Below are 284,872 nucleotides of genomic sequence, written 5' to 3'. Positions count from 1 at the left end.
CCCCTGCACGCGCGCCACTTCTAACGATTCGGTGTTTGCCCTCTGGGCTGAGGACCCCGGCCGCCCCGAGGACAACCAGGACCTGGCCTGGCGGGTCGGCCCGACTCCCCGAGCCGAGGTCGTCCCACTTCTCGACCCGTTACTTGTACCCTGGGCGGATGGATCTACCTAAGGGGGAGGCCGATCGGCTGCGCGGGTTGTTGCGGGAGTTCGCCGACGTGTTCAGTGAGCACGATTCAGACATGGGCCAGACAGACCTCGTTAAGCACCAAATTGACATCGGTGCCGCCCGACCCATCAAACTCCCCGCATACCGAGTGGGCGCACCTGAACGGGGCCAGATCAAAGAGGCAGTCATGGATCTGCTCTGCGAAAACATAATCCAGCCCTCAGCGAGCCCCTGGTCTGCCCCGGTAGTGCTGATGAGTAAAAAGGACGGGTCGACCCAGTTTTGCGTTGATTACCGAAAGTTGAACGCAGTTACCCTCAGCGACGCCTTCCCCATACCCCACATCGATGACACCTTTGACAGCCTCGCAGGGGCACGGGCACTTTTCCACCCTCGATCTAGCGTCCGGGTACTGGCAGGTGGAGATGGCGGAGGAGGATCGGCCAAAAACTGCATTTACCACCCCGATGGGGCTGTTCGAGGTTCGAGTACTCCCGTTCGGACTTACCAACGCGCCCGCGACATTCCAGCGGTTGATGGAGTTGGTGATGCGGGGCTTGCAGTGGGAACAGTGCCTGATTTACCTGGATGATGTGATAGTGTTCAGCAGATCTCTGTCTGAGCACTGGTCCAGGTTACGGGAGGTGTTCCAGCGACTGCGAGCGGCCCATCTCAAGCTCAAGCCGCGTAAGTGTCATATTGCGCAGCGCGAGGTTGGGTACCTCGGACACCGCGTCAGTGAGGCAGGGGTGCGCACCGACCAGGAGAAGGTACGCGCCGTAGTAGAATGGCCAAGACTGAGGAACCTGACGGAGATCAGGTCGTTTTTGGGGCTAGCCACTTATTGTCGTCGATTTGTGAAGGGATTCGGCGAGATTGCATGCCCCCTCACCCAACTCACTTCCACTAGGAACCCCTATCAGTGGACGGAGGACCACCTCGCCCATACCCCCCACCCTGGCTTTCCCTGACTTTTCCACCGATTTTATTTTGGACACTGACGCCGGCAGCAGTGGGCTGGGCGCGGTGTTGTCATAGGTGCAGGGTGGGACGGAGCGGGTCATCGCATACGCCAGCCGGACCCTGAGCGGTGCCAAGCTGAATTATTCCGTGACCCGTCAGGAACTGTATGCCGTGATTTTCACGTGTAAGCAGTTCCGGCCGTATTTGTACGGCAGGAAATGTCGCGTGCGAACTGACCATTATGCTCTGCAGTTTCTCCTCACATTCAAGGAACAGCGGGGGGCAGATGGCCCGGTGGCTGATGCAGCTGCAGGAGTATAACCTGCAGATCGAGTACAGGGCAGGGCGGACGCACGCAAAAACGGACGCCTTGTCAAGGTGACCCACGGTGTGCGCCGTGACGAGGGTGGAGGAGGCCTGCCCGTACTTCACGGGGGGACGCTGCCGACAGGCAACGGCCCCCCTGGAGCGCCCTGAGACTAACCCCCCTCCGCTGAGAGAAAGTGCCGTGTGTGCCACGGAGGTCCCTGCAGAAGGAGCCAGGGACCCAGTGGACCGCCCGGCGGGCACGGGGCCCACATCCCGGGGCCCGACGGGCCGCTCCGCCTCACCCGGTGAGATCCAAGAGGACGTCGGCTGTGCGTTCCCGGGCCTGGATCACGAGCAGCTGAGACAGGCCCAGCGGCGGGACCCGGACCTGGCGGCGGCGGAGGCGGCCCTGCGGGAGGAAAAGGTCGCCCTGCAGGGACCCTGGAGTGGTTTGTATGCCCGGTTGCGTGTAGAGAACGGAGTGGTGCGGGAACTAACCGAAGCCGGGCAGCCAGGGTGCATCTGTGTTCCCGCCCAGGTGCGGCCCCAGCTGCTACGGTTGGTGCATGATCACCCGCTAGGGGGCCATGATGGGCAACGGCGCACTCGCGAGACCCTGCGTCGCCAGTATCTCTAGCCCAAACTGGCACAAGATGTGGCCACCTGGGTACAGGGCTGCCGCGCTTGTCAGCAGTGTGGGCAGAAACCGGTGCAGTATCAGGTGTCCCTGAGTCCGATCCGTGTCAGACGGGTGAACCAGCTAGTTGGGATCGACCTACAGGGGCCATTCCCACGATTACACCGAGGCAACCGGTATATCCTCGTGGCGGTGGAGTATTTCACGCGCTACCCAGTGGCGGTGGTCATCCCAGATAAAACGGCCCTTGTGGTCACCAGAGCATTTGTGGAACAATACGTACTTTAACATGGGATCCCTGAACGAGTCATTACTGACCAGGGTAGTGAGTTCGAGGCAGAGCTATTTCAGGCGCTGTGCCGGGAGTTCGGAATCCAGAAGGACCAAACTACGGCATACCACCCCCAGGCGAATGGGATGGTGGAGCGTACAAACCAGACCTTAGCCGGGAAGCTCAAATTTTCATAACCCACATATACAACAGGGGCCAGGGGTTTACTTTGGTCGACCCCTACGCACCTCGCTCTCTCTCTCGGATGCCTCCTGTTGACCCATAAACGTGGTGGCAGGTCAGCTCACACCGCCTTGTTGTGGCGCTTGCGCACAACTTCGTGACTAACGCTGCACGTTCTGTCGTTTTCATGCAGGGGGCACTGCAAACCTACGCACCCCCTGCATGAACGATGGAGGCGCAGGAACAGACGTTCGATCGCGTTGTAATCAATCTGCGGACGGCGGTCTTCACGCACGGCCAGCTCTGTGTCGCCTCATCTCAATCCCGCGATCCCAACCAGGTGAAAGTCCCCATCGAACTGAACCTCTGGCAAGGCCATCTACTTAAAGACGAGAGAAAATTCACACGAAATATCGTTTTCAATGAATAAGCTTTTAATGAAGAAATACAATTATATAATTCAAAACATAATACAATTCAAAGTTGTTTCATTTTCAAACTTCAAATCAGAGCATCAGGTGCTTGCGTGAATGCGTCGTTCGTGTGCAATTTTTTTCGTTAATTTCCTGGCCCAAGGCCGTAAATGGTTGTGAGGGGCGCCGCAGGCAGTCAGGCTTGCTTCAAGCATTGGTTGTGAACATCCAGACGTTAATCAGCAAGGACCATTTCTCGTCTTAATTCGACAAAATCTACGCCAACACGTAAAACTAAATTATAATTCGTGTTGTAGAGAATGTATCTCCTCTACATGTAACTTTTGTGTGGTATGCCTTCTAACTTATGAATGATCCGAGTGTGCTCCCTACTTGAAAAGACAATGAGTTGCTCCAGAGGGAGATGCTTCCTGAAAATACAAAAATACCCTTTAACCTGTATCACAAGAACAATGAGTCTCACCTGAGTTATCTGTACAGGTTACTTCCAAAACACACTTTGTCCTAACATCACTTATTCAATGTTTGACCCTTATAGACAAAATGTTACATGTACGCACACAATCAGACAAGTATTCATTCTAAATTATTGACAGGAATATTCACAAAATCGAATTACTGCAGTGAAATATACTGCATCAGGTTCACATCGCATTAACAAGAAGCTATTTTAAAAAAAATACGTTTAACAGTGTATGTACATCATACTATTGCGCCATTTAAAATGAGGCCATTGGATGCTGGCGTCTGGGTCAAAATTGAGCAAATTCTAAACATTACCTACTAACTACACAACGAAGATGCCACATCAACCATCACCCCTTACTGACAGGCTCTTGTCCACATGCAGGCCGGAGCAGGGCCACCACCTTGTGCCACACAGGGGCAGCTGCTACTTGGGGATGCTCTTCGAGTGTTTGAGACGAGATACGATACAAAACTCTGAATTGCCAGAGGCGATTAAGCAAGCACCATATAAATGCAATTATTAGAACATAGTGAATGCTTGGGAGCTTATTGGCTGTCGCTCCTGGTTAGAGATCTACCCAACCCACAGATCCACAAAGACTGGCCGCTCTTCCCCTGCAATTTGCACCTAGGAATTTAGTGTTCAACTTCACATTCTTGTCATTAAAGGCCTGTGACAAAGGTGCATCTATTGGAGCGACATCGTCTCTGGCTTACACATTTACTGGGTCTCCATTTGACTTTGTATTGTCTCAGAGGAAGTCCACCCACACCTCCACTTCCACAAACTGCTGGGAGTTGCCTCGCTCTGCCTCACAGTCAGAATTCTCCTCCTGCTTCACGTTGCCTCCATCGATGTGAAGGTCCGATTTTGGAGTTGAATCGTCACATTTTACCTTCACTTCTTCGCTCTTCACCATCACTTCTTCACATTTCACCACTTCATATTTCACCTCGATACCTTTAAAAGTGTCCAAGCTGGGATTTTCCTCCGGTTCTTGTTTCATGAGGGATGGGCTCATTGCGGCACTTTGACTTTCACAAGCTGATTTCCGACTCCACTCCTTGTGGATCTTCTGATGCTTGTGTGTTGTCTGGTGTACATGAAGATTTGATGAAAGTGCAAACACTATCCCGCACGGAGTGCACCTGAAGGGTTTCTCTACCGTGTGTGTTCTCTGGTGTCTTACAATCGAAGATGAATATGCAAACGCCTTCCCACACACACTGCACTTGAAGGGTTTCTCTCCCGTGTGTGTTCTCTGGTGTACATGAAGACTTTGTGAACGTGTAAATGCCTTCCCACACACACTGCACTTGAAGGGTTTCTCTCCTGTGTGTGTTCTCTGGTGTACATGACGATGTGATGAACGTGCAAACGCCTTCCCACACACACTGCACTTGAAGGGTTTATCTCCCGTGTGTGATCTCTGGTGTGTTACGAGAGCAGATGACTGTGCAAACGCCTTCCCACACACACTGCACTTGAAGGGTTTCTCTCCTGTGTGAGTTCTCTGGTGTCTTTGAAGATTTGCAGAAAGTGTAAACGTCTTCCCACACGCACTGCACTTGAAGGGTTTATATCCCGTGTGTGTTCTCTGGTGTACATGAAGATTTGGTGACTGTGAAAACGCCTTCTCACACACACTGCACTTGAAGGGTTTCTCTCCTGTGTGAGTTCTCTGGTGCCGTCTCAAACGGTCAGGACGATCCGTGCTGAATGCACACCGGTCGCATTGTCGCCTTGTTGCACCGAGCTGCGCCCAGTGCCTTTTCTCCATCAGATAAATTCTGTAGAGGAAGCGACAGAGGAAGCGTCAGCTGCAGACAGAAAAAAATTATATCCACACCATCTACACGTCAGTATCGATGTACAGAGGAATGCATACACACAGTCACACGTGACTTACATGTCTATACTTATTCATATGTTCATTTTATAGTGAAAAAGTGTCCCACATTCATCAAACGGGCTGTTATGGCACACAATGAGAGGGCAAATGGTCATAAACGTGCCTGGAAGCCCTCGTATCTTCAAAATGAATGTTAACCCAAAACTCCGAGCACACAATTTCGGATGTCTGGCTTCAAAAGGAACATTTATGAAAGCTAAATTCAGCTGACATAGCAAAGGGTGTGGAAAATAATACTATTTGTGTTATGCAGAAATGCATAAATTAATGTTAAATCGCAACTTAGAGGTGTGAAGCCAGGCACAGATGTCCTTGAAGGAAAACAAAAATAAACTATTGTTTTGATATAACCTCCATGCTAAATAGAGTTAATAGACTTTACTGCAAATACAAACTTGACCCTGTCACACACTGGCATGGTAAACAGTTGGTGGTGTGTCCAGACGCATGCCTGGCCACCTTCATCCTCTCAGTATTAATGCTTCCTTACTCCACCAAGTAATTAATTGAAGATCAATCAACATTGCCGAGGCTGCATGTCTCTCTCTACATGTGGTGAGATGTTAACTACCTCTCCTGGCATACAGGAAGTGGTGGGTTGGATCCCGACCCTGGCGCCTGCTGTATATTTGGAGTTTACGTGTCTCTCTCTCCCTGTGGCCGCGTGGATTTCCCTCCAGATCCCCCGGTTGTCCCCACTCCACATGCAGAGAGTGAACACCGCCACACGTCTAGAGTGAACACCGCCATGCGTCTAGAGTGAACACCACCATGCGTCTAGAGTGAACACCGCCACACGTCTAGAGTGAACAGCGCCAAGCGTCTAGAGTGAACACCGCCACGCGTCTAGAGTGAACACCGCCACGAGCCCAGAGTGAACACCGCCACGCACCCAGAGTGAACACCGCCACGCGTCCAGAGTGAACACCGCCACGCGTCCAGAGTGAACACCGCCACGCTGTTGACGAGCCTCACCTTGTGTTGTGGGCAGGTCGCTTCCGAAAACAAAAGCGGTACAGCAGCTCAAGCGGGCTTGGCCTGGTAAAAAAGAACGAAATAAAAACTGCGTGAATATTTAAAAGTAAAACAAAGTGACAAAGTGGCGAACCGTGTGAAGACAAATTAAACTTAAGCGAGAGAATTGAAGCAAACGCGATCAGGCGAGGGCAGGAGGCAAGGCCCCGCGTGACTAGGCCCCGCGCTGTAAAGTTCCAACCTGGACATCGCTTCCATGCTTGCTGCTACTCAATTGACATCCCTACGAGAGAGAGCGAGGCTCTACCTCGGTAAACAACCACCACCACCACAACCACCACCAACACTACAACCACCACAACCACCACAACCAAAACAACCACCACAACCACCACCACAACAACCACCACCACAATAACCACCACAACAACTACCACCAAAATAATCACCACAACAAGTAAAACAAAGTGACAAAGTGGCGAGCCGTGTGAATACAAATTAAACTTAAGCTAGAGAATTGAAGAAAACACGATCAGGCGAGGGCAGGAGGCAAGGCCCCGCGTGGCTAGGCCCCGTGCTGTAAAGTTCCAACCTGGACATCGCTTCCATGCTCGCTGCTACTCAATTGGCATCCCTACGAGAGAGAGCGAGGCTCTACCTCGGTAAACAACCACCACCACCACAACCACCACCAACACTACAACCACCACAACCACCACAACCAAAACAACCACCACAACAACCACCACCACAACAACCACCACCATAACAACCACCACAATAACCACCACAACAACTACCACCAAAATAATCACCACAACAAGTAAAACAAAGTGACAAAGTGGTGAGCCGTGTGAATACAAATTAAACTTAAGCTAGAGAATTGAAGAAAACACGATCAGGCGAGGGCAGGAGGCAAGGCCCCGCGTGGCTAGGCCCCGTGCTGTAAAGTTCCAACCTGGACATCGCTTCCATGCTCGCTGCTACTCAATTGACATCCCTACGAGAGAGAGCGAGGCTCTACACCAGTAAACAACCACCACCACAACTACCACCACAACAACCACCACCAAAACAACCACCACAACAAACACCACCACAACAACCACCACCACAACAACCACCACCACAACCACCACCACTATTGCCAATAAACTGCAACTTGAATCACTACCTATGAGATCTTCACTTAAAACTGCTCTAGAGGAGTTGTACACCTCTAGCTGCCACTGCTACTCAGTGGCCTAAAATAAAATAAAATGTTTTGCTCCGGACGACCACTGCAAAGTATTATCTGTATTTGATTTAGTGTGCTGATCTTAAAGGTGCATTGAAAAATGTGATACTCCGACTGATGCTCCTGTTGTTTGTGGAGTGACTCATGCAGCCAGCTGTGGCTCTAGGGTTTGGCGTTACATGTTATTTATGTAGTTTATTGTTAAAAATTTGGTCACAGTTCCTATGATCACTGTTACATTGCATTTATGGCTTTATTTTGGTGATTACTAAAAGTTTTTTGGTTTGGCCTCGTTTTTGTCTATTGTAGTACGGAGTTAGACTGATGGCCTTAATCTAAGTTTTCTTGTTGTTGTTTGACTTGCATCCCACTGGGATTTTTGCACACAGCGTTGGTATACGGTGCTATTTCAGGAATATTTTGATATTTTTTTCTGGATTTTCAGTTTGCACAGTCACATAGTCACTTTAAGATGTTTCCTTGTTCATGTTTTTGCTTTTTTGTTTGTTGCAGTTGCACCCGATTCAAGAGCCGAAATGGCTCACAGGGCTATACCAAATAAATGAAAACTATGAAAACTAAACCACCACCACAACCACCACCACCACAACAACCACCACCACAACTACCACAACAACCACCACCACAACCACCACCACAACAACCACCGCCACAACCACCGCCACAACCACAACCACCACAACAACCACCACAACAACCACCACAACCACAACAACCACCACCACAACAACAACCACCACCACAACAACCACCACAACAAGTAAAACAAAGTGACAAAGTGGCGAGCCGAGTGAAGACAAATTAAACTTAAGCGAGAGAATTAAAGCAAACGCGATCAGGCGAGGGCAGGAGGCAAGGCCCCGCGTGGCTAGGCCCCGTGCTGTAAATTTCCAACCTGGACATCGCTTCCATGCTCGCTGCTACTCAATTGACATCCCTACGAGAGAGAGCGAGGCTCTACCTCGGTAAACAATAACCACCACAACAACAACCACCACAACCACCACAACCACAACCGCGATGAGAATGTCTCACCTCGGATTTCAGTGCACGGCGGAGCAGAAGCTTCCTGTTACTTCGTGACGTCACGCAGCAGCAGGAGTTGACATGACGTCACTTGCGGGGTACAAAACACTCCCCTCCCACGATGAGCGGCTCTGTGGGCGTGGGTGCCGAACTCGTCGCAATAAACTCGCGACGGCTTTCATGAATATATTATGTTAATGAGCCGCCAGTCACCGGGAGTAGCTTTGCCCAATAGGTAAGGGCAGTGACCCAGGCAGAGATGACGTCACGCTCAAGGGCGCAGTGGACCGGGTGGGATGAATACCTTCGTGACATGACGTCACTAGCGAGGTACACCTCCCCCTGGCGTTACACGCCGATGAGGTAATGCTGAGTGGTGACGTCACAGAGCGGGGTTGGAGTTTAAGTTGATTTAGATTCATTTTCCCTTGCTCCCTCCCTTGATCAGAGACCCCTTAGGTGTGTGAGCTCAGCCACAACTGTGTGTGTGTGTACACTGTGTGTACGTGTACACTGTGTGTGTGTGTACACTGTATGTGTGCACACTGTGTGTGTACACTGTGTGTGTGTACTTCTCACTGTGTGTGTACACTGTGTGTGTGTACACACTTTGTACACACACACAGTGCAAACACACACAGTGTACACACACAGTGTGTACGTGTACACACACTGTGTGTACACGTACACACTGTGGGGGGCCCAGTCATCTAAGTCAGTCGACCAATGGCATTTATTCATCAATTTATTATTTTCCCAAAAAATTTGTTTTCAATTTACGTAACTTTACCGAAAGAACCAAGAATACGGTAGCACATTCTCTATTTATTGCAGAGATTCAAGGTTCAACACCGACAGACAGACCTGGCTACCCCAGTAACATTCACCAAAATATGCACAGTCTGCTTAACGGCAGCTATAAAACATAGCGTTGTGTCATTCACAACGCGCAGGTCATTGCATATTTGTGTCAGGGTCAAAATTGGGGTAATTCCAAACATCCAGAAACTACACAACGGAGATGGCGCTTCAATGATCGCCCCCTACCGACAGACTCATGTCCACGTGCAGGCCGGTGCAGGGCCACCTTGTGCCACACAGGGGCAGCTGCCACTTGGGTGGGGGGGGGGGTCCTTCGCTTGTTTGAGATGAGATTCGATACGAAACACTGAGTTGCCGAGGCAATTAGGCAAGCGATTTATGAGTGCAAATATGATGTTGGTAACGTAGTGAATGCTTGGGAGCTTCATTGTCTCTCGCTCCTGCTGACAGATGTACCCAGCCCACAGCTCCACAGATACCAGCCGCTCCTCCTGTGCAGGTTCAGCTACGTACAGTGCAAAAGAAGTTCCAGATACACACAGAGACTCACACAGAGACCAACAGATTAGCATCGTTCGCTACGTATGGTGCGAAATAAGTTCAACGTACACACAGAGACTCGGAGCAAGTTTGAGTCGCATGCAGTCGTGGGCCATGAAAGTTGAATTGGCGCATGTTGCTACTGACAGTAGTTGAATACGGTTGGAAAGACGCTGATAGAGACACACACAGAGACTGACAAGAGAAAGGTGGACAGACACAGACAAGAGGAAGACAGAAAGAAAGATACAGAGATGACAGAGACACAGTCAGCGAGAGAGAGACACAGAGGGGAACAGAGACACAGATGGACAGAGAGATGTTGAATCGAACAAACTTAACTCGCTCCATTGAAAGAGATTCCTCAATCTTTGCCCATCCCCGGAAGTCGTTCCAGTTTCTATTTATTTCATTGTATGTGGTGTGTACGTGTAAGCAATGTGGGATATCAATGTAGACAGATATGAACAAGATCAGCAGACAAAACGTCTTTCATACTCTTTGGTTCTTTGAGTGAAGTCACGCAGGTAGAAAAAATAAAATAAATCACGACGTTTCTATCGCAACACGAGCGGTCGTCCTCAGGCGAAAACATCCAGACATTGTCGCGGCAGAAGTCACGTGAGCTACGGCACGTGGCAAAGATAAGGTGACCCCCCACCCCCGTGGCTCGCCCTGCTCAGCTGAGAATTGTTTTAATGCGGTGTGCTCACACGAAATTAATTTCTCTAAAACGAAGGTACTTTGAAAACGCACTGGCTATACTTTTATATAAGTGTTGTGTCCTTAACTAACCACACGGAGACGTCTGGTTGAGGCAACGCGTTTATTATAACAACTCTTTCGAACTCGGCTCTACACACTACTGTACCACGAAGGAGTACGGCCCCTTCCACTTGATATTCTACGCGAGTGACAGCCTCCCTTCTATCGCAGCCTGCACACTCCGGGCTCTGCTACACACGGGTCCCTTAGCCCGGCGTTAAGGGAAGACTGGACGACCCGTCCCTGCCAGGGTACGGGAGCTCACCTCTGGTCCGCTACAACCCGGCTCTAACAAGAGCCTCGGTTGAGGGTCCCTGGGTGCTGGTCCAGTCTTCAGGTCTTCGGATGTCTTCAGGCTTGAGTTGGTGAACACTGCCCGGCCGGTCCAGGTTGGGGTCACCCCTCCCCTCCTGAACCCCCCCCCCCCTGCTCCCAAAACCTTCTGGAAGGTCTTATCTTAAGGGGCCTTAGAGACGGGTGGGGGGTCAGGGATGTTATTCTCCGGTCACGGGGGGGGGGGCGGGGGTTTACTTTGGTCGACCCGTACACACCTCACTCTCTCTCTCGGCTGCCCCCTGTTGACCCGTGAACGTGGTGGCAGGTCAGCTTACAGCGCCTTGTTGTGGCGCTTACGCACAACTTCGTGACTAACGCTGCACGTTCCGTCGTATTCATGCAGGGGGCGCTGCAAACCTACGCATCCCCTGCATGAACGATGGAGGCGCAGGGACAGACGTTCGATCGCATTGGAATCAATTTGCGGACGGCGGTCTTCTCGCACGGCCAGCTCTGTGTCGCCTCATCTCGATCCCGCGATCCCAACCAGGTGAAAGTCCGCATCGAACCAAACCACCGGCAAAGCCATCTACTTAATGACGCGAGAAAATTCACACGAAATATCGTTTTCAATTAATAAGCTTTTAATGAAGAAATACAATTATCTAATTCAAAATAATACAATTCAAAGTTGTTTCATTTTAAAACTTCAAAACGGAGCATCGGGAGCTTGCGTAGAGGCGTCGTTCGTGTGCAATTTTTTCGTGACTTTCCTGGCCCCAGGCCGTAAATGGTTGTGAGGGGCACCGCAGGCGATCTGGCTTGCTTCAAGCCATGGTTGTGAACATCCAGACGTTAATCAGCAAGGACCATTTCTTGTCCTAATTCGAGAAAATCTACATCAACACGTAATACAAAATTATAATTCGTTTTGTAGAGAATGTATCTCCTCTACGTGTAACTTTTGAGTGGTATGCCTTGTAACTGATGAATGATCCGAGTGTGCTCCCTATTTCAAAGACAATGAGTTGCTCCAGAGAAGCTTCCTGAAACATAAAATACCCTTTGACCTGTATCACAAGAACAATGAGTCTCACCTGAGTTATCTGTACAGGTTACTTCCAAAACACACACTTTGTCTTAACATCACTTATTCAATGTTTGACCCTTTTACACAAAATGTTACATGTATGCACACAATCATACAAGTATTAATTCTAAATTATTGACAGGCATATGAACAAAATTGAATTACAGGTGCACCCCAAGCCTGTTCCCACCCCCCCCCCCCGCTTGTGTATATGCAAGATGTGCTGTTTTGAGCTGCCGCAAGATGAGCTGCAACTCTCCTTTTGCTCCCCCCCCCCAACCTTATTTCCTATTTAAGCTTCTGTTCACCTCTCTCTCTCCTTGCCTCTCCGTCTTTCCTACTGACCATGTACCTCGTATTTTCACTCTGTCTATGCTGGTTTATGCAATCCAGAAGTTGAACACGAAATTTAACACTCCTGAAATTCATGGTCCGCCAGGAAGTGTCTGTGTTGTTGGCCTGACTGGTTATGCTTCACATGTTTTTTAGGTTTGTTAAATTCTCGTCTCTCATCTTTTTACCTCCATGATTTGTTCTTGCCATGATTTGTCCTTGACAACTGATGAAGATCGCTTGTGTTGTGATCTAAACGTCGTGATTGTTTTGTTTTAATATAATTTTATTGTATTTCTACATGTGACTTTACCGAAAAAACCAATGAGTAAGGTTACATCGCATTAACAAGAAGCTATTTTAAAAAAATATGCACCGTCTGCTTAACAGTGTATGTACAACATACTATTGCGCCAAAACGAGTTGGCCATTGCATGCTGGCGTCTGGGTCAAAATGTATCAAATTCTAAACATTACCTATAAACTACACAACCAAGATGCCACATCAACCATCACCCCCTACTGACAGGCTCTTGTCCACATGCAGGCCAGTGCAGGGCCACCACCTTGTGCCACACAGGGGCAGGTGCTATTTGGGGATGCTCTTCGAGTGTTTGAGACAAGATACGATACAAAACTCCGAATTGCCAGAGGCGATTAAGCAACCACCATATAATTGGAATAATTAGAACCTTGTGAATGCTTGGGAGCTTATTGACTCTCGCTCATGGTTAGAGATCTACCCAACCCACAGGTCCACAAAGACTGGCCGCTCTTACCCTGCAGGTTGAACCTAGGAATTGAGTGTTCAACTTCATTGTTGTCATTAAAGGCCTGTGACAAAGGTGCATCTATTGGAGCGACATCGTCTCAAGCTTACACATCTAACGGGTCTCCAATTGACTTTGTATTGTCTCGGAGGAAGTCCAACCACACCTCCACTTCCACAAACTGCTGAGAATTGCCTCGCTCTGCCTCACAGTCAGAATTCTCCTCCTGCTTCACGTTTCCTCCATTAATGTGTCGGTCCGACTTTGGAGTTGAATCATCTTCACATTTTACCTTCACTTCTTCGCTCTTCACCATCACTTCTTCATATTTCACCTCGATACCTTTAAAAGTGTCCAAGCTTGGATTTTCTTCCGGTTCTTGTTTCATGAGGGATGGGCTCATTGCGCCACTTTGACTTCCACAAGCTGATTTCAGACTCCACTCCTTGTGGGTCTTCTGATGCTTGTGAGTTCTCTGGTGTCTTTGAAGATGTGGTGACTGTGCAAACGCCTTCCCACACACACTGCACTTGAAGGGTTTCTCTCCCATGTGTGTTCTCTGGTGTACATGAAGATTTGATGAAAGTGTAAACGCCGTCCCACACACACTGCACTTGAAGGGTTTCTCTCCTGTGTGTGTTCTCTGGTGTTTTTTAAGAGTAGATGAATGTGCAAACGCCTTCCCACACACACTGCACTTGAAGGGTGTATCTCCTGTGTGTGTACTCTGGTGTGTTATAAGAACAGATGAACGTGCAAACGCCTTCCCACACACACTGCACTTGAAGGGTTTATCTCCTGTGTGTGTACTCTGGTGTGTTATAAGAACAGATGAACATGTAAACGCCTTCCCACACACACTGCACTTGAAGGGCTTCTCTCCCGTGTGTGTTCTCTGGTGTTTTACAAGATTTGGTGACTGTGAAAACGCCTTCCCACACACACTGCACTTGAAGGGTTTCTCTCCCGTGTGTGTTCTCTGGTGTGTTACAAGAGCAGATGAATCTGTAAACGCCTTTCCACACACACTGCACTTGAAGGGTTTCTCTCCCGTGTGAGTTCTCCGGTGTGCTTGAAGATGTGGTGACTGTGCAAACGCCTTCGGACACACACTGCACTTGAAGGGTTTCTTTCCCGTATGTGTTCTCTGGTGTGTTACAAGAGCAGATGAATGTGCAAACGCCTTCCCACACACACTGCACTTGAAGGGTTTCTCTCCCGTGTGTGTTCTCTGGTGTACTTGAAGATGTGGTGACTGTGCAAACGCCTTCCCACACGCACTGCACTTGAAGGGTTTCTCTCCCGTGTGTGTTCTCTGGTGTACTTGAAGATGTGGTGACTGTGCAAACGCCTTCCCACACGCACTGCACTTGAAGGGTTTCTTTCCTGTGTGTGTTCTCTGGTGTGTTACAAGAGCAGATGAATGTGCAAATGCCTTCCCACACACACTGCACTTGAAGGGTTTCTCTCCTGTGCGTGTTCTCTGGTGCCGTGTCAAATTTCCAGTACGATCCGTGCTGTATGCACGCCGGTCGCATTGTTGCCTTTTTGCACCGAGCCGCGCCGAGTGCCTTTGCTCCATCAGACAAATACTGCAGAGGAAGCGACAGCTGCAGACAGAAAAAAAGAATATAAACACCATCTACACGTCAGTATCGATGCACAGAGGAATGCATACACACAGTAACACGTGACTAACACGTCTATACTTCTTCATATATTCATGTTATAGTGAAAAAGTGTCCCAAATTCATCACACGGGCTGTTATGGCACACAATAAGAGGGCAAATGGTTATAAACGTGCCTGGAAGCCCTGGTATCTTCAAAATGAATGTTAACACAAAACTCCGAGCACACAATTTCGGATGTCTGGCTTCAAAAGGAATATTTATGAAAGCTAAATTCAGCTGACATAGCAAAGGTGTTGAAAATAATACTATTTGTGTTATGCCGAAATGCATAAATGAATGTTAAATCGCAACTTAGAGGTGTGAACCCAGGCACAGATGTCCTTGAATGCTGGGATGAACAGTTCCGACTTCAGCTGCACGTGTGCTGTGATAACTTCCTGACTCCATTCTTACAAAGAGTTGCAGAGAAAAAACTAAAATAAACTGTTTTGATATAAGACCCGTGCTCAATAGGGTTAATAGACTTTACTGCAAATACAAACTTGACACTGTCACACACTCAGAGGTGGAGCCAGGATTTTCAGTTAGGGGGGGCAACCCCTTCGATCGGACTGTTGGGGGGGCACGTGCCACCCCAACCCCACTGGCTCCACCACTGTCACGCACTGGCATGGTTCACAGGTGGTGGTGTGTCCAGACTCACGCCTGGCCACGTTCACCTGCTCAGAATTAATAGTTCCTCATTCCACCAAGTAATTCATTGAGGATCAATCAACACAGCCGAGGCTGCGTGTCTCTCTCTCTCTCCCCGTGGTCGCGTGGATTTCCCTCCCGATCCCCGGGTTTCCCCTCCACATGTAGAGAGTGAACACCGCCACGCGTCCAGAGTGAACACCGTCACGCGCCCAGAGTGAACACCGCAAGGCACCCAGAGTGAACACCGCCGCGCGTCCAGAGTGAACACCGCCGCGCATCCAGAGTGAACAGCACCAAGCGTCTAGAGTGAACACCGCCACGCGTCTAGAGTGAACACCGCCACGCGCCCAGAGTGAACACTGCCACGCGTCTAGAGTGAACACCGCCACGCGTCTAGAGTGAACACCACCACGTGTCAAGAGTGAACACCGCCACGCGTCTAGAGTGAACACCGCCACGCGTCTAGAGTGAACACCGCCACGTGTCTAGAGTGAACACCGCCACGCGTCTAGAGTGAACACCGCCACACGTCCAGAGTGAACACCGCCACGCATCTAGAGTGAACACCGCCACGCGTCTAGAGTGACCACCGCCACGTGTCAAGAGTGAACACCGCCACGCGTCTAGAGCAGTGGTTCTTAACCTGGGTTCGATCGAACCCCAGGGGTTCGGTGAGTCGATCTCAGGGGTTCGGCAGAGCCCCCGCCACGGAGGTCCGGACACACTTGAATTATTGTGTAAATTTGTGATGACACACACGGCCCGCTTGGCCATCACTGGCTGCAGATGATCATGCTACACTGCTTGGCCAATCAGCGCTGCGGGGAATTTGGTGCGTACTCAGTAGTCAACGTGTGACTGTTGTTGTCGTACGTCGTGTGATTTCTTTAATATTTTATCCATACTATGTCGGGCAAAAGAAGAAAGTGGTCGGACGAATATGTACAACATGGATTCTCATGTATCACGGAACGTGATGGGAGTGAGCGTCCTATCTGCATGATTTGCAACGCCAAGTTGAGCAACTCTAGTCTTGCACCGGCAAAACTAAAGGAACACTTCTTGAAGCTGCATGGAGACGGGGAATACAAGAACACAACACTTGCTGAATTCAGGGTGAAGAGAGCCAGATTCGATGAAAGGGCCACTCTGCCTGCTCTTGGATTTGTACCTGTTAACAAACCGATCCTGACAGCATCGTACGAAGTTGCTTACCTGATCGCAAAGCAGGGCAAGCCACACACCATTGGTGAAACACTTGTGAGACCAGCTGCATTAAAGATGGCGAATCTGATACTCGGAACAGCGGCCGAAGGTAAATTATCCCAAATTCCCCTTTCAAATGACACCGTCAGTGACAGAATAGAAGACATGAGTAAAGACATCTTGGCTCAAGTAGTCGCGGATCTGATTTCAAGCCTGGCAAAATTCAGCCTTCAACTCGACGAAACCACAGACGTTTCTGATCTAAGCCAGCTTGCTGTTTTTGTACGCTATGTGAAAGACGACATGATAAAAGAAGAGTTTTTATTTTGTAAGCCTCTTACAACAACAACAACGAAGGCAGCCGATGTGAAGAAGCTTGTGGATGACTTCTTCAGAGACAACAATCTTTCATGGGATATGGTTTTTGCAGTTTGTACGGACGGAGCTCCAGTCATGCTGGGAAGAAAGTCTGGTTTTGGTGCGCTAGTAAAGGCCGATGCACCACACATCATTGTGACGCATTGTATTCTGCACAGGCATGCGTTGGCAACAAAAACCTTACCTCCAAAAATGGCAGACGTATTAAAAACTGTGGTGGAATGTGTGAACTATGTGCGAAAAAGTGCTGAGGCACCGCATCTTCAGTGAGCTGTGTAAAGAAATGGGCTCTGAATTTGAGGTACTTCTGCTCCATTCTAATATTCGGTGGTTATCCCGGGGACAGGTGCTGAATCGTGTTTTTGCCATGCGTGTGGAATTAGCCCTGTTTTTGCAAGAGCACCAACACTGCCATGCAGATTGCTTCAAAAATCCTGAGTTCATTCTCATTTTAGCGTACATGGCTGATATATCCGCAGCTCTCAATCATCTCAATCAGCAGATGCAGGGTGGTGGAGTCAATATCATGCAAGCGGAAGAACACCTGCAGGCTTTTCAAAAAAAGCTACCGTTATGGAAACGACGAACAGAGAACAATAACTTCGCAAACTTCCCGCTTCTGGACGACTGTGCAAGTAAGATCGAAGATGTGTCTGGAATCGGAGATATTTCTGTATCCACGGAACTGAAGCAAACAATTGCCACGCACTTAGATGAGCTTGCAAAGTCTCTCGACGGATATTTCCCTACAAGAGAGTCATATCCAGCATGGGTGAGACAGCCGTTCACGTTTGCTGTTGAAACAGCAGATGTCAATGATGAATTCCTCGACGAAATTATTGAAATTCAGCAGAGCCAGGTTCAACAGCAACTCTTCAGAACAACAACGCTCTCAACGTTTTGGTGTCGACAAATGAACAAGTATCCAGTTATTGCTAAGAAAGCCCTGGATTTTTTTATACCATTTGTTACAACATATCTTTGTGAGCAATCCTTTTCGAGGATGCTGGACATAAAAACGAAGAAAAGGAACAGACTTTGCTGTGAAAATGACATGAGAGTGGCACTTGCCAAGGTGAAGCCACGCATATCTGAACTGATCTCTCAAAGGCAACAGCAGAAGTCACATTGATTTCCAGGTATGTAATTTGTTGTGAGTTTATGCATTGTGTTGGTTTTATTCTTTGAACAAGGTAATGTTCATGCACGGCTCATTTTGTGTACCAGTAAAAAACATATCTATGTCTTGAATTTGAAAAAAAATCACATTTTATTTTTCACTAAAGAGGGGTTCGGTGAATGCGCATATGAAACTGGTGGGGTTCGGTACCTCCAACAAGGTTAAGAACCACTGGTCTAGAGTGAACACCGCCACGCGTCTAGAGTGAACACCACCACGCGTCAAGAGTGAACACCGCCACACTGTTGACGAGCCCCACCTTGTGTTGTGGGCAGGTTGCGTCTGAAAACAAAAGCGGTACAGCAGCTCAAGCGGGCTTGGCCTGGTAAAAAAGAATGAAATCAAAACTGCGTGAATATGTAAAAGTAAAACAAAGTGACAAAGTGGCGAGCCGTGTGAAGACAAATTAAACTTAAGCAAGAGAATTGAAGCAAACGCAATCAGGCGAGGGCAGGAGGCAAGGCCCCGCGTGCCTAGGCTAGGCCCCGTGCTGTAAAGTTCAAACCTGGACATCGCTTCCATGCTCGCTGCTACTCAATTGACATCCCTACGAGAGAGAGAGCGAGGCTTTACCTCGGTAAACAAAAACAACAATCACCACCACAACAACCACCACAACAACAACCACCACCACAACCGCGATGAGAATTTCGCACCTCGGATTTCAGTGCACGGCGGAGCAGCAGCTTCCTGTTACTTCGTGACGTCACGCAGCAGCAGGAGTTGACATGACGTCCATTGCGGGGTACAAAACACTCCCCTCCCACAATGAGCGGCTCTGTGGGCGTGGGTGCCGAACTCGTCGCAATAAACTCGCGATGGCTTTCATGAATATATTATGTTAATGAGCCGCCAGTCACCGGGAGTAGCTTTGCCCAAACAAGGATTCTACTTGAACAGGTAATGATAGTGACCCAGGCAGAGGTGACGTCACGCTCAAGGGCGCAGTGGACCGGGTGGGATGAATACCTTGGTGACATGACGTCACTAGCGAGGTACACCTCCCCCTGGCGTTTCACGCCGATGAGGTAATGCTGAGTGGTGACGTCACAGAGCGGGGTTGGAGTTTAAGTTGATTTAGATACATTTTCCTTGCTCCCTCCCTTGATTAGAGACCCCTTGGGTGTGTGAGCTCAGCAACAACTGTGTGTGTGTACACTGTGTGTGTACACTGTGTGTGTGTACACTCTGTGTGTGTACACACTGTGTGTGTACGTACACTGTGTGTGTGTACGTACACACATAGTGTCTGTACGTACACACTGTGTGTGTGTACACTGTGTGTGTGTACACTGTGTGTGTGTACACTGTGTGTGTGTACACTGTGTGTGTGTACACTGTGTGTGTGTACACTGTGTGTGTGTACACTGTGTGTGTGTACACTGTGTGTGTGTACACTGTGTGTGTGTACACTGTGTGTGTGTACACACTGTGGGGGGCCCAGTCATCTAAGTCAGTCGACCAATGGCATTTTTTCATCAATTTATTATTTTCCAAAAAAAAATATTTTCAATTTACATAACTTTACCGAAAGAACCAAGAATACGGTAGCGCATTCTCTATTTATTGCAGAGATTCAAGGTTCAACACCGACAGACAGACCTGGCTACCCCAGTAACAGTCACCAAAATATGCACAGTCTGCTTAACGGCAGCTGTAAAACATAGCGTTTTGTCATTCACAACGCGCAGGTCATTGCATATTTGTGTCAGGGTCAAAATTGGGGTAATTCCAAACATTATCCAGAAACTACACAACGGAGATGGCGCGTCAATGATCGCCCCCTACCGACAGACTCATTTCCACGTGCAGGCCGGTGCAGGGCCACCTTGTGCCACACAGGGGCAGCTGCCACTTGGGGGGGGGGGGGGTCCTTCGCTTGTTTGAGATGAGATTCGATACGAAACACCGAGTTGCCGAGGCAATTAGGCAAGCGATTTATGAGTGCAAATATGATGTTGGTAACGTAGTGAATGCTTGGGAGCTTCATTGTCTTTCGCTCCTGCTGACAGATGTACCCAGCCCACAGCTCCACAGATACCAGCCGCTCCTCCTGTGCAGGTTCAGCTACGTACAGTGCAAAAGAAGTTCCAGAAACACACAGAGACTCACACAGAGACCAACAGATTAGCATGGTTGGCTACGTATGGTGCGAAATAAGTTCAACGTACACACAGAGACTCGGAGCAAGTTTGAGTCACGTGCAGTCGTGGGCCATGAAAGTTGAATTGGCGCATGTTGCTACTGACAGTAGTTGAATACGGTTGGAAAGACGCTGATAGAGACACACACAGAGACTGACAAGAGAAATGTGGACAGACACAGACAAGAGGAAGACAGAAAGAAAGATACAGAGATGACAGAGACACAGTCAGCGAGAGAGACACAGAGGGGAACAGAGACACAGATGGACAGAGAGATGTTGAATCGAACAAACTTAACTCGCTCCATTGAAAGAGATTCCTCAATCTTTGCCCATCCCCGGAAGTCGTACCAGTTTCTATTTATTTCATTGTATGTGGTGTGTGCGTGTAAGCAATGTGGGATTTCAATGTAGACAGATATGAACAAGATCAGCAGACAAGACGTCTTTGATACTCTTTGGTTCTTTGAGTGAAGTCACGCAGGTAGAAAAAAATAAAATAAATCACGACGTTTCTATCGCAACACGAGTGGTCGTCCTCAGGCGAAAACATCCAGACATTGTCGCGGCAGAAGTCACGTGAGCTACGGCACGTCGCAAAGATAAGGTGACCCCCACCCCCGTGGCTCGCCCTGCTCAGCTGAGCATTGTTTTAATGCGGTGGGCTCACGTGAAATAGATTTCTGGAAGACGAAGGTACTTTCAAAACCCACTGGCTAAACTCTTTTATATAAGTGTTGTGTCCTTAACTAACCACACGTAGACGTCTGGTTGAGGCAACGCGTTTATTATAACTCTTTTGAACTCGGCTCTACACACTACTGTACCACGAAGGTGTATGGCCCCTTCCACTTGATAGCCTACGCGAGTGACAGCCTCCCTTCTATCGCAGCCTGCACACTCCGGGCTCTGCTACCCACGGGTCCCTTAGCCCGGCGTTAAGGGAAGACAGGATGACCCGTCCCAGCCAGGGTACGGGAGCTCACCTCTGGTCCGCTACAACCCGGCTCTGGCGAGAGCTCGGGGAGGGTCCCCGGGTGCTGGTCCAGCCTTCAGGTCTTCGGATGTCTTCAGCCTTGAGTTGGTGAACACTGCCCGGCCGGTCCAGGGGGCCGGGCTTTTAACCCCAGGTCGGGGTCACCCCTCCCCTCCTGATCCCCCCCCCCTCCCAGAACCTTCTGGAAGGTCTTATCTTAAGGGGCCTTCGGGACCGGTGGGGGGTCAGGGGTGTTAGTCTCCGGTCACAGGGGGGGGCCGGGGGTTTAACCTTTGGTCGACCCCTACGCACCTCGCTCTCTCGGCTGCCCACTGTTGACCTGTGAACGTGGTGGCAGGTCAGCTTACAGTGCCTTGTTATGGCGCTTACGCACAACTTCGTGACTAACGCTGCACATTGTCGTTTTCATGCAGGGGGCGCTGCAAACCTACACGCTCCCTGCATGAATGATGGAGGTGCAGGGACAGACGTTCGATCGCGTTGGAATCGATCTGCAGATGGCGGTCTTCTCGCACGGCCAGCTCTGTCGCCTCATCTCGATCCCGCGATCCCGACCAAGTGAAAGTCCGCATCTAACCGGACCCCCGGCAAAGCCATTTACTTAACGACGAGAGAAAATTCACACCAAATATATTTTCAATGAAGAAGCTTTTAATGAATAAATACAATTATCTAATTCTAATGAGTGTTGTTGTGGAGAATGTATCTACTAGATGTGCTCTGCCTTGTAACCAAATACAAATCTGTACCAAAAATGCATTCCAAATGTGCTCTTAAAATTACCTTGCTATGAAGCAGATCAGCAGACACGACATCTTTCACTTATCGATCTCTCCACGAAACAAAGGAATGTTTTTCACAAACTATAACTAGCACAGCCTTCTGGGAGTGCATCATTGATTCAGTGCAAGCCACCTGTGGACTCTTATTGGTGCACAGCGTCTCAAGAGCAGCCGGGCTTGCTTCAACCGATAGTTTCGAACATCCTGACATTAATCAGCAAGGAGCATTTCTAGACCTAATTTGACAAAATCTACATCAACACGTAAGAAAATATTATAATTCGTGTTGTAGAGAATGTACCTCCTTTTCGTGTAACTTTTGAGTGGTATGCCTGGTAACTGAAGAATGATCCGAGTGTGCTCCCTATTTTGAAGACAATGAGTTGCTCCAGAGGCAGACGCTTCCTGAAAACGCGAAAATACCCTTTGACCTGTATCACAAGAACAATGAGCCTCACCTGAGTTATCTGTACAGGTTACTTCCAAAACACACACTTTGTCCTAACATCAATTAATCAATGTTTGACCCTTATAGACAAAATGTTAGATGTACGCACACAATCAGACAAGTATTGATTCTAAATTATTGAGTCATTTTAACTAAATTTTATTACTGCACTGAAATATACTGCATCAGGTTACATCGCATTAACAAGAATATATTTTAAAAAACATATGCACCGTCTGCTAACAGTGTATGTACAACATACTATTGCGTCATTCAAAACGAATAGGCCAATGCATGCTGGCGTTTGGGTCAAAATGGATCAAATTATAAACATTACCTACAAACTCCATAACTGAGATGCCACATCAACCATAGCCCCCTACTGACAGGCTCTTGTCCACATGCAGGCCGGTGCAGGGCCACCACCTTGTGCCACACAGGGGCAGCTGCTACTTAAGGGTGCTCTTCGAGTGTTTGAGACGAGATACGATACAAAACTCCGAATTGCCAGAGGCGATTAAGCAAACACCATATAATTGGAATAACTAGAAACTTGTGAATGCTTGGGAGCTTATTGGCTTTCGCTACTGGTAAGAGATCTACCCAACCCACAGGTCCACAAAGACTGGCCGCTCTTACCCTGAAGGTTGAACCCAGGAATTGAGTGTTCAACTTCATTCTTGTCATTAAAGGCCTGTGACAAAGGTGCATCTATTGCAGCAACATCGTCTCTGGCTTACACATTTACCGGGTCTCCATATGACTTTGCATTGTCTCGGAGGAAGTCCACCCACACCTCCACTTCCACAAACTGCTGGGAGTTGCCTCGCTCTGCCTCACAGTCAGAATTCTCCTCATGCTTCACGTTGAATCGATGGATGTGAAGGTCCGATTTTGGAGTTGAATTTTCATCTTCACATTTGACCTTCACTTCTTCACTCTTCACCATCACTTCTTCACATTTGACTTTCACTTCTTCGCTCTTCACCATCACTTCTTCAGATTTGACCTTCACATTTCACCTTCACCTCTTCATATTTCACCTCGATACCTTTAAAAGTGTCCAAGCTGGGATTTTCTTCCGGTTCTTGATTCATGAGGGATGGGCTCATTGTGGCACTTTGACTGTCACAAGCTGATTTCAGAATCCACTCCTTGTGGGTCTTCTGATGCTTGTGAGTTCTCTTGTGTTTTTGAAGATGTGGTGACTGTGCAAACGCCTTCCCACACACACTGCACTTGAAGGGTTTCTCTCCCGTGTGTGTTCTCTGGTGTACATGAAGATTTGATGAACGTGTAAACGCCTTCCCACACACACTGCACTTGAAGGGTTTCTCTCCCGTGTGTGTTCTCTGGTGTTTTTGAAGAGTAGATGAAACTGAAAACGCCTTCCCACACGGAGTGCACCTGGAGGGTTTCTCCACCGTGTGTGTTCTCTGGTGTGCTACAAGAGCAGATGAATCTGAAAACGCCTTCCCGCACACACTGCACTTGAAGGGTTTCTCTCCCGTGTGTCTTCTCTGGTGTCTTACAAGAGTAGATGACTGTGCAAACGCCTTCCCACACACAGTACACTTGAAGGGGTTCTCTCCCGTGTGTGTTCTCTGGTGTGTTACAAGAGTAGATGAATCTGAAAACGCCTTCCCACACACACTGCACTTGAAGGGTTTATCTCCCGTGTGTGTTCTCTGGTGTGCTACAAGAGTAGATGAAAGTGTAAACGCCTTCCCACACACACTGCACTTGAAGGGTTTCTCTCCCGTGTGTGTTCTCTGGTGTACATGAAGATTTGATGAATCTGAAAATGCCTTCCCACACACATTGCACTTGAAGGGTTTCTCTCCCGTGTGTGTTGTCTGGTGTTTTACAAGAGTAGATGAAAGTGTAAACGCCTTCCCACACACACGGCACTTGAACGGCTTCTCTCCTGTGTGAGTTCTTTGGTGCAAGGTCAAATTTCCAGTACGATCTGTGCTGTATGCACACCGTCGCATTGATGCCTTTTTGCACTGAGCTGCGCCGAGTGCCTTTGCTCCATCAGACAAATTCTGCAGAGGAAGCAACAGAGGAAGCGTCAGCTGCAGACAGAAAAAATTATATCTACAACATCTACACGTCAGTATCGATGCACAGAGGAATGCATACACACAGTAACACGTGACTTACACATCTATACTTATTCATATATTCATGATATAGTGAAAAAGTGTCCCAAATTCATCACACGGGCTGTTATGGCACACAATGAGAGGGCAAATGGTCATAAACGTGCCTGGAAGCCATCGTATCTTCAAAATGAATGTTAATACAAAACTCCGAGCACACAATTTCGGCTGTCTGGCTTCAAAAGGAATATTTAGGAAAGCTAAATTCAGCTGACATAGCAAAGGGTGTTGAAAATAATACTATGTGTTATGCAGAAATGCATAAATTAATGTTCAATCACAACGTAGAGGTGTGAAGCCAGGCACAGATGTCCTTGAATGCTGGGATGAACAGTTCCGACTTCAGCTGCACGTGTGCTGTGATAACTTCCTGACTCCATTCTTACAAAGATTTGCAGAGGAAAACAAAAATATAAACTACCGTTTTGATATAACCCCCGTGCTCAATAGAGTTAATAGACTTTACTGCAAATACAAACTTGACCCTGTCACACACTCAGAGGTGGAGCCAGGATTTTCAGGTAGGAGGGGCAACCCCTTCAGCAATGAAAAATGATAGTTGTTAGTAAGCAAGGAGTTGTTAGTAAGGAGTTGTTAGTAAGGAGTTGTTAGTAAGTAAGGACTTGTCCTATGCTTTTTATTGGACGCGGGTGATCGGCATCGCGCTCGCTGAAGGTGTTTGCCATCAGGGAAGTCGTGTACTGTATACGCAACTGAGCACAATTCTGAGTCGCTTGTAACTGCTTTGCCGTTAATTATTGCCAATTATGGACTCGGACTGTTGTTCTCTCATAGAGTCCCTGGCACGTAATAATATGCCACACGGTGGCAGTGGGGGTTGCAAAATGCTGATTTATCTATATATATAAAAGCGAAATGTGTGGATGTGTCTGTTCGAAAGTGTTTAGCATACTTCCCAACATGCTACACACTTGAAATTTGGCATGTGGGTAGGTTCCATACTGTACACAATAAAAAAAAGTATGAAAATATACTTTCGTATTTTGTATGACCATGAAGTTTGTGGCGTCAACCCGCAACACACCTGAGTTAAGCACTCTGGAATGCTTAGAGCTGTTCACAGCGTGCCGGGAGATTTTAGGTGGTGCTTCGCTCCTGGCCGATTAAGCCATTGTCTTCTCGGAGTTTCAATACATATCCGTGCGAAGAACGGGTACAACAGCTATATTAAATATGAAGCAGAACATTACATCTGTTTGTTTGTGTGTAGCAGCAAAACCTCTCCAACGCTGAGCTCTGGCGTCATGACATTTTCACAGCTTATGCTGTTTGGAATTTCTAAGTGAACGTGACTATTTTCAGCTCGACACGTCATTCCCTTTCCGAGTGGCAAAAATCGACCTTGTGTAGCAATGGATTAAGGTTAAATTTCCTTGAGTGAAAACATTCGATTTAGGTAACTTGATTTGTTTCGGCTTTTTTTCTTTCTTGCAAGCATCAACATTTTAAAGGGTTTTTTCAGTGAAATATATGGGAATATGAAATTTGAAATTTATCCAAGAGAAGAATCCAAGTCCCGGGCGAAGCCGGGTAGTAAAGCGAGTTACTAATAAACCCCAATGATCCGATCAAAATTAGGGATTTCGATCGGATCGTTGGGGGGCACGTGCCACCTCACCCCCACTGGCTCCACAACTGCCACACACTGGCATGGTTCACAGGTGGTGGTGTGTCCAGACCCACGCCTGGCCACCTTCACCTGCTCAGAATTCATGCTTCCTCACTCCAAGTAGAGTGAACACCGCCACGCGTCTAGAGTGTACACCGCCACGCGTCTAGAGTGAACACCTCCACGCGTCTAGACTGAACACCGCCACGCATCTAGATTGAACACCACCACACGTCTAGAGTGAACACCGCTGTGCATCTAGAGTGAACACCGCCACGCATCTAGAGTGAACACCGCCACGCATCTAGAGTGAACACCACCACACGTCTAGAGTGAACACCGCCGCACGTCTAGAGTGAACACCGCCACGCGTCTAGAGTGAACACCGCCACACGTCTAGACTGAACACTGCCACGTGTCTAGAGTGAACACCACCACGCGTCTAGAGTGAACACTACCACGCGTCTAGAGTGAAACTTAAGCAATATGCTCTTTGGTTATTTCGGTAAAGTCACGTAGGAAAAATTAATTCATTAAATAATAACATACGTTTTGATTGCAACACAAGCAATCATCATCAGGTACAAATGAAAGAGAAAACAAACCTAGTAAACTTAGAAACGTATTGCAATACAACACAGAGAGACGGCTAACATAACAGTCAACGCCCCACCTGGATGATAACGTTCTTCCAAAGATTGCTCAATTTGAGAGAGAGACAAAACACAGACACAGAGACACATAGACAGAGAGAGAGATAACACAGAGACACACAGAGAGAGATACACACATAGGCACACAGAGAAACAACGCCTCTGTGTCGAGGCCTTAAATAGAGAGGGGGGGTAGAGAAATTAGCATGTCAATGCAAGGCCGTAGCCATGGAGTCAACATTGGGGGGGACCAAATCTTCCAGGGGGTCGGGGATCTGGGGTCTCTCCCCCCCCCCCCCCAGAATAAAATTAAATTTGAAAACTAATTGCCTGCAATTTCCTGCTTAAAATATTTAACAATTTCACTAACACATGGGATGGATTTTTTTTTAATCTGATACAATGTCTAATATTGTATTGTATTACATTGCTCTGTTTTATCTTTTTTACCTTTTCTTGTTTCATAGTATGTAAAGGCAGAGATTAGTGATTCATAAAGTACAACGCAATCATATAAACAGAAATTACACGAGCACACAGAGAGAGAGAGAGAGAAAGCACACTTAATCAAACTGAGTACAATTAGGAAATGTAATGCAATGTAACACAGAGTCGTCAACACACAATGAACGCATAGCCTGGTTCTTTACGTTCATCCAAAGATTGCTCAACTAAGCAAGATAATTGAAGCAAACGCGATCAGGCAAGGGCAGAAGGCAAGGCCCCTCGTGGCTAGGCCCCACGCTGTGAAGTTCCAACCTGGCCATCGCTTCCATGCTCGCTGCTACTCAATTGACATCCCTACGAGAGAGAGAGCGAGGCTCTACCTCGGTAAACAAAAACAACCACCACTACCACAACAACCACCACAACCACAACAACCACCACCACAACAACCACCACCACAACAACCACCACAACAAGTAAAACAAAGTGACAAAGTGGCGAGCCGAGTGAAGACAAATTAAACTTAAGCGAGAGAATTAAAGCAAACGCGATCAGGCGAGGGCAGGAGGCAAGGCCCCTCGTGGCTAGGCCCCACGCTGTAAAGTTCCAACCTGGCCATCGCTTCCATGCTCGCTGCTACTCAATTGACATCCCTACGAGAGCGAGGCTCTACCTCGGTAAACAACAATCACCACCACAACAACCACCACCACCACAACCGCGATGAGAATTTCTCACCTCGGATTTCAGTGCATGGGCGGAGCAGCAGCTTCCTGTTATCTCGCGACTTCACGCGGCAGGTGACATGACGTCACTTGTGGGGAACAGAAACACTCGCCTCCCGCAAAGAGCGGATCTGTACCTTAAATAATGTTAATGAGCCCGTCCCATACGTGGAGGGATGGGGCGTGGGTGCTGAACCGGTCGCAAAAAATTCGCGACGGCTTTCATGAATGCATTATGTTAATGAGCGGGCAGTCACAGGGCGTAGCTTTGCCCAAATAAGGATTGGCACCGGAACAGAAATCGGCAGCGGCCGAACGGAGGTGACGTCACACCCAAGAGAGCAGTGGTTGGGGGTGGGCGACATGACGTCACTAGCGAGGCCCACCGCCCCCTGGCGTTTGACGCCGATGAGGTCACGCTGAGCGGTGACGTCAGAGAGCGGGGTCAGAGTTCAAGTTTGTTGACAGAAGGGGCGCGGCAGTGACGTGCGGAGCGCTGCGCTCCCGACCAGCCGGGTTCCATTCCCGCTCGTGGCCAACACCGCCAGTGACGATTTTCTGAACCGGTCCTGAGGCTCCCCTACGTCGACTCGGCCTCAAACGAGTACCCGGTGCGGTGTGTAGTAAACATCGCCACTAGGGAGACAAAGGCGGCCGGGCGTGGTGTTGGCCACCCACCCCCTCGTGCGCCGTCCCACCCTTAATAGGTGCTCGCTAACAGCACTTGCCCCTACATTCTGTCCAGGCTATATGGGGGATCTTTGTCTTTGTGTTAGGTGCTCACTAACAGCACTTGCCCCAACATTCTGTCCAAGCTATACGGGGATCTTTGTCTTTGTGTTAGGTGCTCGCTAACAGCACTTGCCCCAACATTATTTCCTGGCTATATGGCGGGTCTTTGTTAGGTGCTCACTAACAGCACTTGCCCCAACATTCTGTCCAAGCTATACGGGGGATCTTTGTCTTTGTGTGTTGGGAGCAAGTTTGAGTGGCGTGTAGCCGTGGGAGCTGAACGCGCGCCTGCTGCTACTGACAGTCGTTGACTACGGTTGGACAGACGCTGATAGACAGACAAGACAGGTGGACAGACACAAACAAGAGGAACACAGAGACAGAGAAAGATAGACAGAGAGACACAGGCAGAGAGAGAAACAGAGGGAAACAGAGACACAGACGGACAGAGAGATGTTGAACAAACTTAACTCGCTCCATTGAAAGAGATTCCTCAATCTTTGCCCATCTCCGGAAGTCGTTCCAGTTTCTATTTAGTTCATTGTGTGTGGTGTGTATGTGTAAGCAATGTGAGATATCGATGTACACAGATATGAACAAGATCAGCAGACGACGTATTTCATACTCATTGGTTCTTTCGGCAAAGTCACGTAGGTAGAAAAAATAAAATAATAAAAATAATAAATCACGACGTTTCGATCGAAACACGAGCGGTCGTCCTCAGGTGAAAACATCCAGACATTGTCGCGGCAGAAGTCACGTGAGCTACGGCACGTGACAAAGATAAGGTGACCCCCCCTCTCCCCCGCCGTGGCTCACCCCGCTCAGCTGAGCATCGTTTTAATGCGGTGGGCTCACGCGAAATTGATTTCTGTAAGACGAAGGTACTTTGAAAACCCACTGGCTAAACTATTTTCTATAAGTGCACAACTTCATCTGTGATGAACGCTGCACTTTCCATCGTTTTCATGCAGGGGGCACTGCAAACCTACACGCTCCCTGCATGAACGATGGAGGCGCAAGGACAGACGTTCGATCGCGTTGGAATCGATCTGCAGACGGCGGTCTTCTCGCACGGCCAGCTCTGTGTCGCCTCATCTCGATCCCGCGATCCCAACCAGGTGAAAGTCCGCATCGAACCGAACCCCCGGCAAGGCCATCTACTTAACGACGAGAGAAAATTCATACCAAATGTCGTTTTAAAATAAGTCTTCCAGATGTAAAATGAGAAGCTTTTAATGAAGAAATACAATTATCAAATTCAAAACAATCAAATTAAAACTGTTTCATTTTAAAACTTCAAAACAGAGCCTCGGGAGCTTGCGTGGAGGCGTCGTTCGTGTGCAATTTTTTTCGTGACTTTCCTGGCCCCAGGCTGTAAATGGTTGAGGGGCACCGCAGGCGGTCAGGCTTGCTTCAACCCTTGGTTGTGAACATCCAGACGTTAATCAGCAAGGACCATTTCTTGTCCTAGTTCACCAACATATAAGACGTCATGCAAAATTCTCATGAGTGTTGTTGTGGAGAATGTATCTACTAGATGTCCTCTGCCTTGTAACCGAATACAAATCTGTACCAAAAATGAATTTCAAATGTGCACTTAAAATTACTTCCTTGCTATGAAGCAGATCAGCAGACACGACATCTTTCATTTATCGATCTCTCCATGAAACAAAGGAATGTTTTACACAAACTAAAACTAGCACAGCCTTCTGGGAGTGCATCATTGATTCAGTGCAAGCCACCTGTGGACTCTTATTGGTGCACAACATCTCAAAAGCAGCCGGGCTGCTTAAACCGATAGTTTCGAACATCCACACGTTAATCAGCAGGGAGCATTTCTAGACCTAGTTAGACAAAATCTACGTCAACACGTAATACAAAATTATAATTCGTGTTGAAGAGAATGTATCTCCTCTACGTGTAACTGATTAATAATCCGAGTGTGCTCCCTATTTCAAAGACAATGAGTTGCTCCAGAGGGAGATGCTTCCTGAAAACACAAAAATACCCTTTGACCTGTATCACAAGAACAATGAGTCTCACCTTAGTTATCTGTACAGGTTACTTCCAAAACACACACTTTGTCCTAACATCACTTATTTAATGTTTGACCCTTATAGACAAAATGTTACATGTATGCACACAATCAGACAAGTATTCATTCTAAATAATTAAGTCATTTTAAAAATTTGTATTACTGCACTGAAATATACTGCATCAGGTTACATCGCATTAACAATAACCTATTTAAAAAAAAATATGCACCGTCTGCTTAACAGTGTATGTACAACATACTATTGCGCCATTCAAAACGAGTTGGCCATTGCATGCTGGCGTCTGGGTCAAAATGTATCAAATTCTAAACATTACCTACAAACTCCACAACTGAGATGCCACATCAACCATCGCCCCCTACTGACAGGCTCTTGTCCATATGCAGGCCGGTGCAGGGCCACCACCTTGTGTCACACAGGGGCAGCTGCTATTTGGGGATGCTCTTCGAGTGTTTGAGACGAGATACGATACAAAACTCCGAATTGCCAGAGGCGATTAAGCAAGCACCATATAAATGGAATTATTAGAACATAGTGAATGCTTGGGAGCTTATTGGTTCTCGCTCCTGGTTAGAGATCTACCCAACCCACAGGGCCACAAAGACTGGCCGCTCTTACTCTGCAGGTTGAACCTAGGAATTGAGTGTTCAACTTCATTCTTGTCATTAAAGACCTGTGACAAAGGTGCATCTATTGGAGCGACATCGTCTCAAGCTTACACATCTACCGGGTCTCCATTTGACTTTGTATTGTCTCGGAGGAAGTCCACCCACACTTCCACTTCCACAAACTGCTGGGAGTTGCCTCGCTCTGCCTCACAGTCAGAATTCTCCTCCTGCTTCACATTGCCTCCATCGATGTGAAGGTCCGATTTTGGAGTTGAATCTTCATCTTCACATTTTACCTTCAGTTCTTCGCTCTTCACCATCACTTCTTCACATTTTACCTTCACCTCTTCATATTTCACCTCGATACCTTTAAAAGTGTCCAAGCTGGGATTTTCTTCCGGTTCTTGTTTCATGAGGGATGGGCTCATTGCGACACTTTGACTTTCACAAGCTGATTTCAGACTCCACTCCTTGTGGATCTTCCGATGCTTGTGTGTTCTCTGGTGTCTTTGAAGATTTGATGAAAGTGCAAATGCCTTCCCACACACACTGCACTTGAAGGGTTTCTCTCCTGTGTGAGTTCTCTGGTGTGTTACAAGAGTAGATGATTGTGCACACGCCTTCCCACACACACTGCACTTGAAGGGTTTCTCTCCTGTGTGTGTTCTCTGGTGTTTTACAAGAGCAGATGAATCTGAAAACGCCGTCCCACACACACTGCACTTAAAGGCTTTCTCTCCCGTGTGTGTTCTCTGGTGTTTTACAAGAGCAGATGAATTTGAAAACGCCATCCCACACACACTGCACTTGAAGGGTTTCTCTCCCGTGTGTGTTCTCTGGTGTGTTACAAGAACAGATGAATGTGCAAACGCCTTCCCACACACACTGCACTTGAAGGGTTTCTCTCCTGTGTGTGTTCTCTGGTGTACATGAAGATGCATTAACCGTGCAAACGCCTTCCCACACACACTGCACTTGAAGGGTTTCTCTCCTGTGTGAGTTCTCAGGTGCCGTATCAAATGGTCAGGACGATCCGTGCTGTATGCACACCGTTCGCATTGTTGCCTTTTTGCACCGATCTGCACCGAGTGCCTTTGCTCCATCAGACAATTTCTGCAGAGGAAGCGACAGCTGCAGACAGAAAAAGGAATATCCCCACCATCTACACGTCAGTATCGATGCACAGAGGAATGCATATATACAGTCACACGTGGCACAGATGTCCTTGAATGCTGGGATGAACAGTTCCGACTTCTGCTGCACGTGTGCTGTGATAACTTCCTGACTCCATTCTTACAAAAAGTTCCAGAGGAAAACAAAAATAAACTACTATTTTGATATAACCTCCGTGCTCAATAGAGTTAATAGACTTTACTGCAAATACAAACTTGACCCTGTCACACACTCAGAGGTGGAGCCAGGATTTTCAGGTAGGGCAGGCAAGCCCTCCAGCAATGAAAAATGATAAGAGTTGTTAGTAAGTAAGGAGTTGTCAGTAAGTAAGGAGTTGTTAGTAAGTAAGGAGTTGTTAGTAAGGACTTGTCCTATGCTTTTTATTCGACGCCTGTGATCGTCATCGCGTTCGCTGAAGGTGTTTGCCATCAGGGAAGTCGTGTACTGAATACGCAACTGCACACAATTGTAAATTTGTGTCTGTTAGAAAACTTGAAATTTGTAATGTGGATAGCTTCCAGCCTGGACACAATGCACAAAGTATTCAAAAATACTTTTTTTCATTTTGGGGGGGTGGGGGAAATAACCATGGAGTGTGTGGCGTCAACCCGCAACACAGATAAGGGAATATAAAATTTGAAATTTATCAAAGACAAGAATCCAAGTCCCGGGCGAAGCCGGGTAGTGAAGCTAGTTACTAATAAACCCCAATAATCCCATCGAAATTAGGGATTTCGATCGGACCATTGGGGGGGGCACGTGCCAACACACCCCCACTGGCACCACCACTATCACGCACTGGCATGGTGCACAGGTGGTGGTGTGTCCAGACCTTCACCTGCTCAGAATTCATGCTTCCTCACTCCACCAAGTAGAGTGAACACCGCCACGCGTCCAGAGTGAACACCGCCAAGCGACTAGAGTGAACACCGCCGCGCGTCTAGAGTGAACACCGCCGCGTGTCTAGAGTGAACACCGCCGCGTGTCTAGAGTGAACACCGCCACGCGTCTAGAGTGAACACCGCCACGAGTCTAGAATGAACACCGCCACGCGCCCAGAGTGAACACCACCACGCTGTTGACGAGCCTCACCTTGTGATGTGGGCAGGCCGCTTCTGAAAACAAAAGTGGTACAGCAGCTCAAGCGGGCTTGGCCTGGTAAAAAAGAATTAAATAAAAACTGCGTGAATATTTAAAAGTAAAACAAAGTGACAAAGTGGCGAGCCGTGTGAAGACAAATTAAACTTAAGTGAGAGAATTGAAGTAAACGCAATCAGGCGAGGGCAGGAGGCAAGGCCCTGCGTGGCTAGGCCCCGCGCTGTAAAGTTCCAACCTGGACATCGCTTCCATGCTCGCTGCTACTCAATTGACATCCCTCCGAGAGAGAGCGAGGCTCTACCTCGGTAAAGAACAACCACCACCACCACAACCACCACTACAACCACCAACACAACAACCACCGCAACAACCAGCACCACAACAACCAGCACCACAACAACAACCACCACCACAACAACCACCACCACAACCACCATAACCACCACAACAAACACCACAACAACCACAACCACCACAACAACCACTACCACAACCACCACCACAACAACCACCACCACAACCACCACAACAACCACCACCACAACAACCACCGCAACAACCACCACCACAACAACCACTACAACCACCACCACAGCAACCACCACAACCACAACCACTACCACAACCACCACAACAACCACCACCGCAACAACCACCACCACAACAACCACCACCACAACCACCACAACAACCACAACAACCACCACCACCACAACAACCACCACCACAACCACCACAACCACAACAACCACCACCACAACAACCACCACAACAACCACCACCACAACAACCACCGCAACAACCACCACCACAACAACCACTACAACCACCACCACAGCAACCACCACAACCACAACCACTACCACAACCACCACAACAACCACCACCGCAACAACCACCACCACAACAACCACCACCACAACCACCACAACAACCACAACAACCACCACCACCACAACAACCACCACCACAACCACCACAACAACCACCACCACCACAACAACCACCACCACCACAACAACCACCACCACAACAACCACCACCACAACCACCACCACCACAACCACCACAACAACCACAACAACCACCACAAGAAGTAAAACAATGTGACAAAGTGGCGAGCCGAGTGAAGACAAATTAAACTTAAGCGAGAGAATTGAAGCAAACGCGATCAGGCGAGGGCAGGAGGCAAGGCCCCGCGTGGCTAGGCCCCGTGCTGTAAAGTTCCAACCTGGACATCGCTTCCATGCTCGCTGCTACTCAATTGACATCCCTACGAGAGAGAGAGCGAGGCTCTACCTCGGTAAACAACAACCACCACAACAACCACCACAACCACATCCGCGATGAGAATTTCTCACCTCGGATTTCAGTGCACGGCGGAGCAGCAGCTTCCTGTTACTTCGTGACGTCACGAAGCAGCAGTAGGTGACATGACGTCACTTGCGGGGTACAAAACACTCCCCTCCCACAATGAGCGGCTCTGTAACTTGAATAAATTATGTTAATGAGCCTGGCCCATACGTGGAGGATGGGCGTGGGTGCCGAACTCGTCGCAATAAACTCGCAACGGCTTTCATGAATATATTATGTTAATGAGCCGCCAGTCACCGGCAGTAGCTTTGCCCAAATAAGGATTCTAATTGAACAGATAAGGTAAGTGACCCAGGCAGAGGTGACGTCACGCTCAAGGGCGCGGTGGACGGGGTGGGGTGAATACCTTGGTGACATGACGTTCCTAGCGAGGTACATCTCCCCCTGGCGTTTCATGCCGATGAGGTAATGCTGAGTGGTGACGTCACAGAGCGGAGTTGGAGTTTAAGTTGATTTAGATTCATTTTCCATTGCTCCCTCTCTTGATCAGAGACCCCTTGGGTGTGTGAGCTGAGCAACAACGTGTACATTATTGTGTACACACTGTGTGTGTGTGATTGTACACTGTGTGTGTACACTGTGTAAACTGTGTGTGTACAGTGTATATACACTGTGTATGTGTGTACACTGTGTGTGTGTGTACACTGTGTGTGTGTACACGGTGTGTGTGTGTGTGTGTACACTGTGTGTGTACAGTGTGTGTGTGTGTACACTGTGTGTACACGGTGTGTGTGCACTGTGTGTGTGTACACGGTGTGTGTGTACACGGTGTGTGTGTACACTGTGTGTGTGTACACGGTGTGTTTGTGTACACGGTGTGTTTGTGTACACGGTGTGTTTGTGTACAGTGTATATACACTGTGTGTGTGTGTACACTCTGTGTGTACACACTGTGTGTGTGTGTGTACACTGTCAGTTTAACACGTAGGCTTTCGCGACCAATATTATTCATAATATAGGTTTTTGGGTTAGATCGCGTTATCTATAAATGTGTCGTAACCCTCCACCACCCGACACGGCCAATCAGCAAAAAAAAGTGTCACGTTGACAAAAAGACAAATAATTCACTACTTTAGCCCACCGGTGTGTTGAAGAGTGAATCCACAACATTTACAGTTTGAATACGCCGTTTCGCTGGTAATTACGGTTTTTAAAATTTTATTCAGTATCTCAGCGGAGACAACAAAAACAAAACAAAGCAAAGACCGAGGGGGCGCCCCCTCGCTCGCGCCATAAAGGCCCCGCTCGGCCACCGACCCATCCTCTGGACCGGAGTCACCCCTGCCACAGCACTAGAGGGGCAGCCTCCCCTTCCAGTCATGCACACCTTCACTCCCGGACGCCGGCGAGGCCCCCCCCCCCCCGGCCGCCCTAGCCTACCCTGGGCAGCGGCCACTTCCATCGTTCCTTTGCGGCATCGCGCCCCATTTTCACCCGGTCCACCTCCACCACCCTTTCCAACAATCTCCTGGCAACATAACATGTCTCCAACGGGGACATCAGGGACCCCTCCAGCTCTTTCTTTCGCGCTTTCCACAGCGCCTCCTTCGTCGCTCCTATTACAGCCCACACCTGGTCCCTGTCCTCCCTCCCCACCCCCCGCAGCTCTCCCCACATGACGTCCCGTGCCGTCACCCTCGACAGCGTGAAACGGGCCAGCAACGGCTTACTCCTCCTCCAGACCTCCTGGGCAAAAGGGCACGCCACCATCACGTGCGATGCAGTTTCGTCCGCGTTGCAGCCCCTCGGACACTTGGGGGTATGCGCCATTTGGCGGCTGTACAAGAAACCCCGTGTCTCCAACTTGTCCCGGACAGCCAGCCATGACAGGTCCCTCTGCTCCTTCGTGAGCGCTGCCGACACATTCCTCCAAATCTTCCCATGCATCTCCCTCCTCGCACCGGCCACCGCGTCACAGGCCTCCTCCTTCTCCGCCGCAGCTCGCACCTCCTTGGGAGCCCACCGGCCCCCCCACCGGTTCAGGCCGTGCTGTCTAACGTAGCTCCCCACCACGTCGCTGACCCAGCCCCCCGGCCAGTCCAAAGGAGAGCTCCTTCCTACCTCAGTCATCCCGAGCCCCCGCAACCGCCACGTCAGCCGATACCTCATATAGCACGCTGCCTTGCCCCGCGGCTCCGCAGAGAAAAACAGCCGCAGCGCGTTGCAGACAAAAGTCGATTGAAGGGTAGACCCCACATTTGGGGCACCCCTCCCCCCATTCCCGACCTGCAGACACACCGCAGCCCTCCTCACCCTCTCCATCCCTCCCCCCAGATAAACCTGAAAATCGCCGAGGTCAAGGCCTTAGCCTCCCTCCCACCTGGCGGGAAAACCTGCGCCAAGTAGTTTAGGGATGGTAATATTTCTGTCTTTACCACCATAATCCTACCGGCCATCGTGAGCCGCCTCCCAGCACACTTACCCAGACAGCCCTTTGCCTTCCTCACCCCCTTCTCCCAGTTATTTTCCCCCATCCTATCCCCACAGAAGAACACCCCCAGTACCTTTATCCCCTCTGTAGACTCAATTCCGGTGGCCGACCCTCGAAAAGCCTCGAGTCTCCATAAACCATCAGCTCACTTTTCCCCACACTAACCTTCAATCCGGAGGCCGCGCAGAACCTCCCCATCCCCTCCATTGCGCTCCATACCGATGCTACGTCCCTACATAGCATGGCCACATCGTCCATGTACAGGGTCACCTTTCCTTGCTCCTTGCTCCCCGGTATTACCACCCCCCTAATCCTCTGGTCATTCCGTATCATCTGCGCCAGAGGCTCCATGCACATGACAAATAGTACTGGGGACATCGGGCATCCCTGCCGCACCCCGGAACCCACTGGAATGATCCCGGAGCGTTCCCCATTTATCAGGAGCCTGGCTCTGAGCCCCCCATAAAGTCGCTCCACCCACTCCACCAGGGGCCCACACACCCCCATCCTCTCCATCACCGCCAGCATGAATTCATGAGAGAGGCGGTCGAAGGCCTTGTCCAGGTCCAGACTTAGGATCCCCAACGGGCACCCCCTCTCTCTCTCTCGCCTTCAATCGCCTCCCTCAAAACCACCAAAGTGTCCGCGATCCTCCTCCCCGGGACCGCACATGTCTGGTGCGGCCCCACCACCTCACCCACCACCTTCCCCAGTCGCCCCGCGACTACCCTTGCCAAGATCTTGTAGTCCGCATACAGGAGGGTTATTGGCCTCCAACTTCCCAGGTCCCTACGATCTCCCTTCCCTTTATAGATCAATGTGACCAGGCCCTCCCGCATGTCGTCCGGAACCCGCCCCTCCTCCAAAGTTTCCCTACAAATTTGCATAATATCCTCTTTCAGGAGTTCCCAGAATTTTATATAGAAGTCCGCTGGGATCCCTTCCGGGCCTGGGGTTCTGTTCTTGTTCAGCCCCTTCACCGCCCCTTCCACTTCTTCCCATCGAATTCTCTCCTCTAGCGCCTCCGGGTTCTCAACCCTCTTCCCCAATGCCCCCAGCAGCTCCTCTCACCGCCCCCCATCTATCCCTTTCCTCTGATACAAATCCCCATAAAAGTCTTCCGCTACACTAATCATCCCTTCCGTCGTCACCTGTCTACCCCTAGTAGGACTAACCAGCTCCCTCATTTCATTGTCTCCCTCCCTACCCGCCTTAAAGAAGAATCTTGTACACTGTTCCCTATCCTCTGTTGCCCTGACCCTCGTCCTATACACTAATTGCCTAGTCCTCTTTTCCAGGACTGAGGCTACCCTCCCTTTCAACTCCTCTATCCTTTCTGCCACCGGGAACCCTAGCTCTAGCAGTCTATACAGCCTTTCTAACCGAGCGTTCCACTATCTCAATTCCCTACCCACCCCCTTCCTCCTACTATAACGCTGAAAGAACGTTCTTATCCTACCCTTTATCTGCCCCCAACACTCCACCCTCGTGGGGAAGCACACCTGCAGCGTCCTCCAGCTGGTATACGCTCGCGTGAAATCCTCCGCCACCTCCTGATCCACCAGCAAGCCCACATTCATCTTCCACACACCCTTCCCCCTCTTCACCCCACCTGGGATCACAAGCCCCGCCACCACCATTCTGTGATCCGAGAGGGGAAAAGGTTCCACCAACGCACTTTCCACATTCACCTTGTCGGAGACGAAAATAAAGTCGATACGTGACTGTATGCCCCCACTCTTATCCGCCCACGTGAACCCTGGCCGCGTGCCATGCACCCTCCTGAACGTATCCACCATCCCAAAGTCCTCCATCAACTCCCTCAGTTTCCTGGAAGAGGAATCTAACTTCCTCCTCCCCTTTACCGACACCAGATCCGCCAGACACAACGGGCAGTTAAAATCGCCCCCCACAATGACCTGCCTCCTGGTGGCCAGTAGGCCCGCCAGGCTCTCCCACACCTCCGTCCTGTCCATACATCGTACCGGGGCATACACATTTATCAGCCGTAGCTCCACACCCTGGTAAGATGCATCTACACAGAGGAGCTGACCCGGTATTATTTTCTGGGTCCCTTTCACTCTCATTCCCCTTCTTCCTAGGAGGGTAACAACGCCTGTACATCTGTTCCCGTTGCTGCCAGACTAAATGTAGTGTCCCTTCCATTCGTCCAGCAGAGCCTCCGACCCTAGGGTATAGGGTAGGTGACATTCTTGGAGGAAAATTACGTCACGTCTGGTGATCTGCAGCCACTGCATGATTGCCCCTCTCCTTCCCTTCCCCTTCATTCCTCTCACATTAACAGATGCTACAGATATGTCCATGCCGAGGCGTGCATTATTTCGTGTCGGACTCCGGTGCGCGCTCCCCCCGTCTGCCTTTGTCCGCCTTCTCCTTCACCTTTTTTCTACCCTTCAACCTCCGGGGCTTCCCCCGGTTCAAACGTCCCCCCCCCTTCCGCCCACCTCCACCCAGATTCCCCCGAATCCGGCGAGGATCCTGAAAGGCTCGCATCTTGCTGGGGACTAGCTTCTTTCAGAACTATATCCAGCTTCCGTTTTCTCCCCCCCGATTCCTCCCATGAGTCATCCGCTTCTTCCTCCACCCGCTGCCCCTCCTCGCCCTCCTCCTCGCCCATCACCTCCGCCCAGTCCCCCACTGGGGTTTCCGAGTCCTCTTCTCCATTTCCCTTCCCCTCCTCCCCCCCTCCAGTGGTGGTGGTGCCCCTCCCCCACAGATCCCCCCCCTCTCACCCTCCCCAGGGGGTCGTGGTTCCTCCACCTCCCCTTTCCCTTCCCCTCCATGCATCCGGCCCACTTCCCGTCCGGGCACCTCCTCCGCCGCCTCCTCTACCTGTCCACTCCGACATGCCCGCACCCTGTTAGCATAGGACTCTGAGCAGGTCCTATACAGATGCCCTCTGCTGCCGCACAGGTTGCAAAGGGCCGGCTCCCCACATTCCTCCACCGTGTGGTCCAACGCCCTGCACCTGTAACAAACGCGTGCCACGCACGCTGCCGCCAGGTGCCCCCCTCCCCCACACCTCCTACACAGTTTGGGCTGTCCCGCATAGACAACATAGCCCCTGTTCCCCCCAATGTTCAATGCGCTCGGGACGTGCCTCAGTGCCCCCCCCCCCCTCCGTCTTCAGACGCACCCTCCATTGTCTGGCCCCCGTCCATATCCCCACCGCATCCAGCACCCTCTTGCAACCCAACAGCACCACACAATGCTGCCTCAGCCACACCTCCACGTCCTGATCATACAATGCTTCATTATAAAGGAACACGGTCACAACCTTTGTCTCCAGGTCTGACAGTAACCGCGTCCTCATGGAGGTTAGCGGCTTCTCCCCTGCCTTCTCCTCGAAACGGGCAAGGAAATTTTGCAGCAGAATGTTGGAGTTGAAGCTCACATCAAACGCCCTCCCCCCCGGCAGAGCAATCAAGCAATAGAGGTCCTCCACTTCCACCCGCAGCATCCCAAGCACCACCGACCTCACGAAGGTCGTCCTGTCCAGGGTCACTCCCTCTTCCACATCTTCCTTGAATTCGACTCGCACGCAGTTGTGCCTCCTGGCCTGCATCGGGGTCATGCCCGCCCCAGCTCCGCTGCGCCACCTCCCCGCTCCTCCGCCGGGCCTCCCTGCACCCACCGGGCCAGCGCCCATGGTCTTCTCCCTCCACTGCCCTTCCCCCGGCCCCTGGGCTGCAGGCACCTCTCCTGCCCCTTCCTCCCCATTCTGGTCCGGGGCACTCCCACCCCATCCTCCCGGCGCTCCCCCTCGTTCTCCTCCCCGCTCCTCCCTCCCCGCACTCTCCAGCCCATTCACCCCCTCCACTCTCTTCCCTCGTTGCGCCTCACCCAACATCACCCCCGCACCAGACGGGCTCACGCCGCTCCTCCGGTCGCTCGCAGCACCCCGGGCATCTTCCTTGGTCCGCGACGTGCGCCGCGACTCCGTCTCCATCCCCGCCATCTCTACGTGGCCGCTGCAGCGGGGTCACTCCTCCCACGGCGCCTGTGGCTCCCCCACCCTCCGGCAGCAAGGCCACCCCAGACCACCCGGCCTGGGGCCCTCACACACCCCGGGGTGGCTGGAGAACCCACGAGACACCGACGAGCGCTGCAGTAGTGCGTCAGGAAGAACAGGAACAGGAACGCGTTTCGCTGGTAATTACATCCAGCATCATCGGGCAATTCGCCAGAATGGTAAAGCCCTCACTTGCTCCTGGTCTTAAATAGAGCAGCAGGGTGACATCATCATTTAACTCATTCAGGTGCAGTGATTTGAGGCAGAGGGGGGGTATTGTAATTATATAATCGATTGGTAATCAGTCAATGGTTATGATTAGTAACGAGTTGTAGATTAGTGATTAGTTGTAATGTGTGTTATTGTGATTTTATGCTACGTTAGTTAGCCTCTAATTAGTATGTGTTTTCCTTATAAGGAATTGTAATATGTATTATTTAATAATACGCTTCCAAGCCACACTAAGCCTATAGCTATCAGAGTGATTAAAGATATTTCTGTTTCTCTCAATTTCAATGGATTCTCTAATTAGTATTTGCCAGTAAAAATTAGTTTTACACAACACTTCAACGTTATCAAAATAAATTGAGTGTCCTTGTTGACAAGCATGTTCTGCCACTGCCGACAGTTGTGTTTGAGATAATTTAATATTTATTTGGTGTTCTTTTAGTCTTATGCTGATGTTATGTCCCGTCTGTCCAATATAGCATCTGCCACATAAACAATTAATCTGATATACACCTTCTGTTGATAATTTAGGTAATTCGTCTTTAGTGCAAGATACTAGTTTTTGAATTTGGTGTACTGTACCAAATCTTACTGTATTGTTTTGCTTTTGCAATACACTGGCTAATTTGTCAGTTACTCCTGAGATATATGGAATTTTAATTGTTTTAACAATCTGATCGCTTTCAGCAGTGTTGCTTTTCGAACGTGATTTGGCATTCAGTGCTCTGTTAATTTGAGTATTATTGTAGCCATTCTGTCGTAATGCTTCTTTAACGTGTTTGATCTCTCTCACTAGACTTTCACCATCTGACACTGTTTTAGCCCAATATATGAGCGTCTTGATAATAGAGGATTTCTGAGCTGGATGGTGATGCGAATCTGCATTCAGGTAGGCATCAGTGTGCGTTTGCTTTCTGTAAATGCTGTGTGTTATTTTACCATTTAGGCCATGTCCAAGCAAAAGATCTAGGAACAGGAGTGTGTTATTCACCTCCATTTCCATGGTGAACTGGATGGCCGGGTTTTGTGCATTGAGATGATTTAGAAAATCATTAAGAGTATCTTTAACATGTGGCCAGACAACCAAAGTGTCATGCACATATCTAAACCAAAAAGATGGTTTTAATGTGCTCAACTTTAGCACCACGGATAGCTACGGGCCCCGTTCAGACGGACGAGTTCATCCATGGTCGGAACAGAGGAGGGGGAGAGAGACAGCTGCGAGGCGCTATTATACTCCATGTTGTAAACCATACCATTAACCGTGGTGTGAGAGGTATTAAGAGTCAATGCTGGCGAAAGAGCTGCGGTCTGAAGGTCATCGTAAAATACAATTAATTAAGAACAGAAATGGTTTAAAACATCTTTCCAATGGTTACTAAGGCAGAATCCATCTTCTCGGTTGAAATTGTCTCTGTGCTTGTATATGTGAATGGCCTCATGAACGAATCTCTCATGGTAGCCGGTTGGTTTGCAAAGAACCTCCGTCTTGGAGAAGTCAATGTCATGTGAGCCCACTGAATTATAACAGTGATCTGCCACGGCAGAGGAGTTCGTCCTACCGTGTTTCAAGTCTGCTTTATGTTCGCGGATGCGGTCCGAGATATGTCGTTTGGTTTCTCCAATGTAGCTACTACCACAGAGGCACTTTAGTTTGTAAACGCCCGGGTACTGTATGTCTGGAACAGCATCTTTTACAGATGGAACTAAATCACGGATTTTATGTACTGTGTTGAATCGGACCTGGATCTTGTGTTTATTCAGGATTTTGGAGATCTTTTTAGTGACCCCTGCAATGTAGGGTAAGGTGATGGTTTTGAGTGGCTCCACAAGAGGATCCTTCTTCATGACTGGAGTGATGGCTTTGCGGATTGTGTAGTCGGAGTAACCATTAGCCCTGAGAGCCTGGTGTACGCGCTTGAGTTCACTGGTAATGTGTTCCTGGTCGGAAATGCATTGGGCTCTATGGTATAGAGTCTTCATGAGGGAGTTCTTCTGGGATGGATGGTGGTGGGAATCCGGTTTCAAGTAAGCATCTGTATGGGTAGCTTTCCTGTAGACAGAGTGGCTCATTGAACCATCATGTCTCCTTTTAATTAAGACATCCAAAAAGGGTAGTTTGCCATCTTTTTCGACCTCCATGGTAAATCTGATGGCTGGGTGTATGGAATTGATGTGGTCGCGGAATTGGTCTAGAGCAGGCTGGCCATGTGGCCAGATGACAAAGGTGTCATCAACGTACCTCTTCCATAAGGTCGGGCGTAGAGTGGCAGTCTGGATGGCGTCAGTTTCAAATTTTTCCATGAATACGTTGGCTACAACCGGAGATAGGGGGGAGCCCATTGGGGTGCCCTCAGTTTGTTTGTAGAAAGTTCCATTCCAGGTGAAGTATGTGTTGGTTAAGCAATGTCTCACCAGGGGGGGTACATCAGTATGCAGTCCTTGATGAACCAGGTCTTCAATGATAGCGATGGTGTCAGGTACCGGGACTTTGGTGAACAAGAACACCACATCAAAACTGACAAGCAGGTCGTCTGGGCACAGGGAAATGCCTTTGATTGTCGATACCAGGTGAGTAGAATTTAGTACCGCAGAGGTGGTTTTTCCAGTGAAAGGTCGCAGTATATCAGCAAGAAAACGTGCCAGTTTGTAGGTGGGGGAGTTGATAGTAGAGACGATGGGAGGAAGGGGTGTATCTTCTTTGTGTATCTTTGGAAGGCCATATAATCTTGGTGGTCTGGCAGCAGAGGGTTTCAACGAGAACTGTTTGATCTCATCAATTAATGCTGTTGAATCAGAGATGATTTTGTTCGTTTTGGTGACCAGGCTGTTGGTGGGATCTCTTTTTATTTTTGTATAGCTGCCATCGTTGAGTAGTTCTTGAATTTTGTTGTTATATTCTGTTTTGTCCATGATGACAGTGGCATTGCCCTTGTCGGCTGAGAGGACGACAATATCATCCCTCTTTTTTAATTGAGATAATTCAAAACGTTCGTCTTTGCTGATGTTGCTGGGTGGCAACTTAGCGTTTTTGAGGGTTGCAGCGATTTCAGATCTTGCTACGTCTGCAGAGATGTGACTCAAGCCCTTGAGTGCAACGTCGACATGGGCAATGATATCATTAACCGGTAAGTGTCTCGGTGTGACAGCAAAGTTTAGACCTTTAGCTAAAACGGATTTCAGACCATCAGAAATGGAACTGTTACTGCGATTAATTACGACTTTGTTGACGTCTATCTTTTCGGTGTGTGGATCCGATTTTTTGCTGGAGAGGTGATTGAATTTGGAAATCAAATTGTCCCTACATTTGGTCGACAGTGGCAGCCGAAGAGGTAGTCATATTGTCTACATGTTCCCAATCCGATGTAGACATTGTTGCTGTCAATTTTAAGTGTGATTTGTAGAGTGTCTTGTCTAACTGATCGAGTTCGGTGCGTGTAAGTTTGATTTTTTCCGAGATAAGAGCGAAGCTAGTTCTAGCTAGAATTCGTTTTGCATTGAGAGAAGTTGCAACAGCAGAGGTTAGTGTAAATGCGGTTGGTATTACCTTAGAGTTGCGGCATCTCTTCAGAAAGGTGAGAGACTCGATTAGTTGAGCCTTCTTATCCCGGAGTCTGTTGAATGATCTTAAGGATGTGTGGAATCCCTCCCCGTAGAGGCGGTTAAATTTCGATTTAAAGCTTTCATCTGTATGGGTAGCTTTCCTGTAGACAGAGTGGCTCATTGAACCATCGTGTCTCCTTTTAATTAAGACATCCAAAAAGGGTAGTTGCCATCTTTTTCGACCTCCATGGTAAATCTGATGGCTGGGTGTATGGAATGGCCTCGTTCATGAGGCCATTCACATATACAAGCACAGAGACAATTTCAACCGAGAAGATGGATTCTGGCTTAGTAACCATTGGAAAGATGTTTTAAACCATTTCTGTTCTTAATTAATTGTATTTTACGATGACCTTCAGACCGCAGCTCTTTCGCCAGCATTGACTCTTAATACCTCTCACACCACGGTTAATGGTATGGTTTACAACATGGAGTATAACAGCGCCTCGCAGCTGTCTCTCTCCCCCTCCTCTGTTCCGACCATGGATGAACTCGTCCGTCTGAACGGGGCCCGTAGCTATCCGTGGTGCTAAAGTTGAGGGTAAGAATCCACCCATTTTTTCGCCATATAGCATTGTGATATATAACGACTTAATGTTGGTAGCTTAGCTGATTGGAGAATATAGAGTTTATTGATAACATTAAGGTAATTTATATTTTAGTTTTTTATTGGTTCACTATATAGTACTGTGAATAGCTCAGATGTGTAGGCCTTGACTTCAACATAGTCATTTCTGTGACCAGTCACTAGCTAATCACTCAGTTATTTCAATGCTAAATTCGCCTAGTTATTTCAATGCTAAATTCTCCTGTTTGATGTGTACTAAGTGCCTCGGTGAATGTGTATGCTCTGACTTTAACGTAGCTATTTCTGTGACCAGTTACAAGCTAATCACTCAGCTATTTCAATGCTAAAGTCTATGCTAATTCCTTTGTCAAGGGGTGCCTCTGCGGATGTGTATGCTTTAACTTAGCTATTTCAATGCTAAATTATATGCTAATTCCTTTATCAAGGGGTGCCTCTGCGGATGTGTATGCTTTAACTTTTAACATAGCTATTTCTGTGACCAGTCACAAGCTAATCACTCAGCCATTTCAATGCTAAATTATATGCTAATTCCTTTGTCAAGGCGCTTTGTTTCCTCTCACACAGCTTAAAGGTCGTGATCTGAACGTGGCTCTTTCACTCCAGCGCTGTCCTACCAGACAGTCTCGTCCCTTCACCTGATGAAGGCCGCTTGTGTTGTGGCCAAAACGTCGTGAGAATATTATTGTGTTATTTTATTTTATCAATTTATTATTTAATTCTCATTCTACGTGACTTTACCGAAAGAACCAAAGAAGATTATTTTGTATTATTTGATTTTATTTTTTCTACCTACGTGACTTTACCGAAAGAACCAAAGAGTATGAAAGACGTCTTGTCTGCTGATCTTGTTCATATCTCTGTACATCGGTATCCCACATTGCCTACAAATACACACCACACACAATGAACTAAATAGAAACTTGAATGACTTCCGGGGATGGGCAAAGATTGAGGAATCTCTTTCAATGGAGCGAGTTCAGTTTAACATCTCTGTCCGTCTGTGTCTCTGTGCTCCTCTGTGTCTCTCTCTGCCTGTGTCTCTCTGTCTCTGTCTATCTTTCTCTGTCTCTGTGTTCCTCTTGTTTGTGTCTGTCCACCTGTCTTGTCTGTCTGTGTCTGTCTATCAGCGTCTGTCCAACCGGTCAACGACTGTCAGTAGCAGCAGGCGCCCGTTCAGCTCCCACGGCTACACGCCACTCAAACTTACTCCCAACACACAAAGACAAAGATCCTCCGTATAGCTTGGACAGAATGTTGGGGCAAGTGCTGTTAGTGAGCACCTAACACAAAGACAAAGATCCCCGTATAGCTTGGACAGAATGTTGGGGCAAGTGCTGTTAGTGAGCACCTAACACAAAGACAAAGATCCCCGTATAGCTTGGACAGAATGTTGGGGCAAGTGCTGTTAGTGAGCACCTAACACAAAGACAAAGATCCCCCATATAGCTTGGACAGAATGTCGGGGCAAGTGCTGTTAGTGAGCACATAAGACAAAGATCCCCCGTATAGCCTGGACAGACTGTAGGGGCAACTGCTGTTAGTGAGCACCTAACACAAAGACAAAGATCCCCCGTATAGCTTGGACAGAATGTAGGGGCAAGTGCTGTTAGCGAGCACCTATTAAGGGTGGGACGGCACATGAGGGGGTGGGTGACCAGCACCACGCCGGGCCGCCTTTGTCTCCCTAGTGGCGATGTTTACTACACACCGCACCGGGTACTCGTTTGAGGCTGAGTCGACGTAGGGGAGGCTCAGGACCGGTTCAGAAAATCGTCACTGGCGGTGTTGGCCACGAGCGGGAATGGAACTCGGCTGGTCGGGAGCGCAGCGCTCACACGTCACTGCCGCTCCCCTTCTGTCACCGCTCAGCATGACCTCATCGGCGTCAAACGCGAGGGGGCGGTTGGCCTAGCTAGTGACGTCATGTCAGCCACACCCGACAACAGCTCTCTTGAGCGTTACGTCACCTCCGTTCGGCCGCTGCCGATTTCTGTTCCGGTGCCAATCCTTATTTGGGCAAAGCTACGCCCGGTGACTGCACGCTCATTAACATAATGTGTCCGTTAAAGCCGTCCGCTCAGTGTGGGAGGAGAGTGTCTTGTATTCCGGAAGTGACGTCACCTGCTGCCGCGTGACGTCACGAGGAAACCTGAAGCTGCCGCTTCGTGCGTGAACTGAAATCCGAGGTGAGAAATTCTCATCGCGGTTGTGGTGGTTGTTGTGGTGGTTGTTGTGGTTGTTGTTGTGGTGGTTTTTGTTGTGGTGGTTGTTGTTGTGGTGGTTGTTGTTGTGGTGGTTGTTGTTGTGGTGGTTGTGGTTGTTGTGGTGGTGATTGTGGTGGTGGTTGTGGTGGTGGTTGTGGTGGTGGTTGTGGTGGTTGTGGTTGTTGTGGTGGTGGTTGTGGTGGTGGTTGTGGTGGTGGTGTTGGTGGTTGTGGTGGTGGTTGTTGTTTACCGAGGTAGAGCCTCGCTCTCTCTCGTAGGGATGTCAATTGAGTAGCAGCGAGCATGGAAGCGATGTCCAGGTTGGAACTTTACAGCACGGGGCCTAGCCACGCAGGGCCTTGCCTCCTGCCCTCGCCTGATCGCGTTTGCTTCAATTCTCTTGCTTAGTTGAGCAATCTTTGTAAGAATGTAATCGACCAGGCTATGCGTTAATTTTGTGTTGACCGACTCTCTGTGTTGCATTGCATTACATTTCCAAATTTTACTCAGTTTGTTTGATTAAGTGTGCTTTCTCTCTGTGTCCTGTTATTATTTACTGCAGTCACCAAAGCTCCAATCTCTCATTGGCACAAGGCCGTAATTGTAATATATTATAATAATTATAATATATATTGGGCGACACACACTGTTGTATATATGTTTTATGAAAATTGATGAAAATAATGAAAATTAAATGAAAGTTGAAATTTGCATAATTTATCCGAAATTTTGTTAATTAGTGTAATTATGCGCATAAATTATGCTGATTCGAGAGATAATCGTATTAATTTATGCGAGTGGGCGTGGTTAGGATAATGCAGGTCGTTATGGATTATCAGGTCGAGCCTCAGTGACTAGGATTGTGCTATGAATTGGAATGACGCAATTTATCGTATGCAGTGACGCAGGCGTTGTGAGCGTGAATGAGAGAGAGTCGATTCGACTCTGCTCTTTAATTCCGTATTATCGATAAGGATACGATTACTCTCGATTGAACATTACGAATTATGTGTGTTATGGATTATGTGTGGTGATAGTGTGCTTATGATAGGTCCCCAGGATTCAGATCTCATACACAGAACAATATTATGCAGAATTTCAGGAAGAATCACACACAAACCTTCTGCTTTAATCAATTTTATTTCTAGCAAAATTTAATTTTTGGATAATATGAAAACTCAATCTCGGGATTTTGGAATTTCAACACAGCGTTAACATGATACCATCACGATTGCGTTGTTTCACCTCGATAGCGGCACCTGTGGTTAATTCCCGACGCGTAGCGCAATCGATCGGTTGTTGAGAGAGAGATTAAAAACATGCGAACTATTCTATCAAACCTTAACTTTATAATATGCAAACTCGTATACTTGAATTGTTACACAACACGGCACTCGGTCTTTGATTCGTATCCAATCCTTAACACATTCTAATATGCGAAATTATTATGCTTGAAATCGTCAGCACAGTACCACGGCGATGTTCGTTCATTAATTCATCAACGATTATGCAATTAAAGCGTTCGACTGAAATAATTCTGATTGCCTCATCAATGTAACTCAATGGGTGGCGATGTTTTTCGTTATCAGCTAATAGTTGACGCAGTTATCATGAGTCTTGTATGTTTAATGGGAGGGTTGTTGATTTCTTGCGTTGAGCAAACGCCTAGGTTGATTTCCTTGTAAAAAAAAAATGTTTGTTCATTGTGTAGCGGTGGGGGAGTGAGGAGGGAGTGTGGGGGAGGGGCATACGAACGACTGACAGTTTCTGTCCACCGCTGGCTGGAAGAGTCAGCACGACGCTCGCCGTCGTCGCGCCGATGGGTGTTGAGTGCGGGGCCGCTGCCCTCTCAGCCCTGGTGACGCGAAGTTGCGCGCTGTAGCACGCTGGTGGCACGCTGTTGGCACGCGCTGGTGCTGGTGGCACGCTGGTGGCGCGCTGTTGGCACGCGCTGGTGCTGATGCTGGTGCTGATGGCACGCTGGTGGCGCGCGCTCCCTCTCCTTGAAGATGCGCGAACGCGCCCGTGCTGGTTCGCTGATAGCAGTTTCTCTCCACTGCTGGCTGAGCTGCTGCACGCTCTTGCTTGGCGTTGCTGGCCGCGCTCCCTCTCCTTGAAGATGCGCGAACGCGCCCGTGCTGATTCGCTGACAGCAGTTTCCTCCACTGCTGGATGAGCTGCGCCGGTGCGCGCTCTTTCCCCTGCTGTAGTATCTGACGCTGCGCTCGCGGGCGACAGGTCAAGTTTTTCTTCTGCTGAGTGAGCCGAGTCGCACGCGCTCTCTTTGTTGAGGTTGTTGGCGGCTCTCTGACAGCAGGTTTCCTCCACTGCTGTATAACTCAAGTCGCACGCGCTTGGTCACTGGTTTGCTGAAGTTGTTGGCGGCTGCTCGTGCTTTTCCGCTGCTGGTTGAGCCACGTTGCACGTGCTTTCCTCGTGGAGATGCTCGAGCGCTCTCAGCGCTGATTCGCTGATACTTTTTTGGCGGCTGGCCAAGCTTTTTCTTCAGTTGAGTGAGTTGAGTCGCACGTGCTCTCTCTGTTGAAGTGCGCGAACGCGCCCGTGCTGGTTCGCTGACAGCAGGTTTCCTCCACTGCTGTATGGCTCACTTTTGTTGATACATCGCCACTCAGCGATCATCGCTACTCAGCGAGGCTCGGAGCCAGCCGCTCCATGCGACTGCTCGTCCTGTGGACGTCTTGACTCGCTGATCTGTCTTGACTCTTGACTTAACTTCACTGACTTTTGAAAAATGCGGCTGACCGTTATATTCAAAGACAATTCTCTCTGCGCAGTGGAAAAGGGGGGGGCGGGGTCTGTGTGTGTGAGTTCGTGTGGTTGTACAGATGGCTCCTGCGATAACGATCTGTTTGCCCTGGCGTGAAATTCCTCTCTCGCGCTCTTCGGGAGAGACAAAGGTGGTCGGGAGCACCTATCTCTTTATACTTTCGACTTGTATTTCTCAAATACCATTTGGTCCCATGTTCGCCACGACTCGTGTTTGTAGCTACGTCCTCCTGACACCTCTCGGTTTACCGAGGTTCGAAATGTTATGATGGAATTATTAAAAAGAAAAATAATTTTCATCCTGAGTTTAAGAGGTCCGTTTCCAGATTGTTGGAATCCATATCCCTTGGTTCTGTAAGGTTCTATAATGGAATATCGTTTAAGGTTAACACATTATTGTTAATGTTATTTTGCAATTTCTTTAAAACGTGTTTGTCTGGTTGCCGTGTGTGGGGTGGGGTGTGTCTCCTCATCAAACCCGGCTGGCTTTTCCAGATGGCCCCTTGTGATAAGGTGTAATTCCTGCTTCTCCGCGCTGTGAGAGAAACAAAGATGGTCGGGGTTGCTTGGGATATTGTTTAAACTCTTTCGTAAGTTTGCCCGTTCGCCTCATTCCTTCTCGATAACCTTTGATGTGACTCGGTATTTTGTCTCCAAGCTTTGTTTTAACAGTAAAAGTATTAAAGGTGAAAATCATTTGATAGCGAATTAATTATTGGATAATAATTCACTGATGTATCTGGTGGCCTGGTCTTGATTGGAGTGAGCGCGAGGACCGCTAACTTTAGCTCATTCTTGTTATTGCATTTTAAATTTGAACCGTTGTTTTAAAAAAAAAATAGTTTAACCCGTGGGCGTCCTCATTTCTGGCTTGCGGGAGGGCTTCCCTCTGCTTGACCTCCCTTAGGGCACATCAAACTCTTGTTCATCTGGAGATCTTCGCAGATAGCTGCTAACATCCTCGCCTCGAGAGTTTTATTATTTCTTTATTTATTAATGGCCTGTTTATGACCGACACCTGGTTTTTTGTGTGCCTGGCTTACGGGTTTTATTAATTATTTTGTTTCGTTTGTTAAAAAAAAAATATGATATATATAACGGCAAATATTATTGTTAATATCAATTTTGGAAAAAGGCTCATATACAACACAGTGAAAGGCAGCAAGGTATCTGACAGAAAACGGGCTAGTCTAAAGGTAGGGGAGTTGATCGTGGATACGATGGGTCGTAGTGGGGTGCCTTCTTTATGAATCTTGGGAAGACCATAGAATCTAGGGGGTCTTGCAGCAGAAGGTTTTAGGGAGGGACGTTTAGTTGGGTCGATTAGGGAGGTCGAACTAGTGATGATCTTGTTGGTTTTTATCGCTAGGCTATTAGTGGGGTCATTTTTTTATTTTTGAGTAATTTCCATCGTTGAGCAGATTCTGGATTTTGTTGTTGTATGAATCTTTATCCATAATAACAGTAGCGTTTCCTTAAATGTCGTGATCTAAGCGTGGCTTCTTCCACTCCAGCGCTGTCCTCCAGACAGGCTCGTCTCTTCACCTGATGAAGGCCGCTTGTGTTGTGGCCGAAACGTCGTGATTATTGTTGTTTTATTATTTACCTACGTGACTTTACCGAATAGAACCAAAGAGTATGGATCCTTGCAGTCACGAAAGCTTTAAATCTAGAATTGTGGTGGTGGTTGTTGTGGTGGTGGGTGTTGTGGTGGTGGTTGTGGTGGTTGTTGTTGTGTTGATGGTTGTGGTGGTTGTTGTGGTGATGGTTGTGGTGGTGTTTGCTGTAGTGGTGGTGGTTGTGGTGGTTGTGGTGATGGTTGTTGTGGTTGTTGTGGTGTTTGTTGTTGTGTTGGTGGTTGTGGTGGTGGTTGTTGTGGTGGTTGTTGTGGTTATTGTGGTGGTTATGGTGGTGGTTGTGGTGGTTGTTGTGGTGGTTGTTGTAGTTTTGGTGGTGGTTGTGGTGGTGGTTGTTGTGGTGGTAGTTCTGGTGATTGTGGTTGTGGTGGTGGCTGTGGTGGTTGTTGTGGTGGTTGTGATTGTGGGGGTTGTGGTTGTGGTGGTGGCTGTGGTGGTGGTTGTTGTGGTGATAGTTGTGGTGGTGATTGTTGTGGTAGTGGTTGTTGTGGTGGTAGTTCTGGTGATTGTGGTGGTGGTTGTTGTGGTAGTGGTTGTTGTGGTAGTGGTTGTTGTCGTAGTGGTTGTGGGGGTGGTGGTTGTTGTGGTGGTTGTGGTTGTGGGGGTTGTGGTTGTGGTAGTGGCTGTGGTGGTGGTTGTTGTGGTGATAGTTGTGGTGGTGATTGTTGTGGTAGTGGTTGTTGTGCTAGTGGTTGTTGTTGTGGTGGTGGTGTTTGTTGTAGTTGTGGTGGTTGTGGTTGTTATGGTGGTAATGGTTGTTGTGGTGTTTGTTGTTGTTGTGGTGGTTGTGGTGGTGGTTGTTGTGGTGGTTGTCATGGTGGTTGTTGTGGTGGTTGTACACCCAGGACCCCATTCCAACCTAAAGTGGCCTGGTCTCAGTTATCTGATGAAAGTTGCAAGCGAGAATTTCATCATCGCTTGCGGCTGGGATTGGCATCGTCCCCGACTCCTCCTGATGTCGAGGGTAAATGGGCGAGGTTTAGGACTGTGACTCATGCAGCTGCAATGGCTGCTTTGGGTACGCGGTCCAGACCTCCCCAGACACCCTGGATGACAGAGGAGTTGTTCACGATGGTTGAGAAAAAGCGACAGGCCCACTGTCATCGGCTACAGAATCCCACGTCAGAGAATGAGGAGGCTTACCGCAGCCTTCGCTCGGAGGTTCGGAGAGCCGTGAGGCGCTGCAAGGATGGGTGGTGGTCGCGGGTTGCTGAGGAGATGGAGTCTGCCTCAGTGGCCCGTGATCACAAATCTCTATTTAACTCCATCAAAAAAGTAACCTGCAGCGCCACACCTATTACCATCATTAGGGGAAAAAACGGTGATCCAATTTCCGACCCCCAGGAACAGGTTCGCAGATTTGCTGAGCATTTCTGTGAGGTCCTGGGGGAGGGAAAATCCCTCAGCCAGGAAAACATCGTGGCACAAAGTGAGGATGACCCTGCTGAGGCTGCGGTGCCTCAAATATTGGATGAAGTCACCCCCTGTGAGTGGCTGGCTGAGGTGCCATCTGCTGAGGAAGTATTGAAGGCGATCCGGAGTCTGAGACCAGGAAAGGCAGCGGGCAGAGATGATCTCCCAAGCGAAATGCTGAGGGAGGGTGGCGTTTGTGCACAGACTGCCCTATATGACATCATAACAACAGTCTGGACCACTGGACGGGTTCCGCAGGATTGGAAGGATGCCCTGGTGGTCCCCCTTTTTAAGAAGGGGGACCGCACAGACTGTAACAACTACAGGGGCATCTCACTCCTCAGTGTGCCGGGAAAGGTCCTGGCAAGGATTATTCAGCATCGCCTTGCCAGGCACGCTGAGGAGAGGCTTGCGGAGCCCCAATGCGGTTTCAGGAAAGGGCGGTCCTGCACAGATGCCATATTTTCTGTCCGTCTGCTACAGCAGAGGTGTAGGGAATTCCAACAAGACCTACATCTCTGCTTTATTGACCTGGTCAAGGCCTATGATACCATCAGTAGGCCTGGGCTCTGGGTCGTTCTTCATGCTTTTGGAGTACCTGACCCTCTGCTCACGATCATTAAGGACCTTCATGATGGTGAGCGGGCCCGGGTAAAACTACGTGGCCGGGAGTCAGAGCCATTCCCTGTACACCTTGGGGTGCGACAGGGATGTCCTCTGGCTCCCACATTATTTAACATCTATTTTGACCACGTAGTTCGTGAAGCCTTCAATAGCTGTACCGGGGGAATCTCCATATGGTACAGATATAATGGGAGGCTAATCGATGCCCGGGTGCGGTCAAGGGATGGCTCCCTATTGCTCAACCACGTTATGTATGCTGATGACTTGGTAATAGCTGCTCAGTCAGAGGAGGAGTTGGAGACGCTGCTGCTGAGACTGGAGCGTGCCACTAAGAGGTGGGGCCTTACCATCAGCCCCACCAAAACTAAGCACCTGCCTGGGTATTTTGTACCATCGGACACTCCACCCCCACAACTCCCAATCGGTGATGGGGCAGTTGTGGAGAGAGTGGAGAGTTTCCCATACCTGGAGTGTGCTTATGACTGGCTCCAGTTTAACAGCAGAGGTCTCACTCCGAATCAGTCGAGCGGCAATATCTTTTCATCGGTTGCGTAACGCTGTGTGGAAGCTACCTGGTCTGTCGCTCCGCACTAAGCTTCAGGTCTTCTCGGCCACGGTCATTCCCTCCCTTCTCTACGCTTGCGAAACGTGGACCCCCCTAATGGAACATCTTCGCCGGTTAGAAGCATTTAGGCTGGCCTGCCTACGATCCATCCTGGGTTTAACCAGACTGGATTGTGTGAGGAGCTCACAAATCCTTGAAAGATCTGGGCAGGGTCCCATCGGTGAGCTCCTCCGGCAGGCAAGGCTGCGATGGCTGGGTCATGTAGCCCGCATGCCCAGCCACCGCATGCCGAAACAGCTTTTGTTTGGCCGGATTGAGGGGGCTAAGCGGGCGCGGCACGGGCTAGAGAAGAGATGGAGTGATGTGGTACAGGAGGACGTGGAGCTGAGTGGACTTGCCGATGACTGGTACCAGCGGTGTCAAGATCGGCCTCTGTGGAGGAGGCTCGTGAAGGATGCTACTGGGCAGTTGGAGGCAGTCGCCCTCCAACAACAACGGAGGGCGGAGGAGCGACGCTCACAACAGCGAGCGGAGCGCCGGGTGGCTAAAGCACAGCAAGTTGGCACAGTAGGGGGCACAGGTGGTGCATCAGCCAGTCATCTCAGTCAGTCGACCCGTGGCACCTGGGTCTGCCCCGTGACCTCCTGCCAGCGGGCGTTCGACACTTCACGTGGCCTCAGGGTGCACATAGCCTGGCACAAGCGTCGTGGTGACGTCACCGCCACTTAGTGGCGAATGGCGGTTGTTGTTGTTGTTGTGGTGGTTGTGGTGGTGGTTGTTGTAGTTATTGTGGTGGTTGTGGTTGCTGTGGTGGTTGTTGTGGTGGTTGTTGTTGTGGTTGTTGTGGTGGTGGTTGTTGTGGTGGTGGTTGTTGTGGTGGTGGTTGTTGTGGTGGTGGTTGTTGTGGTGGTTGTGGTGGTGGTTGATGTGGTGGTTGTTGTAGTGGTGGTGGTTGTTGTGGTGGTGGTTGTGGTGGTGGTTGTTGTTTACCGAGGTAGAGCCTCGCTGCCTCCCTCGTAGGGATGTCAATTGAGTAGCAGCGAGCATGGAAGCGATGTCCAGGTTGGAACTTTACAGCGCGGGGCCTAGCCACCCGGGGCCTTGCCTCCTGCCCTCGCCTGATCGCGTTTGCTTCAATTCTCTCGCTTAAGTTTAATTTGTCTTCACTCGGCTCGCCACTTTGTCACTTTGTTTTACTTGTTGTGGTGGTGGTTATTGTGGTGGTTGTGGTGGTGGTTGTGGTGGTTGTTGTGGTGGTTGTTGTGTTGGTGGTTGTGGTGGTTAATGTGGTGGTGGTTGTGGTGGTGGTGGTTGTTGTGGTGGTTGTGGTGGTTGTTGTGGTGGTGGTGGCTGTGGTAGTTGTTGTAGTGGTGGTTTTGGTGGTGTTTGTGGTTGTGGTGGTTGTTGTGGTTGTTGTGGTGTTTGTGGTGGTGGTGGTTGTTGTGGTGGTGGTTGTTGTGTTGGTGGTTGTGGTAGTGTTTGCTGTAGTGGTGGTGGTTGTGGTGGTTGTGGTGATGGTTGTTGTGGTTGTTGTGGTGTTTGTTGTTGTGTTGGTGGTTGTGGTGGTGGTTGTTGTGGTTATTGTGGTGGTTATGGTGGTGGTTGTGGTGGTTGTTGTGGTTTTGGTGGTGGTGGTTTTGGTGGTGGTTGTGGTGGTGGTTGTTGTGGTGATAGTTGTGGTGGTGATTGTTGTGGTAGTGGTTGTTGTGGTGGTAGTTCTGGTGATTGTGGTTGTGGTGGTGGTTGTTGTGGTAGTGGTTGTTGTGGTGTTTGTGGTGGTGGTTGTGGTGGTGGTTGTTGTGGTGGTTGTTGTGTTGGTGGTTGTGGTGGTTGTGGTGGTGGTTGTGGTGGTGGTTGTTGTGCTGGTGGCTGTGGTGGTTGTTGTAGTGGTGGTTGTGGTGGTGTTTGTGGTTGTGGTGGTGTTTGTGGTAGTGGTGGTTGTTGTGGTGTTTGTTGTTGTGGTGGTGGTTGTGGTGGTGGTTGTTGTGGTGGTGGTTGTTGTGGTGGTGGTTGTGGTGGTGGTGGTGGTTGTGGTGGTGGTTGTTGTGGTAGTGGGTGTTGTGGTGGTGGTTGTGGTGGTTGTGGTGGTTGTTGTTGTGTTGATGGTTGTGGTGGTTGTTGTTGTGGTGATGGTTGTGGTGGTGTTTGCTGTAGTGGTGGTGGTTGTGGTGGTTGTGGTGATGGTTGTTGTGGTTGTTGTGGTGTTTGTTGTTGTGGTGGTTGTGGTGGTGGTTGTTGTGGTGGTGGTTGTTGTGGTTATTGTGGTGGTTGTGGTGGTTGTTGTGGTTTTGGTGGTGGTTGTGGTGGTGGTTCTGGTGATTGTGGATGTGGTGGTGGCTGTGGTGGTTGTTGTGGTGGTTGTGATTGTGGGGGTTGTGGTTGTGGTGGTGGCTGTGGTGGTGGTTGTTGTGGTGATAGTTGTGGTGGTTATTGTTGTGGTAGTGGTTGTTGTGGTGGTAGTTCTGGTGATTGTGGTTGTGGTGGTGGTTGTTGTGGTAGTGGTTGTTGTGGTAGTGGTTGTTGTGGTGATAGTTGTGGTGGTGATTGTTGTGGTAGTGGTTGTTGTGCTAGTGGTTGTTGTTGTGGTGGTGGTGTTTGTTGTAGTGGTGGTGGTTGTGGTTGTTATGGTGGTAATGGTTGTTGTGGTGTTTGTTGTTGTTGTGGTGGTGGTTGTTGTGGTGGTTGTCATGGTGGTTGTTGTGGTGGTTGTGGTTTTGGAGGTGGTTGTGGTGGTGGTTCTGGTGATTGTGGTTGTGGTGGTGGCTGTGGTGGTTGTTGTGGTGATTGTGATTGTGGGGGTTGTGGTTGTGGTGGTGGCTGTGGTGGTGGTTGTTGTGGTGATAGTTGTGGTGGTTATTGTTGTGGTAGTGGTTGTTGTGGTGGTAGTTCTGGTGATTGTGGTTGTGGTGGTGGTTGTTGTGGTAGTGGTTGTTGTGGTAGTGGTTGTTGTGGTAGTGGTTGTGGGGTGGTGGTTGTGGTTGTGGGGGTTGTGGTTGTGGTGGTGGCTGTGGTGGTGGTGGTTGTTGTGGTGATAGTTGTGGTGGTGATTGTTGTGGTAGTGGTTGTTGTGCTAGTGGTTGTTGTTGTGGTGGTGGTGTTTGTTGTAGTGGTGGTGGTTGTGGTTGTTATGGTGGTAATGGTTGTTGTGGTGTTTGTTGTTGTTGTGGTGGTGGTGGTTGTGGTTGCTGTGGTGGTTGTTGTGGTGGTGGTTGTTGTTGTGGTTGTTGTTGTGGTGGTGGTTGTTGTGGTGGTGGTTGTTGTGGTGGTGGTTGTGGTGGTGGTTGATGTGGTGGTGGTTGTGGTGGTGGTTGTTGTGTTGGTGGTGGTTGTAGTGGTGGTGGTGGTTGTGGTGGTGGTTGTTGTTTACAGAGGTAGAGCCTCGCTGTCTCTCTCGTAGGGATGTCAATTGAGTAGCAGCGAGCATGGAAGCGATGTCCAGGTTGGAACTTTACAGCGCGGGGCCTAGCCACCCGGGGCCTTGCCTCCTGCCCTCGCCTGATCGCGTTTGCTTCAATTCTATCGCTTAAGTTTAATTTGTCTTCACTCGGCTCGCCACTTTGTCACTTTGTTTTACTTTTAAATATTCACGCAGTTTTTATTTCATTCTTTTTTTACCAGGCCAGGCCCGCTTGAGCTGCTGTGCTGCTTTTGTTTTTAGAAGCGACCTGCCGACATCACAAGGTGAGGCTCGTCAACAGCGTGGCGGTGTTCACTCTAGACGCGTGGCGGTGTTCACTCTAGACGTGTGGCGGTGTTCACTCTAGACGTGTGGCGGTGTTCACTCTAGACGCGTGGCGGTGTTCACTCTAGACGCGTGGCGGTGTTCACTCTAGACGCGTGGCGGTGTTCACCCTAGACGCGTGGTGGTGTTCACACTCTACATGTGGAGGGGAACCCCGGGTATCGGGAAGGAAATCCACGCAACCACGGGAAGAGAGATAGAGACACACAACTTCGGCTGTGTTGATTGATCCTCAATGAATTTGCTTGGTGGAGTGAGGAAGCATTAATTCTGAGAAGGTGAACGTGGCCAGGCGTGGGTCTGGACACACCATCACCTGTGTAGCATGCCAGTCCGTGACAGTGGTGGAGCCAGTGGGGGTGGGGTGGCACGTGCCCCCCCAACAGTCCGATCGAAATCCCTAATTTCGATTGGATCATTGGGGTTTATTAGTAACTAGCTTCACTACCCGGCTTCGCCCGGAACTTGGATTCTTGTCTTGGATATATTTCATATTACCTTATATTTCACTGAAAAACCCTTAAATGTTGATGCTTGCAAGAAGGTAAAAAGCCAAAACAAATTAAGTTACCTAAATCGGTTGTTTTCACTCAAGGAAATTTAACCTTAATCCACTTCTACGCAAGGTCGATTTTCGCCACTCTGGAATGAATGACGTGGCGAGCTGAAAATAGTCGCGTTCACTTAGAAATTCCAAACAGCATAAGCTGTGAAAATTTCATGACGCCAAAGCTCAGCGTTGGAGAGGTTTTGCTGCTTCACACAAACAAACAGATGTAATTTTCTGCTTCATATTTAAGATAGCCGTTCTACCCGTTCTTCGCACGGATATGTATTGAAACTCCGAGAAACCAATGGCTTCATCGGCCAGGAGCGACGCGCCACCTAAAATCTCCCGGCACGCTGTGAACAGCTCTAAGCATTGCAGAGCGCTTAACTCAGGTGTGTTGCGGGTTGACGTAACAAACTTCATGGTCATACAAAATACAAAAATATATTTTTATAATAAAGTATTAAAGCTTTCGTGACTGCATAAAATTACTCAATTTTTTTTCGGTAAAGTCACGTATGTAGAAATACAATAAAATTATATTTAAACAAAAAAACAAAAAACAATCACGACGCTTCGATCACAATGCAAGCGATCTTCATCAGGTGTCAAGAACAAATCACGGAGGTAAATACAACAAAAAGATGAGAGACGAGAATTCAACAAACCTGAAAAAACATGTCAAGCACATCCAGTCAGGCCAACAACACAGACACTTCCTAGCGGACCACGAATTTCAGAAGAGTGTTAAATTTCGTGTTCAACCTTTGGATTGCAAATACCAGCATAGATAGAATAAAAATACGAGGTACAAGGTCAGTAGAAATACATATACATGTCCACCAAGAGGTAAGGGGGGAGGAAAGACGGACAGGGAGGCAGAGAGAGAGGGGGGGGGGGGCGGAGGGATGAACAGAAGCTTAAATAGGAAATACGGTTGGAGGGGGGGAGGGGCCAGAGCGAGAGCGGCAGCTCAAACACGCACATCTTACACATACAAAACGGCAGCTCAAAAAAGGACCACCTCTTGTAGATACAAAACGGCAGCTCAAAAAATGACCACCTCTTGTAAATACAAAATGTCAGCTCAAAAAAGGGCACATCTTACACGTAATTACAACGGTAACTTCCCCGTAGAAGTGTGATAATAAAGTATTAAAGCTTTCGTGACCGCATAAAATTACTCATTGTTTTTTTTTGTAAAGTCACGTATGTAGAACCTCGTATTTTTCATTCTATCTATGCTGGTATGTGCAATCCAAAGGTTGAATACGAAATTTAACACTCTCCTGAAATTCGTGGTCCGCCAGGAAGTGTCTAACTGTGTTGTTGGCCTGACTGGATGTGCTTCACATAATGTTTTTCAGGTTTGTTGAATTCTCGTCTCTCATCTTTTTGTTGTATTTACCTCCGTGATTTGTTCTTGACACCTGATGAAGATCGCTTGCGTTGTGATCGAAACGCCGTGATTGTTTTTTTGTTTTAATATAATTTTATTGTATTTCTACATACGTGACTTTACCGAAAAAACCAATGAGTCATTTTATGCAGTCACGAAAGCTTTAATACTTTATTATCACACTTCTACGGGGAAGTTACCGTTGTACTTATGTGTAAGATGTGCCCTTTTTTGAGCTGCCGTTTTGTATTTACAAGAGGTGGTCCTTTTTTGAGCTGCCATTTTGTATTTACAAGAGGTGGTCCTTTTTTGAGCTGCCGTTTTGTATGTGTAAGATGTGCGTTTTTTATCTGCCGCTCTCGCTCTGGCCCCTCTCCCCCTCCAACCGTATTTCCTATTTAAGCTTCTGTTCATCCCTCCGCACCTCCCCCTCTCTCTCTCTCTCTGCCTCCCTGTCCGTCTTTCCTCCCTCCTTATATTTTTATACTTTGTTCATTGTGTACAGTACGGAACCTACCCACATGCCAAATTTCAAGTGTGTAGCATGTTGGGAAGTATGCTAAACACTTTCGAACAGACACACATATCCACACATTTCCCTTTTATATATATATAGATAAATCAGCATTTTGCGACCCCCCCACTGCCACCGTTTGGCATATTATTACGTGCCAGGGACTCTATGAGAGGACAACAGTCCGAGTCCAAAATTGGCAATAAGTCACGGCAAAGCTGTTACAAGCGACTCACAGAATTGTGCGCAGTTGTGTATACAGTACACGACTTCCCTGATGGCAAACACTTTCAGCGAGCGCGGTGCCTATCATACGCGTCAAATAAAAAGCAAGGGACAAGTCCTTACTAACTAACAACTCCTTACAACTCCTTACTAACAACTCCTTACTAACAACTCCTCGCTTACTAACAACTCCTTACATACTAACAACTTACTTACTAACAACTCCTTACTTACTAACAACTCCTATCATTTTTCATTGCTGAAGGGGTTGCCCCATCTTCCTGAAAATCCTGGCTCCACCTCTGAGTGTGTGACAGGGTCAAGTTTGTATTTTGCAGTAAAGTCTATTAACTCTATTGAGCACGGAGGTTATATCAAAACAGTTTATTTTTTATTTCCTCTGGAACTTTTTGTAAAAATGGAGTCAGGAAGTTATCACAGCACATGTGCAGTTGAAGTCAGAACTGTTCATCCCAGCATTCAAGGACATCTGTGCCTGGCTTCACACCTCTAAGTTGCGATTGAACATTAATTTATGCATTTCTGCATAACACAAACAGTATTATTTTCAACACCCTTTGGTATGTCAGCTGAATTTAGCTTTCATAAATATTCCTTTTGAAGCCAGATAGCCGAAATTGTGTGCTCGGAGTTTTGGGTTAACATTCATTTTGAAGATACGAGGGCTTCCAGGCATGTTTATGACATTCGCCCTCTCGTTGTGTGCCATAACAGCCCGTGTGATGAATTTGGGACACTTTTTCACTATATCATAAATATATGAATAAGTATAGACATGTAAGTCACCTTTGACTGTGTATATGCATTCCTCTGTGCATCAATACTGACGTGTAGATGGTGTGGATATTCTTTTTTTTCTCTCTGCAGCTGTCGCTTCCTCTGCAGAATTTGTCTGATGGAGCAAAGGCACTCAGCGCAGCTCGGTGCAAAAAGGCATCAATGCAACCGGCGTGCAAACAGCACGGATAGTACTGAACATTTGACACGGCACCAGATAACTCACACAGGAGAGAAACCCTTCAAGTGCAGTGTGTGCGGGAAGGCATTTTCACCGTCATCTGCTCTTGTAGCACACCAGAGAACACACACGGGAAATAAACCCTTCAAGTGCAGTGTGTGTGGGAAGGCGTTCACACAGTCATCTACTCTTGTAACACACCAGAGAACTCACACAGGAGAGAACCCCTTCAAGTGCAGTGTGTGTGGGAAGGCGTTTTCAGATTTATCTCCTCTTGTAACACACCAGAGAACACACACGGGAGAGAAACCCTTCAAGTGCAGTGTGTGTGGGAAGGCGTTTGCACGTTCATCTACTCTTGTAGAACACCAGAGAACACACATGGGAGAGAAACCCTTCAAGTGCAGTGTGTGTGGGAAGGCGTTTGCACGTTCATCTACTCTTGTAGAACACCAGAGAACACACACGGGAGAGAAACCCTTCAAGTGCAGTGTGTGTGGGAAGGCGTTTGCACATTCATCACATCTTCAAGTACACCAGAGAACTCACACGGGAGAGAAACCCTTCAAGTGCAGTGTGTGTGGGAAGGCGTTTTCAGATTCATCTGCTCTTGTAAAACACCAGAGAACACACACAGGAGAGAAACCCTTCAAGTGCAGTGTGTGTGGGAAGGCGTTTGCACGATCATCTACTCTTATAAAACACCAGAGTACACACACAGGAGAGAAACCCTTCAAGTGCAGTGTGTGTGGGAAGGCGTTTGCACGTTCATCTACTCTTGTAGAACACCAGAGAACACACATGGGAGAGAAACCCTTCAAGTGCAGTGTGTGTGGGAAGGCGTTCACGCAGTCATCTACTCTTGTAACACACCAGAGAACTCACACAGGAGAGAAACCCTTCAAGTGCAGTGTGTGTGGGAAGGCGTTTGCACGTTCATCTACTCTTGTAGAACACCAGAGAACACACACGGGAGAGAAACCCTTCAAGTGCAGTGTGTGTGGGAAGGCGTTTGCACATTCATCACATCTTCAAGTACACCAGAGAACTCACACGGGAGAGAAACCCTTCAAGTGCAGTGTGTGTGGGAAGGCGTTTTCAGATTCATCTGCTCTTGTAAAACACCAGAGAACACACACAGGAGAGAAACCCTTCAAGTGCAGTGTGTGTGGGAAGGCGTTTGCACGATCATCTACTCTTATAAAACACCAGAGTACACACACAGGAGAGAAACCCTTCAAGTGCAGTGTGTGTGGGAAGGCGTTTGCACATTCATCTACTCTTAAAAAACACCAGAGAACACACACAGGAGAGAAACCCTTCAAGTGCAGTGTGTGTGGGAAGGCGTTTGCACAGTCACCACATCTTCAAAAACACAAGAGAACTCGCAAGCATCAGAAGACCCACAAGGAGTGGAGTCTGAAATCAGCTTGTGGAAGTCAAAGTGGCGCAATGAGCCCATCCCTCATGAAACAAGAACCGGAAGAAAATCCAAGCTTGGACACTTTTAAAGGTATCGAGGTGAAATATAAAGAGGTGAAGGTGAAATATGAACAAGTGATGGTGAAGAGCGAAGAAGTGAAGGTAAAATGTGAAGATGATTCAACTCCAAAGTCGGACCGACACATTAATGGAGGAAACGTGAAGCAGGAGGAGAATTCTGACTGTGAGGCAGAGCGAGGCAATTCTCAGCAGTTTGTGGAAGTGGAGGTGTGGGTGGACTTCCTCCGAGACAATACGAAGTCAATTGGAGACCCGTTAGATGTGTAAGCTTGAGACGATGTCGCTCCAATAGATGCACCTTTGTCACAGGCCTTTAATGACAATAAAGTTGAACACTTAATTCCTAGGTTCAACCTGCAGGGAAAGAGCAGCCAGTCTTTGTGGACCTGTGGGTTGGGTAGATCTCTAACCATGAGCGAGAGTCAATAAGCTCCCAAGCATTCACAAGGTTCTAATTATTCCAATTATATGGTGGTTGCTTAATCGCCTCTGGCAATTCGGAGTTTTGTATCGTATCTTGTCTCAAACACTCGAAGAGCACCCCCAAATAGCAGCTGCCCCTGTGTGGCACAAGGTGGTGGCCCTGGACCGGCCTGCATGTGTACAAGAGCCTGTCAGTAGGGGGTGATGGTTGATGTGGGATCTTGGTTGTGTAGTTTGTAGGTAATGTTTAGAATTTGATACATTTTGACGCAGACGCCAGCATGCAATGGCCAACTCGTTTTGGCGCAATAGCACGTTGTACATACACTGTTAAGCAGACGGTGCATATTTTTTTAAAATAGCTTCTTGTTAATGCGATGTAACCTTACTCATTGTTTTTTTCGGTAAAGTCACGTATGTAGAAATACAATAAAATTATATTAAATACAAAACATATCACGACGTTTAGATCACAACACAAGCGATCTTCACCAGGTGTCAAGGACAAATCATGGCAAGAACAAATCATGGATGTAAAAAAGATGAGAGACGAGAATTTAACAGACCTAAAAAACATGTGAAGCACAACCAGTCAGGCCAACAACACAGACACTTCCTGGCGGACCACGAATTTCAGAAGAGTGTTAAATTTCGTGTTCAACTTCTGGATTGCACAAACCAGCATAGACAGAGTGAAAATACGAGGTACATAGTCAGTAGGAAAGACGGAGAGGCAAAGAGAGAGAGAGGTGAACAGAAGCTTAAATAGGAAATAAGGTTGGGGGGGGGGGGAGCAAAAGGAGAGTGGCAGCTCATCTTGCGGCAGCTCAAAACAGCACATCTTGCATATACACAGAAGCGGGGGGGGGGGGGGGGGGTGGGAACAGGCTTGGGGTGCACCTGTAATTCAATTTTGTTCAGATGCCTGTCAATAATTAAGAATAAATACTTGTCTGATTGTGTACGTACATGTAACATTTTGTGTAAAAGGGTCAAACATTGAATAAGTGATGTTAGGACAAAGTGTATGTTTTGGAAGTAACCTGTATAGATAAGTCAGGTGAGACTCATTGTTCTTGTGATACAGGTCAAAGGGTATTTTATGTTTCAGGAAGCTTCTCCCTCTGGAGCAACTCATTGTCTTTGAAATAGGGAGCACACTCGGATCATTCATCAGTTACAAGGCATACCACTCAAAAGTTACACGTAGAGGAGATACATTCTCTACAACACGAATTATAATTTTGTATTACGTGTTGATGTAGATTTTCTCGAATTAGGACAAGAAATGGTCCTTGCTGATTAACGTCTGGATGTTCACAACCATGGCTTGAAGCAAGCCAGATCGCCTGCGGTGCCCCTCACAACCATTTACGGCCTGGGGCCAGGAAAGTCACGAAAAAAAATTGCACACGAACGACGCCTCCACGCAAGCTCCCGATGCTCCGTTTTGAAGTTTTAAAATGAAACAACTTTGAATTGTATTATTTTGAATTAGTTAATTGTATTTCTTCATTAAAAGCTTATTAATTGAAAACGATATTTCGTGTGAATTTTCTCGCGTCATTAAGTAGATGGCTTTGCCGGTGGTTTGGTTCGATGCGAACTTTCACCTGGTTGGGATCGCGGGATCCAGATGAGGCGACACAGAGCTGGCCGTGCGAGAAGACCGCCGTCCGCAAATTGATTCCAATGCGATCGAACGTCTGTCCCTGCGCCTCCATCGTTCATGCAGGGGACGCGTAGGTTTGCAGCGCCCCCTGCATGAAAACGACGGAACGTGCAGCGTTAGTCACGAAGTTGTGCGTAAGCGCCATAACAAGGCGCTGTCAGCTGACCTGCCACCACGTTCACGGGTCAACAGGGGGCAGCCGAGAGAGAGTGAGGTGTGTACGGGTCGACCAAAGTAAACCCCCGCCCCCACCCCCGTGACCCGAGAATAACATCCCTGACCCCCCACCCGTCTCTAAGGCCCCTTAAGATAAGACCTTCCAGAAGGTTCTGGGAGGGGGGGTTGGTGGTTCAGGAGGGGAGGGGTGACCCCGACCTGGGGTTAAAAGCCCGGCCCCCTGGACCGGCCGGGCAGTGTTCACCAACTCAAGCCTGAAGACATCCGAAGACCTGAAGACTGGACCAGCACCCAGGGACCCTCAACCGAGGCTCTTGTTAGAGCCGGGTTGTAGCGGACCAGAGGTGAGCTCCCGTACCCTGGCTGGGACGGGTCGTCCAGTCTTCCCTTAACGCCGGGCTAGGGGACCCGTGTGTAGCAGAGCCCGGAGTGTGCAGGCTGCGATAGAAGGGAGGCTGTCACTCGCGTAGGCTATCAAGTGGAAGGGGCTGTACTCCTTCGTGGTACAGTAGTGTGTAGAGCAGAGTTCAAAATAGTTATAATAAACGCGTTGCCTCAACCAGACGTCTACGTGTCGTTAGTTAAGGACACAACACTTATATAAAAGAGTTTAGCCAGTGGGTTTTGAAAGTACCTTCGTCTTCCAGAAATTAATTTCGCGTGAGCCCACCGCATTAAAACAATGCTCAGCTGAGCAGGGATAGCCACGGGGGTGGGGGGTCACCTTATCTTTGTCACGTGCCGTAGCTCACGTGACTTCTGCCGCGACAATGTCTGGATGTTTTCACCTGAGGACGACCGCTCGTGTTGCGATAGAAGCGTCGTGATTTATTTTATTTTTTCTACCTGCGTGACTTCACTCAAAGAACCAATGAGTATGAAAGACGTCTTGTCTGCTGATCTTGTTCATATCTGTCTACATTGATATCCCACATTGCTTACACGTACGCACCACATACAATGAAATAAATAGAAACTGGAACGACTTCCGGGGATGGGCAAAGATTGAGGAATCTCTTTCAGTGGAGCAAGTTCAGTTTGTTCGATTCAACATATCTCTGTCCATCTGTGTCTCTGTTCCCCTCTGTGTCTCTCTCTCTCACTGACTGTGTCTCTGTCGTCTCTGTATCTTTCTTTCTGTCTTCCTCTTGTTTGTGTCTGTCCACCTCTCTCTTGTCAGTCTCTGTGTGTGTCTATCAGCATCTTCCCAACCGTATTCAACTACTGTCAGTAGCAACATGCGCCAATTCAACTTTCATGGCCCACGACTACACGCAACTCAAACTTGCTCTGACTCTCTGTGTGTACGTTGAACTTATTTTGCACCATACGTAGCCAACCATGCTATCTGTGGGTCTCTGTGAGTCTCTGTGTGTATCTGGAACTTCTTTTGCACCGTACGTAGCCGAACCTGCACAGGAGGAGCGTCTTGTATCTGTGGAGCTGTGGGCTGGGTACATCTGTCAGCAGGAGCGAGAGACGATGAAGCTCCCAAGCATTCACTACGTTACCAACATCATATTTGCACTCATAAGTCGCTTGTCTAATTGCCTCAGCAACTCAGTGTTTCGTATCGAATCTAATCTCAAACAATCGAAGGACCCCCCCCCCCAAGTGGCAGCTGCCCCTGTGTGGCACAAGGTGGCCCTGCACCGGCCTTCACGTGGACATGAGTCTGTCGGTAGGGGGCGATCATTGGAGCGCCATCTCCGTTGTGTAGTTTCTGGATAATGTTTGGAATTACCCCAATTTTGACCGTGACACAAATATGCAATGACCTGCGCGTTGTGAATGATACAACGCTATGTTTTATAGCTGCCGTTAAGCAGACTGTGCATATTTTGGTGAATGTTACTGGGGTAGCCAGGTGTGTCTGTCGGTGTTGAACCTTGAATCTCTGCAATGAATAGAGAATGTGCTACCGTATTCTTGGTTCTTTCGGTAAAGTTACGTAAATAGAAAAAAAAATTGGAAAATAATAAATTGATGAAAAAATGCCATTGGTCGACTGACTTAGATGACTGGGCCCCGCACAGTGTGTACACACACACAGTGTACACACACACACAGTTGTTGCTGAGCTCACACACCCAAGGGGTCTCTGATCAAGGGAGGGAGCAAGGGAAAATGAATCTAAATCAACTTAAACTCCAACCCCGCTCTGTGACGTCACCACTCAGCATATACCTCATCGGCGTAAAAGGCCAGGGGGAGGTGTACCTCGCTAGTGACGTCACGTCACAAAGGTATTCATCCCACCCGGTCCACTGCGCCCTTGAGCGTGACGTCACCTCTTCCTGGGTCACTTCCCTTACCTGTTCAACTAGAATCCTTGTTTGGGCAAAGCTACTCCCGGTGACTGGCGGCTCATTAACATAATATATTCATGAAAGCCGTCGCGAGTTTATTGCGACGAGTTCGGCACCCACGCCCACAGAGCCGCTCATTGTGGGAGGGGAGTGTTTTGTACCCCGCAAGTGGCGTCATGTCAACTCCTGCTGCTGCGTGACGTCACGAAGTAACAGGAAGCTGCTGCTCCGCCGTGCACTGAAATCCGAGGTGAGAAATTCTCATCGCGGTTGTGGTGGTTGTGGTGGTTGTTGTGGTGGTGATTGTGGTGGTGGTTGTTGTTTACCGAGGTAGAGCCTCGCTCTCTCTCGTAGGGATGTCAATTGAGTAGCAGCGAGCATGGAAGCGATGTCCAGGTTGGAAATTTACAGCGCGGGGCCTAGCCACGCGGGGCCTTGCCTCCTGCCCTCGCCTGATCGCGTTTGCTTCAATTCTCTCGCTTAAGTTTAATTTGTCTTCACTCGGCTCGCCACTTTGTCACTTTGTTTTACTTGTTGTGGTGGTTGTTGTGGTCGTGGTTATTGTGGTAGTTGTTGTGGTTTTTGTGGTGGTTGTGGTGGTGGTTGTGGTGGTTGTTGTGGTGGTTGTTGTGTTGGTGGTTGTGGTGGTTGTTGTGGTGGTGGTGGCTGTGGTGGTTGTTGTAGTGGTGGTTTTGGTGGTGTTTGTGGTTGTTGTGGTTGTTGTGGTGTTTGTTGTTGTGGTGGTGGTTGTGGTGGTGTTTGCTGTAGTGGTGGTGGTTGTGGTGGTTGTGGTGATGGTTGTTGTGGTTGTTGTGGTGTTTGTTGTTGTGTTGGTGGTTGTGGTGGTGGTTGTTTTGGTGGTAGTTCTGGTGATTGTGGTGGTGGCTGTGGTGGTTGTTGTGGTGGTTGTGATTGTGGGGGTTGTGGTTGTGGTGGTGACTGTGGTGGTGGTTGTTGTGGTGATAGTTGTGGTGGTGATTGTTGTGGTAGTGGTTGTTGTGGTGGTAGTTCTGGTGATTGTGGTTGTGGTGGTGGTTGTTGTGGTAGTGGTTGTTGTGGTAGTGGTTGTTGTGGTGGTTGTGGGGGTGGTGGTTGTGGTGGTGGTTGTGGTGGTGGTTGTGGTGGTGGTTGTTGTGGTGGTTGTTGTGTTGGTGGTTGTGGTGGTGGTTGTTGTGGTGGTTGTCATGGTGGTTGTTGTGGTGGTTGTGGTGGTGGTTGTTGTAGTTATTGTGGTGGTTGTGGTTGCTGTGGTGGTTGTTGTGGTGGTTGTTGTTGTGGTGGTGGTTGTTGTGGTGGTTGTTGTGGTGGTGGTTGTTGTGGTGGTGGTTGTTGTGGTGGTTGTTGTGGTGGTTGTGGTGGTGGTTGATGTGGTGGTGGTTGTTGTTTTGGTGGTGCTTGTTGTGGTGGTGGTTGTGGTGGTGGTTGTTTACTGATGTAGAGCCTCGCTCTCTCTCGTAGGGATGTCAATTGAGTAGCAGCGAGCATGGAAGCGATGTCCAGGTTGGAACTTTACAGCGCGGGGCCTAGCCACCCGGGGCCTTGCCTCCTGCCCTCGCCTGATCGCGTTTGCTTCAATTCTCTCGCTTAAGTTTAATTTGTCTTCACTCGGCTCGCCACTTTGTCACTTTGTTTTACTTGTTGTGGTGGTGGTGGTTATTGTGGTGGTTGTGGTGGTGGTTGTGGTGGTTGTTGTGGTGGTTGTTGTGTTGGTGGTTGTGGTGGTTAATGTGGTGGTGGTTGTGGTGGTGGTGGTTGTTGTGGTGGTTGTTGTGGTGGTGGTGGCTGTGGTGGTTGTTGTAGTGGTGGTTTTGGTGGTGTTTGTGGTTGTGGTGGTTGTTGTGGTTGTTGTGGTGTTTGTTGTGGTGTTTGTTGTGGTGGTGGTTGTTGTGGTGGTGGTTGTTGTGGTGGTGGTTGTGGTAGTGTTTGCTGTAGTGGTGGTGGTTGTGGTGGTTGTGGTGATGGTTGTTGTGGTTGTTGTGGTGTTTGTTGTTGTGTTGGTGGTTGTGGTGGTGGTTGTTGTGGTTATTGTGGTGGTTATGGTGGTGGTTGTGGTGGTTGTTGTGGTGGTTGTTGTGGTTTTGGTGGTGGTGGTTTTGGTGGTGGTTGTGGTGGTGGTTGTTGTGGTGATAGTTGTGGTGGTGATTGTTGTGGTAGTGGTTGTTGTGGTGGTAGTTCTGGTGATTGTGGTGGTGGTTGTTGTGGTAGTGGTTGTTGTGGTGTTTGTGGTGGTGGTTGTGGTGGTGGTTGTTGTGGTGGTTGTTGTGGTGGTGGTTGTGGTGGTGGTTGTGGTGGTGGTTGTTGTGGTGGTGGTTGTTGTGGTTGTTGTGGTGTTTGTTGTTGTGTTGGTGGTTGTGGTGGTGGTTGTTGTGGTTATTGTGGTGGTTATGGTGGTGGTTGTGGTGGTTGTTGTGGTGGTTGTTGTGGTTTTGGTGGTGGTGGTTTTGGTGGTGGTTGTGGTGGTGGTTGTTGTGGTGATAGTTGTGGTGGTGATTGTTGTGGTAGTGGTTGTTGTGGTGGTAGTTCTGGTGATTGTGGTGGTGGTTGTTGTGGTAGTGGTTGTTGTGGTGTTTGTGGTGGTGGTTGTGGTGGTGGTTGTTGTGGTGGTTGTTGTGGTGGTGGTTGTGGTGGTGGTTGTGGTGGTGGTTGTTGTGGTGGTGGTTGTTGTGGTTGTTGTGGTGTTTGTTGTTGTGTTGGTGGTTGTGGTGGTGGTTGTTGTGGTTATTGTGGTGGTTATGGTGGTGGTTGTGGTGGTTGTTGTGGTGGTTGTTGTGGTTTTGGTGGTGGTGGTTTTGGTGGTGGTTGTGGTGGTGGTTGTTGTGGTGATAGTTGTGGTGGTGATTGTTGTGGTAGTGGTTGTTGTGGTGGTAGTTCTGGTGATTGTGGTGGTGGTTGTTGTGGTAGTGGTTGTTGTGGTGTTTGTGGTGGTGGTTGTGGTGGTGGTTGTTGTGGTGGTTGTTGTGGTGGTGGTTGTGGTGGTGGTTGTGGTGGTGGTTGTTGTGGTGGTGGTTGTTGTGGTGGTGGCTGTGGTGGTTGTTGTAGTGGTGGTTGTGGTGGTGTTTGTGGTTGTGGTGGTTGTTGTGGTGTTTGTTGTGGTGGTTGTGGTGGTGGTTGTGGTGGTGGTTGTTGTGGTGGTTGTTGTGGTGGTGGTTGTGGTGGTGGTTGTGGTGGTGGTTGTTGTGGTGGTGGTTGTTGTGGTGGTGGCTGTGGTGGTTGTTGTAGTGGTGGTTGTGGTGGTGTTTGTGGTTGTGGTGGTTGTTGTGGTGTTTGTTGTGGTGGTTGTGGTGGTGGTTGTTGTGGTTTTGGTGGTGGTGGTTTTGGTGGTGGTTGTGGTGGTGGTTGTTGTGGTGATAGTTGTGGTGGTGATTGTTGTGGTAGTGGTTGTTGTGGTGGTAGTTCTGGTGATTGTGGTGGTGGTTGTTGTGGTAGTGGTTGTTGTGGTGTTTGTGGTGGTGGTTGTGGTGGTGGTTGTTGTGGTGGTTGTTGTGGTGGTGGTTGTGGTGGTGGTTGTGGTGGTGGTTGTTGTGGTGGTGGTTGTTGTGGTTGTTGTGGTGTTTGTTGTTGTGTTGGTGGTTGTGGTGGTGGTTGTTGTGGTTATTGTGGTGGTTATGGTGGTGGTTGTGGTGGTTGTTGTGGTGGTTGTTGTGGTTTTGGTGGTGGTGGTTTTGGTGGTGGTTGTGGTGGTGGTTGTTGTGGTGATAGTTGTGGTGGTGATTGTTGTGGTAGTGGTTGTTGTGGTGGTAGTTCTGGTGATTGTGGTGGTGGTTGTTGTGGTAGTGGTTGTTGTGGTGTTTGTGGTGGTGGTTGTGGTGGTGGTTGTTGTGGTGGTTGTTGTGGTGGTGGTTGTGGTGGTGGTTGTGGTGGTGGTTGTTGTGGTGGTGGTTGTTGTGGTTGTTGTGGTGTTTGTTGTTGTGTTGGTGGTTGTGGTGGTGGTTGTTGTGGTTATTGTGGTGGTTATGGTGGTGGTTGTGGTGGTTGTTGTGGTGGTTGTTGTGGTTTTGGTGGTGGTGGTTTTGGTGGTGGTTGTGGTGGTGGTTGTTGTGGTGATAGTTGTGGTGGTGATTGTTGTGGTAGTGGTTGTTGTGGTGGTAGTTCTGGTGATTGTGGTGGTGGTTGTTGTGGTAGTGGTTGTTGTGGTGTTTGTGGTGGTGGTTGTGGTGGTGGTTGTTGTGGTGGTTGTTGTGGTGGTGGTTGTGGTGGTGGTTGTGGTGGTGGTTGTTGTGGTGGTGGTTGTTGTGGTGGTGGCTGTGGTGGTTGTTGTAGTGGTGGTTGTGGTGGTGTTTGTGGTTGTGGTGGTTGTTGTGGTGTTTGTTGTGGTGGTTGTGGTGGTGGTTGTGGTGGTGGTTGTTGTGGTGGTTGTTGTGGTGGTGGTTGTGGTGGTGGTTGTGGTGGTGGTTGTTGTGGTGGTGGTTGTTGTGGTGGTGGCTGTGGTGGTTGTTGTAGTGGTGGTTGTGGTGGTGTTTGTGGTTGTGGTGGTTGTTGTGGTGTTTGTTGTGGTGGTTGTGGTGGTGGTTGTTGTGGTGGTGGTGGTGGTTGTGGTGGTGGTGGTTGTGGTGGTGGTTGTTGTGGTAGTGGGTGTTGTGGTGGTGGTTGTGGTGGTTGTGGTGGTTGTTGTTGTGTTGATGGTTGTTGTTGTGGTGATGGTTGTGGTGGTGTTTGCTGTAGTGGTGGTGGTTGTGGTGGTTGTGGTGATGGTTGTTGTGGTTGTTGTGGTGTTTGTTGTTGTGGTGGTTGTGGTGGTGGTTGTTGTGGTGGTGGTTGTTGTGGTTATTGTGGTGGTTATGGTGGTGGTTGTGGTGGTTGTTGTGGTTTTGGTGGTGGTTGTGGTGGTGGTTCTGGTGATTGTGGATGTGGTGGTGGCTGTGGTGGTTGTTGTGGTGATAGTTGTGGTGGTTATTGTTGTGGTAGTGGTTGTTGTGGTGGTAGTTCTGGTGATTGTGGTTGTGGTGGTGGTTGTTGTGGTAGTGGTTGTTGTGGTAGTGGTTGTTGTGGTGATAGTTGTGGTGGTGATTGTTGTGGTAGTGGTTGTTGTGCTAGTGGTTGTTGTTGTGGTGGTGGTGTTTGTTGTAGTGGTGGTGGTTGTGGTTGTTATGGTGGTAATGGTTGTTGTGGTGTTTGTTGTTGTTGTGGTGGTGGTTGTTGTGGTGGTTGTCATGGTGGTTGTTGTGGTGGTTGTGGTGGTGGTTGTAGTTATTGTGGTGGTTGTGGTTGCTGTGGTGGTTGTTGTGGTGGTGGTTGTTGTTGTGGTTGTTGTGGTTTTGGTGGTGGTTGTGGTGGTGGTTCTGGTGATTGTGGTTGTGGTGGTGGCTGTGGTGGTTGTTGTGGTGGTTGTGATTGTGGGGGTTGTGGTTGTGGTGGTGGCTGTGGTGGTGGTTGTTGTGGTGATAGTTGTGGTGGTTATTGTTGTGGTAGTGGTTGTTGTGGTGGTAGTTCTGGTGATTGTGGTTGTGGTGGTGGTTGTTGTGGTAGTGGTTGTTGTGGTAGTGGTTGTTGTGGTAGTGGTTGTGGGGTGTTGGTTGTGGTTGTGGGGGTTGTGGTTGTGGTGGTGGCTGTGGTGGTGGTGGTTGTTGTGGTGATAGTTGTGGTGGTGATTGTTGTGGTAGTGGTTGTTGTGCTAGTGGTTGTTGTTGTGGTGGTGGTGTTTGTTGTAGTGGTGGTGGTTGTGGTTGTTATGGTGGTAATGGTTGTTGTGGTGTTTGTTGTTGTTGTGGTGGTGGTTGTTGTGGTGGTTGTCATGGTGGTTGTTGTGGTGGTTGTGGTGGTGGTTGTTGTAGTTATTGTGGTGGTTGTGGTTGCTGTGGTGGTTGTTGTGGTGGTGGTGGTTGTTGTGGTGGTGGTTGTTGTTGTGGTGGTGGTTGTGGTGGTGGTTGATGTGGTGGTGGTTGTGGTGGTGGTTGTTGTAGTTATTGTGGTGGTTGTGGTTGCTGTGGTGGTTGTTGTGGTGGTGGTGGTTGTTGTGGTGGTGGTTGTTGTTGTGGTGGTGGTTGTGGTGGTGGTTGATGTGGTGGTGGTTGTGGTGGTGGTTGTTGTGTTGGTGGTGGTTGTTGTGTTGGTGGTGGTTGTAGTGGTGGTGATGGTGGTGGTTGTGGTGGTGGTTGTTGTTTACAGAGGTAGAGCCTCGCTGTCTCTCTCGTAGGGATGCCAATTGAGTAGCAGCGAGCATGGAAGCGATGTCCAGGTTGGAACTTTACAGCGCGGGGCCTAGCCACCCGGGGCCTTGCCTCCTGCCCTCGCCTGATCGCGTTTGCTTCAATTCTATCGCTTAAGTTTAATTTGTCTTCACTCGGCTCGCCACTTTGTCACTTTGTTTTACTTTTAAATATTCACGCAGTTTTTATTTCATTCTTTTTTTACCAGGCCAGGCCCGCTTGAGCTGCTGTGCTGCTTTTGTTTTTAGAAGCGACCTGCCGACATCACAAGGTGAGGCTCGTCAACAGCGTGGCGGTGTTCACTCTAGACGCGTGGCGGTGTTCACTCTAGACGTGTGGCGGTGTTCACTCTAGACGTGTGGCGGTGTTCACTCTAGACGCGTGGCGGTGTTCACTCTAGACGCGTGGCGGTGTTCACTCTAGACGCGTGGCGGTGTTCACCCTAGACGCGTGGCGGTGTTCACTCTAGACGTGTGGCGGTGTTCACTCTAGACGCGTGGTGGTGTTCACACTCTACATGTGGAGGGGAACCCCGGGTATCGGGAAGGAAATCCACGCAACCACGGGAAGAGAGATAGAGACACACAACTTCGGCTGTGTTGATTGATCCTCAATGAATTTGCTTGGTGGAGTGAGGAAGCATTAATTCTGAGAAGGTGAACGTGGCCAGGCGTGGGTCTGGACACACCATCACCTGTGTAGCATGCCAGTCCGTGACAGTGGTGGAGCCAGTGGGGGTGGGGTGGCACGTGCCCCCCCCAACAGTCCGATCGAAATCCCTAATTTTGATTGGATCATTGGGGTTTATTAGTAACTAGCTTCACTACCCGGCTTCGCCCGGAACTTGGATTCTTGTCTTGGATATATTTCATATTACCTTATATTTCACTGAAAAACCCTTAAATGTTGATGCTTGCAAGAAGGTAAAAAGCCAAAACAAATCAAGTTACCTAAATCGGTTGTTTTCACTCAAGGAAATTTAACCTTAATCCACTTCTACGCAAGGTCGATTTTCGCCACTCTGGAATGAATGACGTGGCGAGCTGAAAATAGTCGCGTTCACTTAGAAATTCCAAACAGCATAAGCTGTGAAAATTTCATGACGCCAAAGCTCAGCGTTGGAGAGGTTTTTCTGCTTCACACAAACAAACAGATGTAATTTTCTGCTTCATATTTAAGATAGCCGTTCTACCCGTTCTTCGCACGGATATGTATTGAAACTCCGAGAAACCAATGGCTTCATCGGCCAGGAGCGACGCGCCACCTAAAATCTCCCGGCACGCTGTGAACAGCTCTAAGCATTGCAGAGCGCTTAACTCAGGTGTGTTGCGGGTTGACGTAACAAACTTCATGGTCATACAAAATACAAAAATATATTTTTATAATAAAGTATTAAAGCTTTCGTGACTGCATAAAATTACTCAATTTTTTTCGGTAAAGTCACGTATGTAGAAATACAATAAAATTATATTTAAACAAAAAAACAAAAAACAATCACGACGCTTCGATCACAATGCAAGCGATCTTCATCAGGTGTCAAGAACAAATCACGGAGGTAAATACAACAAAAAGATGAGAGACGAGAATTCAACAAACCTGAAAAAACATGTCAAGCACATCCAGTCATGCCAACAACACAGACACTTCCTAGCGGACCACGAATTTCAGAAGAGTGTTAAATTTCGTGTTCAACCTTTGGATTGCAAATACCAGCATAGATAGAATAAAAATACGAGGTACAAGGTCAGTAGAAATACATATACATGTCCACCAAGAGGTAAGGGGGGAGGAAAGACGGACAGGGAGGCAGAGAGAGAGGGGGGGGGGGCGGAGGGATGAACAGAAGCTTAAATAGGAAATACGGTTGGAGGGGGGGAGGGGCCAGAGCGAGAGCGGCAGCTCAAACACGCACATCTTACACATACAAAACGGCAGCTCAAAAAAGGACCACCTCTTGTAGATACAAAACGGCAGCTCAAAAAATGACCACCTCTTGTAAATACAAAATGTCAGCTCAAAAAAGGGCACATCTTACACGTAATTACAACGGTAACTTCCCCGTAGAAGTGTGATAATAAAGTATTAAAGCTTTCGTGACCGCATAAAATTACTCATTGTTTTTTTTTGTAAAGTCACGTATGTAGAACCTCGTATTTTTCATTCTATCTATGCTGGTATGTGCAATCCAAAGGTTGAATACGAAATTTAACACTCTCCTGAAATTCGTGGTCCGCCAGGAAGTGTCTAACTGTGTTGTTGGCCTGACTGGATGTGCTTCACATAATGTTTTTCAGGTTTGTTGAATTCTCGTCTCTCATCTTTTTGTTGTATTTACCTCCGTGATTTGTTCTTGACACCTGATGAAGATCGCTTGCGTTGTGATCGAAACGCCGTGATTGTTTTTTTGTTTTAATATAATTTTATTGTATTTCTACATACGTGACTTTACCGAAAAAACCAATGAGTCATTTTATGCAGTCACGAAAGCTTTAATACTTTATTATCACACTTCTACGGGGAAGTTACCGTTGTACTTATGTGTAAGATGTGCCCTTTTTTGAGCTGCCGTTTTGGATTTACAAGAGGTGGTCCTTTTTTGAGCTGCCATTTTGTATTTACAAGAGGTGGTCCTTTTTTGAGCTGCCGTTTTGTATGTGTAAGATGTGCGTTTTTTATCTGCCGCTCTCGCTCTGGCCCCTCTCCCCCTCCAACCGTATTTCCTATTTAAGCTTCTGTTCATCCCTCCGCACCTCCCCCTCTCTCTCTCTCTCTCTGCCTCCCTGTCCGTCTTTCCTCCCTCCTTATATTTTTATACTTTGTTCATTGTGTACAGTACGGAACCTACCCACATGCCAAATTTCAAGTGTGTAGCATGTTGGGAAGTATGCTAAACACTTTTGAACAGACACACATATCCACACATTTCCCTTTTATATATATATATAGATAAATCAGCATTTTGCGACCCCCACTGCCACCGTTTGGCATATTATTACGTGCCAGGGACTCTATGAGAGGACAACAGTCCGAGTCCAAAATTGGCAATAAGTCACGGCAAAGCTGTTACAAGCGACTCACAGAATTGTGCGCAGTTGTGTATACAGTACACGACTTCCCTGATGGCAAACACTTTCAGCGAGCGCGGTGCCTATCATACGCGTCAAATAAAAAGCAAGGGACAAGTCCTTACTAACTAACAACTCCTTACAACTCCTTACTAACAACTCCTTACTAACAACTCCTCGCTTACTAACAACTCCTTACATACTAACAACTTACTTACTAACAACTCCTTACTTACTAACAACTCCTATCATTTTTCATTGCTGAAGGGGTTGCCCCATCTTCCTGAAAATCCTGGCTCCACCTCTGAGTGTGTGACAGGGTCAAGTTTGTATTTTGCAGTAAAGTCTATTCACTCTATTGAGCACGGAGGTTATATCAAAACAGTTTATTTTTTATTTCCTCTGGAACTTTTTGTAAAAATGGAGTCAGGAAGTTATCACAGCACATGTGCAGTTGAAGTCAGAACTGTTCATCCCAGCATTCAAGGACATCTGTGCCTGGCTTCACACCTCTAAGTTGCGATTGAACATTAATTTATGCATTTCTGCATAACACAAACAGTATTATTTTCAACACCCTTTGGTATGTCAGCTGAATTTAGCTTTCATAAATATTCCTTTTGAAGCCAGATAGCCGAAATTGTGTGCTCGGAGTTTTGGGTTAACATTCATTTTGAAGATACGAGGGCTTCCAGGCATGTTTATGACATTCGCCCTCTCGTTGTGTGCCATAACAGCCCGTGTGATGAATTTGGGACACTTTTTCACTATATCATAAATATATGAATAAGTATAGACATGTAAGTCACCTTTGACTGTGTATATGCATTCCTCTGTGCATCAATACTGACGTGTAGATGGTGTGGATATTCTTTTTTTTTCTCTCTGCAGCTGTCGCTTCCTCTGCAGAATTTGTCTGATGGAGCAAAGGCACTCAGCGCAGCTCGGTGCAAAAAGGCATCAATGCAACCGGCGTGCAAACAGCACGGATAGTACTGAACATTTGACACGGCACCAGATAACTCACACAGGAGAGAAACCCTTCAAGTGCAGTGTGTGCGGGAAGGCATTTTCACCGTCATCTGCTCTTGTAGCACACCAGAGAACACACACGGGAAATAAACCCTTCAAGTGCAGTGTGTGTGGGAAGGCGTTCACACAGTCATCTACTCTTGTAACACACCAGAGAACTCACACAGGAGAGAACCCCTTCAAGTGCAGTGTGTGTGGGAAGGCGTTTTCAGATTTATCTCCTCTTGTAACACACCAGAGAACACACACGGGAGAGAAACCCTTCAAGTGCAGTGTGTGTGGGAAGGCGTTTGCACGTTCATCTACTCTTGTAGAACACCAGAGAACACACATGGGAGAGAAACCCTTCAAGTGCAGTGTGTGTGGGAAGGCGTTCACACAGTCATCTACTCTTGTAACACACCAGAGAACTCACACAGGAGAGAAACCCTTCAAGTGCAGTGTGTGTGGGAAGGCGTTTTCAGATTTATCTCCTCTTGTAACACACCAGAGAACACACACGGGAGAGAAACCCCTCAAGTGCAGTGTGTGTGGGAAGGCGTTTGCACGTTCATCTACTCTTGTAGAACACCAGAGAACACACACGGGAGAGAAACCCTTCAAGTGCAGTGTGTGTGGGAAGGCGTTTGCACATTCATCACATCTTCAAGTACACCAGAGAACTCACACGGGAGAGAAACCCTTCAAGTGCAGTGTGTGTGGGAAGGCGTTTTCAGATTCATCTGCTCTTGTAAAACACCAGAGAACACACACAGGAGAGAAACCCTTCAAGTGCAGTGTGTGTGGGAAGGCGTTTGCACGATCATCTACTCTTATAAAACACCAGAGTACACACACAGGAGAGAAACCCTTCAAGTGCAGTGTGTGTGGGAAGGCGTTTGCACATTCATCTACTCTTAAAAAACACCAGAGAACACACACAGGAGAGAAACCCTTCAAGTGCAGTGTGTGTGGGAAGGCGTTTGCACAGTCACCACATCTTCAAAAACACAAGAGAACTCGCAAGCATCAGAAGACCCACAAGGAGTGGAGTCTGAAATCAGCTTGTGGAAGTCAAAGTGGCGCAATGAGCCCATCCCTCATGAAACAAGAACCGGAAGAAAATCCAAGCTTGGACACTTTTAAAGGTATCGAGGTGAAATATAAAGAGGTGAAGGTGAAATATGAACAAGTGATGGTGAAGAGCGAAGAAGTGAAGGTAAAATGTGAAGATGATTCAACTCCAAAGTCGGACCGACACATTAATGGAGGAAACGTGAAGCAGGAGGAGAATTCTGACTGTGAGGCAGAGCGAGGCAATTCTCAGCAGTTTGTGGAAGTGGAGGTGTGGGTGGACTTCCTCCGAGACAATACGAAGTCAATTGGAGACCCGTTAGATGTGTAAGCTTGAGACGATGTCGCTCCAATAGATGCACCTTTGTCACAGGCCTTTAATGACAACAATAAAGTTGAACACTTAATTCCTAGGTTCAACCTGCAGGGTAAGAGCAGCCAGTCTTTGTGGACCTGTGGGTTGGGTAGATCTCTAACCATGAGCGAGAGTCAATAAGCTCCCAAGCATTCACAAGGTTCTAATTATTCCAATTATATGGTGGTTGCTTAATCGCCTCTGGCAATTCGGAGTTTTGTATCGTATCTTGTCTCAAACACTCGAAGAGCACCCCCAAATAGCAGCTGCCCCTGTGTGGCACAAGGTGGTGGCCCTGCACCGGCCTGCATGTGTACAAGAGCCTGTCAGTAGGGGGTGATGGTTGATGTGGGATCTTGGTTGTGTAGTTTGTAGGTAATGTTTAGAATTTGATACATTTTGACGCAGACGCCAGCATGCAATGGCCAACTCGTTTTGGCGCAATAGCACGTTGTACATACACTGTTAAGCAGACGGTGCATATTTTTTTAAAATAGCTTCTTGTTAATGCGATGTAACCTTACTCATTGGTTTTTTCGGTAAAGTCACGTATGTAGAAATACAATAAAATTATATTAAATACAAAACATATCACGACGTTTAGATCACAACACAAGCGATCTTCACCAGGTGTCAAGGACAAATCATGGCAAGAACAAATCATGGATGTAAAAAAGATGAGAGACGAGAATTTAACAGACCTAAAAAACATGTGAAGCACAACCAGTCAGGCCAACAACACAGACACTTCCTGGCGGACCACGAATTTCAGAAGAGTGTTAAATTTCGTGTTCAACTTCTGGATTGCACAAACCAGCATAGACAGAGTGAAAATACGAGGTACATGGTCAGTAGGAAAGACGGAGAGGCAAAGAGAGAGAGAGGTGAACAGAAGCTTAAATAGGAAATAAGGTTGGGGGGGGGGGAGCAAAAGGAGAGTGGCAGCTCAAAACAGCACATCTTGCATATACACAAGCGGGGGGGGGGGGGGGGGGGGGGTGGGAACAGGCTTGGGGTGCACCTGTAATTCAATTTTGTTCATATGCCTGTCAATAATTTAGAATTAATACTTGTATGATTGTGTGCATACATGTAACATTTTGTGTAAAAGGGTCAAACATTGAATAAGTGATGTTAGGACAAAGTGTGTGTTTTGGAAGTAACCTGTACAGATAACTCAGGTGAGACTCATTGTTCTTGTGATACAGGTCAAAGGGTATTTTTATGTTTCAGGAAGCTTCTCCCTCTGGAGCAACTCATTGTCTTTGAAATAGGGAGCACACTCGGATCATTCATCAGTTACAAGGCATACCACTCAAAAGTTACACGTAGAGGAGATACATTCTCTACAACACGAATTATAATTTTGTATTACGTGTTGATGTAGATTTTCTCGAATTAGGACAAGAAATGGTCCTTGCTGATTAACGTCTGGATGTTCACAACCAAGGGTTGAAGCAAGCCAGATCGCCTGCGGTGCCCCTCACAACCATTTACGGCCTGGGGCCAGGAAAGTCACGAAAAAATTGCACACGAACGACGCCTCCACGCAAGCTCCCGATGCTCCGTTTTGAAGTTTTAAAATGAAACAACTTTGAATTGTATTATTTTGAATTAGTTAATTGTATTTCTTCATTAAAAGCTTATTAATTGAAAACGATATTTCGCGTGAATTTTCTCGCGTCATTAAGTAGATGGCTTTGCCGGTGGTTTGGTTCGATGCGAACTTTCACCTGGTTGGGATCGCGGGATCCAGATGAGGCGACGCAGAGCTGGCCGTGCGAGAAGACCGCCGTCCGCAAATTGATTCCAATGCGATCGAACGTCTGTCCCTGCGCCTCCATCGTTCATGCAGGGGACGCGTAGGTTTGCAGCGCCCCCTGCATGAAAACGACGGAACGTGCAGCGTTAGTCACGAAGTTGTGCGTAAGCGCCATAACAAGGCGCTGTCAGCTGACCTGCCACCACGTTCACGGGTCAACAGGGGGCAGCCGAGAGAGAGTGAGGTGTGTACGAGTCGACCAAAGTAAACCCCCGCCCCCACCCCCGTGACCCGAGAATAACATCCCTGACCCCCCCACCCGTCTCTAAGGCCCCTTAAGATAAGACCTTCCAGAAGGTTCTGGGAGGGGGGGTTGGTGGTTCAGGAGGGGAGGGGTGACCCCGACCTGGGGTTAAAAGCCCGGCCCCCTGGACCGGCCGGGCAGTGTTCACCAACTCAAGCCTGAAGACATCCGAAGACCTGAAGACTGGACCAGCACCCAGGGACCCTCAACCGAGGCTCTTGTTAGAGCCGGGTTGTAGCGGACCAGAGGTGAGCTCCCATACCCTGGCTGGGACGGGTCGTCCAGTCTTCCCTTAACGCCGGGCTAGGGGACCCGTGTGTAGCAGAGCCCGGAGTGTGCAGGCTGCGATAGAAGGGAGGCTGTCAATCGCGTAGGCTATCAAGTGGAAGGGGCCGTACTCCTTCGTGTTACAGTAGTGTGAAGAGCCGAGTTCGAAAGAGTTATAATAAACGCGTTGCCTCAACCAGACGTCTACGTGTGGTTAGTTAAGGACACAACACTTATATAAAAGAGTTTAGCCAGTGGGTTTTGAAAGTACCTTCGTCTTCCAGAAATCAATCTCGCGTGAGCCCACCACATTAAAACAATGCTCAGCTGAGCAGGGCGAGCCACGGGGGTGGGGGGTCACCTTATCTTTGCCACGTGCCGTAGCTCACGTGACTTCTGCCGCGACAATGTCTGGATGTTTTCGCCTGAGGACGACCGCTCGTGTTGCGATAGAAGCGTCGTGATTTATTTGATTTTTTCTACCTGCGTGACTTCACTCAAAGAACCAAAGAGTATGAAAGACGTCTTGTCTGCTGATCTTGTTCATATCTATCTACATTGATATCCCACATTGCTTACACGTAGACACCACATACAATGAAATAAATAGAAACTGGAACGACTTCCGGGGATGGGCAAAGATTGAAGAATCTCTTTCAGTGGAGCAAGTTAAGTTTGTTCGATTCAACATCTCTCTGTCCATCTGTGTCTCTGTCCCCCTCTGTGTCTCTCTCTCTCACTGACTGTCTCTGTCATCTCTGTATCTTTTTTTCTGTCTTCCTCTTGTCTGTGTCTGTCCACCTCTCTCTTGTCAGTCTCTGTGTATATCTCTATCAGCGTCTTTCCAACCGTATTCAACTACTGTCAGTAGCAACATGCGCCAATTCAACTTTCATGGCCCACGACTGCACGCGACTCAAACTTGCTCCGAGTCTCTGTGTGTACGTTGAACTTATTTCGCACCATACGTAGCCAACCATGCTATCTGTGGGTCTCTGTGAGTCTCTGTGTGTATCTGGAACTTCTTTCGCACTGTACGTAGCTGAACCTGCACAGGAGGAGCGGCTGGTGTCTGTGGAGCTGTGGGCTGGGTACATCTGTCAGCAGGAGCGAGAGACAATGAAGCTCCCAAGCATTCACTACGTTACCAATATCATATTTGCACTCATAAGTCGCTTGTCTAATTGCCTCAGCAACTCAGTGTTTCGTATCGAATCTCATCTCAAACAATCGAAGGACCCCCCCCCCTAAGTGGCAGCTGCCCCTGTGTGGCACAAGGTGGTCCTGCACCGGCCTGCACGTGGACATGAGTCTGTCGGTAGGGGGCGATCATTGGAGCGCCATCTCCGTTGTGTAGTTTCTGGATAATGTTTGGAATTACCCCAATTTTGACCGTGACACAAATATGCAATGACCTGCGCGTTGTGAATGACACAACGCTATGTTTTATAGCTGCCGTTAAGCAGACTGTGCATATTTTGGTGACTGTTACTGGGGTAGCCAGGTCTGCCTGTCGGTGTTGAACCTTGAATCTCTGCAATAAATAGAGAATGTGCTACCGTATTCTTGGTTCTTTCGGTAAAGTTATGTAAATTGAAAACATTTTTTTTTGGAAAATAATCAATTGATGAAAAAATGCCATTGGTCGACTGACTTAGATGACTGGGCCCCCCACAGTGTGTACACACACACACAGTGTACACACACACAGTGTACACACACACAGTGTGTGTGTACACACACACACACTGTGTGTGTACGTGTGTGTACACACACACTGTACACACACAGTGTGTGTGTACACACACACAGTGTACACGCAGTGCACACACACACAGTGTACACACACACAGTGTGTGTACACACACAGTGTACACGCAGTGCACACACACACAGTGTACACACACACAGTGTACACACACACAGTGTACACACACAGTGTACACACACACAGTGTACACACACACAGTGTACACACAGTATATATACACGCAGTGTACACACAGACAGTGTATATACACTGTACACACACAGTGTACACACACACAATGTGCACACACACAATGTGCACACACACACAGTGTACACACACAGAGTGTACAAACACATACAGTTGTTGCTGAGCTCACACACCCAAGGGGTCTCTGATCAAGGGAGGGAGCAATGGAAAATGTATCTAAATGAACTTAAACTCCAACCCCGCTCTGTGACGTCAACACTCAGCATTACCTCGTCGGCGTGAAACGCCAGGGGGAGGTGTACCTCGCGAGTGACGTCATGTCACCAATGTATCCACCACACCCTGTCCACCGCGCCCTTGAGCGTGACGTCACCTCTGCCTGGGTCACTTCCCTTACCTGTTCAAGTAGAATCCTTATTTGGGCAAAGCTACTCCCGGTGACTGGCGGCTCATTAACATAATATATTCATGAAAGTCATCGCGAGTTTAGAGTTTATTGCGACGAGTTCGGCACCCACGCCCATCCCTCCACGTATGGACCAGCCTCATTAACATAATTTATTGAAGTTACAGAGCCGCTCATTGTGGGAGGGGAGTGTTTTTTAACCCCGAAAGTGACGTCATGTCAACTCCTGCTGCCGCGTGACATCACGAAGTAACAGGAAGCTGCTGCTCCGCCGTGCACTGAAATCCGAGGTGAGAAATTCTCATCGCGGTTGTGGTTGTGGTGATTGTTGTGGTGGTTGTGGTGGTTGTTGTTTACCGAGGTAGAGCCTCGCTCTCTTTCTCGTAGGGATGTCAATTGAGTAGCAGCGAGCATGGAAGCGATGTCCAGGTTGGAACTTTACAGCACGGGGCCTAGCCACGCGGGGCCTTGCCTCCTGCCCTCACCTGATCGCGTTTGCTTCAATTCTCTCGCTTAAGTTTAATTTGTCTTCACTCGGCTCGCCACTTTGTCACTTTGTTTTACTTGTTGTGGTGGTTGTGGTGGTGGTTGTGGTGGTGGTTGTTGTTTTGGTGGTTGTTGTGGTGGTTGTGGTGGTGGTTGTGGTTGTGGTGGTAGTTGCAGTGGTGGTGGTTGTGGTGGTTGTTCTATTGGTGGTGGTGGTTGTTGTGGTTGTGGTTGTTATGGTGGTGGTTGTTGTGGTGGTGGTGGTTGTGGTTTTGGTGGTGGTGGTTGTGGTGGTTGTTGTGGTGGTAGTTGTTTTACTTGTTGTGGTGGTTGTTGTGGTGGTGGTCGTTGTTGTGGTTGTTGTTGTGGTGGTTGTGGTGGTGGTTGTGGTGGTTTTTGTTGTGGTTGTTGTTGTTGTGGTGGTTGTGGTGGTGGTTTTGGTTGTAGTTGTGGTGGTTGTTGCAGTGGTGGTGGTTGTGGTGGTTGTTCTATTGGTGGTGGTTGTGGTGGTGGTTGTTGTGGTGGTGGTTGTGGTGGTTGTTGTGGTTTTGCTGGTGGTTGTGGTGGTGGTTGTTGTGGTGGTGGTGGTGGTTGTTGTGGTGGTGGTTGTTGTTGTGGTGGTTGTTGTTGTGGTTGTTGTGGTGGTGTTTGTGGTTGTGGTGGTGTTTGTAGTGGTTGTTGTGGTTGTTGTGGTGGTGGTTGTTGTGGTGGTTGAAGTAGTGGTTGTGGTGGTTGTTGTGGTTGAAGTAGTGGTTGTGGTGGTTGTTGTGGTGGTGGTTTTTGTGGTGGTTGCAGTGGTGGCTGTGGTGGTGGTGATTGTTGTGGTTGTGGTGGTGGTTGTTGTGGTTTTGGTGGTGGTGGTTGTGGTGTTTGTTGTGGTGGTTGTTGTGGTGGTGGTTGTTGTGGTGGTGGTTGTTGTGGTGGTGGTTGTTGTGGTTATTGTGGTGGTGGTTGTTGTGGTGGTTGTGGTGGTTGTTGTGGTAGTGGTTGTTGTGGTGGTGGTTGTTGTGGTGGTTGTGGTTGTTATGGTGGTTGTTGCAGTGGTGGTTATGGTGATGGTTGTTGTTGTGGTGGTGGTTGTGGTTGTTGTGGTGGTTGTTGCAGTGGTGGTGGTTGTGGTGGTTGTTCTATTGGTGGTGGTTGTGGTGGTGTTTGTGGTTGTGGTGGTTGTTGTGGTGGTTGTTGTTGTGGTGGTTGTTGTGGTGGTTGTTGTGGTTTTGGTGGTGGTGGTTGTTGTGGTGGTTGTTGTGGTGGTGGTTTTGGTGGTTGTGGTGGTGGTTGTTGTGGTTATTGTGGTGGTTGTTGTGGTGGTGGTTGTGGTGGTGGTTGTTGTTGTGGTTGTGGTGGTTGTGGTGGTTGTTGTGGTGGTTGTTGTGGTTTTGGTGGTGGTGGTTGTGGTTGTTGTGGTGGTGGTTCTGGTGGTGGTTATTGTGGTGGTTATTGTGGTGGTGGTTATTGTGGTGGTTGTTGTGGTGGTGGTTGTGGTTGTTGTGGTGGTGGTTGTTGTGGTGGTGGTTGTTGTGGTGGTGTTTGTGGTTGTTGTGGTTGTTGTGGTTGTTGTGGTGGTGGTTGTTGTGGTGGTTTTTGTGGTGGTGGTTGTGGTGGTGGTGGTTGTTGTGGTTATTGTGGTGGTGGTTGTGGTTTTGGTGGTGGTGGTGGTTGTGGTGGTTGTTGTGGTGGTGGTTCTGGTTGTTGTGGTGGTGGTTGTTGTGGTGGTGGTTCTGGTGGTGGTTGTTGTGGTTATTGTGGTGGTGGTTGTTGTGGTGGGGTTGTTGTGGTGGTGGTTGTTGTGGTGGTTTTTGTGGTGGTGGTTGTTGTGGTGGTTGTTGTGGTGGTGGTGGTTGTGGTGGTGGTGGTTGTGGTGGTGGTTGTTGTGCTGGTGGTTGTGGTGGTGGTTGGTGGTGGTTGGTGGTGGTTGTGGTTTTGGTGGTTGTGGTGGTTGTTGTTGTGGTTGTTGTTGTGGTGGTGGTTGTTGTGGTGGTTTTTGTGGTGGTGGTTGTTGCAGTGGTGGTGGTTGTGGTGGTTCTATTGGTGGTGGTTGTGGTGGTTGTTGTGGTGGTGGTTGAGGTGGTGGTGTTTGTGGTGGTGGTTGTTGTGGTGGCAGTTGTGGTGGTTGTGGTGGTGGTTGTTGTGGTGGTTGTTGTGGTGGTGGTGGTTGTTGTTGTGGTGCTTGTTGTGGTGGTGGTGGTTGTTGTTGTGGTGCTTGTTGTTGTGGTGCTTGTTGTTGTGGTTGTTGTTGTGGTGGTGGTTGTGGTGGTTGTTGTGGTTTTGGTGGTGGTGGTTGTGGTGGTGGTTGTTGTGGTTTTGATGGTGGTGGTTGTGGTGGTGGTGGTTGTGGTGGTGGTTGTCGTTTACCGAGGTAGAGCCTCGCTCTCTCTCTCGTAGGGATGTCAATTGAGTAACAGCGAGTATGGAAGCGATGTCCAGGTTGGAACTTTACAGCGTGGGGCCTAGCCACGCGGGGCCTTGCCTCCTGCCCTCGCCTGACCGCGTTTGCTTCAATTCTCTCGCTTAAGTTTAATTTGTTTTCACTCGGCTCGCCACTTTGTCACTTTGTTTTACTGGTTGTTGTGGTGGTTGTTGTGGTGGTGGTTGTGGTGGTGGTTGTGGTTGTGGTGGTTGTTGCAGTGGTGGTGGTTGTGGTGGTTGTTCTATTGGTGGTGGTTGTGGTGGTGGTTGTGGAGGTGGTTGTGGTGGTGGTTGTGGTGGTGGTTGTTGTGGTGGTTGTGGTGGTGGTTGTGGTGGTGGTTGTTGTGGTGGTGGTTGTTGTGGTGGTGGTTGTGGTGGTTGTTGTGCTGGTGGTTGTGGTGGTGGTTGGTGGTGGTTGGTGGTGGTTGTGGTTTTGGTGGTTGTGGTGGTTGTTGTTGTGGTTGTTGTTGTGGTGGTGGTTGTGGTGGTTTTTGTGGTGGTGGTTGTTGCAGTGGTGGTGGTTGTGGTGGTTCTATTGGTGGTGGTTGTGGTGGTGGTTGTTGTGGTGGTGGTTGAGGTGGTGGTGTTTGTGGTGGTGGTTGTTGTGGTGGCAGTTGTGGTGGTTGTGGTGGTGGTTGTTGTGGTGGTTGTTGTGGTGGTTGTTGTTGTGGTGCTTGTTGTGGTGCTTGTTGTTGTGGTTGTTGTTGTGGTGGTGGTTGTGGTGGTGGTGGTTGTTGTGGTTTTGGTGGTGGTGGTTGTGGTGGTGGTTGTTGTGGTTTTGATGGTGGTGGTTGTGGTGGTGGTGGTGGTTGTGGTGGTGGTTGTCGTTTACCGAGGTAGAGCCTCGCTCTCTCTCGTAGGGATGTCAATTGAGTAACAGCGAGTATGGAAGCGATGTCCAGGTTGGAACTTTACAGCGCGGGGCCTAGCCACGCGGGGCCTTGCCTCCTGCCCTCGCCTGACCGCGTTTGCTTCAATTCTCTCGCTTAAGTTTAATTTGTCTTCACTCGGCTCGCCACTTTGTCACTTTGTTTTACTGGTTGTTGTGGTGGTTGTTGTGGTGGTGGTTGTGGTGGTGGTTGTGGTGGTGGTTGTGGTTGTGGTGGTTGTTGCAGTGGTGGTGGTTGTGGTGGTTGTTCTATTGGTGGTGGTTGTTGTGGTGGTGGTGGTTGTTGTGATGGTAGTGGTGGTTGTGGTGGTGGTTGTGGTGGTAGTTGTTGTGGTTTTGGTGGTGGTGGTTGTGGTGGTGGTTGTTGTGGTGGTTGTTGTGGTGGTAGTTGTTTTACTTGTTGTGGTGGTTGTTGTGGTGGTAGTGGTTGTTGTGGTGGTTGTTGTGGTGGTTGTGGTGGTTGTTGTTGTTGTGGTGGTGGTTGTGGTGGAGGTTTTGGTTGTAGTTGTGGTGGTTGTTGCAGTGGTGGTGGTTGTTCTGTTGGTGGTGGTTGTGGTGGTTGTGGTGGTGGTTGTTGTGGTTTTGGTGGTGGTTGTGGTGGTGGTTGTTGTGGTGGTGGTTGTTGTGGTTATTGTGGTGGTTGTTGTGGTGTTTTTTGTGGTGGTGGTTGTTGCAGTGGTGGTGGTTGTGGTGGTTGTTCTATTGGTGGTGGTTGTGGTTGTTGTGGTGGTGGTTGTCGTGGTGGTGTTTGTGGTGGTTGTGGTGGTGGTTGTGGTGGTTGTTGTGGTGGTTGTTGTGGTGGTTGTTGTGGTGGCGGTTGTGGTGGTGGTTGTTGTGGTGGTTGTTGTGGTGGTTGTGGTGGTAGTGGTTGTTGTTGTGGTGTTTGTGGTTGTTGTGGTGTTTGTGGTTGTTGTGGTTGTTGTGGTGGTGGTTGTTGTGGTGGTTTTTGTGGTGGTGGTTGTGGTGGTGGTGGTTGTGGTTATTATGGTTATTGTGGTGGTGGTTGTGGTTTTGGTGGTGGTGGTTGTGGTGGTTGTTGTGGTGGTGGTTCTGGTTGTTGTGGTGGTGGTTGTTGTGGTGGTGGTTCTGGTGGTGGTTGTTGTGGTTATTGTGGTGGTGGTTGTTGTGGTGGGGTGGTTGTGGTAGTGGTTGTGGTTGTGGTGGTGGTTGTGGTTGTGGTGGTTGTTGCAGTGGTGGTGGTTGTGGTGGTTGTTCTATTGGTGGTGGTTGTGGTGGTTGTTGTGGTGGTGGTTGTTGTGGTGGTAGTGGTGGTTGTGGTGGTGGTTGTGGTGGTAGTTGTTGTGGTTTTGGTGGTGGTGGTTGTGGTGGTGGTTGTTGTGGTGGTTGTTGTGGTGGTGGTTGTGGTGGTGGTTGTGGTGGTGGTTGTTGTGGTGGTGGTTGTTGTGGTGGTTGTGGTGGTGGTTGTGGTGGTGGTTGTTGTGGTGGTTGTTGTGGTGGTGGTTGTGGTGGTGGTTGTTGTGGTGGTGGTTGTTGTGGTGGTGGTTGTTGTGGTGGTTGTTGTGCTGGTGGTTGTGGTGGTGGTGGTTGTGGTGGTGGTTGGTGGTGGTTGGTGGTGGTTGTGGTTTTGGTGGTTGTGGTGGTTGTTGTTGTGGTTGTTGTTGTGGTGGTGGTTGTTGTGGTGGTTTTTGTGGTGGTGGTTGTTGCAGTGGTGGTGGTTGTGGTGGTTCTATTGGTGGTGGTTGTGGTGGTGGTTGTTGTGGTGGTGGTTGAGGTGGTGGTGTTTGTGGTGGTGGTTGTTGTGGTGGCAGTTGTGGTGGTTGTGGTGGTGGTTGTTGTGGTGGTTGTCGTGGTGGTGGTTGTTGTTGTGGTGCTTGTTGTTGTGGTTGTTGTTGTGGTGGTGGTTGTGGTGGTGGTTGTTGTGGTTTTGGTGGTGGTGGTTGTGGTGGTTGTTGTGGTTTTGATGGTGGTGGTTGTGGTGGTGGTGGTTGTGGTGGTGGTTGTCGTTTACCGAGGTAGAGCCTCGCTCTCTCTCTCGTAGGGATGTCAATTGAGTAACAGCGAGTATGGAAGCGATGTCCAGGTTGGAACTTTACAGCGCGGGGCCTAGCCACGCGGGGCCTTGCCTCCTGCCCTCGCCTGACCGCGTTTGCTTCAATTCTCTCGCTTAAGTTTAATTTGTTTTCACTCGGCTCGCCACTTTGTCACTTTGTTTTACTGGTTGTTGTGGTGGTTGTTGTGGTGGTGGTTGTGGTGGTGGTTGTGGTGGTGGTGGTTGTTGCAGTGGTGGTGGTTGTGGTGGTTGTTCTATTGGTGGTGGTTGTGGTGGTTGTTGTGGTGGTGGTGGTTGTTGTGGTGGTAGTGGTGGTTGTGGTGGTGGTTGTGGTGGTAGTTGTTGTGGTTTTGGTGGTGGTGGTTGTGGTGGTGGTTGTTGTGGTGGTTGTTGTGGTGGTAGTTGTTTTACTTGTTGTGGTGGTTGTTGTGGTGGTAGTGGTTGTTGTGGTGGTTGTTGTGGTGGTTGTGGTGGTTGTTGTTGTTGTGGTTGTGGTGGTGGTTTTGGTTGTAGTTGTGGTGGTTGTTGCAGTGGTGGTGGTTGTTCTGTTGGTGGTGGTTGTGGTGGTTGTGGTGGTGGTTGTTGTGGTTTTGGTGGTGGTTGTGGTGGTGGTTGTTGTGGTGGTGGTTGTTGTGGTTATTGTGGTGGTTGTTGTGGTGTTTTTTGTGGTGGTGGTGGTTGTTGCAGTGGTGGTGGTTGTGGTGGTTGTTCTATTGGTGGTGGTTGTGGTTGTTGTGGTGGTGGTTGTCGTGGTGGTGTTTGTGGTGGTTGTGGTGGTGGTTGTGGTGGTTGTTGTGGTGGTTGTTGTGGTGGCGGTTGTGGTGGTGGTTGTTGTGGTGGTTGTTGTGGTGGTTGTGGTGGTAGTGGTTGTTGTTGTGGTTGTTTTGCTTGTTGTTGTGGTTGTTGTTGTGGTGGTGGTTGTGGTGGTGGTTGTGGTGGTGGTTGTGGTGGTGGTGGTTGTTGTGGTTTTTGTGGTGGTTGTGGTAGTGGTTGTTGTGGTTTTGGTGGAGGTGGTTGTGGTAGTGGTTGTTGTGGTTTTGGTGGTGGTGGTTGTTGTGGTTTTGGTGGTGGTGGTTGTTGTGGTTTTGGTGGTGGTGGTTGTGGTGGTGGTTGTTGTGGTGGTTGTTGTGGTGGTTGTGGTGGTTGTCGTTTACCGAGGTAGAGCCTCGCTCTCTCTCGTAGGGATGTCAATTGAGTAGCAGCGAGTATGGAAGCGATGTCCAGGTTGGAACTTTACATCGCGGGGCCTAGCCACGCGGTGCCTTGCCTCCTGCCCTCGCCTGATCGCGTTTGCTTCAATTCTCTCGCTTAGGTTTAATTTGTCTTCACTCGGCTCGCCACTTTGTCACTTTGTTTTATTTGTTGTTGTGGTTGTTGTGGTGGTTGTTGTGGTGGTGGTTGTGGTGGTGGTTGTGGTGGTTGTTGTTTTGGTTGTTGTGGTGGTTGTTGTGGTGGTTGTGGTGGTGGTTGTGGTGGTTGTTGCAGTGGTGGTGGTTGTTCTATTGGTGGTGGTTGTGGTGGTTGTTGTGGTGGTGGTTGTTGTGGTGGTGGTTGTGGTGGGAAAGGTCCTGGCAAGGATTATTCAGCATCGCCTTGCCAGGCACGCTGAGGAGAGGCTTGCGGAGCCCCAATGCGGTTTCAGGAAAGGGCGGTCCTGCACAGATGCCATATTTTCTGTCCGTCTGCTACAGCAGAGGTGTAGGGAATTCCAACAAGACCTACATCTCTGCTTTATTGACCTGGTCAAGGCCTATGATACCATCAGTAGGCCTGGGCTCTGGGTCGTTCTTCGTGCTTTTGGAGTACCTGACCCTCTGCTCACGATCATTAAGGACCTTCATGATGGTGAGCGGGCCCGGGTAAAACTACGTGGCCGGGAGTCAGAGCCATTCCCTGTACACCTTGGGGTGCGACAGGGATGTCCTCTGGCTCCCACATTATTTAACATCTATTTTGACCACGTAGTTCGTGAAGCCTTCAATAGCTGTACCGGGGGAATCTCCATATGGTACAGATATAATGGGAGGCTAATCGATGCCTGGGTGCGGTCAAGGGATGGCTCCCTATTGCTCAACCACGTTATGTATGCTGATGATTTGGTAATAGCTGCTCAGTCAGAGGAGGAGTTGGAGACGCTGCTGCTGAGACTGGAGCGTGCCACTAAGAGGTGGGGCCTTACCATCAGCCCCACCAAAACTAAGCACCTGCCTGGGTATTTTGTACCATCGGACGCTCCACCCCCACAACTCCCAATAGGTGATGGGGCAGTTGTGGAGAGAGTGGAGCGTTTCCCATACCTGGGCAGTGTGCTTATGACTGGCTCCAGTTTAACAGCAGAGGTCTCACTCCGAATCAGTCGAGCGGCAATATCTTTTCATCGGTTGCGTAACGCTGTGTGGAAGCTACCTGGTCTGTCGCTCCGCACTAAGCTTCAGGTCTTCTCGGCCACGGTCATTCCCTCCCTTCTCTACGCTTGCGAAACGTGGACCCCCCTAATGGAACATCTTCGCCGGTTAGAAACATTTAGGCTGGCCTGCCTACGATCCATCCTGGGTTTAACCAGACTGGATTGTGTGAGGAGCTCACAAATCCTTGAAAGATCTGGGCAGGGTCCCATCGGTGAGCTCCTCTGGCAGGCAAGGCTGCGATGGCTGGGTCATGTAGCCCGCATGCCCAGCCACCGCATGCCGAAACAGCTTTTGTTTGGCCGGATTGAGGGGGCTAAGCGGGCGTGGCACGGGCTAGAGAAGAGATGGAGTGATGTGGTACAGGAGGACGTGGAGCTGAGTGGACTTGCCGATGACTGGTACCAGCGGTGTCAAGATCGGCCTCTGTGGAGGAGGCTCGTGAAGGATGCTACTGGGCAGTTGGAGGCAGTCGCCCTCCAACAACAACGGAGGGCGGAGGAGCGACGCTCACAACAGCGAGCGGAGCGCCGGGTGGCTAAAGCACAGCAGGTTGGCACAGTAGGGGGCACAGGTGGTGCATCAGCCAGTCATCTCAGTCAGTCGACCCGTGGCACCTGGGTCTGCCCCGTGACCTCCTGCCAGCGGGCGTTCGACACTTCACGTGGCCTCAGGGTGCACATAGCCTGGCACAAGCGTCGTGGTGACGTCACCGCCACTTAGTGGCGAATGGCGGTTGTTGTTGTTGTGGTGGTGGTGGTTGTGGTGGTGGTTGTTGTGGTTTTGGTGGTGGTGGTTGTGGTGGTGGTTGTTGTGGTGGTTGTTGTGGTGGTAGTTGTTTTACTTGTTGTGGTGGTTGTTGTGGTGGTGGTTGAGGTTGTTGTTGTGGTGGTGGTGGTTGTTGTGGTGGTAGTGGTGGTTGTGGTGGTGGTTGTGGTGGTAGTTGTTGTGGTTTTGGTGGTGGTGGTTGTGGTGGTGGTTGTTGTGGTGGTTGTTGTGGTGGTAGTTGTTTTACTTGTTGTGGTGGTTGTTGTGGTGGTAGTGGTTGTTGTGGTGGTTGTTGTGGTGGTTGTGGTGGTTGTTGTTGTTGTGGTTGTGGTGGTGGTTTTGGTTGTAGTTGTGGTGGTTGTTGCAGTGGTGGTGGTTGTTCTGTTGGTGGTGGTTGTGGTGGTTGTGGTGGTGGTTGTTGTGGTTTTGGTGGTGGTTGTGGTGGTGGTTGTTGTGGTGGTGGTTGTTGTGGTTATTGTGGTGGTTGTTGTGGTGTTTTTTGTGGTGGTGGTGGTTGTTGCAGTGGTGGTGGTTGTGGTGGTTGTTCTATTGGTGGTGGTTGTGGTTGTTGTGGTGGTGGTTGTCGTGGTGGTGTTTGTGGTGGTTGTGGTGGTGGTTGTGGTGGTTGTTGTGGTGGTTGTTGTGGTGGCGGTTGTGGTGGTGGTTGTTGTGGTGGTTGTTGTGGTGGTTGTGGTGGTAGTGGTTGTTGTTGTGGTTGTTTTGCTTGTTGTTGTGGTTGTTGTTGTGGTGGTGGTTGTGGTGGTGGTTGTGGTGGTGGTTGTGGTGGTGGTGGTTGTTGTGGTTTTTGTGGTGGTTGTGGTAGTGGTTGTTGTGGTTTTGGTGGAGGTGGTTGTGGTAGTGGTTGTTGTGGTTTTGGTGGTGGTGGTTGTTGTGGTTTTGGTGGTGGTGGTTGTTGTGGTTTTGGTGGTGGTGGTTGTGGTGGTGGTTGTTGTGGTGGTTGTTGTGGTGGTTGTGGTGGTTGTCGTTTACCGAGGTAGAGCCTCGCTCTCTCTCGTAGGGATGTCAATTGAGTAGCAGCGAGTATGGAAGCGATGTCCAGGTTGGAACTTTACATCGCGGGGCCTAGCCACGCGGTGCCTTGCCTCCTGCCCTCGCCTGATCGCGTTTGCTTCAATTCTCTCGCTTAGGTTTAATTTGTCTTCACTCGGCTCGCCACTTTGTCACTTTGTTTTATTTGTTGTTGTGGTTGTTGTGGTGGTTGTTGTGGTGGTGGTTGTGGTGGTGGTTGTGGTGGTTGTTGTTTTGGTTGTTGTGGTGGTTGTTGTGGTGGTTGTGGTGGTGGTTGTGGTGGTTGTTGCAGTGGTGGTGGTTGTTCTATTGGTGGTGGTTGTGGTGGTTGTTGTGGTGGTGGTTGTTGTGGTGGTGGTTGTGGTGGGAAAGGTCCTGGCAAGGATTATTCAGCATCGCCTTGCCAGGCACGCTGAGGAGAGGCTTGCGGAGCCCCAATGCGGTTTCAGGAAAGGGCGGTCCTGCACAGATGCCATATTTTCTGTCCGTCTGCTACAGCAGAGGTGTAGGGAATTCCAACAAGACCTACATCTCTGCTTTATTGACCTGGTCAAGGCCTATGATACCATCAGTAGGCCTGGGCTCTGGGTCGTTCTTCGTGCTTTTGGAGTACCTGACCCTCTGCTCACGATCATTAAGGACCTTCATGATGGTGAGCGGGCCCGGGTAAAACTACGTGGCCGGGAGTCAGAGCCATTCCCTGTACACCTTGGGGTGCGACAGGGATGTCCTCTGGCTCCCACATTATTTAACATCTATTTTGACCACGTAGTTCGTGAAGCCTTCAATAGCTGTACCGGGGGAATCTCCATATGGTACAGATATAATGGGAGGCTAATCGATGCCTGGGTGCGGTCAAGGGATGGCTCCCTATTGCTCAACCACGTTATGTATGCTGATGATTTGGTAATAGCTGCTCAGTCAGAGGAGGAGTTGGAGACGCTGCTGCTGAGACTGGAGCGTGCCACTAAGAGGTGGGGCCTTACCATCAGCCCCACCAAAACTAAGCACCTGCCTGGGTATTTTGTACCATCGGACGCTCCACCCCCACAACTCCCAATAGGTGATGGGGCAGTTGTGGAGAGAGTGGAGCGTTTCCCATACCTGGGCAGTGTGCTTATGACTGGCTCCAGTTTAACAGCAGAGGTCTCACTCCGAATCAGTCGAGCGGCAATATCTTTTCATCGGTTGCGTAACGCTGTGTGGAAGCTACCTGGTCTGTCGCTCCGCACTAAGCTTCAGGTCTTCTCGGCCACGGTCATTCCCTCCCTTCTCTACGCTTGCGAAACGTGGACCCCCCTAATGGAACATCTTCGCCGGTTAGAAACATTTAGGCTGGCCTGCCTACGATCCATCCTGGGTTTAACCAGACTGGATTGTGTGAGGAGCTCACAAATCCTTGAAAGATCTGGGCAGGGTCCCATCGGTGAGCTCCTCTGGCAGGCAAGGCTGCGATGGCTGGGTCATGTAGCCCGCATGCCCAGCCACCGCATGCCGAAACAGCTTTTGTTTGGCCGGATTGAGGGGGCTAAGCGGGCGTGGCACGGGCTAGAGAAGAGATGGAGTGATGTGGTACAGGAGGACGTGGAGCTGAGTGGACTTGCCGATGACTGGTACCAGCGGTGTCAAGATCGGCCTCTGTGGAGGAGGCTCGTGAAGGATGCTACTGGGCAGTTGGAGGCAGTCGCCCTCCAACAACAACGGAGGGCGGAGGAGCGACGCTCACAACAGCGAGCGGAGCGCCGGGTGGCTAAAGCACAGCAGGTTGGCACAGTAGGGGGCACAGGTGGTGCATCAGCCAGTCATCTCAGTCAGTCGACCCGTGGCACCTGGGTCTGCCCCGTGACCTCCTGCCAGCGGGCGTTCGACACTTCACGTGGCCTCAGGGTGCACATAGCCTGGCACAAGCGTCGTGGTGACGTCACCGCCACTTAGTGGCGAATGGCGGTTGTTGTTGTTGTGGTGGTGGTGGTTGTGGTGGTGGTTGTTGTGGTTTTGGTGGTGGTGGTTGTGGTGGTGGTTGTTGTGGTGGTTGTTGTGGTGGTAGTTGTTTTACTTGTTGTGGTGGTTGTTGTGGTGGTGGTTGAGGTTGTTGTTGTGGTTGTTGTGGTGGTGGTTGTGGTGGTGGTTTTGGTGGTGGTTGTTGTGGTTTTGGTGGTGGTGGTTGTGGTGGTGGTTGTTGTGGTGGCTGTTGTGGTGGTAGTTGTTTTACTTGTTGTGGTGGTTGTTGTGGGGGTTGTTGTGGTGGTGGTTGTTGTGGTGGTTGTTGTGGTGTTGTGGTGGTTGTGGTTGTTGTTGTGGTGGTGGTGGTTGTGGTGGTTGTGGTGGTGGTTTTGGTTGTAGTTGTGGTGGTTGTTGCAGTGGTGGTGGTTGTGGTGGTTCTATTGGTGGTGGTTGTGGTGGTGGGTGTTGTGGTGGTGGTTGTGGTGGTGGTTGTTGTGGTTTTGGTGGTGGTTGTGGTGGTGGTTGTTGTGGTGGTTGTTGTGGTTATTGTGGTGGTTGTTGTGGTGGTTTTTGTGGTGGTGGTTGTTGCAGTGGTGGTGGTTGTGGTGGTGGTTGTTGCAGTGGTGGTGGTTGTTGTTCTATTGGTGGTGGTTGTGGTGGTGGTTGTGGTGGTGGTTGTTGTGGTGGTGGTTGTTGTGGTGGTGGTTGTGGTGGTGGTTGTTGTGGTGGTTGTGGTGGTAGTGGTTGTTGTTGTGGTTGTTGTTATGCTTGTTGTTGTGGTTGTTGTTGTGGTGGTGGTTGTGGTGGTGGTTGTTGTGGTTTTGGTGGTGGTGGTTGTTGTGGTTGTGGTGGTGGTGGTTGTGGTGGTGGTGGTTGTCGTTTACCAAGGTAGAGCCTCGCTCTCTCGTAGGGATGTCAATTGAGTAGCAGCGAGTATGGAAGCGATGTCCAGGTTGGAACTTTACAGCACGGGGCCTAGCCACGCGGGGCCTTGCCTCCTGCCCTCGCCTGACCGCGTTTGCTTCAATTCTCTCGCTTAAGTTTAATTTGTCTTCACTCGGCTCGCAACTTTGTCACTTTGTTTTATTTGTTGTTGTGGTTGTTGTGATGGTTGTTGTGGTGGTGGTTGTGGTGGTGGTTGTGGTGGTGGTTGTTGTGTTGGTGGTTGTTGTGGTGGTGGTTGTTGTGTTGGTTTTGGTTGTTATGGTGGTTGTGGTTGTTATGGTGGTTGTTGCAGTGGTGGTGGTGGTGGTTGTTGTTGTGGTGGTGGTTGTGGTTGTTGTGGTGGTTGTTGCAGTGGTTGTGGTGGTTGTTCTATTGGTGGTGGTTGTGGTGGTGTTTGTGGTTGTGGTGGTTGTTGTGGTTGTTGTGGTGGTGGTTGTTGTTGTGGTGGTTGTTGTGGTGGTTGTTGGGGTGGTTGTTGTGGTTTTGTTGGTGGTGGTTGTGGTGGTGGTTGTCGTGGTGGTGGTTGTGGTTTTGGTGGTGGTTGTGATGGTGGTTGTGGTTTTGGTGGTGGTGGTTGTTGTGGTTTTCGTGGTGGTGGTTGTGGTGGTTGTTGTGGTGGTGGTTGTGGTGGTTGTTGTGGTGGTGGTTGTTGTGGTTATTGTGGTGGTTGTTGTGGTGGTCGTTGTGGTGGTGGTTGTGGTGGTTGTTGTGGTGGTGGTTTTTGTGGTGGTTGTGATGATGGTTGTGGTGGTGGTTGTGGTTATTATGGTTATTGTGGTGGTGGTTGTTGTGGTGGTTGTTGTGGTTTTGGTGGTGGTTGTGGTGGTTGTGGTGGTGGTTGTTGTGGTGGTGGTTGTTGTGGTGGTGGTTCTGGTGGTGGTTGTTGTGGTTATTGTGGTGGTGGTTGTTGTGGTGGTGGTTGTGGTGGTGGTTGTTGTAGTGGTTGTTGTAGTGGTTATTGTGGTGGTTGTTGTGGTGGTTGTTTTGGTGGTGGTTGTGGTTGTTGTGGTGGTGGTTGTGGTGGTGGTTGTTGTGGTGGTTGTGGTTGTGTTTGTGGTGGTGTTTGTGGTTGTGGTGGTGTTTGTGGTTGTTGTGGTGGTGGTTGTGGTGGTGGTTGTTGTGGTGGTTGTTGTGGTTATTGTAGTTATTGTGGTGGTGGTTGTTGTGGTTTTGGTGGTGGTGGTTGTGGTGGTTGTTGTGGTGGTTCTGGTTGTTGTGGTGGTGGTTCTGGTGGTGGTTGTTGTGGTTATTGTGGTGGTGGTTGTTGTGGTGGTTGTTGTGGTGGTGGTTGTGGTTGTTATGGTGGTTGTTGCAGTGGTGGTTGTTGCAGTGGTGGTTGTGGTGGTTGTTGTGGTGGTGGTTGTGGTTGTTGTGGTGGTTGTTGCAGTGGTGGTGGTTGTGGTGGTTGTTGTGGTGGTGGTGGTTGTTGTGGTTATTGTGGTTATTGTGGTGGTGGTTGTTGTGGTTTTGGTGGTGGTGGTTGTGGTGGTTGTTGTGGTGGTGGTTCTGGTTGTTGTGGTGGTGGTTCTGGTGGTGGTTGTTGTGGTTATTGTGGTGGTGGTTGTTGTGGTTGTTGTGGTGGTGGTTGTGGTTGTTATGGTGGTTGTTGCAGTGGTGGTTGTTGCAGTGTTGGTTGTGGTGGTGGTTGTTGTTGTGGTGGTGGTTGTGGTTGTTGTGGTGGTTGTTGCAGTGGTGGTTGTTGTGGTGGTGGTTATTGTGGTGGTTGTGGTGGTGGTGGTTGTGGTGGTGGTTGTTGTGGTTGTTGTGGTGGTTGTTGTTGTGGTGGTTGTTGTTGTGGTGGTTGTTGTGGTGGTGGTTGTTGTGGTGGTTGTTGTGGTGGTTTTTGTGGTGGTTGTGGTGGTGGTTGTGGTTATTGTGGTTATTGTGGTGGTGGTTGTTGTGGTGGTGGTCGTTGTGGTTTTCGTGGTGGTGGTAGTTGTTATGGTGGTTGTTGTGGTTTTCGTGGTGGTGGTTGTGGTGGTGGTTGTTGTGGTGGTTGTGGTTGTTGTGGTGGTGGTTGTTGTGGTGGTTCTGGTGGTGGTTGTTGTGGTTATTGTGGTGGTGGTGGTTCTGGTGGTGGTTGTTGTGGTTATTGTGGTGGTGGTTGTTGTGGTGGTGGTTGTGGTGGTGGTTGTTGTGGTGGTTGTTGTGGTGGTTGTTGTGGTGATGGTGGTTGTTGTGGTGGTTGTGGTTGTTATGGTGGTTGTTGCAGTGGTGGTTGTGGTGGTTGTTGTTGTGGTGGTGGTTGTGGTTGTTGTGGTGGTTGTTGCAGTGGTTGTGTTTGTGGTGGTTGTTGTGGTTGGTGTGGTGGTGGTTGTTGTTGTGGTCATTGTTGTGGTGGTGGTTGTTGTGGTTTTGGTGGTGGTTGTTGTGGTTTTGGTGGTGGTGGTTTTGGTGGTGGTGGTTGTGGTCGTTGTTGTGGTGGTGGTTGTTGTGGTGGTGTTTGTGGTGGTGGTTGTCGTGGTTTTTGTGGTGGTGTTTGTGGTGGTTGTTGTGGTGGTTGTGGTGTGGTGGTGGTTTTGGTGGTGGCTGTGGTGGTGGTTGTTCTGGTGGTGGTTGTTGTGGTGGTTATGGTGGTGGTGGTGGTGGTTGTGGTGGTGGTTGTTGTTTACCGAGGTAGAGCCTCCCTCTCTCTCTCGTAGGGATGTCAATTGAGTAGCAGCGAGCATGCAAGCGATGTCCAGGTTGGAACTTTACAGCGCGGGGCCTAGGCACGCGGGGCCTAGGCACGCGGGGCCTAGGCACGCGGGGCCTAGGCACGCGGGGCCTAGGCACGCAGGGCCTAGGCACGCGGGGCCTTGCCTCCTGCCCTCGCCTGATCGCGTTTGCTTCAATTCTCTCGCTTAAGTTTAATTTGTCTTCACACGGCTCGCCTCTTTGTCACTTTGTTTTACTTTTAAATATTCACGCAGTTTTTATTTCATTCTTTTTTACCAGGCCAAGCCCGCTTGAGCTGCTGTACCGCTTTTGTTTTCAGAAGCGACCTGCCCACAACACAAGGTGAGGCTCGTCAACAGCGTGGTGGTGTTCACTCTGGGCGTGTGGCGGTGTTCACTCTCTACATGTGGAGGGGAAACCCGGAGATCGGGAGGGAAATCCACACGACCATGGGGAGATAGAGAGAGAGACACGCAGCCTCGGCTGTGTTGATTGATCCTCAATTAATTACTTGATGGAATGAGGAACTATTAATTCTGAGCAGGTGGACGTAGCCAGGCATGAGTCTGGACACACCACCACCTGTGAACCATGCCAGTGCGTGACAGTGGTGGAGCCAGTGGGGGTGGGGTGCCACGTGCCCCCCCAACAGTCCGATTGAAGGGGTTGCCCCCCTAACTGAAAATCCTGGCTCCACCTCTGAGTGTGTGACAGTGTCAAGTTTGTATTTGCAGTAAAGTCTATTAACTCTATTGAGCACGGGTCTTATATCAAAACGGTAGTTTATTTTAGTTTTTTCTCTGCAACTCTTCGTAAGAATGGAGTCAGGAAGTTATCACAGCACACGTGCAGCTGAAGTCGGAACTGTTCATCCCAGCATTCAAGGACATCTGTGCCTGGGTTCACACCTCTAAGTTGCGATTTAATTTTCATTTATGCATTTCGGCATAACACGAATAGTGTTATTTTCAACACTCTTTGCTATGTCAGCTGAATTTAGCTTTCATAAATATTCCTTTTGAAGCCAGACATCCGAAATTGTGTGCTCGGAGTTTTGGGTTAACATTCATTTTGAAGATACCAGGGCTTCCAGGCACGTTTATAACCATTTGCTCTCTCATTGTGTGCCATAACAGCCCGTGTGATGAATTTGGGACACTTTTTCACTATAACATGAATATATGAAGAAGTATAGACTTGTTAGTCACGTGTTACTGTGTGTATGCATTCCTCTGTGCCTCGATATTGACGTGTAGATGGTGGGGATATTCTTTTTTTCTCTCTGCAGCTGTCGCTTCCTTTGCAGAATTTGTCTGATGGAGCAAAGGCACTCGGTGCAGCTCTGTGCAAAAAGGCATCAATGCGACCGGTGTGCATACAGCACGGATCGTACTGACCATTTGAACTTGCACCAGAGAACTCACACGGGAGAGAAACCCTTCAAGTGCAGTGTGTGTGGGATGTCGTTTGCACAGTTCTCTACTCTTCAAAAACACCAGAGAACACACACGGGAGAGAAACCCTTCAAGTGCAGTGTGTGCGGGAAGGCATTTTCGCAGTCATCTACTCTTGTAACACACCAGAGAATACACACGGGAGATAAACCCTTCAAGTGCAGTGTGTGTGGGAAGGTGTTTTCAGATTCATCTACTCTTGTAACACACCAGAGAACACACACGGGAGAGAAACCCTTCAAGTGCAGTGTGTGTGGGAAGGCGTTTGCACAGTCATCAAATCTTCAAAAACACCAGAGAACGCACAAGCATCAGAAGATCCACAAGGGATGGAGTCTGAAATCAGCTTGTGAAAGTCAAAGTGCCGCAATGAGTCCATCCCTCATGAAACAACCGGAAGAAAATCCCAGCTTGAACACTTTTAAAGGTATCGAGGTGAAATATGAAGAGGTGAAGGTGAAACGTGAAGAAGTGATGGTGAAGAGCGAAGAAGTGAAAGTCAAATGTGAAGATGAAGTTTCAACTCCAAAATCGGACCTTCACATCGATGGAGGCAACGTGAAGCAGGAGGAGAATTCTGACTGTGAGGCAGAGCGAGGCAACTCCCAGCAGTTTGTGGAAGTGGAGGTGTGGGTGGACTTCCTCCGAGACAATACAAAGTCAAATGGAGTCCCGGTAGATGTGTAAGCTTGAGAAGATTTTGCTCCAATAAATGGACCTTTGTCACAGGCCTTTAATGACAAGAATGTGAAGTTGAACACTCAATTCCTAGGTTCAACCTGCAGGGTAAGAGCGGCCAGTCTTTGTGGACCTGTGGGTTGGGTAGATCTCTAACCAGGAGCGAGAACCAATAAACTCCCAAGCGTTGAGTATGTTATCATAATTGCATTTAGATGGTGCTTGCTTAATCGCCTCTGGCAATTCGGAGTTTTGTATCGTATCTCGTCTCAAACACTCGAAGAGCATCCCCAAATAGCAGATGCCCCTGTGTGGCACAAGGTGGTGGCCCTGCACCGGCCTGCATGTGGACAAGAGCCTGTCAGTAGGGGGCGATGGTTGATGTGGCATCTCAGTTGTGGAGTTTGTAGGTAATGTTTAGAATTTGATACATTTTGACCCAGACGCCAGCATGCAATGGCCAACTCGTTTTGAATGGCGCAATAGTATGTTGTACATACACTGTTAAGCAGACGGTGCGTATTTTTTTTAAAATAGGTTATTGTTAATGCGATGTAACCTGATGCAGTATATTTCAGTGCAGTAATACACATTTTTAAAATGACTTAATTATTTAGAATGAATACTTGTCTGATTGTGTGCATACATGTAACATTTTGTCTATAAGGGTCAAACATTAAATAAGTGATGTTAGGACAAAGTGTGTGTTTTGGAAGTAACCTGTACAGATAACTAAGGTGAGACTCATTGTTCTTGTGATACAGGTCAAAGGGTATTTTTGTGTTTTCAGGAAGCATCTCCCTCTGGAGCAACTCATTGTCTTTGAAATAGGGAGCACACTCGGATTATTAATCAGTTACACGTAGAGGAGATACATTCTCTTCAACACGAATTATAATTTTGTATTACGTGTTGACGTAGATTTTGTCTAACTAGGTCTAGAAATGCTCCCTGCTGATTAACGTGTGGATGTTCGAAACTATCGGTTTAAGCAGCCCGGCTGCTTTTGAGATGTTGTGCACCAATAAGAGTCCACAGGTGGCTTGCACTGAATCAATGATGCACTCCCAGAAGGCTGTGCTAGTTTTAGTTTGTGTAAAACATTCCTTTGTTTCATGGAGAGATCGATAAATGAAAGATGTCGTGTCTGCTGATCTGCTTCATAGCAAGGAAGTAATTTTAAGTGCACATTTGAAATTCATTTTTGGTACAGATTTGTATTCGGTTACAAGGCAGAGCACATCTAGTAGATACATTCTCCACAACAACACTCATGAGAATTTTGCATGACGTCTTATATGTTGGTGAACTAGGACAAGAAATGGTCCTTGCTGATTAACGTCTGGATGTTCACAACCAAGGGTTGAAACAAGCCTGACCGCCTGCGGTGTCCCTCAACCATTTACAGCCTGGGGCCAGGAAAGTCACGAAAAAAATTGCACACGAACGACGCCTCCACGCAAGCTCCCGAGGCTCTGTTTTGAAGTTTTAAAATGAAACAGTTTTAATTTGATTGTTTTGAATTTGATAATTGTATTTCTTCATTAAAAGCTTATCTCATTTTACTTCTGGAAGACTTATTTTAAAACAACATTTGGTGTGAATTTTCTCTCGTCGTTAAGTAGATGGTCTTGCCGGGGATTCGGTTCGATGCGGACTTTCACCTGGTTGGGATCGTGGGATCGAGATGAGGCGACACAGAGCTGGCCGTGCGAGAAGACCGCCGTCTGCAGATCGATTCCAACGCGATCGAACGTCTGTCCTTGCGCCTCCATCGTTCATGCAGGGAGCGTGTAGGTTTGCAGTGCCCCCTGCATGAAAACGATGGAAAGTGCAGCGTTCATCACAGATGAAGTTGTGCACTTATAGAAAATAGTTTAGCCAGTGGGTTTTCAAAGTACCTTCGTCTTACAGAAATCAATTTCGCGTGAGCCCACCGCATTAAAACGATGCTCAGCTGAGCGGGGTGAGCCACGGCGGGGGAGAGGGGGGGTCACCTTATCTTTGTCACGTGCCGTAGCTCACGTGACTTCTGCCGCGACAATGTCTGGATGTTTTCACCTGAGGACGACCCCTCGTGTTGCGATCGAAACGTCGTGATTTATTTTTTTATTTTTTCTACCTACGTGACTTTACCGAAAGAACCAATGAGTATGAAAGACGTCTTGTCTGCTGATCTTGTTCATATCTGTGTACATCGATATCTCACATTGCTTACACATACACACCACACACAATGAACTATATAGAAACTAGAACGACTTCCGGGGATGGGCAAAGATTGAGGAATCTCTTTCAATGGAGCGAGTCAAGTTTGTTCAACATCTCTCTGTCCGTCTGTGTCTCTGTTTCCCTCAGTCTCTCTCTGCCTGTGTCTCTCTGTCTATCTTTCTCTGTCTCTGTGTTCCTCTTGTTTGTGTCTGTCCACCTGTCTTGTCTGTCTATCAGCGTCTGTCCAACCGTAGTCAACGACTGTCAGTAGCAGCAGGCGCCCGTTCAGCTCCCACGGCTACACGCCACTCAAACTTGCTCCCAACACACAAAGACAAAGATCCCCCGTACAGCTTGGACAGAATGTTGGGGCAAGTGCAGTTAGTGAGCACCTAACACAAAGACAAAGATCCCCCATATAGCCTGGACAGAATGTAGGGGCAAGTGCTGTTAGCGAGCACCTATTAAGGGTGGGACGGCACATGAGGGGGTGGGTGGCCAGCACCACGCCGGGCCGCCTTTGTCTCCCTAGTGGCGATGTTTACTACACACCGCACCGGGTACTCGTTTGAGGCCGAGTCGACGTAGGGGAGGCTCAGGACCGGTTCAGAAAATCGTCACTGGCGGTGTTGGCCACGAGCGGGAATGGAACTCGGCTGGTCGGGAGCGCAGCGCTCACACGTCACTGCCGCTCCCCTTCTGTCACCGCTCAGCATGACCTCATCGGCGTCAAACGCGAGGGGGCGGTTGGCCTAGCTAGTGACGTCATGTCAGCCACACCCGACAACCGCTCTCTTGAGCGTTACGTCACCTCCGTTCGGCCGCTGCCGATTTCTGTTCCGGTGCCAATCCTTATTTGGGCAAAGCTACGCCCGGTGACTGCACGCTCATTAACATAATGTGTCCGTTAAAGCCGTCCGCTCAGTGTGGGAGGAGAGTGTCTTGTATTCCGGAAGTGACGTCACGTCACCTGCTGCCGCGTGACGTCACGAGGAAACCTGAAGCTGCCGCTTCGTGCGTGAACTGAAATCCGAGGTGAGAAATTCTCATCGCGGTTGTGGTGGTTGTTGTTGTGGTGGTTGTTGTGGTTGTTGTTGTGGTGGTTTTTGTTGTGGTGGTTGTTGTTGTGGTGGTTGTTGTTGTGGTGGTTGTGGTTGTTGTGGTGGTGATTGTGGTGGTGGTTGTGGTGGTGGTTGTGGTGGTTGTGGTTGTTGTGGTTGTTGTGGTGGTGGTTGTGGTGGTGGTTGTGGTGGTGGTGTTGGTGGTTGTGGTGGTGGTTGTTGTTTACCGAGGTAGAGCCTCGCTCTCTCTCGTAGGGATGTCAATTGAGTAGCAGCGAGCATGGAAGCGATGTCCAGGTTGGAACTTTACAGCGCGGGGCCTAGCCACGCAGGGCCTTGCCTCCTGCCCTCGCCTGATCGCGTTTGCTTCAATTCTCTTGCTTAGTTGAGCAATCTTTGTAAGAATGTAATCGACCAGGCTATGCGTTAATTTTGTGTTGACCGACTCTCTGTGTTGCATTGCATTACATTTCCAAATTTTACTCAGTTTGTTTGATTAAGTGTGCTTTCTCTCTGTGTCCTGTTATTATTTACTGCAGTCACCAAAGCTCCAATCTCTCATTGGCACAAGGCCGTAATTGTAATATATTATAATAATTATAATATATATTGGGCGACACACACTGTTGTATATATGTTTTATGAAAATTGATGAAAATAATGAAAATTAAATGAAAGTTGAAATTTGCATAATTTATCCGAAATTTTGTTAATTAGTGTAATTATGCGCATAAATTATACTGATTCGAGAGATAATCGTATTAATTTATGCGAGTGGGCGTGGTTAGGATAATGCAGGTCGTTATGGATTATCAGGTCGAGCCTCGGTGACTAGGATTGTGCTATGAATTGGAATGACGCAATTTATCGTATGCAGTGACGCAGGCGTTGTGAGCATGAATGAGAGAGAGTCGATTCGACTCTGCTCTTTAATTCCGTATTATCGATAAGGATACGATTACTCTCGATTGAACATTACGAATTATGTGTGTTATGGATTATGTGTGGTGATAGTGTGCTTATGATAGGTCCCCAGGATTCAGATCTCATACACAGAACAATATTATGCAGAATTTCAGGAAGAATCACACACAAACCTTCTGCTTTAATCAATTTTATTTCTAGCTAAATTTAATTTTTGGATAATATGAAAACTCAATCTCGGGATTTTGGAATTTCAACACAGCGTTAACATGATACCATCACGATTGCGTTGTTTCACCTCGATAGCGGCACCTGTGGTTAATTCCCGACGCGTAGCGCAATCGATCGGTTGTTGAGAGAGAGATTAAAAACATGCGAACTATTCTATCAAACCTTAACTTTATAATATGCAAACTCGTATACTTGAATTGTTACACAACATGGCACTCGGTCTTTGATTCGTATCCAATCCTTAACACATTCTAATATGCGAAATTATTATGCTTGAAATCGTCAGCACAGTACCACGGCGATGTTCGTTCATTAATTCATCAACGATCATGCAATTAAAGCGTTCGACTGAAATAATTCTGATTGCCTCATCAATGTAACTCAATGGGTGGCGATGTTTTTCGTTATCAGCTAATAGTTGACGCAGTTATCATGAGTCTTGTATGTTTAATGGGAGGGTTGTTGATTTCTTGCGTTGAGCAAACGCCTAGGTTGATTTCCTTGTCAAAAAAAAATGTTTGTTCGTTGTGTAGCGGTGGGGGAGTGAGGAGGGAGTGTGGGGGAGGGGCATACGAACGACTGACAGTTTCTGTCCACCGCTGGCTGGATGAGTCAGCACGACGCTCGCCGTCGTCGCGCCGATGGGTGTTGAGTGCGGGGCCGCTGCCCTCTCAGCCCTGGTGACGCGAAGTTGCGCGCTGTAGCACGCTGGTGGCACGCTGTTGGCACGCGCTGGTGCTGGTGGCACGCTGGTGGCGCGCTGTTGGCACGCGCTGGTGCTAATGCTGGTGCTGGTGGCACGCTGGTGGCGCGCTGTTGGCACGCGCTGGTGCTGGTGCTGATGGCACGCTGGTGGCGCGCGCTCCCTCTCCTTGAAGATGCGCGAACGCGCCCGTGCTGGTTCGCTGATAGCAGTTTCTCTCCACTGCTGGCTGAGCTGCTGCACGCTCTTGCTTGGCGTTGCTGGCCGCGCTCTTTCTCCTTGAAGATGCGCGAACGCGCCCGTGCTGATTCGCTGACAGCAGTTTCCTCCACTGCTGGATGAGCTGCGCCGGTGCGCGCTCTTTCCCCTGCTGTAGTATCTGACGCTGCGCTCGCGGGCGACAGGTCAAGTTTTTCTTCTGCTGAGTGAGCCGAGTCGCACGCGCTCTCTTTGTTGAGGTTGTTGGCGGCTCTCTGACAGCAGGTTTCTTCCACTGCTGTATAACTCAAGTCGCACGCGCTTGGTCACTGGTTTGCTGAAGTTGTTGGCGGCTGCTCGTGCTTTTCCGCTGCTGGTTGAGCCACGTTGCACGTGCTTTCCTCGTGGAGATGCTCGAGCGCTCTCAGCGCTGATTCGCTGATACTTTGTTGGCGGCTGGCCAAGCTTTTTCTTCAGTTGAGTGAGTTGAGTCGCACGTGCTCTCTCTGTTGAAGTGCGCGAACGCGCCCGTGCTGGTTCGCTGACAGCAGGTTTCCTCCACTGCTGTATGGCTCACTTTTGTTGATACATCGCCACTCAGCGATCATCGCTACTCAGCGAGGCTCGGAGCCAGCCGCTCCATGCGACTGCTCGTCCTGTGGACGTCTTGACTCGCTGATCTGTCTTGACTCTTGACTTAACTTCACTGACTTTTGAAAATGCGGCTGACCGTTATATTCAAAGACAATTCTCTCTGCGCAGTGGAAAAGGGGGGGGGCGGGGTCTGTGTGTGTGAGTTCGTGTGGTTGTACAGATGGCTCCTGCGATAACGATCTGTTTGCCCTGGCGTGAAATTCCTCTCTCGCGCTCTTCGGGAGAGACAAAGGTGGTCGGGAGTACCTATCTCTTTATACTTTCGACTTGATATTTCTCAAATATCATTTGGTCCCATGTTCGCCAAGACTCGTGTTTGTAACTACGTCCTCCCGACACCCCTCTCGGGTTACCGAGGTTCGCATTGATATGATGGAGTTATTAGAAAGAAAAATAATTTTCATCCTGAGTTTAAGAGGTCCGTTTCCAGATTGTTGGAATCCATATCCCTTGGTTCTGTAAGGTTCTATAATGGAATATCGTTTAAGGTTAACACGTTATTATTAATATTATATTGCAATTTTCTTTAAAACTTTGTTTGCCTGGTTGCCATGTGTGGGGTGGGGTGTGTCTCCTCATCACACCCAGCTGGCTTTTCCAGATGGCCCCTTGTGATAAAGGTGGTCGGGGTTGCTTGGGATATTGTTTAAACTCTTTCGTAAGTTTGCCCGTTCACCTCATTCCTTCTCGATAACCTTTGATGTGACTCGGCATTTTGTCTCCAAGCTTTGTTTTAACAGTAAAAGTATTAAAGGTGAAAATCATTTGATAGCGAATTAATTATTGGATAATAATTCACTGATGTATCTGGTGGCCTGGTCTTGATTGGAGTGAGCGCGAGGACCGCTAACTTTAGCTTATTCTTGTTATTGCATTTTAAATTTGAACCGTTGTTTTAATGACAAAGGAAAAAATATATATATGGTTTAACCCGTGGGCGTCCTCGTTTCTGGCTTGCGGAGGGCTTCCCTCTGCGTGACCTCCCTTAGGGCACATCAAACTCTTGTTCATCTGGAGATCTTCGCAGATAGCTGCTAACATCCTCGCCTCGAGAGTTTTATTATTTCTTTATTTTTTAATGGTCTGTTTATGATCGACATCTGGTTTTCGTGTGCCTGGCTTACGGGTTTTATTGATTATTTTGTTTGTTTGTAAATATATATAACGCAAATATTATTGTTAATATCAATTTTGGAAAAGGCTCATATACAACAACACCCCCCTCCCAATAATAAAATATGCTCAAAATGTCCCCCCAAATATATTGCTATGAAAATATTTTTTTTAAATAATAATTGCTATGTTAATAAAAACCACAATTTGCTAAACCTTGGCCACAAAATCTGGACTTGTCTTCATATAACAATGCATAGATTTCTGTTTATATGATTGCGTTGTACTTTATGAATCCCTAATCTCTGCCATTACATACTATGAAACAAGAAAAGGTAAAAAAGAAAAAACAGAGCAATGTAATACAATACAATATTAGACATTATTGTATCAAATAAAACAAATTCCATCCCATGTGTTAGTGAATTTTTTAAATATTTTATGCAGGAAATGGCGGGAAATTAGTTTTCAAATTACATTTTTTTCTGGGGGGGGGGGGACCCCAGACCCCCTGGAAAATTTGGTCCCCCCCCAATGTTGACTCCATGGCTACGGCTTTGCAATGACTTGCTAATTTCTCTACCCCCCCTCTCTCGCTATTTAAGGCCTCGACACAGAGGCGTTGCCTATGTGTGTATCTCTCTCTGTGTGTCTTTGTGTTATCTCTCTCTGTCTATGTGTCTCCGTGTCTGTGTTTTGTCTCTCAAATTGAGCAATCTTTGGAAGAACGTAATCAACCAGGTGGGGTGTTGTTGACTGTTATGTTAGCCGACTTTGTGTTGTATTGCAGTACGTTTCTAAGTTTTCTAGGTTTGTTTTCTCTTTCATTTGTACCTGATGATGATTGCTTGTGTTGCAATCGAAACGTCGTATGCTATTTGCACACAGCGTTGGTGTACGGTGCTTTTTCTGGAATATTTTGCTGTTTTTTCCTGGATTTTCTATTTGCAGTCACATAGTCACTTCAAGATGTTTTCTTGTTCGTGTTTTTGTTTTTTGTTTGTTGCGGTTGCACCCGATTCAAGAGCCGAAGGGCTCACAGAGCTATACCAAATAAATGAAACTGAAAATATTATTTTATTTATTTAGTTTTTTTCCCATGTGACTTTACCGAAAGAACCAAAGACTATCTTGCTTAAGTTTTAATTTCTCTTCACCTGGCTTGCTACTTTGTTACTTTGTTTTATTTTAAATATTCACAGTTTTTTTTTTTACCAGGCCACGCCCACGTTCAGCTGCTGTACTCCTCTTGTTTTCAAAAGCGACCTGCCCACACAACAATAACAACAAGGTGGGGCTTGTCAACAGCATGGCGGTGTTCACTCTGGACGCGTTACGGGGTTCACTCAAGACGCTTGGCGGTGTTCACTCTGGATGCGTGCCGGTGTTCACTCTACTTGGTGGAGTGAGGAAGCATGAATTCTGAGCAGGTGAAAGTGGCCAGGCGTGGGTCTGGACACACCACCACCTGTGAACCATGCCAGTGTGTGACAGTGGTGGAGCCAGCGGGGGTGTGGTGGCACGTACTTCCCCAATGGTCCGATTGAAATCCCTAATTTCGATCGGATCATTGGGGTTTATTAGTAACTAGCTCCATGGTCAATTCCCCCACTCCCCCAAAATACAAAATTATATTTTAATACTTTGTGCATTGTGTCCAATCTGGAAGCTACCCACATTACAAATGTCAAGTTTGTAGCATGTTTGGAAGTATGCTGAACATTTCAAACAGACACAAATTCACAATTGTGTGCAGTTGCGTATTCAGTACACGACTTCCCTGATGGCAAACACCTTCAGCGAGCGCGATGCCTATCACACGCGTCGAATAAAAAGCATAGGACAAGTCCTTAGTAAAAACTCCTTACTTACTAACAACTCCTTACTAACAACTCCTTACTAACAACTCCTTACTAACAACTCCTTACTCGCTAACAACTCCTTACTAACAACTCCTTACTTACTAACAACTATCATTTTTAATTGCTGAAGGGGTTGCCCCTCCTACCTGAAAATCCTGGCTCCACCTCTGAGTGTGTGACAGGGTCAAGTTTGTATTTGCAGTAAACTCTATTAACTATATTGAGCATGGCGGTTATATCAAAACAGTTTGTTTTAGTTTTCTATGGAACTCTTTGTAAGAATGGAGTCAGGAAGTTATCACAGCACACGTGCAGCTGAAGTCGGAACTGTCCATCCCAGCATTCAAGGACATCTGTGCCTGGCTTCACACCTCTTAAGTTGCAATTGAACATTAATTTATGATTTCTGCACAACACAAATAGTATTATTTTCAACACCCTTTGCTATGTCAGCTGAATTTCGCTTTCATTAATATTCCTTTTGAAGCCAGACAGCCGAAATTGTGTGCCCGGAGTTTTGGGTTAACATTCATTTTGAAGATACGAGGGCTTCCAGGCACGTTTATGACATTTGCCCTCTCATTGTGTGCCATAACAGCCCTTGTGATGAATTTGGGACACTTTTTCACTATATCATGAATATATGAATAAGTATAGACATGTAAGTCACGTGTGACTGTGTGTTTGCATTCCTCTGTGCATCAATACTGACGTGTAGATGGTGTGGACATACGTTTTTTTCTGTCTGCAGCTGTCGCTTCCTCTGTTGCTTCCTCTGCAGAATTTGTCTAATGGAGCAAAGGCACTCGGCGCAGCTCGGTACAAAAAGGCAACAATGCAACCTGTGTGCATACAGCACGGATCGTACTGGAAATTTGACCTTGCACCAGAGAACTCACACAGGAGAGAAACCCTTCAAGTGCAGTGCGTGTGGGAAGGCGTTTTCAGTTTCATCTACTCTTGTAACACACCAGAGAACACACATGGGAGAGAAACCTTTCAAGTGTACTGTGTGTGGGAAGGCGTTTGCACAGTCATCTACTCTTGTAAGACACCAGAGAAGACACACGGGAGAGAAACCCTTCAAGTGCAGTGTGTGCGGGAAGGCGTTTTCAGATTCATCTGCTCTTGTAGCACACCAGAGAACACACACAGGAGAGAAACCCTTCAAGTGCAGTGTGTGTGGGAAGGCGTTTACACGTTCATCAAATCTTCATGTACACCAAAGAACACACGGGAGAGAAACCCTTCAATTGCAGTCTGTGTGGGAAGGTGTTTTCACAGTCACCACATCTTCAAAAACACAAGAGAACTCACAAGCATCAGAAGATCCACAAGGAGTGGAGTCTGAAATCAGCTTGTGAAAGTCAAAGTGCTGCAATGAGCCCATCTCTCATGAATCAAGAACTGGAAGAAAATCCCAGCTTGGACACTTTTAAAGGTATCGAGGTGAAATGTGAAGAAGTGATGGTGAAGAGCGCAGAAGTGAAGGTCAAATGTGAAGATGAAGATTCAACTCCAAAATCGGACCTTCACATCGATGGAGGCAAGGTGAAGCAGGAGGAGAATTCTGACTGCGAGGCAGAGTGAGGCAACTCCCAGCAGTTTGTGGAAGTGGAGGTGTGGGTGGACTTCCTAGACAATACAAAGTCAAATGGAGACCCGGTAGATGTGTAAGGCAGAGACGATGTCGCTCCAATAGATGCACCTTTGTCACAGGCCTTCAATGACAAGAATGTGAAGTTGAACACTCAATTCCTAGGTGCAACCTGCAGGGTAAGAGCGGCCAGTCTTTGTGGACCTGTGGGTTGCATAGATCTCAAACCAGTAGCGAGAGCCAATAAGCTCCCAAGCATTCACTGTTCCAATAATTGCATTTATATGGTGCTTGCTTAATCGCCTCTGGCAATTCGGAGTGTATTTATCGTATCTCGTCTCAAACACTCGAGCATCCCCAAGTAGCAGCTGCCCCTGTGTGGCACAAGGTGGTGGCCCTGCACCGGCCTGCATGTGGACAAGAGCCTGTCAGTAGGGGGCGATGGTTGATGTGGCATCTCAGTTGTGGAGTTTGTAGGTAATGTTTAGAATTTGGTAAATTTTGACCCAGACGCCAGCATGCAATGGCCTACTCGTTTTTAATGACAATAGTATGTTGTACATACACTGTTAAGCAGACGGTGTGTATTTTTTAAAAAATATATTCTTGTTAATACGATGTAACCTGATACAGTATATTTCAGTGCAGTAATAAAATTTTGTTAAAATGACTCAATAATTTATCATTAATACTTGTCTGATTGTGTTCGTACATGTATCATTTTGTCTATAAGGGTCAAACATTGAATAAGTGATGTTAGGACAAAGTGTGTGTTTTGGAAGTAACCTGTACAGATAACTCAGGTGAGACTCATTGTTCTTGTGATACAGGTCAAAGGGTATTTTTGTGTTTTCAGGAATCATCTTCCTCTGGAGCAACTCTTTTTCTTTGAAATAGGGAGCACACTCGGATCATTAATCAGTTACAAGGCATACCACTCAAAAGTTACACGTAGGGGAGATGCATTCTCTACAACACGAATTATAATTTTGTATTACGTGTTGACGTAGATTTTGTCTTACTAGGTCTAGAAATGCTCCTTGCTGATTAACGTCTGAATGTTCGAAACTATCGGTTGAAACAGCCCGGCTGCTTTTGATACGCTGTGCACCAATAAGAGTCCACAGGTGGCTTGCACTGAATCAATGATGCACTCTCAGAAGGCTGTGCTAGATATAGTTTGTGGTAAACATTCCTTTGTTTCGTGGAGAGATCGATAAATGAAAGATGTCGTGTCTGCTGATCTGCTTCATAGCAAGGAAGTAATTTTAAGTGCACATTTGAAATTCATTTTTGGTACAGATTTGTATTCGGTTACAAGGCAGAGCACATCTAGTAGATACATTCTCCACAACAACACTCATGAGAATTTTGCATGACGTCTTATATGTTGGTGAACTAGGACAAGAAATGGTCCTTGCTGATTAACGTCTGGATGTTCACAACCAAGGGTTGAAGCAAGCCTGACCGCCTGCGGCGCCCCTCACAACCATTTACGGCCTAGGGCCAGGAAAGTCACGAAAAAAATTGCACACGAACGACGCCTCCACGCAAGCTCCCGATGCTCAGTTTTGAAGTTTTAAAATGAAACGGTTTTAATTTGATTGTTTTGAATTAGATAATTGTATTTCTTCATTAAAAGCTTATTCATTGAAAACGATATTTGGTGTGAATTTTCTCTCGTCGTTAAGTAGATGGCCTTGCCGGGGGTTCGGTTCGATGCGGACTTTCACCTGGTTGGGATCACGGGATCGAGATGAGGTGACACAGAGCTGGCCGTGCGAGAAGACCGCCGTCTGCAGATCGATTCCAACGCGATCGAACATCTGTCCCTGCGCCTCCGTCGTTCATGCAGGGGCGCGTAGGTTTGCAGCGACGGAACGTGCAGCGTTAGTCACGAAGTTGTGCGTAAGCGCCATAACAAGGCGCTGTAAGCTGACCTGCCACCACGTTCATGGGTCAACTGGGGGCAGCCGAGAGAGAGAGAGAGAGCGAGGTGCATAGGGGTCGACCAAAGTAAACCCCTGCCCCCACCGCCCGTGACCGGAGACTAACACCCCTGACCCCCACCCGTCCCTAAGGCCCATTAAGATAAGACCTTCCAGAAGGTTTTGGGAGGGGGGGGGGGGGTCAGGAGGGGAGGGTGAGCCCGACCAGGGGATAAAAGTCCGGCCCTCTGGACGGGCCGGGGCAGTGTTCACCAACTCAAGCCTGAAGACATCCGAAGACCTGAAGACTGGACCAGCACCCGTGGACCCTCAACCGAGGCTCTTGTTAGAGCCGGGTTGTAGCGGACCGAGGTGGCTCGGACACCCTGGGACCCTCCCCGAGCTCTCGCCAGAGCCGGGTTGTAGCGGACCAGAGGTGAGCTCCTGTACCCTGGCTGTGACGGGTCGTCCAGTCTTCCCTTAACGCCGGGCTAAGGGATCCGTGGGTAGCAGAGCGTCATTCATGCGAATAGAAATCCCATAACGCAGTATATGTTTGAGCTGCTGCTCCCCGGGTCTGCCTGAGCTGCTGCTCTTTGCGTCTACCTGAGCTGCTGCTCTTTGCGTCCACCTGAGCTGCTGCTCTTTGCGTCTACCTGAGCTGCTGCTCCCCGTGGCTGCCTGAGCTGCTGCTTCTTGGGCCTGCCTGAGCTGCTCCCTGGGTCTGCCTGAGCTGCTGCTTCCTGGGCCTGCCTGAGCTGCTCCCTGGGTCTGCCTGAGCTGCTGCTCCCCGTGGCTGCCTGAGCTGCTCCCTGGGTCTGTCTGAGCTGCTGCTTTCGTGGCCTGCCAAAGTTACTGCTCCACGGGTCTGTCTGTGCTGCTGCTCCCTGAGTTGCTCCATGGGTCTTCCAGAGCTGCTGCTCCCTGGCTCTACTTGAGCTGCTGCTCTCTGGGTCTACTTGAGCTGCTGCTCCCTGGGCCTGCCTGAGCTGCTGCTCCCTGGCTCTACTTGAGCTGCTGCTCCCTGGGTCTACTTGAGCTGCTGCTCCCTGGGCCTGCCTGAGCTGCTGCTCCCTGGGCCTGCCTGAGATGCTGCTCCTTGGGTCTGCCTAAATCTGCTGCTGCCTGGTTTGCTCAGAAACGCTCTCCGTTATCAAGGAGCCGAAGCTTCTGCAGGAAGCCCTCGACCGTCTTAACCCGCCCCTTGAGGTTTTTACCCTTTACCTGCTTGATCAGGTTATTGCCCTGTTCGCAAAGATGCTCCTTGAAAAAAAAGAGTGTTAGGTCACATGCACGCTAGCGTAGCGAAATAGCAAAGCACCAAGGTGTGCTTACAAACAGCAAGAATTTGAACGGCTAGTCAACTTCGTGACCTGGAGCTGAACGCCACCACAAACTCAAAAACACGGGCGAGAAGCCGTACATGTGCGACGAGTGTGGCAAGACATTAGTCGCGATTGGCCTACCTGTGCGTTTTTCACTTGTGTGTTTAACTGTTGTAGATCTTTGTTATCTTAAAAATGTCAATTCTCCTGCTGTGTATCATACTACTGTCATTCCCGGCCATATCTAGTGCCACATTCAACTCTACAAACGGCTACCCTCGTTACTTTGCGTCCTTACTTGTTGCTCGATTTGCCACTACACCTGCAAATGAAACAGCTCATAGACACTTCTACACTCCATCATTGTATCCTTTTAAACCCTATCTTTGTCCCATTACTTCACCAGGACTCCTTCCAAACTTCATTCTGCTCATAAAAATAACACGATCTGCATTCTGCTGCTATTCGTCCAAGGTTCACCGCTCTTCATCCTTTCACAGAAAATACTTGTGGAAACTATTAATTCTACTTTTCTTATTTCTGGGTGGTATTGAGCTTCATCCTAGCCAAAATATAAAGAACTCGTATAATTCTGTAGATTTTTCTGGCAGGAAAGGTGTTGGTGTTCTACATGTCAACATGAGATGGCTTGTGATTAAATTAAGTCAACTAAAACTAGAAGTGGCAAATCTTGACCCGGACATTTTTTTGCCTAACAGAAACATTTCTCACTCCTGCCGTCAATGACTTGCAGATTACGATTGACAACTACAACCTTTTTCGGCTTGACCGAGGATCTAAAGGAGGTGGAATTGCCATCTATGTTCGTAATACTATTGCATGTTCACCAACTAACTCCTTGTTAAAAAAATGTTGCTTTGAAGGTTTGGCTCTCAGAATAACTCTTCCAAATAATCAACAGATATTGGTAGTGTGCTGCTATAGACCGCCTATTGGGAAGGATGTTGAAGCTGCATCTGCACTGAGAGAGCTTTTTGGGGGCCTCCCTAAAGGTGAAATAGTTTTAGTGGGTGAACTAAATTGGAATTTGCTAGACCCGCCGGCCGTGGCCACAAATTTTGCAGATAAATTTAACCTGTTTCAATTAATAAATGTCCCCACAAGACCCAACCTAAAAAATCCGGGACAGTCATCTCTGCTTGACGTCCTATTGACAAATGCCCCTCACAAATTCACACTTACTGGTGTTCTGGGTAATAACCTTAGTGATCACTCCTTCATTTTTGGTGTGAGATCATCAGCCAGACCCAAAGCCCCCCCTAAATTGGCTGAGAAGCACTCTATGATACACTTCAGCACTCAGGCATTTAATAATGATGTGCTTCACTCGGATATTGACAAGGTCTGTGATATCCCCAACCTGACAGGCTTGGGATACCTTCAGGTACACGTTTCTCCAAATTCTTAACAAACATGCTCCGTTGGTTAGATTAAAACTAAAAGCAACCGCCCACCATGGTTTGATCCTTTGATTACTAAGCTCATGAAAACTAGGGACAAGGCTTGGGCATGTGCTCAGAAAGTAATTTGGTCAATGACTGGCTAGAATACAGGATTTTAAGGAATAGATGCGTTAAAAAAATACGGCATGCAAAAAATGCCTATTTTTCCTTCACTCTCCTGGAATCACATGGACATGCCAGGATTTTCTGGAAAACAATCAAATGTATCGAAAAGGCATCCAAAACAGACAATCTGCCCATTGAGCTTAACCGAAATGGGAAATATTTTTCTGATCCCTAAAAAAATAGTTGACAATTTTAACCTTCATTTTTCTGAAGCTGGTAATCTTTTTGATAATGTATTGGGAGTCACCCCTGCTCATGCAAATTCCTACACCTCTGTCCAAACATTAAACGAATTTAGTTTCCAGCCAATCCACGAAAGTAATGTTCTGAAACAACTGTCCTACCTCAAAGGGTCCTCCTCTACCGGAGCAGATAGTATTCCTGTCTTTGCTCTACTAACTGTTGGTCACCTAATATACAAACCTATAGCCCATATTTTCAACCTGTCCATCAAAGAAGCATCAGTTCCTCTAGAATGTAAACATTCCTATGTCCATCCACTTCACAAAGGGGGCCCTAAAGATGATCCAAATAACTACCGACCTATCTCAATTTTGTCCCCGTTGATGAAAATTTTTGAAAAACTATTGACCTACCAAATTAGCAGTTTCCTGGACACCAACAATCTCCTACATCTAAAACAATCTGGGTTCCGAAAAAAATACAGCACCACATCTGCTGCATTAGACTCTCTGAATCACATTTACAGTAGCCTTGATAATAAGCAGTACTGTGCCTGTCTTTTTCTAGACCTGTCCAAAGCTTTTGATACAGTAGACCACAACACCCTGCTTAGTAAACTAAGTTGCCTCGGTTTTTCCGAAAACGCAGCAAAATAGTTACAAAATTACCTCTTTTCTCGCACCTAAACTGTATTCACAGATGGTTGGAGGTCAAACAGTGTTAAGATAACAAATGGGGTTCCACAGGGTTCCATCCTCGGCCCCCTTTTGTTGTCTCTTTCTGTCAATGACTTGGGCACTGACCTGGATCATTCCAGGGTAAATCTTTTTGCAGATGACACGATACTGATTACTGCTGGCCGCTCTACAGATGACGTGATTGCTAAGCGACAGGGTGATTTCAACAAACTACAACATCAGCTAGTTGCTCTTAAACTAGTCCTGAATACCTCCAAAACCAAGGTGCTATGCTTCTTACCAGGACTAAAGCAGGAAGTTATTTTTCCCCAATTACATTCCTTAAATAATTGTCAAATAGAGCAAGTCAAGATCTATAAGTATCTTGGGGTCATCCTGGATTCAAAATTGAATTTTGAATATCACATTGATTATATTGGTAAAAAGACAAAGATAAAAATTGGTTTTCTGGATCGACACAAGCACTGCTTCCCCCCAATGTTCCGTTTGGAATTGATAAAAGCTACCATACTGCCTCTAATTGACTACTGTGACATCGTGTATAAATCAGCCCCAAGTACTGTACTGAAGAAGCTTGATTCCATCTATCACTCGGCCTTAAGATTTACATTGAACTGCCCATATAGGACTCGCCACTGTGATCTCTACATTGGGTCAAACTTAACATCTCTTAATGTTCGACAGCTTGTGCACCAGATCTTATTTATTCACGATGTACTTACAAAAAAATCCGCAGACTACCTGCTGGATATCCTCTCTGTTTCAAAGAACAAATTTGACCTCAGGTCTTCGCTCATTTACCAACTTCACATTCCCTATTGCCGTACAAAAACTGGAGGAAGGGCCTTTGCTATTTATTCCCCCAGAGTCTGGAATGCTATTGCCAATAAACTGCAACTTGAATCGCTACCAATGAGATCTTCTCTCAAAACTGCTCTAGAGGAGTTGTACACCCCTAGCTGCCACTGCTATTCATTGGCGTAAAATAAAATAAAATGTTTCGGATGACGCTGCAAAGTATTATCTGTATTTTGATTTCTCCCTTCTGCCCCCCTTATGTCCCCAACGCCCGTTAACCCCCGGGTCACATGACGTCATCCTGAGCATCCAATCAAATCCTCTTTTCCGGCCATTTTGAGCGCTCTGGCCGTTGGGGGGGGGGGGGGGGTCGCTTCATCCCCCCTCCTTCCCATTGTCTCTGTGCCTGCGTTCCTCGCCGTTGATTCATCGATAATCCCCTCGCTCCCTCCCACTTAAGTCAACTTCTTATCTGCCTAGGGGCTTTTCCCTCCCACCCCACTGTTTACCCTGCCGCTGGGTACTGGCTGAAGTTCCCATCCCCCCTTGTTGTGAATGCTTCATCGCGGCCGGCCTGTAAAGCTCTACGCCCCCCTTTTTGGGGGGCCGCCATGTAATCCGGTCTGGGGGGCTCAGCCAATTTCCTGGTCCGGGGAACCCGTGGAACGTCCCTGCTAGTGGGGTCCCCGGGTGAAAACCCATCGTACCAAGTGATCCCTCCTCGAGACCCTACGGGGGTGCATGTAAGTGTTTAGTGGGGCGTGCGTTCGTGGGGGGGCACATGGAGGGGGTAACGGCGACCGAGCTGCTCCGCTGCGGTGGCACCACACAATCTACCAACCCTCGAGGACCTGCACACCTCGAGGAGCATGAGGCGAGCGAGGAAGATTTGTGGCCGATTCCTCCCACCCTGGACACTTCTCTGCTCCAGCTACTCCCCTCCGGCAGAAGGCTGCGGTCCATCGGGACCAAAACCTCACACCACAAAAACAGTTTCTTCCCATCTTCTGCTGGCCTCTTCAACAAGGCCAAGGGCTTACACTGACTTTAACATTTTATCTACAAAATGACACCTTGCCATATTTACACTATGTTACCCTATTTGTATTTTTTGCATTTTTAGATTGTATCTTATAACTACTTTATATTCAATATTTATTTAAAAAATTACATACTTTAGCCCAGTGGTTCTTAACCTTGTTGGAGGTACCGAACCCCACCAGTTTCATATGCGCATTTACCGAACCCCTCTTTAGTGAAAAATAAAATGTGATTTTTTTCAAATTCAAGACGTAGATATGTTTTTTACTGGTACACAAAATGAGCCGTGCATGAACATTACCGTGTTCAAAGAATAAAACCAACACAACGCATAAACTCACAACAAATTACATACCTGGAAATCAATGTGACTTCTGCTGTTGTCTTTGAGAGATCAGTTCAGATATGCGTGGCTTCACCTTGGCAAGTGCCACTCTCATGTCATTTTCACAGCAAAGTCTGTTCCTTTTCTTCGTTTTTATGTCCAGCATCCTCGAAAAGGATTGCTCACAAAGATATGTTGTAACAAATGGTATAAAAAAATCCAGGGCTTTCTTAGCAATAACTGGATACTTGTTCATTTGTCGACACCAAAACGTTGAGAGCGTTGTTGTTCTGAAGAGTTGCTGTTGAACCTGGCTCTGCTGAATTTCAATGATTTCGTCGAGGAATTCATCATTGACATCTGCTGTTTCAACAGCAAACGTGAACGGCTGTCTCATCCATGCTGGATATGACTCTCTTGTAGGGAAATATCCGTCGAGAGACTTTGCAAGCTCATCTAAGTGCGTGGCAATTGTTTGCTTCAGTTCCGTGGATACAGAAATATCTCCGATTCCAGACACATCTTCGATCTTACTTGCACAGTCGTCCAGAAGCGGGAAGTTTGCGAAGTTATTGTTCTCTGTTCGTTGTTTCCATAACGGTAGCTTTTTTTGAAAAGCCTTCAGGTGTTCTTCCGCTTCCATGATATTGACTCCACCACCCTGCATCTGCTGATTGAGATGATTGAGAGCTGCGAATATATCAGCCATGTATGCTAAAATGAGAATGAACTCAGGATTTTTGAAGCAATCTGCATGGCAGTGTTGGTGCTCTTGCAAAAACAGGGCTAATTCCACACGCATGGCAAAAACACGATTCAGCACCTGTCCCCGGGATAACCACCGAATATTAGAATGGAGCAGAAGTACCTCAAATTCAGAGCCCATTTCTTTACACAGCTCACTGAAGATGCGGTGCCTCAGAGCACTTTTTCGCACATAGTTCACACATTCCACCACAGTTTTTAATACTTCTGCCATTTTTGGAGGTAAGGTTTTTGTTGCCAACGCATGCCTGTGCAGAATACAATGCGTCACAATGATGTGTGGTGCATCGGCCTTTACTAGCGCACCAAAACCAGACTTTCTTCCCAGCATGACTGGAGCTCCGTCCGTACAAACTGCAGAAACCATATCCCATGAAAGATTGTTGTCTCTGAAGAAGTCATCCACAAGCTTCTTCACATCGGCTGCCTTCGTTGTTGTTGTAAGAGGCTTACAAAATAAAAACTCTTCTTTTATCATGTCGTCTTTCACATAGCGTACAAAAACAGCAAGCTGGCTTAGATCAGAAACGTCTGTGGTTTCGTCGAGTTGAAGGCTGAATTTTGCCGGGCTTGAAATCAGATCCGCGACTACTTGAGCCAAGATGTCTTTACTCATGTCTTCTATTCTGTCACTGACGGTGTCATTTGAAAGGGGAATTTGGGATTATTTACCTTCGGCCGCTGTTCCGAGTATCAGATTCACCATCTTTAATGCAGCTGGTTTCACAAGTGTTTCACCAATGGTGTGTGGCTTGCCCTGCTTTGCGATCAGGTAAGCAACTTCGTACGATGCTGTCAGGATCGGTTTGTTAACAGGTACAAATCCAAGAGCAGGCAGAGTGGCCCTTTCATCGAATCTGGCTCTCTTCACCCTGAATTCAGCAAGTGTTGTGTTCTTGTATTCCCCGTCTCCATGCAGCTTCAAGAAGTGTTCCTTTAGTTTTGCCGGTGCAAGACTAGAGTTGCTCAACTTGGCGTTGCAAATCATGCAGATAGGACGCTCACTCCCATCACGTTCCGTGATACATGAGAATCCATGTTGTACATATTCGTCCGACCACTTTCTTCTTTTGCCCGACATAGTTAGTATGGATAAAATATTAAAGAAATCACACGACGTACGACAACAACAGTCACACGTTGACTACTGAGTACGCACTAAATTCCCCGCAGCGCTGATTGGCCAAGCAGTGTAGCATGATCATCTGCAGCCAGTGATGGCCAAGCGGGCCGTGTGTGTCATCACAAATTTACACAATAATTCAAGTGTGTCCGGACCTCCGTGGCGGGGGCTCTGCCGAACCCCTGAGATCGACTCACCGAACCCCTGGGGTTCGATCGAACCCAGGTTAAGAACCACTGCTTTAGCCCCTTAGTGTTAGTTAGACCTTGTACCTTTAGTATAGTTAGACTTGTATACCACTTATTTAAGATTCCTATATGTTGACTGTATGCACCTTCCTGCCAAAGTAAATTCCTTGTCTGTGCGAACATTCATGGCGAATAAAACCCTTTCTGATTAATACGCTTTCTGATTAAAGTCATGTAAATAGAAAACAAAAATAACGAAAAAAATTGTTTATTTTTATTATTGGAATTGTCATTTCGTTTAATTTTTTTTCTTTAATGTAACATGTTTTAAAATTTACTTGACTTTACCGAAAGAACCAAGAATATTGATTCCTGCAGTCACGAAAGTTTTAAGTCAAAATAGAATGCACCTACACTCGGCTGGCCTCAATCTGCGTGGAGGCTTGGCCCCCACACACACAGAGTGTACACACACACACAGTGTACACACACACAATGTACACACGCACACAGTGTAAACACACACACCGTGTACACGCACACAGTGTACACACACACAGTGCACACACACACAATGTACAGACACAGTGTGTACGTACACACACAGTGTGTGTGTGTACGTACACACACAGTGTGTACGTACACACAGTGTGTGTACACACACACAGTATGTACACACACACAGTATGTATACACACACAGTGTACACACACGCAGTGTACACACACACACCGTGTACACACACACACAGTGTGTACACACACAGTAGTGTACACACACACACAGTGTACACACCCACAATGTACACACGCACACAGTGTACACACACACACAGTGTACACACAACACACCGTGTACACAGACACATTGTGTACACAAACACACAGTGTACACACACAGTGTACACACACACAGTGTACACACACAGTGTACACCCAGTGTACACACACACAGTGTACACACACAGTGACACACACACAGTGTGCACACACACACACAGTGTAAACACACACACAGTATGTACACACACACAGTATGTGCACACACAGTATGTACACACACGCAGTGTACACACACGCAGTCTACACACAGTGTACACACACACACAGTGTACACACACACAGTGTACACACACACAGTGTACACACACACAGTGTGCACACACACGCAGTATGTACACACACGCAGTATGTACACACACGCAGTATGTACACACACGCAGTATGTACACACACACACAGTGTACACACACAGAGTTGTTGCTGAGCTCACACACCCAAGGGTTCTCTGATCAAGGGAGGGAGCAATGGAAAATGAATCTAAATCAACTTAAACTCCAACCCCGCTCTGTGACGTCAACACTCAGCATTACCTCATCGGCGTGAAACGCCAGGGGGAGGTGTACCTCGCTAGTGACGTCATGTCACCAAGGTATTCACCCCACCCCGTCCACCGCGCCCTTGAGCGTGACGTCACCTCTGCCTGGGTCACTTCCCTTATCTGTTCAAGTAGAATCCTTATTTGGGCAAAGCTACTCCAGGTGACTGGCGGCTCATTAACATAATATATTCATGAAAGCCGTCGCGAGTTTATTGCGACGAGTTCGGCACCCATGCCAATCCCTCCACGTATGGGCCAGGCTCATTAACATAATTTATTTAAGTTACAGAGCCGCTCATTGTTGGAGGGGAGTGTTGTCGTTCCCCGCAAGTGACGTCATGTCAACTCCTGCTGCGGCGTGACGTCACAAAGTAACAGGAAGCTGCTGCTCCTCCGTGCCCTGAAATCCGAGGTGAGAAATTCTCATCGCGGTTGTGGTGGTTGTGGTTGTGATGGTTGTTGTTTACCGAGGTAGAGCCTCGCTCTCTCTCTCTTGTAGGGATGTAAATTGATTAGCAGCGAGCATGGAAGCGATGTCCAGGTTGGAACTTTACAGCGCGGGGCCTAGCCACGTGGGGCCTTGCCTCCTGCCCTCGCCTGATCGCGTTTGCTTCAATTCTCTCGCTTAAGTTTAATTTGTCTTCACTCGGCTCGCCACTTTGTCACTTTGTTTTACTTGTTGTGGTGGTTGTTGTGGTGGTGGTTGTTGTTGTGGTTGTTGTGGTGGTTGTTGTGGTGGTGGTTGTTGTGGTGTTGTTGTGGTGGTTGTGGTTGTTGTGGTGGTGGTTGTTGTGGTGGTGGTTGTGGTTGTTGTGGTGGTGGTTGTTGTAGTCGTGGTGTTTGTGGTGGTTGTTGTAGTCGTGGTGTTTGTGGTGGTTGCTGTAGTGGTGGTGTTTGTGGTGGTTGTTGTAGTGGTGGTGGTTTTGGTGGTTGTTGTGGTGGATGTAGTGGTGGTGGTTGTGGTGGATGTAGTGATTGTGGTTGTGGTGGTTGTGGTGGTGGTTGTTTACCGAGGTAGAGCCTCGCTCTCTCTCTCGTATGGATGTCAATTGAGTAGCAGCGAGCATGGAAGCGATGTCCAGGTTGGAACTTTACAGCGCGGGGCCTAGTCACGTGGGGCCTTGCTTCCTGCCCTCGCCTGATCGCGTTTGCTTCAATTCTCTCGCTTAAGTTGAATTTGTCTTCACACGGCTCGCCACTTTGTCACTTTGTTTTACTTTTAAATATTCACGCAGTTTTTATTTCATTATTTTTTTACCAGGCCAAGCCCGCTTGAGCTGCTGTACTGCTTTTGTTTTCAGACGCAACCTGCCCACATCACAAGGTGAGGCTCGTCAACAGCGTGGCGGTGTTTACTCTTGACGCATGGCGGTGTTCACTCTAGACGCGTGGTGGTGTTCACTCTCTACATGTGGAGGGGAAACCGGGGGATCGGGAGGGAAATCCACGCGACCACGGGGAGAGAGAGGGAGACATGCAGCCTCGGCTGTGTTGATTGATCCTCAATGAATTTCTTGGTGGAGTGAGGAAGCATTAATACTGAACATGTGAAGGTGGCCAGGCGTGGGTCTGGACACACCACCACCAGTGAACCATGCCAGTGTGTGACAGTGGTGGAGCCAGTGGGGGTGGGGTGGCACGTGCCCCCCCCAATGGTCCGATCGAAATCCCTAATTTCGATCGGATCATTGGGGTTTGTTAGTAACTAGCTTCACTACCCGGCTTCGCCCGGGACTTGTATTCTTGTCTTGGATAAATTTCATATTCCCTTTCACCGAAAACCCCTGAAAAAATTTGATGCTTTCAAGAAAGAAAAAAGCTGAAACAAATCAAGTTTCCTAAATCGGATGTTTTCACTCAAGGAAATTCAACCTTAATCCACTTCTACGTAAGGTCGATTTTGGCCACTCCAGAAGAGAATGACGTGGCGAGCTGAAAATAGTCGTGTTAACTTAGAAATTCCAGACAACATAAGCTGTGCAAATTTCATGACGCCAGAGCTCAGCGTTGGAGAGTTTTTGCTGCTTCACACAAACAAACAGTTGTAATTTCTGCTTCATGTTTAAGATAGCCGTTGTACACGTTCTTCGCACAGATATGTATTGAAACTCCGAGAAGCCAATGGCTTCATCGGCCAGGAGCAAAGCGCCACATAAAATCTCCCGGCATGCTGTTAACAGCTCTAGAAGTATGGCGTGCGACGAGCCATATGGTACGGGTAAGCATTACAAACTACTTAACTCAGGTGTGTTGCGGGTTGACGTCATACACTCCATGGTCTCCCACCCTCCCCCCCCCAAATATACAAGTAATTTCTTATAGTTTTTTCATTGTGTAAAGTATGGAACCTACCCACATGCCAAATTTCAAGTGTGTTGCATGTTGGGAAGTATGCTAAACATTTCGAACAGACACACACACACACATGTCCACACATTTCCCTTTTATATATAGACTAGCTTTACTGCCCGGCTTTGCCCGGGACTTTAATTCTTGTCTTGGATTAAAACACGGCCTTCGCGGAGTGTTGGGGGGGGGGGATGCGTGACGTTAGCAGGCACACTGCGTAACGCTGCCGCATAAGGTGACATCTCAGATGACGACTATTTTAATACTTTGTGCATTGTGTCCAGTCTGGAAGCTACCCACATGTCAAATTTCAAGTTTGTTGCATGTCGGGAAGTATGCTGAACATTTCAAACAGACGCAAATTCACAAATTTCCCTTTTATATATATAGATAAATCAGCATTTTGCGACCCCCACTGCCACCGTGTGGCATATTATTACGTGCCAGGGACTCTATGAGAGGACAACAGTCCGAGTCCAAAATTGGCAATAAGTCACGGCAAAGCTGTTACAAGCGACTCACAGAATTGTGCGCAGTTGCGTATACAGTACACGACTTCCCTGATGGCAAACACCTTCAGCGAGCGCGATGCCTATCATACGCGTCAAATAAAAAAAGCAAGGGACAAGTCCTTACTAACTAACAACTCCTTACAACTCCTTACTAACAACTCCTTACTAACAACTCCTCGCTTACTAACAACTCCTTACATACTGACAACTTACTTACTAACAACTCCTTACTTACTAACAACTCCTATCATTTTTCATTGCTGAAGGGGTTGCCCCATCTTCCTGAAAATCCTGGCTCCACCTCTGAGTGTGTGACAGGGTCAAGTTTGTATTTGCAGTAAAGTCTATTAACTCTATTGAGCAAGGAGGTTATATCAAAACAGTTTATTTTTTATTTCCTCTGGAACTTTTTGTAAGAATGGAGTCAGGAAGTTATCACAGCACATGTGCAGTTGAAGTCAGAACTGTTCATCCCAGCATTCAAGGACATCTGTGCCTGGCTTCACACCTCTAAGTTGCGATTGAACATTAATTTATGCATTTCTGCATAACACAAACAGTATTATTTTCAACAGCCTTTGCTATGTCAGCTGAATTTAGCTTTCATAAGTATTCCTTTTGAAGCCAGATAGCCGAAATTGTGTGCTCGGAGTTTTGGGTTAACATTCATTTTGAAGATACGAGGGCTTCCAGGCATGTTTATGACATTCACCCTCTCGTTGTGTGCCATAACAGCCCGTGTGATGAATTTGGGACACTTTTTCACTATATCATGAATATATGAATAAGTATAGATGTGTAAGTCATGTGTTACTGTGTGTATGCATTCCTCTGTGCCTCAATACTGACGTGTAGATGGTGTGGATATTCTTTTTTTTCTCTCTGCAGCTGTCGCTTCCTCTGCAGAATTTGTCTGATGGAGCAGAGTCACTCAGCGCAGCTCGGTGCAAACAGGCATCAATGCAACTGGCGTGCAAACAGCACGGATAGTACTGAACATTTGACACGGCACCAGATAACTCACACAGGAGAGAAACCCTTCAAGTGCAGTGTGTGCGGGAAGGCATTTTCACAGTCATCTGCTCTTGTAGCACACCAGAGAACACACACGGGAGAGAAACCCTTCAAGTGCAGTGTGTGTGGGAAGGCGTTTTCACATTCACCACATCTTCAAATACACCAGAAAACACACACGGGAGAGAAACCCTTCAAGTGCAGTGTGTGTGGGAAGGCGTTTGCACATTCATCTCCTCTTGTAGCACACCAGAGAACACACACGGGTGAGAAACCCTTTAAGTGCAGTGTGTGTGGGAAGGCGTTTGCACATTCATCACATCTTCAAGTACACCAGAGAACTCACACGGGAGAGAAACCCTTCAAGTGCAGTGTGTGTGGGAAGGCGTTTTCAGATTCATCTGCTCTTGTAAAACACCAGAGAACACACACAGGAGAGAAACCCTTCAAGTGCAGTGTGTGTGGGAAGGCGTTTGCAGATTCATCTGATCTTGTACCACACCAGAGAACACACACAGGAGAGAAACCCTTCAAGTGCAGTGTGTGTGGGAAGGCGTTTGCAGATTCATCTGCTCTTGTACCACACGAGAGAAGACACATGGGAGAGAAACCCTTCAAGTGCAGTGTGTGTGGGAAGGCGTTTGCACGTTCATCTACTCTTGTAACACACCAGAGAACACACACAGGAGATAAACCCTTCAAGTGCAGTGTGTGTGGGAAGGCGTTTTCAATTTCATCTACTCTTGTAAAACACCAGAGAACACACACGGGAAATAAACCCTTCAAGTGCAGTGTGTGTGGGAAGGCGTTCACACAGTCATCTACTCTTGTAACACACCAGAGAACTCACACAGGAGAGAAACCCTTCAAGTGCAGTGTGTGTGGGAAGGCGTTTGCACATTCATCTACTCTTGTAACACACCAGAGAACACACACAGGAGATAAACCCTTCAAGTGCAGTGTGTGTGGGAAGGCGTTCACACAGTCATCTACTCTTGTAACACACCAGAGAACTCACACAGGAGAGAAACCCTTCAAGTGCAGTGTGTGTGGGAAGGCGTTTTCAGATTCATCTGCTCTTGTAAAACACCAGAGAACACACACAGGAGAGAAACCCTTCAAGTGCAGTGTGTGTGGGAAGGCGTTTGCACATTCATCTACTCTTAAAAAACACCAGAGAACACACACAGGAGAGAAACCCTTCAAGTGCAGTGTGTGTGGGACGGCGTTTACACTTTCATCAAATCTTCATGTACACCAGAGAACACACATGGGAGAGAAACCCTTCAAGTGCAGTGTGTGTGGGAAGGCGTTTGCAGTCACCACAACTTCAAAGACACCAGAGAACTCACAAGCATCAGAAGACCCACAAGGAGTGGAGTCTGAAATCAGCTTGTGGAAGTCAAAGTGGCGCAATGAGCCCATCCCTCATGAAACAAGAACCGGAAGAAAATCCAAGCTTGGACACTTTTAAAGGTATAGAGGTGAAATATGAACAAGTGATGGTGAAGAGCGAAGAAGTGAAGGTAAAATGTGAAGATGATTCAACTCCAAAGTCGGACCGACACATTAATGGAGGAAACGTGAAGCAGGAGGAGAATTCTGACTGTGAGGCAGAGCGAGGCAATTCTCAGCAGTTTGTGGAAGTGGAGGTGTGGGTGGACTTCCTCCGAGACAATACGAAGTCAATTGGAGACACGTTAGATGTGTAAGCTTGAGACGATGTCGCTCCAATAGATGCACCTTTGTCACAGGCCTTTAATGACAACAATAAAGTTGAACACTCAATTCCTAGGTTCAACCTGCAGGGTAAGAGCGGCCAGTCTTTGTGGACCTGTGGGTTGGGTAGATCTCTAACCATGAGCGAGAGTCAATAAGCTCCCAAGCATTCACAAGGTTCTAATTATTCCAATTATATGGTGGTTGCTTAATCGCCTCTGGCAATTCGGAGTTTTGTATCGTATCTTGTCTCAAACACTCGAAGAGCACCCCCAAATAGCAGCTGCCCCTGTGTGGCATAAGGTGGTGGCCCTGCACTGGCCTGCATGTGGACAAGAGCCTGTCAGTAGGGGGTGATGGTTGATGTGGCATCTTGGTTGTGTAGTTTGTAGGTAATGTTTAGAATTTGATACATTTTGACCCAGACGCCAGCATGCAATGGCCAACTCGTTTTGGCGCAATAGTATGTTGTACATACACTGTTAAGCAGACGGTGCATATTTTTTTTAAATAGCTTCTTGTTAATGCGATGTAACCTTACTCATTGGTTTTTTCGGTAAAGTCACATGTAGAAATACAATAAAATTATATTAAATACAAAACAATCACGACGTTTAGATCACAACACAAGCGATCTTCACCAGGTGTCAAGGACAAATCATGGCAAGAACAAATCATGGAGGTAAAAAAGATGAGAGACGAGAATTTAACAAACCTAAAAAACATGTGAAGCACAACCAGTCAGGCCAACAACACAGACACTTCCTGGCGGACCACGAATTTCAGAAGTGTTAAATTTCGTGTTCAACTTCTGGATTGCACAAACCAGCATAGACAGAGTGAAAATACGAGGTACATGGTCAGTAGGAAAGACGGAGAGGCAAAGAGAGAGAGGTGAACAGAAGCTTAAATAGGAAATAAGGTTGGGGGGGGGGGGAGCAAAAGGAGAGTGGCAGCTCATCTTGCGGCAGCTCAAAACAGCACATCTTGCATATACACAGAAGCGGGGGGGGGGAGGGGTGGGAACAGGCTTGGGGTGCACCTGTAATTCAATTTTGTTCAGATGCCTGTCAATAATTTAGAATGAATACTTGTTTGATTGTGTACGTACATGTAACATTTTGTGTATAAGGGTCAAACATTGAATAAGTGATGTTAAGACAAAGTGTGTGTTTTGGAAGTAACCTGTACAGATAACTCAGGTGAGACTCATTGTTCTTGTGATACAGGTCAAAGGGTATTTTATGTTTCAGGAAGCTTCTCCCTCTGGAGCAACTCATTGTCTTTGAAATAGGGAGCACACTCGGATCATTCATCAGTTACAAGGCATACCACTCAAAAGTTACACGTAGAGGAGATACATTCTCTACAACACGAATTATAATTTTGTATTACATGTTGATGTAGATTTTCTCGAATTAGGACAAGAAATGGCCCTTGCTGATTAACGTCTGGATGTTAACAACCATGGCTTGAAGCAAGCCAGATCGCCTGCGGTGCCCCTCACAACCATTTACGGCCTGGGGCCAGGAAAGTCACGAAAAAAATTGCACACGAACGACGCCTCCACGCAAGCTCCCGATTTAAAATGAAACAACTTTGAATTGTATTATTTTGAATTAGATAATTGTAAATTTTGATTTAAAGCTTTCGTGACTGCAGTAATTCATATTCTTAGTTTTTTCGGTAAAGTCACGTTGAAGAGAAACAACAAAATAACAAAATATATATAAAACAATAAAATATTCTCACGACGTTTCGACCATAACTCAAACGGTCATCATCAGGTGTGTCGGTTTGCATACATTTATTTTTAAAACGGCACATTTATTTATTTATAAAAAACGTTGGCGTCACGCGCAGCGATTGGAAGTTTGCCCAGGACTAGTCCATCTATTTTTTTGAAAAGAGGAGGGGGGAGACGAATTTTTTTTATAATGTATGCTGTCTGAAAGCCACTGTAAGCGTGAACAATCAATCAAGAACTGAAATGATTTATCAAATGGATGGATTCTATCTTAGCAATCATTGGAAAGATTTGATAAATCAAATCTTTTAGAGCAGTGGTTCTTAACCTTGTTGGAGGTACCGAACCCCACCAGTTTCATATGCGCATTCACCGAACCCCTCTTTAGTGAAAAATAAAATGTGATTTTTTTCAAATTCAAGACGTAGATATGTTTTTTACTGGTACACAAAATGAGCCGTGCATGAACATTACCTTGTTCAAATAATAAAACCAACACAATGCATAAACTCACAACAAATTACATACCTGGAAATCAATGTGACTTCTGCTGTTGCCTTTGAGAGATCAGTTCAGATATGCGTGGCTTCACCTTGGCAAGTGCCACTCTCATGTCATTTTCACAGCAAAGTCTGTTCCTTTTCTTCGTTTTTATGTCCAGCATCCTCGAAAAGGATTGCTCACAAAGATATGTTGTAACAAATGGTATAAAAAAATCCAGGGCTTTCTTAGCAATAACTGGATACTTGTTCATTTGTCGACACCAAAACGTTGAGAGCGTTGTTGTTCTGAAGAGTTGCTGTTGAACCTGGCTCTGCTGAATTTCAATGATTTCGTTGAGGAATTCATCATTGACATCTGCTGTTTCAACAGCAAACGTGAACGGCTGTCTCACCCATGCTTGATATGACTCTTGTAGGGAAATATCCGTCGAGAGACTTTGCAAGCTCATCTAAGTGCGTGGCAATTGTTTGCTTCAGTTCCGTGGATACAGAAATATCTCCGATTCCAGACACATCTTCGATCTTACTTGCACAGTCGTCCAGAAGCGGGAAGTTTGCGAAGTTATTGTTCTCTGTTCGTCGTTTCCATAACGGTAGCTTTTTTTGAAAAGCCTTCAGGTGTTCTTCCGCTTCCATGATATTGACTCCACCACCCTGCATCTGCTGATTGAGATGATTGAGAGCTGCGAATATTTCAGCCATGTACGCTAAAATGAGAATGAACTCAGGATTTTTGAAGCAATCTGCATGGCAGTGTTGGTGCTCTTGCAATAACAGGGCTAATTCCACACGCATGGCAAAAACACGATTCAGCACCTGTCCCCGGGATAACCACCGAATATTAGAATGGAGCAGAAGTACCTCAAATTCAGAGCCCATTTCTTTACACAGCTCACTGAAGATGCGGTGCCTCAGAGCACTTTTTCGCACATAGTTCACACATTCCATCACAGTTTTTAATACTTCTGCCATTTTTGGAGGTAAGGTTTTTGTTGCCAACGCATGCCTGTGCAGAATACAATGCGTCACAATGATGTGTGGTGCATCGGCCTTTACTAGCGCACCAAAACCAGACTTTCTTCCCAGCATGACTGGAGCTCCGTCCGTACAAACTGCAGAAACCATATCCCATGAAAGATTGTTGTCTCTGAAGAAGTCATCCACAAGCTTCTTCACATCGGCTGCCTTCGTTGTTGTTGTAAGAGGCTTACAAAATAAAAACTCTTCTTTTATCATGTCGTCTTTCACATAGCGTACAAAAACAGCAAGCTGGCTTAGATCAGAAACGTCTGTGGTTTCGTCGAGTTGAAGGCTGAATTTTGCCGGGCTTGAAATCAGATCCGCGACTACTTGAGCCAAGATGTCTTTACTCATGTCTTCTATTCTGTCACTGACGGTGTCATTTGAAAGGGGAATTTGGGATAATTTACCTTCGGCCGCTGTTCCGAGTATCAGATTCGCCATCTTTAATGCAGCTGGTTTCACAAGTGTTTCACCAATGGTGTGTGGCTTGCCCTGCTTTGCGATCAGGTAAGCAACTTCGTACGATGCTGTCAGGATCGGTTTGTTAACAGGTACAAATCCAAGAGCAGGCAGAGTGGCCCTTTCATCGAATCTGGCTCTCTTCACCCTGAATTCAGCAAGTGTTGTGTTCTTGTATTCCCCGTCTCCATGCAGCTTCAAGAAGTGTTCCTTTAGTTTTGCCGGTGCAAGACTAGAGTTGCTCAACTTGGCGTTGCAAATCATGCAGATAGGATGCTCACTCCCATCACGTTCCGTGATACATGAGAATCCATGTTGTACATATTCGTCCGACCACTTTCTTCTTTTGCCCGACATAGTTAGTATGGATAAAATATTAAAGAAATCACACGACGTACGACAACAACAGTCACACGTTGACTACTGAGTACGCACTAAATTCCCCGCAGCGCTGATTGGCCAAGCAGTGTAGCATGATCATCTGCAGCCAGTGATGGCCAAGCGGGCCGTGTGTGTCATCACAAATTTACACAATAATTCAAGTGTGTCCGGACCTCCGTGGCGGGGGCTCTGCCGAACCCCTGAGATCGACTCACCGAACCCCTGGGGTTCGATCGAACCCAGGTTAAGAACCACTGCTCTAGACACTTGGTGCTGTTCACTCTAGACGTGTGGTGGTGTTCACTCTAGACGCGTCGTGGTGTTCACTCTAGACGCGTGGCGGTGTTCACTCTAGACGCGTGGCGGTGTTCACTCTAGACGTGTGGCGGTGTTCACTCTAGACGTGTGGCGGTGTTCACTCTAGACGTGTGGCGGTGTTCACTCTAGACGCATGGCGGTGTTCACTCTAGACGCGTGGCGGTGTTCACTCTAGACGCGTGGCGGTGTTCACTCTAGACGCATGGCGGTGTTCACTCTAGACGCATGGCGGTGTTCACTCTAGATGCGTGGTAGTGTTCACTCTAGACGCGTGGCAGTGTTCACTCTGCATGTGGAGTGGGGGCAACTGGGGGATCCGGAGGGAAATCCACGCGGCCACAGGGAGAGAGAGAGAGAGACACGTAAACTCCAAATATACAGCAGGCGCCAGGGTCGGGATCCAACCCACGACTTCCTGTATGCCAGGAGAGGTAGTTAACATCTCACCACATGTAGAGAGAGACACGCAGCCTCGGCGATGTTGATTGACCTTCAATTAATTACTTGGTGGAGTAAGGAAGCATTAATAATGAGCGGATGAAGGTGGCCAGGCATGCGTCTGGACACACCACCAACTGTTTGCCATGCCAGTGTGTGACAGGGTCAAGTTTGTATTTGTAGTAAAATATATTAGTTCTATTGAGCCAGGTAGTTATCACAGCACACGTGCAGCTGAAGTCGGAGCTGTTCATCCCAGCATCCAAGGACATCTGTGCCTGGCTTCACACCTCTAAGTTGTGATTGAACATTAATATATGCGTTTATGCATAACACAAATCGTATTTTTCCATACCCTTTGCTATGTCAGCTGAATTTAGCTTTCATAAATATTCCTTTTGAGGCCAGACAGCCGAAATTGAGTGAGTTTTGGGTTAACATTCATTTTGAAGATTCGAGGGCTTCGAGGCACGTATATGACCATTTGCCCTCTCATTGAGTACCATAACCGCCCGTGTGATGAATTTGGGACACTTTTTCATGATATGAATATATAAGCATAGATGTGTAAGTTACGTGTGACTGTGTACTGTTGTGTAGATTGTGTGGATACCTTTTTTTCTGTCTGCAGCTGACGCTTCCTCTGTTGCTTCCTCTGCAAAATTGGTCTGATGGAGCAAAGGCACTCGGCACAGCTCGGTGCAAAAAGGCATCAATGCGACCAGTGTGCATACAGCACGGATCATACTAGAAGTTTGACTCAGCACAAGAGAACACACACAGGAGAGAAACCCTTCAAGTGCAGTGTGTGTGATAAGGCATTTGCAGAGTCATCACTTCTTAAAAGACACCAGAGAACACACACAGGAGAGAAACCCTTCAAGTGCAGTGTGTGTGGGAAGGCGTTTTCACGTTCATATATTCTTGTTATACACCAGAGAACTCACACGGGAGAGAAACCGTTCAAATGCAGTGTGTGTGGGAAGGCGTTTGCACAGTCAACTACTCTTGTAACACACCAGAGAACACACACGGGAGATAAACCCTTCAAGTGCAGTGTGTGTGGGAAGGCGTTTGCACAGTCAACTAGTCTTGTAACACACCAGAGAACACACACGGGAGATAAACCCTTCAAGTGCAGTGTGTGTGGGAAGGCGTTTTCAGATTCATCAAATCTTCAAAGACACCAGAGAACTCACACGGGAGAGAAACCCTTCAAGTGCAGTGTGTGTGGGAAGGCATTTTCACGTTCATCAAATCTTCATGTACACCAGAGAACACACAAGCATCAGAAGATCCACAAGGAGTGGAGTCTGAAATCAGCTTGTGGAAGTCAAAGTGCCGCAATGAGCCCATCCCTCATGAAACAAGAACTGGAAGAAAATCCCAGCTTGGACACTTTTAAAGGTATCGAGGTGAAATATGAAGAAGTGAAGGTGAAATGTGAAGAAGTGATGGTGAGGAGCGTAGAAGTGAGGGTAAAATGTGAAGATGAAGATTCAACTCAAAAATCGGACCTTCACATCGATGGAGGCAACGTGAAGCAGGAGGAGAATTCTAACTGCGAGGCAGAGCGAGGCAACTCCCAGCAGTTTGTGGAAGTGGAGGTGTGGGTGGACTTCCGAGACAATACAAAGTCAAATGGAGACCCAGTAGATGTGTAAGCTTGAGACGATGTCGCTCCAATAGATGCACCTTTTTTCACAGGCCTTTAATGACAAGAATGTGAAGTTGAACACTCAATTCCTCGGTTAAACCTGCAGGGTAAGAGCGGCCAGTTCTTGTGGACCTGTGGGTTGGGCAGATCTCTATCCATGAGCGAGAGCCAATAAGCTCTCAAGCATTCACAAGGTTCTAATAATTCCATTTATATGGTGCATGCTTAATCGCCTCTTGAAATTCGTAGTTTTGTATCGTATTTTGTCTCAAACACTCGAAAATGATCCACAAGTAGCAGCTGCCCCTGTGGCACAAGGTGGTGGCCCTGCACCGGCCTGCATGTGGACAAGAGCCTGTCAGTAGGGGGCGATGGTTGATGTGGCATCTTGGATGTGGACTTTGTAGGTAATGTTTAGAATTTGATCAATTTTGACCCAGACGCCAGCATGCAATGGTTTTGAATGGCGCAATAGTATGTTGTACATACACTGTTAAGCAGATGGTGCATATGTTTTTTAAATAGCTTCTTGTTAATGCGATGTAACCTGATGCAGTATATTTCAGTGCAGTAATGAACAAATTTAAAATGACTCATTTATTTAGAATGAATACTTGTCTGATTGTGTACGTACATGTAATATTTTGTGTAAAAGGGTCAAACATTGAACAAGTGATGTTAGGACAAAGTCTGTTTTGGAAGTAATCTGTACAGATAACTCAGGTGAGACTCATTGTTCTTGTGATACAGGTCAAAGGGTATTTTTATGTTTCAGGAAGCTTCTCCCTCTGGAGCAACTCATTGTCTTTGAAATAGGGAGCACACTCTGATCATTCATCAATAACACGGCATACCACTCAAAAGTTACACATAGAGGAGATACATTCTCTACAACACGAATTATAATTTTGTATTACGTGTTGACGTAGATTTTGTCGAATTAGGACGTGAAATGCTCCTTGCTGATTAATGTCTGGATGTTCACAACCAAGGGTTGAAGCAAGCCTGACCGCCTGCGGCGCCCCTCACAACCATTTACGGCCTTGGGCCAGGAAAGTTACGACAAAAATTGCACACAAACGACGCCTCCACGCAAGCTCCCGATGCTCCGTATCATACTACTGTCCCTCCCGGCCATATCTAGTGCCACACTCAACTCCACAAACGGCTACCCTCGTTATTTTGCGTCAATACTTGTTGCTCGATTTGCCACTACACCTGCAAATGAAACAGCTCATAGACACTTCTACACTCCATCATTGTATCCTTTTAAACCCTATCTTTGTCCCATTACTTCACCAGCACTCCTTCCAAACTTCATTCTGCTCTTAAAAATAACACCATCTGCGAGCTACTGCTATTCGTCCAAGGTTCGCCGCTCTTTATCCTTTCACAGAAAATACTTGTGCAAACTGTTAATTCTACTTTTCTTATTTCTGGGTGGTATTGAGCATCATCCTGGCCCAAATGAAAATAACTCGTATAATTCTGTAGATTTTTCTGGCAGGAAAGGTGTTGGTGTTCTACATGTCAACATCAGAGGGCTTGTGATTAAATTAAGTCAACTAAAACTAGAAGTGGCAAATCTTGACTGGGACATTTTTTTCCTAACAGAAACATTTCTCACTCCTGCCGTCAATGACTTGCAGATTACGATTGAAAACTACAACCTTTTTTGGCTTGACCGAGGATCTAAAGGAGGTGGCATTGCCATCTATGTTCGTAATACTATTGCATGTTCACCAGCTCACTCCTTGTTTAAAAAATGTTGCTTTGAAGGTTTGGCTCTCAGAATAACTCTCCCAAATAACAGATATTGGTAGTGTGCTACTATAGACACCCTTGTGGGAAGGATGTTGAAGCTGCATCGGCACTGAGAGAGTTTTTTGGGGGCCTCCCTAAAGGTGAAATAGTTTTAGTGGGTGATCTAAATTGGAATTGGCTAAATCCGCCGGCCGTGGCCACAAATTTTACAGATGAATTTAACCTGTTTCAATTAATAAATGTCCCCACAAGACCCAATCTAAAAAATCCGGAACAGTCAACTCTGCTTGACATCCTATTGACAAATGCCCCTCACAATTTCACACTGACTGATGTTCTGGGTAATAACCTTAGTGATCACTCCTTCATTTTTGGGGTGAAATCATCAGCCAGACCCAAAGCCCCCCCTAAAATTGTTGAGAAGCACTCTTTGAGGCACTTCAGCACTCAGGCATTTACAAATGATGTGCTTCACTCGGATATTGATAAGGTCTGTGATATCCCCAACCTGACTACGGCTTGGGAGACTTTCAGGTACACATTTCTCCAAATTCTTAACAAACATGCTCCGTTGGTTAGATTTAAAACTAAAGGCAACCGCCCACCATGGTATGATCCTTTGATTACAAAGCTCATGAAAACTAGGGACAAGGCTTGGGCATGTGCTCAGAAAAGTAATTTGGTAAATGACTGGCTAGAATACAGGATTTTAAGGAATAGATGTATCAAAAAAATACGGCATGAAAAAAATGCCTACTTTCCTGGAATCGCATGGAAATGCCAGGATTATTTGTAAAACAATCAAATCTATCGAAAAGGCATCCAAAACAGACAATCTGCCCGTTGAGATTAATGGAAATAGGGAATATTTTTTAGATCCCCAAAAAATTGTTGACAATTTTAACCTTCATTTTTCTGAAGCTGGTAATCTTTTTGATAATGTATTGGGAGTCACCCCTGCTCATGCAAATTCCTACACCCCTGTCCAAACATTAAACGAATTTAGTTTCCAGCCAATCCACGAAAGCAATGTTCTGAAACAGCTTTCCTACCTCAAAGGGTCCTCCTCTACCGGAGCAGATAGTTTTCCCATCTTTGCTCTACTAACTGTTGGTCACCTAATATACAAACCTATAGCCCACATTTTTAACCTGTCCATCAAAGAAGCATCAGTTCCTCTAGAATGGAAACATTCCTATGTCCGTCCACTTCACAAAGGGGGCCCTAAAGATGATCCCAAAAACTACCGACCTATCTCAATTTTGTCCCCATTGATGAAAATTTTTGAAAAATTATTGAACTACCAAATTAGCAGTTTCCTGCCCACCAACAATCTACTACATCTAAAACAATCTGGGTTCCGAAAAAAATACAGCACCACATCTGCTGCATTAGACTCTCTGAATCAAATTTACAGTAGCCTTGATAATAAGCTGTACTGTGCCTGTCTTTTTCTTGACCTGTCCAAAGCTTTTGATACAGTAGACCACAACACCCTGCTTGGTAAACTAAGTTGCCTCGGTTTTTCCAAAAACACAGTAAAATGGTTAAAAAAATTACCTCTTTTCTCACACCCAAACTGTATTCACAGATGGTTGGAGGTCAAACAGTGTTAAGATAACAAAAGGGGTTCCACAGGGTTCCATCCTCGGCCCCCTCTTGTTCTCTCTTTATGTCAATGACTTGGGCACTGACCTGGATCATTCCAGGGTAAATCTTTTTGCAGAAGATACGATACTGATTACTGCTGGCCGCTCTCCAGATGACGTGATTGCTAAGCTCCAGGGTGATTTCAACAAACTACAACATCAGCTAGTTGCTCTTAAACTAGTCCTGAATACCTCCAAAACCAAGGTGCTATGCTTCTCAACAGGACTAAAGCAGGAAGTTATTTTTCCCCAATTACATTCCTTAAATAATTGTCAAATAGAGCAAGTCAAGATCTATAAGTATCTTGGGGTCATCCTGGATTCAAAACTGAATTTTGAATATCACATTGATTATATTGGTAAAAAGACAAATAAAAATTGGTTTTCTGTATCGACACAAGCACTGCTTCCCTCCAATGATCCGTTTGGAATTGATAAAAGCTACCATACTGCCTCTAATTGACTACTGTGACATCGTGTATAAATCAGCCCCAAGTACTGTACTGAAGAAGCTTGATTCCATCTATCACTCGGCCTTAAGATTTACATTGAACTGCTCATATAGGACTCGCCACTGTGATCTCTACATTGGGTCAAACTTAACATCTCTTAATGTTCGACAGCTTGTGCACCAGATCTTATTCATGATGTACTTACAAAAAAATCCGCAGACTACCTGCTGGATATCCTTTCTGTTTCAAAGAACAAATTTGACCTCAGGTCTTCGCTCATTTACCAGCTTCACATTCCCTATTGCCGTACAAAAACTGGAGGAAGGGCCTTTGCTATTGATGCCCCCAGAGTCTGGAATGCTATTGCCAATAAACTGCAACTTGAATCGCTACCAATGAGATCTACTCTCAAAACTGCTCTAGAGGAGTTGTACACACCTAGCTGCCACTGCTATTCATTGGCGTAAAATAAAATAAAATGTTTCGCTCCGGATGACGCTGCAAAGTATTATCTGTATTTTGATTTGGCGTGCTGATCTTAAAGGTGCATTGAAAAATTTGATACTCCGACCGATGCTTCTGTTGTTGTGGAGTAACTCATGCAGCCAGCTATGGCTCTAGGGTTTGGTGTTACATGTTATTTATGTAGGTTATTGTAAAAATTCGGTCACAGTCGTTGTGATCACTGTTACGTTGCAATTATGGCTTTATTTTTTGGTGATTTGGAAAACGTTTTTTAGTCTGGACATGTTTGTTTTGTTGTAGTACGGAGTTGGACTGATGGCCTTAATCTAAGTTTTTGTGGTTGTTGTTGTTTGACTTGCATCCCACTGGGATTTTTTGCACACAGCGTTGGTGTACGGTGTTTTTTCAGGAATATTTTTACCGTTTTTTTTCCATGGATTTTCTGTTTGCACAATCACATAGTCACTTTAAGATGTTTTTCTTGTTCGTGTTTTTTTCGTTTGTTGTGGTTGCACCTGATTCAAGAGCCGGATGGCTCACAGGGCTATACCAAAATAAACTGAACTGAAACTGAACTGAACTGAGTGTGCAGGCTGCAATAGAAGGGAGGCTGTCACTCCCGTAGGCTATCGGGTGGAAGGGGCCGTACCCCTTCGTGTTACAGGAGTGTGTAGAGCCGAGTTCGAAAGAGTTATCATAAACGCGTTGCTTCAACGAGACGTCTCCGTGTGGTTAGTTAAGGACACAACACTTATATAAAAAAAGAATAGCCAGTGGGTTTTCAAAGCACCTTCATCTTACAGAAATCAATTTCGCGTGAGCCCACCGCATTGAAACGATGCTCAGCTGAGCGGGGCGAGCCACAGGGGGGGGGGGTCACCTTATCTTTGTCACGTGCCGGGGCTCACGTGACTTCTGCCACGACAATGTCTGGATGTTTTTTACCTGCGTGACTTTACCGAAAGAACCAAAGAGTATGAAAGACGTCTTGTCTGCTGAGCTTGTTCATATCTGTGTACATCGATAGCCCACATTGCTTACACGTACACACCACACACATTGAAATAAATAGAAACTAGAACGACTTAATTCCGGGGATGGGCAAAGATTGATGCATCTCTTTCAATGGAGCGAGTTAGTTGTGTTCGATTCAACATCTCTCTGTCTGTGTCTCTGTTCCCCTCTCTGTCTCTCTCTGTATCTTTCTTTCCGTCTTCCTCTTGTCTGTGTCTGTCCACCTCTCTCTTGTCAGTCTCTGTGTGTGTCTCGATCAGCGTCTTTCCAACCGTATTCAACTACTGTCAGTAGCAACATGAGCCCGTTCAACTTTCACGGCCTATGACTGCACGCGACTCAAACTTGCCCTGAGTCTCTGTGTGTACGTTGAACTTGCTTCGCACCATACGTAGCCAACCATGCTAATCTGTGGGTCTCTGTGTGAGTCTCTGTGTGTATCTGGAACTTATTTCGCACCGTACGTAGCCGAACCTGCACAGTAGGAGCGGCTGGTATCTGGAGCTGTGGGCTGGGTAAATCTGTCAGCAGGAGCGAGAGACAATGAAGCTCCCAAGCATTCACTACATTACCAACATCATATTTGCACTCATAAGTCGCTTGCCTAATTGCCTCAGCAACTCAGTGTTTCGTATCGAATCTAATCTCAAACAATCGAAGGACCCCCCCCCCCAAGTGGCAGCTGCCCCTGTGTGGCACAAGGTGGCCCTGCACCGGCCTGCACGTGGACATGAGTCTGTCGGTAGGGGGCGATCATTGAAGCGTCATCTCCATTGTGTAGTTTCTGGATAATGTTTGGAATTACCCCAATTTTGACCGTGACACAAATATGCAATGACCTGCGCGTTGTGAATGATACAACGCTATGTTTTATAGCTGCCGTTAAGCAGACTGTGCATATTTTGGTGAATGTTACTGGGGTAGCCAGGTCTGTCTGTCGGTGTTGAACCTTGAATCTCTGCAATAAATACAGAATGTGCTACCGTATTCTTGGTTCTTTCGGTAAAGTTACGTAAATTGAAAACAATTTTTTTGGGAAAATAATAAATTGATGAATAAATTCCATTGGTCGACTGACTTAGATGACTGGGCCCCCCACAGTGTGTGTACACACACACTGTGTGTGTGTGTACACACACAGTGTGTGTACACGTACACACTGTGTGTGTACACTGTGTGTGTTTGCACTGTGTGTGTACAAAGTGTGTGTGTACACTCTGTGTGCAAACACTGCAAACACTGTGTGTGTGTACGTACACACACACAGTGTACGTACACACACAAAGTGTACACACACACAGTGTACACACACAGTGAGTAGTACACGCACTGTGTGTGTACACACACACAGTGTACACACACACAGTGTACACACGTACAGTGTACACACATACAGTGTACACGTACACACAGTGTACACACACACAGTTGTTGCTGAGCTCACACACCCAAGGGGTCTCTGATCAAGGGAGGGAGCAAGGGAAAATGAATCTAAATCAACTTAAATTCCAACCCCGCCCTGTGACGTCCCCACTCAGCATTACCTCATCGGCTTGAAACGCCAGGGGGAGGTGTACCTTGCTAGTGACGTCATGTCACCAAGGTATTCATCCCACTCGGTCCACTGCGCCCTTGAGCGTGACGTCACCTCTGCCTGGGTCACTTCCCTTACCTGTTCAACTAGAATCCTTGTTTGGGCAAAGCTACTCCCGGTGACTGGCGGCTCATTAACATAATATATTCATGAAAGCCGTCGCGAGTTTATTGCGACGAGTTCGGCACCCACGCCCACAGAGCCGCTCATTGTGGGAGGGGAGTGTTTGGTACCCCGCAAGTGGCGTCATGTCAACTCCTGCTGCTGCGTGACGTCACGAAGTAACAGGAAGCTGCTGCTCCGCCGTGCACTGAAATCCGAGGTGAGAAATTCTCATCGCGGTTGTGGTGGTGGTTGTTGTGGTGGTGGTTGTTGTTTACCGAGGTAGAGCCTCGCTCTCTCTCGTAGGGATGTCAATTGAGTAGCAGCGAACATGGAAGCGATGTCCAGGTTGGAAATTTACAGCGCGGGGCCTAGCCACGCGGGGCCTTGCCTCCTGCCCTCGCCTGATCGCGTTTGCTTCAATTCTCTCGCTTAAGTTTAATTTGTCTTCACTCGGCTCGCCACTTTGTCACTTTGTTTTACTTGTTGTGGTGGTTGTTGTGGTCGTGGTTATTGTGGTAGTTGTTGTGGTTTTTGTGGTGGTTGTGGTGGTTGTGGTGGTGGTTGTGGTGGTGGTTGTGGTGGTTGTTGTGGTGGTTGTTGTGTTGGTGGTTGTGGTGGTTGTTGTGGTGGTGGTGGCTGTGGTGGTTGTTGTAGTGGTGGTTTTGGTGGTGTTTGTGGTTGTTGTGGTGTTTGTTGTTGTGGTGGTGGTTGTGGTGGTGTTTGCTGTAGTGGTGGTGGTTGTGGTGGTTGTGGTGATGGTTGTTGTGGTTGTTGTGGTGTTTGTTGTTGTGTTGGTGGTTGTGGTGGTGGTTGTTTTGGTGGTAGTTCTGGTGATTGTGGTGGTGGCTGTGGTGGTTGTTGTGGTGGTTGTGATTGTGGGGGTTGTGGTTGTGGTGGTGACTGTGGTGGTGGTTGTTGTGGTGATAGTTGTGGTGATTGTTGTGGTAGTGGTTGTTGTGGTAGTTCTGGTGATTGTGGTTGTGGTGGTGGTTGTTGTGGTAGTGGTTGTTGTGGTAGTGGTTGTTGTGGTGGTTGTGGGGGTGGTGGTTGTGGTGGTGGTTGTGGTCGTGGTGGTGGTGGTGGTTGTGGTGGTGGTGGTTGTTGTGGTGGTTGTTGTGTTGGTGGTTGTGGTGGTTGTTGTGGTGGTTGTTGTGGTGGTGGTTGTGGTGGTTGTTGTGGTGGTGGTGGTGGTTGTGGTGGTGGTTGTGGTGGTGGTTGTTGTGGTGGTTGTGGTGGTTGTTGTGGTGGTGGTGGCTGTGGTGGTTGTTGTGGTTGTTGTGGTATTTGTTGTTGTGGTGGTGGTTGTGGTGGTGGTTGTTTTGGTGGTGGTTGTTGTGGCGGTGGTGGTTGTGGTGGTGGTTATACTCTTTTGTTCTATTCGGCAAAGTCACGTAGGTAAATAATAAAACAACAATAATCACGACGTTTCGGCCACAACACAAGCGGCCTTCATCAGGTGAAGGGACGAGCCTGTCTGGAGGACAGCGCTGGAGTGGAAGAAGCCACGCTTAGATCGCGACATTTAAGCTGTGTGAGAAGAAGAAGAAGACCACGGGCTTTGACAAAGGAATTAGCATATAATTTAGCATTGAAATGGCTCATTGAAATAGCTAAGTTAAAGTATACACATCCGCAGAGGTGCCCCTTGACAAAGGAATTAGCATAGAATTTAGCATTTAAATAGCTGAGTGATTAGCTAGTAACTGGTAACAGAAATAGCTATGTTAAAGTCAGAGTATATACATTCACCGAGGCACCTAGTACTCATCAAACAGGAGAATTTAGCGAAACACAACCACGCTCAGACATCGGACCTGTGTGCGAGCAAAGAGGTGGTGTACGTGCCGGTGGACTTGCAGTTTGGCGAGGGGGGGGGAAGGGGGGAGGGGGATTTTACCTATTGATGGTGTGAAAATGGGAATTTATAAGAGCTGCGAAAGTTTGGGGTACCACTACTCGAAAAATATACTGTACCATTGAAATTAGTTTAATGTTTAGTTCGATTTAGAACATCTTTCCAATGGTTGCTTAATTTGAAACCATCCTCTCGGTTGAAATTGTGTCTGTGTTTGTAGATCTGAATTGCTTCATGAACAAATCTCTGATAAAAGCCCGTGGGTTTGCAAAGAACCTTGGTATCGGAAAAAATTATAGCGTGATCCCCCACAGCGTTGTAACAGTGATCAGCTACGGCAGAAGATTTCGTTTTGCCGTGTTTCAAATCTGATTTGTGCTCGCGAATTCGGTCAGAGACATGTCGCTTTGTCTCACCGATGTAGCAATAACCGCAGGTACAACTCAATTTGTAAACCCCGGGGTACTGTAAATCAGGAATGACATCCTTCACGGATGGGATCAGATCACGAATTTTGTGTACTGTATTGAACCGGACCTGGATCTTGTGTTTGTTTAGAATTTTGGAAATCTTTTTAGTAACGCCTGCTATATATGGAAGTGTGATGGTTTTGACCGGAGTATCAAGTGGTTGTTTCTGTATGGAGGGAGAGACAGCTTGGCGGATGGTACGGTCAGAGTAACCATTCCTTTTGAGGGCCAGGTGTACATGTTTTAATTCACTGGTCAGGTGGTGTTGGTCTGAAATGCAATGAGCCCTATGGTATAAAGTTTTGATGAGAGAATTATTTTGGGCTGGGTGGTGGTGGGAATCAGGTTTCAAGTAGGAATCTGTGTGGGTGGGTTTCCTGTAGACAGAATGTCCCAATGAGCCATCAGGTCTCCTCTCAAACAGAATGTCTAAGAATGGTAGCTTGCCATCTTTCTCCACTTCCATGGTGAATTTGATGGCGGGATGTCTGGAATTGATGTGGTGTAGGAAAAGGTTCAGAGCTGGGAGGCCATGTGGCCAAATGACGAAAGTGTCATCCACATATCTCTTCCACAGGGAAGGTCTGAGGGTGGAAGTCTGGATGGCGTCTGATTCAAATTTCTCCAAGAAAATATTGGCTATCACTGGTGACAAGGGGGGACCCATGGGGGTACCCTCATTTTGTTTGTAGAAGGAGCCATTCCAAGTAAAGTAGGTATTGTTGAGGCAGTGCCTAACCAGTGCAGGTGTGTCGGGGTCTAGTCCATGTTGGACCAAATTTTCAATTATTTCAATGGTATCAGGTACTGGGACCTTGGTGAACAAAGAGACCACATCGAAGCTGACAAGGATATCGTCAGGGGACAGTACAACGTCTTTGACCATAGAGACCAATTGGGCTGAGTTAAGTACTGCTGAGGTGGTCTTGCCAGTGAAATGCAGCAAGGTATCTGACAGAAAACGGGCTAGTCTATAGGTAGGGGAGTTGATCTTGGATACGATGGGTCGTAGTGGGGTGCCTTCTTTATGAATCTTGGGAAGACCATAGAATCTAGGGGGTCTTGCAGCAGAAGGTTTTAGGGAGGGACGTTTAGTTGGGTCGATTAGGGAGGTCGAACTAGTGATGATCTTGTTGGTTTTTATCGCTAGGCTATTAGTGGGGTCATTTTTTATTTTTGAGTAACTTCCATCGTTGAGCAGATTCTGGATTTTGTTGCTGTATGAATCTTTATCCATAATAACAGTAGCGTTTCCTTAAATGTCGTGATCTAAGCGTGGCTTATTCCACTCCAGCGCTGTCCTCCAGACAGGCTCGTCCCTTCACCTGATGAAGGCCGCTTGTGTTGTGGCCGAAACGTCGTGATTATTGTTGTTTTATTATTTACCTACGTGACTTTACCGAATAGAACCAAAGAGTATGGATCCTTGCAGTCACGAAAGCTTTAAATCTAGAATTGTGGTGGTGGTTGTTGTGGTGGTGGGTGTTGTGGTGGTGGTTGTGGTGGTTGTTGTTGTGTTGATGGTTGTGGTGGTTGTTGTGGTGATGGTTGTGGTGGTGTTTGCTGTAGTGGTGGTGGTTGTGGTGGTTGTGGTGATGGTTGTTGTGGTTGTTGTGGTGTTTGTTGTTGTGTTGGTGGTTGTGGTGGTGGTTGTGGTGGTGGTTGTTGTGGTGGTTGTTGTGGTTATTGTGGTGGTTATGGTGGTGGTTGTGGTGGTTGTTGTGGTGGTTGTTGTAGTTTTGGTGGTGGTTGTGGTGGTGGTTGTTGTGGTGGTAGTTCTGGTGATTGTGGTTGTGGTGGTGGCTGTGGTGGTTGTTGTGGTGGTTGTGATTGTGGGGGTTGTGGTTGTGGTGGTGGCTGTGGTGGTGGTTGTTGTGGTGATAGTTGTGGTGGTGATTGTTGTGGTAGTGGTTGTTGTGGTGGTAGTTCTGGTGATTGTGGTTGTGGTGGTGGTTGTTGTGGTAGTGGTTGTTGTGGTAGTGGTTGTTGTCGTAGTGGTTGTGGGGGTGGTGGTTGTTGTGGTGGTTGTGGTTGTGGGGGTTGTGGTTGTGGTGGTGGCTGTGGTGGTGGTTGTTGTGGTGGTGATTGTTGTGGTAGTGGTTGTTGTGCTAGTGGTTGTTGTTGTGGTGGTGTTTGTTGTAGTTGTGGTGGTTGTGGTTGTTATGGTGGTAATGGTTGTTGTGGTGTTTGTTGTTGTTGTGGTGGTTGTGGTGGTGGTTGTTGTGGTGGTTGTCATGGTGGTTGTTGTGGTGGTTGTACACCCAGGACCCCATTCCAACCTAAAGTGGCCTGGTCTCAGTTATCTGATGAAAGTTGCAAGCGAGAATTTCATCATCGCTTGCGGCTGGGATTGGCATCGTCCCCGACTCCTCCTGATGTCGAGGGTAAATGGGCGAGGTTTAGGACTGTGACTCATGCAGCTGCAATGGCTGCTTTGGGTACGCGGTCCAGACCTCCCCAGACACCCTGGATGACAGAGGAGTTGTTCACGATGGTTGAGAAAAAGCGACAGGCCCACTGTCATCGGCTACAGAATCCCACGTCAGAGAATGAGGAGGCTTACCGCAGCCTACGCTCGGAGGTTCGGAGAGCCGTGAGGCGCTGCAAGGATGGGTGGTGGTCGCGGGTTGCTGAGGAGATGGAGTCTGCCTCAGTGGCCCGTGATCACAAATCTCTATTTAACTCCATCAAAAAAGTAACCTGCAGCGCCACACCTATTACCATCATTAGGGGAAAAAACGGTGATCCAATTTCCGACCCCCAGGAACAGGTTCGCAGATTTGCTGAGCATTTCTGTGAGGTCCTGGGGGAGGGAAAATCCCTCAGCCAGGAAAACATCGTGGCACAAAGTGAGGATGACCCTGCTGAGGCTGCGGTGCCTCAAATATTGGATGAAGTCACCCCCTGTGAGTGGCTGGCTGAGGTGCCATCTGCTGAGGAAGTATTGAAGGCGATCCGGAGTCTGAGACCAGGAAAGGCAGCGGGCAGAGATGATCTCCCAAGCGAAATGCTGAGGGAGGGTGGCGTTTGTGCACAGACTGCCCTATATGACATCATAACAACAGTCTGGACCACTGGATGGGTTCCGCAGGATTGGAAGGATGCCCTGGTGGTCCCCCTTTTTAAGAAGGGGGACCGCACAGACTGTAACAACTACAGGGGCATCTCACTCCTCAGTGTGCCGGGAAAGGTCCTGGCAAGGATTATTCAGCATCGCCTTGCCAGGCACGCTGAGGAGAGGCTTGCGGAGCCCCAATGCGGTTTCAGGAAAGGGCGGTCCTGCACAGATGCCATATTTTCTGTCCGTCTGCTACAGCAGAGGTGTAGGGAATTCCAACAAGACCTACATCTCTGTTTTATTGACCTGGTCAAGGCCTATGATACCATCAGTAGGCCTGGGCTCTGGGTCGTTCTTCGTGCTTTTGGAGTACCTGACCCTCTGCTCACGATCATTAAGGACCTTCATGATGGTGAGCGGGCCCGGGTAAAACTACGTGGCCGGGAGTCAGAGCCATTCCCTGTACACCTTGGGGTGCGACAGGGATGTCCTCTGGCTCCCACATTATTTAACATCTATTTTGACCACGTAGTTCGTGAAGCCTTCAATAGCTGTACCGGGGGAATCTCCATATGGTACAGATATAATGGGAGGCTAATCGATGCCCGGGTGCGGTCAAGGGATGGCTCCCTATTGCTCAACCACGTTATGTATGCTGATGACTTGGTAATAGCTGCTCAGTCAGAGGAGGAGTTGGAGACGCTGCTGCTGAGACTGGAGCGTGCCACTAAGAGGTGGGGCCTTACCATCAGCCCCACCAAAACTAAGCACCTGCCTGGGTATTTTGTACCATCGGACACTCCACCCCCACAACTCCCAATCGGTGATGGGGCAGTTGTGGAGAGAGTGGAGAGTTTCCCATACCTGGGCAGTGTGCTTATGACTGGCTCCAGTTTAACAGCAGAGGTCTCACTCCGAATCAGTCGAGCGGCAATATCTTTTCATCGGTTGCGTAACGCTGTGTGGAAGCTACCTGGTCTGTCGCTCCGCACTAAGCTTCAGGTCTTCTCGGCCACGGTCATTCCCTCCCTTCTCTACGCTTGCGAAACGTGGACCCCCCTAATGGAACATCTTCGCCGGTTAGAAACATTTAGGCTGGCCTGCCTACGATCCATCCTGGGTTTAACCAGACTGGATTGTGTGAGGAGCTCACAAATCCTTGAAAGATCTGGGCAGGGTCCCATCGGTGAGCTCCTCCGGCAGGCAAGGCTGCGATGGCTGGGTCATGTAGCCCGCATGCCCAGCCACCGCATGCCGAAACAGCTTTTGTTTGGCCGGATTGAGGGGGCTAAGCGGGCGCGGCACGGGCTAGAGAAGAGATGGAGTGATGTGGTACAGGAGGACGTGGAGCTGAGTGGACTTGCCGATGACTGGTACCAGCGGTGTCAAGATCGGCCTCTGTGGAGGAGGCTCGTGAAGGATGCTACTGGGCAGTTGGAGGCAGTCGCCCTCCAACAACAACGGAGGGCGGAGGAGCGACGCTCACAACAGCGAGCGGAGCGCCGGGTGGCTAAAGCACAGCAGGTTGGCACAGTAGGGGGCACAGGTGGTGCATCAGCCAGTCATCTCAGTCAGTCGACCCGTGGCACCTGGGTCTGCCCCGTGACCTCCTGCCAGCGGGCGTTCGACACTTCACGTGGCCTCAGGGTGCACATAGCCTGGCACAAGCGTCGTGGTGACGTCACCGCCACTTAGTGGCGAATGGCGGTTGTTGTTGTTGTTGTGGTGGTTGTGGTGGTGGTTGTTGTAGTTATTGTGGTGGTTGTGGTTGCTGTGGTGGTTGTTGTGGTGGTTGTTGTTGTGGTTGTTGTGGTGGTTGTTGTGGTGGTGGTTGTTGTGGTGGTGGTTGTTGTGGTGGTGGTTGTTGTGGTGGTTGTGGTGGTGGTTGATGTGGTGGTTGTTGTAGTGGTGGTGGTTGTTGTGGTGGTGGTTGTGGTGGTGGTTGTTGTTTACCGAGGTAGAGCCTCGCTGCCTCTCTCGTAGGGATGTCAATTGAGTAGCAGCGAGCATGGAAGCGATGTCCAGGTTGGAACTTTACAGCGCGGGGCCTAGCCACCCGGGGCCTTGCCTCCTGCCCTCGCCTGATCGCGTTTGCTTCAATTCTCTCGCTTAAGTTTAATTTGTCTTCACTCGGCTCGCCACTTTGTCACTTTGTTTTACTTGTTGTGGTGGTTGTGGTGGTGGTTGTGGTGGTTGTTGTGGTGGTTGTTGTGTTGGTGGTTGTGGTGGTTAATGTGGTGGTGGTTGTGGTGGTGGTGGTTGTTGTGGTGGTTGTGGTGGTTGTTGTGGTGGTGGTGGCTGTGGTGGTTGTTGTAGTGGTGGTTTTGGTGGTGTTTGTGGTTGTGGTGGTTGTTGTGGTTGTTGTGGTGTTTGTTGTGGTGGTGGTTGTTGTGGTGGTGGTTGTTGTGGTGGTGGTTGTTGTGTTGGTGGTTGTGGTAGTGTTTGCTGTAGTGGTGGTGGTTGTGGTGGTTGTGGTGATGGTTGTTGTGGTTGTTGTGGTGTTTGTTGTTGTGTTGGTGGTTGTGGTGGTGGTTGTTGTGGTTATTGTGGTGGTTATGGTGGTGGTTGTGGTGGTTGTTGTGGTGGTTGTTGTGGTTTTGGTGGTGGTGGTTTTGGTGGTGGTTGTGGTGGTGGTTGTTGTGGTGATAGTTGTGGTGGTGATTGTTGTGGTAGTGGTTGTTGTGGTGGTAGTTCTGGTGATTGTGGTTGTGGTGGTGGTTGTTGTGGTAGTGGTTGTTGTGGTGTTTGTGGTGGTGGTTGTGGTGGTGGTTGTTGTGGTGGTTGTTGTGTTGGTGGTTGTGGTGGTTGTGGTGGTGGTTGTGGTGGTGGTTGTTGTGCTGGTGGCTGTGGTGGTTGTTGTAGTGGTGGTTGTGGTGGTGGTGGTTGTGGTGGTGGTGGTTGTGGTGGTGGTTGTTGTGGTAGTGTGTGTTGTGGTGGTGGTTGTGGTGGTTGTGGTGGTTGTTGTTGTGTTGATGGTTGTGGTGGTTGTTGTTGTGGTGATGGTTGTGGTGGTGTTTGCTGTAGTGGTGGTGGTTGTGGTGGTTGTGGTGATGGTTGTTGTGGTTGTTGTGGTGTTTGTTGTTGTGGTGGTTGTGGTGGTGGTTGTTGTGGTGGTGGTTGTTGTGGTTATTGTGGTGGTTATGGTGGTGGTTGTGGTGGTTGTTGTGGTTTTGGTGGTGGTTGTGGTGGTGGTTCTGGTGATTGTGGATGTGGTGGTGGCTGTGGTGGTTGTTGTGGTGGTTGTGATTGTGGGGGTTGTGGTTGTGGTGGTGGCTGTGGTGGTGGTTGTTGTGGTGATAGTTGTGGTGGTTATTGTTGTGGTAGTGGTTGTTGTGGTGGTAGTTCTGGTGATTGTGGTTGTGGTGGTGGTTGTTGTGGTAGTGGTTGTTGTGGTAGTGGTTGTTGTGGTGATAGTTGTGGTGGTGATTGTTGTGGTAGTGGTTGTTGTGCTAGTGGTTGTTGTTGTGGTGGTGGTGTTTGTTGTAGTGGTGGTGGTTGTGGTTGTTATGGTGGTAATGGTTGTTGTGGTGTTTGTTGTTGTTGTGGTGCTGGTTGTTGTGGTGGTTGTCATGGTGGTTGTTGTGGTGGTTGTGGTGGTGGTTGTTGTAGTTATTGTGGTGGGTGTGGTTGCTGTGGTGGTTGTTGTGGTGGTGGTTGTTGTTGTGGTTGTTGTGGTTTTGGTGGTGGTTGTGGTGGTGGTTCTGGTGATTGTGGTTGTGGTGGTGGCTGTGGTGGTGGTTCTGGTGATTGTGGTTGTGGGGGTTGTGGTTGTGGTGGTGGCTGTGGTGGTGGTTGTTGTGGTGATAGTTGTGGTGGTTATTGTTGTGGTAGTGGTTGTTGTGGTGGTAGTTCTGGTGATTATTGTTGTGGTGGTGGTTGTTGTGGTAGTGGTTGTTGTGGTAGTGGTTGTTGTGGTAGTGGTTGTGGGGTGGTGGTTGTGGTTGTGGGGGTTGTGGTTGTGGGGGTTGTGGTTGTGGTGGTGGCTGTGGTGGTGGTTGTTGTGGTGATAGTTGTGGTGGTGATTGTTGTGGTAGTGGTTGTTGTGCTAGTGGTTGTTGTTGTGGTGGTGGTGTTTGTTGTAGTGGTGGTGGTTGTGGTTGTTATGGTGGTAATGGTTGTTGTGGTGTTTGTTGTTGTTGTGGTGGTGGTTGTTGTGGTGGTTGTCATGGTGGTTGTTGTGGTGGTTGTGGTGGTTGTTGTAGTTATTGTGGTGGTTGTGGTTGCTGTGGTGGTTGTTGTGGTGGTGGTTGTTGTTGTGGTTGTTGTTGTTGTGGTGGTGGTTGTGGTTGATGTGGTGGTGGTTGTGATGGTGGTTGTTGTGTTGGTGGTGGTTGTAGTGGTGGTGGTGGTGGTGGTTGTGGTGGTGGTTGTTGTTTACAGAGGTAGAGCCTCGCTGTCTCTCTCGTAGGGATGTCAATTGAGTAGCAGCGAGCATGGAAGCGATGTCCAGGTTGGAACTTTACAGCGCGGGGCCTAGCCACCCGGGGCCTTGCCTCCTGCCCTCGCCTGATCGCGTTTGCTTCAATTCTATCGCTTAAGTTTAATTTGTCTTCACTCGGCTCGCCACTTTGTCACTTTGTTTTACTTTTAAATATTCACGCAGTTTTTATTTCATTCTTTTTTTACCAGGCCAGGCCCGCTTGAGCTGCTGTGCTGCGTTTGTTTTTAGAAGCGACCTGCCGACATCACAAGGTGAGGCTCGTCAACAGCGTGGCGGTGTTCACTCTAGACGCGTGGCGGTGTTCACTCTAGACGTGTGGCGGTGTTCACTCTAGACGTGTGGCGGTGTTCACTCTAGACGCGTGGCGGTGTTCACTCTAGACGTGTGGCGGTGTTCACTCTAGACGCGTGGCGGTGTTCACCCTAGACGCGTGGTGGTGTTCACACTCTACATGTGGAGGGGAACCCCGGGTATCGGGAAGGAAATCCACGCAACCACGGGAAGAGAGATAGAGACACACAACTTCGGCTGTGTTGATTGATCCTCAATGAATTTGCTTGGTGGAGTGAGGAAGCATTAATTCTGAGAAGGTGAACGTGGCCAGGCGTGGGTCTGGACACACCATCACCAGTGTAGCATGCCAGTCCATGACAGTGGTGGAGCCAGTGGGGGTGGGGTGGCACGTGCCCCCCCAACAGTCCGATCGAAATCCCTAATTTCGATTGGATCATTGGGGTTTATTAGTAACTAGCTTCACTACCCGGCTTTGCCCGGAACTTGGATTCTTGTCTTGGATATATTTCATATTACCTTATATTTCACTGAAAAACCCTTAAATGTTGATGCTTGCAAGAAGGTAAAAAGCCAAAACAAATCAAGTTACCTAAATCGGTTGTTTTCACTCAAGGAAATTTAACCTTAATCCACTTCTACGCAAGGTCGATTTTCGCCACTCTGGAATGAATGACGTGGCGAGCTGAAAATAGTCGCGTTCACTTAGAAATTCCAAACAGCATAAGCTGTGAAAATTTCATGACGCCAAAGCTCAGCGTTGGAGAGGTTTTGCTGCTTCACACAAACAAACAGATGTAATTTTCTGCTTCATATTTAAGATAGCCGTTCTACCCGTTCTTCGCACGGATATGTATTGAAACTCCGAGAAACCAATGGCTTCATCGGCCAGAAGCGACGCACCACTTAAAATCTCCCGGCACGCTGTGAACAGCTCTAAGCATTGCAGAGCGCTTAACTCAGGTGTGTTGCGGGTTGACATAACAAACTTCATGGTCATACAAAATACAAAAATATATTTTTATAATAAAGTATTAAAGCTTTCGTGACTGCATAAAATTACTCATTGGTTTTTTCGGTAAAGTCACGTATGTAGAAATACAATAAAATTATATTTAAACAAAAAACAATCACGACGCTTCAATCACAATGCAAGCGATCTTCATCAGGTGTCAAGAACAAATCACGGAGGTAAATACAACAAAAAGATGAGAGACGAGAATTCAACAAACCTGAAAAAACATGTGAAGCACATCCAGTCAGGCCAACAACACAGACACTTCCTGGCATTCCACGAATTTTAGAAGAGTGTTAAATTTCGTGTTCAACCTTTGGATTGCAAATACCAGCATAGATAGAATAAAAAATACGAGGTACAAGGTCAGTACAAATACATATACATGTCCACCAAGAGGTAAGGGGGGAGGAAAGACGGGCAGGGAGGCAGAGAGAGAGGGGGGGCGGAGGGATGAACAGAAGCTTAAATAGGAAATACGGTTGGAGGGGGGGAGGGGCCAGAGCGAGTGCGGCAGCTCAAACACGCACATCTTACACATACAAAACGGCAGCTCAAAAAAGGACCACCTCTTGTAGATACAAAATGGCAGCTCAAAAAATGACCACCTCTTGTAAATACAAAATGTCAGCTCAAAAAAGGGCACATCTTACACGTAATTACAACGGTAACTTCCCCGTAGAAGTGTGATAATAAAGTATTAAAGCTTTCGTGACTGCATAAAATTACTCATTGTTTTTTTTGGTAAAGTCACGTATGTAGAACCTCGTATTTTTCATTCTATCTATGCTGGTATGTGCAATCCAAAGGTTGAATACGAAATTTAACACTCTCCTGAAATTCGTGGTCTGCTGGGAAGTGTCTAACTGTGTTGTTGGCCTGACTGGATGTGCTTCACATAATGTTTTTTCAGGTTTGTTGAATTCTCGTCTCTCATCTTTTTGTTGTATTTACCTCCGTGATTTGTTCTTGACACCTGATGAAGATCGCTTGCGTTGTGATCGAAACGTCGTGATTGTTTTTTTTAAATATAATTTTATTGTATTTCTACATACGTGACTTTACCGAAAAAACCAATGAGTAATTTTATGCAGTCACGAAAGCTTTAATACTTTATTATCACACTTCTACGGGGAAGTTACCGTTGTAATTATGTGTAAGATGTGCCCTTTTTTGAGCTGCCGTTTTGTATTTACAAGAGGTGGTCCTTTTTTGAGCTGCCATTTTGTATTTACAAGAGGTGGTCCTTTTTTGAGCTGCCGTTTTGTATGTGTAAGATGTGCGTGTTTGAGCTGCCGCTCTCGCTCTGGCCCCTCCCCCCCTCCAACCGTATTTCCTATTTAAGCTTCTGTTCATCCCTCCGCACCTCCCCCTCTCTCTCTCTCTGCCTCCCTGTCCGTCTTTCCTCCCTCCTTATATTTTTATACTTTGTTCATTGTGTACAGTACGGAACCTACCCACATGCCAAATTTCAAGTGTGTAGCATGTTGGGAAGTATGCTAAACACTTTCGAACAGACACATATCCACACATTTCCCTTTTATAAATATAGATAAATCAGCATTTTGCGACCCCCACTGCCACCGTGTGGCATATTATTACGTGCCAGGGACTCTATGAGAGGACAACAGTCCGAGTTCAAAATTGGCAATAAGTCACGGCAAAGCTGTTACAAGCGACTCACAGAATTGTGCGCAGTTGCGTATACAGTACACGACTTCCCTGATGGCAAACATCTTCAGCGAGCGCGATGCCTATCATACGCGTCAAATAAAAAGCAAGGGACAAGTCCTTACTAACTAACAACTCCTTACAACTCCTTACTAACAACTCCTTACTAACAACTCCTTGCTTACTAACAACTCCTTACATACTAACAACTTACTTACTAACAACTCCTTACTTACTAACAACTCCTATCATTTTTCATTGCTGAAGGGGTTGCCCCATCTTCCTGAAAATCCTGGCTCCACCTCTGAGTGTGTGACAGGGTCAAGTTTGTATTTTGCAGTAAAGTCTATTAACTCTATTGAGCACGGAGGTTATATCAAAACAGTTTATTTTTGATTTCCTCTGGAACTTTTTGTAAGAATGGAGTCAGGAAGTTATCACAGCACATGTGCAGTTGAAGTCAGAACTGTTCATCCCAGCATTCAAGGACATCTGTGCCTGGCTTCACACCTCTAAGTTGCGATTGAACATTAATTTATGCATTTCTGCATAACACAAACAGTATTATTTTCAACACCCTTTGCTATGTCAACTGAATTTAGCTTTCATAAATATTCCTTTTGAAGCCAGATAGCCGAAATTGTGTCCTCGGAGTTTTGGGTTAACATTCATTTTGAAGATACGAGGGCTTCCAGGCATGTTTATGACATTCGCCCTCTCGTTGTGTGCCATAACAGCCCGCGTGATGAATTTGGGACACTTTTTCACTATATCATGAATATATGAATAAGTATAGATGTGTAAGTCATGTGTTACTGTGTTTGCATTCCTCTGTGCCTCAATACTGACGTGTAGATGGTGTGGATATTCTTTTTTTTCTCTCTGCAGCTGTCGCTTCCTCTGCAGAATTTGTCTGATGGAGCAGAGTCACTCAGCGCAGCTCGGTGCAAAAAGGCATCAATGCAACTGGCGTGCAAACAGCACGGATAGTACTGAACATTTGACACGGCACCAGATAACTCACACAGGAGAGAAACCCTTCAAGTGCAGTGTGTGCGGGAAGGCATTTTCACAGTCATCTGCTCTTGTAGCACACCAGAGAACACACACGGGAGAGAAACCCTTCAAGTGCAGTGTGTGTGGGAAGGCGTTTTCACATTCACCACATCTTCAAATACACCAGAAAACACACACGGGAGAGAAACCCTTCAAGTGCAGTGTGTGTGGGAAGGCGTTTGCACATTCATCTCCTCTTGTAGCACACCAGAGAACACACACGGGTGAGAAACCCTTTAAGTGCAGTGTGTGTGGGAAGGCGTTTGCACATTCATCACATCTTCAAGTACACCAGAGAACTCACACGGGAGAGAAACCCTTCAAGTGCAGTGTGTGTGGGAAGGCGTTTTCAGATTCATCTGCTCTTGTAAAACACCAGAGAACACACACAGGAGAGAAACCCTTCAAGTGCAGTGTGTGTGGGAAGGCGTTTGCAGATTCATCTGATCTTGTACCACACCAGAGAACACACACAGGAGAGAAACCCTTCAAGTGCAGTGTGTGTGGGAAGGCGTTTGCAGATTCATCTGCTCTTGTACCACACGAGAGAAGACACATGGGAGAGAAACCCTTCAAGTGCAGTGTGTGTGGGAAGGCGTTTGCACGTTCATCTACTCTTGTAACACACCAGAGAACTCACACAGGAGAGAAACCCTTCAAGTGCAGTGTGTGTGGGAAGGCGTTTGCACATTCATCTACTCTTGTAACACACCAGAGAACACACACAGGAGATAAACCCTTCAAGTGCAGTGTGTGTGGGAAGGCGTTTTCAAATTCATCTACTCTTGTAAAACACCAGAGAACACACATGGGAAATAAACCCTTCAAGTGCAGTGTGTGTGGGAAGGCGTTCACACAGTCATCTACTCTTGTAACACACCAGAGAACTCACACAGGAGAGAAACCCTTCAAGTGCAGTGTGTGTGGGAAGGCGTTTTCAGATTCATCTGCTCTTGTAAAACACCAGAGAACACACACAGGAGAGAAACCCTTCAAGTGCAGTGTGTGTGGGAAGGCGTTTTCAGATTCATCTGCTCTTGTAAAACACCAGAGAACACACACAGGAGAGAAACCCTTCAAGTGCAGTGTGTGTGGGAAGGCGTTTGCACATTCATCTACTCTTAAAAAACACCAGAGAACACACACAGGAGAGAAACCCTTCAAGTGCAGTGTGTGTGGGACGGCGTTTACACTTTCATCAAATCTTCATGTACACCAGAGAACACACATGGGAGAGAAACCCTTCAAGTGCAGTGTGTGTGGGAAGGCGTTTGCACAGTCACCACAACTTCAAAGACACCAGAGAACTCACAAGCATCAGAAGACCCACAAGGAGTGGAGTCTGAAATCAGCTTGTGGAAGTCAAAGTGGCGCAATGAGCCCATCCCTCATGAAACAAGAACCGGAAGAAAATCCAAGCTTGGACACTTTTAAAGGTATAGAGGTGAAATATGAACAAGTGATGGTGAAGAGCGAAGAAGTGAAGGTAAAATGTGAAGATGATTCAACTCCAAAGTCGGACCGACACATTAATGGAGGAAACGTGAAGCAGGAGGAGAATTCTGACTGTGAGGCAGAGCGAGGCAATTCTCAGCAGTTTGTGGAAGTGGAGGTGTGGGTGGACTTCCTCCGAGACAATACGAAGTCAATTGGAGACACGTTAGATGTGTAAGCTTGAGACGATGTCGCTCCAATAGATGCACCTTTGTCACAGGCCTTTAATGACAACAATAAAGTTGAACACTCAATTCCTAGGTTCAACCTGCAGGGTAAGAGCGGCCAGTCTTTGTGGACCTGTGGGTTGGGTAGATCTCTAACCATGAGCGAGAGTCAATAAGCTCCCAAGCATTCACAAGGTTCTAATTATTCCAATTATATGGTGGTTGCTTAATCGCCTCTGGCAATTCGGAGTTTTGTATCGTATCTTGTCTCAAACACTCGAAGAGCATCCCCAAATAGCAGCTGCCCCTGTGTGGCACAAGGTGGTGGCCCTGCACTGGCCTGCATGTGGACAAGAGCCTGTCAGTAGGGGGTGATGGTTGATGTGGCATCTTGGTTGTGTAGTTTGTAGGTAATGTTTAGAATTTGATACATTTTGACCCAGACGCCAGCATGCAATGGCCAACTCGTTTTGGCGCAATAGTATGTTGTACATACACTGTTAAGCAGACGGTGCATATTTTTTTTAAATAGCTTCTTGTTAATGCGATGTAACCTTACTCATTGGTTTTTTCGGTAAAGTCACGTATGTAGAAATACAATAAAATTATATTAAATACAAAACAATCACGACGTTTAGATCACAACACAAGCGATCTTCACCAGGTGTCAAGGACAAATCATGGCAAGAACAAATCATGGAGGTAAAAAAGATGAGAGACGAGAATTTAACAAACCTAAAAAACATGTGAAGCACAACCAGTCAGGCCAACAACACAGACACTTCCTGGCGGACCACGAATTTCAGAAGTGTTAAATTTCGTGTTCAACTTCTGGATTGCACAAACCAGCATAGACAGAGTGAAAATACGAGGTACATGGTCAGTAGGAAAGACGGAGAGGCAAAGAGAGAGAGGTGAACAGAAGCTTAAATAGGAAATAAGGTTGGGGGGGGGGGAGCAAAAGGAGAGTGGCAGCTCATCTTGCGGCAGCTCAAAACAGCACATCTTGCATATACACAGAAGCGGGGGGGGGGGGGGGGGGTGGGAACAGGCTTGGGGTGCACCTGTAATTCAATTTTGTTCAGATGCCTGTCAATAATTTAGAATGAATACTTGTTTGATTGTGTACGTACATGTAACATTTTGTGTATAAGGGTCAAACATTGAATAAGTGATGTTAAGACAAAGCGTGTGTTTTGGAAGTAACCTGTACAGATAACTCAGGTGAGACTCATTGTTCTTGTGATACAGGTCAAAGGGTATTTTATGTTTCAGGAAGCTTCTCCCTCTGGAGCAACTCATTGTCTTTGAAATAGGGAGCACACTCGGATCATTCATCAGTTACAAGGCATACCACTCAAAAGTTACACGTAGAGGAGATACATTCTCTACAACACGAATTATAATTTTGTATTACATGTTGATGTAGATTTTCTCGAATTAGGACAAGAAATGGCCCTTGCTGATTAACGTCTGGATGTTCACAACCATGGCTTGAAGCAAGCCAGATCGCCTGCGGTGCCCCTCACAACCATTTACGGCCTGGGGCCAGGAAAGTCACGAAAAAAATTGCACACGAACGACGCCTCCACGCAAGCTCCCGATGCTCCGTTTTGAAGTTTTAAAATGAAACAACTTTGAATTGTATTATTTTGAATTAGATAATTGTATTTCTTCATTAAAAGCTTATTAATTGAAAGCGATATTTCGTGTGAATTTTCTCGCGTCATTAAGTAGATGGCTTTGCCGGTGGTTTGGTTCGATGCGAACTTTCACCTGGTTGGGATCGCGGGATCCAGATGAGGCGACACAGAGCTGGCCGTGCGAGAAGACCGCCGTCCGCAAATTGATTCCAATGCGATCGAACGTCTGTCCCTGCGCCTCCGTCGTTCATGCAGGGGACGCGTAGGTTTGCAGCGCCCCCTGCATGAATATGACGGAACGTGCAGCGTTAGTCACGAAGTTGTGCGTAAGCGCCACAACAAGGCGCTGTAAGCTGACCTGCCACCACGTTCACAGTTCAACAGGGGGCAGCCGAGAGAGAGAGTGAGGTGTGTACGGGTCGACCAAAGCAAACCCCCGCCCCCCCCCCGTGACCCGAGAATAACACCCCTGACCCCCCACCCGTCCCCAAGGCCCCTTAAGATAAGACCTTCCAAAAGGTTCTGGGAGGGGGGGGGCTCAAGAGGGTAGTGGAGACCCCGACCTGGGGTTAAAAGCCCAGCCCTCTGGACGGGCCGGGCAGTGTTCACCAACTCAAGCCTGAAGACATCCGAAGACCTGAAGACTGGACCAGCACCCGTGGACCCTCAACCGAGGCTCTTGTTAGAGCCGGGTTGTAGCGGACCGAGGTGGCTCGAACACCCTGGGACCCTCCCCGGGCTCTAGCCAGAGCCGGGTTGTAGCGGACCAGAGGTGAGCTCCCGTACCCTGGCTGGGACGGGTCGTCCAGTCTTCCCTTAACGCCGGGCTAAGGGATCCGTGGGTAGCAGAGCCCGGAGTGTGCAGGCTGCGATAGAAGGGAGGCTGTCACTCGCGTAGGCTATCAAGTGGAAGGGGCCGTACTCCTTCGTGGTACAGTAGTGTGTAGAGCCGAGTTCAAAAGAGTTATAAAAAACGCGTTGCCTCAACCAGACGTCTACGTGTGGTTAGTTAAGGACACAACACTTATATAAAAGTATAGCCAGTGGGTTTTCAAAGTACCTTCGTTTTACAGAAATCAATCTCGCGTGAGCCCACCGCATTAAAACAATGCTCAGCTGAGCAGGGATAGCCACGGGGGTGGGGGGTCACCTTATCTTTGTCACGTGCCGTAGCTCACGTGACTTCTGCCGTGACAATGTCTGGATGTTTTCGCCTGAGGACGACCGCTCGTGTTGCGATAGAAACGTCGTGATTTATTGTACTTTTTCTACCTGCGTGACTTCACTCAAAGAACCAAAGAGTATGAAAGACGTCTTGTCTGCTGATCTTGTTCATATCTATCTACATTGATATCCCACATTGCTTACACGTAGACACCACATACAATGAAATAAATAGAAACTGGAACGACTTCCGGGGATGGGCAAAGATTGAGGAATCTCTTTCAGTGGAGCAAGTTAAGTTTGTTCGATTCAACATCTCTCTGTCCATCTGTGTCTCTGTTCCCCTCTGTGTCTCTCTCTCGCTGACTGTGTCTCTGTCATCTCTGTATCTTTCTGTCTTCCTCTTGTCTGTGTCTGTCCACCTTTCTCTTGTCAGTCTCTGTGTGTGTCTCTATCAGCATCTTTCCAACCGTATTCAACTACTGTCAGTAGCAACATGCGCCAATTCAACTTTCATGGCCCACGACTGCACGCGACTCAAACTTGCTCCGAGTCTCTGTGTGTACGTTGAACTTATTTCGCACCATACGTAGCCAACCATGCTAATCTGTTGGTCTCTGTGTGAGTCTCTGTGTGTTTCTGGAACTTCTTTTGCACTGTACGTAGCTGAACCTGCACAGGAGGAGCGGCTAGTATCTGTGGAGCTGTGGGCTGGGTACATCTGTCAGCAGGAGCGAGAGACAATGAAGCTCCCAAGCATTCACTACGTTACCAACATCATATTTGCACTCATAAATCGCTTGCCTAATTGCCTCGGCAACTCAGTGTTTCGTATCGAATCTCATCTCAAACAAGCGAAGGACCCCCCCCCCCCCAAGTGGCAGCTGCCCCTGTGTGGCACAAGGTGGCCCTGCACCGGCCTGCACGTGGACATGAGTCTGTCGGTAGGGGGCGATCATTGAAGCGCCATCTCCGTTGTGTAGTTTCTGGATAATGTTTGGAATTACCCCAATTTTGACCCTGACACAAATATGCAATGACCTGCGCGTTGTGAATGACACAACGCTATGTTTTATAGCTGCCGTTAAGCAGACTGTGCATATTTTGGTGAATGTTACTGGGGTAGCCAGGTCTGTCTGTCGGTGTTGAACCTTGAATCTCTGCAATAAATAGAGAATGTGCTACCGTATTCTTGGTTCTTTCGGTAAAGTTACGTAAATTGAAAACAATTTTTTTGGGAAAATAATAAATTGATGAATAAATGCCATTGGTCGACTGACTTAGATGACTGGGCCCCCCACAGTGTGTACGTGTACACACAGTGTGTGTGTACACACACAGTGTGTGTACACGTACACACTGTGTGTGTACACTGTGTGTGTTTGCACTGTGTGTGTACAAAGTGTGTGTGTACACTCTGTGTGCAAACACTGCAAACACTGTGTGTGTGTGTGTACGTACACACACACACAGTGTACGTACACACAAAGTGTACACACACACAGTGTACACACACAGTGAGTAGTACACGCACTGTGTGTGTACACACACACAGTGTACACACACACAGTGTACACACGTACAGTGTACACACATACAGTGTACACGTACACACAGTGTACACACACACAGTTGTTGCTGAGCTCACACACCCAAGGGGTCTCTGATCAAGGGAGGGAGCAAGGGAAAATGAATCTAAATCAACTTAAATTCCAACCCCGCCCTGTGACGTCACCACTCAGCATTACCTCATCGGCTTGAAACGCCAGGGGGAGGTGTACCTTGCTAGTGACGTCATGTCACCAAGGTATTCATCCCACTCGGTCCACTGCGCCCTTGAGCGTGACGTCACCTCTGCCTGGGTCACTTCCCTTACCTGTTCAACTAGAATCCTTGTTTGGGCAAAGCTACTCCCGGTGACTGTCGGCTCATTAACATAATATATTCATGAAAGCCGTCGCGAGTTTATTGCGACGAGTTCGGCACCCACGCCCACAGAGCCGCTCATTGTGGGAGGGGAGTGTTTGGTACCCCGCAAGTGGCGTCATGTCAACTCCTGCTGCTGCGTGACGTCACGAAGTAACAGGAAGCTGCTGCTCCGCCGTGCACTGAAATCCGAGGTGAGAAATTCTCATCGCGGTTGTGGTGGTGGTTGTTGTTGTGGTGGTTGTTGTGGTGGTGGTTGTTGTTTACCGAGGTAGAGCCTCGCTCTCTCTCGTAGGGATGTCAATTGAGTAGCAGCGAACATGGAAGCGATGTCCAGGTTGGAAATTTACAGCGCGGGGCCTAGCCACGCGGGGCCTTGCCTCCTGCCCTCGCCTGATCGCGTTTGCTTCAATTCTCTCGCTTAAGTTTAATTTGTCTTCACTCGGCTCGCCACTTTGTCACTTTGTTTTACTTGTTGTGGTGGTTGTTGTGGTCGTGGTTATTGTGGTAGTTGTTGTGGTTTTTGTGGTGGTTGTGGTGGTGGTTGTGGTGGTGGTTGTGGTGGTGGTTGTGGTGGTTGTTGTGGTGGTTGTTGTGTTGGTGGTTGTGGTGGTTGTTGTGGTGGTGGTGGCTGTGGTGGTTGTTGTAGTGGTGATTTTGGTGGTGTTTGTGGTTGTTGTGGTGGTTGTTGTTGTGGTGGTGGTTGTGGTGGTGTTTGCTGTAGTGGTGGTGGTTGTGGTGGTTGTGGTGATGGTTGTTGTGGTTGTTGTGGTGTTTGTTGTTGTGTTGGTGGTTGTGGTGGTGGTTGTTTTGGTGGTAGTTCTGGTGATTGTGGTGGTGGCTGTGGTGGTTGTTGTGGTGGTTGTGATTGTGGGGGTTGTGGTTGTGGTGGTGACTGTGGTGGTGGTTGTTGTGGTGATAGTTGTGGTGGTGATTGTTGTGGTAGTGGTTGTTGTGGTGGTAGTTCTGGTGATTGTGGTTGTGGTGGTGGTTGTTGTGGTAGTGGTTGTTGTGGTAGTTGTGGGGGTGGTGGTTGTGGTGGTGGTTGTGGTGGTGGTTGTGGTGGTGGTGGCTGTGGTGGTTGTTGTAGTGGTGGTTTTTTGGTGGTGTTTGTGGTTGTGGTGGTTGTTGTGGTTGTTGTGGTGTTTGATGTGGTGGTGGTTGTTGTGGTGGTGGTGGTGGTTGTTGTGGTGGTTGTTGTGTTGGTGGTTGTGGTGGTGTTTGCTGTAGTGGTGGTGGTTGTGGTGGTTGTGGTGGTTGTATAGGTGGTGGTGGCTGTGGTGGTTGTTGTAGTGGTGGTTGTGGTGGTGTTTGTGGTTGTGGTGGTTGTTGTGGTTGTTGTGGTATTTGTTGTTGTGGTGGTGGTTGTGGTGGTGGTTGTTGTGGTGGTGGTTGTTGTGGTGGTGGTGGTTGTGGTGGTGGTTATACTCTTTGGTTCTATTCGGTGAAGTCACGTAGGTAAATAATAAAACAACAATAATCACGACGTTTCGGCCACAACACAAGCGGCCTTCATCAGGTGAAGGGACGAGCCTGTCTGGAGGACAGCGCTGGAGTGGAAGAAGCCACGCTTAGATCGCGACATTTAAGCTGTGTGAGAAGAAGAAGAAGACCACGGGCTTTGACAAAGGAATTAGCATATAATTTAGCATTGAAATGGCTCATTGAAATAGCTAAGTTAAAGTATACACATCCGCAGAGGTGCCCCTTGACAAAGGAATTAGCATAGAATTTAGCATTTAAATAGCTGAGTGATTAGCTAGTAACTGGTCACAGAAATAGCTATGTTAAAGTCAGAGTATATACATTCACCGAGGCACCTAGTACTCATCAAACAGGAGAATTTAGCGAAACACAACCACGCTCAGACATCGGACCTGTGTGCGAGCAAAGAGGTGGTGTACGTGCCGGTGGACTTGCAGTTTGGCGAAGGGGGGGGGGGAAAGGGGGGAGGGGGATTTTACCTATTGATGGTGTGAAAATGGGAATTTATAAGAGCTGCGAAAGTTTGGGGTACCACTACTCGAAAAATATACTGTACCATTTAAATTAGTTTAATGTTTAGTTCGATTTAGAACATCTTTCCAATGGTTGCTTAATTTGAAACCATCCTCTCGGTTGAAATTGTGTCTGTGTTTGTAGATCTGAATTGCTTCATGAACAAATCTCTGATAAAAGCCCGTGGGTTTGCAAAGAACCTTGGTATCGGAAAAAATTATATCGTGATCCCCCACAGCGTTGTAACAGTGATCAGCTACGGCAGAAGAATTCGTTTTGCCGTGTTTCAAATCTGATTTGTGCTCGCGAATTCGGTCAGAGACATGTCGCTTTGTCTCACCGATGTAGCAATAACCGCAGGTACAACTCAATTTGTGAACCCCGGGGTACTGTAAATCAGGAATGACATCCTTCACGGATGGGATCAGATCACGAATTTTGTGTACTGTATTGAACCGGACCTGGATCTTGTGTTTGTTTAGAATTTTGGAAATCTTTTTAGTAACGCCTGCTATATATGGAAGTGTGATGGTTTTGACCGGAGTATCAAGTGGTTGTTTCTGTATGGAGGGAGAGACAGCTTGGCGGATGGTACGGTCAGAGTAACCATTCCTTTTGAGGGCCAGGTGTACATGTTTTAATTCACTGGTCAGGTGGTGTTGGTCCGAAATGCAATGAGCCCTATGGTATAAAGTTTTGATGAGAGAATTCTTTTGGGCTGGGTGGTGGTGGGAATCAGGTTTCAAGTAGGAATCTGTGTGGGTGGGTTTCCTGTAGACAGAATGTCCCAATGAGCCATCAGGTCTCCTCTCAAACAGAACGTCTAAGAATGGTAGCTTGCAATCTTTCTCCACTTCCATGGTGAATTTGATGGCGGGATGTCTGGAATTGATGTGGTGTAGGAAAAGGTTCAGAGCTGGGAGGCCATGTGGCCAAATGACGAAAGTGTCATCCACATATCTCTTCCACAGGGAAGGTCTGAGGGTGGAAGTCTGGATGGCGTCTGATTCAAATTTCTCCAAGAAAATATTGGCTATCACTGGTGACAAGGGGGAACCCATGGGGGTACCCTCATTTTGTTTGTAGAAGGAGCCATTCCAAGTAAAGTAGGTATTGTTGAGGCAGTGCCTAACCAGTGCAGGTGTGTCGGGGTCTAGTCCATGTTGAACCAAATTTTCAATTATTTCAATGGTATCAGGTACTGGGACCTTGGTGAACAAAGAGACCACATCGAAGCTGACAAGGATATCGTCAGGGGACAGTACAACGTCTTTGACCATAGAGACCAATTGGGCTGAGTTAAGTACTGCTGAGGTGGTCTTGCCAGTGAAATGCAGCAAGGTATCTGACAGAAAACGGGCTAGTCTATAGGTAGGGGAGTTGATCTTGGATGCGATGGGTCGTAGTGGGGTGCCTTCTTTATGAATCTTGGGAAGACCATAGAATCTAGGGGGTATTGCAGCAGAAGGTTTTAGGGAGGGACGTTTAGTTGGGTCGATTAGGGAGGTCGAACTAGTGATGATCTTGTTGGTTTTTATCGCTAGGCTATTAGTGGGGTCATTTTTTTATTTTTGAGTAACTTCCATCGTTGAGCAGATTCTGGATTTTGTTGCTGTATGAATCTTTATCCATAATAACAGTAGCGTTTCCTTAAATGTCGTGATCTAAGCGTGGCTTCTTCCACTCCAGCGCTGTCCTCCAGACAGGCTCGTCCCTTCACCTGATGAAGGCCACTTGTGTTGTGGCCGAAACGTCGTGATTATTGTTGTTTTATTATTTACCTACGTGACTTTACCGAATAGAACCAAAGAGTATGGATCCTTGCAGTCACGAAAGCTTTAAATCTAGAATTGTGGTGGTGGTTGTTGTGGTGGTGGGTGTTGTGGTGGTGGTTGTGGTGGTTGTTGTTGTGTTGATGGTTGTGGTGGTTGTTGTTGTGGTGATGGTTGTGGTGGTGTTTGCTGTAGTGGTGGTGGTTGTGGTGGTTGTGGTGATGGTTGTTGTGGTTGTTGTGGTGTTTGTTGTTGTGTTGGTGGTTGTGGTGGTGGTTGTTGTGGTGGTTGTTGTGGTTATTGTGGTGGTTATGGTGGTGGTTGTGGTGGTTGTTGTGGTGGTTGTTGTAGTTTTGGTGGTGGTTGTGGTGGTGGTTGTTGTGGTGGTAGTTCTGGTGATTGTGGTTGTGGTGGTGGCTGTGGTGGTTGTTGTGGTGGTTGTGATTGTGGGGGTTGTGGTTGTGGTGGTGGCTGTGGTGGTGGTTGTTGTGGTGATAGTTGTGGTGGTGATTGTTGTGGTAGTGGTTGTTGTGGTGGTAGTTCTGGTGATTGTGGTTGTGGTGGTGGTTGTTGTGGTAGTGGTTGTTGTGGTAGTGGTTGTTGTGGTAGTGGTTGTGGGGGTGGTGGTTGTTGTGGTGGTTGTGGGGGTTGTGGTTGTGGTGGTGGCTGTGGTGGTGGTTGTTGTGGTGATAGTTGTGGTGGTGATTGTTGTGGTAGTGGTTGTTGTGCTAGTGGTTGTTGTTGTGGTGGTGTTTGTTGTAGTTGTGGTGGTTGTGGTTGTTATGGTGGTAATGGTTGTTGTGGTGTTTGTTGTTGTTGTGGTGGTTGTGGTGGTGGTTGTGGTGGTGGTTGTTGTGGTGGTTGTCATGGTGGTTGTTGTGGTGGTTGTGGTGGTGGTGGTTGTTGTAGTTATTGTGGTGGTTGTGGTTGCTGTGGTGGTTGTTGTGTTGGTTGTTGTTGTGGTGGTGGTTGTTGTGGTGGTTGTTGTGGTGGTGGTTGTTGTGGTGGTGGTTGTTGTGGTGGTTGTTGTGGTGGTTGTGGTGGTGGTTGATGTGGTGGTGGTTGTTGTAGTGGTGGTGGTTGTTGTGGTGGTGGTTGTGGTGGTGGTTGTTGTTTACCGAGGTAGAGCCTCGCTGCCTCTCTCGTAGGGATGTCAATTGAGTAGCAGCGAGCATGGAAGCGATGTCCAGGTTGGAACTTTACAGCGCGGGGCCTAGCCACCCGGGGCCTTGCCTCCTGCCCTCGCCTGATCGCGTTTGCTTCAATTCTCTCGCTTAAGTTTAATTTGTCTTCACTCGGCTCGCCACTTTGTCACTTTGTTTTACTTGTTGTGGTGGTGGTTATTGTGGTGGTTGTGGTGGTTGTTGTGGTGGTTGTTGTGTTGGTGGTTGTGGTGGTTAATGTGGTGGTGGTTGTGGTGGTGGTGGTTGTTGTGGTGGTTGTGGTGGTTGTTGTGGTGGTGGTGGCTGTGGTGGTTGTTGTAGTGGTGGTTTTGGTGGTGTTTGTGGTTGTGGTGGTTGTTGTGGTTGTTGTGGTGTTTGTTGTGGTGGTGGTTGTTGTGGTGGTGGTTGTTGTGGTGGTGGTTGTTGTGTTGGTGGTTGTGGTAGTGTTTGCTGTAGTGGTGGTGGTTGTGGTGGTTGTGGTGATGGTTGTTGTGGTTTTTGTGGTGTTTGTTGTTGTGTTGGTGGTTGTGGTGGTGGTTGTTGTGGTTATTGTGGTGGTTATGGTGGTGGTTGTGGTGGTTGTTGTGGTGGTTGTTGTGGTTTTGGTGGTGGTGGTTTTGGTGGTGGTTGTGGTGGTGGTTGTTGTGGTGAAAGTTGTGGTGGTGATTGTTGTGGTAGTGGTTGTTGTGGTGGTAGTTCTGGTGATTGTGGTGGTGGTTGTTGTGGTAGTGGTTGTTGTGGTGTTTGTGGTGGTGGTTGTGGTGGTGGTTGTTGTGGTGGTTGTTGTGGTGGTGGTTGTGGTGGTGGTTGTGGTGGTGGTTGTTGTGGTGGTGGTTGTTCTGGTGGTGGCTGTGGTGGTTGTTGTAGTGGTGGTTGTGGTGGTTGTTGTGGTGTTTGTTGTGGTGGTTGTGGTGGTGGTTGTTGTGGTGGTGGTTGTTGTGGTGGTGGTTGTGGTGGTGGTGGTTGTGGTGGTGGTTGTTGTGGTAGTGGGTGTTGTGGTGGTGGTTGTGGTGGTTGTGGTGGTTGTTGTTGTGTTGATGGTTGTTGTTGTGGTGATGGTTGTGGTGGTGTTTGCTGTAGTGGTGGTGGTTGTGGTGGTTGTGGTGATGGTTGTTGTGGTTGTTGTGGTGTTTGTTGTTGTGGTGGTTGTGGTGGTGGTTGTTGTGGTGGTTGTTGTGGTTATTGTGGTGGTTATGGTGGTGGTTGTGGTGGTTGTTGTGGTTTTGGTGGTGGTTGTGGTGGTGGTTCTGGTGATTGTGGATGTGGTGGTGGCTGTGGTGGTTGTTGTGGTGATAGTTGTGGTGGTTATTGTTGTGGTAGTGGTTGTTGTGGTGGTAGTTCTGGTGATTGTGGTTGTGGTGGTGGTTGTTGTGGTAGTGGTTGTTGTGGTAGTGGTTGTTGTGGTGATAGTTGTGGTGGTGATTGTTGTGGTAGTGGTTGTTGTGCTAGTGGTTGTTGTTGTGGTGGTGGTGTTTGTTGTAGTGGTGGTGGTTGTGGTTGTTATGGTGGTAATGGTTGTTGTGGTGTTTGTTGTTGTTGTGGTGGTGGTTGTTGTGGTGGTTGTCATGGTGGTTGTTGTGGTGGTTGTGGTGGTGGTTGTAGTTATTGTGGTGGTTGTGGTTGCTGTGGTGGTTGTTGTGGTGGTGGTTGTTGTTGTGGTTGTTGTGGTTTTGGTGGTGGTTGTGGTGGTGGTTCTGGTGATTGTGGTTGTGGTGGTGGCTGTGGTGGTTGTTGTGGTGGTTGTGATTGTGGGGGTTGTGGTTGTGGTGGTGGCTGTGGTGGTGGTTGTTGTGGTGATAGTTGTGGTGGTGATTGTTGTGGTAGTGGTTGTTGTGCTAGTGGTTGTTGTTGTGGTGGTGGTGTTTGTTGTAGTGGTGGTGGTTGTGGTTGTTATGGTGGTAATGGTTGTTGTGGTGTTTGTTGTTGTTGTGGTGGTGGTTGTTGTGGTGGTTGTCATGGTGGTTGTTGTGGTGGTTGTGGTGGTGGTTGTTGTAGTTATTGTGGTGGTTGTGGTTGCTGTGGTGGTTGTTGTGGTGGTGGTTGTTGTTGTGGTTGTTGTGGTGGTGGTTGTGGTGGTGGTTGTTGTGGTGGTGGTTGTGGTGGTGGTTGATGTGGTGGTGGTTGTGGTGGTGGTTGTTGTGTTGGTGGTGGTTGTTGTGTTGGTGGTGGTTGTAGTGGTGGTGCTGGTGGTGGTTGTGGTGGTGGTTGTTGTTTACAGAGGTAGAGCCTCGCTGTCTCTCTCGTAGGGATGTCAATTGAGTATCAGCGAGCATGGAAGCGATGTCCAGGTTGGAACTTTACAGCGCGGGGCCTAGCCACCCGGGGCCTTGCCTCCTGCCCTCGCCTGATCGCGTTTGCTTCAATTCTATCGCTTAAGTTTAATTTGTCTTCACTCGGCTCGCCACTTTGTCACTTTGTTTTACTTTTAAATATTCACGCAGTTTTTATTTCATTCTTTTTGTACCAGGCCAGGCCCGCTTGAGCTGCTGTGCTGCTTTTGTTTTTAGAAGCGACCTGCCGACATCACAAGGTGAGGCTCGTCAACAGCGTGGCGGTGTTCACTCTAGACGCGTGGCGGTGTTCACTCTAGACGTGTGGCGGTGTTCACTCTAGACGTGTGGCGGTGTTCACTCTAGACGCGTGGCGGTGTTCACTCTAGACGCGTGGCGGTGTTCACTCTAGACGCGTGGCGGTGTTCACCCTAGACGCGTGGTGGTGTTCACACTCTACATGTGGAGGGGAACCCCGGGTATCGGGAAGGAAATCCACGCAACCACGGGAAGAGAGATAGAGACACACAACTTCGGCTGTGTTGATTGATCCTCAATGAATTTGCTTGGTGGAGTGAGGAAGCATTAATTCTGAGAAGGTGAACGTGGCCAGGCGTGGGTCTGGACACACCATCACCTGTGTAGCATGCCAGTCCGTGACAGTGGTGGAGCCAGTGGGGGTGGGGTGGCACGTGCCCCCCCCAACAGTCCGATCGAAATCCCTAATTTTGATTGGATCATTGGGGTTTATTAGTAACTAGCTTCACTACCCGGCTTCGCCCGGAACTTGTATTCTTGTCTTGGATATATTTCATATTACCTTATATTTCACTGAAAAACCCTTAAATGTTGATGCTTGCAAGAAGGAAAAAAGCCAAAACAAATCAAGTTACCTAAATCGGTTGTTTTCACTCAAGGAAATTTAACCTTAATCCACTTCTACGCAAGGTCGATTTTCGCCACTCTGGAATGAATGACGTGGTGAGCTGAAAATAGTCGCGTTCACTTAGAAATTCCAAACAGCATAAGCTGTGAAAATTTCATGACGCCAAAGCTCAGCGTTGGAGAGGTTTTGCTGCTTCACACAAACAAACAGATGTAATTTTCTGCTTCATATTTAAGATAGCCGTTCTACCCGTTCTTCGCACGGATATGTATTGAAACTCCGAGAAACCAATGGCTTCATCGGCCAGGAGCGACGCGCCACCTAAAATCTCCCGGCACGCTGTGAACAGCTCTAAGCATTGCAGAGCGCTTAACTCAGGTGTGTTGCGGGTTGACGTAACAAACTTCATGGTCATACAAAATACAAAAATATATTTTTATAATAAAGTATTAAAGCTTTCGTGACTGCATAAAATTACTCATTTGTTTTCGGTAAAGTCACGTATGTAGAAATACAATAAAATTATATTTAAACAAAAAAACAAAAAACAATCACGACGCTTCGATCACAATGCAAGCGATCTTCATCAGGTGTCAAGAACAAATCACGGAGGTAAATACAACAAAAAGATGAGAGACGAGAATTCAACAAACCTGAAAAAACATGTGAAGCACATCCAGTCAGGCCAACAACACAGACACTTCCTAGCGGACCACGAATTTCAGAAGAGTGTTAAATTTCGTGTTCAACCTTTGGATTGCAAATACCAGCATAGATAGAATAAAAATACGAGGTACAAGGTCAGTAGAAATACATATACATGTCCACCAAGAGGTAAGGGGGGAGGAAAGACGGACAGGGAGGCAGAGAGAGAGGGGGGGGGGGCGGAGGGATGAACAGAAGCTTAAATAGGAAATACGGTTGGAGGGGGGGAGGGGCCAGAGCGAGAGCGGCAGCTCAAACACGCACATCTTACACATACAAAACGGCAGCTCAAAAAAGGACCACCTCTTGTAGATACAAAACGGCAGCTCAAAAAATGACCACCTCTTGTAAATACAAAATGTCAGCTCAAAAAAGGGCACATCTTACACGTAATTACAACGGTAACTTCCCCATAGAAGTGTGATAATAAAGTATTAAAGCTTTCGTGACCGCATAAAATTACTCATTGTTTTTTTTTGTAAAGTCACGTATGTAGAACCTCGTATTTTTCATTCTATCTATGCTGGTATGTGCAATCCAAAGGTTGAATGCGAAATTTAACACTCTCCTGAAATTCGTGGTCCGCCAGGAAGTGTCTAACTGTGTTGTTGGCCTGACTGGATGTGCTTCACATAATGTTTTTCAGGTTTGTTGAATTCTCGTCTCTCATCTTTTTGTTGTATTTACCTCCGTGATTTGTTCTTGACACCTGATGAAGATCGCTTGCGTTGTGATCGAAACGCCGTGATTGTTTTTTTGTTTTAATATAATTTTATTGTATTTCTACATACGTGACTTTACCGAAAAAACCAATGAGTCATTTCATGCAGTCACGAAAGCTTTAATACTTTATTATCACACTTCTACGGGGAAGTTACCGTTGTACTTATGTGTAAGATGTGCCCTTTTTTGAGCTGCCGTTTTGGATTTACAAGAGGTGGTCCTTTTTTGAGCTGCCATTTTGTATTTACAAGAGGTGGTCCTTTTTTGAGCTGCCGTTTTGTATGTGTAAGATGTGCGTTTTTTATCTGCCGCTCTCGCTCTGGCCCCTCTCCCCCTCCAACCGTATTTCCTATTTAAGCTTCTGTTCATCCCTCCGCACCCCCCCCTCTCTCTCTCTCTGCCTCCCTGTCCGTCTTTCCTCCCTCCTTATATTTTTATACTTTGTTCATTGTGTACAGTACGGAATCTACCCACATGCCAAATTTCAAGTGTGTAGCATGTTGGGAAGTATGCTAAACACTTTCCAACAGACACACATATCCACACATTTCCCTTTTATATATATATATAAATCAGCATTTTGCGACCCCCACTGCCACCGTGTGGCATATTATTACGTGCCAGGGACTCTATGAGAGGACAACAGTCCGAGTCCAAAATCGGCAATAAGTCACGGCAAAGCTGTTACAAGCGACTCACAGAATTGGGCGCAGTTGCGTATACAGTACACGACTTCCCTGATGGCAAACACCTTCAGCGAGCGCGGTGCCTATCATACGCGTCAAATATAAAGCAAGGGACAAGTCCTTACTAACTAACAACTCCTTACAACTCCTTACTAACAACTCCTTACTAACAACTCCTTGCTTACTAACAACTCCTTACATACTAACAACTTACTTACTAACAACTCCTTACTTACTAACAACTCCTATCATTTTTCATTGCTGAAGGGGTTGCCCCATCTTCCTGAAAATCCTGGCTCCACCTCTGAGTGTGTGACAGGGTCAAGTTTGTATTTTGCAGTAAAGTCTATTAACTCTATTGAGCACGGAGGTTATATCAAAACAGTTTATTTTTTATTTCCTCTGGAACTTTTTGTAAGAATGGAGTCAGGAAGTTATCACAGCACATGTGCAGTTGAAGTCAGAACTGTTCATCCCAGCATTCAAGGACATCTGTGCCTGGCTTCACACCTCTAAGTTGTGATTGAACATTAATTTATGCATTTCTGCATAACACAAACAGTATTATTTTCAACACCCTTTGCTATGTCAACTGAATTTAGCTTTCATAAATATTCCTTTTGAAGCCAGATAGCCGAAATTTTGTGCTCGGAGTTTTGGGTTAACATTCATTTTGAAGATACGAGGGCTTCCAGGCATGTTTATGACATTCGCCCTCTCGTTGTGTGCCATAACAGCCCGCGTGATGAATTTGGGACACTTTTTCACCATATCATGAATATATGAATAAGTATAGATGTGTAAGTCATGTGTTACTGTGTGTTTGCATTCCTCTGTGCCTCAATACTGACGTGTAGATGGTGTGGATATTCTTTTTTTTCTCTCTGCAGCTGTCGCTTCCTCTGCAGAATTTGTCTGATGGAGCAAAGGCACTCAGCACAGCTCGGTGCAAAAAGGCATCAATGCAACCGGCGTGCAAACAGCACGGATAGTACTGAACATTTGACATGGCACCAGATAACTCACACAGGAGAGAAACCCTTCAAGTGCAGTGTGTGCGGGAAGGCATTTTCACAGTCATCTGCTCTTGTAGCACACCAGAGAACACACACGGGAGAGAAACCCTTCAAGTGCAGTGTGTGTGGGAAGGCGTTTTCACAGTCATCTGCTCTTGTAGCACACCAGAGAACACACACGGGAGAGAAACCCTTCAAGTGCAGTGTGTGTGGGAAGGCGTTTGCACGTTCATCTACTCTTGTAGAACACCAGAGAACACACATGGGAGAGAAACCCTTCAAGTGCAGTGTGTGTGGGAAGGCGTTTGCACGTTCATCTACTCTTGTAACACACCAGAGAACACACACAGGAGATAAACCCTTCAAGTGCAGTGTGTGTGGGAAGGCGTTTTCAAATTCATCTACTCTTGTAAAACACCAGAGAACACACACGGGAAATAAACCCTTCAAGTGCAGTGTGTGTGGGAAGGCGTTCACACAGTCATCTACTCTTGTAACACACCAGATAACTCACACAGGAGAGAAACCCTTCAAGTGCAGTGTGTGTGGGAAGGCGTTTTCACATTCATCTCCTCTTGTAACACACCAGAGAACACACACGGGAGAGAAACCCTTCAAGTGCAGTGTGTGTGGGAAGGCGTTTGCACGTTCATCTACTCTTGTAGAACACCAGAGAACACACACAGGAGAGAAACCCTTCAAGTGCAGTGTGTGTGGGAAGGCGTTTGCACATTCATCACATCTTCAAGTACACCAGAGAACTCACACGGGAGAGAAACCCTTCAAGTGCAGTGTGTGTGGGAAGGCGTTTTCAGATTCATCTGCGCTTGTAAAACACCAAAGAACACACACAGGAGAGAAACCCTTCAAGTGCAGTGTGTGTGGGAAGGCGTTTGCAGATTCATCTACTCTTGTAAAACACCAGAGAACACACACGGGAAATAAACCCCTCAAGTGCAGTGTGTGTGGGAAGGTGTTCACACAGTCATCTACTCTTGTAACACACCAAATAACTCACACAGGAGACAAACCCTTCAAGTGCAGTGTGTGTGGGAAGGCGTTTTCAGATTCATCTGCTCTTGTAAAACACCAGAGAACACACACAGGAGAGAAACCCTTCAAGTGCAGTGTGTGTGGGAAGGCGTTTGCACGTTCATCTACTCTTGTAACACACCAGAGAACACACACAGGAGATAAACCCTTCAAGTGCAGTGTGTGTGGGAAGGCGTTTTCAAATTCATCTCCTCTTGTAACACACCAGAGAACACACACGGGAGAGAAACCCTTCAAGTGCAGTGCGTGTGGGAAGGCGTTTGCACGTTCATCTACTCTTGTAGAACACCAGAGAACACACACGGGAGAGAAACCCTTCAAGTGCAGTGTGTGTGGGAAGGCGTTTGCAAAGTCATCAAATCTTCATGTACACCAGAGAACACACACGCATCAGAAGATCCACAAGGAGAGGAGTCTGAAATCAGCTTGTGAAAGTCAAAGTACCGCAATGAGCCCATCCTTGATGAAACAAGATACGGAAGAAAATCCCAGCTTGGACACTTTTAAAGGTATCGAGGTGAAATATGAAGAGGTGAAGGTGAAATGTGAAGAAGTGATGGTGAAGAGCGAAGAAGTGAAGGTAAAATGTGAAGTGATGGTGAAGAGCGAAGGAGTTAAGGTAAAATGTGAAGATGAAGATTCAACTCCAAAGTCGGACCTTCACATCAATGGAGGCAACGTGAAGCGGGAGGAGAATTCTGACTGTGAGGCAGAGCGAGGCAACTCCCAGCAGTTTGTGGAAGTGGAGGTGTGGGTGGACTTCCTCCGAGACAATACAAAGTCAAATGGAGACCCGGTAGATGTGTAAGCTTGAGACGATGTCGCTCCAATAGATGCACCTTTGGCACAGGCCTTTAATGATGATAATGAAGTTGAACACAATTCCTAGGTTCAACCTGCAGGGTAAGAGCGGCCAGTCTTTGTGAACCTGTGGGTTGGGTAGATCTCTAACCAGGAGCGAGAACCAATAAGCTCCCAAGCATTCACTATGTTCTATTAATTCCATTTATATGGTGCTTGCTTAATCGCCTCTGGCAATTCGGAGTTTTGTATCGTATCTCGTTTGAAACACTCGGAAGAGCACCCCCAAGTAGCAGCTGCCCCTGTGTGGCCCTGCACCGGCCTGCATGTGGACAAGAGCCTGTCAGTAGGGAGCGATTGTTGATGTGGCATCTCAGTTGTGGAGTTTGTAGGTAATGTTTAGAATTTGATCAATTTTGACCCAGACGCCAGCATGCAATGGCCTACTCGTTTTGAATTGTGCAATAGTATGTTGTACATACACTGTTAAGCGTATTTTTTACATAGCTTCTTGTTCATGCGATTTAACCTGGTGCAGTATATTTCACTACAGTAATTCAATTTTGTTAAAATGACTCTAATTTAGAATGAATACTTGTTTGATTGTGTGCATACATGTAACATTTTGTCTATAAAGGTCAAACATTAAATAAGTGATGTTAGGACAAAGTGTGTGTTTGGAAGTAACCTGTACAGATAACTCAGGTGAGACTCATTGTTCTTGTGATACAGGTCAAAGGGTACTTTTGTGTTTTCAGGAAGCATCTCCCTCTGAAGCAACTCATTGTCTTTGAAATAGGGAGCACACTCGGATCATTAATCAGTTACAAGGCATACCACTCAAAAGTTACACGTAGAGGAGATACATTCTCTACAACACGAATTATAATTTTGTATTACGTGTTGACGTAGTTTTTGTCGAATTAGGACGAGAAATGGTTCTTGTTGATTAACGTCTGGATGTTCACAACGAAGGGTTGAAGCAAGCCTGACCGCCTACGGCGCCCCTCACAACCATTTACGGCCTTAGGCCAGGAAAGTCACGAAAAAAATTGCACACGAAGGACGCATCCATGCAAGCTCCCGATGCTCCGTTTTGAAGTTTGAAAATGAAACTTTGAATTGTATTATGTTTTGAATTAGATAATTGTATTTCTTAATTAAAAGCTTATTCATTGAAAACGATATTTGGTGTGAATTTTCTCTCGTCGTTAAGTAGATGGCCTTGCTGGGGGTTCGGTTCGATGCGGACTTTCACCTGGTTGGGATCGTGGGATCGAAATGAGGCGACACAGAGCTGGCCGTGCGAGAAGACCGCCGTCTGCTGATCGATTCCAACTCGATCGAACGTTTGTCCTTGCGCCTCCGTCGTTCATGCAGGGGACGCGTAGGTTTGCAGCTCCCCCTGCATGAAAACGACGGAACGTGCAGCGTTAGTCACGAAGTTGTGTGTAAGCGCCATAAGGCGCTGTAAGCTGACCTGCCACCACGTTCACAGTTCAACAGGGGGCAGCCGAGAGAGAGAGCGAGGTCCGTAGAGGTCGACCAAAGGTTAAACCCCCGCCATCCCCGTGACCGGAGACTAACACCCCTGACCCCCCACCCGTCCCCAAGGCCCCTTAAGATAAGACCTTCCAAAAGGTTCTGGGAGGGGGGGGGGGTCAAGAGGGGAGTGGAGACCCCGACCTGGGGTTAAAAGCCCAGCCCTCTGGACGGACCGGGCAGTGTTCACCAACTCAAGCCTGAAGACATTCGAAGACCTGAAGACTGGACCAGCACCCGGGGACCCTCAACCGAGGCTCTTGTTAGATCCGAGTTGTAGCGGACCAGAGGTGATCTCCCGTACCCTGGCTGGGACGGGTCGTCCAGTCTTCCCTTAACGCCGGGCTAAGGGACCCGTGGGTAGCAGAGCCCGGAGTGTGCAGGCTGCGATAGAAGGGAGGCTGTCACTCCCGCAGGCTATCGGGTGGAAGGGGCCGTACCCCTTCGTGTTACAGTAGTGTGTAGAGCCGAGTTCGAAAGAGTTATAATAAACACGTTGCCTCAGCTAGATGTCTCCGTGTGGTTAGTTAAGGACACAACACTTATATAAAAGTATAGCCAGTGGGTTTTCAAAGTACCTTCGTTTTACAGAAATCAATTTCGCGTGAGCCCACCGCATTAAAACAATGCTCAGCTGAGTGGGGCGAGCCACGGGGGGGGGGGGGGGGCACCTTATCTTTGTCACGTGCCGTAGCTCACGTGACTTCTGCCGCGACAATGTCTGGATGTTTTCGTCTGAGGACGACCGCTCGTGTTGCGATCGAAACGTCGCGATTTATTTTTTATAATTTAATTTTTTCGACCTACGTCACTTTACTGAAAGAACCAAAGAGTATGAAAGACGTCTTGTCTGCTGATCTTTTTCATATCCGTGTACATCGATATCCCACATTGCTTACACGTACACACCACACACAATGAAACAAGAACGACTTCCGGGGATGGGCAAAGATCGAGGAATCTCTTTCAATGGAGCGAGTTAAGTGTGTTCGATTCAACATCTCTGTCCTTCTGTGTCTCTGTTCTCTTCTGTGTCTCTCTCTCGCCGACTGTGTCTCTGTCGTCTCTGTATCTTTCTTTCTGTCTTCCTCTTGTCTGTGTCTGTCCACCTCTCTCTTATCAGTCTCTGTGTGTGTCTCTATCAGCGTCTTTCCAACCGTATTCAACTACTGTCAGTAGCACGCGACTCAAACTTGCTCCGAGTCTCTTGTGTGTACGTGGACCTTATTTTGCACCGTATGTAGCCAACCGTGCTAATCTGTGGGTCTCTGTGTGAGTCTCTGTGTGTATCTGTAACTTATTTCGCACCGTACGTAGCCAAATCTGCACAGGAGGAGCGGCTGGTATCTGTGGAGCTGTGGGCTGGGTACATCTGTCAGCAGGAGCGAGAGACAATGAAGCTCCCAAGCATTCACTACGTTACCAACATCATATTTGCACTCATAAATCGCTTGCCTAATTGCCTCGGCAACTCGGTGTTTCGTATCGAATCTCATCTCAAACAATCGAAGGACCCCCCCCCCCCCAAGTGGCAGCTGCCCCTGTGTGGCACAAGGTGGCCCTGCACCGGCCCTGCACGATCATTGACGCGCCATCTCCGTTGTGTAGTTTCTGGATAATGTTTGGAATTTCCACAATTTTGATCGTGACACCAACATGCAATGACCTGTGCGTTGTGAATGACACAACGCTATGGTTTACATCTGCCGTTTAGCAGACTGCGCATATTTTGCTGAATGTTACTGGGGTAGCCAGGTGTGTCTGTCGGATTTGAACCTTGAACCTCTGCAATAAATATAGAATGTGCTACCATATTCTTGGTTCTTTCAGTTGGCACCGATGATTTCAGCCTCGGCCGGTTGGTGCGCCCTGTTAGGTCTGGTTTTGTCTTGTTTTGCTTGATTACCCGTGCTGGTGAGAGGGGCCTGCTGTTCAGCACACCCGTGCTGGTGAGAGGGGCCTGCTGTTCAGCATACCCGCGCTAGTGAGAGGCCTGCTGTTCAGCACACCTGTGCTGGTGAGAAGGGCCTGCTGTTCAGCACACCCGTGCTGGTGAGAGAGGCTTGCTGTTCAGCACACCTGTGCTGGTGAGAGGGGACTGCTGTTCAGCACACCTGTGCTGGTGAGAGGGGACTGCTGTTCAGCACACCTGTGCTGGTGAGAGGGGCCTGCTGTTCAGCACACTCGTGCTGGTGAGAGAGGCCTGCTGTTCAGCACACCCGTGATGGTGAGAAGATGGCGGCGATGATGGTAGCCTCAGCCGGTCGGTGCGCCCTGTTTTGTCTTCTCTGTTAATTCAGTGTTTTGCCAAGATTTTCGGAGTTCCCTAACAAGAGACAAACTTTTAAACATCAGGGAAACAACTCCTGTGGATTTATTTCCCAACTTTCTGCTTCCAGCGGCAGAATATGTGGGAATTCTAGTCATAGCCGCGCTAGGCTTTGCTCAAGCAGCGAAACGCCGCCCAAGCGGTAAATGGTCGGGGGCTCTTGTACGGCTATGCAGACGCGGGATCCGAACAGTGCTTCCGAACTTTTTTTTCTCCAACGTACGTTCACTGTGCAACAATATGGACAAACTTCAGCTACTGATGGTGAAAAACAGAGACTTTATTTCATCTTCTGTTTTGTGCTTCACAGAGACATGGCTGTGTGATTTGATTCCGGACACTGCGTTACAACTGGCAGGATTCCATCTTGTAAGATTGGATCGTGACATAGCACTCACCGGCAAGACGAAAGGCGGTGGTATTTGTTTTTACATTAACAGTGGCTGGTGTGTAGATGTCACAGTGATTCTGCAATATTGTTCTCCGCTCCTTGAATAATTTTTCATAAACTGTAAATCTTTCTACTCGCCTTGTGAGTTCGCGTCGCTCATTTTGGTCGGAGTTTACTTGCCGCCGGGTCCTCAGGTTAAAGAGGCCCATCGCATGCTCACCAACCAGATTCTGAGTGTGGAGCGAGCAAATCCAGATTCGCTGGTTATCGTACTTGGCGACTTTATCAAAGGTAATCTCAGCCCGAACTCCACAAATACATACAATTCATTAAATACCCTAACAGAGAAGGGAACACTCTGGATCACTGCTAGCCTACCACGCCGTTCCCCGAGCAGCACTGGGACACTCTGACCATGCGATGGTCCACCTAATTCCTGCATACAGGCAGAAACTAAAGCTCTTTAAACCTGCTGTGAGGACATCTAAACAGTGGACCAGTGAGGCTGTGGAGGATTTGCGGGTGTGCTTGGACTGTACTGACTGGGATATGTTCACGACTGCTACCAATAGTCTGGATGAACTCACAGAGGTTGTGACGTCGTACATCAGCTTCTGTGAGGACTGCTGTATTCCAACACGTACTAGGGTGAACTTCAACAACAACAAGCCCTGGTTCTCAGCAAAGCTCAGAAGGTTGAGTTTGGAGAAGGGGGAAGCGTGTAGGAGTGGGGATAGAGACAGATTCAAGGAGTTGAAGAACAGTTTTAGCAAGGCGGTGAGAGAGGCTAAACGACTGTACTCAGAGAGACTAAAACACCAGTTCTCTGTTAACGACTCTGCTTCTATCTGGAGAGGGTTCAGGCAGATCACCAACTACAAGCCCAGAGCCCCCCACACCACTGACGACTCCCGCCTGGCCGACGACCTGAACGAGTTCTGCAGATTTGAAAGGCAATTGGACTGTCCTGAACTACCCCTTCCCACCCAAGAGGCCGCATCTCCCACCCCTCCTACAGAGACGACCCTCTCCTTTCAGGAGGGAGAAGTTAATAGACTTTTTAAAAGGCAGAACCCACGCAAAGCAGCTGGGCCGGACTCTGTCTCTCCAGCCACCCTCAGGCACTGCAATGACCAGCTGTCTCCGGTGTTCACCAACATCGTAAACACCTCCATGGAGACATGCCATGTACCAGCCTGTCTCAAGTCCTCCACCATCATCCCTGTGCCCAAAAAGCTAAGGCCAACAGGACTAAATTATTATAGACTGGTCGCCCTTACCTCTGTGGTAATGAAGTATTTTGAGCGCTTGGTCCTGGCACACCTCAAAGCCATTACAGACCCTCTCCTGGACCCCCTTCAGTTTGCCTACTGAGCCAACAGGTCTGTGGACGACGCAGTTAACATGGCCCTCCACTTCACCCTACAGCATCTGGACTCCCGAGCATCCTACGCCAGGATACTGTTTGTGGACTTCAGCTCTGCCTTCAACACCATCATCCCTGCCCTGCTTCAGGACGAGCTCTTCCAGCTGAACATGCCCGACTCCACCTGCAGGTGGATCACAGACTTCCTGTCTGACAGGAAGCAGTGTGTTAAGCTGGGAACACAAGTCTCTGACTCCAAGTCCATCAGCACCATAACTCCTCAGGGATGCGTCCTTTCCCCACTGCTCTTCTCCCTGTACACCGACAGCTACACCTACAATCATCTGTCCGTCAAAACACCATGTGAGACGAGGCTCTAAAGAAAGCTGTCTCGGGTGTGGACCAATCAATTTCAAGGACAGTGCATACATTATCAGAGTTGTTGTTTTTGTTTGCGTTACGACCACAGGTATTGTGGTCAATGTAAACATGACTCCTTGTAAAAAAAAGGTGTCAGTTTTGTTGCCAGATAAAAGGGTAAAAAAATATATCATTTTTTGTTACTGGCAAATGAGGTTTCTAATGATGTAAATGCTTTCCCCGAGCTCTCATACTCTGAGGGTGCATTGTCTTTGAGTTGTGCGCCTTTTGGCGTCTTCTGGTCCAACACCATGTGAGACGAGGCTCTAAAGAAAGCTGTCTCGGGTGTGGACCAATCAATTTCAAGGACAGTGCATACATTATCAGAGTTGTTTTTTGTTTGCGTTCCGACCGCAGGTATTGTGGTCAATGTAAACATGACTCCTTGTAAAAAAGGTGTCAGTTTTGTTGCCAGAAAAAAGGGTAAAAAAACTAATTATCATATTTTGTTCCTGGCAAATTAGGTTTCCAATGGAATCTACCAACCCTCGAGGACCTGCACACCTCAAGGAGCATGAGGCGAGCGAGGAAGATTTGTGGCCGATTCCTCCCACGCTGGACACTTCTCTGTTCCAGCTACTCCCCTCCGGCAGAAGGCTACGGTCCTTTTGGACCAAAACCTCACGCCACAAAAACAGTTTCTTCCCTTCTGCTGCTGGCCTCTTCAACAAAGCCAAGGGCTTACACTGACTTTAACATTTTATCTACAAAATGACACCTTGCCATATTTACACTATGTTACCCTATTTGTATTTTTTGTATTTTTAGCTTGTATCTTATAGCTACTTTATATTAAATATTTATTCAAAATTGTACATACTTTAGCCCCTTAGTGTTAGTTAGACTTTCTACCTTTAGTATAGTTAGACTTGTATACCACTTATTTAAGATTTAAGTTTCCTATATGTTGAATGTATGCACCTTCCTGCCAAAGTAAATTCCGTTTCTGTGCGAACTTTCATGGCGAATAAAACCCTTCCTGATTAAAGTCATGTAAATAGAAAACAAAAATATGGAAAAAATGTGGTTATTTTTATTATTAGCTCTAACGAGGCAAAAGCCTTAAGAGAGCTCCGTGTAAATAAAGATATCCAAATCCTGGCAGCTGATAAAGGCCACACTACTGTAGTGATGTCACGAGCTAATTATGATAATGCAATTAGAAGTCTACTAGAGGAAAGTACTTACATTAAAATTAAATGAGATCCAACTAATACTTTAGAACGTAAGACTACTGCATTAATTGAAAATTCATTAATCCCTAAAAATGAGCAACACCAAATTAAGCCAAGGGCCTCAAAACCACCTAGACTGTATGGGCTACCTTAGATTCATAAAATCGACATCCCATTACGACCCATAGTCAGTACAATTGGCTCTGCCACTTATAAATTAGCAAAATATATAACTAAACAAATACAGCCCTACATCGGTAGGACATCTTCATTCATAAGAAATTGAGAACATCTTGTGAATGTGATTAAAGATATTAAACTTAATCTTAATGATATTCTGGTAAGTTTTGATGCGATTTCTCTATTTACTAAGGTTGCAGTGAACGAATCGCTTAAATTACTTGATATACTCGTAAAGAATACAGGTTTACCAAAAGATATTCTGAAACTTGCTGACCATTGTTTAAATAACGCTTACTTCTTATGTTGAGGGGATTTCTTTAAACAAAAGGAAGGAGCAGTAATGGGCTCTTCTTTATCTCCTGCTATAGCAAATCTGTACATGGAAAACTTTGAAATAAGAGCACTTGCCTCGAGCACATTAAATCCATCTTTTTGGTTTAGTTATGTGCATGACACTTTGGTTGTCTGGTCACATAATAAAGATACTCTTAATGATTTTCTATATCATCTCAATGCACAAAACCCGGCCATCCAGTTCACCATGGAAATGGAAGCGAATAACACACTCCCGTTCCTAGATATTTTGCTTGGACATGGCCTAAACGGTAAAATAACACACAGCGTTTACAGAAAGCAAACGCACACTGATGCCTATCTGAATGCAGATTCGCATCACGATCCAGCTCAGAAATCCTCTCTTATCAAGACGCTCATACATTGGGCTACAACAGTGTCAGATGGTGAAAGTCTAGTGAGAGAGATCAAACATGTTAAAGAAGCATTACGACAGAATGGCTACAATAATACTCAAATTAACAGAGCACTGAATGCCAAATCACGTTCGCAAAGCAACACTGCTGAAAGCGATCAGATTGTTAAAACAATTAAAATTCCATATATCTCAGGAGTAACTGACAAATTAGCCAGTGTTTTGCAAAAGCAAAACATTACAGTAAGATTTGGTACAGTACACAAAATTCAAAATCTAGTATCTTGCACTAAAGACGAATTACCTAAATTATCAACAGAAGGTGTATATCGGATTCATTGTTTATGTGGCAGATGCTATATTGGACAGACGGGACATAACATCAGCACAAGACGAAAAGCACACCAAAGAAATATTAAATTATCTCAAACACAACTGTCGGCAGTGGCAGAACATGCTTGTCAACAAGGACACTCAATTGATTTTGATAACGTTGAAGTGTTGTGTAAAACTAATTATTACTGTCAAAGACTAATTAGAGAATCCATTGAAATTGAGAGAAACAGAAATAACTTTAATCGCTCTGATAGCTATAGGCTTAGTGCGGCTTGGAAGCGTATTATTAAATAATACATATTACAATTCCTTATAAGGGAAACACATACTAATTAACGGATAACTAACGTAGCACAAAATCACAATAACACATATTACAGCTAATTACTAATCTACAACTCGTTACTAATCATAACCATTGACTGATTACCAATCGATTATATAATTACAATACCCCCCCTCTGCCTCAAATCACTGCACCTGAATGAGTTAAATGATGACGTCACCCTGCTGCTCTATTTAAGACCAGGAGCAAGCGAGGGCTTTACCATTCTGGCGAATTGCCCGATGATGCTGGATGTAATTACCAGCGAAACGCGTTCCTGTTCCTGTTCTTCCTGACGCACTACTGCAGCGCTCGTCGGTGTCTCGTGGGTTCTCCAGCCACCCCGGGGTGTGCGAGGGCCCCAGGCCGGGTGGTCTGGGGTGGCCTTGCTTCCGGAGGGTGGGGGAGCCACAGGCGCCGTGGGAGGAGTGACCCCGCTGCAGCGGCCACGTAGAGATGGCGGGGATGGAGACGGAGTCGCGGCGCACGTCGCGGACCAAGGAAGATGCCCGGGGTGCTGCGAGCGACCGGAGGAGCGGCGTGAGCCCGTCTGGTGTGGGGGTGATGTTGGGTGAGGCGCAACGAGGGAAGAGAGTGGAGGGGGTGGATGGGCTGGAGAGTGCGGGGAGGGAGGAGCGGGGAAGAGAACGAGGGGGAGCACCGGGAGGATGGGGTGGGAGTGCCCCGGACCAGAATGGGGAGGAAGGGGCAGGAGAGGCGCCTGCAGCCCAGGGGCCGGGGGAGGGGCAGTGGAGGGAGAAGACCGTGGTCGCTGGCCCGGTGGGTGCGGGGAGGCCCGGCGGAGGAGCGGGGACGTATCGCAGCGGAGCTGGGGCGGGCCTGACCCCGATGCAGGCCAGGAGGCACAACTGCGTGCGAGTCGAATTCAAGGAAGATGTGGAAGAGGGAGTGATGCTGGACAGGACGACCTTCGTGAGGTCGGTGGTGCTTGGGATGCTGCGGGTGGAGGTGGAGGACCTCTATTGCTTGATTGCTCTGCCGGGGGGGAGGGCGTTTGATGTGAGCTTCAACTCCAACATTCTGCTGCAAAATTTCCTTGCCCGTTTCGAGGAGAAGGCAGGGGAGAAGCCGCTAACCTCCATGAGGACGCGGTTACTGTCGGACCTGGAGACAAAGGTTGTGACCGTGTTCCTTTATAATGAAGCATTGTATGATCAGGACGTGGAGGTGTGGCTGAGGCCGCATTGTGTGGTGCTGTCGGGTTGCAAGAGGGTGCTGGATGCGGCGGGGATATGGACGGGGGCCAGACAATGGAGGGTGCGTCTGAAGAGGGAGGGGGGGGGCACTGAAGCACGTCCCGAGCGCATTGAACATTGGGGGGAACAGGGGCTATGTTGTCTATGCGAGACAGCCCAAACTGTGTAGGAGGTGTGAGGGAGGGGGGCACCTGGCGGCAGCGTGCGTGGCACGCGTTTGTTACAGGTGCAGGGCGCTGGACCACACGGTGGAGGAATGTGGGGAGCCGGCCCTTCGCAACCTGTGCGGCAGCAGAGGGCATCTGTATAGGACCTGCTCAGAGTCCTATGCTAACAGGGTGCGGGCATGTCGGAGTGGACAGGTAGAGGAGGCGGCGGAGGAGGTGCCCGGACGGGAAGTGGGCCGGATGCATGGAGGGGAAGGGAAAGGGGAGGTGGAGGAACCACGACCCCCTGGGGAGGGTGAGAGGGGGGGGATCTGTGGGGGAGGGGCACCACCACCACTGGAGGGGGGGGGAGGAGGGGAGGGGAGATGGAGAAGAGGACTCGGAAACCCCAGTGGGGGACTGGGCGGAGGTGATGGGCGAGGAGGAGGGCGAGGAGGGGCAGCGGGTGGAGGAAGAAGCGGATGACTCATGGGAGGAATCGGGGGGGAGAAAACGGAAGCTGGATATAGTTCTGAAAGAAGCTAGTCCCCAGCAAGATGCGAGCCTTTCAGGATCCTCGCCGGATTCGGGGGAATCTGGGTGGAGGTGGGCGGAAGGGGGGGGGGGGGACGTTTGACCCGGGGGAAGCCCCGGAGGTTGAAGGGTAGAAAAAAGGTGAAGGAGAAGGCTGACAAAGGCAGACGTGGGGAGCACGCACCGGAGTCTGACACGGAATAATGCACGCCTCGGCATGGACATATCTGTAGCATCTGTTAATGTGAGAGGAATGAAGGGGAAGGGAAGGAGAGGGGCAATCATGCAGTGGCTGCAGATCACCAGACGTGACTTAATTTTCCTCCAAGAATGTCACCTACCCTATACCCTAGGGTCGGAGGCTCTGCTGGACGAATGGAAGGGACACTACATTTGGTCTGGCAGCAACAGGAACAGATGTACAGGCGTGGTTACCCTCCTAGGAAGAAGGGGAATGAGAGTGGAAGAGACCCAGGAAATAATACCGGGTCGGCTCCTCTGTGTAGATGCATCTTACCAGGGTGTGGAGCTACGGCTGATAAATGTGTATGCCCCGGTACGATGTATGGACAGGACGGAGGTGTGGGAGAGCCTGGCGGGCCTACTGGCCACCAGGAGGCAGGTCATTGTGGGGGGTGATTTTAACTGCCCGTTGTGTCTGGCGGATCTGGTGTCGGTAAAGTCGAGGAGGAAGTTAGATTCCTCTTCCAGGAAACTGAGGGAGTTGATGGAGGACTTTGGGATGGTGGATACGTTCAGGAGGGTGCATGGCACGCGGCCAGGGTTCACGTGGGTGGATAAGAGTGGGGGCACACAGTCACGTGTCGACTTTATTTTCGTCTCCGACAAGGTGATTGTGGGAAGTGCGGGGGTGGATCCTTTTCCCCTCTCGGATCACAGAATGGTGGTGGCGGGGCTTGTGATCCCAGGTGGAGTGAAGAGGGGGAAGGGTGTGTGGAAGATGAATGTGGGCTTGCTGGTGGATCAGGAGGTGGCGGAGGATTTCACGCGAGCGTATGCCAGCTGGAGGACGCTGCAGGTGTGCTTCCCCACGAGGGTGGAGTGGTGGGGGCAGATAAAAGGTAGGATAAGAACGTTCTTTCAGCGTTATAGTAGGAGGAAGGGGGTGGGTAGAGAATTGAGACAGTGGAACGCTAGGTTAGAAAGGCTGTATAGACTGCTAGAGCTAGGGTTCCCGGTGGGAGAAAGGATAGAGGAGTTGAAAGGGAGGGTAGCCTCAGTCCTGGAAAAGAGGACTAGGCAATTAGTGTATAGGGCGAGGGTCAGGGCAACAGAAGATAGGGAACAGTGTACAAGATTTTTCTTTGAGGCGGGTAGGGAGGGAGACAAGTAAATGAGGGAGCTGGTTAGTCCTACTAGAGGTAGACAGGTGACGACGGAAGGGATGATTAGTGTAGCGGAAGACTGTTATGGGGATTTGTATAAGAGGAAAGGGATAGATGGGGGGCGGCGGGAGGAGCTGCTGGGGGCATTGGGGAAGAGGGTTGAGAACCCGGAGGCGCTAGAGGAGAGGATTCGACGGGAAGAAGTGGAAGGGGCGGTGAAGGGGCTGAACAAGAACAGGACCCCAGGCCCGGACAGGATTCCAGCGGACTTCTATATAAAATTCTGGGAACTCCTGAAAGAGGATATTATGCAAATTTATAGGGAAACTCTGGTGGAGGGGCGGGTGCCGGACGACATGCGGGAGGGCCTGGTCACATTGATTTATAAAGGGAAGGGAGACCGTAGGGACCTGGGAAGTTGGAGGCCAATAACCCTCCTGAATGCAGACTACAAGATCTTGGCAAGGGTAGTCGCGGGGCGACTGGGGAAGGTGGTGGGTGAGGTGGTGGGGCTGGACCAGACGTGTGCGGTCCCAGGGAGGAGGATTGCCGACACTTTGGTGGTTTTGAGGGAGGCGATTGAAGGCGAGAGAGAGAGGGGGTGCCCGTTGGGGATCCTAAGTCTGGACCTGGACAAGGCCTTCGACCGCCTCTCTCATGAATTCATGCTGGCGGTGATGGAGAGGATGGGGGTGTGTGGGCCCCTGGTGGAGTGGGTCTAGCGACTTTATGGGGGGCTCAGAGCCAGGCTCCTGATAAATGGGGAACGCTCCGGGATCATTCCAGTGGGTTCCGGGGTGCGGCAGGGATGCCCGATGTCCCCAGTACTATTTGTCATGTGCATGGAGCCTCTGGCGCAGATGATACGGAATGACCAGAGGATTAGGGGGGTGGTAATACCGGGGAGCAAGGAGCAAGGAAAGGTGACCCTGTACATGGACGATGTGGCCATGCTATGTAGGGACGTAGCATCGGTATGGAGCGCAATGGAGGGGATGGGGAGGTTCTGCGCGGCCTCCGGATTGAAGGTTAGTGTGGGGAAAAGTGAGCTGATGGTTTATGGAGACTCGAGGCTTTTCGAGGGTCGGCCGCCGGAATTGAGTCTACAAACAGAGGGGATAAAGGTACTGGGGGTGTTCTTCCGTGGGGATAGGATGGGGGAAAATAACTGGGAGAAGGGGGTGAGGAAGGCAAAGGGCTGTCTGGGTAAGTGTGCTGGGAGGCGGCTCACGATGGCCGGTAGGATTATGGTGGTAAAGACAGAAATATTACCATCCCTAAACTACTTGGCGCAGGTTTTCCCGCCAGGTGGGAGGGAGGCTAAGGCCTTGACCTCGGCGATTTTCAGGTTTATCTGGGGGGGAGGGATGGAGAGGGTGAGGAGGGCTGCGGTGTGTCTGCAGGTCGGGAATGGGGGGAGGGGTGCCCCAAATGTGGGGTATACCCTTCAATCGACTTTTGTCTGCAATGCGCTGCGGCTGTTTTTCTCTGCGGAGCCGCGGGGCAAGGCAGCGTGCTATATGAGGTGTCGGCTGACGTGGCGGTTGCGGGGGCTCGGGATGACTGAGGTAGGAAGGAGCTCTCCTTTGGACTGGCCGGGGGGCTGGGTCAGCGACGTGGTGGGGAGCTACGTTAGACAGCACGGCCTGAACCGGTGGGGGGGCCGGTGGGCTCCCAGGGAGGTGCGAGCTGCGGCGGAGAAGGAGGAGGCCTGTGACGCGGTGGCCGGTGCGAGGAGGGAGATGCACGGGAAGATTTGGAGGAATGTGTTGTCGGCAGCGCTCACGAAGGAGCAGAGGGACCTGTCATGGCTGGCTGTCCAGGACAAGCTGGAGACGCGGGGTTTCTTGTACAGCCGCCAAATGGCGCATACCCCCAAGTGTCCGAGGGGCTGCAACGCGGACGAAACTGCATCGCACGTGATGGTGGCGTGCCCTTTTGCCCAGGAGGTCTGGAGGAGGAGTAAGCCGTTGCTGGCCCGTTTCGCGCTGTCGAGGGTGACGGCATGGGACGTCATGTGGGGAGAGCTGCGGGGGGTGGGGAGGGAGGACAGGGACCAGGTGTGGGCTGTAATAGGAGCGACGAAGGAGGCGCTGTGGAAAGCGCGAAAGAAAGAGCTGGAGGGGTCCCTGATGTCCCCGTTGGAGACATGTTATGTTGCCAGGAGATTGTTGGAAAGGGTGGTGGAGGTGGACCGGGTGAAAATGGGGCGCGATGCCGCAAGGGAACGATGGAAGTGGCCGCTGCCCAGGGTAGGCTAGGGCGGCCGGGGGGGGGGGGGCCTCGCCGGCGTCCGGGAGTGAAGGTGTGCATGACTGGAAGGGGAGGCTGCCCCTTCAGTGCTGTGGCAGGGGTGACTCCGGTCCAGAGGATGGGTCGGTGGCCGAGCGAGGCCTTTATGGCGCGAGCGAGGGGGCGGCCCCTCGGTCTTTGCTTTGTTTTGTTTTTGTTGTCTCCGCTGAGATACTGAATAAAATTTTAAAAACCGTAATTACCAGCGAAACGGCGTATTCAAACTGCAAATGTTGTGGATTCACTCTTCAACACACCGGTGGGCTAAAGTAGTGAACTAATTGTCTTTTGTCAACGTGACACTTTTTTGCTGATTGGCCGTGTCGGGTGGTGGAGGGTTACGACACATTTATAGATAACGCGATCTAACCCAAAAACCTATATTATGAATAATATTGGTCGCGAAAGCCTACGTGTTATACTGACAGTGTACACACACACACACAGTGTGTACACACAGAGTGTACACACACACACAGTGTATATACACTGTACACAAACACACCGTGTACACAAACACACCGTGTACACAAACACACCGTGTACACACACACAGTGTACACACACACCGTGTACACACACACCGTGTACACACACACAGTGCACACACACCGTGTACACACACAGTGTACACACACACACTGTACACACACAGTGTACACACACACACACACCGTGTACACACACACAGTGTACACACACACAGTGTACACACATACACAGTGTATATACACTGTACACACACAGTTTACACAGTGTACACACACAGTGTACAATCACACACACACAGTGTGTACACAATAATGTACACGTTGTTGCTCAGCTCACACACCCAAGGGGTCTCTGATCAAGAGAGGGAGCAATGGAAAATGAATCTAAATCAACTTAAACTCCAACTCCGCTCTGTGACGTCACCACTCAGCATTACCTCATCGGCATGAAACGCCAGGGGGAGATGTACCTCGCTAGGAACGTCATGTCACCAAGGTATTCACCCCACCCCGTCCACCGCGCCCTTGAGCGTGACGTCACCTCTGCCTGGGTCACTTACCTTATCTGTTCAATTAGAATCCTTATTTGGGCAAAGCTACTGCCGGTGACTGGCGGCTCATTAACATAATATATTCATGAAAGCCGTTGCGAGTTTATTGCGACGAGTTCGGCACCCACGCCCATCCCTCCACGTATGGGCCAGGCTCATTAACATAATTTATTCAAGTTACAGAGCCGCTCATTGTGGGAGGGGAGTGTTTTGTACCCCGCAAGTGACGTCATGTCACCTACTGCTGCTGCGTGACGTCACGAAGTAACAGGAAGCTGCTGCTCCGCCGTGCACTGAAATCCGAGGTGAGAAATTCTCATCGCGGATGTGGTTGTGGTGGTGGTGGTGGTTGTGGTGGTGGTTGTTGTGGTGGTGGTTGTTGTTTACCGAGGTAGAGCCTCGCTCTCTCTCGTAGGGATGTAGCAGCGAGCATGGAAGCGATGTCCAGGTTGGAACTTTACAGCACGGGGCCTAGCCACGCGGGGCCTTGCCTCTTGCCCTCGCCTGATCGCGTTTGCTTCAATTCTCTCGCTTAAGTTTAATTTGTCTTCACTCGGCTCGCCACTTTGTCACTTTGTTTTACTTCTTGTGGTGGTTGTTGTGGTTGTTGTGGTGGTTGTGGTGGTTGTGGTGGTGGTTGTTGTGGTGGTGGTTGTTGTGGTGGTGGTGGTTGTTGTGGTTGTTGTGGTGGTTGTGGTGGTGGTTGTTGTGGTGGTTGTTGCGGTGGTGGTTGTTGTGGTGGTTGTGGTAGTGGTTGTGGTGGTTGCTGTGGTGGTGGTTGTAGTGGTTGTTGTGGTGGTGGTTGTTGCGGTGGTTGTTGTGGTGGTGGTTGTTGTGGTGGTTGTGGTGGTGGTTGTTGTGGTGGTGGTTGTGGTAGTGGTTGTTGTGGTGGTTGTGGTGGTTGTTGTGGTGGTGTTTGTTGTGGTGGTTATGGTGGTTGTGGTGGTGGTTGTTGTGGTGGTGGTTGTTGTGGTGCTGGTTGTTGTGGTGCTGGTTGTTGCGGTGGTTGTTGTGTTGGTGGTTGTAGTGGTTGTTGTGGTGGTGGTTGTTGTTTTTGTTTACCGAGGTAGAGCCTCGCTCTCTCTCTCGTAGGGATGTCAATTGAGTAGCAGCGAGCATGGAAGCGATGTCCAGGTTGGAACTTTACAGCGCGGGGCCTAGCCACGCAGGCCTTGCCTCCTGCCCTCGCCTGATTGCGTTTACTTCAATTCTCTCACTTAAGTTTAATTTGTCTTCACACGGCTCGCCACTTTGTCACTTTGTTTTACTTTTAAATATTCACGCAGTTTTTATTTAATTCTTTTTTACCAGGCCAAGCCCGCTTGAGCTGCTGTACCACTTTTGTTTTCAGAAGCGGCCTGCCCACATCACAAGGTGAGGCTCGTCAACAGCGTGGTGGTGTTCACTCTAGAAGCGCGGCGGTGTTCACTCTAGACGCGTGGCGGTGTTCATTCTAGACACGTGGCGGTGTTCACTCTGGGTGCGTGGCGGTGTTCATTCTAGACTCGTGGCGGTGTTCACTCTAGACGCGTGGCGGTGTTCACTCTAGACGGGTGGCGGTGTTCACTCTAGACGCGTGGCGGTGTTCACTCTAGACGCGTGGTGGTGTTCACTCTAGATACGTGGCGGTGTTCACTCTAGACGCGTGGCGGTGTTCACTCTAGACACGCGGCGGTGTTCACTCTAGACGCGCGGCGGTGTTCACTCTAGACACGTGGCGGTGTTCACTCTGGGCGCGTGGCGGTGTTCATTCTAGACTCGTGGCGGTGTTCACTCTAGACGCGTGGCGGTGTTCACTCTAGACACGCGGCGGTGTTCACTCTAGACGCGCGGCGGTGTTCACTCTAGACACGCGGCGGTGTTCACTCTAGACGCGCGGCGGTGTTCACTCTAGTCGCTTGGCGTTGTTCACTCTGGACGCGTGGCGGTGTTCACTCTGGACGCGTGGCGGTGTTCACTCTACTTGGTGGAGTGAGGAAGCATGAATTCTGAGCAGGTGAAGGTGGCCAGGCATGGGTCTGGACACACCATCACCTGTGCACTATGCCAGTGCGTGACAGTGATGGAGCCAGTGGGGGTGTGTTGGCACGTGCCCCCCCAACGGTCCGATCGAAATCCCTAATTTCGATGGGATTATTGGGGTTTATTAGTAACTAGCTTCACTACCCGGCTTCGCCCGGGACTTGGATTCTTGTCTTTGATAAATTTCAAATTTCATATTCCCTTATCTGTGTTGCGGGTTGACGCCACACACTCCATGGTAATTTCCCCCACCCCCCCAAAATGAAAAAAAGTATTTTTGAATACTTTGTGCATTGTGTCCAGGCTGGAAGCTATCCACATTACAAATTTCAAGTTTTCTAACAGACACAAATTTACAATTGTGTGCAGTTGCGTATTCAGTACACGACTTCCCTGATGGCAAACACCTTCAGCGAACGCGATGCCGATCACAGGCGTCGAATAAAAAGCATAGGACAAGTCCTTACTAACATCTCCTTACTTACTGACAACTCCTTACTTACTAACAACTCCTTACTAACAACTCCTTACTTAATAACAACTCCTTACTTACTAACAACTCCTTACTAACAACTCCTTACTAACAACTCTTATCATTTTTCATTGCTGGAGGGGTTGCCCGCCCTACCTGAAAATCCTGGCTCCACCTCTGAGTGTGTGACAGGGTCAAGTTTGTATTTGCAGTAAAGTCTATTAACTCTATTGAGCACGGAGGTTATATCAAAATAGTAGTTTATTTTTGTTTTCCTCTGGAACTTTTTGTAAGAATGGAGTCAGGAAGTTATCACAGCACACGTGCAGCAGAAGTCGGAACTGTTCATCCCAGCATTCAAAGACATCTGTGCCACGTGTGACTGTATATATGCATTCCTCTGTGCATCGATACTGACGTGTAGATGGTGGGGATATTCCTTTTTCTGTCTGCAGCTGTCGCTTCCTCTGCAGAAATTGTCTGATGGAGCAAAGGCACTCGGTGCAGATCGGTGCAAAAAGGCAACAATGCGAACGGTGTGCATACAGCACGGATCGTCCTGACCATTTGATACGGCACCTGAGAACTCACACAGGAGAGAAACCCTTCAAGTGCAGTGTGTGTGGGAAGGCGTTTGCACGGTTAATGCATCTTCATGTACACCAGAGAACACACACAGGAGAGAAACCCTTCAAGTGCAGTGTGTGTGGGAAGGCGTTTGCACATTCATCTGTTCTTGTAACACACCAGAGAACACACACGGGAGAGAAACCCTTCAAGTGCAGTGTGTGTGGGATGGCGTTTTCAAATTCACCTGCTCTTGTAAAACACCAGAGAACACACACGGGAGAGAAAGCCTTTAAGTGCAGTGTGTGTGGGACGGCGTTTTCAGATTCATCTGCTCTTGTAAAACACCAGAGAACACACACAGGAGAGAAACCCTTCAAGTGCAGTGTGTGTGGGAAGGCGTGTGCACAATCATCTACTCTTGTAACACACCAGAGAACTCACACAGGAGAGAAACCCTTCAAGTGCAGTGTGTGTGGGAAGGCATTTGCACTTTCATCAAATCTTCAAAGACACCAGAGAACACACAAGCATCGGAAGATCCACAAGGAGTGGAGTCTGAAATCAGCTTGTGAAAGTCAAAGTGTCGCAATGAGCCCATCCCTCATGAAACAAGAACCGGAAGAAAATCCCAGCTTGGACACTTTTAAAGGTATCGAGGTGAAATATGAAGAGGTGAAGGTAAAATGTGAAGAAGTGATGGTGAAGAGCGAAGAACTGAAGGTAAAATGTGAAGATGAAGATTCAACTCCAAAATCGGACCTTCACATCGATGGAGGCAATGTGAAGCAGGAGGAGAATTCTGACTGTGAGGCAGAGCGAGGCAACTCCCAGCAGTTTGTGGAAGTGGAAGTGTGGGTGGACTTCCTCCGAGACAATACAAAGTCAAATGGAGACCCGGTAGATGTGTAAGCTTGAGACGATGTCGCTCCAATAGATGCACCTTTGTCACAGGTCTTTAATGACAAGAATGAAGTTGAACACTCAATTCCTAGGTTCAACCTGCAGAGTAAGAGCGGCCAGTCTTTGTGGCCCTGTGGGTTGGGTAGATCTCTAACCAGGAGCGAGAACCAATAAGCTCCCAAGCATTCACTATGTTCTAATAATTCCATTTATATGGTGCTTGCTTAATCGCCTCTGGCAATTCGGAGTTTTGTATCGTATCTCGTCTCAAACACTCGAAGAGCATCCCCAAATAGCAGCTGCCCCTGTGTGACACAAGGTGGTGGCCCTGCACCGGCCTGCATATGGACAAGAGCCTGTCAGTAGGGGGCGATGGTTGATGTGGCATCTCAGTTGTGGAGTTTGTAGGTAATGTTTAGAATTTGATACATTTTGACCCAGACGCCAGCATGCAATGGCCAACTCGTTTTGAATGGCGCAATAGTATGTTGTACATACACTGTTAAGCAGACGGTGCGTATTTTTTTTAAAATAGGTTATTGTTAATGCGATGTAACCTGATGCAGTATATTTCAGTGCAGTAATACAAATTTTTAAAATGACTTAATTATTTAGAATGAATACTTGTCTGATTGTGTGCATACATGTAACATTTTGTCTATAAGGGTCAAACATTAAATAAGTGATGTTAGGACAAAGTGTGTGTTTTGGAAGTAACCTGTACAGATAACTAAGGTGAGACTCATTGTTCTTGTGATACAGGTCAAAGGGTATTTTTATGTTTCAGGAAGCATCTCCCTCTGGAGCAACTCATTGTCTTTGAAATAGGGAGCACACTCGGATTATTAATCAGTTACACGTAGAGGAGATACATTCTCTTCAACACGAATTATAATTTTGTATTACGTGTTGACGTAGATTTTGTCTAACTAGGTCTAGAAATGCTCCCTGCTGATTAACGTCTGGATGTTCGAAACTATCGGTTTAAGCAGCCCGGCTGCTTTTGAGATGTTGTGCACCAATAAGAGTCCACAGGTGGCTTGCACTGAATCAATGATGCACTCCCAGAAGGCTGTGCTAGTTTTAGTTTGTGTAAAACATTCCTTTATTTCATGGAGAGATCGATAAATGAAAGATGTCGTGTCTGCTGATCTGCTTCATAGCAAGGAAGTAATTTTAAGTGCACATTTGAAATTCATTTTTGGTACAGATTTGTATTCGGTTACAAGGCAGAGGACATCTAGTAGATACATTCTCCACAACAACACTCATGAGAATTTTGCATGACGTCTTATATGTTGGTGAACTAGGACAAGAAATGGTCCTTGCTGATTAACGTCTGGATGTTCACAACCAAGGGTTGAAGCAAGCCTGACCGCCTGCGGTGCCCCTCAACCATTTACAGCCTGGGGCCAGGAAAGTCACGAAAAAAATTGCACACGAACGATGCCTCCACGCAAGCTCCCGAGGCTCTGTTTTGAAGTTTTAAAATGAAACAGTTTTAATTTGATTGTTTTGAATTTGATAATTGTATTTCTTCATTAAAAGCTTCTCATTTTACATCTGGAAGACTTATTTTAAAACGACATTTGGTATGAATTTTCTCTCGTCGTTAAGTAGATGGCCTTGCCGGGGGTTCGGTTCGATGCGGACTTTCACCTGGTTGGGATCGCGGGATCGAGATGAGGCGACACAGAGCTGGCCGTGCGAGAAGACCGCCGTCTGCAGATCGATTCCAACGCGATCGAACGTCTGTCCTTGCGCCTCCATCGTTCATGCAGGGAGCGTGTAGGTTTGCAGTGCCCCCTGCATGAAAACGATGGAAAGTGCAGCGTTCATCACAGATGAAGTTGTGCACTTATAGAAAATAGTTTAGCCAGTGGGTTTTCAAAGTACCTTCGTCTTACAGAAATCAATTTCGCGTGAGCCCACCGCATTAAAACGATGCTCAGCTGAGCGGGGTGAGCCACGGCGGGGGAGAGGGGGGGTCACCTTATCTTTGTCACGTGCCGTAGCTCACGTGACTTCTGCCGCGACAATGTCTGGATGTTTTCACCTGAGGACGACCGCTCGTGTTTCGATCGAAACGTCGTGATTTATTATTTTTATTATTTTATTTTTTCTACCTACGTGACTTTGCCGAAAGAACCAATGAGTATGAAATACGTCGTCTGCTGATCTTGTTCATATCTGTGTACATCGATATCTCACATTGCTTACACATACACACCACACACAATGAACTAAATAGAAACTGGAACGACTTCCGGAGATGGGCAAAGATTGAGGAATCTCTTTCAATGGAGCGAGTTAAGTTTGTTCAACATCTCTCTGTCCGTCTGTGTCTCTGTTTCCCTCTGTTTCTCTCTCTGCCTGTGTCTCTCTGTCTATCTTTCTCTGTCTCTGTGTTCCTCTTGTTTGTGTCTGTCCACCTGTCTTGTCTGTCTATCAGCGTCTGTCCAACCGTAGTCAACGACTGTCAGTAGCAGCAGGCGCGCGTTCAGCTCCCACGGCTACACGCCACTCAAACTTGCTCCCAACACACAAAGACAAAGATCCCCCGTATAGCTTGGACAGAATGTTGGGGCAAGTGCTGTTAGTGAGCACCTAACACAAAGACCCGCCATATAGCCAGGAAATAATGTTGGGGCAAGTGCTGTTAGCGAGCACCTAACACAAAGATCCCCGTATAGCTTGGACAGAATGTTGGGGCAAGTGCTGTTAGTGAGCACCTAACACAAAGACAAAGATCCCCCATATAGCCTGGACAGAATGTAGGGGCAAGTGCTGTTAGCGAGCACCTATTAAGGGTGGGACGGCGCACGAGGGGGTGGGTGGCCAACACCACGCCCGGCCGCCTTTGTCTCCCTAGTGGCGATGTTTACTACACACCGCACCGGGTACTCGTTTTAGGCCGAGTCGACGTAGGGGAGCCTCAGGACCGGTTCAGAAAATCGTCACTGGCGGTGTTGGCCACGAGCGGGAATGGAACCCGGCTGGTCGGGAGCGCAGCGCTCCCCACGTCACTGCCGCGCCCCTTCTGTCAACAAACTTGAACTCTGACCCCGCTCTCTGACGTCACCGCTCAGCGTGACCTCATCGGCGTCAAACGCCAGGGGGCGGTGGGCCTCGCTAGTGACGTCATGTCGCCCACCCCCAACCACTGCTCTCTTGGGTGTGACGTCACCTCCGTTCGGCCGCTGCCGATTTCTGTTCCGGTGCCAATCCTTATTTGGGCAAAGCTACGCCCTGTGACTGCCCGCTCATTAACATAATGCATTCATGAAAGCCGTCGCGAATTTTTTGCGACCGGTTCAGCACCCACGCCCCATCCCTCCACGTATGGGACGGGCTCATTAACATTATTTAAGGTACAGATCCGCGCTTTGCGGGAGGCGAGTGTTTCTGTTCCCCACAAGTGACGTCATGTCACCTGCCGCGTGAAGTCGCGAGATAACAGGAAGCTGCTGCTCCGCCCATGCACTGAAATCCGAGGTGAGAAATTCTCATCGCGGTTGTTGTGGTGGTTGTTGTGGTGGTTGTTGTGGTGGTGGTGGTTGTTTACCGAGGTAGAGCCTCGCTCTCGTAGGGATGTCAATTGAGTAGCAGGGAGCATGGAAGCGATGTCCAGGTTGGAACTTTACAGCGTGGGGCCTAGCCACGAGGGGCCTTGCCTTCTGCCCTTGCCTGATCGCGTTTGCTTGAATTATCTTGCTTAGTTGAGCAATCTTTGGATGAACGTAAAGAACCAGGCTATGCGTTCATTGTGTGTTGACGACTCTGTGTTACATTGCATTACATTTCCTAATTGTACTCAGTTTGATTAAGTGTGCTTTCTCTCTCTCTGTGTGCTCGTGTTATTATTATTTCCTGCAGTCACCAAAGCTCCAAATCTCTCATTGACACAAGGCCGTAATTATAATATGTTATAATAATTATAATATATATTGGGGGACACATCCCCCCAATAATCAAATATGCTCAAACTGTCCCCCCCAATATAATGCAAAATAAATATATAATAATTGCTATGCTATGTTAATAAAAACAATTTGCTAAACCTTGGCCACAAAATCTGGACTTGTCTTCATATAACAATGCATAGATTTCTGTTTATATGATTGCGTTGTACTTTATGAATCACTAATCTCTGCCATTACATACTATGAAACAAGAAAAGGTAAAAAAGATAAAACAGAGCAATGTAATACAATACAATATTAGACATTGTATCAGATTAAAAAAATTCCATCCCATGTGTTAGTGAAATTGTTAAATATTTTAAGCAGGAAATTGCAGGCAATTAGTTTTCAAATTTAATTTTATTCTGGGGGGGGGGGGGGAGGCCCCAGATCCCCGACCCCCTGGAAGATTTGGTCCCCCCCAATGTTGACTCCATGGCTACGGCCTTGCATTGACATGCTAATTTCTCTACCCCCCCCCCCCCTCTCTATTTAAGGCCTCGACACAGAGGCGTTGTTTCTCTGTGTGCCTATGTGTGTATCTCTCTCTGTGTGTCTCTGTGTTATCTCTCTCTCTTTCTATGTGTCTCTGTGGCTGTGTTTTGTCTCTCTCTCAAATTGAGCAATCTTTGGAAGAACGTTATCATCCAGGTGGGGCGTTGACTGTTATGTTAGCCGTCTCTCTGTGTTGTATTGCAATACGTTTCTAAGTTTACTAGGTTTGTTTTCTCTTTCATTTGTACCTGATGATGATTGCTTGTGTTGCAATCAAAACGTATGTTATTATTTAATTAATTAAATTTCCCTACGTTACTTTACCGAAATAACCAAAGAGTATATTGCTTAAGTTTCACTCTAGACGCGTGGCAGTGTTCAGTCTAGACGTGTGGCGGTGTTCACTCTAGACACGTGGCGGTGTTCACTCTAGACGTGCGGCGGTGTTCACTCTAGACGTGTGGTGGTGTTCACTCTAGATGCGTGGCGGTGTTCACTCTAGATGCGTGGCGGTGTTCACTCTAGATGCGCAGCGGTGTTCACTCTAGACGTGTGGTGGTGTTCACTCTAGACGCGTGGCGGTGTTCAGTCTAGACGCGTGGAGGTGTTCACTCTAGACGCGTGGCGGTGTTCACTCTAGGAGCGTTGCGTGTTCACTCTAGATGCGTGGCGGTGTTCACTCTGGACGCGTGGCGGTGTTCACTCTAGACGCGTGGCGGTGTTCACTCTACTTGGAGTGAGGAAGCATGAATTCTGAGCAGGTGAAGGTGGCCAGGCGTAGGTCTGGACACACCACCACCTGTGAACCATGCCAGTGTGTGACAGTGGTGGAGCCAGTGGAGGTGAGGTGGCACGTGCCCCCCAACGATCCGATCGAAATCCCTAATTTTGATCGGATCATTGGGGTTTATTAGTAACTCGCTTCACTACCCGGCTTCGCTCGGGACTTGGATTCTTCTCTTGGATAAATTTCAAATTTCATATTCCCTTATATTTCACTGAAAAAACCCTTTAAAATGTTGATGCTTGCAAGAAAGAAAAAAAGCCGAAACAAATCAAGTTACCTAAATCGAATGTTTTCACTCAAGGAAACTTAACCTTAATCCATTGCTACACAAGGTCGATTTTTGCCACTCGGAAAGGGAATGACGTGTCGAGCTGAAAATAGTCACGTTCACTTAGAAATTCCAAACAGCATAAGCTGTGAAAATGTCATGACGCCAGAGCTCAGCGTTGGAGAGGTTTTGCTGCTACACACAAACAAACAGATGTAATGTTCTGCTTCATATTTAATATAGCTGTTGTACCCGTTCTTCGCACGGATATGTATTGAAACTCCGAGAAGACAATGGCTTAATCGGCCAGGAGCGAAACACCACCTAAAATCTCCTGGCACGCTGTGAACAGCTCTAAGCATTCCAGAGTGCTTAACTCAGGTGTGTTGCGGGTTGACGCCACAAACTTCATGGTCATACAAAATACAAAAGTATATTTTCATACTTTTTTTCATTGTGTACAGTATGGAATCTACCCACATGCCAAATTTCAAGTGTGTAGCATGTTGGGAAGTATGCTAAACACTTTCGAACCGACACATCCACACATTTCGCTTTTATATATATAGATAAATCAGCATTTTGCAACCCCCACTGCCACCGTGTGGCATATTATTACGTGCCAGGGACTCTATGAGATGACAACAGTCCGAGTCCATAATTGGCAATAATTAACGGCAAAGCAGTTACAAGCGACTCAGAATTGTGCTCAGTTGCGTATACAGTACACGACTTCCCTGATGGCAAACACCTTCAGCGAGCGCGATGCCGATCACCCGCGTCCAATAAAAAGCATAGGACAAGTCCTTACTTACTAACAACTCCTTACTAACAACTCCTGACTAACAACTCCTTGCTGACTAACAACTATCATTTTTCATTGCTGAAGGGGTTGCCCCTCCTACCTGAAAATCCTGGCTCCACCTCTGAGTGTGTGACAGGGTCAAGTTTGTATTTGCAGTAAAGTCTATTAACTCTATTGAGCACGGAGGTTATATCAAAACGGTAGTTTATATTTTTGTTTTCCTCTGCAAATCTTTGTAAGAATGGAGTCAGGAAGTTATCACAGCACACGTGCAGCTGAAGTCGGAACTGTTCATCCCAGCATTCAAGGACATCTGTGCCTGGCTTCACACCTCTACGTTGTGATTGAACATTAATTTATGCATTTCTGCATAACACATAGTATTATTTTCAACACCCTTTGCTATGTCAGCTGAATTTAGCTTTCCTAAATATTCCTTTTGAAGCCAGACAGCCGAAATTGTGTGCTCGGAGTTTTGTATTAACATTAATTTTGAAGATTCGATGGCTTCCAGGCACGTTTATGACCATTTGCCCTCTCATTGTGTGCCATAACAGCCCGTGTGATGAATTTGGGACACTTTTTCGCTATATCATGAATATATGAATAAGTATAGATGTGTAAGTCACGTGTTACTGTGTGTATGCATTCCTCTGTGCATCGATACTGACGTGTAGATGTTGTTGATATAATTTTTTCTCTCTGCAGCTGACGCTTCCTCTGTTGCTTCCTCTGCAGAATTTGTCTGATGGAGCAAAGGCACTCGGCGCAGCTCAGTGCAAAAAGGCATCAATGCGACCGGTGTGCATACAGCACAGATCGTACTGGAAATTTGACCTTGCACCAAAGAACTCACACAGGAGAGAAGCCGTTCAAGTGCCGTGTGTGTGGGAAGGCGTTTACACTTTCATCTACTCTTGTAAAACACCAGACAACACACACGGGAGAGAAACCCTTAAAGTGCAATGTGTGTGGGAAGGCATTTTCAGATTCATCAAATCTTCATGTACACCAGAGAACACACACGGGAGAGAAACCCTTCAAGTGCAGTGTGTGTGGGAAGGCGTTTACACTTTCATCTACTCTTGTAGCACACCAGAGAACACACACGGGAGATAAACCCTTCAAGTGCAGTGTGTGTGAGAAGGCGTTTTCAGATTCATCTACTCTTGTAACACACCAGAGAACACACATGGGAGAGAAACCCTTCAAGTGTACTGTGTGTGGGAAGGCGTTTGCACAGTCATCTACTCTTGTAAGACACCAGAGAAGACACACGGGAGAGAAACCCTTCAAGTGCAGTGCGTGCGGGAAGGCGTTTTCAGATTCATCTGCTCTTGTTGCACACCAGAGAACACACACGGTGGAGAAACCCTTCAGGTGCACTCCGTGCGGGAAGGCGTTTTCAGTTTCATCTACTCTTCAAAAACACCAGAGAACACACACGGGAGAGAAACCCTTCAAGTGCAGTGTGTGTGGGAAGGCGTTTACACGTTCATCAAATCTTCATGTACACCAGAGAACACACACGGGAGAGAAACCCTTCAAGTGCAGTGTGTGTGGGAAGGCGTTTGCACAGTCACCACATCTTCAAAAACACAAGAGAACTCACAAGCATCAAAAGACCCACAAGGAGTGGATTCTGAAATCAGCTTGTGACAGTCAAAGTGCCACAATGAGCCCATCCCTCATGAATCAAGAACCGGAAGAAAATCCCAGCTTGGACACTTTTAAAGGTATCGAGGTGAAATATGAAGAGGTGAAGGTGAAATGTGAAGAAGTGAAGGTCAAATCTGAAGAAGTGATGGTGAAGAGCGAAGAAGTGAAAGTCAAATGTGAAGAAGTGATGGTGAAGAGTGAAGAAGTGAAGGTCAAATGTGAAGATGAAGATTCAACTCCAAAATCGGACCTTCACATCGATCGATTCAACGTGAAGCATGAGGAGAATTCTGACTGTGAGGCAGAGCGAGGCAATTCCCAGCAGTTTATGGAAGTGGAGGTGTGGGTGGACTTCCTCCGAGACAAAGCAAAGTCATATGGAGACCCGGTAAATGTGTAAGCCAGAGACGATGTTGCTGCAATAGATGCACCTTTGTCACAGGCCTTTAATGACAAGAATGAAGTTGAACACTCAATTCCTGGGTTCAACCTTCAGGGTAAGAGCGGCTAGTCTTTGTGGACCTGTGGGTTGGGTAGATCTCTTACCAGTAGCGAAAGCCAATAAGCTCCCAAGCATTCACAAGGTTCTAATAATTCCAATTATATGGTGTTTGCTTAATCGCCTCTGGCAATTCAGAGTTTTGTATCGTATCTCGTCTCAAACACTCGAAGAGCACCCCCAAGTAGCAGCTGCCCCTGTGTGGCACAAGGTGGTGGCCCTGCACCGGCCTGCATGTGGACAAGAGCCTGTCAGTAGGGGGCGATGGTTGATGTGGCATCTCAGTTGTGGAGTTTGTAGGTAATGTTTATAATTTGATCCATTTTGACCCAAACGCCAGCATGCAATGGCCTACTCGTTTTGAATGGCGCATTAGTATGTTGTACATACACTGTTAGCAGACGGTGCATATGTTTTTAAAATATCTTCTTGTTAATGCGATGTAACCTGATGCAGTATATTTAAGTGCAGTAATAAAATTTTGTTAAAATGACTCAATAATTTAGAATCAATACTTGTCTGATTGTGTGCGTACATCTAACATTTTGTCTATAAGGGTCAAACATTGATTAATTGATGTTAGGACAAAGTGTGTGTTTTGGAAGTAACCTGTACAGATAACTCAGGTGAGGCTCATTGTTCTTGTGATACAGATCAAAGGGTATTTTCGGGTTTTCAGGAAGCGTCTGCCTCTGGAGCAACTCATTGTCTTCGAAATAGGGAGCACACTCGGATCATTCATCAGTTACAAGGCATACCACTCAAAAGTTACACGAAAAGGAGGTACATTCTCTACAACACGAATTATAATATCTTCTTACGTGTTGATGTAGATTTTGTCAAATTAGGTCTAGAAATGCTCCTTGCTGATTAATGTCAGGATGTTCGAAACTATCGGTTGAAGCAAGCCCAGCTGCTCTTGAGACGCTGTGCTCCAATAAGAGTCCACAGGTGGCTTGCACTGAATCAATGATGCACTCCCAGAAGGCTGTGCTAGTTATAGTTTGTGAAAAACATTCCTTTGTTTCGTGGAGAGATCGATAAGTGAAAGATGTCGTGTCTGCTGATCTGCTTCATAGCAAGGTAATTTTAAGAGCACATTTGGAATGCATTTTTGGTACAGATTTGTATTTGGTTACAAGGCAGAGCACATCTAGTAGATACATTCTCCACAACAACACTCATTAGAATTAGTTAATTGTATTTATTCATTAAAAGCTTCTTCATTGAAAAGATATTTTGTGTGAATTTTCTCTCGTCGTTAAGTAGATGGCTTTGCCGGGGGTCCGGTTAGATGCGGACTTTCACTTGGTCGGGATCGCGGGATCGAGATGAGGCGACAGAGCTGGCCGTGCGAGAAGACCGCCATCTGCAGATCGATTCCAACGCGATCGAACGTCTGTCCCTGCACCTCCATCATTCATGCAGGGAGCGTGTAGGTTTGCAGCGCCCCCTGCATGAAAACGACAATGTGCAGCGTTAGTCACGAAGTTGTGCGTAAGCGCCATAACAAGGCACTGTAAGCTGACCTGCCACCACGTTCACAGGTCAACAGTGGGCAGCCGAGAGAGCGAGGTCCGTAGAGGTCGACCAAAGGTTAAACCCCCGGCCCCCCCCTGTGACCGGAGACTAACACCCCTGACCCCCCACCGGTCCCGAAGGCCCCTTAAGATAAGACCTTCCAGAAGGTTCTGGGAGGGGGGGGGGATCAGGAGGGGAGGGGTGACCCCGACCTGGGGTTAAAAGCCCGGCCCCCTGGACCGGCCGGGCAGTGTTCACCAACTCAAGCCTGAAGACATCCGAAGACCTGAAGACTGGACCAGCACCCGGGGACCCTCTCCGAGCTCTCGCCAGAGCCGGGTTGTAGCGGACCAGAGGTGAGCTCCCGTACCCTGGCTGGGACGGGTCATCCTGTCTTCCCTTAACGCCGGGCTAAGGGACCCGTGGGTAGCAGAGCCCGGAGTGTGCAGGCTGCGATAGAAGGGAGGCTGTCACTCGCGTAGGCTATCAAGTGGAAGGGGCCGTACACCTTCGTGGTACAGTAGTGTGTAGAGCCGAGTTCAAAATAGTTATAATAAACGCGTTGCCTCAACCAGACGTCTACGTGTGGTTAGTTAAGGACACAACACTTATATAAAAGAGTTTAGCCAGTGGGTTTTGAAAGTACCTTCGTCTTCCAGAAATCTATTTCGCGTGAGCCCACCGCATTAAAACAATGCTCAGCTGAGCAGGGCGAGCCACGGGGGTGGGGGGTCACCTTATCTTTGCGACGTGCCGTAGCTCACGTGACTTCTGCCGCGACAATGTCTGGATGTTTTCGCCTGAGGACGACCACTCGTGTTGCGATAGAAACGTCGTGATTTATTTTATTTTTTTCTACCTGCGTGACTTCACTCAAAGAACCAAAGAGTATCAAAGACGTCTTGTCTGCTGATCTTGTTCATATCTGTCTACATTGAAATCCCACATTGCTTACACGCACACACCACATACAATGAAATAAATAGAAACTGGTACGACTTCCGGGGATGGGCAAAGATTGAGGAATATCTTTCAATGGAGCGAGTTAAGTTTGTTCGATTCAACATCTCTCTGTCCATCTGTGTCTCTGTTCCCCTCTGTGTCTCTCTCGCTGACTGTGTCTCTGTCATCTCTGTATCTTTCTTTCTGTCTTCCTCTTGTCTGTGTCTGTCCACCTTTCTCTTGTCAGTCTCTGTGTGTGTCTCTATCACCGTCTTTCCAACCGTATTCAAATACTGTCAGTAGCAACATGCGCCAATTCAACTTTCATGGCCCACGACTGCACGCGACTCAAACTTGCTCCGAGTCTCTGTGTGTACGTTGAACTTATTTCGCACCATACGTAGCCAACCATGCTAATCTGTTGGTCTCTGTGTGAGTCTCTGTGTGTTTCTGGAACTTCTTTTGCACTGTACGTAGCTGAACCTGCACAGGAGGAGCGGCTGGTATCTGTGGAGCTGTGGGCTGGGTACATCTGTCAGCAGGAGCGAGAGACAATGAAGCTCCCAAGCATTCACTACGTTACCAACATCATATTTGCACTCATAAGTCGCTTGCCTAATTGCCTCGGCAACTCGGTGTTTCGTATCGAATCTCATCTCAAACAAGCGAAGGACCCCCCCCCCCAAGTGGCAGCTGCCCCTGTGTGGCACAAGGTGGCCCTGCACCGGCCTGCACGTGGACATGAGTCTGTCGGTAGGGGGCGATCATTGGAGCGCCATCTCCGTTGTGTAGTTTCTGGATAATGTTTGGAATTACCCCAATTTTGACCCTGACACAAATATGCAATGACCTGCGCGTTGTGAATGACAAAACGCTATGTTTTATAGCCGCCGTTAAGCAGACTGTGCATATTTTGGTGACTGTTACTGGGGTAGCCAGGTCTGTCTGTCGGTGTTGAACCTTGAATCTCTGCAATAAATAGAGAATGCGCTACCGTATTCTTGGTTCTTTCGGTAAAGTTATGTAAATTGAAAACAATTTTTTTTGGAAAATAATAAATTGATGAAAAAATGCCTTTGGTCGACTGACTTAGATGACTGGGCCCCCCACAGTGTGTACACACACACAGTGTACACACACAGTGTACACACACACAGTGTACACACACACAGTGTACACACACACAGTGTACACACACACAGTGTACACACACACAGTGTGTGTGTACGTACACACACAGTGTGTACGTACACACACAGTGTGTGTGTATACACTGTGTGTGTATACACATACAGTGTGTACACACATACAGTGTGTACGTACACACACACAGTGTACGTACACACACAGTGTGTACACACACAGAGTGTACACACACACAGTGTACACACACAGTGTACACGTACACACAGTGTACACACACACAGTTGTTGCTGAGCTCACACACCCAAGGGGTCTCTGATCAAGGGAGGGAGCAAGGGAAAATGTATCTAAATCAACAACTCCAACCCCGCTCTGTGACGTCACCACTCAGCATTACCTCATCGGCGTGAAACGCCAGGGGGAGGTGTACCTCGCTAGTGACGTCATGTCACCAAGGTATTCATCCCACCCGGTCCACTGCGCCCTTGAGCGTGACGTCACATCTGCCTGGGTCACTTCCATTACCTGTTCAAGTAGAATCCTTGTTTGGGCAAAGCTACTCCCGGTGACTGGCGGCTCATTAACATAATATATTCATGAAAGCCATCGCGAGTTTATTGCGACGGGTTCGGCACCCACGCCCACAGAGCCGCTCATTGTGGGAGGGGAGTGTTTTGTACCCCGCAAGTGACGTCATGTCAACTCCTGCTGCTGCGTGACGTCACGAAGTAACAGGAAGCTGCTGCTCCGCCGTGCACTGAAATCCGAGGTGAGAAATTCTCATCGCGGTTGTGGTTGTGGTGGTGGTTGTTGTTGTGGTGGTTGTTGTGGTGGTTGTTGTTGTGGTGGTTGTTGTGGTGGTTGTTGTGGTGGGGGTTGTTTTTGTTTACCGAGGTAAAGCCTCGCTCTCTCTCTCGTAGGGATGTCAATTGAGTAGCAGCGAGCATGGAAGCGATGTCCAGGTTTGAACTTTACAGCACGGGGCCTAGCCTAGGCACGCGGGGCCTTGCTTCCTGCCCTCGCCTGATCGCGTTTGCTTCAATTCTCTCGCTTAAGTTTAATTTGTCTTCACACGGCTCGCCACTTTGTCACTTTGTTTTACTTTTACATATTCACGCAGTTTTTATTTCATTCTTTTTTACCAGGCCAAGCCCGCTTGAGCTGCTGTACCGCTTTTGTTTTCAGACGCAACCTGCCCACAACACAAGGTGAGGCTCGTCAACAGCGTGGCGGTGTTCACTCTAGACGCGTGGCGGTGTTCACTCTAGACGTGTGGCGGAGTTCACTCTGGGCGCGTGGCGGTGTTCACTCTAGACACGTGGCGGTGTTCACTCTAGACGCGTGGCGGTGTTCACTCTAGACACGTGGCGGTGTTCACTCTAGACGCGTGGCGGTGTTCACTCTAGACGTGTGGCAGTGTTCACTCTAGACGCGTGGCGGTGTTCACTCTAGACACGTGGCGGTGTTCACTCTAGACGTGTGGCAGTGTTCACTCTAGACGTGTGGCAGTGTTCACTCTAGACACGTGGCAGTGTTCAGTCTAGACGTGTGGCAGTGTTCACTCTAGACACGTGGCAGTGTTCAGTTTAGACGTGTGGCGGTGTTCACTCTAGACGCGTGGCAGTGTTCACTCTGGGCGCGTGGCGGTGTTCACTCTAGACACGTGGCAGTGTTCAGTTTAGACACGTGGCAGTGTTCAGTTTAGACGTGTGGCAGTGTTCACTCTAGACACGTGGCAGTGTTCAGTTTAGACGTGTGGCGGTGTTCACTCTAGACACGCGGCGGTGTTCACTCTAGACGCGTGACGGTGTTCACTCTAGACCCTTGGTGCTGTTCACTCTGGACGCGCGGCGGTGTTCACTCTGGGTGCCTTGCGGTGTTCACTCTGGGCGCGTGGCGGTGTTCACTCTGGACGCGTGGCGGTGTTCACTCTCTACATGTGGAGGGGAAACCCGGGGATCGGGAGGGAAATCCACGCGACCACGGGGAGAGAGAGAGAGACACGCAGCCTCGGCTGTGTTGATTGATCCTCAATGAATTACTTGGTGGAATGAGGAACTATTAATTCTGAGCAGGTGAACGTGGCCAGGCATGAGTCTGGACACACCACCACCTGTGAACCATGCCAGTGCGTGACAGTGGTGGAGCCAGTGGGGTTGGGGTGGCACGTGCCCCCCCAACAGTCCGATCGAAGGGGTTGCCCCCCCTAACTGAAAATCCTGGCTCCACCTCTGAGTGTGACAGTGTCAAGTTTGTATTTGCAGTAAAGTCTATTAACTCTATTGAGCACAGGTCTTATATCAAAACAGTTTATTTTAGTTTTTTCTCTGCAACTCTTCGTAAGAATGGAGTCAGGAAGTTATCACAGCACACGTGCAGCTGAAGTCGGAACTGTTCATCCCAGTATTCAAGGACATCTGTGCCTGGTTTCACACCTCTAAGTTGCGATTTAACATTCATTTATGCATTTCGGCATAACACGAATAGTATTATTTTCAACACTCTTTGCTATGTCAGCTGAATTTAGCTTTCAGAAATATTCCTTTTGAAGCCAGACATCCGAAATTGTGTGCTCGGAGTTTTGGGTTAACATTCATTTTGAAGATACCAGGGCTTCCAGGCACGTTTATAACCATTTGCCCTCTCATTGTGTGCCATAACAGCCCGTGTGATGAATTTGGGACACTTTTTCACTATAACATGAATCTATGAAGAAGTATAGACGTGTTAGTCACGTGTTACTGTGTGTATGCATTCCTCTGTGCATCGATACTGACGTGTAGATGGTGTTTATATTCTTTTTTTCTGTCTGCAGCTGTCGCTTCCTCTGCAGTATTTGTCTGATGGAGCAAAGGCACTCGGCGCGGCTCGGTGCAAAAAGACAACAATGTGACCGGCGTGCATACAGCACGGATCGTACTGGAAATTTGACACGGCACCAGAGAACACACACGGGAGAGAAACCCTTCAAGTGCAGTGTGTGTGGGAAGGCGTTTGCACATTCATCTGCTCTTGTAACACACCAGAGAACACATACGGGAAAGAAACCCTTCAAGTGCAGTGTATGTGGGAAGGCGTTTGCACAGTCGCCACATCTGCAAGTACACCAGAGAACACACACGGGAGAGAAACCCTTCAAGTGCAGTGTGTGTGGGAAGGCGTTTGCACATTCATCTGCTCTTGTAACACACCAGAGAACACATACGGGAAAGAAACCCTTCAAGTGCAGTGTGTGTCCGAAGGCGTTTGCACAGTCACCACATCTTCAAGCACACCGGAGAACTCACACGGGAGAGAAACCCTTCAAGTGCAGTGTGTGTGAGAAGGCGTTTACAGATTCATCTGCTCTTGTAACACACCAGAGAACACACACGGGAGAGAAACCCTTCAAGTGCAGTGTGTGTTGGAAGGCGTTTTCACAGTCACCAAATCTTGTAAAACACCAGAGAACACACACGGGAGAGAAGCCCTTCAAGTGCAGTGTGTGTGGGAAGGCGTTTACATGTTCATCTGCTCTTGTAACACACCGGAGAACACACACGGGAGAGAAACCCTTCAAGTGCAGTGTGTGTGGGAAGGCGTTTGCACGTTCATCTGTTCTTATAACACACCAGAGTACACACACAGGAGAGAAACCCTTCAAGTGCAGTGTGTGTGGGAAGGCGTTCGCACGTTCATCTGTTCTTATAACACACCAGAGTACACACACAGGAGAGAAACCCTTCAAGTGCAGTGTGTGTGGGAAGGCATTTGCACATTCATCTACTCTTAAAAAACACCAGAGTACACACACAGGAGAGAAACCATTCAAGTGCAGTGTGTGTGGGAAGGCGTTTGCACATTCATCTACTCTTAAAAAACACCAGAGAACACACACAGGAGAGAAACCCTTCAAGTGCAGTGTGTGTGGGATGGCGTTTACACTTTCTTCAAATCTTCATGTACACCAGAGAACACACATGGGAGAGAAACCCTTCAAGTGCAGTGTGTGTGGGAAGGCGTTTGCAAAGTCATCAAATCTTCATGTACACCAGAGAACTCACAAGCATCAGAAGACCCACAAGGAGTGGAGTCTGAAATCAGCTTGTGGAAGTCAAAGTGGCGCAATGAGCCCATCCCTCATGAAACAAGAACCGGAAGAAAATCCAAGCTTGCACACTTTTAAAGGTATAGAGGTGAAATATGAACAAGTGATGGTGAAGAGCGAAGAAGTGAAGGTAAAATGTGAAGATTATTTAACTCCAAAGTCGGACCGACACATTAATGGAGGAAACGTGAAGCAGGAGGAGAATTCTGACTGTGAGGCAGAGCGAGGCAATTCTCAGCAGTTTGTGGAAGTGGAGGTGTGGGTGGACTTCCTCCGAGACAATACAAAGTCAAATGGAGACCTGTTAGATGTGTAAGCTTGAGACGATGTCGCTCCAATAGATGCACCTTTGTCACAGGCCTGTAATGACAACAATAAAGTTGAACACTCAATTCCTAGGTTCAACCTGCAGGGTAAGAGCGGCCAGTCTTTGTGGACCTGTGGGTTGGGTAGATCTCTAACCATGAGCGAGAGTCAATAAGCTCCCAAGCATTCACAAGGTTCTAATTATTCCAATTATATGGTGGTTGCTTAATCGCCTCTGGCAATTCGGAGTTTTGTATCGTATCTTGTCTCAAACACTCGAAGAGCACCCCCAAATAGCAGCTGCCCCTGTGTGGCACAAGGTGGTGGCCCTGCACTGGCCTGCATGTGGACAAGAGCCTGTCAGTAGGGGGTGATGGTTGATGTGGCATCTTGGTTGTGTAGTTTGTAGGTAATGTTTAGAATTTGATACATTTTGTCCCAGACGCCAGCGTGCAATGGCATACTCGTTTTGGCGCAATAGTATGTTGTACATACACTGTTAAGCAGACGGTGCATATATTTTTTAAACAGCTTCTTGTTAATGCGATGTAACCTTACTCATTGTTTTTTTCGGTAAAGTCACGTATGTAGAAATACAATAAAATTATATTAAAACAAAATCACGACGTTTAGATCACAACACAAGAGATCTTCATCAGGTGTCAAGAACAAATCATGGCAAGAACAAATCATGGAGGTAAAAAAGCTGAGAGACGAGAATTTAACAAACCTAAAAAACATTGTGAAGCACAACCAGTCAGGCCAACAACACAGACACTTCCTGGCGGACCACGAATTTCAGGAGTGTTAAATTTCGTGTTCAACTTCTGGATTGCACAAACCAGCATAGACAGAGTGAAAATACGAGGTACATGGTCAGTAGGAAAGACGGAGAGGCAAGAAGAGAGAGGTGAACAGAAGCTTAAATAGGAAATAAGGTTGGGGGGGGGGGAGCAAAAGGAGAGTGGCAGCTCATCTTGCGGCAGCTCAAAACAGCACATCTTGCATATACACAGAAGCAGGGGGGAGGGGTGGGAACAGGCTTGGGGTGCACCTGCAATTCAATTTTGTTCATATGCCTGTCAATAATTTAGAATGAATACTTGTCTGATTGTGTGCGTACATGTAACATTTTGTGTAAAACGGTCAAACATTGAATAAGTGATGTTAAGACAAAGTGTGTGTTTTGGAAGTAACCTGTACAGATAACTCAGGTGAGACTCATTGTTCTTGTGATACAGGTCAAAGGGTATTTTATGTTTCAGGAAGCTTCTCCCTCTGGAGCAACTCATTGTCTTTGAAATAGGGAGCACACTCGGATCATTCATCAGTTACAAGGCATACCACTCAAAAGTTACACGTAGAGGAGATACATTCTCTACAACACGAATTATAATTTTGTATTACGTGTTGATGTAGATTTTCTCGAATTAGGACAAGAAATGGTCCTTGCTGATTAACGTATGGATGTTCACAACCATGGCTTGAAGCAAGCCAGATCGCCTGCGGTGCCCCTCACAACCATTTACGGCCTGGGGCCAGGAAAGTCACGAAAAAAATTGCACACGAACGACGCCTCCACGCAAGCTCCCGATGCTCCGTTTTGAAGTTTTAAAATGAAACAACTTTGAATTGTATTATTTTGAATTAGATAATTGTATTTCTTCATTAAAAGCTTATTAATTGAAAGCGATATTTCGTGTGAATTTTCTCGCGTCATTAAGTAGATGGATTTGCCGGTGGTTTGGTTCGATGCGAACTTTCACCTGGTTGGGATCGCGGGATCCAGATGAGGCGACACAGAGCTGGCCGTGCGAGAAGACCGCCGTCCGCAAATTGATTCCAATGCGATCGAACGTCTGTCCCTGCGCCTCCATCGTTCATGCAGGGGACGCGTAGGTTTGCAGCGCCCCCTGCATGAAAACGACGGAACGTGCAGCGTTAGTCACGAAGTTGTGCGTAAGCGCCATAACAAGGCGCTGTCAGCTGACCTGCCACCACGTTCACGGGTCAACAGGGGGCAGCCGAGAGAGAGTGAGGTGTGTACGGGTCGACCAAAGTAAACCCCCGCCCCCACCCCCGTGACCCGAGAATAACATCCCTGACCCCCCCACCCGTCTCTAAGGCCCCTTAAGATAAGACCTTCCAGAAGGTTCTGGGAGGGGGGGTTGGTGGTTCAGGAGGGGAGGGGTGACCCCGACCTGGGGTTAAAAGCCCGGCCCCCTGGACCGGCCGGGCAGTGTTCACCAACTCAAGCCTGAAGACATCCGAAGACCTGAAGACTGGACCAGCACCCAGGGACCCTCAACCGAGGCTCTTGTTAGAGCCGGGTTGTAGCGGACCAGAGGTGAGCTCCCGTACCCTGGCTGGGACGGGTCGTCCAGTCTTCCCTTAACGCCGGGCTAGGGGACCCGTGTGTAGCAGAGCCCGGAGTGTGCAGGCTGCGATAGAAGGGAGGCTGTCACTCCCGCAGGCTATCAAGTGGAAGGGGCCGTACTCCTTCGTGGTACAGTAGTGTGTAGAGCAGAGTTCAAAAGAGTTATAATAAACGCGTTGCCTCAACCAGACGTCTACGTGTCGTTAGTTAAGGACACAACACTTATATAAAAGAGTTTAGCCAGTGGGTTTTGAAAGTACCTTCGTCTTCCAGAAATTAATTTCGCGTGAGCCCACCACATTAAAACAATGCTCAGCTGAGCAGGGCGAGCCACGGGGGTGGGGGTCACCTTATCTTTGTCACGTGCCGTAGCTCACGTGACTTCTGCCGCGACAATGTCTGGATGTTTTCGCCTGAGGACGACCGCTCGTGTTGCGATAGAAGCGTCGTGATTTATTTTATTTTTTCTACCTGCGTGACTTCACTCAAAGAACCAATGAGTATGAAAGACGTCTTGTCTGCTGATCTTGTTCATATCTGTCTACATTTATATCCCACATTGCTTACACGTACGCACCACATACAATGAAATAAATAGAAACTGGAACGACTTCCGGGGATGGGCAAAGATTGAGGAATCTCTTTCAGTGGAGCAAGTTCAGTTTGTTCGATTCAACATATCTCTGTCCATCTGTGTCTCTGTTCCCCTCTGTGTCTCTCTCTCTCACTGACTGTGTCTCTGTCGTCTCTGTATCTTTCTTTCTGTCTTCCTCTTGTTTGTGTCTGTCCACCTCTCTCTTGTCAGTCTCTGTGTGTGTCTATCAGCATCTTCCCAACCGTATTCAACTACTGTCAGTAGCAACATGCGCCAATTCAACTTTCATGGCCCACGACTACATGCAACTCAAACTTGCTCTGACTCTCTGTGTGTACGTTGAACTTATTTTGCACCATACGTAGCCAACCATGCTATCTGTGGGTCTCTGTGAGTCTCTGTGTGTATCTGGAACTTCTTTTGCACCGTACGTAGCCGAACCTGCACAGGAGGAGCGTCTTGTATCTGTGGAGCTGTGGGCTGGGTACATCTGTCAGCAGGAGCGAGAGACGATGAAGCTCCCAAGCATTCACTACGTTACCAACATCATATTTGCACTCATAAATCGCTTGTCTAATTGCCTCGAATCTCATCTCAAACAAGCGAAGGACCCCCCCCCCCCCCCCCAAGTGGCAGCTGCCCCTGTGTGGCACAAGGTGGCCCTGCACCGGCCTGCACGTGGACATGAGTCTGTCGGTAGGGGGCGATCATTGGAGCGCCATCTCCGTTGTGTAGTTTCTGGATAATGTTTGGAATTACCCCAATTTTGACCGTGACACAAATATGCAATGACCTGCGCGTTGTGAATGACACAACGCTATGTTTTATAGCTGCCGTTAAGCAGACTGTGCATATTTTGGTGAATGTTACTGGGGTAGCCAGGTGTGTCTGTCGGTGTTGAACCTTGAATCTCTGCAATGAATAGAGAATGTGCTACTGTATTCTTGGTTCTTTCGGTAAAGTTACGTAAATAGAAAAAAAAATTGGAAAATAATAAATTGATGAAAAAATGCCATTGGTCGACTGACTTATATGACTGGGCCCCCCAGAGTGTGTGTGTGTACACACACACAGTGTGTGTACACACTGTGGGGGGCCCAGTCACACACACACAGTGTGTGTACACACAGTGCAAACACACAGTGTACGTACATACAAAGTGTACACACAGTGTACACACAGAGTGAGTAGTACACGCACTGTGTGTGTACACACACACAGTGTACACACACACAGTGTACACACGTACAGTGTACACACATACAGTGTACACGTACACACAGTGTACACACACACAGTTGTTGCTGAGCTCACACCCAAGGGGTCTCTGATCAAGGCAGGGAGCAAGGGAAAATGAATCTAAATCAACTTAAACTCCAACCCCGCTCTGTGACGTCACCACTCAGCATTACCTCATCGGCGTGAAACGCCAGGGGGAGGTGTACCTCGCTAGTGACGTCATGTCACCAAGGTATTCATCCCACCCGGTCCACTGCGCCCTTGAGCGTGACGTCACCTCTGCCTGGGTCACTTCCCTTACCTGTTCAACTAGAATCCTTGTTTGGGCAAAGCTACTCCCGGTGACTGGCGGCTCATTAACATAATATATTCATGAAAGCCGTCGCGAGTTTATTGCGACGAGTTCGGCACCCCGCAAGTGACGTCATGTCAACTCCTGCTGCGTGATGTCACGAAGTAACAGGAAGCTGCTGCTCCGCCGTGCACTGAAATCCGAGGTGAGAAATTCTCATCGCGGTTGTGGTTGTGGTGGTTGTTGTGGTGGTGGTTGTTGTGGTGGTGGTTGTTGTTTACCGAGGTAGAGCCTCGCTCTCTCTCGTAGGGATGTCAATTGAGTAGCAGCGAGCATAGAAGCGATGTCCAGGTTGGAACTTTACAGCGCGGGGCCTAGCCACGCGGGGCCTTGCCTCCTGCCCTCGCCTGATCGCGTTTGCTTCAATTCTCTCGCTTAAGTTTAATTTGTCTTCACTCGGCTCGCCACTTTGTCACTTTGTTTTACTTTTAAATATTCACGCAGTTTTTATTTCATTCTTTTTTACCAGGCCAAGCCCGCTTGAGCTGCTGTACCACTTTTGCTTTCAGCAGCGACCTGCCCACAACACAAGGTGAGGCTCGTCAACAGCGTGGTGGTGTTCACTCTAGACGCGTGGCGGTGTTCACTCTAGACGCGTGGCGGTGTTCACTCTAGATGCGTGGTGGTGTTCACTCTAGATGTGTGGCGATGTTCACTCTAGACACGTGGCGGTGTTCACTCTAGATGCGTGGCGGTGTTCACTCTAGACGTGTGGTGGTGTTCACTCTAGACGCATGGCGGTGTTAACTCTGGACGCGTGGCGGTGTTCACGCTAGACGCTTAGTGGTGTTCACTCTAGAGGCGTGGTGGTGTTCACTCTAGACGCGTGGTGGTGTTCACTCTAGACGCGTGGCGGTGTTCACTCTAGACGTGTGGCGGTGTTCACTCTAGACGCGTGGCGGTGTTCACTCTAGACGCGTGGCGGTGTTCTTTCTCTGCATGTGGAGTGGGGACAACTGGGGAATCCGGAGGGAAATCCACGCGGCCACAGGGAGAGAGAGAGGGACACACAAACTCCAAATATACAGCAGGCGCCAGGGTCGGCATCGAACCCACGACATACTGTATTCCAGGAGAGGTAGTTAACATCTCACCACATGGAGAGAGAGACACGCAGCCTCGACGATGTTGATTGATCTTCAATTAATTACTTGGTGGAGTAAGGAAGCATTAATACTGAGCGGATGAAGGTGGCCAGGCATGCGTCTGGACACACCACCAACTAAATTTTGATTTAAAGCTTTCGTGACTGCATTAATTCATATTCTTAGCTCTTTCGGTAAAGTCACGTTGAAGGGAAACAATAAAATAATAAAATATATATATAAATTCTCACGACATTTCGACCATAACACAAACGGTCATCATCAGGTGTGAAAAACCCAACGGCAAGAAACATTTGAAAGAAGTGGCGGTTTGCATTTATTTTTAAACGGTGTTTGTATTTATTTATTGATAAAAAAGCGTTAGCGCCACAGACAGCAATTTGGCAGTTTGTTTAGAAGGATGAGTTCTTCATGGTTTGAGTGATACTCCGACTATACAATCCGCAAAGCTATCACTCAAACCATGAAGAAGGACCCTCTTGAGAAGCTTTTCAAAACCATCACTTTACCCTACATAGCGGGGATCACAAAAAAGATCTCCAAAATCTTGAATAAACACAAGATCCAGGTCCGTTTCAACACATTACATAAAATCCGTGATCTGGTTCCGTCTGTAAAAGATGTGAATCCGGACATACAGTACCCTGGTGTCTACAAACTAAGTTGCCTCTGTGGTAGTAGTTACATTGGAGAAACCAAACGCCATGTCTCAGACCGCATTCGTGAATACAAAGCAGACCTTAAACACGGTAGGACCAACACCTCGGCCGTGGCAGATCATTGTTATAATTTGGTAGGCTCACATGACATTGACTTCTCCAAGACAGGTTCTTTGTAAGCCATCTGGCTGCCATGAGAGATTAGTTTATGAGGCTATCCACATATACAAGCACAGAGACAATTTCAACTGAGAAGATGGATTCTGGCTTAGCAATTATTGGAAGGATTTGATAAACCATTTCAGGTCTTAATTGATTGTTCACGCTTACGGTGGCTTTCAGACAGCATACATTAATTTTTCGTCTCCCCCCTCTTTTCAGAACATAGGTAGACTTGTCCTTCTAAAGAAACTGCCAAATCGCTGCCCGTGTCGCTAACGTTTTTTAAATAAATAAATGCAAACCACCACTTCTTTCAAATGTTTCTTGCCGTTGGTTTTTCACACCTGATGATGACCGTTCGTGTTATGGTCGAAACGTCGTGAGAATTTTATTGTTTTATATATATTTTATTATCTTATTATTTCCCTTCAACGTGACTTTACCGAAAGAGCTAAGAATATACACCACCAACTGTTTACCATGCCAGTGTGTGACAGTGTCAAGTTTGTATTTGTAGTAAAGTCTATTAACTCTATTGAGCACGGAGGTTATATCAAAACAATAGTTTGTTTTCCTCTGGAACTCTTTGTAAGAATGGAGTCAGGAAGTTATCACAGCACACGTGCAACTGAAGTCAGAACTGTTCTTCCCAGCATTCAAGGACATGTGCCGGGCTTCACACCTCTAAGTTGCGATTGAACATGAATTTATGCATTTCTGCATAACACAGATAGTATTATTTTCAACACCCTTTGCTATGTCAGCTTAATTTAGCTTTCATAAATATTCCTTTTGAAGCCAGAAAGCCGAAATTGTGTGCTCGGAGTTTTGGGTTAACATTCATTTTGAAGATACGAGGGCTTCCAGGCACGTTTATGACCATTTGCCCTCTCATTGTGTGCCATAACAGCCCGTGTGATGAATTTGAGACACTTTTTCACTATATCATGAATATAGAATAAGTATAGACATGTAAGTCATGTGGGACTGTATATAAGCATTCCTCTGCACATCAATACTGACGTGTAGATGGTATGGATATTATTTGTTTCTGTCTGCAGCTGTCGCTTCCTCTGCAGAATTTGTCTGATGGAGCAAAGGCACTCGGCGCAGCTCGGTGCAAAAGGGAAACAATGCGACCGGCTTGCAAACAACACGGATCGTACTAGAAATTTGACACGGCACCAGAGAACTCACACAGGAGAGAAACCCTTCAAGTGCAGTGTGTGTGGGAAGGCGTTTGCACATTCATCTCTTCTTGTAAGACACCAGAGAACTCACACGGGAGAGAAACCCTTCAAGTGCAGTGTGTGTGGGAAGGCATTTGCACTTTCATGTACTCTCGTAAAACACCAGAGAACACACTCGGAAGATAAACCCTTCAAGTGCAGTGTGTGTGGGAAGGCGTTTGCACATTCATCTCTTCTTGTAACACACCAGAGAATACACACGGGAGAGAAACCCTTCAAGTGCACTGTGTGTGGTAAGGCGTTTGCACAGTTATCTACTCTTATAACACATCAGAGAACACACACAGGAGAGAAACCCTTCAAGTGCAGTGTGTGTAGGAAGGCGTTTTCACATTCATCTCCTCTTGTAACACACCAGAGAACACACACAGGAGAGAAACCCTTCAAGTGCAGTGTGTGTGGGAAGGCGTTTGCACGATCATCTGCTCTTAAAAAACACCAGAGAACACACACGGGAGATAAACCCTTCAAGTGCAGTGTGTGTGGGAAGGCGTTTGCACAGTCATCTACTCTTGTAACACACCAGAGAACTCACACAGGAGAGAAACCCTTTAAGTGCAGTGTGTGTGGGAAGGTGTTTTCAGATTCATCTACTCTTAAAAAACACCAGAGAACACACAGGATAGAGAAACCCTTCAGGTGCACTCCGTGCGGGATGGCGTTTACACTTTCATCAAATCTTCATGTACACCAGATAACACACAAGCATGAGACGCTCCACAAGGAGTGGAGTCTGAAATCAGTTTATGAACGTCAAAGTGCCGCAATGAGCCCATCCCTCATGAAACAAGAACCGGAAGAAAATCCCAGCTTCGACACATTTACAGGTATCGAGGTGAAATATGAAGAGGTGAAGGTGAAATGTGAAGAAGTGATGGTGAAGAGCGAAGAAGTGAAGGTGAAATGTGAAGATGAAGATTCAACTCCAAAATCGGACCTTCACATCGATGGAGGCAACGTGAAGCAGGAGGAGAATTCTGACTGTGAGGCAGAGCGGGACAACTCCCAGCAGTTTGTGGAAGTGGAGGTGTGGGTGGACTTCCTCCAAGACAAAACCAAGTCAAATGGAGACCCGGTAGATGTGTAAGCTTGAGATGATGTCGCTCCAATAGATGCACCTTTGTCACAGGCCTTACCCTGCAACCTGCAGGGTAAGAGCGGCCAGTTTTTGTGGACCTGTGGGTTGCGTAGATCTCTAACCAGGAGCGAGAGCCAATACCCTCCCAAGCATTCACAAGGTTCTAATACGTAGAATGAGTATTCTCATTCTACGTGACTTTACCGAAAGAACCAAAGAAGATGAATCCTTGCAGTCACGAAAGCTTTAAATCGAAATTTAAGGTTCTAATAATTGCATTTATATGGTGCTTGCTTAATCGCCTCTGGCAATTCGGAGTTTTGTGTCGTATCTCGTCTCAAACACTCGAAGAGCATCCCCAAGTAGCAGCTGCCCCTGTGTGGCAAAAGGTGGTGGCCCTGCACCGGCCTGCATGTGGACAAGAGCCTGTCAGTAGGGGGCGATGGTTAATGTGCCATCTTAGTTGTGGAGTTTGTAGGTAATGTTTAGAATTTGATCAATTTTAACCCAAACGCCAGCATGCAATGGCCTACTCGTTTTGAATGGCGCAATAGTATGTTGTACATACACTGTTAAGCAGATGGTGCATATTTTTTTAATTAGCCTCTTGGTAATGTGATGTAACCTGATGCAGTATATTTCAGTGCAGTTATGTAATTTTGTTAAAATGATTGTCAATAATTTAGAATTAATACTTGTCTGATTGTGTTCGTATATGTAACATTTTGTCTATAAGGGTCAAACATTGAATAAGTGATGTTAGGACAAAGTGTGTGTTTTGGAAGTAACCTGTACAGATAACTCAGGTGAGACTCATTGTTCTTGTGATACAGGTCAAAGGGTATTTTTGTGTTTTCAGGAAGCATCTCCCTCTGGAGCAACTCATTCTATTTTAAATAGGGAGCACACTCGGATCATTCATCAATTACAAAGCATAACACTCAAAAGTTACACGTAGAGGAGATACATTCTCTGCAACACGAATTATAATTTTGTATTACGTGTTGACGTAGATTTTGTCGAATTAGGACGGGAAATGATCCTTGCTGATTAACGTCTGGATGTTCACAACCATGGCTTGAAGCAAGCCAGATCGCCTGCGGTGCCTCTCACAACCATTTACGACCTTGGGCAAGGAAAGTCACGAAAAAAATTTCACACGAACGACGCCTCCACGCAAGCTCCCGATGCTCCGTTTTGAAGTTGGAAAATGAAATAACTTTAAATTATATTAACTTTTTGAGTTAGATAATTGTATTTCATCATTAAAAGCTTATCATTTTACATCTGGAAGACTTCATTGATGACGACATTTCTTGTGAATTTTCTCTCGTAGTTAAGTAGATGGCCTTGCCGGGGATTCGGTTCGATGCGGACTTTCACCTGGTTGGGATCGCGGGATCGAGATGAGGCGACACAGAGCTGGGCGTGCGAGAAGACCGCCGTCTGCAGATTGATTCCAACGCGATCGAACGTCTGTCCCTGTGCCTCCGTCGTTCATGCAGGGGGCGCGTAGGTTAGCAGCGCCCCTTGCATGAAAACGATGGAAAGTTCAGCGTTCATCACAGATAAATTTGAGCGCTTATATAAAAGAGTTTAGCCAGTGGGTTTTCAAAGTTCCTTTGTCTTACAGAAATCAATTTCCCGTGAGCCTACCGCATTAAAACAATGCTCAGCTGAGCGGGGCGAGTCACTGGGGGAGGGGGGGGGGTCACCTTATCTTTGTCACGTGCCGTAGCTCACGTGACTTCTGCCGCGACAATGTCTGGATGTTTTCACTTGAGGACGACCGCTCGTGTTGCGATCGAAACGTCGTGATTTATTTTTTATTATTTTATTTTTTCTACCTGCGTGACTTTCCCGAAAGAACCAAGGAGTATGAAAGACGTCTTGTCTGCTGATCTTGTTCATATCCGTGTACATCGATATCCCACATTGCTTACACGTACACACCACACACAATGAAATAAATAGAAACTTGAACGACCTCCGGGGATGGGCAAAGATTGAGGAATCTCTTTCAATGGAGCGAGTTAAGTTTGCTCAACATCTCTCTGTCCGTCTGTGTCTCTGTTCGCCTCTGTGTTTCTCTCTGCCTGTGTCTCTCTGTCTATCTGTCTGTGTTCCTCTTGTCTGTGTCTGTCCGCCTGTCTTGTCTGTCTATCAGCGTCTGTCCAACCGTAGTCAACGACTGTCAGTAGCAGCAGGCGCCCGTTCAGCTCCCACGGCTACACGCCACTCAAACTTGCTCCCAACACACAAAGATCCCCCGTATAGCCTGGACAGACTTGGGGAAAGTGCAGTTTGTGAGCACCTAACACAAAGACAAAGATCCCCCGTAAAGCCTGGACAGAATGTAGGGGCAAGTGCTGTTAGCGAGCACCTATTAAGGGTGAGACGGCACACGAGGGGGTGGGTGACCAACACCACGCCGGACCGCCTTTGTCTCCCTAGTGGCGATGTTTACTACACACCGCACCGGGTACTCGTTTGAGGCTGAGTCGACGTAGGGGAGGCTCAGGACCGGTTCAGAAAATCGTCACTGGCGGTGTTGGCCACGAGCGGGAATGGAACTCGGCTGGTCGGGAGCGCAGCGCTCCCCACGTCACTGCCCTTCTGTCACCGCTCAGCGTGACCTCAACGGCGTCAAACGCGAGGGGGCGGTTGGCCTCGCTAGTGACGTCATGTCAGCCACCCCGACAACCGCTCTCTTGAGCGTGACGTCACCTCCGTTCGGCCGCTGCCGATTTCTATTCCGGTGCCAATCCTTATTTGGGCAAAGCTACGCCCGGTGACTGCACGCTCATTAACATAATGTGTTCGTTAAAGCCGTCCGCTCAGTGTGGGAGGAGAGTGTCTTGTACCCCAGAAGTGACGTCATGTCACATGCTGCCGCGTGACGTCACGAGGAAACAGGAAGCTGCCGCTTCGTGCGTGAACTGAAATCCGAGGTGAGAAATTCTCATGGTTGTTGTTGTGGTGGTTGTGGTTGTTGTGGTGGTGATTGTGGTGGTGGTTGTGGTGGTTGTGATGGTGGTGGTTGTGGTGGTGATTGTGGTGGTGGTTGTGGTGGTGGTTGTTGTTTACCGAGGTAAAGCCTCGCCTCGTAGGGATGTCAATTGAGTAGCAGCGAGCATGGAAGCGATGTCCAGGTTGGAACTTTACAGCGTGGGGCCTAACCACACGGGGCCTTGCCTCCTGTCCTCGCCTGATCACGTTTGCTTCAATTCTCTTGCTTAGTTGAGCAATCTTTGTAAGAATGTAATCGACCAGGCTATGCGTTAATTTTGTGTTGACCGACTCTCTGTGTTGCATTGCATTACATTTCCAAATTTTACTCAGTTTGTTTGATTAAGTGTGCTTTCTCTCTGTGTCCTGTTATTATTTACTGCAGTCACCAAAGCTCCAATCTGTCATTGGCACAAGGCCGTAATTGTAATATATTATAATTATAATATATATTGGGCGACACACACTGTTGTATATATGTTTTATGAAAATTGATGAAAATAATGAAAATTAATTGAAAGTTGAATTTTGCATAATTTATCTGAAATTATGTTAATTAGTGCAATTATGCGCATAAATTATGCTGATTCGAGAGATAATCGTATTAATTTATGCGAGTGGGCGTGGTTAGGATAATGCAGGTCGTTATGGATTATCAGGTCGAGCCTCGCTGACTAGGATTGTGTTATGAATTGGAATGACGCAATTAATCGTATGCAGTGACGCAGCGTTGTGAGCGTGAATGAGAGAGAGTCGATTCGACTCTGCTCTTTAATTCCGTATTATCGATAAGGATACGATTACTCTCGATTGAACATTACGAATTATGTGTGTTATGGATTATGTGTGGTGATAGTGTGCTTATGATAGGTCCCCAGGATTCAGATCTCATACACAGAACAATATTATGCAGAATTTCAGGAAGAATCACACACAAACCTTCTGCTTTAATAAATTTTATTTCTAGCTAACTTTAATTTTTGGATAATATGAAAACTCAATCTCGGGATTTTGGAATTTCAACACAGCGTTAACATGATACCATCACGATTGCGTTGTTTCACCTCGATAGCGGCACCTGTGGTTAATTCCCGACGCGTAGCGCAATCGATCGGTTGTTGAGAGAGAGCTTAAATACATGCAAACTATTCTATCAAACCTTAACTTTATAATATGCAAACTCGTATACTTGAATTGTTACACAACACGGCACTCGGTCTTTGATTCGTATCCAATCCTTAACACATTCTGATATGCGAAATTCTGATATGGGTGGCGATGTTTTTCGTTATCAGCTAATAGTTGACGCAGTTATCATGAGTCTTGTATGTTTAATGGGAGGGTTGTTGATTTCTTGCGTTGAGCAAACGCCTAGGTTGATTTCCTTGTCAAAAAAAATGTTTGTTCGTTGTGTAGCGGTGGGGGAGTGAGGAGGGAGTGTGGGGGAGGGGCATACGAACGACTGCCAGTTTCTGTCCACCGCTGGCTGGATGAGTCAGCACGACGCTCGCCGTCGTCGCGCCGATGGGTGTTGAGTGCGGGGCCGCTGCCCTCTCAGCCCTGGTGACGCGAAGTTGCGCGCTGTAGCACGCTGGTGGCACGCTGTTGGCACGCGCTGGTGCTGGTGGCACGCTGGTGGCGCGCTGTTGGCACGCGCTGGTGCTAATGCTGGTGCTGATGGCACGCTGGTGGCGCGCGCTCCCTCTCCTTGAAGATGCGCGAACGCGCCCGTGCTGGTTCGCTGATAGCAGTTTCTCTCCACTGCTGGCTGAGCTGCTGCACGCTCTTGCTTGGCGTTGCTGGCCGCGCTCTTTCTCCTTGAAGATGCGCGAACGCGCCCGTGCTGATTCGCTGACAGCAGTTTCCTCCACTGCTGGATGAGCTGCGCCGGTGCGCGCTCTTTCCACTGCTGTAGTATCTGACGCTGCGCTCGCGGGCGACAGGTCAAGTTTTCTTCTGCTGAGTGAGCCGAGTCGCACGCGCTCTCTTTGTTGAGGTTGTTGGCGGCTCTCTGACAGCAGGTTTCCTCCACTGCTGTATGACTCAAGTCGCACGCGCTTGGTCACTGGTTTGCTGAAGTTGTTGGCGGCTGCTCGTGCTTTTCCGCTGCTGGTTGAGCCACGTTGCACGTGCTTGCTTTGTGGAGATGCTCGAGCGCTCTCAGCGCTGATTCGCTGATACTTTGTTGGCGGCTGGCCAAGCTTTTTCTTCAGTTGAGTGAGTTGAGTCGCACGTGCTCTCTCTGTTGAAGTGCGCGAACGCGCCCGTGCTGGTTCGCTGACAGCAGGTTTCCTCCACTGCTGTATGACTCACTTTTGTTGATACATCGCGACTCAGCGATCCTCGCTACTCAGCGAGGCTCGGAGCCAGCCGCTCCATGCGACTGCTCGTCCTGTGGACGTCTTGACTCGCTGATCTGTCTTGACTCTTGACTTAACTTCACTGACTTTTGAAAATGCGGCTGACCGTTATATTCAAAGACAATTATCTCTGCGCAGTGGAAAAGGGGGGGGCGGGGTCTGTGTGTGTGAGTTCGTGTGGTTGTACAGATGGCTCCTGCGATAACGATCTGTTTGCCCTGGCGTGAAATTCCTCTCTCGCGCTCTTCGGGAGAGACAAAGGTGGTCGGGAGTACCTATCTCTTTATACTTTCGACTTTATATTTCTCAAATATCATTTGGTCCCATGTTCGCCAAGACTCGTGTTTGTAACTACGTCCTCCCGACACCCCTCTCGGGTTACCGAGGTTCGCATTGATATGATGGAGTTATTAGAAAGAAAAATAATTTTCATCCTGAGTTTAAGAGGTCCGTTTCCAGATTGTTGGAATCCATATCCCTTGGTTCTGTAAGGTTCTATAATGGAATATCGTTTAAGGTTAACACGTTATTATTAATATTATATTGCAATTTTCTTTAAAACTTTGTTTGCCTGGTTGCCATGTGTGGGGTGGGGTGTGTCTCCTCATCAAACCCAGCTGGCTTTTCCAGATGGCCCCTTGTGATAAAGGTGGTCGGGGTTGCTTGGGATATTGTTTAAACTCTTTTGTAAGTTTGCCCGTTCACCTCATTCCTTCTCGATAACCTTTGATGTGACTCGGTATTTTGTCTCCAAGCTTTGTTTTAACAGTAAAAGTATTAAAGGTGAAAATCATTTGATCGCGAATTAATTATTGGATAATAATTCACTGATGTATCTGGTGGCCTGGTCTTGATTGGAGTGAGCGCAAGGACCGCTTACTTTAGCTTATTCTTGTTATTGCATTTTAAATTTGAACCGTTGTTTTAATGACAAAGGAAAAAAAAATATATGGTTTAACCCGTGGGCGTCCTCGTTTCTGGCTTGCGGAGGGCTTCCCTCTGCGTGACCTCCCTTAGGGCACATCAAACTCTTGTTCATCTGGAGATCTTCACAGATAGCTGCTAACATGCTCACCTCGAGAGTTTTATTATTTCTTTATTTTTTAATGGTCTGTTTATGATCGACATCTGGTTTTTAGTGTGCCTGGCTTACGGGTTTTATTGATTATTTTGTTTGTTTGTAAAAAAATATATATAATGCAAATATTATTGTTAATATCAATTTTAGAAAAGGCTCATATACAACAACACCCCCCTCCCAATAATAAAATATGCTCAAAAATGTCCCCCCCAATATATTGCTATGAAAATATGTTTTTTAAATAATAATTGCTATGTTAATAAAAACCACAATTTGCTAAACCTTGGCCACAAAATCTGGACTTGTCTTCATATAACAATGCATAGATTTCTGTTTATATGATTGCGTTGTACTTTATGAATCCCTAATCTCTGCCATTACATACTATGAAACAAGAAAAGGTAAAAAAGAAAAAACAGAGCAATGTAATACAATACAATATTAGACATTGTATCAAATAAAACAAATTCCAACCCATGTGTTAGTGAATTTTTAAAATATTTTATGCAGGAAATGGCAGGAAATTAGTTTTCAAATTACATTTTTTTCTGGGGGGGGGGGACCCCAGACCCCCTGGAAAATTTGGTCCCCCCCCAATGTTGACTCCATGGCTACGGCCTTGCAATGACTTGCTAATTTCTCTACCCCCCCCCCCCTCTCTCGCTATTTAAGGCCTCGACACAGAGGCGTTGCCTATGTGTGTATCTCTCTCTGTGTGTCTTTGTGTTATCTCTCTCTGTGTATGTGTCTCCGTGTCTGTGTTTTGTCTCTCAAATTGAGCAATCTTTGGAAGAACGTTATCAACCAGGTGGGGTGTTGACTTATGTTAGCCGACTCTTTGTGTTGTGTTCCCGTACGTTTCTAAGTTTTCTAGGTTTGTTTTCTCTTTCATTTGTACCTGATGATGATTGCTTGTGTTGCAATCGAAACGTCGTATGCTATTTGCACACAGCGTTGGTGTACGGTGCTTTTTCTGGAATATTTTGCTGTTTTTTCCTGGATTTTCTATTTGCACAGTCACATAGTCACTTCAAGATGTTTTCTTGTTCGTGTTTTTGTTTTTTGTTTGTTGCGGTTGCACCCGATTCAAGAGCCGAAGGGCTCACAGAGCTATACCAAATAAATGAAACTGAAAATATTATTTTATTTATTTAGTTTTTTTCCACGTGACTTTACCGAAAGAACCAAAGACTATCTTGCTTAAGTTTTAATTTCTCTTCACCTGGCTTGCTACTTTGTTACTTTGTTTTATTTTAAATATTCACAGTTTTTATTTAATTTTTTTACCAGGCCACGCCCGCGTTCAACTGCTGTACTCCTCTTGTTTTCAAAAGCGACCTGCCCACAACAACAATAACAACAAGGTGGGGCTTGTCAACAGCATGGCGGTGTTCACTCTAAACGCGTGGAGGTGTTCACTCTGGATGCGTGGAGGTGTTCACTCTGGACGCGTGGCGGTGTTCACTCTGGATGCGTGGCGGTGTTCACTCTGGACACGTGGCGGGGTTCACTCTGGACGTGTTACGGTGTTCACTCAAGACGCTTGGCGGTGTTCACTCTGGACACGTGGCGGTGTTCACTCTGGACACGTGGCGGTGTTCACTCTGGAGGCGTGGCGGTGTTCACTCTACTTGGTGGAGTGAGGAAGCATTAATTCTGAGCAGGTGAAAGTGGCCAGGCATGGGTCTGGACACACCACCACCTGTGAACCATGCCAGTGTGTGACAGTGGTGGAGCCAGTGGGGGTGTGGTGGCACGTACTTCCCCAATGGTCCGATTGAAATCCCTAATTTCGATCGGATCATTGGGGTTTATTATTAACTAGCTTCACTACCTGGCTTCGCCTGGGACTTGGATTCTTGTCTTGGATAAATTTCAAATTTCATAATCCCTTATCTGTGTTGCGGGTTGACGCCACACACTCCATGGTCAATTCCCCCACTCCCCCAAAATACAAAATTATATTTTAATACTTTGTGCATTGTGTCCAATCTGGAAGCTACCCACATTACAAATGTCAAGTTTGTAGCATGTTTGGAAGTATGCTGAACATTTCAAACAGACACAAATTCACAATTGTGTGCAGTTGCGTATTCAGTACACGACTTCCCTGATGGCAAACACCTTCAGCGAGCGCGATGCCTATCACACGCGTCGAATAAAAAGCATAGGACAAGTCCTTAGTAACAACTCCTTACTTACTAACAACTCCTTACTAACAACTCCTTACTTACTAACAACTCCTTACTAACAACTCCTTACTCACTAACAACTCCTTACTAATAACTCCTTACTTACTAACAACTATCATTTTTAATTGCTGAAGGGGTTGCCCCTCCTACCTGAAAATCCTGGCTCCACCTCTGAGTGTGTGACAGGGTCAAGTTTGTATTTGCAGTAAACTCTATTAACTATATTGAGCACGGCGGTTATATCAAAACAGTTTATTTTAGTTTTCTATGGAACTCTTTGTAAGAATGGAGTCAGGAAGTTATCACAGCACACGTGCAGCTGAAGTCGGAACTGTCCATCCCAGCATTCAAGGACATCTGTGCCTGGCTTCACACCTCTAAGTTGCAATTGAACATTAATTTATGCATTTCTGCACAACACAAATAGTATTATTTTCAACACCCTTTGCTATGTCAGCTGAATTTCGCTTTCATTAATATTCCTTTTGAAGCCAGACAGCCGAAATTGTGTGCTCGGAGTTTTGGGTTAACATTAATTTTGAAGATACGAGGGCTTCCAGGCACGTTTATGACATTTGCCCTCTTATTGTGTGCCATAACAGCCCTTGTGATGAATTTGGGACACTTTTTCACTATATCATGAATATATGAATAAGTATAGACATGTAAGTCACGTGTGACTGTGTGTATGCATTCCTCTCTGCATCAATACTGACGTGTAGATGGTGTGGACATAAGTTTTTTTCTGTCTGCAGCTGTCGCTTCCTCTGTTGCTTCCTCTGCAGAATTTGTCTAATGGAGCAAAGGCACTCGGCGCAGCTCGGTACAAAAAGGCAACAATGCAACCTGTGTGCATACAGCACGGATCGTACTAGAAATTTGACCTTGCACCAGAGAACTCACACGGGAGAGAAACCCTTCAAGTGCAGTGCGTGTGGGAAGGCGTTTTCAGTTTCATCTACTCTTGTAACACACCAGAGAACACACACGGGAGAGAAACCCTTCAAGTGCAATGTGTGTGGGAAGGCATTTTCAGATTCATCAAATCTTCATGTACACCAGAGAACACACACGGGAGAGAAACCCTTCAAGTGCAGTGTGTGTGGGAAGGCGTTTACACTTTCATCTACTCTTGTAACACACCAGAGAACACACACGGGAGAGAAACCTTTCAAGTGTACTGTGTGTGGGAAGGCGTTTGCACAGTCATCTACTCTTGTAAGACACCAGAGAAGACACACGGGAGAGAAACCCTTCAAGTGCAGTGTGTGCGGGAAGGCGTTTTCAGATTCATCTGCTCTTGTAGCACACCAGAGAACACACACAGGAGAGAAACCCTTCAAGTGCAGTGTGTGTGGGAAGGCGTTTACACGTTCATCAAATCTTCATGTACACCAAAGAACACACGGGAGAGAAACCCTTCAATTGCAGTCTGTGTGGGAAGGTGTTTTCACAGTCACCACATCTTCAAAAACACAAGAGAACTCACAAGCATCAGAAGATCCACAAGGAGTGGAGTCTGAAATCAGCTTGTGAAAGTCAAAGTGCTGCAATGAGCCCATCTCTCATGAATCAAGAACTGGAAGAAAATCCCAGCTTGGACACTTTTAAAGGTATCGAGGTGAAATGTGAAGAAGTGATGGTGAAGAGCGCAGAAGTGAAGGTCAAATGTGAAGATGAAGATTCAACTCCAAAATCGGACCTTCACATCGATGGAGGCAAGGTGAAGCAGGAGGAGAATTCTGACTGCGAGGCAGAGTGAGGCAACTCCCAGCAGTTTGTGGAAGTGGAGGTGTGGGTGGACTTCCTAGACAATACAAAGTCAAATGGAGACCCGGTAGATGTGTAAGGCAGAGACGATGTCGCTCCAATAGATGCACCTTTGTCACAGGCCTTCAATGACAAGAATGTGAAGTTGAACACTCAATTCCTAGGTGCAACCTGCAGGGTAAGAGCGGCCAGTCTTTGTGGACCTGTGGGTTGCATAGATCTCAAACCAGTAGCGAGAGCCAATAAGCTCCCAAGCATTCACTGTTCCAATAATTGCATTTATATGGTGCTTGCTTAATCGCCTCTGGCAATTCGGAGTGTATTTATCGTATCTCGTCTCAAACACTCGAGCATCCCCAAGTAGCAGCTGCCCCTGTGTGGCACAAGGTGGTGGCCCTGCACCGGCCTGCATGTGGACAAGAGCCTGTCAGTAGGGGGCGATGGTTGATGTGGCATCTCAGTTGTGGAGTTTGTAGGTAATGTTTAGAATTTGGTAAATTTTGACCCAGACGCCAGCATGCAATGGCCTACTCGTTTTTAATGACAATAGTATGTTGTACATACACTGTTAAGCAGACGGTGTGTATTTTTTAAAAAATATATTCTTGTTAATACGATGTAACCTGATACAGTATATTTCAGTGCAGTAATAAAATTTTGTTAAAATGACTCAATAATTTATCATTAATACTTGTCTGATTGTGTTCGTACATGTATCATTTTGTCTATAAGGGTCAAACATTGAATAAGTGATGTTAGGACAAAGTGTGTGTTTTGGAAGTAACCTGTACAGATAACTCAGGTGAGACTCATTGTTCTTGTGATACAGGTCAAAGGGTATTTTTGTGTTTTCAGGAATCATCTTCCTCTGGAGCAACTCTTTTTCTTTGAAATAGGGAGCACACTCGGATCATTAATCAGTTACAAGGCATACCACTCAAAAGTTACACGTAGGGGAGATGCATTCTCTACAACACGAATTATAATTTTGTATTACGTGTTGACGTAGATTTTGTCTTACTAGGCCTAGAAATGCTCCTTGCTGATTAACGTCTGAATGTTCGAAACTATCGGTTGAAACAGCCCGGCTGCTTTTGATGCGCTGTGCACCAATAAGAGTCCACAGGTGGCTTGCACTGAATCAATGATGCACTCTCAGAAGGCTGTGCTAGATATAGTTTGTGGTAAACATTCCTTTGTTTCGTGGAGAGATCGATAAATGAAAGATGTCGTGTCTGCTGATCTGCTTCATAGCAAGGAGGTAATTTTAAGAGCACATTTGAAATGCATTTTTGGTACAGATTTGTATTCGGTTACAAGGCAGAGCACATCTAGTAGATACATTCCCCACAACAACACTCATTAGAATTTTTCATGACGTCTTATATGTTCGTGAACGAGGACTAGAAATGCTCCTTGCTGATTAATGTCTGGATGTTCACAACCAAGGGTTGAAGCAAGCCTGACCGCCTGCGGCGCCCCTCACAACCACTTACGGCCTTGGGCCAGGAAAGTCACGAAAAAAATTGCACACGAACGACACCTCCATGCAAGCTCCCGATGCTCCGTTTTGAAGTTTTAAAATGAAACAGCTTAGAATTGTATTGTTTTGAATTAGATAATTGTATTTCTTCATTAAAAGCTTATCTCATTTTACATGTGGAAGACTTATTTGAAAACGACATTTGGTGTGAATTTTCTCACGTCGTTAAGTAGATGGTCTTGCCGGGGATTCGGTTCGATGCGGACTTTCACCTGGTTGGGATCGTGGGATCAAGATGAGGTGACACAGAGATGGCCGTGCGAGAAGACCGCCGTCTGCAGATCGATTCCAACGCGATCGAACGTCTGTCCCTGCGCCTCCACTGTTCATGCAGGGGGTGCGTAGATTTGCAGAGCCCCCTGCATGAAAACGATGGAAAGTACAGCGTTCGTCACAGATGAAGTTGTGCGCTTATATAAAAGAGAGTAGCCAGTGGGTTTTCAAAGTACCTTCGTCTTACAGAAATCAATTTCGCGTGAGCCTACCGCAGTAAAACGATGCTCAGCTGAGCGGGGTGAGCCACGGCGGGGGGGGGGGGGGGTCACCTTATCTTTGTCACGTGCCGTAGCTCACGTGACTTCTGCCGCGACAATGTCTGGATGTTTTCACCTGAGGACGACCGCTCGTGTTGCGATCGAAACGTCGCGATTTATTTTTTATTATTTATTTTTTCTACCTGCGTGACTTTACCGAAAGAACCAAAGAGTATGAAAGACGTCTTGTTTGCTGATCTTGTTCATAGCTGTGTACATTGCTTAGACGTACACACCACACACAATGAAATAATTAGAAACTAGAACGACTTCTGGGGATGGGCAAAGATTGAGGAATCTCTTTCAATGGAGCGAGTTAAGTTTGTTCAACATATAGGAATAGGTTTTACCCTTTTAACTGGCACAAAAACTCACACCTTTATTCAAGGCATCATGTTTGCAATGACCACAACACAAGCAGTCAAAATGCAAACAAAAAAGACAACTCTGATAATAATATGCACTGTCCTTGAATTTGATTGGTCCACTCCCGAGACAGCTTTTCTTGGAGCCTAGTCTCCATTGGTGTTGGACCAGAAGACGCCAAAAGGCGTACAACTAAAAAAACAGCGCACTATCAGAGTATTGAGGGCTCGGGGTGAGCATTTACATTATGAGACCTCCTTTGCCAGAAACAAGATATAGGAATAGGTTTTACCCTTTTAACTGGCACAAAAACTGACACCTTTATTCAAAGCATCATGTTTGCAATGACCACAACACAAGCAGTCAAAATGCAAACAAAAAAGACAACTCTGATAATAATATGCACTGTCCTTGAATTTGATTGGTCCACACCCGAGACAGTTTTTATTAGAGCCTAGTCTCCATTGGTGTTGGACCAGAAGACGCCAAAAGGCGTACAACTCAAAAAACAGCGCACAATCAGAGTATTGAGGGCTCGGGGTGAGCATTTACATTATGAGACCTCCTTTGCCAGTAACAAGATATAGGAATAGGTTTTACCCTTTTAACTGGCACATCTCTCTGTCCGTCTGTGTCTCTGTTCCCCTCTGTGTCTCTCTCTGCCTGTGTCTCTCTGTCTCTGTCTATCTTTCTCTGTCTCTGTGTTCCTCTTGTCTGTGTCTGTCCACCTGTCTTGTCTGTGTCTGTCTATCAGCGTCTGTCCAACCGTAGTCAACGACTGTCAGTAGCAGCAGGCGCCTGTTCAGCTCCCACGGCTACACGCCACTCAAACTTGCTCCCAACACATAAATACAAAGATCCCCCGTGTAGCCTGCACAGACTGTTGGGGCAAATGCTGTTAGCGAGCACCTATTAAGGGTGAGACGGCACACGAGGGGGTGGGTGACCAGTACCACGCCGGGCCGCCTTTGTCTCCCTAGTGGCGATGTTTACTACACACCGCACCGGGTACTCGTTTGAGGCTGAGTCGACGTAGAGGAGGCTCAGGACCGGTTCAGAAAATCGTCACTGGCGGTGTTGGCCACGAGCGGGAATGGAACTCGGCTGGTCGGGAGCGCAGCGCTCACCACGTCACTGCCGCTCCCCTTCTGTCACCGCACAGCATGACCTCATCGGCGTCAAACGCGAGGGGGCGGTTGGCCTCGCTAGTGACGTCATGTCAGCCACACCCGACAACCGCTCTCTTGAGCGTTACGTCACCTCCGTTCGGCCGCTGCCGATTTCTGTTCCGGTGCCAATCCTTATTTGGGCAAAGCTACGCCCGGTGACTGCACGCTCATTAACATAATGTGTCCGTTAAAGCCGTCCGATTAGTGTGGGAGGAGAGTGTTTTGTACCCCGGAAGTGACGTCACGTCACCTGCTGCCGCGTGACGTCACGAGGAAACATGAAGCTGCCGCTTCACGCGTGAACTGAAATCCGAGGTGAGAAATTCTCATCGCGGTTGTGGTGGTTGTTGTGGTGGTTGTTGTTGTTGTGGTGGTTGTTGTGGTGTTTGTGGTGTTTGTGGTTGTTGTGGTTGTTGTTGTGGTTGTTGTGGTTGTTGTGGTGGTTGTTGTGGTGGTTGTTGTGGTGTTTGTGGTTGTTGTGGTGGTTGTGGTGGTTGTTGTGGTTGTTGTGGTGGTTGTTGTTGTGGTTGTTGTGGTGGTTGTTGTGGTGGTTGTTGTGGTGGTTGTTGTAGTGATGGTTGTGGTGGTGGTTGTGGTGGTGGTGGTGGTTGTTGTTTACCGAGGTAGAGCCTCGCTCTATCTCTCGTAGGGATGCCAATTGAGTAGCAGCGAGCATGGAAGCGATGTCCAGGTTGGAACTTTGCAGCGTGGGGCCTAACCACACGGGGCCTTGCCTCCTGTCCTCACCTGATCACGTTTGCTTCAATTCTCTTGCTTAGTTGAGCAATCTTTGTCAGAATGTAATCGACCAGGCTATGCGTTAATTGTGTGTTGACCGACTCTCTGTGTTGCATTGCATTATATTTCCAAATTTTACTCAGTTTGTTTGATTAAGTGTGCTTTCTCTCTCTCTCTGTGTGTCCTGTTTTTATTTACTGCAGTCACCAAAGCTCTAAATCTCTCATTGACACAAGGCCGTAATTATAATATATTATAAAAATTATAATATATATTGGGCGACACACACCCCCCTCCTAATAATCAAATATGCTCAAAATTTCCCCCCCCAATATATTGCTATAAAAATATTTTTTAAATATAATAATTGCTATGTTAATAAAAACGATTTGCTAAACCTTGGCCACAAAATCTGGACTTGTCTTCATATAACAATGCATAGATTTCTGTTTATATGATTGCGTTGTACTTTATGAATCCCTAATCTCTGCCATTACATACTATGAAACAAGAAAAGGTAAAAAAGAAAAAAACAGAGCAATGTAATACAATACAATATTAGACATTATTGTATCAAATAAAACAAATTCCAACCCATGTGTTAGTTAATTTTTTTAATATTTTATGCAGGAAATGGCAGGAAATTAGTTTTCAAATTACATTTTTTTCTGGGGGGGGAGACCCCAGACCCCCTGGAAAATTTGGTCCCCCCCCAATGTTGACTCCATGGCTACGGCCTTGCAATGACTTGCTAATTTCTCTACCACCCCTCTCTCGCTATTTAAGGCCTCGACACAGAGGCGTTGCCTATGTGTGTATCTCTCTCTGTGTGTCTTTGTGTTATCTCTCTCTGTCTATGTGTCTCCATGAACTAAATAGAAACTAGAATGACTTCCTGGGATGGGCAAAGATTGAGGAATCTCTTTCAATGGAGCGAGTTCAGTTTAACATCTCTGTCCGTCTGTGTCTCTGTGCGCCTCTGTGTCTCTCTCTGCCTTTGTCTCTCTGTCTCTGTCTATCTTTCTCTGTCTCTGTGTTCCTCTTGTCTGTGTCTGTCCGCCTGTCTTGTCTATCTGTGTCTGTCTATCAGCGTCTGTCCAACCGTAGTCAACGACTGTCAGTAGCAGCAGGCGCCCGTTCAGCTCCAACGGCTACACGCCACTCAAACTTGCTCCCAACACACAAAGACAAAGATCCCCCGTATAGCCTGGACAGAATGTTGGGGCAAGTGCTGTTAGCGAGCACCTATTAAGGGTGGGACGGCACATGAGGGGGTGGGTGGCCAGCACCACACCCGGCCGCCTTTGTCTCCCTAGTGGCGATGTTTACTACACACCGCACCGGGTACTCGTTTGAGGCTGAGTCGACGGCTCAGGACCGGTTCAGAAAATCGTCACTGGCGGTGTTGGCCACGAGCGGGAATGGAACTCGGCTGGTCAGGAGCGCAGCGCTCACCACGTCACTGCCGCTCCCCTTCTGTCACCGCTCAGGGTCAAGTTTGTATTTGCAGTAAAGTCTATTAACTCTATTGAGCACGGAACAGTTTATTTTTGTTTTCCTCTGCAATCTTTGTAAGAATGTAGTCAGGAAGTTATCACAGCACACGTGCAGCTGAAGTCGGAACTGTTCATCACAGCATTCAAGGACATCTGTGCCTGACTTCACACCTCGAAGTTGCGATTGAACATTAATTTATGCATTTCTGCATAACACAAATAGTATTATTTTCAACACCCTTTGCTATGTCAGCTGAATTAAGCTTTCATAAATATTCCTTTTGAAGCCAGACAGCCGAAATTGTGTGCTCGGAGTTTTGGGTTTACATTCATTTTTAAGATATTAGGGCTTCCAGGCATGTTTATGAACATTTGCCTTCTAATTGTGTGCCATAACAGCCCATGTGATGAATTTGGGACACTTTTTCACTATAACATGAAGATATGAATAAGTATAGACATGTAAGTCATGTTTGACTGTATATATGCATTCCTCTGTGCCTCGATATTGACGTGTAGATGGTGTGGATATTCTTTTTTTCTCTCTGCAGCTGTCGCTTCCTTTGCAGAATTTGTCTGATGGAGCAAAGGCACTCGGTGCAGCTCTGTGCAAAAAGGCATCAATGCGACCGGTGTGCATACAGCACGGATCGTACTGAACATTTGAACTTGCACCAGAGAACTCACACGGGAGAGAAACCCTTCAAGTGCAGTTTGTGTGGGATGTCGTTTGCACAGTTCTCTACTCTTCAAAAACACCAGAGAACACACACGGGAGAGAAACCCTTCAAGTGCAGTGTGTGCGGGAAGGCATTTTCACAGTCATCTACTCTTGTAACACACCAGAGAACACACACGGGAGAGAAACCCTTCAAGTGCAGTGTGTGTGGGAAGGCGTTTGCACAGTCATCAAATCTTCAAAAACACCAGAGAACGCACAAGCATCAGAAGATCCACAAGGGATGGAGTCTGAAATCAGCTTGTGAAAGTCAAAGTTCCGCAATGAGTCCATCCCTCATGAAACAACCGGAAAAAAATCCCAGCTTGGACACTTTTAAAGGTATCGAGGTGAAATATGAAGAAGTGATGGTGAAGAGCGAATAAGTCAGGGTAAAATGTGAAGATGAAGTTTCAACTCCAAAATCGGACCTTCACATCGATGGAGGCAACGTGAAGCAGGAGGAGAATTCTGACTGAGGCAGAGCGAGGCAACTCCCAGCAGTTTGTGGAAGTGGAGGTGTGGGTGGACTTCCTCCGAGACAATATAAAGTCAAATGGAGACCCGGTAGATGTGTAAGCTTGAGAAGATGTTGCTCCAATAAATGGACCTTTGTCACAGGCCTTTAATGACAAGAATGTGAAGTTGAACACTCAATTCCTAGGTTCAACCTGCAGGGTAAGAGCAGCCAGTCTTTGTGGACCTGTGGGTTGGGTAGATCTCTAACCAGGAGCGAGAAACAAGCTCCCAAGCATTGAGTATGTTATCATAATTGCATTTAGATGGTGCTTGCTTAATCGCCTCTGGCAATTTGGAGTTTTGTATCGTATCTCGTCTCAAACACTGGAAGAGCACCCCCAAGTAGCAGCTGCCCCTGTGTGGCACAAGGTGGTGGCCCTGCACCGGCCTGCATGTGGACAAGAGCCTGTCAGTAGGGGGCGATTATTGACGTGGCATCTTGGTTGTGGAGTTTGTAGGTAATGTTTAGAATTTGATACATTTTGACCCAGACGCCAGCATGCAATGGCCTACTCGTTTTTAATGACACAATAGTATGTTGTACATACACTGTTAAGCAGATGGTGCGTATTTTTTTTTTAATATCTTCTTGTTAATACGATGTAACCTGATACAGTATATTTCAGTGCAGTAATAAAATTGTGTTAAAATTACTCAATAATTTAGAATTAATACTTGTCTGATTGTGTTCGTACATGTAACATTTTGTCTAAGGGTCAAACATTGATTAAGTGATGTTAGGACAAAGTGTGTGTTTTGGAAGTAACCTGTACAGATAACTCAGGTGAGGCTCATTGTTCTTGTGATACAGGTCAAAGGGTATTTTTGTGTTTTCAGGAAGCATCTTCCTCTGGAGCAACTCATTGTCTTTGAAATAGGGAGCACACTCGGATCATTAATCAGTTACACGTAGAGGAGATACATTCTCTTCAACACGAATTATAATTTTGTATTACGTGTTGACGTAGATTTTGTCTAACTAGGTCTAGAAATGCTCCTTGCTGATTAACGTCTGGATGTTCGAAACTATCGGTTGAAGCAGCCCGGCTGCTTTTGAGATGTTGTGCACCAATAAGAGTCCACAGGTGGCTTGCACTAAATCAATGATGCACTCCCAGAAGGCTGTGCTAGTTTTAGTTTGTGTAAAACATTCCTTTGTTTCATGGAGAGATCGATAAATGAAAGATGTCGTGTCTGCTGATCTGCTTCATAGCAAGGAAGTAATTTTAAGTGCACATTTGAAATTCATTTTTGGTACAGATTTGTATTCGGTTACAAGGCAGAGCACATCTAGTAGATACATTCTCCACAACAACACTCATGAGAATTTTGCATGACGTCTTATATGTTGGTGAACTAGGACAAGAAATGGTCCTTGCTGATTAACGTCTGGATGTTCACAACCAAGGGTTGAAGCAAGCCTGACCGCCTGCGGTGCCCCTCAACCATTTACAGCCTGGGGCCAGGAAAGTCACGAAAAAAATTGCACACGAATGAGGCCTCCACGCAAGCTCCCAATGCTAGATTGAACGCTTTTGTGACTGCAAGGATCCATACTCTTTGGTTCTATTGGGTAAAGTCACGTAGGTAAAAAATAAAATAACAAAAATCACGACGTTTCGGCCACAACACAAGCGGCCTTCATCAGGCGAAGGGACCAGGCTGTCTCGAGGACAGCGCTGGAGCGAAACACAACCACTCTCAGACCGCGGACCTTTAAGCTGTGTGCGAGCAAACAAGGTGTCCTGACAAATAAATTAGCATAAAAATTAGCATTTGATTGGCCGATTTTAGAAAAGAGGTGGTGTACGTGCCGGTGGACTTGCCGTTTGGCGCGGGGGGGGGGGGGGGAGTTTACCTATTGATGGGGTGAAAAGGGAATTTATAAGAGCTGCGAAAGTTTGGGGTACCACTACTTGAAAAATATACTGTACCATTAAAATTAGTTTAATGTTTAGTTCGATTTAGAACATCTTTCCAATGGTTGCTTAATTTGAAACCATCTTCTCAATTGAAATTGTGTCTGTGTTTGTAGATCTGAATTGCCTCGTGAACAAATCTGATAAAAAAACCCGTGGGTTTGCAAAGAACCTTGGTATTGGAGAAAATTATATCGTGATCACCCACAACGTTGTAACAGTGATCAGCCACGGCAGAAGAATTCGTTTTGCCGTGTTTCAAATCTGATTTGTGCTCGCGAATTCGGTCAGAGACATGTCGCTTTGTCTCCCCGATGTAGCAATCACCGCAGGTACAACTCAATTTATAAACCCCGGGGTACTGTAAGTCAGGAATGACATCCTTCACGGATGGGATCAGATCACGAATTTTGTGTACTGTATTGAACCGGACCTGGATCTTGTGTTTGTTTAGAATTTTGGAAATCTTTTTAGTAACGCCTGCTATATATGGTAGTGTGATGGTTTTGACCGGAGTATCAAGTGGTTGTTTTTGTATGGAGGGAGAAACAGCTTGGCGGATGGTACGGTCAGAGTAACCATTCCTTTTGAGGGCCAGGTGTACATGTTTTAATTCACTGGTCAGGTGGTGTTGGTCCGAAATGAAATGAGCCCTATGGTATAAAGTTTTGAAGATAATTATTTTGGGCTGGGTGGTGGTGGGAATCAGGTTTCAAGTAGGAATCTGTGTGGGTGGGTTTCCTGTAGACAGAATGCCCCAATGAGCTATCAGGTCTCCTCTCAAATAGAACATCTAAGAATGGTAGCTTGCCATCTTTCTCAACTTCCATGGTGAATTTGATGGCGGGATGTCTGGAATTGATGTGGTGTAGGAAAAGGTTCAGAGCTGGGAGGCCATGTGGCCAAATGACGAAAGTGTCATCCACATATCTCTTCCACAGGGAAGGTCTGAGGGTGGAAGTCTGGATGGCGTCTGATTCAAATTTCTCCAAGAAAATATTGGCTATCACTGGTGACAAGGGGGAACCCATGGGGGTACCCTCATTTTGTTTGTAGAAGGAGCCATTCCAAGTAAAGTAGGTATTGTTGAGGCAGTGCCTAACCAGTGCAGGTGTGTCGGGGTCTAGTCCATGTTGGACCAAATTTTCAATTATTTCAATGGTATCAGGTACTGGGACCTTGGTGAACAAAGAGACCACATCGAAGCTGACAAGGATATCGTCAGGGGACAGTACAACGTCTTTGACCATAGAGACCAATTGGGCTGAGTTAAGTACTGCTGAGGTGGTCTTGCCAGTGAAAGGCAGCAAGGTATCTGACAGAAAACGGGCTAGTCTAAAGGTAGGGGAGTTGATCGTGGATACGATGGGTCGTAGTGGGGTGCCTTCTTTATGAATCTTGGGAAGACCATAGAATCTAGGGGGTCTTGCAGCAGAAGGTTTTAGGGAGGGACGTTTAATTGGGTCGATTAGGGAGGTCGAACTAGTGATGATCTTGTTGGTTTTTATCGCTAGGCTATTAGTGGGGTAATTTTTTTATTTTTGAGTAACTTCCATCGTTGAGCAGATTCTGGATTTTGTTGTTGTATGAATCTTTATCCATAATAACAGTAGCGTTTCCTTAAATGTCGTGATCTAAGCGTGGCTTCTTCCACTCCAGCGCTGTCCTCCAGACAGGCTCGTCCCTTCACCTGATGAAGGCCGCTTGTGTTGTGGCCGAAACGTCGTGATTATTGTTGTTTTATTATTTACCTACGTGACTTTACCGAATAGAACCAAAGAGTATGGATCCTTGCAGTCACGAAAGCTTTAAATCTAGAATTGTGGTGGTGGTTGTTGTGGTGGTGGGTGTTGTGGTGGTGGTTGTGGTGGTTGTTGTTGTGTTGATGGTTGTGGTGGTTGTTGTTGTGGTGATGGCTGTGGTGGTGTTTGCTGTAGTGGTGGTGGTTGTGGTGGTTGTGGTGATGGTTGTTGTGGTTGTTGTTGTATTGATGGTTGTGGTGGTTGTTGTTGTGGTGATGGTTGTGGTGGTGTTTGCTGTAGTGGTGGTGGTTGTGGTGGTTGTGGTGATGGTTGTTGTGGTTGTTGTGGTGTTTGTTGTTGTGTTGGTGGTTGTGGTGGTGGTTGTTGTGGTGGTAGTTCTGGTGATTGTGGTTGTGGTGGTGGCTGTGGTGGTTGTTGTGGTGGTTGTGATTGTGGGGGTTGTGGTTGTGGTGGTGGCTGTGGTGGTGGTTGTTGTGGTGATAGTTGTGGTGGTGATTGTTGTGGTAGTGGTTGTTGTGGTGGTAGTTCTTGTGGTTGTGGTGGTGGTTGTTGTGGTAGTGGTTGTTGTGGTTGTTGTGGTAGTGGTTGTGGGGGTGGTGGTTGTTGTGGTGGTTGTGGTTGTGGGGGTTGTGGTTGTGGTGGTGGCTGTGGTGGTGGTTGTTGTGGTGATAGTTGTGGTGGTGATTGTTGTGGTAGTGGTTGTTGTGCTAGTGGTTGTTGTTGTGGTGGTGGTGTTTGTTGTAGTTGTGGTGGTTCTGGTTGTTATGGTGGTAATGGTTGTTGTGGTGTTTGTTGTTGTGGTGGTTGTGGTGGGGGTTGTTGTGGTGGTTGTCATGGTGGTTGTTGTGGTGGTTGTGGTGGTGGTTGTTGTAGTTATTGTGGTGGTTGTGGTTGCTGTGGTGGTTGTTGTGGTGGTTGTTGTTGTGGTTGTTGTGGTGGTGGTTGTTGTGGTGGTGGTTGTTGTGGTGGTTGTTGTGGTGGTGGTTGTTGTGGTGGTGGTTGTGGTGGTGGTTGTTGTGGTGGTTGTGGTGGTTGTTGTATTGGTGGTGGTTGTGGTGTTTGTTGTGGTGTTGTGGTGGTGGTTGTGGTGGTGGTTGTTGTTGTGGTTGTTGTGGTGGTGGTTGTTGTGGTGGTTGTGGTGGTTGTTGTGGTGGTTGTTGTGTTGGTGGTTAATGTGGTGGTTAATGTGGTGGTGGTTGTGGTGGTGGTTGTTGTGGTGGTTGTGGTGGTGGCTGTGGTGGTTGTTGTAGTGGTGGTTGTTGTAGTGGTGGTTTTGGTGGTGTTTGTGGTTGTGGTGGTTGTTGTGGTTGTTGTGGTGTTTGTTGTGGTGGTGGTTGTTGTGGTGGTGGTGGTTGTTGTGGTGGTTGTTGTGTTGGTGGTTGTGGTGGTGTTTGCTGTAGTGGTGGTGGTTGTGGTGGTTGTTGTGTTGGTGGTTGTGGTGGTGTTTGCTGTAGTGGTGGTGGTTGTGGTGGTTGTGGTGATGGTTGTTGTGGTTGTTGTGGTGTTTGTTGTTGTGTTGGTGGTTGTGGTGGTTGTTGTGGTTATTGTGGTGGTTATGGTGGTGGTTGTTGTGGTGGTAGTTCTGGTGATTGTGGTGGTGGCTGTGGTGGTTGTTGTGGTGGTTGTGATTGTGGGGGTTGTGGTTGTGGTGGTGACTGTGGTGGTGGTTGTTGTGGTGATAGTTGTGGTGGTGATTGTTGTGGTAGTGGTTGTTGTGGTGGTAATTCTGGTGATTGTGGTTGTGGTGGTGGTTGTTGTGGTAGTGGTTGTTGTGGTGGTTGTGGGGGTGGTTGTTGTGGTGGTTGTGGTGGTTGTGGTTGTGGTGGTGGTGGCTGTGGTGGTTGTTGTAGTGGTGGTTGTGGTGGTGTTTGTGGTTGTGGTGGTTGTTGTGGTGTTTGTTGTTGTGGTGGTGGTGGTTGTGGTGGTGGTGGTTGTTGTAGTGGTGGTTATGGTGGTGTTTGTGGTTGTGGTGGTTGTTGTGGTGTTTGTTGTTGTGGTGGTGGTGGTTGTGGTGGTGGTGGTTGTAGTGGTGGTGGTTGTTGTGGTGGTGGTTGTTGTGGTGGTGGTTGTGGTGGTGGTTGTTGTGGTGGTGGGTGTTGTGGTGGTGGTTGTGGTGGTTCTGGTGCTTGTTGTTGTGTTGATGGTTGTGGTGGTTGTTGTTGTGGTGATGGTTGTGGTGGTGTTTGCTGTAGTGGTGGTGGTTGTGGTGGTTGTGGTGATGGTTGTTGTGGTTGTTGTGGTGTTTGTTGTTGTGGTGGTTGTGGTGGTGGTTGTTGTGGTGGTGGTTGTTGTGGTTATTGTGGTGGTTATGGTGGTGGTTGTGGTGGTTGTTGTGGTGGTTGTTGTGGTTTTGGTGGTGGTTGTGGTGGTGGTTGTTGTGGTGGTAGTTCTGGTGTTTGTGGTTGTGGTGGTGGCTGTGGTGGTTGTTGTGGTGGTTGTGATTGTGGGGGTTGTGGTTGTGGTGGTGGCTGTGGTGGTGGTTGTTGTGGTGATAGTTGTGGTGGTTATTGTTGTGGTAGTGGTTGTTGTGGTGGTAGTTCTGGTGATTGTGGTTGTGGTGGTGGTTGTTGTGGTAGTGGTTGTTGTGGTAGTGGTTGTTGTGGGGTGGTGGTTGTTGTGGTGGTTGTGGGGGTTGTGGTTGTGGTGGTGGCTGTGGTGGTGGTTGTTGTGGTGATAGTTGTGGTGGTGATTGTTGTGGTAGTGGTTGTTGTGCTAGTGGTTGTTGTTGTGGTGGTGGTGTTTGTTGTAGTGGTGGTGGTTGTGGTTGTTATTGTGGTAATGGTTGTTGTGGTGTTTGTTGTTGTTGTGGTGGTGGTTGTTGTGGTGGTTGTCATGGTGGTTGTTGTGGTGGTTGTGGTGGTGGTTGTTGTAGTTATTGTGGTGGTTGTGGTTGCTGTGGTGGTTGTGGTGGTGGTTGTTGTTGTGGTTGTTGTTGTGGTGGTGGTTGTGGTGGTGGTTGTTGTGGTGGTGGTTGTGGTGGTGGTTGATGTGGTGGTGGTTGTTGTGGTGGTGGTTGTTGTGTTGGTGGTGGTTGTGTTGGTGGTGGTTGTGTTGGTGGTGGTTGTGTTGGTGGTGGTTGTAGTGGTGGTGGTTGTAGTGGTGGTGGTGGTTGTAGTGGTGGTGGTGGTTGTTGTGGTTGTGGTGGTTGTTGTGGTTGTGGTTGTTGTTGTGGTGGTGGTTGTGGTGATTGTTGTTGTGATTGTTGTTGTGATTGTTGTTGTGGTGGTTGTGGTGGTGGTGGTTGTTGTTTACTGAGGTAGAGCCTCGCTGTCTCTCTCGTAGGGATGTCAATTGAGTAGCAGCGAGCATGGAAGCGATGTCCAGGTTGGAACTTTACAGCGCGGGGCCTAGCCACCCGGAGCCTTGCCTCCTGCCCTCGCCTGATCGCGTTTGCTTCAATTCTATCGCTTAAGTTTAATTTGTCTTCACTCGGCTCGCCACTTTGTCACTTTGTTTTACTTTTAAATATTCACGCAGTTTTTATTTCATTCTTTTTTTACCAGGCCAGGCCCGCTTGAGCTGCTGTGCTGCTTTTGTTTTTAGAAGCGACCTGCCGACATCACAAGGTGAGGCTCGTCAACAGTGTGGCGGTGTTCACTCTAGACGTGTGGCGGTGTTCACTCTAGACGTGTGGCGGTGTTCACTCTAGACGCTTGGCGGTGTTCACTCTAGACGCGTGGCGGTGTTCACTCTAGACGCGTGGTGGTGTTCACACTCTACATGTGGAGGGGAAACCCGGGTATCGGGAAGGAAATCCACGCAACCACGGGAAGAGAGATAGAGACACGCAACTTCGGCTGTGTTGATTGATCCTCAATGAATTTGCTTGGTGGAGTGAGGAAGCATTAATTCTGAGCAGGTGAACGTGGCCAGGCGTGAGTCTGGACACACCACCACCTGTGAACCATGCCAGTCCGTGACAGTGGTGGAGCCAGTGGGGGTGGGGTGGCACGTGCCCTCCCAACAGTCCGATCGAAATCCCTAATTTCGATTGGATCATTGGGGTTTATTAGTAACTAGCTTCACTACCCGGCTTCGCCCAGAACTTGGATTCTTGTCTTGGATATATTTCATATTACCTTATATTTCACTGAAAAACCCTTAAATGTTGATGCTTGCAAGAAGGAAAAAAGCCAAAACAAATCAAGTTACCTAAATCGGTTGTTTTCACTCAAGGAAATTTAACCTTAATCCACTTCTATGCAAGGTCGATTTTCGCCACTCTGGAATGAATGACGTGGCGAGCTGAAAATAGTCGCGTTCACTTAGAAATTCCAAACAGCATAAGCTGTGAAAATTTCATGACGCCAAAGCTCAGCGTTGGAGAGGTTTTGCTGCTTCACACAAACAAACAGATATAATTTTCTGCTTCATATTTAAGATAGCCATTCTACCCGTTCTTCGCACGGATATGTATTGAAACTCCGAGAAACCAATGGCTTCATCGGCCAGGAGCGACGCGCCACCTAAAATCTCCCGGCACGCAGTGAACAGCTCTAAGCATTGCAGAGCGCTTAACTCAGGTGTGTTGCGGGTTGACGTAACAAACTTCATGGTCATACAAAATACAAAAATATATTTTTATAATAAAGTATTAAAGCTTTCGTGACTGGATAAAATTACTCATTTTTTTTTCGGTAAAGTCACGTATGTAGAAATACAATAAAATTATATTTAAACAAAAAAACAAAAAACAATCACGACGCTTCGATCACAATGCAAGCGATCTTCATCAGGTGTCAAGAACAAATCACGGAGGTAAATACAACAAAAAGATGAGAGACGAGAATTCAACAAACCTGAAAAAACATATGAAGCACATCCAGTCAGGCCAACAACACAGACACTTCCTAGCGGACCACGAATTTCAGAAGAGTGTTAAATTTCGTGTTCAACCTTTGGATTGCAAATACCAGCATAGATAGAATAAAAAATACGAGGTACAAGGTCAGTAGAAATACATATACATGTCCACCAAGAGGTAAGGGGGGAGGAAAGACGGACAGGGAGGCAGAGAGAGGGGGGGGGGGGCGGAGGGATGAACAGAAGCTTAAATAGGAAATACGGTTGGAGGGGGGGAGGGGCCAGAGCGAGAGCGGCAGCTCAAACACGCACATCTTACACATACAAAACGGCAGCTCAAAAAAGGACCACCTCTTGTAGATACAAAACGGCAGCTCAAAAAATGACCACCTCTTGTAAATACAAAATGTCAGCTCAAAAAAGGGCACATCTTACACGTAATTACAACGGTAACTTCCCCGTAGAAGTGTGATAATAAAGTATTAAAGCTTTCGTGACTGCATAAAATTACTCATTGTTTTTTTTGGTAAAGTCACGTATGTAGAACCTCGTATTTTTCATTCTATCTATGCTGGTATGTGCAATCCAAAGGTTGAATACGAAATTTAACACTCTCCTGAAATTCGTGGTCCGCCAGGAAGTGTCTGTGTTGTTGGCCTGACTGGATGTGCTTCACATAATGTTTTTCAGGTTTGTTGAATTCTCGTCTCTCATCTTTTTGTTGTATTTACCTCCGTGATTTGTTCTTGACACCTGATGAAGATCGCTTGCGTTGTGATCGAAACGTCGTGATTGTTTTTTTGTTTTAATATAATTTTATTGTATTTCTACATACGTGACTTTACCGAAAAAACCAATGAGTAATTTTATGCAGTCACGAAAGCTTTAATACTTTATTATCACACTTCTACTGGGAAGTTACCGTTGTACTTATGTGTAAGATGTGCCCTTTTTTGAGCTGCCGTTTTGGATTTACAAGAGGTGGTCCTTTTTTGAGCTGCCATTTTGTATCTACAAGAGGTGGTCCTTTTTTGAGCTGCCGTTTTGTATGTGTAAGATGTGCGTGTTTAAGCTGCCGCTCTCGCTCTGGCCCCTCTCCCCCTCCAACCGTATTTCCTATTTAAGCTTCTGTTCATCCCTCCGCACCTCCCCCTCTCTCTCTCTCTCTGCCTCCCTGTCCGTCTTTCCTCCCTCCTTATATTTTCATACTTTGTTCATTGCGTACAGTACAGAACCTACCCACATGCCAAATTTCAAGTGTGTAGCATGTTGGGAAGTATGCTAATCACTTTCGAACAGACACACATATCCACACTTTTCCCTTTTATATATATAGATAAATCAGCATTTTGCGACCCCCACTGCCACCGTGTGGCATATTATTACGTGCCAGGGACTCTATGAGAGGACAACAGTCCGAGTCCAAAATTGGCAATAAGTCACGGCAAAGCTGTTACAAGCGACTCACAGAATTGGGCGCAGTTGCGTATACAGTACACGACTTCCCTGATGGCAAACACCTTCAGCGAGCGCGGTGCCTATCATACGCGTCAAATATAAAGCAAGGGACAAGTCCTTACTAACTAACAACTCCTTACAACTCCTTACTAACAACTCCTTACTAACAACTCCTTGCTTACTAACAACTCCTTACATACTAACAACTTACTTACTAACAACTCCTTACTTACTAACAACTCCTATCATTTTTCATTGCTGAAGGGGTTGCCCCATCTTCCTGAAAATCCTGGCTCCACCTCTGAGTGTGTGACAGGGTCAAGTTTGTATTTTGCAGTAAAGTCTATTAACTCTATTGAGCACGGAGGTTATATCAAAACAGTTTATTTTTTATTTCCTCTGGAACTTTTTGTAAGAATGGAGTCAGGAAGTAATCACAGCACATGTGCAGTTGAAGTCAGAACTGTTCATCCCAGCATTCAAGGACATCTGTGCCTGGCTTCACACCTCTAAGTTGCGATTGAACATTAATTTATGCATTTCTGCATAACACAAACAGTATTATTTTCAACACCCTTTGCTATGTCAACTGAATTTAGCTTTCATAAATATTCCTTTTGAAGCCAGATAGCCGAAATTGTGTGCTCGGAGTTTTGGGTTAACATTCATTTTGAAGATACGAGGGCTTCCAGGCATGTTTATGACATTCGCCCTCTCGTTGTGTGCCATAACAGCCCGCGTGATGAATTTGGGACACTTTTTCACCATATCATGAATATATGAATAAGTATAGATGTGTAAGTCATGTGTTACTGTGTTTGCATTCCTCTGTGCCTCAATACTGACGTGTAGATGGTGTGGATATTCTTTTTTTTCTCTCTGCAGCTGTCGCTTCCTCTGCAGAATTTGTCTGATGGAGCAAAGGCACTCAGCACAGCTCGGTGCAAAAAGGCATCAATGCAACCGGCGTGCAAACAGCACGGATAGTACTGAACATTTGACACGGCACCAGATAACTCACACAGGAGAGAAACCCTTCAAGTGCAGTGTGTGTGGGAAGGCGTTTTCAGATTCATCTCCTCTTGTAACACACCAGAAAACACACACGGGAGAGAAACCCTTCAAGTGCAGTGTGTGTGGGAAGGCGTTTGCACGTTCATCTACTCTTGTAGAACACCAGAGAACACACACAGGAGAGAATCCCTTCAAGTGCAGTGTGTGTGGGAAGGCGTTTGCACATTCATCACATCTTCAAGTACACCAGAGAACTCACACGGGAGAGAAACCCTTCAAGTGCAGTGTGTGTGGGAAGGCGTTTGCACGTTCATCTACTCTTGTAGAACACCAGAGAACACACACAGGAGAGAAACCCTTCAAGTGCAGTGTGTGTGGGAAGGCGTTTGCACATTCATCACATCTTCAAGTACACCAGAGAACTCACACGAGAGAGAAACCCTTCAAGTGCAGTGTGTGTGGGAAGGCGTTTGCACGTTCATCTACTCTTGTAGAACACCAGAGAACACACACAGGAGAGAAACCCTTCAAGTGCAGTGTGTGTGGGAAGGCGTTTGCACATTCATCACATCTTCAAGTACACCAGAGAACTCACACGGGAGAGAAACCCTTCAAGTGCAGTGTGTGTGGGAAGGCGTTTGCACGTTCATCTACTCTTGTAGAACACCAGAGAACACACACAGGAGAGAAACCCTTCAAGTGCAGTGTGTGTGGGAAGGCGTTTGCACATTCATCACATCTTCAAGTACACCAGAGAACTCACACGGGAGAGAAACCCTTCAAGTGCAGTGTGTGTGGGAAGGCGTTTTCAGATTCATCTGCTCTTGTAAAACACCAAAGAACACACACAGGAGAGAAACCCTTCAAGTACAGTGTGTGTGGGAAGGCGTTTGCAGATTCATCTACTCTTGTAAAACACCAGAGAACACACACAGGAAATACACCCCTCAAGTGCAGTGTGTGTGGGAAGGTGTTCACACAGTCATCTACTCTTGTAACACACCAGAGAACACACACAGGAGAGAAACCCTTCAAGTGCAGTGTGTGTGGGAAGGCGTTTTCAGATTCATCTGCTCTTGTAAAACACCAGAGAACACACACAGGAGAGAAACCCTTCAAGTGCAGTGTGTGTGGGAAGGCGTTTGCAGATTCATCTGATCTTGTACCACACCAGAGAACACACACAGGAGAGAAACCCTTCAAGTGCAGTGTGTGTGGGAAGGCGTTTGCAGATTCATCTGCTCTTGTACCACACGAGAGAAGACACACGGGAGAGAAACCCTTCAAGTGCAGTGTGTGTGGGAAGGCGTTTGCACGTTCATCTACTCTTGTAACACACCAGAGAACACACACAGGAGATAAACCCTTCAAGTGCAGTGTGTGTGGGAAGGTGTTTTCAGATTCATCTACTCTTGTAACACACCAGAGAACTCACACAGGAGATAAACCCTTCAAGTGCAGTGTGTGTGGGAAGGCGTTTTCAAATTCATCTCCTCTTGTAACACACCAGAGAACACACACGGGAGAGAAACCCTTCAAGCGCAGTGTGTGTGGGAAGGCGTTTGCACGTTCATCTACTCTTGTAGAACACCAGAGAACACACACGGGAGAGAAACCCTTCAAGTGCAGTGTGTGTGGGAAGGCGTTTGCAAAGTCATCAAATCTTCATGTACACCAGAGAACACACACGCATCAGAAGATCCACAAGGAGAGGAGTCTGAAATCAGCTTGTGAAAGTCAAAGTACCGCAATGAGCCCATCCTTGATGAAACAAGATACGGAAGAAAATCCCAGCTTGGACACTTTTAAAGGTATCGAGGTGAAATATGAAGAGGTGAAGGTGAAATGTGAAGAAGTGATGGTGAAGAGCGAAGAAGTGAAGGTAAAATGTGAAGATGAAGATTCAACTCCAAAATTGGGCCTTCACATCAATGGAGGCAACGTGAAGCAAGAGGAGAACTCTGACTGTGAGGCAGAGCGAGGCAACTCCCAGCAGTTTGTGGAAGTGGAGGTGTGGGTGGACTTCCTCCGAGACAATACAAAGTCAAATGGAGACCCGGTAGATGTGTAAGGCAGAGACGATGTCGCTCCAATAGATGCACCTTTGTCACAGGCCTTTAATGACAAGAATGTGAAGTTGAACACTCAATTCCTAGGTTCAACCTGCAGGCTAAGAGCGGCCAGTTTTTGTGGAACAGTGGGTTTGGTAGATCTCGAACCATGAGCGAGAGCCAATACGCTCCCTTCCTACACCTGTGACAACACCGCGCCCAGCCCACTGCTGAAGGCATCGGTGTCCAAAATAAAATTGGTGGAAAGGGTCAGGGAAAGCCAGGGTGGGGGTGTGGGTGAGGTGGTCCTCCGTCCACTGATAGGGATTCTTGGGGGAAGTGAGTTGGGTGAGGGGGCGTGCAATCTCGCTGAATCCCTTGACAAATCGACGACAATAAGTGGCTAGCCCCAAAAACGACCTGATCTCCGTCAGGTTCCTCAGTCTTGGCCATTCCACTACGGCGCGTACCTTCTCCAGGTCGGTGCGCACCCCTGCCTCGCTGACGCGGTGTCCGAGGTACCCAACCTCGCGCTGCGCAAGGTAACACACAGCTTGAGCTTGAGATGGGCTACTCGCAGTTGCTGGAACACCTCCCGTAACCTGGACCAGTGCTCAGACAGAGATCTTCTGAACACTATCACATCATCCAGGTAAATTAGGCACTGTTCCCACTGCAAGCCCCCCATCACCAACTCCATCAACCGCTGGAATGTCGCAGGCACGTTAGTGAGTCCGAACGGGAGTATTCGGAACTCGAACAGTCCCATCGGGGTGGTAAACGCGGTCTTTGACCGATCCTCCTCCACCATCTCCACCTGCCAGTACCCGGACGCTAGATTGAGGGTGGAAAAATACCGCGCCCCTGCGAGGCTGTCAAAGGTGTCATTGATGCGGGGGATGGGAAGGCGTCGCTGAGGGTAGCTGCATTTAACTTTCGATAATCGACGCAAAACCGGGTCGATCCATCCTTTTTCGTCACTAGTACAACCGGTGTAGAGGTGTGACGGGAGGGGGGACACGCGGTTGTAGGGCAGTGGTTACAACCACGTCCACTACGGACCACCCTGGGGGGCTGTGGGGGATGCTGGGATCCCTCGCGAGCCCCACCCCTGAGTGAGGAACTGTAGAAAAGGTGGGACCCGGGGTGCTGGAGTTCAGTTCGGCTCAAGCAAGATGAAGCACCAGTGAAGAAAGAAGATCAACAGGCTAGACCCTGGAACTCCTTTGGCCCGCTGTCCTTTTGAGGGCCGGGCAAAGCAAGCCAGGGTGCGACCCCAGAGCCGCGAGGCCCGATGTCCTTTTAAGGGCCGGACTCGTGTGGCTGGTGGTCGTGACCTACGCCGAAGCTGGGCTAGGTCAGATAGCCTCGGGAGATAGGGCCAGGTTGGAGGGAACCAGGGAACTAGCGTAGGCTTGAGCTCGGGGACCGTTCCCTCTGTAGAGTACAGGTGGAGAGTATTAGATTCGTTACTGTGATCGAAGAGTTGGTAATAAATACGTGTTGCCTCTACGAACAGTCTCCGACGTCATTAAGGCCACTACACCGGTGCAGAACAGGGGCTCGCCGAGGGCTGGATTATGTTATCACGGAGCATATCCACGACTGCTTCTTTGATCTGGGCCCGTTCAGGCGCGCCCACTCGGTATGCGGGGAGTTTGATGGGTCGGGCTGCACCGGTGTCAATTTGGTGCTTAACGAGGTCTGTCTGGCCCACATCCGAATCGTGCTCACTGAACACGTCGGCGTACTCCCGCAACAACCCGCGCAGCTGATCGGCCTCCCCCTTAGGTAAATCCGCCCAGGGTACATGTAACGCATCACGCAAGGGGGCGACCTCGGCTCGGAGAGTCGGGCCGACCCGCCAGGCCAGGTCCTGGTTGTCCTCGGGGCGACCGGGGTCCTCAGCCCAGAGTGCAAACACCGAGTCGTTAGAGTGGCGCGCGTGCAGGGGGTGTATGGTGGATACCGTGGTGCGTCATAGCATTGCCGGGGTACCGTGTGGGTTAAACACCCGCATGAACAGTCGCCCCCCCGTCTGCGTTGACCAGCGTGGCTGATCCCACCACTCCGTACCGCACTGCCAACTCCGGGTGAGGAGTCAGCATTACCTCGCCCGATGGTCGATGTGCGGGGTCAGTGGAGGGTGCTGCCATGGGCACCAGCATCTCGGCGAGCGGCCCGATGGTGACGGCCGACACCAGGGTAGCGGCCACGGGTGTGAAGCGAGGGCGATTCAGCTCGGGGTCCCAAGAACGGGATCCGCTCCCCGCTGCCTTCCACGGTGGCGCATCGCTGGCGGGGCTGCACGTTGAGCCCCAACTTTTCCAGGAGGTCCGTACCTGCGATACACTCGAGGCATAACACGCTCGAGACATAGAACTCTTGGTCACACACCTGGCGTCCGAGATGGACTTCCAGGGTGACCCTCCCCAGAGGTCCCATCCCGGCTCCGCTCGCCGTGTGCAGCGCGCGATCCGGGGCCTGCAGGCGGCTCACGTCAACCCCGAGCACGCTGCAGTGCGCGGCGCTCACGAGTGAGGCCACCGCCCCCGTGTCCAACAGAATCCGGGTGCGCCGCCCGTTCACCTGCCCTTCCACCAGCGACGTGGCCCCCGTGATTCCCCCCACCAGCTCCCGCAGCCAGTCACCCGTCCTCACCGCCTCCTTGGGTGTTGTTGCCGGAATCTGTGTGGAGGTCACTCGCTCGCCATTATTATTGTCTTTTTGTGTTGGGACCGTGTCGATTGCACCCCTAGTTGGTTCACTCCCTAGAGTTTAACCCTGGCGCGTGTCTAGCGCGGGCGATCTGAGGACAGTCTCTCACGAGATTCCCTCGACGGTCGCACAGGTAGCACGCCCGGGGAAGGGCGGCGGCCCCTAGGGGCTTCCCCGCCCACTCCCTACTTCCCCTCCAGACTCTGCCTCTAGTCGGGCCACCCTCCCGGTTAGCCCTCCTAACGTGGAGCGTAGTTCACCCATCTCGGACTGGATCGTCTCCACGGTAGACTGCAGTTTGGTGATATGGCCGAGCACTTGGGTCACCTCCCCGCTAATTCGGTTCACCTCCCCGCCAACTTGGGCCACCTCCCCGCCAACTTGGGCCACCTTGTTGTCTATCCTCCCGATGCCCGTCTGTATCCCCACTACCCAGCCCGGGGTTGTGTCGCGGGGTCCCGGGGGCTCCCTTGCCCACCCCCTTACCGTCCTGGCGAGCTCCTCCTCCTCCTCTTCCTCCTCTGGGAGTAGGCTCGCGATGGCACGCTCTCGTCCCAGCCCCCCGAAGCTTTGCTCGCGCTCACTAGACAGTCTCTCGCATTTATGCGCACGCTCGACAAGGGCGTTAAAGGGTAGACGTGCACAGCTTACATCGGGCTGCCACCACGAGGTGCGAGCCAAGTACCGCTGGATCTTCTCGGCGGCGAGGTCCTCAATCGCCTCGGTCGTGTACCCCGGGCGTACGATCTTTGTTAGCGCGCGCACATCCTCGGCATAGTTAGAAAAGTCCTCGCCGGGTTGGCGGCGGCACGCCTCTAAGGCTGCCTTTGCCTCCTCATCACGCGCACCGAAGCGCAGATCAAGTCGGCGCATCAACTCCTCTGATTGGGTTTGCGCGCTTGCGGGTAGGGCCTCCACAAAGTCGGCCGCCCGCCCATCCAGGTTCATAGCAAGTCGGCGTAACGCCTGCGCGTCCATCCAGCCATTAATGTCTTTAGCCCCTGTGATGTTGCGGGCAAACGCTTTCCGTGAAGGGGTCCCCTGGCCGGTGAACACATTCCTTATTTTTTGCATGTGGTGCTACGCACCTCTCCCGTGGGGATGTGGGGGTTCGTACCACCTCTGACACCAATTGGTGGGGGCTGATGCCCCCAGCCCCACTCCCCATTACGTGGGGGCTGATCTCTCACTCTCCACGAGCGAGGGGGGGGGGGTGTGATGTTTGCCTCCACCACCCCCGTCCCCTCCGTGTTTGCGTCTTTCGCGGTCCCCCGAGCGGGTGACCGCCCCCCCCCCCCCCCCCCGTACCAGGGTCCTCTCGGACCGACATAGCTGGCGGCTGGCCGACCCCGCCTAGGGGTTGATTACGCGCCGCGTGCCTTCCCCCACTCGCGGGTCCTAACTGCCTGGATTACGCAAGTGTTTGACTCGCCGCTGTGTGTGTGTGTAATTCATAATTTCCACTAAGCCGTTGTGTCAAAAAGGCGAACGCTCCCGCGCGGTCCGAGTATTAATAAATTAATCGGCGCTCGCGCGGCCCCCTCCCCCACCCACCCACGCGGTTTCTCCGCGCGACACTCGCGCGTGTCTCACCGTTAATACTGTGGTGCGCGCATTGACACGCGCCGGAGCGGCAACCGTTGGTATTTTAATATGCGCGCGCGTCACACCCACACTGATTTATAGTCATCCACACACCGTCGTACGCCGATCGCTCTCCCACCGCTCTTCACGCGGACACATGCACCACGCGTCACAACGTCAGCCTGTGCTAAGATTCATTTCCCGGAGCGAATGGGGACCCCCGTTTATGGCCCCCTCCAGCCAGCACCCTTCGTACGCGCCTAACCTCCTATCAGAATCAGAAAGAATCAGAATCAGAAAGGGTTTTATTCGCCATGAAAGTTCACACAGACGCAGAATTTACTTTGGCAGGATGGTGCATACATTCAACATATAGGAAACTTAAATCTTAAGTGGTAAACAAGTCTTACTATAATAAGGGTTCAAAGTCTAACACCAAGAGGCTAAAGTATATAAAATTGAATAAATATAGAATATAAAATAGCTATAAGATACAATCTTAAAATAAATAAAAAATACAAATAGGGTAACATAGTTAATATTGGCAAGGTGTCATTTTGTAGATAAAATGTTAAAGTCAGTGTAAGTCCTTGGCCTTGTTTAAGAGGCCACCAGCGGATGGGAAGAATCTGTTTTTGTGGCGTGAGGTTTTGCTCCTGATGGACCACAGCCTTCTGCCGGAGGGGAGTAGCTGAAAGAGAGAGTGGCCAGGGTGGGAGCAATCGGCCACAAATCTTCCTCGCTCGCCTCATGGTCCTCGTGGTGTGCAGGTCCTCGAGGGTTGGTAGATTGCGCTCCTTTTCCCTCCCTCCCCACTGTTAACCCTGCTGCTGGGTGCTGGCCTTGAGGTCCCCCCCCCCCCCCCCCCCCACCGTGTTGTGTATGCTTCATCGCGGCCATCCTGTAAAGCTCTACGCCCCCTTCTTTGGGGGCCACCATGAAATCCGGTCTGGGGGGCTCAGCCAATTTCCTGGTCCGGGGAAACCGTGGAACGTCCCTGCTAGTGGGGTCCTCTGGTGACAACCCATCGTACCAGGTGGTCCCTCCTCGAGACCCTACGGGGGTGCATGTGAGTGTTTAGTGGGGCGTGCGTTCGTGGGGGTGGGGGGGCAGGGTGCGAGGAGGGGGTAGCGCCGGCCGCGTTGCTCCGCTGCGGTGACACTACAGCCTCTTCACCCGTTCTACAGAGGGAAGTATTTCCCAAGCTAACACCCCAAGTTAACTCCTCTACTTCCCTCTATCCTACGATCCTCCTCTCAAGGAGACTAATTGACCTGGCCCAGCTTCGGCACAGGTCTCGACCACCAGCCACACGAATCCGGCCCTGAAAAGGACATCGGCCTTCGCGGCTCTGGGGTTGTACCACTGGCTTGCTCTGCCAGACACACAGAACCCACACAGTGTATACACAGTTTGTACACACACACACATACAGTACACATACAGTGTATACACAGTTTGTACACACACACAGTCCACACACAGTGTATACACAGTTTGTACACACACACAGAACACACACACAGTGTATACACAGTTTGTACACACAGTACACACAGTGTATACACAGTTTGTAAACACAGTACACACAGTGTATACACAGTTTGTACACACACACAGTGTATACACAATTTGTACACACACAGTGTATACACAGTTTGTACACACACACACAGTGTATACACAGTTTCTACACACACACAGTGTATACACAGTTTGTACATACAATACACACAGTGTATACACAGCCAAATCACGATCGCAAAGCAATACTGCTGAAAGCGATCAGATTGTTAAAACAATTAAAATTCCATATATCTCAGGAGTAACTGACAAATTAGCCCGTGTTTTGCAAAAGCAAAACATTGCAGTAAGATTTGATACAGTACACAAAATTAAAAAACTAGTATCTTGCACTAAAGACGCATTTCTTAAATTATCAACAGAAGGTGTACATTGGATTAATTGTTTATGTCGGAGATGCTATATTGGACAGACGGGACGTAATATCAGCATAAGACTAAAAGAACATCAAAGAAATTAAATGATTTCAAACACAACTGTCGGCAGTGGCAGAACATGCTTGTCAACAAGGACACTCAATTGATTTTGATAACGTTGAAGTGTTGTGTAAAACTAATTATTACTGGCAAAGACTAATCAGAGAATCCATTGAAATTGAGAGGAATAGAAATAACTTTAATCGCTCTGACAGTTCCAGGCTTAGTGCGGCTTGGAAGCGTATTATTAATTAATACATATTACAATTCCTTATAGGGGAAACGCATACTAATTAATGGATTACTAATATAAACAATAAAACATTACAACTAATTACCAATCTACAATTCATTACTAATCATAACCATTGACTGATTACCAATCGATTATATAATTACAATACCCCCCCCCCCGCCTCAAATCACTGCACCTGAAATGAGTTCAATGATGACGTCACCCTGCTGCTCTATTTAAGACCGGGAGCAAGCGAGGGCTTTACCATTCTGGCGAATTGCCCGATGATGCTGGATGTAATTACCAGCGAAACGTCGTACTCAAACTGTAAATGTTGTGGATTTACTCTTCAATACACCGGTTGGCTAAAGTAGTGAACTATTTGTCTTTTGTCAACGTGACACTTTTTTTGCTGATTGGCCGTGTCGGGTGGTGGAGGGTTATAACAAATTTATAAATAACGCGATCTAACCAAAAAACCTTTATTATGAATAATATTGGTCGCGAAAGCCTACGTGTTAAACTGACTAACCTCTATGGGGAGGATACTTTTCTTAAAACCAGAAAGTTGGAGAAGCTCCGCATTAAGCGGATGAAATTGATATCTCCACTGGTGTTCCTCAAAAGGTGCAGAGATTCAAAGGTAATACCAAACGCAGTTAAAATAACACATCACATAAAGTCTTCTAAAGCTAGCCAAATACTACACAAAGCTAGTGAATTATTAATAGAGAGAATACAGCACAACAGGAGTGAATTATCTCACATTTCAGAATCGCTAAAGCAGTTACACTTAGATGTAAGCAATAGTGTATCCATGCATTATTGGAATATAATCGATACCATAACACAACAATCGGCTGATAATGTGTTTAATCTAACAAAAACTCACCAAATTAATAAATTTTCTAGACTTCATAATAAACAAATCCCTACTAAAAACGAACAATTTAAAAACAAAACCGTAATGAACTTTACTAACACTGTTTTAACCAGTGACATGATCTCTGTTCTTTCTAAAGGCCTTAACTTTGCCATTACCCCACACACAATTGCAGTGGATGAGATAATTGCTGAGGTAGAATCAGCAGTAAGACTACTTCCACATAATGAGGCAGAGATGACTAGACACGAGGTTGCCAAAATAATTGAGAATAGCAAAGTTCCAAAAGTAAATATTAGCTCTAACGAAGCAAAAGCCTTCAGAGAGCTGCGTGTAAATAAAGATATCCAAATCCTGGCAGCTGATAAAGGCCGCACTACTGTAGTGACGTCACGAGCCGATTATGATAATAAGATTAGAAATTTACTAGAGAAAAGTACCTACATTAAAATTAAATGAGATCCAACTAATACTTTAGAACTTAAGACTACTGCAATAATTGCAAATTCATTAATCCCTAAGAATGAGCAATACCAAATTAAGCCAAGGGCCTCAAAACCACCTAGACTGTATGGGCTACCAAAGATTCATAAAATCGACATACCATTACGACCCATAGTCAATACAATTGGCTCTGCCACATATAAATTAGCAAAATATATAACAAAACAAATACAACCCTACATCGGTAGGACATCTTCATTCATAAGAAATTCAGCACATCTTGTGAATGTGATTAAATATATTAAACTTAATCCTAATGATATTCTGATAAGTTTTGACGTGATTTCTCTATTCACAGGTTCCAGTGAACGAATCGCTTAAATTACTTGATACACTAGTAAAGAATATAGGTTTACCAAAAGATATTCCGAAACTTGCTGACCATTGTTTAAATAACACTTCTTATGGAGAGGGGATTTCTTTAAACAAAAGGAAGGAGCAGCAATGGGCTCTCCTTTTTCATCCCCTGCTATAGCAAATCTGTACATGGAAAACTTTGAAATAAGAGCACTTGCCTCGAGCACATTAAAACCATCTTTTTGGTTTAGATATGTAGATGACACTTTGGTTGTCTGGCCACATGGTAAAGTTACCCTTAATGATTTTCTAAATCATCTAAATGCACAAAACCCGGTCATCCAGTTCACCATGGAAATGGAGGTGAGTAACATACTCCCATTCCTAGATATTTTGCTTGGACATGGCCTAAACGGTAAAATAACACAGCGTTTACAGAAAGCAAACGCACACTGATGCCTATCTGAATGCAGATTCGCATCATCATCCAGCTCAGAAATCCTCTCTTATCAAGACGCTCATAGATCGGGCTAAAACAGTGTCAGATGGTGAAAGTCTAGTGAGAGAGATCAAACACGTTAAAGAAGCACTACGACAGAATGGCTACAATAATGCTCAAATTAACAGAGCACTGAATGCCAAATCACGATCGCAAAGCAATACTGCTGAAAGCGATCAGATTGTTAAAACAATTAAAATTCCATATATCTCAGGAGTAACTGACAAATTAGCCCGTGTTTTGCAAAAGCAAAACATTACAGTAAGATTTGGTACAGTACACAAAATTCAAAAACTAGTATCTTGTACTAAAGACGCATTACCTAAATTATCAACAGAAGTTTATATCGGATTAATTGTTTATGTGGCAAATGCTATATTGGACAGACGGGACGTAACATCAGCATAAGACTAAAAGAACATCAAATAAATTAAATTATCTCAAACACAACTGTCGGCAGTGGCAGAACATGCTTGTCAACAAGGACACTCAATTGATTTTGATAACGTTGAAGTGTTGCGTAAAACTAATTATTTCTGGCAAAAACTAATCAGATAATCCATTGAAATTGAGAGGAATAGAAATAACTTTAATCGCTCTGACAGCTCCAGGCTAATTGCGGCTTGGAAGCGTATTATTAAATAATACATATTACAATTCCTTATAGGGGAAACACATACTAATTAACGGATTACTAACGTAGCATATAAACACGATAAAACACATTACAACTAATTACCAATCTACAATTCATTACTAATCAACCATTGACTGATTACCAATCGATTATATAATTACAATACCCTCCGCCTCAAATCACTGCACCTGAAATGAGTTAAATGATGATGTCACCCTGCTGCTCTATTTAAGACCGGGAGCAAGCGAGGGCTTTACCATTCTGGCGAATTGCCCGATGATGCTGGATGTAATTACTAGCGAAACGTACTCAAACTGTAAATGTTATGGATTCACTCTTCAACACACCGGTGGGCTAAAGTAGTGAACTATTTGTCTTTTGTCAACCTGACACTTTTTTTGCTGATTAGCCGTGATGGGGGGTGGAGGGTTACGACACATTTATAAATAATGCGATCTAACCCAAAAACCTTTATTATGAATAATATTGGTCGTGAAAGCTTACGTGTTAAACAAATAAATGAAACTGAAAAACTGAAGCTGAAACACAGTACACAGTGTATATACACACACACACACACAGTGTATACACAGTTTGTACACACACAATAATGTTCACGTTGTTGTTGAGCTCACGCACCCAAGGGGCAAGGTACACGTTTCTCCAAATTCTTAACAAACATGCTCCGTTGGTTAGATTTAAAACTAAAGCAACCGCCCACCATGGTTTGAACCTTTTATTACAAAGCTCATGAAAACTAGGGACAAGGCTTGGGCATGTGCTCAGAAAAGTAAGTTGCTCAATGACTGGCTAGAATACAGGATTTTAAGGAATAGATGCGTCAAAAAAAAAAGGCATGCAAAACATGCCTACTTTTCCTCCACTCTCCTGGAATCACATGAAAATGCCAGGATTTTCTGGAAAACAATCAAATGTATCAAAAGGTATCCAAAACAGATAATCTGCCCTTTGAGCTTAACCAAAATGGGGAATATTTTTCAGTTCCCTAAAAAATAGTTGACAATTTTAACCTTCATTTTTCTGAAGCTGGTAATCTTTTTGATAATGTATTGGGAATCACCCCTGCTCATGCAAATTCCTACACCCCTGTCCAAACATTAAACGAATTTAGTTTCCAGCCAATCCACGAAAGTAATGTTCTGAAACAACTGTCCTACCTCAAAGGGTCCTCCTCTACCGGAGCAGATAGTGTTCCTGTCTTTGCTCTACTAACTGTTGGTCACCTAATATACAAACCTATAGCCCACATTTTCAACCTGTCCATCAAAGAAGCATCAGTTCCTCTAGAATGGAAACATTCCTATGTCCATCCACTTCACAAAGGGGGCCCTAAAGATGATCCAGACAACTACTGACCTATCTCAATTTTGTCCCCGTTGATGAAAATTTATGAAAAATTATTGAACTACCAAATTAGCAGTTTCCTGTCCACCAACAATCTACTACATCTAAAACAATCTGGGTTCTGGAAAAAAATACAGCACCACATCTGCTGCATTAGACACTCTGAATCACATTTACAGTAGCCTTGATAATAAGCAGTACTGTGCCTGTATTTTTCTTGACCTGTCAGCTTTTGATACAGTAGACCACAACACCCTGCTTAGTAAACCAAGTTGCCTCGGTTTTTCCGAAAACGCAGTAAAATGGTTAAAAAATTACCTCTTTTCTCGCACCCAAACTGTATTCACAGATGGTTGGAGGTCAAACAGTGTTAAGATAACAAAAGTGGTTCCACAGGGTTCCATCCTCAGCCCCCTCTTGTTTTCTCTATATGTCAATGACTTGGGCACTGACCTGGATCATTCCAGGGTAAATCTTTTTGCAGATGACACGATACTGAATACTGTTGGCCGCTCTCCGGATGACGTGATTGCTAAGCTCCAGAGTGATTTCAACAAACTACAACATCAGCTAGTTGCTCTTAAACTAATCCTGAATATCTCCAAAACCAAGGTGCTATGCTTCTCACCAGGACTAAAGCAGGAAGTTATTTTTACCCAATTACATTCCTTAAATAATTATCAAATAGAGCAAATCAAGATCTATAAGCATCCTGGGGTCATCCTGGATTCAAAACTGAATTTTGAAGATCACATTGATTATATAGGTAAAAAGACAAATATAAAAAATTGGTTTTCTGTATCGACACAAGCACTGCTTCCCGCCTATGTTCCGTTTGGAATTGATAAAAGCTACCATACTGCCTCTACTTGATTACTGTGACATCGTGTATAAATCAGCTCCAAGTACTGAACTGAAGAAGCTTGATTCCATCTATCACTCGGCCTTAAGATTTGCATTGAACTGCCCATATAAGACTCACCACTTTGATCTCTACATTGGGTCAAACTTAACATTTCTTAATGTTCGACGGCTTGTGCACCAGATCTTATTTATTCACGATGTACTTACAAAATAATCCGCAAACTACCTGCTGGATCTCCTCTCTGTTTCAAAGAAAAAAATTGACCTCAGGTCTTCGCTCATTTACAAGCTTCACATTCCCTATTGCCGTACAAAAACTGGAGAAAGGGCCTTTGCTATTGATGCCCCCAGGGTCTGGAATGCTATTGCCAAAAAACTGCAACTTGAATCATTACCAATGAGATCTTCACTCAAAACTGCTGTAGAGGAGTTGTACACCCCTAGCTGCCACTGCTATTCAGTGGCCTAAAATAAAATAAAATGTTTCGCTCCGGATGACCGCTGCAAAGTATTATCTGTATTTTGATATAGCGTGCTGATTTTAAAGGTGCATTGAAAAATTTGATACTCCGACTGATGCTCCTGTTTTATGAGACCTCCATTGCCAGTAACAAGATATAGTAATAGGTTTTACCCTTTTAACTGACACAAAAACTGACACCTTTATTTCAGGCATCATGTTTGCAATAAGCACAACACAAGCAGTCAAAATGCAAACAAAAGAGACAACTCTGATAATAATATGCACTGTCCTTGAATTTGATTGGCCCACACCCGAGACGGCTTTTCTTAGAGCTTAGTTTGTGCCAGTTAAAAGGGTAAAACCTATTACTATATCTTGTTACTGGCAAAGGAGGTCTCAATGTAAATGCTCACCCTGAGCCCTCAATACTCTGATGGTGCGCTGTTTTTGAGCTGTACGCCTTTTGGTGTGATCTCGTCCAACACCAGTGGAGACTAGGCTCTAAGAAAAGCCGTCTCGGGTGTGGACCAATCAAATTCAAGGACAGTGCATGTCATTATCAGAGTTGTCTTTTTTGTTTGCATTTTGACTGCTTGTGTTGTGGTTATTGCAAACATGATGCCTTGAATAAAGGTGTCAGTTTTTGTGCCAGTTAAAAGGGTAAAACCTATTACTATTTGATGCTCCTGTTGTTGTGGAGTGACTCATGCAGCCAGCTATGGCTCTCGGGTTTGGTGTTACATGTTATTTATGTAGTTTATTGTGAAAATTCGGTCACAGTTCCTATGATCACTGTTACATTGCTTTTATGGCTTTATTTTGGTGGTGTCGAAAACGTTTTTTGGTTTGGCCATGTTTGTTTGTTGTAGTACGGAGTTAGACTGATGGCCTTAATCTAAGTTTTCTTGTGGTTGTTGTTGTTGTTTGACTTGCATCCCACTGGGATTTTTTGCACACAGCGTTGGTGTACGGTGCTTTTTCAGGAATATTTTGCTGGGTTTTTTTTCCTGGATTATTTGTTTGCACAGTCACATAGTCACTTTAAGATGTTTTCTTGTTCATGTTTTTTTGTTTGTTGCGGTTGCACCCGATTCAAGAGCCGAATGGCTCACAGGGCTATACCAAATAAATGAAACTGAAACTGAAAGAGAGGGAGCAATGGAATACAATCTAAATAAACTTAAACTCAAACCCCGCTCTCTGACGTCACAACTCCGCATTACCTCATCGGCGTGAGACGCGAGGGGGAGGTGTAACCCGCTAGTGACGTCATGTCACCAAGGTATTCACCCAACCCCCTTCTACCGCGAGTTCACTCACTTATGGGCCTAAGTTCATTAACATAATTTATTAAGTTGCACCGCCGCACATTGGGTATGGGAGTTGTTGTAACCCTCTAGTGACGTCATGTCACCTCCTGTTGCCGCGTGACGTCACGAGACACCAGGAAGCTGCCGATCGGCGCTCCTGCGCTCACTGAGATTTGAGGTGAGAAGTTCACATCGTGGTGGTGGTGGTTGTTGTTGTGGTGGTTGTTGTTGTTGTTGTTTACCCAGGTAGAGCCTCGCTCCTCTCTCTCTCGTAGTGATATCAATTGAGTAGCAGCGAGTAATGGAATCGACGTCCAGGTCGGAACATTACAACGCGGGGCCTAGTCATGCGGAGCCTCGCCTCCTGCCCCTCGCCTTGATTGCATTTGCTTTAATTCTCTCGCTTTAAGTTTAATTTGTCTTCACCTGGCTCGCTGCTTTTAAACTTTGTTTTTTCTTTGAAATATTCCTACAGTTTTCTTTGTTTTGTTATCTTTAGTTATCTTTACCAAGGTCAAAGCCCGCTTCAGCTGCTGTAACGCTCTTGTTTTCAGAAGCGACCTGCACACAACAGAGTGGTTTATCAACGTGTTGAAATGCCCGTCGGTCAAATACTCTAAAACGCGTGGTGATGTTCACTCTGAATGTGCAGGGAAAAAAACCCTGGAGGATCCTGAGGGAAAATCCACGCGACCACGAGGAGAGAGACACGCAAACTCCAAATATACATCCTTAATACAGGTTTGTTTGGGTTAGATCGCGTCAATGTGTGTGTGTAGTTAAACCCCTCCACCACTCGACACAGCCAACTAGTAGGGGTTGTCACGTTATCTACCGAAATATAGTAGTAACTACTATAAATAGTAACTACTGACTATAGTAGTATCTACTGACTAGTAGTATTTACTGACCATAGTATCTACTGACAGGAGTATCTACTAACTCTACAGTAGTATCTACTAACTCTATAGTAGTAACTACTGACTCTAAATAGTATCTACTGACTCTATAGTAGTATCTACTGACTGTAGTAGTATTTACTGACCATAGTAGTATCTAATGACAGTAGTATCTACTTACTATACAGGAGTATCTACTAACTCTACAGTAGTATCTACTGACTCTATAGTAGTAACTAGTGACTCTAAATAGTATCTACTGACTCTATAGTAGTATCTACTGACTATAGTAGTAACTACTGACTATAGTAGTATTTACTGACCATAGTAGTGTCTAATGACAGTAGTATCTACTTACTATACAGGAGTATCTACTGACTATAGTAGTATCTACTGACTGTAGTAGTATTTACTGACCATAGTGTCTAATGACAGTAGTATCTACTTACTATACAGGAGTATCTACTGACTGTAGTAGTATTTACTGACCATAGTATCTACTGACAGGAGTATCTACTGACTCTATAGTAGTATCTACTGACTCTATAGTAGTATCTACTGACTATAGTAGTATCTACTGACTCTATAGTAGTATTTACTGACCATAGTGTCTAATGACAGTAGTATCTACTTACTATACAGGAGTATCTACTGACTGTAGTAGTATTTACTGACCATAGTATCTACTGACAGGAGTATCTACTGACTCTATAGTAGTATCTACTGACTCTATAGTAGTATCTACTGACTATAGTAGTAACTACTAACTCTAAATAGTATCTACTGACTCTATAGTAGTATCTACTGACTGTAGTAGTATTTACTGACCATTGTAGTGTCTAATGACAGTAGTATCTACTTGCTATACAGGAGTATCTACTGACTATAGTAGTATCTACTGACAGTAGTATCTACTGACAGCAGTGTCTACTTTCTCTATAGTAGTATCTACTTACTCTATAGTAGTATCTACTGATCATAGTAGTATCTACTGATCATATTAGTATCTATGGACTGTATAGTAGTATCAACTGACTGTATTATCTACTGACAGTAGTATCTACTGACAGTAGTATCTACTTACTCTATAGTAGTATCTACTGATCATAGTAGTATCTACTGATCACAGTAGTATCTATGGACTGTATAGTAGTATCAACTGACTGTATTATCTACTGACAGTAGTATCTACTGACAGTAGTATCTACTTACTCTATAGTAGTATCTACTGATCATAGTAGTATCTACTGATCACAGTAGTATCTATGGACTGTATAGTAGTATCAACTGACTGTATTATCTACTGACAGTAGTATCTACTGACAGTAGTATCTACTTACTATACAGGAGTATCTACTAACTCTACAGTAGTATCTACTGACTCTATAGTAGTAACTAGTGACTCTAAATAGTATCTACTGACTCTATAGTAGTATCTACTGACTATAGTAGTAACTACTGACTATAGTAGTATTTACTGACCATAGTAGTGTCTAATGACAGTAGTATCTACTTACTATACAGGAGTATCTACTGACTATAGTAGTATCTACTGACTGTAGTAGTATTTACTGACCATAGTGTCTAATGACAGTAGTATCTACTTACTATACAGGAGTATCTACTGACTGTAGTAGTATTTACTGACCATAGTATCTACTGACAGGAGTATCTACTGACTCTATAGTAGTATCTACTGACTCTATAGTAGTATCTACTGACTATAGTAGTAACTACTAACTCTAAATAGTATCTACTGACTCTATAGTAGTATCTACTGACTGTAGTAGTATTTACTGACCATTGTAGTGTCTAATGACAGTAGTATCTACTTGCTATACAGGAGTATCTACTGACTATAGTAGTATCTACTGACAGTAGTATCTACTGACAGCAGTGTCTACTTTCTCTATAGTAGTATCTACTTACTCTATAGTAGTATCTACTGATCATAGTAGTATCTACTGATCATATTAGTATCTATGGACTGTATAGTAGTATCAACTGACTGTATTATCTACTGACAGTAGTATCTACTGACAGTAGTATCTACTTACTCTATAGTAGTATCTACTGATCATAGTAGTATCTACTGATCACAGTAGTATCTATGGACTGTATAGTAGTATCAACTGACTGTATTATCTACTGACAGTAGTATCTACTGACAGTAGTATCTACTTACTCTATATTAGTATCTACTGGCTATAGTAGTATCTAATGATCACAGTAGTATCTATGGACTGTATAGTAGTATCAACTGACTGTAGTACCTACTGACAGTAGTATCTACTGACAGTAGTATCTACTTACTCTATAGTAGTATCTACTTACTCTATAGTAGTATCTACTTACTCTATAGTAGTATCTACTTACTCTATAGTATCTACTGGCCATAGTAGTATCTACTGATCACAGTAGTATCTATGGACTGTATAGTAGTATCAACTGACTGTCGCGGTATTTGCTGGCTAGTGGTATCTACTGACTAGTATCTACTGATTCTACAGTAGTATCTGCCGACTATAGTGGGAACGAGTAACTCGAAAGTAGTATCTGCTTACTCTTTAAAAGTAGCTTCTACTGACTGCAGTGATATCTACCGACTCTACAGTAGTAACTACCGACTTTATAGTCGTAACTACTGACTATAGTAGTATATAGTGACTCTACAGTAGTTTCTACTGACTGCAGTAGTGTCTACCGACTCTTTAATATATATCAAGGCCGTAATTATAATATATATTGGGGGGGGGGGTTAAAATATGCTCAAAATGTCCCCCCCCAATATATTGCTATAAAAATATAAAAAAAATTAGTGATAATTGCCATGCTATGTAAATAAAAAGAACAATTTGCTAAACCTTGGCCACAATATCTGGACTTGTCTTCATATAAATCAATGCATAGATTTCTGTTTATATGATTGTGGTTATGGTTGTACTTTATTAATCCCTAATCTCAGACATTACATACAATGAAACAAGAAATGATAAAAAAGTAAAAACAGAGCAATGTAATACAATACACTATTTTACATGATTATAAAAAAATAATAAAAAGTCTATCTCATGTGTTAGTGAATTTTTTAATATTTTTTTGCAGGAAATGGCAGTAAATTAGTTTTCAAATTTAGATATTTTTCTGGGTTGGGACCCCCAGACCCCCTGGAAGATTTGGTCCCCCCCAATGTTGACTCCATGGCTACAGCCTTGGTATATATCGACTCTATAGCAGTAGCTACTAACTCTATAGTAGGAAATACTGACTTTAGTAATAACTACTAACTCTATAGTAGTATATACTGGCTCGATAGCACTATCTACTATCACTACAGTAGTATGTACTGGCTGTCGTAGTAGCTACTATCACTACAGTAGTATGTACTGGCTATAGTAGTAGTTACTATCACTACAGTAGTATGTACTGGCTATAGTAGTAGCTACTATCACTACAGTAGTATGTACTGGCTGTAGTAGTAGCTACTATCACTACAGTAGTATGTACTGGCTGTAGTAGTAGCTACTATCACTACAGTAGTATGTATTGGCTGTAGTAGTAGCTACTATCACTCCAGTAGTATGTACTGGCTATAGTAGTAGCTATCACTCCAGTAGTATGTACTGGCTGTAGTAGTAGTTACTATCACTACAGTAGTATGTACTGGCTGTAGTAGTAGCTACTATCACTACAGTGGTATGTACTAGCTGTAGTAGTAGCTACTATCACTACAGTGGTATGTACTAGCTGTAGTAGTAGCTACTATCACTACAGTAGTATGTACTGACTGTAGTAGTACCTACTATCACTACAGTAGTATGTACTGGCTGTCGTAGTAGCTACTATCACTACAGTAGTATGTACTGGCTGTAGTAGTAGCTACTATCACTACAGTAGTATGTATTGGCTGTAGTAGTAGCTACTATCACTCCAGTAGTATGTACTGGCTATAGTAGTAGCTATCACTCCAGTAGTATGTACTGGCTGTAGTAGTAGTTACTATCACTACAGTAGTATGTACTGACTGTAGTAGTAGCAACTATCACTACAGTAGTATGTATTGGCTGTAGTAGTAGCTACTATCACTCCAGTAGTATGTACTGGCTGTAGTAGTAGTTACTATCACTACAGTAGTATGTACTGGCTGTAGTAGTAGCTACTATCACTACAGTGGTATGTACTAGCTGTAGTAGTAGCTACTATCACTACAGTGGTATGTACTAGCTGTAGTAGTAGCTACTATCACTACAGTAGTATGTACTGACTGTAGTAGTACCTACTATCACTACAGTAGTATGTATTGGCTGTAGTAGTAGCTATACTAACTTTAGCAATACGTACTGGCTGTAGTATTAGCTATATTTAACTCTATAACAGTGTGTACTGGCTGTTGTAGTAACTATACTATCTGTAAATCAGTGTGTACTGGCTGTAATAGTAGCTATACAAACTCTATAGCAATGAGTACTGGCCGTAGTAGTAGCTATACTAACTCTATAGCAGTGTGTACTGGTCACAGTAGTAGCTATACTAACTCTATAGCAGTGTGTACTGGTCACAGTAGTAGCTATACTAACTCTATAGCAGTGTGTACTGGATGTAATAGCTATACTAACTCTATAGCAGTGTGTGCTGGCTGTAGTAGTAGCTATACTAACTCTATAGCAGTGTGTACTGTATGTAATAGCTATACTAACTCTATAGCAGTGTGTGCTGGCTGTAGTAGTAGCTATACTAACTCTATAGCAGTGTGTACTGGCTGTAGTAGTAGCTATACTGACTCTATAATTATAATCTCTAGTTCTTTGGTTGAGTCATGTAGATAGACAAATAGTAATACAAATAAAGTTACTAATAAAGTGAATAAAAAATAAAAATAACCATCGATGTAAGCTGTAGCCTGGTTGTTAAGTTTTGTGAATGTACTGGCAGTCTATAATGCAGACTGAAGAAATGGTTATTAATAACCAAGAATAAGTCTATAGACTGCCATTACACTCGCCCAGCTTACTAACCATTGCTACAGTCTACATTATAGACTGCGCGTAAACTCACTAAACTTAATAAGAAACCTACAGTCTACATTATAGACTGCCAGTTCACTCACCGAGGTTAAGAACCAGGCTATAGTCTACATTATAGACTGCCAGTGCACTCAACCAACTTAATAACCATTGCCATAGTCGCATCTTGATTTGAAGCTTTCGTGACTGCAGGAATGCATACTCTTTGGTTCTTTCGGTGAATTCACGTAGGTAGAAAAAATAATAGATCACAACGTTTCGATCGCAACTCAAGCAACCGTCATCAGGTGTGAAACAAAACACAGCAGAAGGATTGCTGACGTAGGAGAAAGAGCTGCTGCAACAAGAGTTGCAGCAGCTCTTTGGAGGTTCAATCAAAACAATAGCTTATTTGAGTATCCTCTGGAACTTTTTGTAAGAATGTAAACATATTCTTAGCTCTTTCGGTAAAGTCACCACGTTGAAGGGAAACAATAAAATAATCAAATATATATATAAAACAATAAAAAAAATCTCACGACGTTTCGACCATAACACAAACTGTCGTCATCAGGTGTGTCGGTTTGGTCGAAACGTCGTGAGAATTTTTATTGTTTTATATATATTTTATTGTTTCCCTTCAACGTGACTTTACCGAAAGAGCTAAGAATGAATTACTGCAGTCACGAAAGATTTAAATCAGAATGTAAACAGTCAGGAAATTGACACAGCATATATGCTGCTGAAGTTAGATCTGTTCATCCAAGCATTCAAGCAAATCTGAGCCTGGCTTCACACCTCTAAATTGCGATTGAATATTAATTTATGCATTTCTGCATAATACAAATCGTATTATTATCAACAGCCGTTGCTATGTTAGCTGAATTTTGCTTTTATAAATATTGCTATTGTTGCCAGGCAGCCGAAATTGTGTGCTTGATGTTTTGGGTTAATATTTATTTTGAAGATACTAGGGCCTCCGGGCATATTTATAACCATTTGCCCTCTCATTGTGTGCCTTAACAGCCCATAAGATGGATTGGGGAATATCTTGAGTATATGAATAAATATAGACGTGTAAGTCACCTGTGATTGTGTATATGCATTCCTCTGTGCCTCGATATTGACGTAGATGGTGTGGATATTTTTTTCTGTCTGCAGCTGAAACATTCTTCTGACGCTTCATCGGCAGAATTGGTCTGATGGAGCAAAGGCACTCGGCGCAGCCCGGTTCAACAAGACAACAATGGGACCAGGATACAAACAGCATGGATTGTACTGGAAGTGTGACATGGCACCAGAGAACTCAAAGAGGAGATGAACCCTTCAAGTGCACTGTGTGTGAGAAGGCATTTTCAGATTCATCTGTTTTTAAAAAACACCAGAGAACGCACACGGGAGTGAAACCTTTCAAGTGCACTGTCTGTGAGAAGGCATTTGCAGAGTTATCAAATCTTAAAACACACCATAGAACACACACAGGAGAGAAATATTTCAAGTGCACTGTGTGCGAGAAGGCATTTGCACAATTATCAAATCTTCAGAGGCACCACAGAACGCACACAGGAGAGAAACCCTTCAAGTGCAGTGTGTGTGGGAAGGCATTTTCAAATTCATCTGGTCTTAAGAACCACCAGAGAACACACACGGAAGGGAAACATTACAAGTGCAGTTTGTGCGAGACGACATTTTCAAGTTCATTTTGTTTTAAAATGCACCAGAGAACACACAAAGGAGAGAAACCCTTCAGGTGCACTCTGTGCGGGAAGCCCTTTGCATATTCATCACAGCTTAAAAAACACCAGAGAACGCACACAGGAGAGAAACCCTTCAAGTGCACTCTGTGCGGGAAGCCCTTTGCAGATTCATCACTTCTTAAAAAACACCAGAGAACGCACACAGGAGAGAAACCCTTCAAGTGCACTGTCTGTGAGAAGGCATTTGCATGGTCATCAGATCTTCAGATCCACCAGAGAACACACACGGGAGAGAAACCCTTCAAGTGCACTTTCTGTGAGAAGGCATTTGCATGGTCATCAGCTCTTCAGATCCACCAGAGAACACACACAGGAGAGAAACCCTTCAGGTGCACTCCGTGTGGGAAGCCCTTTGTAGATTCATCACATCTTAAAAAACACCAGAGAACACACACAGGAGATAAACCCTTCAGGTGCACTGTCTGTGAGAAGGCATTTGCATGGTCATCAGATCTTCAGATCCACCAGAGAACACACACAGGAGAGAAACCCTTCAGGTGCACTCTGTGTGGGAAGCCCTTTGCAGATTCATCACATCTTAAACGGCACCAGAGAACACACATGGGAGAGAATCCCTTCAAGTGCAGTGTGTGTGGGAAGGCATTTTCAGATTCATCAAATCTTAAAATACACCAGGGAACACACAGGCATCAGAAAATCCCCAAGGAGTGTAGTCTGAAAGCGGCTTGTGAAAGTCAAAGTGCTGCAATAAGCCCATCCCTCCTGAAAATAGAACCAGAAGAGAATCCCAGCTTGGACACTATGAAATGTTTCAAGGTGAAATGTGAAGAGGTGACAGTGAAGAGCGAAGAAGTGAAGGTGAAATGTGAAGATGAAGATTCAACTCCAAAATGGGACCTTAACATCGATGGAGGCAACGTGAAGCAGGAGGAGAATTCTGACTGTGAGGCAGAGCGAGGCAACTCCCAGCAGTTTGTGAAAGTGGAGGTGTGGGTGGACTTCTTAGACAATACAAAGTCAAATGGAGACCCTGTAGATATGTAAGATTGAGACAATGAAGCCCGAATAGATTCACCTTTGTCACAGGCCTTTAATAAAAATAACTCTATTCCTAGGTTCAACCTGCACAGCAAGAGCGGTCAGTATTTGTGGACCTGTGGGTTGGGTAGATCTCTAACTAGGGGATCTGAATTCTGAGACCTGATAGAATTACACTAAAACATAACCATTTTATTTTCACAATTGGTAATATACCCCTAGATAATGAAGCCCAGCCTAATTTAAATTAGCATAATTTAATCAAATGTCATTTTTTTCAGCTGCCCCTGTGTGGCATAAGGTGGTCCTGCACCAGGCTGCATGTGGGCATGAGTCTGTTAATAGGGCGCAATGATTGATGTATGATCTCAGTTGTGTCATTTGTGGGTAATGTTTCGAATTTGCCAAATTTTAAACAATGCCAGCACGCAATCGCATGCACATTTTGAATGACAATAGTTTGTTTTAGAATCAGATGTTAAGAAGTACGGTGCATATTTGTAATTAATGTTCCTGGACTAATCAGGGATGCCTGTCGGATTTGAACCTTGAACCTCTACCCCTCAATCTGACTACTGTAGGTGTAGGCCTCATCCGACAGAGATCAACTTGTAAATACGATATAACACGATGAAATACATTTCAGTGCAGTAATTACATTTTGTAAATAAGCCTATCGATAATTTAATGAATACTTATTCTTGGTTCTTTCGGTAAAGTCACGTAGAAGGGAAACAATAAAATAATAAAAAATATATAAAACTAAAAATTCTCACGACGTTTCGACCATAACACAAACACCTGATGATGACCGTTTGTGTTATGGTCGAAACGTCGTGAGAATTTTAAATTTTTATATATTTTATTGTTTCCCTTCAACGTGACTTTACTGAAAGAGCTAAGATTATAATGAATACTTGTCTGATTTTGTGCGTACATGTAACATTTTGTCTATAAGGTCAAATATGGAACACGTGATTGTAGGAGAAAGTGTGTGTTTTGGAAGTAACCTATACAGATGTAGTGGAGTAGGAAGGTATGCTGGGGAAACTGCGCGATTGTATTGATCACACGGACAGTGTGGGGTTATTTGGGGGTTAGCCTATGGAAGGCGTAAACAGCGTGGGTCGCCTTAGGACAGGCACGTGCAGAAGCTGAAAGGTGACGTCATCGGTTGGGCCAGTTAAGGTAGACGAGAAGCAACGGCAGTGATTGGCTGGGACTTGTTGGGGAGTCAGCTGAAGAGAATTGGGAGTGGGAGCTGAGGAGAGTTGGGGTCCGGAGTTGGAAGCCAGGACAGTGTGTAGAGTTAGCGGAGCTGAAGAAGACGGAACAGTTAGCAGTGGAGTGAGCGTAGAGTTAGCGGAGCTGAAGAAGATGAAGCAGTTAGCAGTGGAGTGAGCGTAGAGTTAGCGGAGCTGAAGAAGACGGAACAGTTAGCAGTGGAGTGAGCGTAGAGTTAGCGGAGCTCAAGAAGACGGAACAGTTAGCAGTGGAGTGAGCGTAGAGTTAGCGGAGCTCAAGAAGACGGAACAGTTAGCAGTGGAGTGAGCGTAGAGTTAGCGGAGCTGAAGAAGAAGCAGTTAGCAGTGGAGAGAGCGTAGCGTTAGCGGAGCTGAAGAAGACGGAACAGTTAGCAGTGGACTGAGCGTAGAGTTAGCGGAGCTGAAGAAGGCGGAGCAGTTAGCAGTGGAGAGAGCGTAGAGTTAGCGGAGCTGAAGAAGGCGGAACAGTTAGCAGTGGAGAGAGCGTGGAGCTAACGGAGCTGAAGAAGACGGAACAGTTAGCAGTGGAGTGAGCGTAGTAATAGAGGAGCTGAAGAAGGCAGAGCAGTTAGCAGTGGAGTGAGCGTAGAGTTAGCGGAGCTGAAGAAGGCGGAACAGTTAGCAGTGGAGTGAGCGTAGAGTTAGCGGAGCTGAAGAAGGCGGAACAGTTAGCAGTGGAGTGAGCGTAGAGTTAGCGGAGCTGAAGAAGGCGGAGCAGTTAGCAGTGGAGTGAGCGTAGAGTTAGCGGAGCTGAAGAAGAAGCAGCAGTTAGCAGTGGAGTGAGCGTAGAGTTAGCGGAGCTGAAGAAGGCGGAACAGTTAGCAGTGGAGTGAGCGTAGAGTTAGCGGAGCTGAAGAAGACGGAGCAGTTAGCAGTGGAGTGAGTGTAGAGTTAGCGGAGCTGAAGAAGGCGGAACAGTTAGCAGTGGAGTGAGCGTAGAGTTAGCGGAGCTGAAGAAGGCGGAACAGTTAGCAGTGGAGAGAGCGTAGAGTTAGCGGAGCTGAAGAAGACTTAGCAGTGGAGTGAGCGTAGAGTTAGCGGAGCTGAAGAAGACGGAACAGTTAGCAGTGGAGTGAGCTTAGAGTTAGCGGAGCTGAAGTAGACGGAACAGTTAGCAGTGGAGTGAGCGTGGAGTTAGCGGAGCTGAAGAAGACGGAACAGTTAGCAGTGGAGTGAGCGTAGAGTTAGCGGAGCTGAAGAAGACGGAACAGTTAGCAGTGGAGTGAGCGTAGAGTTAGCGGAGCTGAAGAAGACGGAACAGTTAGCAGTGGAGTGAGCGTGGAGTTAGCGGAGCTGAAGAAGACGGAACAGTTAGCAGTGGAGTGAGCGTAGAGTTAGCGGAGCTGAAGAAGACGGAACAGTTAGCAGTGGAGTGAGCTTAGAGTTAGCGGAGCTGAAGTAGACGGAACAGTTAGCAGTGGAGTGAGCGTAGAGTTAGCGGAGCTGAAGAAGCCGGAGCAGTTAGCAGTGGAGTGAGCGTAGAGTTAGCGTAGCTGAAGACGACGGAACAGTTAGCAGTGGAGTGAGCGTAGAGTTAGCGGAGCTGAAGAAGACGGAGCAGTTAGCAGTGGAGAGAGCGTAGAGTTAGCGGAGCTGAAGAAGACGGAACAGTTAGCAGTGGAGTGAGCGTAGAGTTAGCGGAGCTGAAGGCGGAGCAGTTAGCAGTGGAGTGAGCGTAGAGTTAGCGGAGCTGAAGAAGACGGAACAGTTAGCAGTGGAGTGAGCGTGGAGTTAGCGGAGCTGAAGAAGACGGAACAGTTAGCAGTGGAGAGAGCGTAGAGTTAGCGGAGCTGAAGACGTCTTAGCAGTGGAGAGAGCGTAGTAATAGAGGAGCTGGAGACGAGGTGTGTGGAGACAGAGAAGTGAGATTGGCTTTCGCTGCGTGCGACGACGCTGTATTAGCGGAGGAGCTGAGGAGGATAGCCAGCAGTGGAGAGAGCGTAGGAATAGAGGAGTTGAAGACGTGTGTGTGTGTGCGGAACAGAGCGACGTGATACTGGGAACCAAAGGTGGTGAGCGAGACGGGCGAAGCACGGCGAGGCGAGCCGCGGTGTCCGGGATACGGTGGAGTGTGTAGAACGTGGTTTTTATTTATTTTTAATTTTTTAAAATTTTTTTATCTTAAAGCTATTTTATATTCGATATTTATTTAATTTTATATACTTCAGCCCCTTGGTGTTAGACTTTTAACCCTCATTATAGTAAGATTTGTTTAAAACTTATTTAAGATTTTTAGATTCCTATATGTTGAATGTATGCACCATCCTGCCAAAGTAAATTCCGTGTCGGTGTGAACTTACATGGCGAATAAAACCCTTTCTGATTCTGAAAATAACTCACGTGAGAGCTGTTCTTTTGATACGGGTCAACTGGTAATTTTTCGTGATTGAGGAAGCATCTGCCTCTGGAAAAAGTCATTGTCTTTTGAAATAAGGAACATTCGCATAATTAATCAGTTACAAGGCATGTGACTTAAAAGTTACGTATGGGAGATACATTCTCCACAACGCGTATTCTAATTTTATCACACGTGTGTGGCAGTCAGAGTGATAGCTTTGGGGGGGCAGGGTGTTTCTTTGATTGGGGAGAAGCGAGGGAATCGTGGTGGGGGGGGGGCGTGGCTTTGTGTGAAGGTGGTTGCAGGTGCGTTGGATTGGATTGGCTCGTGCGCACGGGGGGTTTAGACTCGTGGGCACGCAGCGCCAATCAAATGGGGGGGAATGAGCCCAAGGGTGTGATTCAATTAAAGGCCCCGCTATGGGGAACCCAGAGGAAGGGACGGGGAATTTCATTACGCGACTGATCCGGCTCGAGGTGGCTGGGGACTGATCCGCTGAGGGTGGTCTTCTTTGGTTATTTCGGTAAAGTCACCACGTAGAATGAGAATAAAATAATAAATTGATAAAATAAAATAACACAATAATATTCTCACGACGTTTCGGCCACAACACAAGCGGCCTTCATCAGCGCTGTCCTACCAGACAGTCTCGTCCCTTCATCTGATGAAGGCCGCTTGTGTTGTGGCCGAAACGTCGTGAGAATATTTGTGTTATTTTATTTGATCAATTTATTATTTTATTCTCATTCTACGTGACTTTACCGAAAGAACCAAAGAAGATGAATCATTGCAGTCACGAACGCTTTAAATCGCTGAGGGTGGTGTTTGGAGCGGTTTTTGTTTGGTCTGCTCCAGACCCGGGTGGTGCGTCGTGCCTGCCTTCGCTCAGCGGTTTGCTCCCACCGTCGTTTGTGGGTGGAGTAAGTCGGTGAGGCCGCGGTTGTTGGATTATTGCGTGACTGTGTTGGTTGTTGTGTTCTTGCGAGGGTCATTTGGGTTAGTATAGTGGCTTGTGATGCGTGCACTCCTCCACAGAGAAGTAGTAGCCCTGTTGCCCTTTAACAATGTAGTAAGATTTGTGCAGAGATTAAATTATAAGTAAACACTATACATCCTGGAATATACCGGCAGTGGTCTTGGTTGTGTTTCCCGCATTGTAATATGGGGTGTCGCGTGAAATAGAGGCCCCGCCGTAATTTAAGCGACAATGATGCTAGCTAGGGTTTCGGATGTAGACCGAAACCTGCTAAAGCATGTCCCAAAAGGATGCACCATTGCAACGTATTTTGTAGATTTTGTCGAACTAGGACTAGAAATGCTCCTTGCTGATTTCACATCTGGATGTTCGTCACCATCGGTTGAAGCAAGCCCGACTGCTGTTGAGACATTGTACACCAATACTGGTCCGCAGGTGGCTTGCACTGAATCAATGATGTACTCCTAGAAGGCTGCTATTTATACTCTTTGGTTCTATTGGGTAAAGTCACGTAGGTGAAAACAAAATAACAAAAAAATCACGACAGCGCTGTCCTCCAGACAGGCTCGTCCCTTCACCTGATGAAGGCCGCTAGTGTTGTGGCCGAAACGTCGTGATTTTTTGTTATTTTGTTTTCACCTACGTGACTTTACCCAATAGAACCAAAGAGTATGGATCCTAGCAATCACGAAAGCTTTAAATCTAGAACTGCTATTTATAGTTTGTGTAAAACATTTCTCTGTGTCCATGAAGAGACCAATAAATGAAATACACGTGTCTGCTGATCTGATTCATAGCAAGGAGGTAATTTTAAGAGCACATTTGAAATGCATCATGGATTTTTGTTACAGATTTGTATTCTAGCCTAGGTTTTATTGGATTTTAATATCTGTTTAGAAAAAAAATTAAATTAACCGTGTCCATCGATATCCCGCTGCTTACCACATGTTTACTTAAATATGTAAAAGCCTCTGAAGATATCGCCTCAGTCACGTGGGTGGTGTCAGTGCCTCCCTATCTGGTTAATGACCTCACCAACAGCAGAACTCCTCTCGTCCACGGGACGTGGCGACTGCGCACCGAGTCTTGGAATTCATTTGCACAGTCAATCAAATCTTGACCGACAACAGAGAACACGCACAGAAGAGGATCCCATCAGGTGCATTTTGTGTGGTGAGACGTTTGCACGGTCATCAAATCTTCACAACCGCCAGGGAACACGTTAAGAACGCCGTCAAGTACACTGTGTTTGAAGGCCTTTGAAGTGTTTTGAAACTGAAACACGCGTAAGGAGATCAATAAAGAGCAGAGTCTGCATTCGAGGTGTGAAATTCCAAGTGCCACAATAAGCCCATAGCTTGCAACGCAAGAACCATTAGAAAATCCTTGCTTGGATTACATGGCCAGGAGGAAAGGTGACATATGAAGACTCCAGGGTTTGAGCTCCGGTCATCAATGAAGGCAGCTGAAAGCGTGAGAAGAGGTTGGACTGTGAGTGAACCCGGGACAAATCCCAGACGGTTTTCGATGTGCAGGTTTGGGTTGAATGTTTTAATAATGTAGAGTAGGAGCAGCCAGTATATACAGTGAGGGAAAAAAGTATTTGATCCCCTGCTGATTTTTTACGTTTGCCCACTGACAAAGAAATGATCAGTCTTGATTTTAATGGTAGGTTTATTTGAACAGTGAGAGACAGAATAACAACAAAAATCCAGAAAAACGCATGTCAAAAATGTTATGAATTGATTTTCATTTTAATGAGGAAAATAAGTATTTGACCCCCTTCTCAATCAGAAAGATGTCTGGCTCCCAGGTGTCTTTTATACAGGTAACGTGCTGAGATTAGGAGCACACTCTTAAAGGGAGTGCTCCTAATCTCAGCTTGTTACCTGTATAAAAAGACACCTGTCCACAGAAGCAATCTTTCAGATTCCAACTCTCCACCATCGCCAAGACCAAAGAGCTCTCCAAGGATGTAAGGGACAAGATTGTAGACCTACACAAGGCTGGAATGGGCTACAAGACCATTGCCAAGCAGCTTGGTGAGAAGATGACAACAGTTGGTGCGATTATTCGCAAATGTAAGAAACACAAAAGACCTGTCAATCTCCCTCGGCCTGGGGCTCCATGCAATATCTCACCTCGTGGAGTTGCAATGATGAGAACAGTGAGGAATCAGCCCAGAACTACACGGGAGGATCTTGCCAGTGATCTCAAGGCAGCTGGGACCATAGTCACCAAGAAAACAATTGGTAACACACTATGCCGTGAAGGACTGAAATCCTGCAGCGCCCGCAAGGTCCCCCTGCTCAAGAAAGTACATACACATGCCGTCTGAAGTTTGCCAATGAACATCTGAATGATTCAGAGGACAACTGGGTGAAAGTGTTGTGGTCAGATGAGACCAAAATGGAGCTCTTTGGCATCAACTCAACTCGCCGTGTTTGGAGGAGGAGGAATGCTGCCTATGACCCCAAGAACACCATCCCCACCGTCAAACATGGAGGTGGAAACATTATGCCTTGGGGGTGTTTTTCTGCTAAGGGGACAGGACACAACTTCACCGCATCAAAGGGACGATGGACGGGGCCATGTACCGTCAAATCTTGGGTGAGAACCTCCTTCCCTCAGCCAGGGCATTGAAAATGGGTCGTGGATGGGTATTCCAGCATGACAATAACCCAAAACATACGGCCAAGGCAACAAGTGAGTGGCTCAAGAAGAAGCACATTAAGGTCCTGGAGGGGCCTAGCCAGTCTCCAGACCTTAATCCCATAGAAAATTTGTGGAGGGAGCTGAAGGTTCGAGTTGCCAAACGTCAGCCTCGAAACAATGACTTGGAGAAGATCTGCAAAGAGGAGTGGGACAAAATCCCTCCTGAGATGTGTGCAAACCTGGTGGCCAACTACAAAAAACGTCTGACCTCTGTGATTGCCAACAAGGGTTTTGCCACCAAGTACTAAGTCGTTTTGCGGAGGGGTCAAATACTTATTTCCCTCATTAAAATGCAAATCAATTTATAACATTTTTGACATGCGTTTTTCTGGATTTTTTGTTGTTATTCTGTCTCTCACTGTTCACCATTAAAATTATAGACTGATCATTTCTTTGTCAGTGGGCAAACGTACAAAATCAGCAGGGGATCAAATACTTTTTTTCCCTCACTGTATGACCGAACGTGTTTGGGTAGATCCTGTAACCAGGAGGCTGAGACACGGAAGCTCAATAGCATGCACCTTGGGATACTAGTAACAAAATACTTGTATTTATATGGCGCTTAATTGCCTCAGCAACTCAAAGTGGCTTGTATCAAATCTCATCTCAAACAGTCGACGGCCACTCCCACGGTGTAACTGTCCCTGTGCCGCATGAGTTGACTCAGTAGCGGTCTAAGTGGATGTTCCTCTGCCAGTAGGGGGTGATGATTGATCTCAGGTGGGTAGCTTTTGGATACTTGTGCAATTTGGTAAATGTTAACAATTACATTGGCATGGAATGGCTTATTTATTTTGAATCACTTCGGAGGCATTTTAACATCCACTGTGAAGCAGATGGTGCATATGTTTTCAGGTTACTGCAGCTGCAGTAATAACCAGATCTGCCGGCCGCATTTGAATCTTGTGTAGTGGCCTTGGTTGACGACAGACGGTTGAATTAAGGCAACACGTATTTATTAACAATGACTACGATACAGCACGTAGCGAACCTGACACTTGAAGAGGTAACGGCCTCTTCACTCGTTATACTGAGGGAAGTATATCCCAAGCTAACACCCCAAGGTAACTCCTCTACTTCCCTCTATCCTACGATCCTCCTCTCACGGAGATTAATTGACCCGGCCCAGCTTTGGCACAGGTCTCGACCACCAGCCACACGAATCTGGCCCTGAAAAGGACATCGGCCTTCGCGGCTCTGGGGTCGTACCACTGGCTTGCTCTGCCCGGCCCTTAGAAGGGCAGCGGGTCAGAGGAGTCCCAGGGTCTATCTAGCTGGACTTCAGTCTTCAGCTGGTTCTTCGTCTTGACTTGGTCGAACTGCACTCTCTGCTCTCAGGGTCCCGCCTTTTATACAATTCCGCACCGAGGGGCGGGTTTCTGTGGGATCACACGCACCCCCAGCCCCCTCCTCTCAGGAGGGGCCCTGGTCAGGGATGACACAATCACCCCGCACCGGTAAGTACTGTAATTCACCCGGGTTTGGTGTGCACGCGTTCCAACATCACCACCAATATGGTGTTCGACCATATTATATTTTGCTACTGGCAAAGGAGGTCTCATGATGTAAATGCTCTCAATACTCTGATGGTGCGTTGCCTTTGAGTTGTGCGCCTTTTGGCGTCATCTGGTCGAACACCATATGAGACTGGGCTATACAAAAGCTGCCTCTGGTGTGGACCAATCAATTTCCAGGACAATGCATACATTATCAGTGCTGTGTTTTTGCATTTTGACCGCAGGTATTGTGGTTAATGCAAACATGATCCCTTGTAAAAAGGTGTCAGTTTTGTGCCAGATAAAAGGGTAAAAAACGTATTACTATTCCATGATCTTTGCAATTTGCACGCTACTCATCTCTATCAGCTTCAGATTTCTCCCAGGCCCTTTGCGTTGTTGTAACAGCCCGATTTATTTCCATTTATTTGGTATAGCCCTGTGAGCCATTCGGCTCTTGAATCGGGTGCAACCGCAACAAACAAAAAACAAAAACATGAACAAGAAAAACATCTTAAAGTGACTATGTGACTGTGCAAACAGAAAATCCAGGAATAAACATCAAAATATTCCTGAAAAAGCACCGTACACCAACGCTGTGTGCAAAAAATCCCAGTGGGATGCAAGTCAACAACAACAACCACAAGACAACTAAGATTAAGGCCATCAGTCTAACTCCGTACTACAATAAACAAAAACATGGTCAAACCAATTTTTTTCGAAATCACCAAAATAAAGCCATAAATGCATTGTAACAGTGATCATAGGGACTGTGACCGAATGTTTTACAATAAACTACATAAATATCATGTAACACCAAACCCTAGAGCCATAGCTGGCTGCGATGTGACCTCGCCTAATCGTAATAATTATAAAGCAATTTTGTTTTACTTTTCTGTACTTAGCACTGCTACCGTGGTTTTGTATTGTTTGTTGGACATCTGTGAAAGAGCTTTATAACTCATCGGATTGCTCCAGAATGAATTAATATTGATTTTAATATTGAACCCTGTTGTGGTTCTACGTCTGAAGCGCAGGCGTAATGGTAGGCCCCGCTGTAGAGATGTAGCCGGAAGATCACGCATCTGCTGTGGTTGAGCCCGCTACGTAGTTATCTGTTCACTGTTGGGTCCTCGCCGTGCGTGATGCTACGCGACTATACACACAGGAAGCAATTGGCGGGACCCCGGGATCCCATCACTGCCCCAGGGTGGGAAAAACCACGTAGCGACACGAGTCTTGCCGTACCGACAACAAAACTAAGTGTCAATCGATTGGCCTCGTCGAGAGCTACTCGGGGCACTAAGTTTCGTAAAAAGTTGAAAAATTACATAAACACGTTAAATTCACTGCCTGGGGGGGCAGGGCTCGCCTTGGCAAAGAAGCTGAGGATCGACGGCTGACCGGAGGGCGTCGTCGCCGCGCGCGGCCGCGGCGGACGCCCCCCCCGGGGCTCGCGTTTGGCCGGTGGGGTGGCGCCCATCGTGGTGATCGCCGCCTGCTGCTGCTGGCGCTTGTTGGCGCGAGTCTGGGCGGGCGGCGCGTTGCTGTCGGGATCACGAGTGGGCGGACTGAAAAATAATAATTACTGACCTGATTTTTGCGGGACCC

The 284,872-nt window shown here is 47.3% G+C and overlaps 13 protein-coding genes and 3 long non-coding RNA genes across 24 annotated transcripts in view; 12 read left to right on the top strand and 4 right to left on the bottom strand.

The window, feature by feature from the left end:
* LOC116957260 (uncharacterized) overlaps positions 1-66,312 on the top strand; it is a 104,848-nt gene extending 38,536 nt beyond the window's left edge. The window contains exons 1-3 of one of the 2 annotated variants that reach the window (XM_076055413.1): positions 48,322-48,396; positions 59,059-59,121; positions 62,759-66,312. In XM_076055413.1, coding sequence (XP_075911528.1) covers positions 62,787-64,619 — 1,833 coding nt within the window. In that variant the 5' untranslated portion in view covers positions 48,322-48,396; positions 59,059-59,121; positions 62,759-62,786 and the 3' untranslated portion in view covers positions 64,620-66,312. Of the gene's footprint in view, positions 1-48,321; positions 48,397-59,058; positions 59,122-62,758 lie in introns of those variants that run through there. The other variant, XM_076055414.1, reaches the window with a different exon arrangement.
* Positions 2,949-8,786, bottom strand: LOC116957266 (uncharacterized). Of its 2 annotated transcripts, XM_076055575.1 has the most exons (4): positions 8,616-8,786; positions 6,323-6,385; positions 5,919-6,045; positions 2,949-5,225 (listed from the first exon to the last, which is right to left on the bottom strand). In XM_076055575.1, the coding sequence occupies exon 4, from the start codon at positions 5,213-5,215 to the stop codon at positions 4,187-4,189; it is 1,029 nt and encodes a 342-aa protein (XP_075911690.1). In that variant the 5' UTR covers positions 5,216-5,225; positions 5,919-6,045; positions 6,323-6,385; positions 8,616-8,786; the 3' UTR covers positions 2,949-4,186. The 2 variants fall into 2 exon arrangements, with proteins under 2 accessions (XP_075911690.1, XP_075911689.1); XM_076055574.1 differs by lacking the exon at positions 5,919-6,045 and having other exon boundaries at positions 8,616-8,770.
* Positions 12,629-19,033, bottom strand: LOC142906784 (uncharacterized). Of its 2 annotated transcripts, XM_076055269.1 has the most exons (3): positions 18,951-19,033; positions 18,554-18,616; positions 12,629-14,812 (listed from the first exon to the last, which is right to left on the bottom strand). In XM_076055269.1, exon 3 carries the CDS (start codon positions 14,782-14,784, stop codon positions 13,309-13,311), a length of 1,476 nt encoding a protein of 491 aa, XP_075911384.1. In that variant the 5' UTR covers positions 14,785-14,812; positions 18,554-18,616; positions 18,951-19,033; the 3' UTR covers positions 12,629-13,308. The 2 variants fall into 2 exon arrangements, with proteins under 2 accessions (XP_075911384.1, XP_075911383.1); XM_076055268.1 differs by lacking the exon at positions 18,951-19,033 and having other exon boundaries at positions 18,554-18,926.
* Positions 22,063-28,777, bottom strand: LOC142906782 (uncharacterized). 2 transcript variants are annotated; one of them, XM_076055264.1, is made up of 2 exons: positions 28,298-28,777; positions 22,063-24,712 (listed from the first exon to the last, which is right to left on the bottom strand). In XM_076055264.1, exon 2 carries the CDS (start codon positions 24,656-24,658, stop codon positions 23,663-23,665), a length of 996 nt encoding a protein of 331 aa, XP_075911379.1. In that variant the 5' UTR covers positions 24,659-24,712; positions 28,298-28,777; the 3' UTR covers positions 22,063-23,662. The 2 variants fall into 2 exon arrangements, with proteins under 2 accessions (XP_075911379.1, XP_075911380.1); XM_076055265.1 differs by lacking the exon at positions 28,298-28,777 and adding an exon at positions 27,872-27,946.
* On the bottom strand, positions 30,237-35,402 carry LOC142906783 (uncharacterized). The gene is made up of 3 exons (XM_076055267.1): positions 35,314-35,402; positions 33,947-34,009; positions 30,237-32,812 (listed from the first exon to the last, which is right to left on the bottom strand). The coding sequence occupies exon 3, from the start codon at positions 32,782-32,784 to the stop codon at positions 31,789-31,791; it is 996 nt and encodes a 331-aa protein (XP_075911382.1). The 5' UTR covers positions 32,785-32,812; positions 33,947-34,009; positions 35,314-35,402; the 3' UTR covers positions 30,237-31,788.
* Positions 66,313-69,070: 2,758 nt separating the features above from the next.
* LOC116957258 (uncharacterized) lies at positions 69,071-82,241 on the top strand. Its single transcript, XM_076055464.1, has 3 exons — positions 69,071-69,183; positions 75,288-75,350; positions 79,036-82,241. Exon 3 carries the CDS (start codon positions 79,064-79,066, stop codon positions 80,558-80,560), a length of 1,497 nt encoding a protein of 498 aa, XP_075911579.1. The 5' UTR covers positions 69,071-69,183; positions 75,288-75,350; positions 79,036-79,063; the 3' UTR covers positions 80,561-82,241.
* A 2,998-nt stretch (positions 82,242-85,239) lies between these two features.
* On the top strand, positions 85,240-214,823 carry LOC142906835 (uncharacterized). Of its 3 annotated transcripts, none has more exons than XM_076055460.1 (3): positions 85,240-85,573; positions 101,107-101,169; positions 211,557-214,823. In XM_076055460.1, exon 3 carries the CDS (start codon positions 211,585-211,587, stop codon positions 213,142-213,144), a length of 1,560 nt encoding a protein of 519 aa, XP_075911575.1. In that variant the 5' UTR covers positions 85,240-85,573; positions 101,107-101,169; positions 211,557-211,584; the 3' UTR covers positions 213,145-214,823. The 3 variants fall into 3 exon arrangements, with proteins under 3 accessions (XP_075911575.1, XP_075911576.1, XP_075911574.1); XM_076055461.1 differs by lacking the exon at positions 211,557-214,823 and adding an exon at positions 102,116-104,524 and having other exon boundaries at positions 85,442-85,573; XM_076055459.1 differs by lacking the exons at positions 85,240-85,573; positions 101,107-101,169 and adding exons at positions 209,365-209,510; positions 209,887-209,949.
* LOC142906902 (uncharacterized) lies at positions 111,353-115,168 on the top strand. The gene is made up of 2 exons (XR_012930545.1): positions 111,353-111,484; positions 112,668-115,168. It is a non-coding gene; the product is annotated as an uncharacterized LOC142906902 (long non-coding RNA).
* On the top strand, positions 125,174-132,618 carry LOC142906833 (uncharacterized). Of its 3 annotated transcripts, none has more exons than XM_076055456.1 (4): positions 125,174-125,268; positions 126,118-126,180; positions 126,952-127,068; positions 128,606-132,618. In XM_076055456.1, exon 4 carries the CDS (start codon positions 128,634-128,636, stop codon positions 130,203-130,205), a length of 1,572 nt encoding a protein of 523 aa, XP_075911571.1. In that variant the 5' UTR covers positions 125,174-125,268; positions 126,118-126,180; positions 126,952-127,068; positions 128,606-128,633; the 3' UTR covers positions 130,206-132,618. The 3 variants fall into 3 exon arrangements, with proteins under 3 accessions (XP_075911571.1, XP_075911570.1, XP_075911572.1); XM_076055455.1 differs by having other exon boundaries at positions 126,952-127,074; XM_076055457.1 differs by lacking the exon at positions 126,952-127,068.
* Positions 134,205-137,213, top strand: LOC142906872 (uncharacterized). Its single transcript, XM_076055582.1, has one exon. The coding sequence runs from the start codon at positions 135,991-135,993 to the stop codon at positions 136,981-136,983; it is 993 nt and encodes a 330-aa protein (XP_075911697.1). The 5' UTR covers positions 134,205-135,990; the 3' UTR covers positions 136,984-137,213.
* On the top strand, positions 155,776-178,525 carry LOC142906797 (uncharacterized). The gene is made up of 2 exons (XM_076055346.1): positions 155,776-159,542; positions 175,365-178,525. The coding sequence occupies exons 1-2, from the start codon at positions 157,617-157,619 to the stop codon at positions 177,348-177,350; spliced, it is 3,912 nt and encodes a 1,303-aa protein (XP_075911461.1). The 5' UTR covers positions 155,776-157,616; the 3' UTR covers positions 177,351-178,525.
* LOC142906901 (uncharacterized) lies at positions 163,872-175,306 on the top strand. The gene is made up of 3 exons (XR_012930543.1): positions 163,872-164,464; positions 171,671-171,733; positions 174,893-175,306. It is a non-coding gene; the product is annotated as an uncharacterized LOC142906901 (long non-coding RNA).
* LOC116957218 (uncharacterized) lies at positions 193,038-253,966 on the top strand. Its single transcript, XM_076055616.1, has 7 exons — positions 193,038-193,144; positions 194,008-194,070; positions 220,686-221,448; positions 231,537-231,858; positions 232,108-232,126; positions 238,854-239,019; positions 250,618-253,966. Exons 1-7 carry the CDS (start codon positions 193,128-193,130, stop codon positions 252,472-252,474), a joined length of 3,207 nt encoding a protein of 1,068 aa, XP_075911731.1. The 5' UTR covers positions 193,038-193,127; the 3' UTR covers positions 252,475-253,966.
* On the top strand, positions 199,572-205,628 carry LOC116957270 (uncharacterized). Its single transcript, XM_076055502.1, has 2 exons — positions 199,572-200,155; positions 203,716-205,628. Exon 2 carries the CDS (start codon positions 203,726-203,728, stop codon positions 205,034-205,036), a length of 1,311 nt encoding a protein of 436 aa, XP_075911617.1. The 5' UTR covers positions 199,572-200,155; positions 203,716-203,725; the 3' UTR covers positions 205,037-205,628.
* On the top strand, positions 217,526-220,271 carry LOC142906903 (uncharacterized). Its single transcript, XR_012930546.1, has 3 exons — positions 217,526-217,842; positions 218,167-218,229; positions 218,645-220,271. It is a non-coding gene; the product is annotated as an uncharacterized LOC142906903 (long non-coding RNA).
* Positions 253,967-265,853: 11,887 nt separating the features above from the next.
* On the top strand, positions 265,854-278,071 carry LOC142906834 (uncharacterized). Its single transcript, XM_076055458.1, has 3 exons — positions 265,854-265,991; positions 266,466-266,554; positions 272,877-278,071. The coding sequence occupies exon 3, from the start codon at positions 272,918-272,920 to the stop codon at positions 274,475-274,477; it is 1,560 nt and encodes a 519-aa protein (XP_075911573.1). The 5' UTR covers positions 265,854-265,991; positions 266,466-266,554; positions 272,877-272,917; the 3' UTR covers positions 274,478-278,071.
* The last annotated feature ends 6,801 nt before the right edge of the window (positions 278,072-284,872 follow it).

Source organism: Petromyzon marinus, chromosome 71 (assembly GCF_048934315.1).
Source record: "Petromyzon marinus isolate PM22_M1 ecotype Great Lakes invasive population chromosome 71, UKy_Petmar_22M1.pri1.0, whole genome shotgun sequence".
Taxonomy (NCBI): Eukaryota; Metazoa; Chordata; class Hyperoartia; order Petromyzontiformes; family Petromyzontidae; genus Petromyzon; species Petromyzon marinus.
The sequence above is the reverse complement of the archived record's forward strand: the minus strand, read 5'-3'. Positions and strand labels throughout refer to the sequence as shown.

What these genes read in the sequence shown, in the direction of transcription:
- LOC142906872 (XM_076055582.1), top strand. Translation starts at nt 135,991, where the DNA reads ATGGAGCAAAGGCACTCGGCACAGCTCGGTGCAAAAAGGCATCAATGC.
- LOC142906835 (XM_076055460.1), top strand. Translation starts at nt 211,585, where the DNA reads ATGGAGCAAAGGCACTCGGCGCGGCTCGGTGCAAAAAGACAACAATGT.
- LOC116957218 (XM_076055616.1), top strand. An exon ending in AGTGCAGTGTGTGTGGGAAG is followed by an intron (nt 221,449 to 231,536) that starts GTGTTTTCAGAT and finishes GCGTGTGGGAAG; the next exon opens with GCGTTTTCAGTTTCATCTAC. An exon ending in AGTGCAGTGTGTGCGGGAAG is followed by an intron (nt 239,020 to 250,617) that starts GCATTTTCACAG and finishes GTGTGTGGGAAG; the next exon opens with GCGTTTGCACATTCATCACA.
- LOC142906833 (XM_076055457.1), top strand. Translation starts at nt 128,634, where the DNA reads ATGGAGCAGAGTCACTCAGCGCAGCTCGGTGCAAACAGGCATCAATGC.
- LOC116957258 (XM_076055464.1), top strand. Translation starts at nt 79,064, where the DNA reads ATGGAGCAAAGGCACTCAGCGCAGCTCGGTGCAAAAAGGCATCAATGC.
- LOC116957266 (XM_076055575.1), bottom strand. Translation starts at nt 5,215, where the DNA reads ATGGAGAAAAGGCACTGGGCGCAGCTCGGTGCAACAAGGCGACAATGC.
- LOC142906782 (XM_076055264.1), bottom strand. Translation starts at nt 24,658, where the DNA reads ATGCGACGGTGTGCATACAGCACAGATCGTACTGGAAATTTGACCTTG.
- LOC142906797 (XM_076055346.1), top strand. Translation starts at nt 157,617, where the DNA reads ATGTGTAAGTCATGTGTTACTGTGTTTGCATTCCTCTGTGCCTCAATA. An exon ending in CAATTGGAGACACGTTAGAT is followed by an intron (nt 159,543 to 175,364) that starts GTGTAAGCTTGA and finishes TCTCTCTGCAGC; the next exon opens with TGTCGCTTCCTCTGCAGAAT.
- LOC142906784 (XM_076055268.1), bottom strand. Translation starts at nt 18,816, where the DNA reads ATGGAAGCGATGTCCAGGTTTGAACTTTACAGCACGGGGCCTAGCCTA. An exon ending in CAACCTGCCCACAACACAAG is followed by an intron (nt 14,813 to 18,553) that starts GTGGGGCTCGTC and finishes TTCTGTCTGCAG; the next exon opens with CTGTCGCTTCCTCTGCAGTA.
- LOC116957270 (XM_076055502.1), top strand. Translation starts at nt 203,726, where the DNA reads ATGGAGCAAAGGCACTCGGCGCAGCTCAGTGCAAAAAGGCATCAATGC.
- LOC142906834 (XM_076055458.1), top strand. Translation starts at nt 272,918, where the DNA reads ATGGAGCAAAGGCACTCGGCGCAGCCCGGTTCAACAAGACAACAATGG.
- LOC142906783 (XM_076055267.1), bottom strand. Translation starts at nt 32,784, where the DNA reads ATGGAGCAAAGGCACTCGGTGCAGATCGGTGCAAAAAGGCAACAATGC.